Genomic DNA, 235,348 nt, shown 5'->3' with positions numbered 1-235,348 from the left:
CAGGGAGCCGGCCAAGCTGTGCTAGATTGCCAGGTCTTTTCCTTAATAAGAACTTAAATAAACTCCAGGGCCCCACTGGGAAAACAGACAGCTCAACGTACCCTATTGAGAAAGTCTCTTGCAGAAGGCTTCGGTGTCTGCCACCCCTTTCCTGAGCTTGATCCAAACTATGACTAAAGTGCCCTTGATGGAGGGCAACCAGGGCTACTTGAGAAAGAGTGATGGAGACGTTTCCTTCTTTTTCCAGACTAAACCTTCTGTGCAGACGACTGCTGGCAGCATGCCAGGCTCTCCACTTCAAGGGACCAGTGCAGGTCTCGGTTAGCGAACCCGGGCCTGTGTCCAGAGCAGAAGAGACCCTCACAGGGGCAGTCTCCTCTCTCTTTTGCTGGGCCTTTTCACAATCCCCCTGCAGAAGCACCCTTCAGCTGAGGCTTGCCGGTAAATTTCCCCGCTCAGCCTTAAACACAACCTCAAAGCCAAGTGTTTCAGAAATAAGGGTGGGTCACCATTTTCTCCTGTTAAACGACAGTTCCTCTTCCTTTCATACCATCGTGCTTGTTGTTGTTATTCTTGTGCAGATCATAATCACAGAACTCATTTGTTCATTTATTCAACAGATATTTGTTGAGAGTAGTGTGAGTCCCGGACACTGTTTTAAGAACTGGGCCACAGTGATGAATACTACAGCTGGCCACTGCTCTTATGGTATTTATGGCCATGGAGAAAAAGACAGGAAAGACAAGCAAATAAATGCGAAATTACACATCTGTTAATTCAAAGAAGGAAAGAGCAGGGTGAAGAAAAATAGGGAGGGTTGTGACAGTGACAAGGGAGGCTTGGGGAGAATTTAGTCTCAATAAAGCAGTGTGCTTAATAGGCAAACAAAACTAACAGTTTGTTCTAAGACAGTTCTGCTGGTTTCCCTTACAACCAGATGACCATTGCTAAGCCCCTTCTTTGTAGAAATTCTTGAGCTGGGAATTGTCTTCAGCCACAGAAGGTGACCAGGATCTTGAGGAGGCTGCCGGTTCATCAGTGTGTTGTTCATATTTTGGGTACCTTTATGCAGCTGTTACGAGGAGGCAAAAGAGTAAGACCAACGTGAGTCTTGTGCTGCTCTGCACCCAAACGAGCCCCTCTCACCACGGCTAGGCCATCTCTTCTGACCCCCGAGGCCTCTCTCCCTCCCCATCGGCAGAAGATAAACCCTGCATTACACCTCGGCAGAGAGAGGGTGGAAGACACATTAGTCCGACAAAGACCCCAAGCACACAGGGAAGGTATGCTTGATAGAAACCTCTGCCAGTTGCAATTTCAAGTAATGAAAAGCAGACTTTAGTGCCACTGCACAATTATTATTGGTTTAGTATTGTTTTAATTATAAGTTGGTATTAAACCAACACTTACCTAGGTCTACCAGGCATTGTTCTAAGCACTTTGATTCTCATTAAAACCCTATTGTCACCTCCAGTTTACAGACGAGTATATCGAGGCACAGCAGCTTGCCTGAGGTCACTCAGCTAGTAAATGGTAGGGCCCAGCTTTGAGCCAGCAGTCTGGCTCTGGAGTCCTTCAGCCAGATGATGTGGCTTCTTGGTATGTCCATTAACATAGTTTAACAGAGCGCACAGATGATATCTACGACCAGTATCTTTTCTTTTATAAACTAGCCTCTCTCATGGTGAAATAAGTGATTTTAGGACAAGGGCATTTAAGGACCTTGAGGCTGTCTGGTGCTTTTGGCAAGGAGAAAAGACCAAATAAGCAAGCTATAAATAGAAGTGAAAACCTTCCATTATAATGCTGCCATGTAGCCTCTCATTTTACCTCTGGTAGGGCAGGTATGAACATTGTAAAGCGGGAACCAAAAAGCCAGGGGTTTATTCTTTTAGATAAGACCCTAACGCCCTATATTTAATTCCAAGCTTGTCTCCCCCTTTCTGTTACTCCGGGCTCCATTTCTATGAAAAGAGAATTACATGTGTTTCACAAATGGTGGTAGAAAAACGTGTATTTTTTTCGGTCTTGGAGCCATGGTGTGGGTGACTGGGGGATTTCCACTCGGCTTGGAAAAGGCTGAAAGACCGCCTTGCTGTTTCTATTTTGCTTTGTCTTTGCTGCCTGTTACCAGCAAGATGAACTCATCCTGAAGGTTTGCATTGAAAACAAATTTTGAATTTCTCCTGCTCTTGTTAATTTGCCTTCTTTAGCAGTCCCAGTCCCCAGCACCCGGGCGCCGTCTTTTGAAAATTTAACAGCAGAGGGTGCTGCGAGCCCGTGGATGCCCAGGTCTTCGGCTCCAGAACGGAGAGGCTAGCAGGGCCCCTGCTCATTCAGCCGCCTGAAGGAGGCTTCTAATTGTCTTGTTCTCTTGCTGCTTTTGAAGACTTTGTCTGTGGGTTGTGGAGTAATCAGATGTTTCCCAAAATGCAAGCAGGCAATCAAGAAAGGAGGTGTGGCCTTCTGGAAGTAATCTTGCCATTTGTGTTTTTGAGAATCTTAACCCTTCTCTGATTAACTTGATGCTTCATATTTTATGCATTTAACTCCACTGAGGCCAGAGTTTCTGAATTTTGCTGGGTCCTAACTCACTTCAGAAAACAACATTTATTATTCCCATTTTCCTGGGCTCCCTCTAAATTCCCTTGTACTAATTCTATCCATGGCTACAAGATAACATTTTTCTTCTTCTTTTTAAAAGCTGGGGCTTGAATATTACCTCCAGGTTGTCTCTCAGTCTTTCTCCATCTTCCTTATATTCTGCATCTTTCACTCATTTCCCCCCCCTCGCCCCAGCTTCTTGCTTCCTACAGCCCTTTCACCTCTTGATTGTTGATAGGAAGCAACAGTGGTGTTCCATACTTCAGTCATGCTTTGCTCTAAGCAAATTTGCTTTAGAAGAATCTAGGTGCCTCCCAGTGATGAGTCAATGGGTGGTTTATTTATTTACCTACTTAAATATGGAACACTTCACAAATTCGTGTGTCATCCTTGTGCAGGCAGGGGTCATGCTAATCTTCTCTGTGTCGTTCCAATTTTAGTGTATGTGCTGCCGAAGCGAGCACGGTGATTTCTCTCTATAAAATCATTCCCAGTGGGCTTTCATGGCAGACACACCGATGAGTTCATCATAGTACTTGATAGACACACATCAAATTTGTTCGCTGCTTCTTACATGCACAGAGCATATCTCTTCTGGAGAGCTGGCTTTAACTGTTTCTGTGGTTTCATAGCCATTGAGTGAGAGCAGGATATGCAGAGGGACCTTGGGCGACGTAGGACGAAAGTTGTGGCTGCAAGACCAGCCTCTCGTGGCACCAGCGCTCACCTGGAATATAAACTTGACAGGATTCTAGACAAGCACGAAGTAGGCACACGTGGCAGACAGACAAGGACTCGGCAGGATCCCCGCCCGTGCTTCTTTCTGGAACAAACAAACACACCAACGGTCTTTGGTTTGATTTGTTGGGTGAACTTCAGCAAAACAAGAGAAGAATTCAGGAAGGAGGAAAACAGGATTTAAGAGCCAGCAAAACTGATCAAGGACAGCAGGTAAAGAGATTGCAATGTAACAGCTGAGTCACATAACAAGTCCCTGCTGAGCTGAAGGTATATGTCTTCTAACGAGAAAATGGAAAGACAATTAGAAACTCCTGAGAGAGAGAGAGAGAGAGAGAGAGAGAGAGAGAGAGAGAGAGAGAGAGAGAGAGAGAGGAGAGAGATGCACTGTTCATAAAAGCCACGATCTGAAAATAAAACGAGCTATAATTTTGAAATGAATTTGAGAACTGACAAAGCAAAAGGAGCAGTTTTTTCTATAGCACCAAAGCCAAGCCTCCTTTAGTCAGGTAATGTGGGGTAGGGGTGGGACTGCCGGATACTCTGAATTTGGGTATAATCATTTTTTTCGGGTACAATCATTTTGGGATTTTAATAATTGCTAACCACAGTTGTTTCCCCATGATGCACTTTGCTGTTTCTTTTCCCATTGACTGCTGTTTGTAGGATAGTTCTGTAGACGATTTTTAGGCGATGGATTCAAATTATTTACTAATTGCTATGAAATGAGCACTAACCAATTTTAACAAATATTTACTGAGTGCCTACCATGTACCCGGTACTATTCTAGGTGCTTGGAACGCAACAGTGAACAAAATAACTCCTGCCCTAGTAGAGCTTATGTTTTAAGTGATGCAGACACACAATAAACAATAAATCTGATCAATACAGGAAAACAAAAAAGATAAGAGGGAAGGGAAGGAAAATTGGGAGGGGAAAGAGGAAAGTAGTAGGGTGGGTTGAAATTTGAATCAGATGGGCAGAGGAGATCTCACTGAGATGAGAATCCAGCAAAGACTTGACAGAGATGAGGGCATCAGGCAAGGAGGTATCTGAGGGCAGAGCGTGGGGGCAGAGCGCCAACCCCTAAGGCTGGAATGCGCCTGGCTGCTCCCCAGACCTCAAGGAGCCGGAGTGGCTGGAGTGGGGGCTGGACTAGGAGAGGAGCTTAGAGAGATAAGAGTTCTGGTGGACCTGTCAGGAGTGCAGCTCTTATTCTGAGTGACAGCCCATCCCCTGAAGCATTTTAAGTACAGAGGGCCAGGGCCTGACTCTCACATTAAAATAATCAGCGTGGCTGTTCTGTCGAGAGAAGACTGGAGGAGGCAAGGGCGGCAGTGGGGGTCTTTAGGAGGCTAATCCAGGTGATTGAACAAGGTGGCTGAGATCCAGGTGGTGGGTTCTGGATGTACTTGGAGACAGAGCCACGGGGACTTCCTGACCGATTGATGTGGGAGTGAGTGTGAGAAGAGTGAAGGACGACCCTGGGCTTGAAGGACAGTGCCAGTCAGGAAGGGTCTGGGGCTCTGGAGCAGGGCTCTGGGAGCCCCTTGTTGGTTTCATTGCTGTGGTGGTGTTGGGTGGGGGTCCTTGGCGGGGGTGGTGAGGCGGGAGGGGGGGGGTGCCAGGATAGCAGGGACACTTGGGAAGCTCTACACAGCCAGTGTGTCTAAATGGTGCTTACTGGCTGGTAGCAGCCCTGGATTTTGTGCTTATAGTTCAGCTTTTCCCTATTCCTTTCTCTAGTAGAATGAACTTAAAAGTAGGCTTGGATCTTGAACTTTTTTTTTTTTTAATGAAAAAATAGGTTTTTGATTACCCAGTTACATATCAGAGAGGTCTTTTGATTTTTATGGGCTTGACTAAGTTTAACTATCTAGAAACAAATGTTTCTCAAGTTAATTAAAGCAACACAACAACGAAGTATAGGAAACAAAAAAGAAAAAAATTAGGGAAAGCCTGACACTTTTGGGTCCCACAGTTTTTATTCTGCCATTTTGATTGTAAGGATGTTTTAACTCAGATGTTTTCTCGTAAATACATACTTTTAAATCAGAACTATACCATTTTGATGACTTTCATTACAACTGTATAACTTGGGTATTAAAAAAAAATCATAGTGGCCCAATGGACTCTTAATGTTTTTTACTTTTTCTTTTTTTTTTTTTACCTTTTATATAAATCTTCAATGTTTCTGATGAAATATTTGTCTGAGGTTCAGCAACTTTTAAATTCCGTGTTGATTTCATTTCTTTTTTGTTACATTCAATACTTCTTACTTCAAAATATTAGCAGGAGTTATTTCTGTGTGATGAAATTGGATTTTTATTTTTAAAATAAAAATAAGTTGTTTCCATTTTCATCTTTATACTTTTCAGTAGTTCCCAACACTTCTTAGGGAAATGGTGTTCTTCATAATTCCTTTGTGTGATACTTTTTAAACAAAAAAAGCAAAAATTATTATTTAAAATATTTTAAATAAAATACCCTGTGAAAACAAATATCAGCTTCCCAAATGTGAACTCAGCAAAACAATAAAACAACAGAAACCAAAGTTCTCTGAAACTCCTGAGTTACGATTTTACTCCAGAAGGAGTCATTGTCTTAAAAGGATGTCTGACTGTCAGGAGACATCCTATGCCTCCAACAAAGTATAGGAGAAGAATGCCGGCTCTGGGGTGTGTGTGTGTGTGTGTGTGTGTGTGTGTGTGTGTGTGTGTGTGTGTGTTGGGGGGTTGTGTTTCCTGCTGTTTATCAAGGAAGACAGGTTAATCAACTAGAGCAAGAGACCAACCCAATGGACATCATTGTCAACAAAGGGGTGGCATAATGGTGGTTGGCAAGGCATGTAAGGAATAAAAAAGAAAAGGAAATTCAATTGGGAAAAGCATTGTGAATTCAGGATCTTTTTTAAAAAAATACTTTTTTATTGTTACAGTATTTCAGACGTTGCTCATTTTAGCCCCCCTTTACCCCTCTCTGCCAACCCCCTTCGCCCACCCTCCCCCAGGTCTTCACCTCACTATTGTCTGTGTCCATGGGCTATACATGTAAACTCAGGACCTTTAACAGAAATATATTTTTCTGGTTCTGACCCTGACGGTAGCCCATCAACAGCAGCACTTCTGCCAACCCCTGACTCTCACTAAAAGGAATTATTGATGTATGAAGTCAAGTTTAAATAGGAAAGGGGAACTCGGGTTGAAAAGTATGAGCAGGGCCATATTCTGGTCCACAGTCAAGGGGCTTACAATGCAAAGTCTGAACCTTGACTGGTCAGAGATGTTAATTTTTCTCTAGTGCCTGAATATTACGGTGGTTCTACAAAAATATAGGAATAAAAGTTTCTGTGAACCTAGGAGAGTGTCAGCCCTGGAAAGGGAATCCAGGAGAGTAAGAAAAATAAATTGAGATGAAAACTGACACCAGCCAGTGTGGCTCAGTTGGTTGGGCATCATCTCATCCACCAAAAGGTAGCTGGTTCGGTTCCTGGTTGGGGCACATGCTTGGTTTTGGGCTCAATCCCTGGTACAGCCACTGATGGATGTTTCTTTCTCTCTTTTCCTCTCTCTCTGAAAACCAAGAAAAAAGAAAACTGACTGAGACCCATGGTATTAATACTTATGAAACTATTAAGTGTTAACGGTGTAATAATGAATCCTGTTATCACTGGGGTTTTTGTGTTTTCTCTACTTTTATGATGTTTGAAGTATCATCAAGGTGGTAGAGAGCTAGGGTGTCACAGGGGCAGAGGCAATGTGGTCATTGTTGGTTAAGCCACCAATAGGTCCGTGACTGCCAGGAAAAAGCTAAAGTCCTATACTGAAAGGGTTGCGGGTTTGGTTCACATTATCTCCCTTACCCTCAAAACCTTTCAGAGTCAATCTCTATCTTGAAAAACAGCAACAAGTCTTAGTCACGACTTCCTAGTAATTGGCTGTTCATTTTGTTCCTGTGTACGAGGGAGAACCTTCTGGGAAGAGGCCAATGTTTCTATAAAAGTTTGCCCTGTTCTTTGGGTTTTCAACCTCTTTGTAATTTGAATTGGGAGTGCCTGAGAATGTCTTTTGATTGAGTCATTTGTGCAACTATACACTATTTGACTCTATAATTTGTTAGCTGGTTTTCCAACTTGGCAACAAATAATTGTGTATTTTTTTCATCTATTAGTCAACAAGGTCTTACTGAAACCTTTTCCATTAGGCCTTGAAGTTGTGTACAATGGTGATCAAAACAGGCATGGAGCTGCCCTCATGGGCCTTAGAGTCTGGTGGGGAAGACAGACATGACTCAAATAACCAAAAACTGACATTTGCTAGAGAGGAAGAGTAAAAGGGGCTATGCATGGGCTTGGCAAGGGCTCTTGACCTAGGCTGCGGATGTGTGAGTGGCGGACAATGGACACCAGGTTTTGAGAGTGTTATTAAAAGTCTCATTTCCGCCGAAACCGGTTTGGCTCAGTGGATAGAGCGTCGGCCTGCGGACTGAAAGGTCCCGGGTTCGATTCTGGTCAAGGGCATGTACCTGGGTTGCGGGCACATCCCCGGTGGGGGATGTGCAGGAGGCGGCTGATCGATGTTTCTCTCTCATCGATGTTTCTGACTCTCTCTCTCTCTCCCTTCCTCTCTGTAAAAAATCAATAAAATATATTTAAAAAAAAAAAGTCTCATTTCCGCCATGCTTCTGTTTCCCAGTCCATCATTTGAAATTCGGACAGGTGAGCCATGTCTCACAGTGAGCAAGAGATCTCCTTGAAAAAGTGATATTGAATGAGGAGGAATTTACTATGAGAAGTGGGGAAGAGTGTTCTGTGCAAAAGCCCAGAGGAGCCTGGAGTGTGACACACTGGGCTGTCGTACATGGACCGAGGTGAAGGCAGCAAGGGAGACGAGGCCCAAATCAAGCTGGCTCCTGGAGGCCATATAATGTAAATACTGGTGTGTGTGTGTGTGTGTGTGTGTGTGTGTGTGTAAGAGTTTTATTGAGATATAATTCACATACCATAAAATTCATCCATGTAAACTATACAATTCATTTATTTTTAGTATAGCCACAGAGTTGACTAATCTGTCCATTTAAGAAACATTCAAACCTGTAAAGATTTTCGTGAGTTTATTTGAGCCAAGACAATTGCTGGGAAGCAAAATCTCAACGGATTGCGATCATGCTCCAGAGAATGGCAATTTGACACCATATTTTATACATTACAATCAAAAGAGATGACTAGGTGGGTTACAAGAAATTCATTGGTGGTAGATTAGGGAGGCAGAAGAAAGCGAAGCAGAGAAACCTCAGAGATTGGATAAAAAGTGAAATGATACATCTTTTGCCCTAGCTGGTGTGGCTCAGTGGATGGAGTCTTGGCCTGCGGCCGGAAGGGTCTGGGTTCGATTCTGGTCAAGGGCATGTACCTCGGTTGCAGACTCCTCCCTGGCCCTGACCAGGACCCTGGCGCATGCAGGACGCAACCAATTGATGTGTTTCACATCGATATTTCTCTCTGTCTTTCCCTCTCTCTAAAAATCGATGGAAAAATATCCTCAGGTGAGGGTCAAAAAAAAAAAAAAAGATACATCTTTCACATAGGTGGGTACAGGATAGTTAAAAGTCAACAATTACCATGATAAAAATAACAATGAGAAGATATGTAGTCTCTGTCCTGGAGCGTTGGTTGTGCCTGGAAGGATCTGGAAAAGGGGAAGTTACCTTGATATTCCAGACGTTTGTGATCATAGATGCAAAAGACAGTAGACAGGCTCAATTAATGTAAAGATTGATTTTTGTCAGAGAAGATTCTAGGCTAGGACATGACTACCTGCCATGAACTGCTATATATATATATCAGATTTTATTTTTTTCTCATTTTTTATATATATTTTATTGATTGTTTTACAGAGAAGAAGGGAGAGGGATAGAGAGTTAGAAACATCGATGAGAGAGATCAATCAGCTGCCTCCAGCACGCCCCCTACTGGGGATGTGCCCGCAACCAAGGTACATACCCTTGACGGGAATCGAACCTGGGACCCTTCAGTCCGCAGGCCGACGCTCTATCCACTGAGCCAAACCGGTTCGGCCATGAACTGCTTTTAAAGAGTTTTAATTTCAGACCATCCTATGTGGTTACTTTAGGTCTCTGAGTCTGTAAGGCTGCCACACAGGCCTCCCCTTGAGCTTGCCAGGTTGAGTATGTGGCCCCTTTTCATCCAGTGTTGTGAGTTTGAGGCACCTGGGAGAAATCCCAGGAGAGAATTATATGGGTAGTTGAATGTACAGCTCTAGAAATAGCAGACATTGGTCTGGATGGGGGATATTGACTAGACAGTCACTGGGGGGTTGGCAGAGGCCCCTGCAGGAAATGTTGGCAGTAACAGGTGTTAGACCGATGGGGTCAGACCAAACCCAGCAACCTTGGTATTGAGTTCTGACTAGGAAAGAATTCAGAGCTAAGTCTCAAACTATAATATAACATTTATTACAGAAGGAAACAAGTTGTAGAGGCAAAGGAAGGGCCCTTGGAGCTTAGACGTGAGGAAGGTCAAGGGGACACACCTGGGGTGGGGAGAAGTAAAGGGGGGGACAGGAAAGGCTCTGGTGTGCTCCCTGGAGGGATAGTGAGCTGGGTCCTCCGTCCTAAGGGTTTGAAGGGTAGAGTTTAAGAGCGGACCCAGGGGAAGATCTCAATAGAATATTCCGTAGACTCCCAGGTGTGTCCTCTCAGGGTTGGGGTCTTCACTGATTGCTTGGTCGACTAACCACTGAGCGACACTGGCCAGGGTGGTGATTTCTTTTAGGTGAAGGGTATATAAAATTTCATTGCACTTAAAAATTTTTTTTTCAAAATCAAGAGTAGGAAAAAAGAGTAACATGCTTATTATGTGAAAACTGAGAAAAATAGAAATATGGAAATTAAAAAAATACCCACAATTTCATGTCATTGTAGTGTATTGCCTTTCATTCTTTCTTAGGCAATTAAAAATCATATTTGATATTAATATATATACACACTATAGTTTAAATTTAAATAAGACATGTTTGAATAACCCTTTGTTTCAATTTAGATGAGTAGAAAAAAAACAAATAATTTTAAACATTCAGAAGTTTTTAAAAGAACCTAAAATTGGTTCTAGTGCATCATTTAACCATGTATGAGCCATTTTCGATTGTAGCACCTGAGGCTGTACGGATGGTGTAGTGGTCAGAGCACCGGCGTTGTGGTCAATTGACTTGGTTTGAATCTGGCTCACACACTTACTAGCTCTGTGACCTTGAGGAAGTTTCTTAGCTTTCTGATTCTGTTTCTTCATCTGTAAAGTGGGGATAACAATGGTTGTTGGGGAATGAAATGAGTTATATGTGTGAAGCCTTTAGAAAAGGGCCAAGCACAGCCCTGGCCGGGTAGCTCAGCTGGTTAGAGTCGTCCTGATATGCCAAGGTTGTGGGTTTGATCCCCAGTCAGGTCATATACATGAAGTAGCCAATGAATGCATAAATATGTGAAACAAGAAATTGATGTCTCTTTACCTCTCCCTTCCTCTCTCTTTCTATCACAAATCAATGAAAGAAAAGTGACAGGCACACAGTAAGTACTTAGTACATGCTGATCATCACCATCACCATCATCACCATCACCATCATCATCATCATCATCACCATCACCATCATTACCATCACCATCATCACCATCATCATCACCATCATCATCATCACCATCATCATCATCACCATCATCACCATCATCACCATCATCACCATCATCACCATCGCCATCATCACCATCATCACCATCATCACCATCATCATCACCATCATCACCATCACCATCATCATCATCACCATCATCACCATCATCACCATCATCACCATCACCATCATCACCATCATCACCATCGCCATCATCACCATCATCATCATCACCATCATCACCATCATCATCATCATCATCATCATCATCATCATCATCATCACTATTAGTAGCTCAAGGAAGCAGATGGTCAGGATGACTCCGTGGGTTATTTTTATTTCGTTTTGATCTCGATTCTTGAACCAAGGAGACCAAGGTTCCTCAGTATTTGCAGTTCTTAGAAGTCACCTCCCAATGGTGGATAGCCCGAATCTCAAAGCACAGAACCAGTGCATTTCTCTCGCTGCTGGTGCCATCACCCCAAAGGCAGCGATGCCATTTTGGACCTCTCTCCCCACCCTTTTCACCAAGTCTTCCTGATCACTCAGCACTTGCAGCTTTGCATTCTCCCTGATACTACCTCAGCCTCAGATATCATCAGCTGACCCAACTTCACAGACCTTGGGTGTCATTTCCTATTCTGCCTGGAACACAGCTATTTCATCCCAGCATTGGTGGGGTTGCATTTTCTCAAGTTAGCCTAAAAAAGCTCGTCTCTAGCTATAAAAGGAGTGCTTCCGTCTTTGTTCTTGATTTATTTGAAATTTTGTAACTCCCTCCCCTCCTGAAGATTATGCAAGAAGAAGAGAAGAGGAAAGTTAATCTTGTATGTCGTGGGAAACCCAGTTAAACGTTTGAAATGCTCAAATATACCACAGTCCGCCTAGAGACTGTTCTGGCAGTGGGTAACAAGAGCTAGGAAACTTTTCAAACCTTTGACCCACTAATACCAGTTTTGGGAATATACCCCAAGGAAATAACCCAAAAGGGAAAAATATGTAATTTGTGCAAAGATGTTCATGTGCTGCTATTTATAGGAGTGAAGAATTGGAAATCAGCCAAATGCCAAATAAGGGAATGACTTGGGCAAGTTATGGTATAGTGACATAAGGAAACCCCAGTGAACTATTTTAAATGACAGGAATGTGGCCTCTGCTGGCTCTAGGGAATGTGTAGATTAAAGTATTTGAAGCGACAAGTACACCAAACAGGAAGTTTTCAACTATGTCAAATTTGTGTTGCGCCAAAAAAAATTTGGAAGTGACTTTTGAGGGAAGGAAAATGTAGTTTAGAGTTGAGTTTGATGCCTCGTTCGTAAAGTTGCTTGTGTGTTACAATATCTATTGCAACACACTCCAGGGTCTGACCATTTTGAGCCTAAAACAACTGTTTGAGCATAGAAAGTAGACCAGCGGGTCTTGTTTTGCAGCAAAAAGTCTTCATAGTTACGTGCCAAGGCTGTGGGGAAGCATCACCGTAGCCTCAAAATCTAGAGACACCAAGAAAAGGTTGGAGCTGCAGAAAAGACACGCTGTGATTACAGCCGGTTTGGAGTCAGTCTGCTGTTCTCTGGCAGAGCAATCCTCAGACCTTGCCCAGGGCTTACCAATACCCGCCCAGCGGCACAGACTGTTGTGTAAATGGGCAGAGAGGAGGAAATTAGGTCCCAGAGGCCAGAATATATCAGAGATGCCAAAGAAACATGTACAAAAAGTTTTATTTTAAACTTAAAAAAAAACATCCTCACCTGAGGATATTTTCCCACTGATTTTTAGAGAGAATGGAAGAGAGAGGGAAAGACAGAAATATTGATGTGAGAGCGTGCAATCAAGGCATGTGCCCTTGACTGGAATCGAACTGGGGACCCTTTTGTCCGCAGGCTGACAACTCTATCCACTGAGCCAAGCCGGCTCTTTAATTACTATTACAGTCAGGCCTACAGCCTGAGTCATACTTCTTAAAAATAACAGCAACAGAACAACTAGAAACAAGAGTTCAGAATAGGAAATTGGACAGCCATATTAAGAACTAAAAGGACATTAAATCAAGGAGCTGTAAAAAATAGGAAAAAGATGGATGGATATTTGTGGCAAGTTAAGGGTATATAGAATATTTTTAAAACAATATATATTGGGTATGGGTTAATATTTAACAACTAGAACGCAAGGAAACATTCATCGGAATAAACTATTATTCAAGTCTACACAGCATTTAAAGTCAGTTTTCTAGTGAATCCTTACCTTAACATCATCACCAGAAGGCTATCTCGTCTGGGACGCTTTTTTTTTCCTTTCTCAACTTTAACTTGGCTGAAGGAAAAGCCAATCAAATTAGGCTTTTCTTTCAGCCAGTAACAGAAATTAAAGCAGGAGTTTGTACTAACAAAGTTAGAGTTCATCTCATGCCTTTTCCAAAGAAGTCAAGTCTAGGCCCAGTGGGAGTACGCTGGTGTTTTGCAGTGTGTCTTAACTACGCTCTTTGTTTGTTCATCTAAGGATATGTTTTGTTTTATTCATTCCTCTCCCTGGTGATTTAACAACAATGTTAACTCTATCCAGAGCCTTTGGGGAGGGGAGGGCAGTTTGTCTACCAAACACTTACAATAGGGGCTCCTTGCCAGTCTCCGCCCCTCTTCCCCTAACTCTTTATCTTCAATTCTCAGTCCTTCACACATTTTATCCTGGATTTAATGAGGTCCACATCTGTGGATGCTTCCTAACACATTCAGCTTCAGAATCTCTACAAAAGGCCAAGAGGTGAGAGTGCTTTTAGCTCCTATCAACCCAGAGGCAGCGACTCCAGTTACTTTAACAAGTTGACCTCGTTGGAGGGAAAGCTTCTGGCAGAACAGAGGACCCATTTGCACAGCAGTTGCTGCGTTGAAAAACAGTCACTGGAAGAAAATTATTTTAGGTAAATTGTGATGATTCTCCTCTCTGGTTGGTTACTGGGTTTCTCAGTCCTGGCACTATTATCATTTCGAGCAGGATAATTCTGTGTTGTGGGGAGCTGTGCATTGTAGGATGTTTAGCAGCTTGCGTGGCCTCTACCTCCTAGATACCTGGAGCACCCCTCCAGCCATGACAACCCAAAATGTCTCCAGACATTGCCAGATGTCACCCGAAAGGCAAAATTGCCCTCACTTGAGAACCATTTCTTCGTTAGATATTTTGTGTGGAAATAATAGTGTTTTGGCAGTAGTATGAGGATCTCCCCTACCTGTGAAGAGAATGGAACATTCCAACTTCATCTTTTCTGACCTGGACTTCCCAGCAGGTTCAGCTCAGAATAACATTTGAGGGAAACCTGTTTTCATGCCCAACTCTTCCCCTCACCAAGCTCTTTTCCAACACTTTCTTGTTTTTCCTCAAATTCATTTCCCCCAATTAATCTTCCTACAGGATTGAGTTTTGAAGGTATCCCCAAAGAATACCTGGAACTAATTGGAAATCTTGAACTCTTTCAGGTGGAGGAGCCCGAAGTGGGCAGAACCCTCCCCAGGTGTTTTATTTTTCTTGAAGTGGATTGAGCTCAACCACCCCTCAGTTTGGGGAATGCACTCACCAGTCATTATGTTTGGCGTCATTTGACCTTTGGAAGTTCTTAGAAGCATGTTGTGTTGTTGTGCAGAGCACTATAGATAGAAAACGAGAAAGGGCATAGTTCTGGAGATAACAGTTTGGCAGCCACTGTAACTAGCAAACCTGCTGACAAAGCTTGGAGAACCAGATCAAAGACTGGGGTTGCTGAATCAGCTTTTCCTGAATCAGCTCTGATACCTGTTAGGATCCAGGGCCTCACCTAAGGCTTTTGAAGCGAAGGAACTTTTTGGAGGCTTTGGTGTAGCGTGTCCGTGGTGGTATCACTACAGCCTATAGGGAAAGTTGATGCCATTGTCATCCCATTGTATTCACTGTATTTGGGGTGGGGTGGGGGGCGGGAATGGCCTGGTTAGGAGGGCTTTGGCAGCCAAAAAACATGACCCAAAGAAATTGACTTATGCCACTTGGGTTATCAAATCAATTAAGCCAAATTACATCTCTCAAAAGACTGACTTGAGTCCTGGCTGGTTTGGCTCAGTGGTTGGAGCATCGGCCCAAAGACCAAAGGGTCTCTGGTTCAATTCCTGGTCATGGGCACATACCTGGGTTGCAGGTTTGATCCCTGGCCCTGGTTGGGGGAGGCAACGAATCAATGTCTCTCTCACATTGATGTTTCTCTCTCTCCTCTCCCCCCACTTCCACTCTAAAAAAAATTCAGTGGGAAAAAATATCTTCAGGTGAGGATTAACAACAACAAAAACAGGCTCACGTGAGTTCATTAGTGGGTTGATCACACAGGGATCAGTGGCATGTTGCCAATGGGCTGGTGTTGAAGGAGGAGATCAGAGTGAAAGATGGAGGTGGAGAGATGAAATTGTGATGGCATGCTCTCACCAAGGAGTGCCAAACTGTTCACAACGGAGGAGAAAGGAATTAGATTTTCAATCTGTTTGCCTTTGGATAGAAAGTAATGCAGCTAATAAAGGATCAGATCCCCAGTTCTGTGATGGAGCAGAATGAGTAGAGTTCTACCAGTTTTCAAACACTGAAGTGAGTTGAGCTGATCTGAGGGCAATGACTGAGGAACTCGAAGAGCGAAAGAAGAAAGAGAGAAGACGGCATAAAGGAAAGCATTGAAAATTTTCTGGCTGGAAAACTAACCTCATGCTAAAAAAACACACACACACACAGAAAACACATAAAAACACCAAGTTGTTTCTTCTTGTAGCTACATTTCTGCCCTGGAAAGATTTATGAAAGCAAAAGACGTGCCGAGCACATAACATAATTAGGAACAGGCCATCTTGCATAGTTATTCTAGCGGTGGCTTTAATTTGGTTCACAAACTCTGGATCTGGTTCAAATAAGCGGTTCAGTGTCTGCTTATGTCTTTCCCTTCTGTCTCAGCAGCTTCATGTCGACATAGCAGCCCAGGCAAACGCTGGAGACAGGCAAAGGGTGACTGCTCTCTGTTAAGAATCACAAGACCTAGGGACACTTACTTATGTGACTTAGAGGAGCTAAGGCCTTAATTTCTGACTCTGTGAAATGTAAACAATTTTTGAATAGAATGAATAGTGAGCAACTTAAACAAAGCGGTCAATTCAGGAAAAATAAAAATATTCGTAGACTTTTTTTTCTTTTTATTGGGAAGTAACAACCCAGCAGCAGCGCTTTCATCTTTCACTCCGAAATTAGATTTTGGGCTGTGGATTGCCCATCACTGGACTGGACAACTTCTAATTTCTCTTCTAGATTCATTAGGTTTTTGGTTCTCTAATGGAAGTGGCTTTTGTTGACTGCTTCTTTGTAATATTTCTAGTTAATTCTTTCCTTAACATCATCAGAAGGCTATTTGGCCAAAGGTTTTCCATTCTCAAGAGGCTCTTGAAAATCACTTGGTTACATATAATGTTGTCCTATTTTATTTACACCTAGAAGCCTTAAAGGCAACTATCCTAGTTCTGCAATTACTACAGAGAAAAATCAATAAGTGTTAATAATTCAGCAGCTAAAGTAATGGTTTTCAAGGAAACAAGTCAGCAAATTTTGACAGGTTACAACTAGTCAATTGATCAGGGCCAGAACTTTAGATATCCAGATATGTCTTCAAACAAAATGCTCTTGGAATGCATACTGGAACAATAAAGCCATTGCCGACAAAAGTAGGAGGAGCCCATTGACATTTCTTTGTTAAAATCTGATCACCTGATCAATCTTGCTTTAAAACTCTTTAAGGAAAAGAATTAGACAAAGATATAATTCAGGGTATGACCTTAGGAAATCCAAAGAGATGGCAAAACCAGAAATACTATAAAACTTTCTTACTAAGCCTTTGGAAAAACAGTCTGACAGTTCCTTAAAAGGTTAAACAGAGTTACTATATGACTCAGCAATTCCACTCCTAGGTATATATATATATATATATATATATATATATATATATATATATATATACACAAGAGAGGTGAAATCATAGTTCCACACAAAAATTTGTACACAAATGTTCATAGCAGTATTATTTATTATAGCCAAAAGTGGAGACAACCCAAATATCCATCAACTAATGAACAGGTAAACAAAATTTATTACATCCTTACAATGGAATATTATTTGACTATAAAAAGAAATGAAGTATTAATACATGTTACAACATGAATGATCCTTGAAAACATTATGTTAAGTGAAAGAAGCCAGTCACAAAAGGTCACATATTGCATGATTCCATTCATATGAAATGTCTAGAATAGGTAAATCTATGAGACAAAAAATAGACTGGTGGTTGCCTAAGGCTGGGTGGGTTGGGGTGAAATGGAGGTGACTTCTAATGGGTATGGGGTTTCTTTATGGAGTGACAAAAATGTTCTAAAATTGATTTGTGGTGATGGTTGTACAGTTCTCTGAATATACAAAAAGCCATTGAATTGCACACTTTAAATGGATAAATTGTATGGTCTGTAAATTACACCTCAAAAAAGTTGTTATCAATTTTTAAAAAGCTATATCAATTTTGTTAAAGTGCAAAAGCAAACACAAGAGCCTTAAGCCTGTGGTGCAGCAGCATTAGCCTGGAGAGCAGAAGTTGCACTTTCTTAATGGGTCTGTTTGCCCAGGGCAGTAATACAATTAGTGTGTGTGTGTGTGTGTGTGTGTGTGTGTGTGTGTGTGTATCAACCCCAACCCACCTCCTCAAAACTGTTAGACTGCCAGAACAATCTAGCAAATTATGTTATAACATGCCATGGACCTTGGTTTATAGCTGTCATTGGTCACTTAAACTTATTTCCACCCTGAGGATTCACAAGTCATTTTAAAAGCAAACCTACCTCTGTAACTTGGGGAGAGATCAGTGATCAGAATGTGCTAATACAATGGCTATATCTTGAGTTGATCATGAGCTGACCCCCTTTCTGGCCTTTACCCATTATAAATTCTAAGCCCATAGGTCTGTCCATTTCTAGACTCTAGACCCATTCCAATAAAAGGTAGCAATCTTGTATTTGTGGAGTCTCTGATCTAAACAAGCTTCCACAGCGTCTCTATTTTCTACCTCTGCATATGGCTTTATACCAACAGTTCTTTGTGGTAATTCTATCTTCTCACTCTATCTTGATTGTAAAAATAAGAAGTAAGTTACCTTACTGTTTGACCCAGATAGTCTGAGCAAGACTTTTAATCTCTTTCTTGAAAGAGAGAAAGCGAAGAGCTAAAAAATTGTTTTTAGCACTGCTGTTAAACTAACATGGTTATGCCTGTTCTAATAGTTATTTTATTAAATACCTTTAAAATATGGCATCTTAGAAACGAGTAGTAGCCCCCTGGGAGGATCATTCTAAGTTTTATAATGTCCTTTGCCTACAAGAAATCAGATTTCCCATGGTTTGAATGAAGAATCATATCTGGCCCTAGCCAATTTGGCTCAGTGGCTAGAGCATCAACTAGTGGACTGAAGGCTACAGGTTTGATTCCAGTCAAGGGTACATACCTCAGTTGCAGGCTCGATCTTAGCCTCAATTGGGGCACGTGCAGGAGGCAACCAATCGATGTGTTGCTCTCACATCAGTGTTTCTCTCTGTCTTTCCCCCTCCCTCCCACTCTCTCTTAAAATCAATGGAAAAAATATGCTCTGGATGGGGATTAACAAAAAGAAAAAAAAGAGAGTCATATCTGGTATCTGAAAGATAGTTTGATACAGCTGCCAATTTTACTGATATCGGTAGGGTATGGGGGTGAGGCAGGTGGAGGGTGGGGCATGGACTCTGAGTCAGACTGCCTGGTTTTTAAACTGGCTTCACCATTCTGGGCAAGACACATAACCCCTCTATGTCTATTTATATGTAATATGAGGGTAAATTATAGCACAGAGATGTCTGGAGAATTAAGTGAGTTAATTGTATCCTATCTAATAAAAGAGAAAAATGGTAATTGGCGTACGACGATACCCTTTTCATTGGCTAATCAGGGCTATATGCAAATTAACTGCCAACTATGATTGGCAGTTAACTGCCAACAAGATGGCGGTTAATTTGCATATGTAGGCACAATGCAGGGAGGCGAAAGGGAAAGCAGGAAGAAGCCCCCTGCCACTGACAGTGATCGGAAACCCAGGGGGGAGCTAAGAGTTGGGGGGCAGGGCAAACCGCCTTTGCCCTGCCCCCCAGCCATGATCGGAGAATCAGGTGCCTTTTCTGCCCTGGCCAGTGATAGCAGGAAGTAGGGGTGGAGCCAGCAATGGGAGCTGGGCACGGTCGAAGCTGGCAGTCCCGGGAGCTAGGGGTCCCTTGCCTGGTCCTAAAGCGGAGCCCACGATCGCGGGGCCGCTGCAGCTGCGGGTCCCCGCTGCCCGGGCCAGATGCCTCAGGCCTGGTCAAGGGGCCGATCCGGTGATTGGTGATCGGAGGGTGATAAGGGTCAACTCCTCTGGCCGAGGCATCAGGCCTGGGCGGGGGCCAGAGCCAGTGATCAGGGGGAGATGGGGGTCCCCTGTCCAAGCCTGACACCTCTGGCGGAGGTGTCAGGCCTGGGCAAGGGGCCGATCCTGCAATTGGAGGGTGATGGGGGTCAATGCCTGAGGACTCCCAGTATGTGAGAGGGGGCAGGCTGGGCTGAGGGACACTCCCCTCCCCACACACACCCAGTGCACGAATTTCGTGCACCGGGCCCTTAGTAAATAGATAAAATGCATAGAACAGAGTCTGGCATATAGTAAGTACTCGATAAATTTTATCTGCTATCATGATCTTTATCAACTTCACCAACTGTTGGGGTAGGGGCACTATTTACTTTCTGCCAGAATCCCATTGCAAGGAACCTGGACTGGGTCCCTGAGAGCAAATAAGTCATCCAGGATGAGGTCTCTGCCTAAGCAGTGGGGTTCAGTTCAGACATAACAAGACCATTTCCCTTCTCCCTTGGTGAGACCATTACAGTCTCTCAGGGCCTGGTTCAAACACATAAACAAACAGATCCAGGAGGGGAACTCAACTTCCCCTAAATAAATACATTTCAAAGTTCTGAGGTGAGTGAGCAGATCTCAGCCTCAGGACATCCAGGGTGAAAGAAATCACTCCATAGAGAAACTTGCAATAGCTCCCTTGAGTGTTCCTCGGTGCCATGACCTGTCCTGTTCAGACTTTCTTTAACTATAACCCCAAACCTTGCTGACACAGGGTCATGCATTCCAGTCTGACCAGTCTTGTTCTCCTGCTACAACTTACATTCCCTGACTGTTTAGTTTGGTAATGACCCTGCCTGTCTGCCCTCAAGTGGTGGTTTGACCCATAGAGCAACTCCTGCTGACCTGTGGTCCGGTAAGGAATGTTCAGTCTTAGCCAATGATATTGTGCCTGTGTTGGGCTCAACTCTACCTGTGGCCCATGGGCACTTCATAAGTCTCCCTAACTCTACTGGGGCTCCTGGCCAACTCAAGAGAAAGCACCTTTTTTTTCTTGAAGGGGAAAACATAGGTACACAGAAACTAAATTATTTGTTTAGGGAGATAAAGTAAAGAGCTAGAAATTTAGCTGAGCCAGAATTAGAACCTTCAGATCTCATTGCATCTAAAATGTAGTAATCAACAAGACTTCATTCTTAAATAAAATGTTGTTTTTAATAAAATACTGCACATATATATTTTTCTTTTCAAAGATGTTATGACCAGGAAGGTTGGGGTGAATGATAATATATGGCGAACTACATAATTAGTAGTAAAAACAAGGACTCTCAAATAAATAGACTTCAGCATTTTTTTTTTCTAGGACATATTCTGCAAACCAGCTGACACTGGAGGACAGGCAAGGAGGCTTTCCCTCCAAGAATGTGCTCTTGGTTGGCGTGGGATAGAGAAAGGAGTCATGGGTACCCGCAGGAATCAATAGTAACATTGGAGTGACCTTCTGGAGAGGGGAATCCTTGCCTCTCCTTACCCTTTTGCCCAAGATTTCAGGGCTTAGCTGGAACAGAAAAAGCTCCACCACAGTCACCTTTAGGCATCTGAGTCTCCAGCAGGGCGGGTGTGGAGCCAGTGGAAAATTCTGGGGAAAGCAGAGCTAGGCTAATAAGGAGGCAGTTCTAGGGTGACAGAGGAGAAGCTTGACTATGCCTGAATGCTCTGACTTAGTACAAATCTAGGTCACTGCAGCCACTCAGAAATCCTGGTCAATACAATGACCACAGCTACATAATAGAAAAATACAAGATGCAGAATTACCCCACTAGCCACCTATTGATTACACTTCAGGTTGGTCCCCCACTATTGAGAGTCCCTCGCCTAAAGGTTTAAGTACAACCAAAGCCATTTAGGTATTGTTTGACATAATTTGCATGATATTCAAGATGCTAAAAAGTCCCCCTTAATCCATCCTTCCTTTCCTATCAAATCCACTTCTCTTTTCTCTTTTTCTGGATAAGAATGAGCCTGGGTAGAGCATTCTCAGGTGGGATTCCCAGCCTGGGACCGAGAGCTGTCCCCCTACCTGGAAGTCTGACTTTTGTGTATCTGACAGAAGAATGAGTAAGTCTTCGGGGGGGAAACCAGAACTACCTGACTTCTAACAGACAAGGCTTTCTCAAATACCCTTACTAGTTTTTCAAAAAAAAAAAAAACATCCCCCAATACAATTAGAATTGCATAGGAGGAAGGGGGTCGCTCAAGCTGACTCAGGCACTTCTGGCCTCAAGTGGGCTGGCGGGAGATGCCGGTTGCCCTCAATCCTCGGCTCAGTCATTGACTTTAAATACTGAAGTTTCCACCTTCCTTACAAAGACTTCTTGTCTGACTGGCCCAGGAGCCGGGCAAGGCAGTAGGGGATGAGACTGACAGATGCCAGGGGCACTGCTGCACTTTTGCAGAAGGACAGGACGTAGAAGATCATCTCGACTTGGGATGGGGGTTTCAAAGAGTCAAAGAGGTGCAGGAGGATGAGGGAAGCCACGATGCAGCCGAGGCGGAACAGGACAGACTTGCTGAGTTGGCCCTTGCAGCTCTCCCTGTACATGCTGGAGTTGAGAGCCAGCCCCAGGCCAAAGAGGGTCCCCAGGTTCTTCAGGAGGCTGGCAAAGGGCGTGGTGTCGATGTGAACCCATTCTGGCCGCTCACACCACCTCTTGGCTTTCTCTAGCGTCCACAGGAGGTCTACACCCAGCCCCTTCAGCAGCAGGTAAAATCCAATGGCAAAGCTGAACAGGAAGAAGGTAATGAGGAAATACTTCTTGAGACTGGCATTGTAGATGCCCTGGATGTGGCGGAAAGTTTCAGCAACAGCAATGCCTGGGCGGGAGAAAGAGTGACGGTGAGAAATAGGAAAGACTCTGGACCTTCAGCTAGAGGTGGGTTGGGACCCAATGGGTGACATGTCACCTGTCACCCATTAAATCACAGGCGCTAGATTAGAGGGTCACCTGGTTTATTCTCATATGTGGCTCCAGCCTTTCTTCACCCATAGACTCTTTCAGATGGATGGAAGAGTCTTGTTCCATACATCCTCCTACTGCCTGCTTGTTTCCTGTGCGGGGTCCTCATGTCTCTCATTGAATAGCCTCGGGGGTGGAGAGCTCACTCCCACGTGGGCAGCCCATTTCCTCTTGGAATGGATTTGATTATTAAAACATTCTTTCTTTTGCTGAGCTGACTGAAGTCTGTCCCCCTCTAATGCCATCTGTTGGTCTCAGTTCTTTCTGCAGGGCTTAAGTGGTAAATCCAGAGCCTCTTTAACACATTTGAGGATAGTTATTCTCCTCTCTCATCTACACATTCCCAGGTCTTTCATGTAACATGGCTTCCAGGTTCCTTCTCAAACATGGAACCCAGTACTGGATGCTGTGTTACTTTGTAGTTGTCATGAACTCATTGTCTCTCTTGTTCTCAGCACTGTTTTCTGCTCTTACAGATCTCCAGGAAAAAGTCCACAATTGCCCTAAGGTTTTATATTCCCATGCCTACCACAAAGCCAAGAAATTCTTTCTACCCTTAGCCCAAATCTTTTCTCCCCTCATTAACGGGATATAAAAAACCGCAAATATTAAAAACTCCAAACCTATGAAAATGACCAAGTGTGAGTATGTATCTATTAGGTTTGCAAATGAATTTATTTAAATAAAGAGCTTTCCTAGGACACTGTGTTAATTTGTTAAGTTTGGTAGATTCCCTTAAAATTAAACGAGGGGGCACTCCCAATGGAAAATCAATAAGAAATAAAGATTGTAAAATGCTCAGAGATTTCAAGCTAACTTAATTGGGTAAGTATTAGGTGTGGTGCAGCTTGTCTGGAACACATTTAAATGTCGATCTGGGCACTCCCATAGAAATTAATCATATTAAACGACCTACCCTTGACTTTCAGCCCACTAAAATGCTGACAGCATTGATACCCACAGACTATGGCTGGCATGCTGGGATTTTGTCCTGATTAGGGAGAAATGGGAGACGTGGGAGAGGGAGGGAGGGATCCAGAGCAGCCGGTACCTGACAAGACTCCAGCCACCACCTGATGGGGAAAATGAGCAGCAAGGTAGATTCGTGACAGACAGACGTTCAGCTGCACGGCCCAGAATCCCAACCACAAAACGACGTTCAAACACCTGCAACGGAAGAGGGAACCATAACAGAACCCAGATACACATCCTTCAGCAAAGAGAACAGCTTCAGCAGGAGTGTTGAAGCCTGGCAAACTTAGTTCATCAGCGGAATACTTATAAATTCATGCCTGTCCGCACAAGCTCAAAGATGCCTGGCAGAATGTATTTGCACAATGGCCGCATACCCAGAATTCCCTGTAGTAGGAATGTCTTACGTTTCTCTGTTCATTTTAATGTAGATGGGTAGACTCTATGGTTGGTACAGAAATGGGTCTTTGTTTAAATCCTGCCACTACCTAACTACCTGATCTCAAGAAGCCTCTTTACCATGTTTCCTTATCTGTAAAATTAGGATGTGCACTTGTGGGTCTCTTCCAGCCCTAACATTCTGTGACTCTAATCTTCACACTCAGCAGACATGCTGCAGCTCTTATCAGTACCAACCCAAAGTGTGGGATGGGCTAGCTGCTAGGGTGTTGTGAGGAAGAGCAAGTGGTATGTCAGCTACAGAGAAAGCCACCCCCTGCTCTCCACCTCCCACACCCAGGGCTGAGTTCTTACCTAAATCCGAAGGTGGGCTTTTTCTTTCCCCGAAAGATAGAGAGGGTGGATGTGACCATCACATAGTATACACCTGCTGTACCCATGGCATGACCAGAGGGACTCCCTAAAGGGCAGGAAAGAGATGAATGAATGAACTAAAGGTGAAAGTCTCCATCCCAGAGACTGCTAGGGGGTGTCATCTACCCATCCATCCTTCCATTCATCCACCCATCATGCAATCCATTCATTTATCCATTTAGTTACCTATTTAACAAGTCTCTATTGAGCTCCTATTGCAGGCCCAGCACTATGCTAGGCTCTGGGAGTATAGTGATGAGCAAAACCAGAGAAGGCCCAGTTCTTATATACAGTCTAGAGATTACACAAAGGATCTAATTAGCCCTCCATAACCTCTCTTCCACTCTTGTGCCCTCTGCTCCACGCATGCCTGCCTCATTGCTTTCCCGTAAACATGCTCCCACCTCAGGGTCGTGGCATTGTTAGTCTTTTTGGTCACACAACCCTTCCTCCAGAAATTTACTGGCTAATTCCCTTGCCTCCTCCAAGTTTTTGCTCAGATCTCAACTTCTCAGTGAGTATTACCTTGATCACACTATTTAATTCTGCAACCGGTCCCTGTTCCTGATCCCTCTACCCTGAGACATAGAGGGTGCTGAGGTATGCCAGCCTCCACTCAGATCCCTTTCTGGACAGAAGGACTTATTTTTACAGCTGTTGAAAGCGTGATCACAGATGGGCCTTAGCTCTCAGCCTTCTCCGGCTGAGAGAGCCATTTTGGTGCGGATCACCCTCTTCCTGGGCTGGCCTGTGCCCAGTCACTGGTCTACATGGAAATATAAGGGCCTGTTCCTCTTGACTCAATTCAGGCAACTCTGAAGGGCATCCTCAGCTCAGAGCTCCCTGTGGAGCTGGCTGAGGCTGAATCACCACTAGACTTCTCCTCTGCCCTGCTGGCTTTAGTCTTCCTCCCATCGGTGCTGCTCCTGAGCGTAGCAAAACTCCTGTATGCTCATCTCCACCTGAGTCTGCTTCCAGGGAACCCCATAGGCAAAGCCTTTTCTTTTCTTTTTTTAAAATATATTTTTATTGATTTCATAGAGGAAGGGAGAAGGAGAGAGAGATAGAAACATCAATGATGAGAGGAAATCACTGACCAGCTGCCCCCTGCACCCCACCCTGACTGGGGGAGCTCACAACCTAGGCATGTGCCCTTGGCTGGAATGAACCTGGGACCCTTTAGTTTGCAGGCTGATGCTCTATCCACTGAGCCAAACCAGCTAGGGTGCCTTGTCTTTTCTGTTCTCCTCCTCCCCTCTACTTCCTCCTCCTCCTTCCTCTTCTAAACTATCATCTTCCAATATTCTATACATTTTACTTGTGTGTTACACGCACACACACACACACACACACACACACACACACACACCATTCAAATAGCTCCACGAGAGCAGAGGTTTTTGTTTTATTCACTGAGGTATTCCAAGTTCCTAGAACAGTGTCTGGCACAGAGTAGGTGCTCAATTAATAACACCTGAATGAATGCATATGTTCTGAAGTGAACAACGGGTTTGTAAGAATAAATAACTATGGGCCGTGCCCTAGTTTGGGGGTCAGGGGTAGGTCCCTGAGGACAGAATGCCAGCACCCTTCCTAAGGGTAAGGGAGACTTAAGATGAGTGAAGGGTTTGCATATTCTGATTACCTACTAAAAAACAAAAGCTGTCATTTGATTGAGCAATAGCAGTATGGCTGTAATTAGCCAAATACTGGCAGGTTGTGGGCTTGATAGGTCAGCTCAGGAGGACACAGCTGCCAGACCAGGCCTCTGGGAAGGACAGCCAGGGCACCAGGCCTCTAGAGCTTAACCTTTCCCTGGCAAAGGGCCATTGCACACTTACACACTTACTCTCATGAGCCCATTGCCCGTGAGGGTGCTTCCCTTTCTGGGTTAGTAATTAAGGTTCTGGAAACATCAGGCAGATTTCCAAAGCAGCAGCAAGATGAGATGCAGGAAGGCCTTCTTGAGATCAATAAAATGGAATTGCATCAAATTGAAGACCCTGAGAAAACGCGGGAAGGAATGGCTCTCCTCATGTCCCCTCAAAGACAGCTTCACCCACAACGAATGCTAATAGGTGTCCACATGAGCAAGGTGCGCCCAGCTTCCGTCTGTGCAGAGGGTGGGACTCTTACCTGGTCCAGTCTCACAGGTGACAGGGAACTGCTTGATCAGTGGTGCAGAGGTATGGCTGTAGTAGTCTGTGTCCAGGACCCACCAGTACGGGCGCTGCCCAAAGAGAATCCTGTGGAAAAGCAGAACCCGTGCCGAGGTTACGGAAGGAACCCTTTTGCCAGAAGCTCACACCTTTGAGAAGGGAGAGCAGCTTGAGAAGAAGATCCATGTGACCCTAAACTGGTACATTGGCCACCTCCAAGGAGGTGAGCTGGGTGGCTGGGAAGAGGTGGGGGAGTGGACTTGTATGGTACATCCTTTATATAATTTTTGGATTTTCAACTATTTGAATTTATTATTTATTAAAACAGAAATAAATTAACCTGAGATCCAAAGATCCATATTCACGGCCAGCTAGGTGACTTTTTCGTAAAACCGCAAGACAAATTTGTCCTGGAAGGATGCATCTGGAACTGCAGTTCGCAACTTAAATTTGCATATCCCACCAGGTCCCTCTGCTTTCTTCAGGCCTCAGAATAACTCTCTGAAAGGCATACATAGCTTCGGGTGCTTGCTCTGTGTCCTCTGCTTTGAAAGAGGATATCTCAGACAAACCACTGCCCTTTTATTTTATTTATTTTTTTCTTAATCCTCACCTGAGAATATGCTCCCTTTAGAGAGAGAGAGAGAGGGAGAGGGAAAGAGAAAGAAACATCGGTGTGAGGGAGAAACATCCACCCGTTGCCTCCCTTGTGCACCCTACTGGGATCCAGCCTGCGACCCTTCGGTGCATGGGATGATGCTTCAGCCAACTGTGCCCCACTGGCCAGGGCCAAGCCACTTCCCTTTTAAAAGGCCTAGATCTTTTATTGTGGAAACAGGTGTCAGAGGTCCGGCTGGAGGCCTCCTTTTCCCTGTGGTGGTGGAAGAGTGATTGCTCACCCAAATCAGGGACAACCACTAACTCTCACCTCCACCAACTCAGAGAAAATCCATCACTCTTTAATTGAGCTCAGATATTTGGAATAACCATTTATCTTTTTATTGCTTAGGGTCATGCTCTTTAATAGGGGATGTTACAGATAACACTTACATTTTTCAACAGAAATTTCAGAATCCCTTGGGCTTCTGAGCCCAATAATCTTTTTTTAAATTTATTTTCTATTCTAAAGGACTTTTTTACTGTTTATGGCCAGAGACTATTAGAGTTGAAAGAGATGTAAGAATCATCTGATAGTAGTAATAGATAGTTTTAGAGATGGTAAAGGGCTTAGAGGGGAGCTGGTCCAACTCTTCATTTTCTAGATGATGAAAGAGAAGCCAAACCAGTAATATGCTAAAGTCAGCTGGTGCTGGCTAACAATTATAAAATATTCAGGATTTTTGCAAGCCAAACCCATCTGTAGCTTGAAAGTGGCTATAATGGAAATATATAAACAGTAGAATTTGGCAAATGTTAAAATCGGGATTCTCCCACCTCCCGTCTTTCCCCGAAAGAGTCAGTTAATCAGCATTGGATATTCCATGGTTCTTAAGAGCCTTGCCCCTGGAGCCAGCCTGCCTGAGTGTCAATCCTGCCTCTGACATTTATTACCCATGTTGGTCTAGGCCAGTGGTCGACAAACTCATTAGTCAACAGAGCCAAATATCAACAGTACAACGATTGAAATTTCTTTTGAGAGCCAAATTTTAAAAACTTAAACTATATAGGTAGGTACATCGTTATTAACCTAATTAGGGTCCTCCTAAGGCTTAGGAAGAGCCACACTCAAGGGTCCAAAGAGCCGCATGTGGCTCGAGAGCCGCAGTTTGCCGACCACTGGTAGGCACCTTCTCTTCATCTGTCACATAGTAACCACCGTCAGAAAAACATTCGACACATGGCCTGGCACAGACTAAATGTCTGATAACTGTTAACTATAATTATTATAAGGTCCCAGAGATAACCTAAGTTTACAGATTATAAAACAGAAGCTCAGAGAGTTGCTATGACTTGCCCAGGACATGCGGCTGGTAGGTGGCTGAACAAAACCTGGATGGAGCCCGGTTCTCTGGATTCCTCCTCATTGCCCCACACAACAGGTTTTTAAATTATCTGTATGATTCCTTTTTTCATGCATCATTTTTCTTCTGTCATGCATCTACCTGTATGTTGTCTATTCTGCTGCAAGTAGTAAAACTGTGTTTCTTTGCTTACAGCCTACAATCCAGACTTTTCACTAAGTCCAGCTGGCCTTCTGTCCATAGAAATAGCCTTTCCTGTATCTTCAACTCACTGACAGGGCTTTCTCTGTCTTCTCTCTTTATGTAGCAGATGGAGAGTCAGGAGGGGAGGAACCTGTGGCTTCCTGAATTGCATGGAGAAGGCAACTTCTGATGGACAGACATTTCCAGAGAGAATGCCAGCCTCCTTCCTTGCCGATCTCCTCTCTGCCTGGCTCTTACTCACCACTTAAAGATGAGGTTGAGCCAGTCTCCAATCACAGCTACCCAGAGGAGTTGGATGCCCACAGCTTCTCGAACATGGAACCAGATGGGGAAGAGGACATAGAAGGCATTCCTGAGGTCTGCGATCACAGAGACCAGGATGAACCAATCCTGGGAGTCCTGGTAATTCACCTGGAGGTAGTGTGTTGACTGGATCCCAAAGTCATGAAGGACGTTCATGCCTTCCTCCATGCTCACTCCCTGGCCCCTCAGGAAGCCGTCAGCTGAGCCCTTGCAGACTTGGTGGTGATAACTCTGCTATCAGCCTGTGTCTTGCCCGTTTTATACACCCTGTAACCAGCCTGCAGGTCAACCCAGCCCTGATCTTTGGACTCAAAAAACACTTTTGTCTAAAATCTATTGATCAAAGGTGCATCATCAGTAGGTTGATGCAAACATGTTCAGGGTGATTTACGTAAAATAGAAAACCAGGCACACAAAAACAGCCTGATCGGCCATGTGCTCCGCAGGGCCAATTATTAACTTTGGCAGCTGCTCGACAGTGCCAGGGGCTGCCCTCCTGGCTCTGAAACCCAGCCAGAGACACGGGACAGAGTCTAAATCACTATGGTTCTTGCAAAGATGCCTGATTTCCTAAGTCTGCAACTGTGCTTATTTGGGAACAAAGAAAAAGTCTTGAAGTCCTAGTGATTCAGGTTTTAAGTTATTAATTTAGAAGGTAGTTCATTTTATTGTACTGGGTACTGTCACCTTGCTGGCCGTTTCTTAACTGCATTAGAGTCTAGGAAATGCCTCTGGTTTGGGAGCTCAAACCCTCTTCCCATGTGGCTCTATAGCTCAGGGCCAGAAAATAATCACCCTTGAATGCCTGATCAGTTCATTCATTTAATGTCCTTAAAGTTTGGGCCTTTGGGGTTTTAACACGTAAGTGAAAGCAATAAAATGAATGTGTGTTCACACAAAAACAATATGATTGATATATAGTTCTAAATAACAACACCAACAAATTGGTGACTGGGGACCCTGGAAAGGGCTTCTGTAGCTTGATCTTCCATTTGTACTTGGATATTTATGTTCACAAGGAAGTCAATCCATTCTTACTATAGCCATGGATATAGACAAGGAATAAATAAAAGTAACAGATGCCCAGGCGTGAGAAGCAAGGCTGCCTTCCTCCCCTGCACAAGCAGAAATCGCCCTGCAGCAGTGCAGAGACCAAAACCTCACCCTTGGTCAGTTAGAACTCTGAAGGAAGCAAGGGCTGAATCAGGCAGTGACCGGAGGCATTTTTCAAGGATAAGAGCTAGTGGGAATAAAACTTTAAAATATTCACTTGAATTTCCCACCAGTAAGTCCATATTCCCTTGTAAGGGCTAGGTTGGGGACAGGGAAAAGGAACTCAGAGCTAATGAGTCTGTAGCAAAGGTGTCTACATACAATTGCTCTGACCAAGAGGTATCCCTACCATGCTGGAAATGATGAAAACATCATCCAGGAAGTATGGTCTGGCACAGGGGTGGGCAAACTTTTTGACTCGAGGGCCACAATGGGTTCTTAAACTGGACCGGAGGGCCGGAACAAAAGCATGGATGGAGTGTTTGTGTGAACTAATATAAATTCAAAGTAAACATCATTACATAAAAGGGTACGGTCTTTTTTTTTTTTAGTTTTATTCATTTCAAACGGGCCGGATCTGGCCCGCGGGCCGTAGTTTGCCCACGGCTGGTCTGGCATCTTATCCTCACCCTCCATGGGCTCCCACCCACTTCTAGCAGACCCCAGCTGCCCTTGACCACATTGTCTCTGCTGGTCCAAGCAACCCTATCCTACCATGCCTGGTCTGGGGAGGGAATGGTGGGCTGTGGGCGGGCTGCAAATGGAGCATGTACTTGGCAGTGTTGTGGGGAAGGGTGCTCTGGATTGTCAGCAATGCTAGGCCGCAGGTAGCGGGCCCCACTGGAAAGCTTCCCTCCACCCAGATAAGCCTTCCTCGAAAGTATTGAGTAACCACTGTTGTGATCCCCGGGGACTGAAGTTTCTATGGTGTGAGGTGAGTTGAGGGCAAATAGGACAGACCCTCTGACAAAATATTCAAAGGCCACTGTCTGGTTCTCCACAGGGCTGCTAGCAGCCGGAATCTCTGCGCCAGGCAGGGTTCTCTCAGCATATGGGGAGGCCAGTGGAGGGCCCTATCTTCTGGAGGAAACTCAGGGAGAATGCTCATGTTGATAAGGAGTGGGATGGAGCTGATATCTGCTCCCAGGGTAGAGGAGGAGTCCCGCGGGCAGGCAGCCCACCTGGTAGAAGTACCTCTTCGTCAGAGCACTTGTATATCATCATGAGACTCTTTGCTAGTCTATCTTTCTAACTCCCAGCCCCTTCCTGCTGCTTCCAGCAAGTTTTTATCATGTACAGAAAGAAGTGAGGCCCCAACAGACCCAAGACTGCTGGGAAGCTGAATGCAGAGAGAAATGGCAGAGTCCTCAAATGCTCAAAGGACTTGTGGGTATTTTGAGGTGAATAATGGAGATGAAGTATTTGAGTTGTTGGAGGTTTCAATGAGAATTTACTCACTTAAAGAACTCTCTCCAGAGAGGGGATTCTATCATCTCCTTCTAACTCCTGTCATCTTCCCTTTCAAGAAGTTTAATTCAATAAACATTTCCTGAGCAAAGCCCCATGCTTGGCTCTATGAGAAACTGCAAGTGAGCCCTAGCCGGTTTGGCTTAGTGAATAGACCCAGACTGAAGGGTCCCGGGTTCAATTCCGGTCAAGGGCATGTACCTCGGTGGCAGGCTCAATCCCCAGCCATGGTCAGGGTCCTTGTGGGAGGCAACCAATCAATGTGTCTCTCTCACGTTGATGTTTCTCTCTCTCTCTCCCTCTGCCTTCCACTCTCTCTAAAAAAAAATCAATGGATAAATATCCTCAGGTGAGGATTAACAAAAACAAACAAACAAAAAAGAAATTGCAAATTAAATCTTGGTTGTCCTCTGGGACCTGGACATTCTAGTGGGGCAGGGAAGTTAGATTATTTACACAACTCACTGTCAATTGGAGGATCCTTAGGTCGAAACTGAACTCATGTGTACAAATATCAGTGAGTTCCCTACAATTTTGTCCTAGGCAGAGAGGACTCAAGACGTATTGACGGCCCCTGGGAAAACAACCAGCCGAGTCTGGGAAGCGACGAGGATGGAAAGTTCTATGGGCCCCCTAAACAGGAACACTAGTTGGGCACTCCTCGGGCACTTTCTCCACAAACAGAAATCCAGAGGCTTGAGGATCTTGGTTTGGGAAGCACATGAAGGAAGGGTGCCAGAGAGAACAGCCTGGTCTGCTGCTAAATAAGTGCAGCTGGTTCCCGTGTCCTGGCACCGTCTCCTCCTAGAGCAAGGTTGACTCATTCACTCAGGCCAGTTTATTTGCTAACAGGGAAGCAAAGAGGGGAAGGAGTCATAATTTGCCACACACCTCATCCAAAAATTGCTTTTATTACCAGTAAGACATTCCGACTTTCCCTGAAGTCAAATCCTCTATTCTGGCAGGGGCGCTGGGTTCTATGGAGCGAGGAGCTGCCTTTTTGCTCAGCTATGATCACACGAATGGGGCTCGTCTGCACGTTGTATCAAGGATATAAAACCCAGCTTCAAGCCAAGGCTTTGTCTGGGCAGTGGGGGAGATTTCCTTGCAGGGTTACAGTCCAAACTCCAAGATGTACAGTTTTTTATTTTATTTATTTCTTTTTTTGTGCTCCTCTCCCCCTACCACTTGGTCAGTGGGGAAGGTGTTCAGGGGTAGATCGCAGAAACTGGCTGGATCAACTGCTGTCACCTTTTCAGTGAGTGACCCTGTTCATTTTTCTTTACAAAACTATGTCGGGGAAAGCAGGTGAAGGGAGAGGCGGATTAATGATTGTTAGCCTGTGAAAATGGCTGACTTATCTCCGGCGTGGTGAGAAAGTTCAGCTTCAGAACCTTGAACTGTGCACTTATTGACCACGTGGGGGGAGCATGCTGTCTGTCTCAAGACGGGCTGCACATTTTGTCCACAGAAACACACCAGAGGACATTTGCTTCATTGTAAACAGTTAAGAACTCCCTGCTCACTCCCTGCCTCCTGCCACCCTAGTGTCTGCTTTCTACCAAAGTTAAATGAATCATTGGAACCTTTATGGGAAGCACAGACTGACCATCTTCTTCCTCTCCTCTATCATCTTCAACGCCCCCCCCGCCCCCCAGAAGCTGTTGTTAAGCCCAGATACAGCCAACCAGTTCCCTCATGACCAGATGGTGACACTGCTCCAACTGGCAATCCACCCTTTGGTGGTGCCAAACCACCCTTGCAGCTGGGAAACCTTCTTGCGTTAAGTTTGATCCTTCCTGCCAGGAGTTAAACTTTGTTGATGATGCACAGATGAGGCAGGGTCAAGGGAAATAAGCCTCTAAAATGATGGTTGGGACTATCTGGGAAAAGGTCAGTTCCCTCCTTCTTCCTGGTCTGTACCTCAGAGGCCAAGAGGAGGTGTCTGAAGAGAGGTGGGAAGTGTAAGCTAAGAATCTAGCCTTAATCCACTGTGCCTCCTTGCTTCATCTCACAGATATTTTGAAAGAATTGGGACCAACTAAAGAAAAAATGGAGGGAATATGTCATCAGTCGCTCAGTCATAGCTCAGCCTGGTTGGGTGTGGAACGAGGTGGGGACTGGGAATGTGTGAGAGGGTGTAAAAGTTGGGTGTGTTTTTCTTTAGAAGACCCTCAAAAAACATCCTCAAGCTTTCAGCAGACAGCCCTTGAGACTTCTCTCCTACTGCCATCACTAGGACTTCTAAGGTAAAAAGAGAAATAATAAATAGGAAGATAAAGAGTGTGATTGTCTTGCTGGTGTGGCTAAATGGTTAGAGAGTTGGCCAGAGCACCAAAGGGTGGCGGGTAGGATTCCAAGTCAGGAGCACATACCTGGGTTGCAAGTTCAATCTCGTGGGGCTTCATGCCACATGGGGGAGGCAACCAATCAATGTGTCTCTCTCACATCCATGTTTCTCTCTCCCTCTCCTCCTTCCACACTCTCTAAAAATCAATGGGAAAAAATATCCTCCAGTGAGGATTAAAAAAAAAAAAAAAAAGAGTTGTGTGATCTTGGCCAAGTCACTAGAGTTCTCTGGATTTTACTTCTGTCAACTGTAGACTGAGACTTGGTGACTCTCACCCTCCTTTCAGTCCTATCATTTTCTGACTCTGGGGTGCTCCTTTGAAAGTAGCTCCAATGAGGTGGTACTTGACTTTTAGTGACCTAACAGAAGTAACTGATTCATTATTGCCAGAAGGAAAGATGTGTTCATATTTTTTTAAAAAAATTTAAAATATGTTTTTATTGATTTCAGAGAGGAAGGGAGAGGGAGAGAGAATCACCCCCTACTGGGGATCGAGCCCTCAAATTGGGCATGTGCTCTTGACTGGAATCAAACTCGGGACCCTTCAGTCTGCAGGCCGACACTCTATCCACTGAGCCAAACTGGCCAGGGCTCATATTTTTTAAATTAAAATATTTTCAAAAGTAATATATTCACATGGTTTTAAAGAGTTCAAAGAGTTCAAAAGAGTATTCTGTGAAGTCAGTTCTTCCTCCCACCCCTGGGCACCATCCAAACATTGGTGCTGCCAGAACCCAGCTGAGACCTGAGGTGCATCCAGAGTCAGAGAAGCCCCACCCCCACCCCCCAGCCCAAGCAATTCTCCATCAGAAGTCAGCTCCCTATGTAGAGCCAGGCATCCAGCTGAGATCCAGTTTGGGGAGGGGTCATCCCTTCCACCTTCTCTCTGCCCCACCTCTGTTTCTCCCCCAGCTCTTCCCTGTAGTCCTTTAATCAACTCTTTCTTTAATAGCTATGGAACTTTCATCCCAACCAAAATGCCCATGTTGTACAGTCAGTTATTGTCCTTCCCTCTTCTGGAGCCCAGTTGGGGGACATAATTAGGAAATCAGTAGTCTTGGATCCTCTTAATCCACAACTTATCCCTTCTGAGAGTTCCCAAATGAGGTGAGGCCAGAATTGTCACGAAAACAAACAGTGAGGCTTCCCTGCCCCTATCCCCCCCCTCTCAGGCCATGAGAGGGCCAAGGAACTATTCTGAGCTATGAAAACACAGATGGGCTCTGCTAGGAAGTAAACAGCAGTCTGTTCGCCAACGCTTGTCTCCCTGGATGGAAGTCCTGACAGTGCCTGATCTCCAGCCAGCCAGGGGTGGGCAAACTTTTTGACTCGAGGGCCACAATGGGTTCTTAAACTGGACCGGAGGGCCAGAACAAAAGCATGGATGGAGTGTTTGTGTGAACTAATATAAATTCAAAGTAAACATCATTACATAAAAGGGTATGGTCTTTTTTTTTTTTTTAGTTTTATTCATTTCAAACGGGCTGGATCCGGCCCGCGGGCCGTAGTTTGCCCACGGCTGAGCCAGCCAGTAGGAGAGAAAGGGAAAAGGGAAGGATAGAAGGGAAAGTCAGTGTTTGCTTTATTTTTAAAAGATTTTGTTCACTTTAGTAGGTTTGAAGTGGAAGGAGGGCAGCCCAGAATCATGTAATTCCAGGGGATCGCTCCAACCTTGAATTCCAGAGAGTAGGATGCTTGTTGCTCTCCTCAACCCTGTGCAGTATCGCCCTCCTCTCTCTCCTGGGAATGGGAAGTCACTGTGACCTTCTCCCTGTCAAATCTGCTGGTTGGCCTTTTTTTTTTTTCCAATCTCCTTTTTTAATGCAATGGTTCCCTTGCTTGAAGAGCTCCGTGTACATTCTTGCCCTTCTCCAGTCTATTCACCACACAGAAACCTATCTGCTCATGCCATTCCCTCCTTAAATAAAGACCAATATTTTAAGAAGGCCTTAAGGCTATGCACACCTCTCAAGTGGTTGGCCTTTTCTCATCCTTCTTTTTTCTCAATCTTGCGGTCACATCTGCAACATTTGGCAGATAACTGCCTTGAAACACTTGCCCTCTCTGTGTTCAATGTTGCTCCAGCAACATCTACTCTCTCTTCTCCTCTTCATCCTCTCATAGTCAGTGTGGTGTTAGACTCCACTTGAATACCACCTGGACGTCCATGCATTCCCCAAATCTGCAAGTTCCTTCTAGACTGGCTCTTGTTCCATACTTCTGTTTTGTAAACATCTCCTCCTCCTCTGCCATTCCACAGGCACCGAGCCTGGCAACCCTCATCAGGTTCTGACTCTGGTTTGATTTTCTACTCTGACTGCCCCTCGGCAATCCCTCTGTCTTGACCTGCTAGTCCCTTCATTACCTAATGATCTCTTACTCCCCTTCTCACTGCCAAACCCAAGCCACTGGCAAAGGAGCCTCTTACAATACAGGTGTGTGTTTTTGTTTTTTTTATTAACACCTGAAGAATATCCAGTGGACACTGCCTACAGAATGAAGTTCAAACTCAAACTTATCTACAATCAAACCCCAGGTTATCGTTCCAGCCTTAAGGCTTGCAACTCCTCTTCCTGGACCCCCTATTCCATATATACTAATGGGATTGGGTTTCCCAAACACATTTTGGTTTGCCTAACTTTGCTCTTCCTCCCACCGGGAACATCATTTTCCTCATCTCCACATGTCCAGATTCTAAACACACTTCAAGGCCAAGGTAATAAAGCCTTTCCAACCCACTGGCTTAGCTGTTGTCAGCTATAAAGGACCACTCTGCCCTGAACTCCCCTAGCATTTAATCATTCTTATTTTAGGGCACTTAGCATGTTCACACCTTGCATCGCAGTTGTTTTGCATATGACTTAACCCTTTTTCAGTTATCCTGAGCCCTGGGAGCCAAGAAGTTACCCCTTCCAGCTTTCAGACCTGAGCTCTGCTCGCATATTTGGTGCCAGCGTGATAGATTGTTTAGACTGCTGTGATGGTTCCTTCCATTGCTGATATGCACCTCTTTGCATTGTTTCTTTGCCTCTCTTCCCATCAAGGAGAGAATTTATATCTCCATCCTTTGAATCTGGGGGCCAATGGGACATTAGTAGATGTGATACCAACAGAGGCTTGAAAAGCATTCACTCACTAGCGCTTGTCCCCTTTGGGCTACCATTGGAGTCCAGGACCACAAAGAGGAGAAGTCCCGGCTGGCCTGCTGGACACACGTTGCTGTAACACGTAGCCTGTCTGATAGCCAGCCCCAGCTGCCAGACGTGTGAGTGAGTCCATCATAGACCATCCAGCCCTCGTCTCTCTGCCAGATATCTGCAGTCAAGAGAGTGATTCCAGGTGACTCCAGCAGAAGAACCGCCCAACTGAGCCCCAGCTCAGAGAGCTGGCCTACAGAATAATGAGCAAATAAAATGGTTTGATGTTTTAAGCCACTGTTTTTCAAGGGGGCTTGTTATGCAGTAACTGAAACACCCAGTAGATGCTGTTAATAAAATATTAAATAATAGCTAGCATTCATTGAGCACTTACTATACTCCAAGAACTAGACTTGGAAAATTGCACAGATTGATCCCCATCAAAATCCTGATATAGATCTTATACCACCCCCATTTTACAGGTGATGAAAGTGAGGCCCAGAGAAGTTAACGAAGTTGCCCAAGGTCACATTGTCAGGTTCAAACCCCAGATTCTGGCTCCAGAAATCATTATACCACATTGCAGAATGAGGAAAACATACATGCCAAATTCTATAGCGTTTTGGGCTCCAATGCCCGCCTATGCTTCTAACCCTCCCCCACTACGTCCTCTTGAGTCTGTCCCAGGCCCTGAGCCCCGACTGCCTGTTTCAGGGAAAGCCAAGCCGGGGGAACTGATTTACAGACCTGCTGTCTGTCTATCTCATGTTCGCCTTCCTACAACCTTTGCTGGGTTCCAGCGGTGCAGGTTTCGTGTGGAGAGGAATTGCTTGGGCTCAGCGGGTCAGTGTTGACCCTTGGCCCCATGTCCTGGCTTAACCTGTGCAGCCAGGGTGATTTTTCACTCAGGATCTTTGGACTTTCTTCGACCTTTTTTTTTTTTTTTTTTTTAAGCATAAACACATTTATTTACTAACCAAAGGGTCAATCCTAATTAAACCAACACTCAGAAGTAGTTGCATATAAAATGAGTGTGATACAGAGAACTGAACACAGTAATGGGGGAGGGGGAGAGGCATGCTTGAATTGAGCTTGTTTATCCTCATGGCTAATTCCTGTCCAGAAGGATGATGGAAATTTTACTCCGCTTTTTCACAGGTCCAAGTACAGCTGACATTGTTCACGACACATTCCACCACTAACTTCCGCCTTCCGATCTTCTGGTTCTGGCGCTTTCCTTCCCGTCCCATTCCTGATGTTGGACCAATGCACTGTTTACAAAGTTGCAGGTGGCCTGAGTTATTGTGCCATTGGCTGTAGGTTCTTCAAACTTGTCTCTCAGGTTGCATGAGCACTGTGTCACCTTCAACGTGCTCTCAGTTTTTACCATGAGGTTTTGGCCATCAGAGGTGATGACGCAGTCTGGCTTGGCCATGGCGCCCATTCCCACGCCTAGTTCCTTCATGTACTCGGTGAAGCCTTTGGTCTCCACGAAGAGCCATCTGCCTACCAGCTGCTGAATGGAGATCATGGTGGGCACGGGAGGCCTGTGGGCCACATGATGGGGAGGTGGAGGCAGTGAACTTGAGTTTGGTGTGTGAACCTCCACTGTAGACTTTTGTTTAAAGTACTAAGGGAGTGCTTGCTTCGGCAGCACATATACTGAAGTACAAAGGGAGCAGGGAGAACAGAGCAATGAGCAGAGAAAGGTGGGGGTGGGTGACCTTTGAGTAGGGTTTTAGAGGATGAATAAGGCATCACCAGAGGAAGAGGGAGGAAGGGGGAAGGGGAAGGACCAGAGGAAATAAAGAAGAAGGCGGATGGGCAGAGGCATGCGTGGATGGGGACAGCCTGTTTGGGGACGGGCACAGGGTCATGACAGTCTGGAGTGCAGGGCATCAAGATGGCAGGATGTGCAAACCCAGGGTGCACAACCTAATGTGCCCCAGAGAGTGGGGAGCTCGGAAAATTTACAATTCCAGTTGGCCAAGGAGAAACTATAGGAGGAGGGGGAGGGGAATGAAGGTGGGAATTTGCTTATAATGAGTCTGCTCTGGAAGTTAGATGTGAAGTCCATGGAGAGGTTGGTGTGGGTTGTATCAGGAGAGTCTGGCTGTCTCTAGGATACCGCACGATGGTTTCTTGGTGCATTAAGCACAGTCCAAGGGAGGGGCCTAAATCAGAAACCAGATCCATCAAGCTCCCAAAGGGAGAGTGTCTTTCAAGGAAGGTCTAAATTTTCCAAAGTATAATAAAGGCTAATCCTCATTTTATAGTAATTGTCAAGCAAAACCAATTATTATCAGAATACCCCTAGTTCATTTACACAAGAGATATAACTGGTTTGCCCGTTTCTTCCCATGACCCAGGCGTGGTGGGTAGCTGACCAGTTGAGCTGTGAATCAGAATGAGCAGTTCGTCATGAGATAGGTTTGATAGGGCCCAGTGCCTCCATCTGCGTGGCTAGTGTCCTCCGGGGCTGGTCTGTACTGGCCTTGGGCCAGGACTTCTGCTCCAGGCACGGTCAGATTGGCACTTCTGGGGCAGGCTCTGTAACTCTCCTTTTCTGTGCCTCCTGACAGACACGTTCTTTATGTGTCTTACACTCTCTGGTCAGGCTCCTCTGGCCAGTTTGGAACTAAACTGCTGTCCCAGGCTTTTCTCAACCTTAGCTAGATGTTAGAATCACATGGGGAAAATTTATGCTGCTTACTGCATACATGTATGCTCTGCCTCACCCCCAGAGATTGATTTTATTGGCCTGCGGTGCAGCCTGGGTATGTGGAGTTTTACAAGCTCCCCCGTGATTTCAGGTACAGTCCAGGTTAAGAGCTTTTGCTTTAAGGCAATGGTGCATACTTTTGCTCTGGGCCACTTGAGTGTTGATTTTGCTCATAGAAGGTCACTTACCACGGACCAGGTGCCAAGTGCTTCTCAAGCATTACATTGTTAATTCTTTAACCAGGCCTGCTAGTCAGTGAAGAAGAGCAGTAGTACAGGGGAAGGCAGTCGGGTATAATTCCACAAAGACCTGGGTTCAATCCCGGCCCCACCATGTACTAGCCAGGTGACTTGGGGCAAGTTACCCAATTCCTGTGAATCTCAGTTTCCTCATCCGTGAAATGGGAAAAATAGTATCTGTTTCTCAAGGTTGTTATGCGGAATAAATGAGGCAACAGATGAAAATCAGCCAGCCCAGCAGAGTCTCCGCCATACTGTCTCCCTTTCAATGGGAGAGACTGAGACATCGTGTTCCTTGGGGGTCCTCATGAAAAGGGGAGCCCCCTCATATTCTAGTCCACAGACATAGGTCAAGGAGATGAGAGAAGGTGTCTGAGACCCAGGCCCCACTGAGAATGCTATGATCTATTTCCCTTCGCAGGATCCAGATGGGGTAAGGAGGAATGCTACAGAAGATGCAGACACCCACCTGAGCCTGAGTGGAGAAAACATATCAACCATCAGACACAGGCCAAGTGTTGGAGTGGGGACATGAGGCCAGCACCACTAAGAGGCCAAGACAGGGAGCACACACTGATACCGTGTGTGTGTGATACTGTGTGTGTTCTAGGGCCCTTCAGTGGGATCTGTAGGTCTAAGGGTTCCTGAAGGGCCTACATTCCCAGGTTCTCTCTCACTTGCCAGGTTTCTCCTAGAACTTTGCTGTTCGGACCCTTTGGATTTCTCTGGGCTACATTCCTTAAGGGCTGATTGCTCCTTTCTTGTGGCTGGAAGGATATGTTCCCAGTAGAGCCCTCCAATAGGGTTCTCTGTGCACACACTCCCTTGGGGTGGCTCCCTGGGGAGCCCCATGGCACACTCCTGGGTCAGCAGGTGAGCCACAGCAGCAGAGTCCCCCACACAGCCCAGGGCCACAGGTCCCCACTCCCCGTTCCTGCACCTGGAGAAACAGGTGGAACAGCCAAGAGAAGCATCATTGGCTGCTCCACAGCGTTTGTTTTGGGGCAAGATGAAAGCATTTGCACCCATCATGGTCCCAATTTCTTTAAATAAGAAAACACAAGAAAGTCAAAACGATATTTATTTGGGCTGAGAAGTAAAGAGAAACTAAATCACTGATCTGAAAAGCAAAGTGGAAAGAACCAACAACAGCAAACTAGCTCTGCCTTAACCCTTTCCCAGCTGAGCTCTTGTCTCCGTATCGTGCTATTACTCTTGAATCAAGAAGGTAGCTTCCACAGTGTTTAGTCTGTATGAAGGTCCCTTTGCCAGAACTCAGTTCCTTTCCAACTCACTTTTTTTTTTTTGAGGATTAACAAAAAGGAAAAGAAAGCAAGCTGTCCATATACCAATGTCTCTCACAAGCAGACAACCAGGGATTGTCTTTCTCTCCCACAAGGTAGCCCCTGCTGTCCTAGGCTTCCCCAGCCCAGGGACAGAGGGGGCACCGGAATTGAGGGGCGGGGGAGAATCGCAGGACCTGAAGCAGCAAGGAGATCCCCCCAGGACCTTACAGGGAAGGCCGGGGAGTAGAAGCTGAAGTAGCAAGAGAAGCGGAGGGAGAAAGAGCAGAGAAGGAACGTGCTAGGATGACAGGGGATGAAACAGAGAAGCACCTTCCCAACAGCTGGGACACAGGCCAGGAAGGGACCCGACCCGGAGGTCTTAGAGGCCTCACCTTCATATTCAAGACCCGGGCAGAGGAGGAGCTGCGCAGGCCCAACAAAGCATCCGAACGTACTTAATGCCGTTGGCCTGTATATTTACTAGTAAAGATGGTCCGATGGTAAATCTTATGTTGTTATGTTTTACCACAATAACAAAGAGAAAAAGAGAGAGAGAAAAAAAAAGGTACAATCACTTTGGAAAGCAGTCCGGCAGCCTCCTCAGAAGGTTAAACATATGACCCAGCAATTCCACTCCCAGCTTTGCACCAGGAGAAGTGAAAACATATGCCCACATGAAAACTTGTACACAAATGTTCACAGCAGCGTTATCCATAGTAACCAAAACATGGAAACAATCCACATGTCCTTGAACTGATGAATGAACAAACAAAAATGTGGTAACATTCATACAGTGGGATACCATTCGGCCCTCAAGGAATGAAGTCTTGTTTCATGCTACAAAGTGGTTGAGCCACAAAAACGTTCTGCTGAAAGAAGCCAATCGCAGGAGACCACATGTTGTGCAGAGCTGTTTACATGTAGTGGCCAGAATATAGGCAAGTCTGTAGTGACGGAAAGCTTGGTGGTTGCCGAGAGCGGGGAAGGGTGGAAGGGAAATGGGAAGTGACTGCTAACAGGTATGGGGTTTCTTTCTGCGGTGATGAAAATGTTCTGGAATTAGTAGTGATGGTTGCACAGTTTTATGAATATACTAAAACCCACTAATTAGACACATTAAAAGGATAAATTTATTGTATGTGAATGATATGTAATTGTAAAAAAAAAATTTAAAAAACTGTTAGAAACAAACAAAAGTCTCCTGGGAAAAAGCTAGGCCATCACTCCAGCCCCAGCTGGCCATTCTCCCTCTCTGCCCGTCCCTCATAGAGTTCCCACGTTCGTCCAGTAACGTGTATCTCAAACATCAGCTGGCCATTGTTCAGGCTTCAGGTCCTACTGTCGTTCATGCATCCATTCTAGATCAGAGCCTGGGCCCTGGATGCATGGACATGGCCTGGTTCCCATTTTAGGTCAATTTCTATATTTCAAATGCCTGGGTTTTAGGGAATACCCCCTGCGATCTGTGTTCCTCTTACTCTGGTTTTTCCTCCAACACTTATTGCTAACATTTAAAGTTAAAGAACAGTGTAGTGAACACACATACTAGTAGACCCACAGCCCAGATTCTACCTATAACATTTTATTGTATTTGATTCCACATGTGTTGCTCCATTCTTTCATCCAGTCAGTAGGCCTCATTTTAATGGATTAGAAAACTGTGGTACATCTACACGATGGAATACTATGCTGCTGTAAAAAAGAAGGAACTCTTACCATTTGCAACGGCATGGATGGAACTAGAGAGCATTATGCCAAGTGAAATAAGCCAGTCAATGAAAGAAAAATACCACATGATCTCACTCATTCATGGATAATAGAGACCATTATAAACTTTTGAACAATAATAGATATAGAAGCAGAGCTGCCTCAAACAGATTGTCAAACTGCAGTGGGAAGGCCGGGGATGGTTGGGGGGCAGGAGGGAGGGGGGTAAGAGATCAACCGAAGGACTTGTATGCATGCATATAAGCATAACCAATGGACATAAGACACTGGGGGGTAGGGGAGGCCAGGGGATTGTCAAGGGCGGGTGGGAAAAAAAGGACACATATGTAATACCCTTTGTAATACTTTAAGCAATAAAAAAAAAGTAAAAAACAACAACATACTAACTACATTTATATAAGATATTAAATAGAAAAAAAAAAATCCTCACCCGAGGATTTTTGTTTTTTAAAATTATTTACTTAGTTATTTATTTTAGAGAGAGAGTGGAAGGGAGGAAGAGAAGGAGAGAGAAACATCCATGTGAGAGAGACATACCGATTGTTTGCCTCCCACATGTGTCCCTACCAGGGTTGGGGATCAAACCTGCAACCCAGGTACACACCCTTGATCTGGAATCAAACCTGAGACCCTTTAGTGTGTGGGGCCTACGCTCTAACCACTGAGCTATCGCCAGGGCACTAGGCCTCATTTTACATGGATCAAGATTGTGGCCATAGGCTTGTGTGTGTGTGTGTGTGCATGAGTGTGCATGTACACCCACAGGAGGTGGGAGAACCTGCGTTCCCAGCAACATGGGGCCCTTCTTACAGTCCATCTCCCCCAGCTTCCCTCTGACACCCGGCCACTCACCTCCCCCAGCTGAAGGCTCTCTCCATGGAGCTGTTCTGGGGCAGCGGCTGTCCAGCAAAACTGAGCACCTGGATGCGGTAGCCCCGAGGGTGACCCCACTTGTTGCTGTGGTTGCTGGCCAGGTACAGGTAGCAAGGGGGAAGGTGGCCTGCTCCTCTATCTCTAGCAGCTTCCGGGTCACCTGCAGCCTCTGCATCTGGTGCTCAGGGCTCCAGGGGACAGCCATGGGGACGAAGACCATGTCCTCAGCCCAGACCCAGTTCTCCAGTCCTGCCGGGGTGAGGGAAGGAGGAGAAAAGATGGGAGAAAGGAATGATCACCCACCTGGCTTCAGATTGGGGGCCAAAGAGAAGCCCAGAGCTGAATATGTCCTCTACTTCTCTTCCTTTTCTCCCCAAGATATTCCTGATTCAGAGATTTCGAGAAGATCTCTCTCCCCGATGTCACCTCTGGTAACAATCCCAGATGCCTTGTGACTGGGCCTCCCCTGACCTTCCTCTGAGAAGGAATGGTGGTTTACCTGAGGTTGAAACAACCTAGCAGGCAATGTGCAGAGTCAGATCTTTCTGACTTGAGGAAGGTATTGTGCCTCATATCTGAAGCCCCCTGGCATCACCAGAACTAGCGTACCATGTAAATATTAACAGTTGTAGCTCACCTTTACTGAACCTGAAGGTGCTATGCATAGGCGTCATGCTGAGTGCTTTACATGTACTGGTGATCTACCTGTATAACAGCCTTCTGAAGGAGGAACTACAATTGTTCCCATTTTACAGCTGGGACAACTGAGGCTTAGAGAACTTACATAACGTGCCCTGGCTTTTCACCAAGGGGACACTGTTAGTATTGTGGCAATGCTTGAGACCCAGGTCTTCATTTGACTCTAGTGCCTACACATCAGCACATGAAGGAAACCAACAACGCCTCACCACACGACAGCAGACATGTGGGCCCAAAGTTGCTGGAGCTTGAGGTGTTTCCCATAGTTTGAGGTTTGGCAAGGAATTAAGAGTAGGGCCAAAGGCAGTCAGTTCCCTGAATTTTGGCGTTTTGAATGATCTGTTAGAATGTAACTAGGTTCCATATTAGGAATCAGCTTAAATAATCTGAGACTGGCCCACTAAGGGTGGAAATCTTTTAGGAATCTGATGTTTGGCACATTTACTGCATATACTTTTACATTTTTAATGTTTCAATGACAATTTTTAAAGCGAGGCATGGAGACATCAGCCCCCTCTTCTGGAATGCGCCCCCCCCCCCCGGGATATCTTACCTCCTACATCCAGATCCACCTTGAAGTGGGCACTGTGGGTGTGGGCGGTGCCCAGCATGTGCTCCCCAACCTGGTTCCCATAACTTCGGGCAGCACCAAAGAGGAACGTTGAGCTGATGTAGCCCGTGGCATGCACTTTGACTTCGATGGCCCCGTTGGGGTGGAAGACCATGTCCCACACATAGTCGTAGTTGAGCAAGGTGGACACAGACCTGACGACCAGCACTGTCTCTGCAAGGCCCCCAAAGTAGTGGGAGTGGATATCTGAGTGGTGTCGCCTCAGGGGTAGGCCTTGGTTCTGTTCAAACACACAAAAGGCATCTCGTATCGTCTTGGGGGCTTGGGACTCCAGAAGGAAGTGCCAGTCCACGTAGGTGGCCAGGTAGGGGCAGTCGACCCCACGGGTCAGAGGTGAAGAGAAGTGGCCCAAGCCAAAGCCACCATCTGTGTACCGGCTTCGCAGAGCAGACGGTGAATTGCCACCATAGACGGTCAAGGCCTCTTGGACGCTGACTTCATAGGCCACTCTCTCCCCTTGGAAGCGGAGGTCAAAGATCCTGGGACAATGAATGCTCCAAGACCAAAAGAGAAAGTCCACAATGAGGAGGCCACTCGACTCCCCTGGACACTGAAGCGGGGGCCCTCGGGATGGAACTGCAGAGGGGGAGCCGGACCCGGGGGCACCTGGGACTTCAGGGACCAGGACCCACCTGTGCCATTGTCTGGGATCTGCACCACATTCACCAGGCCGGCCTCAAACTGGTCCTCCAGCTGAGCCAGACTCTTATAGTAGCGGCCTTGAAAGAATACCTTCTGGATGGTCCAGCGGGCAGGGTCCAGAGCCTTGTGGTCTACCAGCAGCTCCAACCCCACGGGGTGCAGGTAAACCCCAGCCCCTGAGATGTTGTAGTAGAGGCCAAACCAGGTGGCCCGGTCCCCTGATTGCAAGCCCCGGGGGGCTGTGGTCATCGTGACTAGGTTCCTTCCTTGGCGCTTGTAGAAGCAGCAGTGGTGGAGGAGACCAGCAGCCTGGGGCAGCTCTCTGTCAAAGATCATCTGGTCTATGTCCAGGTACTCTCGGATGAGCTCAGGGCGTCGGTAATAGGGCAGGGGACCGCCATGACGCTCCACAGTCACATCCCGCATGTAGGAGGGGTGGGGCAGTGGTCCCACCACCAGCTCACTCACGTTGGGCTGGGGTTGTCCACCAAAGAAGACGATGGCCAGTGCCTCCCAGGCGGGCGGGGGGCTCCCCCTGTCCAGGTGTGCCAGGGCTGCAGCCTTGGGGGGCAGCTGCAGCTCCACCGAGAAGATGCAGTTGTCTGATGGGAGGGCCTGGGCTGCATCCACCAGGCCTGGCCCCAGCTGCTGGGTCAGAAAGCTCATCACAGCCGTCAGCTCCTCTTGGCTCAGGTCTGCAAACAGCTGGCTCTGGCCAGGCTGTGTCCAGTGCTGGGCACTGGGAGATATGGAGGGGCAGCGGGGAAGCTGTCCAGGTTTACATCTCCTCTCAAATGCTTCCTCACTCCCAGCTCCACCTTCACCCATGCCTATCACCAAAACACTACAAAGGGGCAAAATAAGGAAGAAAGCCATATCTAAACCTCCTGGGCTGTCTTCAGGCTCTTGAATTGGAATGAATAATGGGAAATAGAAAGATAAACAAGACCTGGGTACAGGATCAGCACCTCTTTTAGTCTCTGGAGGTTCCTGGTCTCTGGCTGGTGCTGCTGGACAAGAGGCCTGATGGGTACATTGAAGAGAATCAGCCAAGGGCAGAGGGTTGGGTGGGGGTGGAGCTGACGCTGGAGGGAGCCAGGGGTCAGGCCAGGCTTGGGAGGTGGGGCTGTGGTAGGAACCTGGACTTTCCGTGGCCCACATAAGCCTCTGCCCTCTGTTCCAAATCAAATACTCAGGGTCAGGGTTGGGGAACAAAGTGGGGGAGGGGTTGGTTTGGGAGATAACACAGCTGGAGGGAGGGAAGAGGAAGTGATGGGGCAGAAAGGGACTGTTCTTGGGCTCTTCCTCCGCCCTCCGGATGGAACCTTTCTCCAGGCTACAAGGCGATCAGCGAAACATCTGCCCACACCTCTCCAGCCAGGTTCCTTCATTCCTGTCATTAGTCCATGGTGCCCTCTAGATTCTTCCTCGTCACTCTGTCACTCTCTGTGCCCCCTCCCCCCACAACAACCAGAACCCCACTGCAGCCCCAGGGGTGCTTGGGAACACAAAGCACCTGGGAGGGGTGGAAGGTGGAGGCTGCGTGAGACTGGTCAACACTGTGGAGGCTCTGTGAGCGCCCTAAGTGCCTGGAGCCAGTGAGAAGCTGGAGGGGGTACAGGGGCTGCAGAGTGTAACAGAGACACCCCCTCCCTTCAACACACACCTTGAGCGGGACTGATGGGCCAGGTTAGAGGTCACGGGGCCTGGAAAACTGGCTGTGGAATTAACCTAGCAGCCCACAACCCTCAACTCCGGGAAACCTCCCTCCAAAATGTTGCAGACTCAGAGAGAAAAGCCACCTCCATGCTCTTCCAGGTGAGGTGCCGTAGGCCCTGAGGGGAACTAGGAGAGACTGAAGGTGCAAGAGAAGGAACATGCTTCCCTCCTGAGCCTGCGGAAGAATCCTTTCTAAGCTGGACAGTCCGGGAAGACTTTTTCCAGGAATGATGCCAGACTGAGCTTGCGGGCAGGATGCATTCTCCTGGCAGAGAATGGGAAGGACATTCCAGCCAAAGGGAACAGAAGGTGCAAAGGTACAGAAACCTGAGACAGCCTCAGCATGGGCAGGGAATGGCCAAAAGGTCAGCGTGTTTGGTGTGAAGTGGGGATGGGAAGGAGGGCAGGCACCTTGTGTGGTTCATGTTTTAAGTGTTAGTGATCTGAGGAAGACGTGAAACATCTCAGAACCCAGACATTTCAACTAGGGCAACCAGTCTCAGAAAGGTCAGATTATGCAGAAATATTTATACAACCAGTTCTATTTAGATATGGAAACGTGACAGGTTTTCCTCTCCTTTGTTCTTTATTTCTTAAAAATAATATATTTTTATTGATCCCAGAGAGGAAGGGAAAGGGAGAGAGAGATGGAAAGACCAGCGATGAGAGAAAACCCTTGAGCGGCTGCCTCCTACATGCCCTACACTGGGGATCGAGTCCGCAACCCGGGCATGTGGCCTCCCTGGGAATCGAACCATGACCTTTTAGTGTATGGGATGATGCTCCAACCAACTGAGCCACACCGGCCAGTATTTATTTTTAATTTTTAAAATGTTTTAATAACATTTTGGTGAACAAACAGGAGAAAATGGGGCTTTTGCTCTAGGACAGCGGTTCTCAACCTGTGGGTAGCGACCCCTTTGGCGGTCGAACGACCCTTTCACAGGGGTCACCTAAGACCATCCTGCATATCAGAGATTTACATGACGAGTCATAACAGTAGCAACATTACAATTATGAAGTAGCAACGAAAATAATTTTATGGTTGGGTCACAACATGAGGAACTGTATTTAAAGGGCCAGAAGGTTGAGAGCCACTGAACTAGGAGAAAATAGGTGTGGGTCAGCCCCTCCTCCCATCCTTGTCTTGGCAAGTCTGGCCTCAGGGCAGTGGGAAGGTAGCAAAGTAGCAGTGGCCACTGTTAGCTGAAGACTAACCAACCATTCCCCAAAGTCCCAGATGAGTCTTTCCTAACCCTAACCCCAATAGCTACAATTGAATTTCCTGTCAACCAGGTGAGTGAGGGCACAGAGCTGGTTATCTGTCATAGGAAAATAGAGAAACATGGCATTTCATACCCACCCCTGAGTGTTGGGGAGAAAAACTCACACCCAATATTCCCATTGACTGAGCAGTAGGATGGAACTGGAGAGCTTCTTGTAGTCAAGACAAACAATAGAGCTGCTCTAACTAAGGCAGGAAGAGGTCATTGGAAATTGGCTGTGCAACCTAGAGAATTAGGGGGAGCAGACTCTAATGTTAGGCCTACCTACTCCTGGGCACCAGGCAACTGTGAGTCTGGGTCTTTCATAAGTCATGGTCTCAGCTCCCAGCTAAGATCACACTGTTCAGATTGCTAATGTTTTTTGTCCTGAACAGTGTTACCAAACAGAGGTCAAAATATTCACTCTGGTGGAGTATCACCAAGCTATTATATGGGAAGGTGGGTCATGCTGGGGGCCAGGAACCCTTTGCCTTGGCTGGTGGGGAATTGGTGTATAAAAAAGCATCACCCTGTCCTAGCCGGTTTGAATCCGTGGATAGAGCAGCGGCCTGCGGACTGAAGGGTCCCGGGTTTGATACCGGTCAAGGGCACATGCCTGAATTTCGGGCTCAATCCCCAGTGGGGGGCATGCAGGAGGCAGCTAATCAATGATTCTCTCTTATCATTGATGTTTCTATCTCCCTCTCCCTCTCCCTTCCTCTCTGAAATCAATAAAAATATATATATATTTAAAAAAAGCATCACCCTGACCACCTTCCCTAAGTGTCTAGCTAATGCATTGTTTCCTCTGATATTGTTTCATCCTAGTCTTCCCAATCATCATGTTAAATACCCTAAAAACTTGTTGAAAAGGTGTCCCTCTTGCCCTAATCAGTTTGGTTCAGTGGATAGAGCGTCGGCCTGCAGACTGAAAGGTCCCAGGTTCAATTCCAGTCAAGAGCATGTACCTTGGTTGCGGACACATCCCCAGTAGGAGGTGTGTAGGAGGCAGCTGATCGATGTTTCTCTCTCATTGATGTTTCTAACTCTCTATCCCTCTCCCTTCCTCTCTGTAAAAAAAAAATCAATAAAATATATTTTAAAAAAAGAAAAGGAAAGGTGTCCCTCTTGCAGAATTACTCAGGAGACAGAACTATACATCCTGCTCCCTCCACTAGGTTTTTTCTTTGAGTAAAGTTGGGCCCAGCCTCTGGGAATGTGATGAATATGAGTTTATCCCTGGGAGCCAGAGTCCACCTCTAGCCCTCAGGTTGAGGCCTGGGCCCAGAACACAGTGCCCAAGGGGAGCTGCCCCAGAGGCCCTATGTGGTCAACTCAACTGCCTGGTACACCCAGGTTACACTCTGTACTGAGCTGCATTCTAGGGAGATGACTCTGGCTTGGGTATGGGACCGACTAGAGGTGAGGAGATCAGGTAAGAGGTAAAGGTCCAGGAGGAGGCCAGTGACCTGGAGGTCAGAGAGGAAGGGATGACTCTGAGAGATGTTTAAGGGCAGAGTTTACAGGACTTGGTGCCTGACTGGGTGTGGCTGGCAGGGAGGGCATAGCATCTTACATGACACAAAGATTTCCCATTGGGTGACTGGTGAGTGGTGGGGCCTTTCACCAGAAGAAGAACAAAGAGCAGCAAGTTCCAGAGGGAAACTAACAAGTTTGCGTTTGAGGTACTCATGGGGAAGCCCCAGTATAGATGCTAAGAAAAGGAAAAGTTTATGGGTCCAGAGTACAAGAGAGAGATTCTAGGCCTGAAATATAGATTTGGGTGAGACAACAAATACTAGCAGTTATAGTAGGAGAGGCTGAGGTCACCCAGGGGGACCTCTGCAGAGAGAAGAGAGGAGGGTCAGGGAACATGCTATTCCCTGGAACGTTCTTTGTGCTCTTCTTTCTCCCCTGGCCAATTTCTACTCCTCTGCCAAGATCAGCTTAGGCATCAGACCCCACAGGAAACCTGCTGTTGTCCTGCTCCCACCTCTCGTCTAATAGTCCTCATCTGTAATTGCCTCTTTACTTGCTCTTGCTCTTGGGGGCAGAAACTGTATCTTTTATTCAATAATACATCCTAGTGCCTCACATGATGCCTGGCACTTAGAAGGCACTCTATACATCTTTGTTGAATGCACAGAAGAATGCTTCTGTCGCACTGGGAACTGGAGCCCTTCTCAGGGGATTCAGGAGGACAGCAGAGGCAGGTGAGCGCATCTTGTGCTCTTCACAGGGGGTTCCAGTGTCTACATTCCCGGGGATGTCCAAGTTATGCCTTCTGAGCTAAGCCCCAGGGGTCTCCTTGTCCAGCTCCTCTTAGGGCCCAAGTCCTAAGGTTCTCAGCCTTGGGGACACTATTCTTTCAGTGCTTGGCACCCTCAGTCACTGTTCATTTGACCACAGGTCTGAGGCCAACACTCTAGCAGGCCTCAATGATCTAAGGAAGAGATCAGGTTGGGGCCCCAGGGCATTGCATGGGAACAAAGGGCATGTCCTCAGCCCAGATCCAGTTCTCAGGTCCTGCCAGGATAGGGGGAGTGTCATGGGGGAGGGAAGGGGGGCTGGTCCTACAGCCCACCTGACCCCAGCTAGGCTGACACTCTCACGATCTACATGTCCACTGAGGCCTGGAGCAGGTGGTGTTCCCTATGGTGAGATGTAGCAAGACCCAACCACAGTCACATTTTCAGATAAAAACTTGTGAGCATTTATTTACACACACTCACACACACTCTCATCACATACAAACACTCACACTCTTTGGTCTAGAGACCATTGGGAAACTGACCATAAGAAGGAGTGATAGAAGGTAGAAACTCCTCCCCATCTACTATTCCACTGACTCAGAGGTGAACTTGAGCTTGGGGCAGGAAAGAAGGTAGCAGAAGCTGATGCCTGAGCTCCCTGGATAGATCTCCCTCTGGTCATAAGCTGAGCAGCATCCAAAATCCATTTCCTACACGTCACCTCCTGGCCTGGCCTGAGCTTCCAGCAGGCAGAGTTCTGCTTCCTCACTGCTTCTCATCACTCCTTTGCTAAGAGTGGCAGGGAGCAAAAGTGAGAGAAAGAACAAAAGAGATTTACTGAGGTTTAGCCTTTTCTTCAGAGAGATACAAGCAAAAGAAGGCAAAGGGACAAAACCGGTTTGGCTCAGTGGATAGAGCGTCGGCCTGCGGACTGAAAGGTCCCAGGTTCAATTCCGGTCAAGGGCATGTACCTTGGTTGCGGGCACATCCCCAGTAGGAGATGTGCAGGAGGTGGCTGATTGATGTTTCTCTCTCATCGATGTTTCTAACTCTCTATCCCTCTCCCTTCCTCTCTGTAAAAAATCAATAAAATATATTTAAAAAAAAAAAAGAAGGCAAAGGAGTTACCATAAGTTTTTGGTCTCAAAAACTTAAGAAAATTGAGTCCATGGCCTCGTCCCTTAACTCATTTTACCCTCCCCTACCCCAGGCCTGTTCTAAAAGACATATCAGTTTTTTAAAAAGTTATTTATTTATTAGGTCAATTTATTATTTAATTTTAACAGGTAATATAGTCACATGGTTCAAAATTCAAAATGTACTAAAGGGTATACAGTGCTAAGTCCCCTCCCTCCCCTGTCCCCAACCTCCTGGTTCCCTTTCCAGAGGCAACCAGTGTTACCCATTTCTTCTGAATCTGCATACATAAGCAAATCTACATTTATATTTTTCTCCCTTCTATCAACCACAAATGGGCAGTGCACCATACACACTTCTGCACCTTGCCTTTTCATTGGGAGATTATTCCCTATTAGTATACAAAGAAATGTAGTTATATTTATAGCTCAGAGATAGATGGAGTCCACAGAATTTATTTAACCAATCCTCTAGGGAAGGATGTTTCTGTCCTTTCCAAACTCTTGCTTTTTGTATATCCGCCCCAATCCAGGCTCCTAAGGGACCAAGCCCCAGCTCCTTTGCATGCCCATATGTGGTTGAATGGCCCTGGCCAGTTAACCGCTAGAGTTCTTGGGTATTTGTGCTTCTCATCCTTGGTGCCTCCCCAGCCTCCCTTGTTGGCTGCTACAGAAGACAGAGGTCACTGGTTCACACAACCCTGGCACAAAATGACACTCCCTATTACCATTGTACCCGCAAAACCACCTCAAATGCTAGCTTGAGCAGCTGCTGTCTCTATGACCATCCTCTGCTGAGAATGCAAGGCAGGGGGTATACAAATGGGCAAAAGAACACACTCTGCCCAGGACTGGGGTGGGGGCAACTCCTACTTCCCTCTGTGACAGACATAGGGGGACAGACAGGGATTGTCCTCCCAAACTAGATGTCCTTGCATTTTTTGACTTCCACAGGCCTAGGGCCAGGAGAGGAGACTGAAGTTGAGAAATGAGGGCTGGGAGGGAAATCCCAGAATATAAGAAAGAGTAGAAACAGGAGGAAGAGGTGGTAGGCAAGAGGAAGAGGGAAAGAAGGAGGAAGACTTGGATCAGAGAAAATATGGGCCAAGAAGCCCCTTCCAGCTCGTCCATGTATATGCACAGGCCTGGCAAGCACCCTGACCTGGGCCTCTAGGGACCTACTCCATTGTAGAGACCTAGCCTCATCTCACAAGGCAGGCGCTGGGGAGGGGAGGAGGAACCTGGAGACCCAAAAATATTTGGAAAAGCCAGAGAGAAAAGGGAGTCTTCTGGTGAAAAGCTTGACTCTCACTGCAAGCTCCTGGCTGGCCAATCCTCTCCCCGCTGGGACAGAAACCCAGCCTATCTGGTGGCAACCAAGCTGGGTCTCTCCTGCGTCCCCCCTCCCCCCCATCACCAGCATCACAAGCTCAGGATGCTCCCAGTAGAGAGTGGAAGCAAGGGAGGATGGTGGCAGGAGGTGACCTTGGGGAGGAAGAGGAAGGAACCTCAGGGATGTGAGGAAGGAGAAGAGGGCATCAGTCTGCCCAACCCAGTGCCCACTGCTCCCCCACTCCACACATCCTGGCCCTGGGGCCCTGGACACATTCCCCATCCCAGGGACCACCTAGATATGAGAGAAGCCCCCATGAGAGAAGGCAGGAGGTCGGGGGCACAGTCAGCAGCCTTGGGGAGGCAAGCCAGGGGGTTGACCTCACAGGCCCCAGCATCCTGGTCCCCCCGGAAATAGATGGAGTCCGCAGAATCGGAGGAGGGGTCCTGGTCAAAGAAGTTGTAGGGTCGGAGGAAGAAGCCCACACCATTCCCCACAGTCACCGTGTTGGGAACGTCCTCTGCATGGGGGATGTGCAGGAAACCAGCTGTCACCCAGGCCACCAAGTCCTAGCAGGGGAGAAGGAAGAGGATCATGAGGCCTGGCTTTGCTAAAGACACACCTGCCTCCCACAGTAGCCTGGTATGTAAGGATTTGCCATGCCAGCCCCTGTTACCTCAAAAGAACCTTAAGTCTTTAAATGTTTTTCCTACTGGTCCAGAAATCAAAGTATAGTCAATTTCATATTCCTATTGGAAACAGCACCTGCCTCCCTGACCCAGCCTGTACTCTTCTTCTCTGACATTTTCTCTCGCACCTCCATCCGTCTCTCCACCCACAGAGGAATGATGATGCCACAGGCTACATCAGCTTCTTCCCCCTTAACTCCCAGAGAGTTCCCAAACTTAACTGATGGAAGGAGGATGGAGGAGGGAAGATCGGGGTTTGGGAGGCAGAAAAGGCCAACATTTAGAAATTAATCCTTTCGTGGTCACACCAGGAATGGGTTTTAGATACACAAGATGTGGTCTGCCCTTGGTGACCTCCAGCCCTCCTGACTGCTGGAGCCTGAAAAGGACTCTGTCCACAAAGCTGAGACTCAGAGGGCTGTAGGTCCTTGAGGGTAGGCTGGGGCCTCGGCCAACATCTGCAAATGAACTCCCAGCTTGGGAAGATTCCCTCAAGAGGTAATGATCCGATCCATGAAAGCACAGAAGACACCCCTGAGGGGACCAGATGGTTTTCAGGGGCCCCCAAGAGAAGGTAGGGCTCATCTTTGTGTCCCCACCCCTCTCACTGGCCCTCCCCATCAGCTGACCTCTCCAACAATGGTCTCGTTGTTGATGAAGTCAGTGAAGTCCACGGTGGGGGCCCAAGGATCATTCTGATTGTAGATGCTGCTGCTGCTGGGCTCTTCCTCCTTCCGCTGGGTCACAGCCAGCTGGTACCTAGGGAGGCACAGTCACTAGCCCTATCCTGTTGCCTGATTATAAGGGAAAGGAGCTGAGCATGTGGACCCCAGCTTTCCCATCTCATTCACTCAGTGACTCTGACACCACCCTGGTGAGTCATCCAGCACCTTTCCAGGGAATCCTGTTCACCCCCCTGCCATATCACAGCATGACCCGTCCACCATACAAAAGAGGAAAAGGCTCTCAGCCCTGAGTTTTAGTCCTCCAAGGGAGGACATGACAGTGCCCATCGCATGTGCCTTTTGATAACCAGGAAATCCTTCTTGAGCTCTACTTATTCACTTTGCATACATTTTGAACTGATTTCCAATTGCCCCTCCAATGCTCCTTTCTCTCTCATCTCCTCCAGCTTCCCTTTGACATCCTGCCACTCACCTCCCCCAGCTGATGGCTCTCTCCATGGAGCTGTTCTGGGGCAGCGGCTGTCCAGCAAAACTGAGCACCTGGATGCGGTAGCCCCGAGGGTGACCCCACTTGTTGCTGTGGTTGCTGGCCAGATACAGGTAGCGAGGGGTGGCACTTCCCAGGGGGAAGGTGGCCTGCTCCTCTGTCTCTAGCAGCTTCCGGGTCACCTGCAGCCTCTGCATCTGGTGCTCAGGGCTCCAGGGGACAGCCATGGGGACGAAGGCCATGTCTTCAGCCCAGACCCAGTTCTTCAGTCCTGCCGGGGTGAAGGGAAGGAGGAGGGAGAAAGGAATGATCACCCACCTGGCTTCAGATTGGGGGCCAAAGAGAAGCCCAGAACTGAGAGTGCCCCCTACTTTCCTTCCCTCTCCCCAAAATATCCCCAATCTGTTAGCCAAAGCTGTTGACCTATAAAATATTTTGTCAAGGATTTCATTTATTTATTATTGTTCATTCACTTATCTCATCAGTGGCAAGGCTCAGGCTCGGCCCTGGGGACACACAGATGAATAAAACATCATCCTCACCCTTTTGCTCTCACAGAGGATGCAGAAAGCAATGCCCTGACTGGCCTGCCATATGAAAGGAGTACATTCAAGATTCAAGGTTATAGGAATAGAGGTGCAGGCAGGAAAAGGGACCTTCCCGGGCAACTGTTCAGCCTGGCCTTACAGGATGTTACCAGCAGAGATGACCTAGCAGGGCCTTCTAGGCAGGAACAGGAGCCAAAGCAAAGAAGCCTGGCTATCTTGCATGGTGTGTGTGTCCAGGGACAGGATGGCTAAAGCAGTGCATAGGGAAGAATCTGAAAGGCAGGGTGGAACTGCATTCTGAAGGGAAAGGCCTGATAGAAAATTCTGTGAATGGGATCCTATTTTGATGGGGAAAGTGAAACATGTATGAGGGAGCAGGGTGGCAGGTCCCTCTGGCCACAAAGTGAACCCTGGATCTGGGAGGAAGAAGAGTGGAAGCAGCAGAAAGAGATCCGGCACCACTAGGTGTATGACAGTGGGGCCCAGGGAGGAGTTTAAGATATTTCAGATGCAAAACAGGAAAAAATCTGGGGATCAGCTCGATGTGGGGAAGGAAAGTAAAAGGATAGACTCCAAGATGTCACGTTTCCTTGGCTCTCTCTGTGACCCCCAGGAACTATCTGGAATGCTCCACAGTATCCATTCTAACCCTCACACTTAAGTTCAGAGAGAGATGGAAAGCCAGGGAGAAGGAGGGTCCATCTCCCAAGGGAATGTCCAACCTGGGTGTTCCATGGCTGGCCTGCATGTGCCAGGGACTTGGCAGACTGCAAACCGATCCTCCAAAACACCAGCACCACAGGCCAGATGCAGAGAAATGAACTGAAAAACAAATGGCTGCCTCCTTGGAATGGGTTCCATGTAAACGAAAGGGTGGGAAGAGGGCCAAGGGGACCCTGTTGGCTCCGATCCTGCCTCATCCCTGAGTTTTGCCATTTCCCAAGGTTTTCTGACGCGGCCATGTGGAGGCAGGGTGCTGGCCATGCACCCAGCCAATGAGCTAAATAAAATCTAGCATCCAACTCTCTCATATCCAGCCAAGAGGAAGCATGGACCCCAAAACGACATACTCTCATATCTTCTTTTCCTGCATAATTGCCATAAATAAAAGCCAAATAGAGACAACTTTTGAACCCCCTCTTCGGAATACTTTCCCCCTCCACGATGCCTTACCTCCTACATCCAGATCCACCTTGAAGTGGGCACTGTGGGTGTGGATGGTGCCCAGCGTGTGCTCCCCAACCTGGTTCCCGTAACTTCGGGCAGCACCAAAGAGGAATGCTGAGCTGATATAGCCCGTGGCATGCACTTTGACTTCTATGGCCCCGTTGGGGTGGAAGACCATGTCCCACAGATAGTCGTAGTTGAGCAAGGTGGACACAGACCTGACGACCAGCACTGTCTCTGCAAGGCCCCCAAAATACTGCGAGTAGAAATCTGAATGGTGTCGCCTCAGGGGGAGACCCTGATTCTGTTCAAACACACAAAAGGCATCTCGTATCGTCTTGGGGGTTTGGGACTCCAACAGGTAGTGCCAGTCCACGTAGGTGGCCAGGTAGGGACAGTCCACCCCACGGGTCAGGGGCGTGGCGTACTTGCCCATGCCAAAGCTGCCATCAATGTAGCGGGTCACCATTGCTGCGGGGGAGTTTCCACCATAGATGGCCAGGGCCTCCTGGACGCTGATCTCATAAGCTAGCCGTTCTCCCTGGAAGCGGAGGTCAAAGATCCTGGGGCCACTGAATGCTCCAAGACCAAAAGAGAAAGTCCACAATGAGGAGGCCACTCGACTCCCCTGGACACTGAAGCGGGGGCCCTCGGGATGGAACTGCAGAGGGGGAGCCGGACCCGGGGGCACCTGGGACTTCAGGGACCAGGACCCACCTGTGCCATTGTCTGGGATCGGCACCATATTCACCAGGTGGGCCTCAAACTGGTTCTCCAGCTGAGCCAGACTCTTATAGTAGCGGCCTTGAAAGAATACCTTCTGGATAGTCCAGCGGGCAGGGTCCAGAGCCTTGTGGTCTACCAGCAGCTCCAACCCCACGGGGTGCAGGTAAACCCCAGCCCCTGAGATGTTGTAGTAGAGGCCAAACCAGGTGGCCCGGTCCCCTGATTGCAAACCCCGGGGGGCTGTGGTCATCGTGACTAGGTTCCTTCCTTGGCGCTTGTAGAAGCAGCAGTGGTGGAGGAGACCAGCAGCCTGGGGCAGCTCTCTGTCAAAGATCATCTGGTCTATGTCCAGGTACTCTCGGATGAGCATGGGGCGTCGGTGATAGGGCAGGGGACCGCCATGACGCTCCACAGTCACATCCCGCATGTAGGAGGGGTGGGGCAGTGGTCCCACCACCAGCTCACTCACGTTGGGCTGGGGTTGTCCACCAAAGAAGACGATGGCCAGTGCCTCCCGGGCAGGCGGGGGGCTCCCCCTGTCCAGGTGTGCCAGGGCTGCAGCCTTGGGGGGCAGCTGCAGCTCCACGGAGAAGATGCAGTTGTCTGATGGGCGGGCCTGGGCTGCATCCACCAGGCCTGGCCCCAGCTGCTGGGTCAGAAAGCTCATCACAGCCGTCAGCTCCTCTTGGCTCAGGTCTGCAAACAGCTGGCTCTGGCCAGGCTGTGTCCAGTGCTGGGCACTGGGAGATATGGAGGGGCAGTGGGGAGGCAGGCTGGGTTCACCCCCATCTCCCCCCCTGCCAGCCAGCAAGACACAAACCAAGGCAAAGATGGTGATGACCGCCAGAGTGAGGAGCACCAGGGTTGTCTTCTGGTTCATTGTCTTGTGAACGAGGAGCAGAAGATTAAACAGGAATGGAGTTGTGTATTCTCAGGTCAGCAGAAGAGGGTCTCTCTTGGCTCCTATATTGGGGGCTCCTGGACGCTGGTTTATGTTCCCAGTATCCAGAGGCACAGGAAACTGAGGGTGGGAAGGACTGGGAAGGCTGGGGATTGGGGCGGGGCATGCCAGGGCTTGGGGCGGGCCTGATGCAGACAGCAGTGATTTCCACAGACCTTACATGGCTTTGTCTTCCAGGCTCCAAATCGGACTCTGGGTCAGGGTTAGAACTGGGGAGAGCTGGGGTAGGGGAAGGGGGAGGGATTTCAAAATAATGTAACTGACCAGCCTGAGCACAATAATGTACCACCATTAAGGAGTGGGGGTTTGCAACCCCACACCCTCCTCAGCCCCGCTTCTTCCCCCCATCCACCCCCACCTTTGAGGGCCAGATGTTCCCTTTCCTGTAACTTGGAACTATTATCCTCCTCCCAAGGAAATCCCCACCCCCAGCCCTTCAGCTTCCCAAGCAGCATTCCTTGGCCAGCACTGTCCTCCTTTTCCTCTCTCCTTCATTGCTAATTTCCTTGGACAGAATTCTTAATATTCTCTGGGGAATTCGAGTTACTTCAAAAGTCACATAGAAGAAATTCAAATATAAATCTTGTAATATTTTTTATAAATTGCACATAACATCTATTTTTTAAAATATATTTTTATTGATTTCAGAGAGGAAGAGAGAGGGAGAGAGAAATAGAAACATCAAAGATGAGAGTGAATCATTGATTGGCTGCCTCCTGCATGCCCCACGCTGGGGATTGAGCCTACAACCCAAGCATGTGCCCTAACCCACAAATGAACCATGACCTCCTGGTTCATAGGTCGACATTCAACCACTGAGCCATGCCGGCTGGGCCATACCATCTATTTTTACAAACTTCAATCTATTCTTCCATATCAATGCACCTGATGAAAAAACATCTGGTATAATGGTCACTAAATGTGAACACTAGCTATTTCGGAGTGGTAGGATTTGTGGTGTTTTTGCCTGATTATTTTTTTTAAAAATATTTTTATTTATTGGAGCTGCTGGTAGACCACAAGGCTCTGGACCCTGTCCACTGGACCATCCAGAAGGTGTTCTTTCAAGGCCGCTACTCTAAGAGTCTGGCTCAGCTGGAGAGTCTGCCCCAGGCTAATGGTCTCCTCCACCACTGCTGCTCACAGAAACATCAATGATGAGGAAGAATCATTGATCAGTCTCCTCCTGCACGCCCCACTGGAGATCAAGCCGGCAACCCAGGCAGGTGTCCTGACTAGAATCTAACCCTGACCTCCTGGTTCATAGTTCGACACTCAATCACTGAGCCACGTTGGCCCGGCTTGCTTGAATATTTTAATAATAATATCATTTATATAAATTCATCATTTAAAAAAAAAGACACTGGAAATATGAATTAACTAAAAGGATACATGAAGGTTTAGTGTGGGAAGGGGCTGTTTCCTCTGAAACATTAAGATGGTAGAAGTCAGGGGAGCAGGAATTGGGAATAGAGAGTAAGGTACATATGTCTTAGAACCCACCCACCCTACCTCTGTGTCCCACCACACCCTTGGGGTTAAAAGTCTTGATAAGAGAAAGGGGGCAAGTCTGGAACACAGGCTGCCAGGTGGGGGATGCAGGCTACAGGATTCACTTGGCAGAGCCCAGCATCCTGGCTCTTCTCAAAGTAGACACTGCCAGGGGAGAAGATGGAGGGGTCCTCATCAAAGAAGTTATAGGGTCGAAGCAAGAAGCCAACTCTGTTCCCCACAGTAACTGTGTTGGGGACATCCTCAGCATGGGGGATGTGCAGGAAGCTGGCTGTAACCCAGGCCACCAGGTCCTGCAGGAAGAGGGAGGAGCTGGAGGACTTTGGAGGTAAGACCCAGAGAACCACCCCTTAGCCACAATCCCCGCCCTCCAGCCTTAGCCCTGCTTCCACCTCCTCCCAGCCCCAGGTCCACAAAACGTGGTGATCTATGTAGGGTGGTCAATATCCCAGAGCTAATCTCACCCCAGGAGGGATGACCCATGTTGGTCATCAGAGAACTCCTTGACTCCTGAATCTGAGCCCTGGAAACACACCATCCCTCCAATCTAGGGCCAGGTGTTGGGCAGCCAAGACACCAGACATAGAAGAGCCCCTCTCCTCTGTCTCTAGATCTACCAACCTCTCCTAAGAGAGTCTCATTGTTGATGAAATCAGCAAAGGCAATAGTGGGTGTCCAGATGTCATTCTGGTAATAGATGCTGCTGCTCTGTGACTCCTCCTCTTTCCTCCGGGTCACCGCGAGCTGGTATCTGACCAGGAATGTCATAAGAAGGTGGAGTCAGACAATGTCAAAGACCTTTCCTGTCCCAGAAATCTTTTGGATCAGATTCAGTCTGAGACCCTCTCCCATCCCATATCTATTTGGATCTGAGAGGGGGTACAGGGGTGGATAGTAAGCCAAGAACAGTGAGTTGGGGTCTCCAAGAGCTGGGATGGGGAAGGGGACCAGTCCTTCCCTACCACCCAGTGCCCAGGGCCCTCCTCACCTCCCCCAGCTGAGGGCCTTCTCCATGTCACTCTCCAGGGGCATGTGTATGCCGAGGGGGCTGTGGATCTGGATTCGGTACCCACGCTGGTGACCCCAGGTATTAGTCTGGTTGCCAGCCAGGTAAATATAGCGAGGAAGGGGATTTCCCAAGGAAAAGGCTGTCAGGTCCTCCCTTCCCAGGACCTGTCGAGTCAGCTGTGGACGCTGAAGTTGGTGCTCTGGACTCCAAGGGGCTGCCACAGGTTTAAACACCACGTCTTCAGCTACCACCCAGTTTTTCAGCCCTGCCAGGGTGAGGGGAGGGAGAGGAGTTCCATACCAGGTAAGACAGGCTCCTCATCACCCCCGCCATGAACACTGCACCGGCCTGACAAAGGGCAGAGGAACTCATCTGAGAGCCAGCAGCTCTAGACTGGGGGGCTAGCCCATCTTCTTCAACCCTGCCCTGTCCAGCACAGTCACTGCCAGTCACAATGGCTATTTGCATTTAAATTAAAAATTCAGTTCCTCAGTCACACTAGCCACATTTTAAGTGCTCAAAAGCCACCTGTGGCTAGTGGCTAATGTATTGGACAATGCAGAGATAGAACATTTCCATTACTGAGGAAAGTTCTAGTAGCACTGGTCTACCCTTGGACAAATTATTTGCTGCTTTGATTCTCATTTTCCGAATCTCTACACTGGACATAATTAAAGCTGTTCTATGGTTGAGCTCTGTAAATGGAAAAACACACGCAGGTGGCTAGTAACTATGAAAGGGACATTTGTCTTGGAGAAGCTGCCTGGAAAAACCCAATCCCCTTCCATGGTGCTCTGCACACCCCTCTCAGCTCTCAGAATTTGCTTTCTTTCTCTCGACAAGATGGGGACCACTTTCAGTGTTTTTCAGAAGTGAACAGATTTATGTCCTTAAATTGTCTGAGAACTCCTTGGAACTCTATTGCATTGATCACCTGAACTCATCACTGCACACACTCGGCACCTGATCACATACTTGGACTCAGTTACTTTAAACAGGACCTATATGAAGACAGCTGGCTCAGGGGGGCACTCTACTAAAGCCGGTGCCTCTGCTGATCGTCTTGTACACAGGGGGCCTGACACAGCCCACAGCACCAACCTGGCTGTACCCACTAGAGACCCAATAAATGTTACTTGATTTTACTTCCTGACAAGACTCTTTGATACCAAAAATGCTGGCAAAACTTCAAATCAGAAAAGTCATATTCTAAATATGTAAAAGGATTGTTAATATGCCATTTCAACCATGCTATTTTCTTAATTCTTCCTCCCCTCTGCCTCCACATCACCCCCACAGCCCCCCTCCTCCACCCCCGCCACACACAGTCTTTATACCCAGGAGAATAAGAAAATGTTTCACAAGAAATATCCTTAGTTATAGCACATTATACTTGGATAATCATTTTGTCTCATCTCCACCCACCCTCAACTTCCCTAACTGTAAAATAGAGAGGGTCTGGTGGATTTCTAATCTTCTGGGTCTAATTGTCTGATTTGATAAGTTGGTTATTGTCTGTCCCCAACAAAACGTGTCAGGAGCACCAAGTCCTCTTTGTGCTCTGAGCCCTACTTGAGAACTCCCTTGCAGCAAGCCTACTATGTGCTTGCCATGACACCGGAGAGCCCATTGTGATGACATGTGCTGACAGGAATGGGATGCCCCCACCCCCAGGATGGGGTCACTATCCTGTATCCCCAGTTGTCTGAAATCCTGTGGAGCAACTCCCAGCTAGTACCCGCCTTCTCGTGCCCCTTGGACCACCTCTGCTCTGAAGACCTCTTGAGATGGGCTGCTTCCTGCCTCTGCTCAGGTCCCTGCTTTCCCCTCCTCCACGGACTCAGAATGAGGAAGAACGCAGAGAGCCCCAACTCTGGTCCCATTCAGCCTTAGGGCAATTCACCACGCACACTGTCACTCAAGGTTAAGGTAGACAGGCACAGCCTTTACATTAAACTCATTTCACAATGGCAGCAAGTCAGAGGGGCTGAGTGATCGGAGCTTGGCGAAGGAACCCTCTCTCCCTTCTGCCACACTCGGTAAGCCCAGTATTTCAGACTGACTACAGCTGAAAACCCTTAAATCAGTCTGTGCTCTGTTGCCACAATGAATGTGGAGCTGGAATGCTACTCTACTCCTCAGGCTTGATCTGGGAGTGGGGAGTCTGTTCCCTCTGCCCCACCCCAACTCTCAATTTTAATTCCCTGAGCACTCACCTGCTACATCCAGGTCCAGCTTGAAGTGGAAGGCATGCGTGTGCACCGTCCCCAGCACTCGTTCCCCCACACGGTTCCCAAAGAGGAGGCTCTCCTCTCCCCCACTCAGGAAAGCTGTGTTGACAAAGCCTGTGGCGTGGACCCGCCCTTCAAGCGCCCCATTTGGGTAAAATACAAAGTCCCAAATGTAGTCATAGTTGCCTACAGTTGACACAGACCTGACTACAAGAGCTGAGCTGGCCAAACCACCGTAGAAATGACTCTGAAGGTGATTATAGTGCCTTCGAAGGGGTAGTCCTTGGGCCTCCTCAAATATACACACAGCCCCTGGGAGCAGCTGGACGGTCCCTTTGTTTACTAATACATGGATGTCCACCATTGTAGATTGATAGGGGCAGTCCACACCCCGCACCAAGCCCCGGCTGTTTCGGCCAAGTCCATAGCTGCTATCCAAGTATCGGGTCATCATTGTCTTGGGCGAATCAGCACCATAGATAGACACACACTCCTGGACACTGACTTCATAGGCCACTCGCTCACCCTGGAACCGAACGTCGAAAATCCTCATGCCACTGAACACCCCATGACCAAAAGCAAATGTCCAGAGGGAGGACATCACCAGCCTCCCTTGTACACTGAATTGGGAGCCCTGGGGTGAGAACTGAAGAGGTGGAAGAGGACCTGGGGGGACCCGAGGCCTCAGGGATGAAGCCCCATTTGGCAGGGGCAGAGGAACTCTAACCACTTCCAGCCGGCCAGCCTTAAACTCCCATTCCAACTGGCTCAGGTCTGCATAGTAGCGCCCAAGGTAGAAGACCTTCTGGACAGCCCAGCGGGTAGGGTCCAAGGCCCTGTGGTCCAGCAGTAGCTCCAGCCCCACTGGATGTAGGAAAAACCCAACACCTGAGATGTTATGGTGGAGGGCTATCCAGGTAGTACGGTCTCCTGAGCGCAAGCTATTAGGAGTGGCCTGCAGAGGTGCCAAGGTGGAGCCATTGTAGTTGAAGACCGAAGCAAGGAAGACTGGTGCCTTGGGTAGCTCCACCTCTTTCAAATGCTTCCATATCTGGGCAAACTCAGTTCCCAGCATGGGACGTCGGTGATAGGGCAGAGGGCCCCCATGACGCTCCACAGTCACATCCCGCATGTAGGAGGGGTGTGGCAGTGGTCCCACCACCAGCTCACTCACGTTGGGCTGGGGTTGTCCGCCAAAGAAGACGATGGCCAATGCCTCCCGGGCAGGTGGGGGGCTCCCCCTGTCCAGGTGTGCCAGGGCTGCAGCCTTGGGGGGCAGCTGCAGCTCCACCGAGAAGATGCAGTTGTCTGATGGGAGGGCCTGGGCTGCATCCACCAGGCCTGGTCCCAGCTGCTGGGTCAGAAAGTTCATCACAGCTGTCAGCTCTTCTGGGCTCAGGTCTGCAAACAGCTGGCTCTGGCCAGGCTGTGTCCAGTGCTGGGCACTGTGGGGTACAGAGGGGCAGCGGAAAGGCTGGCTAGAACCCCCCTGGCTGGACAGCAAGACATAGGCCAGAGCAAAGATGGTAATAAGGGACAGTGCCAGGAACACGAGGACTACCTTGACATTCATGGTGAATGCTGCGAGTTGAAATGAGAGTCCTACCAGCTGCTTCTTCCAGTTACTGACATCAAATCAGGGTTTATATTCAGTAGGATGGATAGGAATGGAGAAAACTCCACCCTGTGGGTTGAACAGGAAATTTCTGACCTTGATTTATATAATTCTGTTCCAATTTTCTGTTCTGTGGTTTGGCCCAAAGCACTACTTCCATGTGCATGGCATCTCCCCTGCCCCTGAACTACTGGCAGCATGATTTCCATCATTTAGACCAGATTAGAGGGCATTTGAAGTACCGCTGAACTGCACCTTCCACTCAAAACGGGTCTGAGGAAGAATGCAAATCCCGGATGCCCAATCAAGCCCTGTGTGCTGAACGCAGGCACCAACACTGTCCGTTTCCACCCTCCGGGCAGGCAGTATCCCCCAATATTTCCAGGATCCACTACCTAGTTCAGCAGTAAGCACTGTGCTCAGCCAGCTGCCTAAGGTCAAGCCCCTGATCTGTAGTCTCAGGCCTCTTCGACCTAGTTAGTGAGAAAGGAAGAGTGAAGGCCTGAGCTTAGCAGTCAGATTCCCAGGTCCCTAAGCTGTGACCTCAGGGGAGGTACATATCATGAGTCTATGTCCTCACTTATAAATGGATAAAACTACCTTATAGATTCATGAAGATTAAATGTGATCATGCATATAAAGTGCTTAGCAGAGCTCAACACAGGATAGGCATTCAAAAACTGTTACCTACTTATTATTTCTGAAACAGAAGAGAGCAGATGTTCCTCCAGTTTTTAAGACCTTAAATCTCTTTTTGCAGAGACAATGAGAGAATCACTGGATACCAGAAGGCTACTTTACAAGGTGGAAGTTGAGGAAACTTTATTTCAGAGGGAGGTAGAGTCCTAGACAGCCCTCCAAGTCATTTGAAAACCAAAACCAAGAGCCCCTGGCATCTCCTTAAGAAATTTAAGACATTATTCTGAGGGGAGAATTAGTATAAGGTAACGAGAATGACACGGTAGGGTGCGCCTTGAACCAGGTGATTCCCACGTGGAACTAGAGCAGCCTCTACTGGCAGTTCATGGGTATCACTGGGGAAGGAAGGATCTGGGATCTTGTTGAGGGCTGGGACAGAAGGCAGCTGAGATTTGGGAAGAGCTCTCTTTCACATAATTCAGGCTTAATACAAATGAAGGACCCACCTTTGCCTCTTGTAGGCAGAAACCTCAATCTTTCCATTATTCCAGAAAAAAAAGAGGAAGCATAATTGGTATAAAAACACCCAATAGGATGGTTGGTGGTATATGTGGGGGTGGGTATCCTGATGCGCACGCATATGAGTATGGGTACGACCCTAGCCACCAGAGCATCTCACCAAGGTCTGCGGCTTTAGAAAGAGGTCAAAGTACCTGTATTTTTAATAATTTCTTGACATGGTAAAAGAATTTTACATTACGATCCAAGGGTGGTGGGGTGAGGAGAAGGGGCAGCAGAACAATCCAACAAACAAAAAGGGACACAGAAATGCATGGTGGAAGGGATTTGAAGGGTGGGTAGGGGCATTGCCCAACTAAAATGCAATTGGTTTGTTACTGAGTACTATTCATGGGAAGACAGCATCCTGACTCCTTCTCTATACAGCATATTGGGAGTAAAAATGATGCATCCAGGTGGAAATATGATTAGGGGTTGGAAGACAGACAGGGGAAGAATAAGTCAGAAATAGACACTGAGAGAGTCACTGGCTGGCTGACTGCAAATACTGACTCTCCAATAGTGATAGAATAAAAAAGTGGGGGATATCTCTGGAAGATTTGAGATAGGGGGCAACTCTTCTATGGTTTTGACTTGCCCAGCAGATTTCCACATACACATGTGTACACACCTGTGTTTGCATGCACACACGTAGACACATAAGTGACTGCTTTCCCTGGAAGCACAATACTATAAATAAGAGAAATATTTCTCCCAAAGGAAAAGCCCAGGAGGAGCAGCAGCAGCTGGTCCTCACAGCTGAAGACACCCCCACCCCAAATGACAACTGGTCTGGAAAGAGGCAGTCAGGAGTCAGAGGACTGGCCTTTGCAATAATGCCCCAAAGGACCTGAGTCACAGAGAAAGGAGCCTTCCACAATCCCTCTGCTTCTCGCCCCTTGGTTCTCCTCCAACTCAGTAGCCTCTGGGTACCAAGAGGCTACAATATCAGGAGACGACGGGCCCCAGTGGATGATGACTGAGACAACTATCACCTCCTGACTGTGTGTGTATGTGTGTGTGTGTGTGTGTGTGTGTGTGTGTAACAGGGTTTTTTGGGGGGGAGTGTCAGGTAACAGAGTAGGAAGGCAGATGTGTGCATGTCTGCATGTGTGTGTCTATCATGCACATAAGTGTATGTGAAAATTCTACTTATAAAAACATCTGAAGAACTTAGGGACTTAGCCAAAGTCTGTGGTGTTTCTTGCCATGTATGTATATGGAAAACCTGAAGTCATCACCAGGACAACTGGGACAGGGAGGATCCAATATCCCACATTGGCAAGAGACACTACCCTTATATCAGAAGAGAGGAGCTAGTCTCCCTGACCCCAGATCTTAGGAAAAAACAAAAACCTAGCACTTTCCTTTTAGTTCCCTCAGCTCCTAACGAACTAATCATCAAAAGGAAAAAAACAACACAAAGCCCAAGACAAAGAAGGGGGTGGGGAAAGAAAACACAAGTATTCTGGTGCCAATATCTTGTGCACACAAACCTGGAGTTCTCCAGAAATTAGAACAGCTCAGGTGTGGGGTATTAGGGAAGGAAATAGAAGAGTTCCTGAGGCCTGAAAAAAGAGGTAAACACGTCACAGAACTACATGAGAGTTTCATTAGACTCTAACTAAAAACAGAGAGAGGTGTGATTACTATTTCCAGCCAGTTTCCCCATCACGATAGTCATGTAACAAACCAAGGCAATGTCGGTCTTGAGCCAGACTCACAGAGTCCCCTGGCCCTGGCCCTGGCCTCAGTACAGTGTCTCTGCATTGCTGCTCCGGGGCCGTTTAATCTTCTCAATATTTTTCAGGATCATGTCATGTAGGGTGACCTGGGAGAAGAGAGATCAGAGAATCACACATCTGTTCAACCCCTACCTCAAAAAGAAAAGATCCCTCCCAACCAATTACCCAAGTAATCATTTACATAATCCCATTCTCACTCATTTGATCCTGAAATCAAGGTGGTTGCTCTCCCTCTCTTATGCCCCCAAACTAGGTATACTGGGTATTTCCAAGTTCCCGAGTGTCTAATAATAATTAACATTTGTTGAACACTTAAGAAGTGCACTGGGTCCTTTAATGTATTATCTCACTAATTTTTTAAAACCATCTTTGTGCAGTAGATACTCTAATATAAGTTTCATTTTAGAGATGAAGAAACCTTGAAGTCTGAGGTTAAACAACTCGCCCAAGGCCACACATTACCAGTAGAGTTGATTCCAAACCTAAGTCTGCCTGACTCTAACAACTTCATCTTCACCTCCCTACTATATTGCACTCCCTCTCATCCAGGTGGAAAGAAGGAAGATGCCCAGCTATATATGCTCAACTCCATAGTTCTCAACACTTGGTTGATAAGCAGAACTTGTTTTATTAACTTTACCTCCGTCCCCGATCTCGACTCACAGAGAGTGGCAAGAAATTTATCACCAGAACTAAGAAGAGCCAGGGCAACTGTTGGCAGGGATTGAGGTTACTTACATATTGATTCCTTAGTTCTGATATGATGAGACGGAGGCTGATATATTCTTTCTCATCAATCTCTGTCACGGTTCGGCGATAATCCTCCTGAAAGAAGGGGCAGAGGAAAAGCTTGTTCCCAAGGCCCAACTATCCACAGTCAGCTCTTCCCCAGCAACAGTCACTCCTCCCTACCCTACTACTTCCACCCTCAGGCCACCAAACCCTTACTTACCACATGGGGATATTTAGCTATTTTAGAAACCAATTTGGCTCTCGTAATATAATATCTGAAAGGAGAAAAAAGAAGAGGAAGCTGCAGGAGACCCTGGACAGTGCTTACCACCTCACCAGCCCCCAATTCCTGGGCCAAGCCCAAGCAGCCCTACCTAGAAATCTGGTCCAGATAAGATGCAGCTTCACTCTCAACAGTCCTTAGTTCTGCAACTGTCTCCTCCTGAAAAACAAACAAACAAACAAAAAACACGGTGAGTCAAAATCACTTCCACAGCTGACCAAAGATAAAGGAAAAGCTAACAAAGCAGGGGAGATAAGAGTATCTCCCAAACCTTCCCTTCCAGGATGTAATTACCTGAATAGACACCCCAAAGTTGTTCCCATCTTCTATCCTAGGAATCAGGAGCTGTACCCACATTTTGACCTGCAGGGTAAAAAGACCAAAATACATGTGAGGACCAAGGCTTGAGGAACACGGCTTTTTCTATTGATGCCATGAAGTATAAATTCATGCTGCTGGGGCCAGATGCCAGGAGCACAGGAGCCAAGATACTTAGTCTGCCAACACCCACATCACCTCCATGCCTCCAGCCCCACCATCCATGATTTTTCATAGTTCAAGCTGGGCTGTTTGAAGTCAGCCCATAGGTCACTAGCCCCTGCCTCACCGTGTTGCATTTCTCAATCAGCAGCCGGATCTCAGGTTTCACTTTCTCAATAATGTCCACCAGCTGCTGGTTGCTTTTTAGCATCCCATTGGGCATCACAAACACCTTGGTTCCTGGCAAGGACATGAAGAAGGCCAAATGATTGGGGGGGGGGGGGGCAGGACAGAGCACCCTCCGCCCTTCCCTCTTCTTCCCCAGATTCATGAGATGCTTGACCTCTGCCTTTCATCTGTCACAACAAACACTGACTCCACCAACAGAACCGAAGAGAATATATGGATTAACAAATGAGTGTCTAAAATATGCCCAAGGTCTAAAGAATAAGGAAATTAAAATATGCTCTAAAGCCTGAATGTACCAACTATTATTAAAGAGGAAAAAATAACATGGAACTGGGACTTCTGTGAAAAATCTGCAATAGGCAGTGACCCCCAAGTCCTTTCCTTTGGCCAGTTTACATTAAGTTAAACCTCCCTTCTTACTGGAAAGTTAGGTTCAGGGTGCTAAAGAATGACCACATTTGGAAGATTTGAGAATGCTAACTCTGGGAAATAAAATCAGATCCTGCTTCCAGGCCAGAACACTAGATCCATCTGCTTCTCAAGGCTGTAAGCCAGAGGGTAGATGGGGTGGGGTGGCTCTTACCTTGAAAGGCCTCTTCACACTCATCCAACCTTCGCTTTTTGTAAGTGGGCTAAGGAAACAGACAGAAATTAGCCTGCTCTCAACATTCCCATCCCTATCACAAGTTATACTTTAAACAAGTTTAATCCCTTCTTTGACACCATAGGTTATCCTATATAATAAAAGGCTAATATGCAAATCGACCAAACTGCAGAAAAACCGGTCACTATGACGTGCACTGACCACCAGGGGGAAAGCGTTCAACGCAGGAGCTGCCCCCTGGTGGTCAGTGTGCTCCCACAAGGGGAGTGCCGCTCAGCCAAAAGCTGGGCTCAAGGCTGGTGAGCGCAGCACTAAGGATGCCCGACTGACGGCTTAGGCCCGCTCCCTGCAAGGACATCCCCAGAGGGCTCCCGGACTGCGAGAGGGCGCACCAGGCCTCTAGTTTTATTATTTTGTGCAAGTTACTAAGTACATACAAGGCTTTAAGAAAAGGTTCTTGCTAGAAAGCAAGTTACATTCTAGTTGTAAGACCAACCTTTCAAGAAATACAACACATTAAGCAACTAGAGAGGGATAGCCAGAGATTCTCAATCCTTTCCATCTCATGGCACACAAAAACTACTAAAATTCTGTGGCACACCAAAAATATATCTTTTGCCTATCTGGCCAAAACAAGGCATAATTTTGATTCATTCACACTGGATGCCATTGTTGTATTGGCTGTGTCATTTTTTTTATTTGACAATCTCAGGGGAAAGAGGCCAGTGCCCCTGACTAAATAGTCAGGAATTGCATGTTTCAAAAATTCTTACAGTACATCAGTTGAAACTGGCTGCTATAAACAATAGGAAAAAAGAACCTTTCAATATAGGGTAACTAAGGGAATATACATAAATCTGCTGGTTCCACAAAGAAACACAATATTCAATCAACAAACACATATTTAGCACCTGTTACGTACCAGAAACAATGCTAGGTGCTGGGAATACAAAGATGATTAAGACAGTTTCTGCTTTCCAGAACCAACAAGTTCTAACAAGGAGACAATAATGTAGACAAAGAACAATGCAGCGTCATCAGTGCTTCAGAATGTGAACATTAATTGATAAGGACTAGGTAATGAAGATGTACAGCAAATACAGGGGCTGCACTTACATATCAAGAAGAACTACTCATTCAATAACAAGACTCAAGACATTGAAACATGGAACAGATAAGAAAGTCTTGCTGAGAGCCATGGAAACAGACCAAGATAACCTAAGGGAGCCGGTGGCTATTAAAACTCACTCTCACACAGAGTAGCATTGGCAAATTCACCTCATGCTATAAATGAAAATCAGGATCTAAAGGGGGGGGGGTGTACTGGAGTCATCATGTCTGTAAGAATCCTCATTCCCAGATCCAAATCCTACTGTCTCCTTTGTACATATTCAAACTGACCAGGGAAGAGAGGACAGAGAACCTATTGCTACAGGAGACAAAGATAAATATAGGACACTTACACCATCCAGTCCATCGTGGCTATTGGTGAGAAGAATGGGGTCAGGGACAGGGAGATTCATGTCTGAGTGGATCTGAGTTAGGTCATGAATGTTTAGGATTGGTTCCTGAAAAAGAGACGCCCACCCCCCCAAACATTAGTCTTTTCAAGATGAACAAGTAAATATTTCATCTGAAGGGCAAGATATGAGTGCTTTACAGTACCAAACAAAATGGAACCAACACATGATTTGTCCCATTTGACAGAAAGATCAGGCTCCCCCCCCCCCCAAAAAAAAAATTGGGAAAGATGAGGGAAAGGGTCTCTCACCTTCAAAAAACTATCAAGTTCTAACAACTTCTTTGGGAAAAAATTTGCCACCAAGTCTTCTGCCTAAAGATGAGAAGAAATGCATTAAAATTGTGGGACGGTCTCTCTCAGCAGTTATCTCCCCTTTGGGAAACTCCCGATTATTAACCAACACTCGTTTTGCTATTTATTTCACTCACCTCACTTGTGATCCGCTCCCTGAAAGAATCAACCTAAAATTAACAAAGAGCAATTCAGTAAGAGCAAGTCAGTACCTGGCAACAGAGGTTAAGGGCAGGGCAGGGAAACCCAAATCCAGCTGTCCTCTCCCTCACCTTGTAATGGTAGTGAGAAGCGGAGAGGCCCCCGGACTGCAAGTACTTTATTTTTTTGAGGACCCATTTCTCCATCTCAGGAGAGGGAAGCGGGGCTGGAGGGCAGCCCCCACCTGTCTTCCCTCTCTCCCTCCCTGTGGGTGAGGCGGTCTGAGTGTGTGAGCAGACGAAAGGCCGGTAGATGGGGGAGGTGTGAGCTCACAAACGTGCCCGCCGACTCCCTTCCAGACCTGACCTAAGATGCGAGGCAGGCCTGACTCCAAGGACAGCGGCAGCGTCCGGAGGCGGGGCTGGGGAACTTCCAGCTGTCACTAGCCTCAAGCACGGAGTCCACCACGTGTCCGCGGGGCTCTCCATCACCAGACAAGGGGCAGAAAGCCATCCTATATGATCCTCTCCCCGGATGCGGTCTCCGGGAGGAGGGGGGGCTGGGCTGAGCTGAGCGGAAGCTCAGAGCTGGTGTCCCCAGGGAGACAAAGACGCCATGGGGAGTAGGGAGCCGGTCAGACTGCTCCGAGATCGAAGCGAGGGGTAAGGAAGCCCGGGCCGGTGTCGCTACCTTGAGCTTCACTTCCTGATCCACCTTCAGCAACGAGGCCATGGCCGGGCAGGGCCGTGTTCGCTCCGCTGGAGACCGGAGGCGCTGTGGGCTCCGGGGAGGGGGTCAGAGGGACGGGAGTTATTTCGGCGGCTCTCGGGACGCGGCTGCCTTCGCTGGCTCACGGACTGCTCACTTGCTCGCTCGCTCCCTCCCTCTGTGCCGCCTGCCCGCCCGCCCGCCTGCTGCCTGCTGCTGGATGCCTGCTTGCACTATCGCTTGCCCTCCCGGCTTTCGCCGCTCACGCCGGAAGTTGCGTCACAGCCAGGCGCCGGGACTCCTGCGTGGATGCGCGCGTGCTTTGCGCAGCCGCACTGAGGTTTGGCTGGCGACGCTCCTTCCAGGCTCGTAGCTCCCGGGTGCCAGTGCTGGGTAAGAGGAGCGTTCGAGGGAGGGTGGCGGAGGCTGGCTTACTGAGAACGGACTCCCGGAGAGACTCGGGAGCTGTGTGACTCTGCTGGCTCGGCACTAGCCTTCGCCGAAGGAACCTAAGGAGCTCTGCAGTTTGGAGGACCGGACCGACGGCGGCGTCGCGCCCCGGTGACGTCAGACCGAGGAAGCTGGCGGCCCCGGCTGTGAGTTCAGGGATCTGGTCTACGATTCCGGCTGCCTCCTCCCGTTGGCCGCAGAAGCTCTAGTGCTGTGCTCGAGCCAGAGAGAGGACAAGGTGTGTTGTCCCAGGTTCCCACCGTTCTCCGTCATTTACTCATACTCTTTCAGACATTGGAGATCCGCTGCCTGATGGGCAGAGTGTCCCCCAGAGTGGGGTCGGCTCCACAGTGAATCCTGGAACAGAACCCAGGTCCCCTGACTTCTAGGACAACGCTGTATCCATTTTCCTAATGGGAGGCAAATGTCATGCCTCCACTCACCCTCTTCTTTTTCTTTTTTCAGTTTGTCTGTTAACAGTGGTTATTTCGCTAAATAAAATGAGTCAGGACACTGGGCTAGGCTCTGGGACAACACTGCCTCAGAGCCTAGAAATATAATATGAGTCACTTAATGTAAGTTAAAATCTTCTAGTAGCCACATTAAAAAGTAAAACGGGTGAAGTTAATTTTAATTATATATTTAACCTAGTTTCGCCAAATATTTAAACACGTAGTCAATCTTAAAAAATATTAATGAGATCATATACGTTCTTTTCTCATACCAAGTCTTCAAAATCCAGTATGAGTTTTACACTCACTGCACATCTCAATTCAGAGGAGCCACATTTGCAGTACTGAATAGCCACATGTGACTAGTGGCTCCTGTATTGAACAGCACAGCTCTGGGATATCAAAGGTAAACAAAACTCAAATTCTCTGATCTCATGGGGATTAATACTGTGGAAAGACACCAGAAAGTAAACTGAAAAATGACAGAATTTAATAAATGCTAGGAAACAAATGACTCATAAAGAGAATAGCATGGGTTTTATTGAAGACCTTGAAAGACTAGCGAGCTGGGAGTGGGGTGGGGAGGATTGTTAGGAAACAAGTTTTATTAAGTGCAAAGGCAGGTCATCTGATTTATATTTTGGGGTCACTGCTACTGCTAAACATTTATCTTAGTCAGGCCTCTATGCTAAGTGCAAGGAAAATGGGAATACGCAGTTAAATGAAGTGCACCTGACTATGTATGGCCTTTGGAATCAGGGAGAGACCTGGTTTTAAATCCCACCTCAGCTCTTTACTAACTGTGCTGTCTTGATAAAATTACTTAAATACTGAGTCTCAATTCCCTCATCTGTCAAGTTTTATTTTAATCACTATTAACAAATATATATAATTCTGTAGGGTTGTGAGTACTGAAAATCATATATATTTCAAAGAACTAGCACAGTACCTGGTCACAAGGCAGACACTACATGCATAGTAGCTATTGTCAAATAAGCTACCTGTTAATGTTTAGCATGAAAAGGTTATTCTTTAAGCTATGTAATTATCATCCCTGCTTTCAGACTCAAAAAAAGTCCTTTTCCATTATTCAAGACTACATATAACATAGCCCATACTACCCTTCTTGCTCATTAACATCTGTTTCCCCCTTTTTCTTCTGTTTTCTTTTTTTTTAATCCTCACCCGAGTTATTGTTTACTGATTTTACAGAGACGGGAAGAGGAGGGAGGGAACATCCATTTGTGAGAGAAACATGGGTCGGTTGCCTCCTATATGCACACCCACTGAGGATTGAACCCACAACCTAGGTATGTGCCCTGTCAGGGAATCAAACCAGCATCCTCTCTGTTCACTGGACGACACCCCAACCAACTGTCATCCCTCTGTTTATGACTATCTTTGTGTCTAAATTGCCCCTTTAAAAATTTTTAAAAATTGATTTTTAGAGAGAGAGAGAATATCCATTTTTTGTTCCACTTATTAATGCATTCATTGGTTGATTCTTGTTTATGCCCTGACCAAGAATCAAACCAGTGACCTCTTGGTGCATGGAACGTCACTCAACCAATTGAGCCATACCGGCCAGGGCCAAATTACCCCTTTTTATAAGAACATCAGTCATATTGGGTTAGAGCCCACCCTAAGGGCTTCATTAACTTGATCATCTTCAAAGACACTATTTCCAAATAAGGTCACATCACAGGTGCTGGGATTAGGACTTCAACATCTTTTGGGGGTACAAAATTCAACCTATATCTATCATTATCTGAAATCATTCATTTGTTTATATTTCTCAAATTCTCTCCTCTAGAATATAAGCTATGAGAACAGTTCACCAATGTATCCTCCCAGACCTAGAAGAGTGATTGGTACATAGTAGGTCCTCAATAAATACTTGTTGAATTGATGACTTGGGGTATGTTGAGTATTCACAATCCCGTGAGCACTATACATACTGACTGTCATATATTCTGCAAGCAGCAGGGCACACAGAGAGCTTACTATGTGCCAGGCCTTGCTCTTTGTACCTCATATTAGATCATTTAATCATCACACTACCCTATGTGACATACACTATTATGCTCTGTTCAGAAACAAGAAAACAAGGCACAGAGTAATTGAGAGCTTGTTTGGAGGTTCTAGCAGGGGAGCGCAGCTACTCGTATACTCTTGACCGAAGACCAGTCCTCTCCTGGGGGGGGCGGGGGAGGTCCTCCTCTTCGACCAAGCGCGCAGCTTCGGGAGGGACGCACATGGATCGGTGAGGGAGGAGGGGGACACCCGCCTAGCCAGCCAGATCAGCCGAATCAACCCTGGCGATCAATGGGGTGACAGATGTCGCAGCCAGATCGCCCTCACATCCAAGGCACAGAGTAATTGAATAACTTGCTCAAGGTCAGTGTTGGTGAATGATAAAGATAGGTTTGAACTCAGTCTACACTTTCAACCTCAGTTGTAATCTCTATGCACTCTTCCCCTAGAAACCCATTACATCTCTATGCCTTTCTGAGATGGTATTAGTGGCAGCCAAGCAGGAAGAAATGTAGGGCTATGAACCCACCACAGCAGGCCTCCCCTAGAGGGAGTCTTCATGCTGAAAGATCCAAGAGAAAGAAGGGTTGTAAAGATGATCTAATTAGCAATACCAGGAGGAAATAAATCTAGTTCCTATGTTACATCTAATTATAGGAGGATCACCTACATTCAAAATAAGAAAGTCATTTCTAGAAGTGAGAACGACTTTCTAAGAAATATAAGTCACCAATGCCCTGGCCAGTTAGGCTTAGTGGATAGAGCCTTGGCCTGTGGACTGAAGGGTCCTAGGTTTGATTCTGGTCAAGATTCACATGCCTGGGTTGAAGGCTCGATGTCCAGTTAGGGGTGTGCAGGAGGCAGCTGATCAATGATTCTCATCATGGATGTTTCTATCTCTCTCTCCCTCTCCCTTCCTCTCTGAAATCAATAAAAATATATTTTAAGAAAAGAAATATGTCACCAAGAAAAAAAAAAGGCAGATTTGACCTCATAAGAATTTAAAACTCACACATCTGGGAAATACCTTAATAGACCAGTTATACAAATCAATGAAAATTATTAAGCAAAATATTACCTAACAGATAAATGGGCAAAGGATGCAAACAGAAAATTCACAAAAGGAGAACACCAACCCAATCTATACCAAATATGCCAATGAAAATAAGAGGGACATGCCTTCCTCCCGCCCCCTCATTCCTCAAATATATGATACCTAATACTGGCCAAGGCATCATGAAAGAGGCTCTCTCATACATTACTGGAGGCAGAATATGATTATGTGCAACTGCTCTGGAAAACAGTTGCTAATGTTAATCAAGAGACATGAGAAAGCCATACTCTTTTCATCAGTAATTCCAATAGTGAGGCTTTATTATAAGAAAGCAGTCAGCTCTTCATTGCAACATTACTGTAATTACCAAAACTGGAAGCAATGGGAGTTTCCAGCAACAAAGAAATACATTGTTAGTGCACTTGATGTGCTGTGATGCAGCGATGACAATTACCTAAACTGTAAGCAACATGGAAAATTGTTCAGTATGTACTGTTAAATTTTAAAAGCAGGATACAAAAATTGCATATAAATTATAAATACAAATACAACCGTGTTAAAATACATAGGAAAAACATTTTAATGGAAAACAAAAGTAGTAGTGTGGTGAGATGATGGGTAATTTCATGACATTATTCCCCTAACTTCCTGTATTGTTAATATTGTATTTCTGTAAAAGTTTAATTTTCTGTAAATTAACCATAGGCATATTGTAAAAAAAAAACTGATAAGAACAGATACTACACTTGATCTTAGCTAAAAGGCCGAGAAGCGATGGCATATTGTAAAAAATAAATACAAAAAAAAAAATCTAACAATACAGACTGAAGTAAAGTCTCTGTCCAATCTCCAGTGAAAGACAGTGCTTGAGCATATCAAATATAACATAATGTCATATCATGCACCATATATAGTATGTTATGGTGTATGTTATGTACAAATGGAATCATATCACGTACACTGCCTATAACTTCTTATTTCAATTGACAATCATCTCTTGCCTCAATTCATGCGAAAACCTAGTAACTGGTTTTCCTGCTTCCACCCTTGCACTTCTTCAGACGACTCACAAAGTAGTCAACTGAATCAAATAAAACACAAGTTTATTTCATTCTTTTTAATAGTTGCATAGTATTCTGCTAATGAATTATACCATAATTTTTTAAGCAATCCCCTATGATACTAATTTATACTTCCAGCCAACAGTATTCTAGAGTTCCCCAAATGCTCATCAACAGTGGATATTATCAACTGGTTCAGCCTTTACCAATCTCATAAATGAGGAATGCCTCCCTGAAGTGTAATTTCAATTGACTTAACTACAAGTGAAATGAAACATCTTTTTCTTTCTTTTTTTTGTCGTTCAGCAACACCATCTTTACTCAAAAATATAAATATCTATGAAACATTTCAGAATATACTGCTGCCACCAAAGACAGCCTATACTTCTAAATAAAGTCCTAAATTAATATACAAATTTTTAAAATATATTTTATTGATTTTTTACAGAGAGGAAAGGAGAGAGATAGAGAGCTAGAAACATTGATGAGAGAGAAACATCGATCAGCTGCCTCCCGCACATCTCCCACTGGGGATGTGCCCGCAACCCAGGTACATGCCCTTGACTGGAATCGACCCCGGGACCTTTCAGTCCACAGGCCAACACTCTATCCACTGAGCCAAACCGGTTTTGGCAATATACAAATTTAAGCTTTAAAAATATCCTTTAAGAAAAAAAGGGTGGGATGAAGACTATCTGAGGAGTATGATCTAAAGAAAAGGTCCTTTGAGGTCTATGGATGCCCTAAGTAAAGTCTTTTTATTTCTTTATCAACCATTTGTTTTTGTGATCTGCTTTTTCATATGCTTTGCCCATTTCATACTGGCCTATTGGTAAATTTATTGATTGTATAGAATTATGCATTTAAAGGAAATTTGCCTTCTATTTTATGAGCTGAAACTTTTTTCCACATTTTTCTTTTGTAATTTTTTTTCCAGTTCCAAAAGTTTTCATTTCTAAGGAATAAAATTCAATATTCCCCTTTTTTGGCTTCTGATTTTCATGTCCTTCTCCACTCCAGGATTATTAAAAATTTTCACACATGCTTTCATCTGGTACTTTTAATCATCATATTTTTTATGCTTAAATTTGTGGATAACTACAAACCTCTTTTGGTGTAAGTAGTGAAGTAGAAGATTCAGCTCACTACTATCTACAAGGCTCTTAGGCCCCACTCATCCCGTATTAAGTAGATCATTTCCTCACTGATTTGAAAGACTAGCTTTATCACATACTAAATCCCCCTGTATACTTGGCCTATTTTTGAACTCTGTTCTGTTTCATTGATCTCTCTATTCCTGCATCAAGATAAAAATGTTTTAGTTTTATATTTTATAACATCTTTATATGTTTCAATATCTGAAGTGCTCGACTTTCTCTAATTAATCATTGAAATTTTATTATAATAAACGCCCCAGGGCTTAGGAACAATAGAAGGTTACAGTTAAATTAGGTCATCGCAGTCTCTGGCTCTGTTGCAAAGACCACAGCTCCCTCTTAACATTTTTACAAGCAGGTCACAGTTTAGTCACGGGTGATGGGCTCCAGGAACCTAACCTTTCAAAGGTATGAGCCTGTGACCTTTCAAAGAAAGGTATGAGCCTGTAACCTGTGACCTTTCAAAGGTATGTATCTTGTGTTGAGAAATAGAGTGACGAACTTTGTGTGTATTTAGCCAACCGTTTTTGTGGTTTTTGTGAATAAAAGCTTGCTTCTGCATCTGGTCGGGGTTGCAATTCAGCCTCTGCTTCGGCAGGGTGCTGTAACGGTAGTCGCTGGCCAGCTTAATAAAGGTTCCCAAATTTTGATCTGAGTTCCTGGTGGTCATCTCCGCGGGTCACCCCATTACATTTGGAGGCTCCAGTGAGATCCACTCCGGCCAAGTTGTCTGTGGACACCCCAGACGCCCCAGGTGAGGACACTCCAGTCTCCGTCCCGGGTCCCAGGGAGGCGGAGTGTTTTCCTCCCAAAACTGCAATCCGAAAACAGTGAGCCACCTGGACCTCCAGTGGGGAGGTAAGAATCTGGTATCTGTCTGTAGAACGTTTCCTTTAGGACTCAAAAGAGGGCTGGACGCAGCGGAACCTCGGAGTCCGACCACCCGGATTCGACTGCGTCTGGGGGTCCTGGTCTGGGCAACCTTAGGTTGTTGCATTTGTCTGGTTTGTTTTGTCTTTGTTCTTTTTTGTCTTTGTCAAAATGGGTTAGGGTCAGTCGTCTTTGTCGACCCCCTATCAGTCAAGCCCACTCCAAGTGAGTGGGAGGGGAGCTTGATCACCTCTCGGGAAGCCATAGAGCTCCCTTAGGCAATTAGTAAGGAATTGGGAATTAGTTAGGAATTGGATAGATTGTTTAAACTCTGAGCGAATGTCTGGTGAAAGTGTGTGAGTGTGCAGGGAGAGGGCCTGCCCTCTCCTCTCCTTTGTGTGGCTCCACGACTTTGGTTACGGAGTCCGAGTGGGCCCCAACCTGCGGTTCCACGATTCGTCATATGGCATAATGGTGACTCACCCCAACGTGGAGGTGACCAGGCCCGGGGTTTATATGGGTGCACCTTAGCTAAGACGAATCTAAACTCCCAAGGGACGCGTCCAGGCAGGCATCTGCGTGAGGATCTGTGAAAACAGGTCACCCCCTCCCTTGTCTGTCTCTCGCCACCGATCATCATGGGGTCAGGACAAAGTAAACTCACTGTTCTCAATTGCATGTTGAAAAATTTAAAAAGGGATTCTATTGAGGATTTATGAGTGAATAGCTGTTTGTTTGTGTGTGACTAGCTAATTTGCTACCGAGAAGGGGGACTGGACACAGTCTTAACTCCTCCGGTAGGTTCTCACCAAGACGTTGGTCAAGAATTCTGTTCTGGGACATGGGTGCCAGGAGTGCCCCCATGCCTATCTGGGGAGTTGGACATTGTTTCATTTATCTGCTCAGCTCCAGCCTGGGCTAGTCTACTGAGAGAGTGTGAGTATGGGTATTTGTCTGTCTTGGCTGCTCATTAACTGGTCTCTGTGAAGTGAGAGCTACTTTGATTTATTCTGCATTTCTGTTGATTCGTCTGGCTAAACGTTTGGGCTGGACCCGTAATGGTCTGCAAAAGTCTCTAGCAGCTGCGAGATTTCTTTTTCTCAAAGTGTTTTGCTCACTATTACCAAGGGAATCAGCCCACTTAGCTAATAAAAATTTCTGTCTACCAGTTGCTCTTACCTGGCTGGGTTGTAAATTTGCTTTATTAAATTGAAATTTTGAAGTTCTGGGGTAGATTTAAAGGCTAAAACAAAGGCTGGCTAGGTTCCAAGATTGCTTGGTTCTGAGATTGCTTGTAAGAAAAGCAAGAGAGAAGTCTTTTCAAGTTAACTATTTGCTTAGCAAATTAACAAAGTGGCAAATTTCAAAGAACAAAGAACTTGTTATTTTACTGTCTATGGACCCCGTTAACCCTGGTTGTATGTTTTGTTTGACTTGCCATTTTATTAGGATTCTCATAGAGACATAACCTGGTCTTTCCCTTCCTCCCTCATCCTGATTCTGACAGCATCTGTAACTGGATTAAAGATCTTTTCTTTCAGGAGGCCCTCCAGGCTTTCAGTCTGCAAAAAAATCTTCCTATACTCCCTTATCCTCATCTGCTATCTTTTCCAGGCCTACTAAGAATCATTTTTCTCCACAGGTAGGATCCCAGCCTCCGGGAGGGAAGACTACTACAGTAGTAGTCTGCGGTTTTCTCCGAAACTCTCACTGTTTAAAGGGAGACAAACAACTGGACAGGGGATTGGTCGGAGAAATCAAGAGTAGTAAAGGAGGAGGACTTAAGATCCTCTAAGAGTAAAGAGGAAAAATCTAGGAGGGAGAGCAGCATAAATATTAATATAAAAATGCTGACTGTTCACTTTTGGTAGTCATTAAAGGATTGCGGTTTCTAAGAATAAAGAATTCTAATACATTAAAAAAACAACTAAACTCCCAGGAGCAAAGCGGAGGAGAAACGGAGCTGAAGTCCTGGTGATTTAGAACTGTTTGCTAGGCAGACTCAGCCTAAAATCATTGGGAAGGCTACCACCTCAGGGCCCCGACACAGACATATGGGTGTGGAAGCCTTACCTGTGGTGAACCCAGCACTATGTCTGCCCCTGAGAAGGGCCCCCGGAGTGTGGGGGTGAAGATGACTTTTACTGTGCCTCTTGGGGCTGTGAAACCTTAGCCCCATGGAAGACCACTGACTCACTACTCTGGTTTACCAGGACAGTGAGGCCTGGGGCACGCACTACCAACAAATCCCTAAAGAAGGCTGGCAGGAAGCAGAATCAATGATTTGATTTCCGTAAAAGACCAGTAGGGAATGTAATAAACGCCCCAGGGCTTAGGAACAATAGAAGGTTACAGTTAAATTAGGTCATCGCAGTCTCTGGCTCTGTTGCAAAGATCACAGCTCCCTCTTAACATTTTTTACAAGCAGGTCACGGTTTAGCCAGGGGTGATGGGCTCCGGGAACCTAACCTTTCAAAGGTATGAGCCTGTGACCTTTCTTTTTTAAAAAAAATATATTTTATTGATTTTTTACAGAGAGGAAGGGAGAGGGATAGAGAGTTAGAAACATCTATGAGAGAGAAACATCAATCAGCTGCCTTCTACACACCCCCTACTGGGGATGTGCCTGCAATCAAGGTACATTCCCTTGACTAGAATCAAACCTGGGAGCTTTCAGTCTTCAGGCCAACGCTCTATCCACTGAGCCAAACCGGTTAGGGCGAGCCTGTGACCTTTCAAAGGTATGAGCCTGTAACCTGTGATCTTTCAAAGGTATGAGCCTGTAACCTGTGATCTTTCAAAGGTATGAGCCTGTAACCTGTGATCTTTCAAAGGTATGAGCCTGTAACCTGTGACCTTTCAAAGGTATGAGCCTGTAACCTGTGACCTTTCAAAGGTATGAGCCTGTAACCTGTGATCTTTCAAAGGTATGAGTCTGTATCTTTCTTTAAAAAAAATATTTTATTGATTTTTTAATAGAGAAGAAAGGAGAGGGACAGAGAGTTAGAAACATCGATGAGAGAGATCGATCAGCTGCCTCCTGCACACCCCCTACTGGGGATGTGCCCGCAACCAAGGTATATATGCCCTTGACCTGAATCGAACCTGGGACCCTTCAGTCTGCAGGCCGACGCTCTATCCACTGAGCCAAACCGGTTCGGCTGAGTCTGTATCTTGTGTTGAGAAATAGAGTGATGAACTTTGTGTGTGTTTAGCCAACCGTTTTGTGGTTTTTGTGAATAAAAGCTTGCTTCTGCATCTGGTCGGGGCTGCAATTCAGCCTTTGCTTCGGCAGGGTGCTGTAACTGTAGTCGCTGGCCAGCTTAATAAAGGTTCCCAAATTTTGATCTGAGTCCCTGGTGGTCGTCTCCGCGGGTCACCCCATTACATTATAATATAAAACACAAAGTTTACCTCCCCTCCAAGTGTGTCTACCACTCACTCGGGGGCGTTTGAAAGAAAGCCCAGCTCTCCCAAGGAGAAATTTTTAAAACTGATACTGCAGAAAGAACTAAAGTGGCTCCGCTCAGAAGTGACAAATCTAAAGAAAAGTCACTGAATTAGAGAATGGCAGAGACTCCTCCATCTCTCCCTGCTCGGTCCTTCCACTTCCCCAGGCAACCTACGCTCACCCGCCGCCGGCCGCGTTTCCCAGCTCAGCCTCTAGGGGCCGCAGCCCGGCCCGAAAGCGGGTGGATCTGGACCGACCTACTGGCTCCTCCTGCAGCTGCCGCCGTCGTGGCGTCACATCCGGTCAGGGCGGAAGTCCTCCCCTGGCCCACCGGGAAGTAGCTGAAGACAGGACGATGGCAGTTCTGGAGGCCTCCCTCCAGGGCAGCCCGGAGGCCGTAGTGCCCCCGCGGTAGACCGGACCAGGGTGGCGGGCTCCGGACTCCGAGGTGAAGAACGAGGGCTGAACCGACCGGAGAAGGGAGCCTGGGAGCCCGTCCCTGACTGGGCTGTAAACTGTTTTTGCCGGGGCTGCCCCGGAAGCAGGTCCACTTGCTATCGTACCGTCCCCTAGAGAGAGCGGCGGGGGCGGGATTTTCCCCCTTCAGTAGCCCCAGACCCGGGATTCTGGGGCGCCGATTCTCCCTACTATCGCCTCCTCTCCATCGCCGCAGGGATGGAGGGATCTAAGACGTCCAGCAGCACCATGCAGGTGAGCTTCGTGTGCCAGCGCTGCAGCCAGCCCCTAAAACTGGACACGAGCTTCAAGATCCTGGACCGTGTCACCATCCAGGAGCTCACAGGTCAGCGAGACCCTTGCAAAGAGGGTGGTCAAAATCGTTGAAAGTGGGCAGCTTTGGAGATGTAGGTCTTAAGGTGTCTGTCCGTGTAGTCCGCCACAGACTCCCGTGTAAACCTAGGAAAGTCACGTAATCTCTCTGGCTCCCTGTTTTCTTATCCGGAACGTAAAGGACTCCTGACTCAGTGCGTCTCGGAGAGCTTTGTATAGCAAGGAAAGGTCCGTAGTTTTCTTACTCCTGCTCTTTCAGAGTAAAGGAATATGTACGTATATGTAATAATAAAGGGCAGGTTTTGAGGACTTACCATGTACCAAGTGCATTGCATGCACTGCTTAGTTTACTCCCTGCAACAGCCCGTAGGGATCATTTTACAAATGAGTTGAGGCTCAGAAAACTTAAGTGACTTACCCAGTGGTCAACAGCTAGTAAGTGGAGGAACAATTCTCACAGACCCAGGAAGTGAGATATAGTTTTTAAAAGAGAAAACTGAATAAGCAGTTAAAATAAACTCAAGGAGCCTGGCCCCTGTGGCTCAGCGGTTGAGTGTCGAGAGGTCTTGGGGTTCGATTCCCGTCAGATGATGTCCCTCTCTCGTCAGTGTTTCTATCTGTCTCCCTTACTGTCTCTCTAAATGTCAGTTAAAAAAAAAAAAACGCATTAAAAAAAATAAGCTCAAGGATCTGGAGGCAGCCTGCTTGGATTTAAATCCTGGCTGTCATTTACTAGCTGAGTGACTTTTTGCAAGTTACACCACCTCTCTAGGTCCTGGTTTCTTTATCAGTAAAACATAAAACAATCTCAAGGTAGTTTTAAGAATCAAATATGACAAAGAACATAAATACTTAGGAATATGCTGGGCAAATAATACTCAGTAAGTGTTAGCTAATGTTACTACCTGATTTCTCTCTCTCAGGAGAATTAACTCTTTAATATATTTTAAACTTTTTATTATGGAAAAATTTTAAATATATAGCCAGGAGAATAGCATAATGAACTCCCTTGTATCCATCACGTAGTTTCAACAACTAGCTACATTCTCTCATTCTTGTGTTCTCTGTATCTTCACTCACCTCCCATCCCCACTTACTTAGTTTTTTCACTTTGTTAAAAACACCTACCTTCAACAATTATTAATGCATATTTAATAATGTTTCATTTAGCCCCATCTATTCTCCCACCCCAAATGATTTTTATTTTTTAAATTTTATAATTATTTTAAAAATATATGTTTATTAAAAAAAATATATATATATATATATATGTTTATTGATTCCAGAGAGGAACGGAGAGGGAGAGAGAGATAGAAACATCAATGATGAGAGAGAATCATTGACTGGCCACCTCCTGCACGCCCCCCATTGGGGACTGAGCCTGAAACCTGAGCATGTACCCCTGACCAGAGTTGAACCCAGGATCCTTCAGTCTACAGGCTGACGCTCTCTCCACTGAGCCAAATCAGCAAGGGCCCAAATTATTTTTAACATTCTTTTTTTTTAATCCTCACTGGAGGATGTGTGTGTGTGTGTACACATATATATGTATACATTAGAGACCCGGTGCACGAAATTCATGCAAGAGTAAGCCTTCCTTCCCCCAGCTGCCAGCACCGGCTTTCCTGGCACCCAGAACCCGGGTTTCCCTCGCAGCCCCACCCCCAGCCCCAGCTTCGTCCGGAAGGAGGATGTCCGGTCTAATTGGCATATTACACTTTTATTATTATTATTATTATTATTATTGATACATACTAGAGGCCCGGTGCACAACATTCGTGCACTTGTGGTGGGGGGGGGGGTCCTCTCAGCCCAACCTGTGTCTTCTCACAGTCCGGGACCCCTCAGGGGATGTCCTACTGCCGGCTTAAGCTCGGTTCTTAGCGCTGCCGCGGAGGTGGGAGAGGCTCCCGCCACTGCCACTGTGCTCACCAGCTGTGAGCCTGACTTCTGGCTGAGCTGTGCTCCCCCCTGTGGGAGCTCACTGACCATCAGGGGGCAGCTCCCACGTGAGTGTCTGCCCCCTGGTTGTCAGTGCGCATCATAATGACTGGTTATTATGTTCAGTTGATTTGCATATTAGAGTTTTATTATATAGGATTTTTTTTTTAGGGGAGGATATTTTCCCATTGATTTTCAGAGTGGAAGGGAAGGAAAAAGAGGGGACAGAGAGAGAAACATCAATGTGAGAGAGACACATCAATTGGTTGCCTCCTGCACACTGAGGCAGGGGATCGAACCTGCAACCAAAGTGCATGCCCTTGACTGACCCTTCAGTCTGTGGGCCGATGCTCTAACCACTGAGCACCAGCCAGGGTCCAAATTATTTTGAAGTAAATCCCAAACATAAATACAGTTAATATTTTGTAACTATTTTTGAAAGATAAGGCATCTTTAAAAACATAACCATAATATCACTAGTGGCTCGGTGCACAGATTCATGCACATTGGAAGAAAATTAATTAGAAGAAATATTTTAATATCGCTATTCACCCTTTCTCTATAATAGAAGTGTCAACCAAATTTTGTCATCGACAATGACAGATCGAAACACATGCATGCGATTGGCACCAGCGAGAGCTTTATATGTATCACGAGTCAACTTAGCCTTTTATAGATATAGAATAAACTTGCTTAATTAGACCTGCTTTCTGATGTAGCTAAACTTTTTCCAGCCCAGTGAAGCACCCCAACTTCTCTTTCAGGTAATTGTCAGCAACACAGCAGTAAATATCAACCAAAGCAGATTATTATTGTAGATCACAAAGGGAGAACAAAGGGTAAAATATTTAACTGGAGCAATGTTTGACTATATTCTGTGCAGTAAGAAAATCTGAAGTCATTTTCAAGGTCCAGCATTTCTTACTTCTTTTAAGTCAGGTCAAGTTTCTAAGCTTTCTAAATCTCTGTTTTCTGGCTAATGAAAAGAAAATAGGATTCCACCGAGTCTCCTATTTACCTACTCCAGGACTTCTGTGAGGATCAAATGAGATGAGGCATGGGAAAACGCTTCACAGACATTTGGTTAAAGTGTGAAATGTTTGCACCTGGCTATGAAGAAACTGCAAGGAGGCTAGTCGTCACTAGGGAGAGGAAGCCGGGTGTTGCTACTTAACATCATTACCTGGATGGAGGGAAGGACACTTAGCATATTAGCCTTTTATATATTTAGGTTCTTTTGGAAAAAATTTAATAACTCTTTAATCTCATTTAATGAGTGTAAAGAAAAGATTCTTCCTTGTGTAAATGGTACTTTAAGAAAAAGGTATAGGTGGGGGTGGTTATGAGTATAATTCCAATTCTTTTTCTATACTTTTTTGTTATTGCTGTTAATCCTCACCCAAGGATATTTTTTTCCCATTAATTTCCAGAGAGAATGGAAGGCAGGGAGGGAGAGAGAGAAACATTGATGTGAGAGAGACACATCGATTGGTTGCCTCCTGGGACCAGGGATCAAACCTGCAATCCAGGTTTGTGCCCTTGATGTGGGTGCTGATGTTCTAACCACTGAGGTGCCAGCCAGGGCCTTTTTCTATACTTTTATACCCACTCCTTTGATAAGATTCTTTCTGACTCAATGTTTTCCTTGCCCTTAGCTCCATTACTTGCCACAGCCCAGGTGAAATCAGGAGAGACCCAGGAGGAAGAGGGTAACTCAGGAGAGGTAGGAAACACTGGAATGCAATCCGGGTTTCTGCAGGGTACTCGGTGCTTCTAGAGCCCACAAACTTTCGGGATCTCTGGTTAACGAGGCATTCTACATGATTAAGCCACTGTGGATCATTGGAGGTACCTGAGGTTACAGGGTTACTGAAAGAGTCATCCGTTTAAAAACGTGGAGAGAGGTTCTTTATTTGATGCAGAATTATAAGCCATTATAGGTGAGAGATGGGATGACCTATATATCTAGGTCATCTCAGGGCATTCCTGGTTTACATCCGTTGTCCTAACTGATTATTAATATCCATTCCTCTCCATTCTCAAAAGTATCTTGGTTTCAGCAACAAATTATATGATTACCCTAGCCAGGGGGTATTGTCATTGTTAAAGAACATGTCTTTTTTTTTTTTTTTTTTTTGAGAACATGTCATTTTTAGACTGTGATAACTTCAGTGATCATTTTCATTGCCAAAGACAGATATAAGTTTTTGATCACATATAAATTATATCAATGTATTTAAAACATATAAATGACCTACTTTTTTCTTTGCCATGCCAAACTTCATTGTAGTCTGATCTGGCTTTTTCCTTGTGCCATGATATTTAGGGCATCTCGCCCTTACCCCTGACTAGTAACTGTTGAGAAAATGCATATTTAATTACAATTGAATATAACATAGGGAATGCTGTTCCCCATAAAAAAATCAAATGGGACTTGGGGTGTGTCTGCACCTGGCGTCCTTTCTTAGTATTTAAGGAAAGTCTAGGTAATATCCAGTTAAGTCTCTGGTTTATCGTCTTGTGGTTGTCAGTCAAGGGTAAAGCCAAATAGTTCTAAGCTGCCAAAATTCTAATGCCCTCTTATTTCGTTCCCAGGAGCCATTTATTGAAACTCGTCAGGATGGTGTCTCTCGCAGATTCATCCCCCCAGCCAGGTGCCTACTACTCCTCAGCCCCCTGCTCCTTGCCAAAGACTAGTAGAATTTTAATGGAACCCACAATTGAGACCTGGAGCCAGGTGATAGAAATGTATCATCACCCAGCCTTTTGGCTCCTCCAAAAAAGATGCATTCCTTTATACTGGCCCATCACCTTCCAATACTAATTGAGTTTTTCCTGTAGCCATTTACACGTGGAAAGAGACAATAACTCTCATGATAAAGAAGTGAGAAAAGTCCAGGGAGTGATTGACTAATAAACGAGATGGGCTCTTGAAAAGTTTAAGAATAGCTAATGTTATGTGTTCAGGTTCTTAGTTATTGATACATGTGAAGGTGGCTGTCGAGGGGTGTAATATTAAAAAAATGGTCTTTCCGGATTCTCCTTCCTTTTCTATTGTAGACACACACATCAGTTTTTGATGCCCCTTCTCCCTCCTTAGTCTGTCCAGGCCAACCTTCGTGCTGAGTGCCCCTGTGGAAGACCAGCATGGCCTTCCCTTGGGAGAGAGGTACCCTTGGGAGGTCAGTCGGGCTAGGAGTGGGTATGCACCTTGAGGCCCCTCAGCTGGTGTTTGAGAGTCTCTGCCACTGGCACCGCAGTAGGTGGAGGAGGCCTCTCTGCTCCCTCATGTGGCCCATGGGCGGGGGGCTGTCTGCAGGATGATGTCTACGGAAAGTGCCAACAGCTTCACTCTGATTGGGGAGGCATCTGATGGCGGAACCATGGAGAACCTCAGCCGAAGACTGAAGGCAAGTCGGCCTCATTCCAGCATCAAGCAGTGGGCATGGCTGGTAGAGGGGTTGTCTGGGCAGGTAGCATGGGGCAGGCCCTACCCTGACTCTCCCATACTTCCAGGTAACTGGGGACCTTTTTGACATCATGTCAGGCCAGACAGATGTGGATCACCCACTGTGTGAGGAATGCACAGATACTCTGTTAGACCAGCTGGACACTCAGCTCAACGTCACTGAAAATGAGTGTCAGAACTACAAGTGAGTGCCTCCAGAGCCAGGGCCTGGACACTGACATCTGGGTCTTAGAGCCGTCACTGCTCTGAAACTGCCTGGTTCTTACCCAAGAGCTATGCTCTACTCAGGTAAACAGAATAACAGGTTCCTTCTGCAAGCATACTCTCTGTCCTTGGCAGGCGCTGTTTGGAGATCTTAGAGCAAATGACTGAGGATGACAGTGAACAGCTACAGATGGAGCTAAAGGAGCTGGCATTAGAGGAGGAGAGGCTGATTCAGGAGCTGGAAGATGTGGAAAAGAACCGTAAACTCGTGGCAGAAAATCTCGAAAAGGTCCAGGCTGAAGCTGAGAGACTGGATCAGGAGGAGGCTCAGTAAGTGATCACCCTGCTCTTCTAATTTCCTGCCCTGAAAGCTCCAGGAGGGGAAATGGCTTCCAGCTGAATGTGTCTGATTAGTTTGTAAGCTGCATTCAGCTGTCACTCTGCAGCATGTCTGCTCTGGATCCTGCATATTGTTTCCAGGCCCTGTTTCTTCAGATTTGTTTGGAGAGTTACGTATGAAGGGTCAGCATGACTAAGTAAAAAAAGTATGTTGATTAAATAGAGAGTGGAGAGCCAGGGCTGTAGTCACAGCTCTGTGCTGTAGGGAACGGGGCTCATTGGGTAAGTCAGCCTCTGCACCCAGCATCCTGCTCTGGAGAGATGAGCATATTGGCCCACATTCATTCCTTCTCAGCGCAAAAATTTCCTTGGTGCTCTCGACCTGAGAGAACCCTCTGTCTATTGGAGGAGACATAGTGTCCACATTAACTGAAATAGGGGAAGTAAAGGACAGAACAAAAAGTTAATTTTTCACAGAGCAGTGTAACAAGTTTCATTGGAAATGGTGTTTACTCTTTAAAGGACAATAAGAATGCAGAGGTGAAGTTATAGGAGTTCAGTTATGGCCAAGCCATGAAGAAGCCACTCTTGACACATTTCACCTTGATTCTGGAAAAGGTCAGACATCGAGAGGTGTTTGGCCTGGTTTGGAAGAGTCCTTTCTTCCTCCCCTTTTTGCAAATGGGCAGCTGGAATTTGAGACATTCCTGTCCCTCCCAGGCAAAACAACCGGGGCAAGTATGTTCTTTGAGTGTGACAGATCTGTGACAAATCTCAGTGATGCTGTAACTAGATATAACCATAATCACTAAGAAGAAGTCCTTAAGGAGGGTGATAACAGAGAAATTTTAGCCCCCAAACTAACAGTCTTCAATGGCCACTTTGGCTGCTCACAGGTATCAGAGGGAATACAGTGAATTTAAACGACAACAGCTGGAACTGGATGATGAGCTGAAGAGTGTAGAAAACCAGATGCGTTATGCCCAGATGCAGCTGGACAAGCTGAAGAAAACCAACGTCTTTAATGCAACCTTCCACATTTGGTAATGAGGGCTGGAGGGTGAGGAGTGCCTGGAAAGCACTACATATCTGGACCTTAGCTGTTGACCACTAAGCAAGGGTGCCCACCTCCTGCGAAATAGGACTGTGTATCATTTTCATCCCATCTAGTTTTTTTCCATCCTTAGGATGGGCTAGGTAAAATCAGGGGATTGGAATTCTAGAGCTTGGTGCCATCCATTCTTCCAAGGAAAGGGACAGATCTGAGTCCTCTAGCCACATGAAATTCTGGTCCTCTGCCTGGAGCTGATTTCTTACCTGTAGGGTCAGTCATGTATTAATTTACTTGATGTTTTATCCATTTAACTAGTATCTATGAACATCTGTGTGGTAGGCACTATTCTAAGCACTAGGATGGCAACAGCAAACAATATGCATTCTACCTTCTAGTTGTTTATAATCTAGTGGAAGAGATGAATAAGTAATAGGCACTTGTAATACAGATTGATAATGGTTAATCTAGGGTGCTGTGGGAACACATAAGGGCACTTCACCCAATGTGAGCAGGCCAAATGGAAAGTTTTCCCTCAGAGGAGGTTGATGTTTAAGCTGAGATGTGAATAGAAGTCTGCAGAGGGGGTTGTTCCTGTCAGAGAGAACATCATGTGCAAAGAAAGAGGAAAGTGGGAGTGATGAATTCAGAGAACTGAAAGGAGCTTATTGTGACTAGAGTGTAAAGGGGAGAATGACAGGATATGAAACTGGAGAGTTACCAGTTCCTAAAGTACCTTGTAGGTATCATGAAGGGATTTGGACTTTATCCAAAAGGCAGTGGTAGCCCAGCTGGTGTAGCTCAGTGGTTGAGCATTAACCTATGAACCAGGAGGTCACGGTTCAGTTCCTGGTCAGGGCACATGCCTGGGTTGCGGGCTTGACCCCCTAGTGTGGGGCGTGCAGGAGGCAGCCGATCAACGATTCTCTCTCATCATTGATGTTTCTGTCTTTCCGTCTCCCTTCTTCTCTGAAATCAATAAAAAATAAAATAAAATAAAAGGCAGTGGGAGCCATTGAAGCATTTTAGGCAGGGAAGTGACATAATTACATTAGCATTTGTGATAACTTTACCTGCAATGTGAGAAATGACTTGAGAGAAGAGTGTACTATTTTTGGTAAGGAAACTTGTTAGTAGGAATCTAAATAGAAAAAGAGAGTAATGGCATTGAGTTTGGAGAGAAGTGGACAGACTAAAGAGATTTAGGAAGTAAAATCAACAGTGTTTGATGCTTTCTTGAAGGGAGAGAGCTGAGAGAGCATTCAAGGATAATGCCCCAATTTCTGCTTTGGTATCTGAGCAGCAGGTGGAAAGATGACTCACATTGTAGACATGTATTTAAAGTACCAAGAAGAACTTGGATATATGAATCTGAAGATGCTAGTAAGGAGGGAGATTTATGTTTTAGGTAAGAGCAGGAAGTCTTAGAAGTTGCTAAGTTTTAAGTTCTCCCTGTATTTTTCCCTGTCCTTTTGCCTTCTGTAGGCATAGTGGACAATTTGGCACAATTAATAACTTCAGACTGGGTCGCTTGCCCAGTGTTCCTGTGGAATGGAATGAGATTAATGCTGCTTGGGGCCAGACAGTTTTGCTGCTCCATGCCCTGGCCAATAAGATGGGTCTGAAATTTCAGAGGTAAGATATGTAGCCCTTTCTTGGGGTATGGTATGTCTTTGATATAATTTGTACTCCATACTGGTACTGCTGTCCACTATGGCAGGAACCCTTACTCCCAATAGCCTGGGAGTTTTCTTTCTGTTTCTGGTTTTCCGCTCACCATAGGGCTCTTTCTATTGATCAAGCAGTCCTCGAGCTGCAGTGGTCCCCAGCCCACCATTATCTCCAGAACTTTAGCGTTCCGCAAGCTATTTTCAGTTTTTGTTTTTAAATCTAAACCAAAACAGACATTCACTCACAAAGCCTCCCCCCACCCCCAGACGATTATATATGTACTTTGTTCAGTAAGCAAAATCTTAAACATGGAGCCTAAAGGGAGGTGAGAGAGAGGGTGGAAATGATAAAAGAGGTAGGATGACGTCTCAGAATCATTGGATTCTAACATCCCAATAATCACTTTTGGAGGAGCCTTATATCCATCTCTGTATCCATCTCCTTTTTAGGTATCGACTTGTTCCCTATGGAAACCATTCTTACCTGGAGTCTCTGACAGACAAATCTAAGGTACTCTGGGAACTCCATTTTCACTGGAATACAGAATTTTTATATCTCCTAAAAAAAAGTTTATTCTTGATAATGACATTATTCCATTTCCTCCCTAGACAAATATCTCATGAAGAGCCAATGTCTTGTCCAGTTCAGGATTAGTTCTTTGAGGCCTAGAGAGAAAATGAGTGTTTTTTACAGTCTGTTGAGAAGGGATATAGGCAGATCAGAGGAGAATGTGTGCTCTAGGGTGGGGAAGGAATCACTGTGAGGTAGATGTTTAATACATTTCCATTGATAATAAAAACGTTCTAGGTGCATAGTTATTTTCCCAGGGTTACTGTTTTCAGTGGAATACAGAAAGAACATGATTTGAGAGATTGGTATGATTGAGAACAATCTCTGATAGCCCGTCCTGGTGCCACACCCATAGCCAGTTCTCTCTTCTTGGGCAGGAGCTGCCATTATACTGTTCTGGGGGGTTGCGGTTTTTCTGGGACAACAAGTTTGATCATGCCATGGTGGCTTTCCTGGACTGTGTGCAGCAGTTCAAAGAAGAGGTTGAGAAAGGCGAGACACGATTTTGTCTTCCTTACAGGTCAGTATCCCCCATTGCTGAGTGAATCTAGAGTGGGACCAAATGGAGCAGAATTGAAGGGACAGTAAGAATGGAGGCAAAACGTAGTATGAATGGAGGGAAAGCAGAAATGGTACAAAATCACATGACACTGATGGGCAAAGACTGATCTAATCTAATACTGCAAGTAGAACAGAATGTGACCACCTGACTCCTGGAGAAAAAGAAGGCTGTCTTAGGTAGTTTGGGGGATTTTCTTGCTATGGAGCTTCTGCCCAGTCTCCAATTTCAGGAAGGTTTTTCCTTAAGGCCCTGGAAATGTGCAGGAATGCTTCCTTTGGTCAAATTGTGTAGGGGCCCGGTGATAGATAGAGACCTTAGTTCAAGAGAGTAAAGCTGAGCTGCTTCTCTCACCCCAAAACAAAGCGTTTCTTTTCTTCTGCTCCCTTCCCTCCCATGAGCTCAGGGATGCCTAGGAAAACAGTGAGGAGTACTGTAACCCTCACTTTCCCTCTGCTCCAGGCTTGTCATCTGTTTGGGTGTGTGTCCTGTCCCTGTACTCCAAATGACAATGAGGCTCTTGTGACAGCCTTCTTGACTTTTGGCTTTCAAGTAAATCCAAAATACACTACCGTTTCTTGCCAAGTTCTTTAATAGATAAAATGACGTGAATGGTCCCATGATTAAGTCCCTGCCCATTTGCCTGAACTGACTTAAATCAGATCTCAGTTTCTAATGAGCTCTGCTGTGTCCATCTGCAGGATGGATGTGGAAAAAGGCAAGATTGAAGACACAGGAGGCAGCGGCGGCTCCTATTCCATCAAAACCCAGTTTAACTCTGAGGAACAGTGGACAAAAGCTCTCAAGTTCATGCTGACGAATCTTAAGTGGGGTCTTGCTTGGGTGTCCTCACAGTTTTATAATAAATGACTTTCTGTTTTCCTTAGCGGGATGTTTGCCTTAAAGGCTTTAAATTTTGTTTTCTTTGAAAAGTTTTAAATTAACTTTGGGTATTATTAAACACATGTTTACAATACCAAAAAGAAAAAAAAAGAAAAAATCTACAAAAGCCACTTTATTGTAAAATATCACAATGGCAAATAGTTCCCAGAGCTACACATGCCATGTATAGCTACCAGCCTTGTTATAGTTTTGACTCTTAACCCCATGCCTTCCTTTCCTTCTTTCACCTTAAACAACTAATTTAAATTTGCTTCTGTTTTTGTTTGTTACTGAGTTGAATTGAGATCGATGTGTTTTCACTAATTTATCTCTCTCAACTTCCTGCACTTAACAATATTAAATAGAAACTTTTGTCTCCACTGAGACGATGAGATGTATGAGACACACAGTTGGATAATGTGAGAAAATGACATATAAGCTTTGGTCACCGTGTGATGTGATCAGAAGCTTGAAATGTAACACTTCTCACTTGGTTCTAGTACTGAATGCCTGCTCTGCTCTGTGTTAGAGATATGAAATGGTGTTTGATACTCTTGGAGACATTATGTAGAGAATTATTTGTAATAAAAGATTTGCTGCAGTCTGATAACTGCCCATGGTGCACTGTTGGATTTTTCTTTAACTAAAATAGAGTACTTTGTATTCTGGGAGAACTGAGTTCAAGTGCAGGTATGTGGAAATTCCGTAGAAACATGTTTAGAGATGGGTTAGTGTTACTTTTTTAAAAGACTAGTGAACATAGACAGCTGTAAAGAAAACCCTATTTTTGTAGATCTTAGTAACAGAACAGATGTTTAACTTTAAGGAGAAATACAGGCTGCCTTCTTGCTCAGTCAAGGTCACCCAGATGGTCTCAGTTTTTGAGCCCTTGGTAAATAATAATCTCCATGTCTGATATTCTCTCATGAAAGGAACAATGAAAAGAAAATCCATAAATATCTTGTTAAACAAAAACGAACCAACTTCATTAATATTCTATCTCTCTTAACATCTTACATTTTCATTCTGATATGGCAAAATGGACTTAAACAAAAATGAACCAACTTCATTAATATTCTATCTCTTAACGTCTTACATTTTCATTCAGATATGGCAAAATGGACAGGCTTGTCCACTTTAACTCTTTCTCTGATGCAGGAAAATAAGCATAAAGTTGGAATACAAAACACAGTTCAAAAGATACTTGAAACTTTTGTACCCTGAGTATAAAGTAAACAAAGGGAGGGGTGAGTACAGTGACGGAAGGCTGTTTCTATTTGGCAGATTCTGTCTGCTTCATGTGTTGGAGGAAGCAGCAGCCCTCAGAGCTCTGGCTGCCAGGTGGGGAGAAATAGGCTGCTGTCGCCCCGGAGTGTTGGCTCCCACGCTGTGCATCAGGATTGCATAAGAGAACGCAGCAATGCTCTCCAAGGCAATACCCGTGATGCTCTGCAAGTGCCCCACAACCTTCAGAAATAGAGACAGATTTTTTGTTACTAAATCATCTCAACATGTTTTAGTGCACAAATTGCTTGGGCTGGTCTCTCAAGCCAAATATAAATTTTTTTGTTTCTCTGTATTTACAGAGAAGATTAAATCCAGACCCCAATGTTTGCCAATAGCCAAACTACACTAGGATACATTTGCCCTGATGGTGTTAGTGTGGAAAGTTTCTACTAGACATTTCACTGGGCTGGAGATAAGTTTTGTGAAAGGTGAGAGGGATATTTGGGAGAATATATTTATTAGACTTTAACATGTTAGCAGATTATCATCATAAAGAGAAATGAGCAAGCTGAACTTGGACCTCCATTTCTAATTTCGTAAGAGGAAAACTAGAGAACACTTTTCAGTCCTAACCTAGTTTTTCCTCTCCCAAATCCTGCTCAATCATCTCAATCCTGGGTCTTGGCACTTACCTTTTATAGTCTTCTGTTTTCCTTTAACTAATGGGAGAATGCTTTCTATTAAATGAATTCTGACCATGCTGGTCCTGCTCAGTGATGCATACCTGGCTCCAACACACATGGTTTTGGATGAAGGCACTTGCTGCAATGATTCCTACTGCCAATAGCATGAAGTCTTCCTTCACTGAAACAAACTTTTCCCTGAGTGATTAAAACCATTATTAATTTTGGAGCTGAAATTTGATCTTCCAAATCTTAGGGTCAAGGAACTTCAATTGTTGATGTTGATCATTGTGGATTTTTTAGACATGGAAGGAAATGGTCAAGTAATAGTTAATTGACCTTCTCCCAGCCTCCCCCAAATCAACTGGGATTTAAACATGAGCCTCCTGTCTGGTTTATAGGCCTTTTGTTGTTCCTTCTGTCTCCCTAACAAATGTAATTGTGAGGCTTTTTACTATTCTGACTTTACAGTAATCAAACACTTTTGTCCAAGTTGCAACCTTGTGACTGGCTTTTATTCCCCAAGTGACTATAAAAGCAGTCAGGTAATCTCCAATTATAAACAGCTATAAAGAAAGAACTAGGAAATAATTACTTGAAGTCATTTAAATTTAAAAGTGAAAACATTAAGAGTTTTGCTGATTGGGCTCAGTCATCTGCATCCAGGCAACATACCGGACGTTAATTTGAACCAGATAACCTGTGCAGGTTATCTGTGGATTGGATGCCTCGCTAGGTAAATTCCATTCCCCAAGTTCTCATGCTACATTCTGGACTCTGTTTCTGGAAGGAGCCTGTGCTAAAGGGATTGCCTTACCCTTGTAGCTGACTGGGTGTGGAGTTCTCAATTGAAGCCCTCAGCAGGCTCTCATATATGGGTTCATGCAGAAGATAGACTAGGTCGAGCAGGGTTAGGCAGGTTGCATGCAGCTGCGTGGCTGGGACCAAACAGCCATTGTATCCTAGGTGGAGTATGGGCATGGTAAAGAGCATTATTCGGGTCTTTTCTGATCATAGTCACGGATCATAAAACTGTTGAGCTGCTAAGGTGCTTCCTGGTTGCTTTGCTTTACTATAAGAACCCTCTTCAGCTGGAGGTCCATTTTAAAGGACAAAGGGAAAGGTAGAAAAATCGCCATATGCAATTAGAGTATATTTGTTTGTTCCCCTCTTATCTCATGCCTCTCTATAAAATCAACTCCTTGGTCCTGTAGTAAGGGTACCTCATGAGTCCAAACAAAAGCCAGGTGCTGAGACCTAAGTTTCTTTTCCTGACAAGTACCAGAGAGAGCACTTCCTTCAATCAGCCCAAGCTTCCTGCTGTTCCTCATTGGTGGGTTCTTCCCACTGCCCCCAACCCCTTGGGTACATTCTTATTGCCTTCTCTGGAAGACTCCAATGCACAGTCCCTGGAACACTTAATAAATTACCTAGAACCTCCAGGAGCATCTCCACATATGCCAGGGGAGTAGGCAGGTTGATTTGAAAGTTCAGGGACTTCAAAACATCAAGCTCTGACTCCAGCAGTTCTTCTTTAGTGTATAGATATCCTAGAGCCTGGAGGAAATTCAGGACTGTAATGTTGCTGATTATCTGGGCAAGGAAAAACAGTGAGGGAGAGGAGAGGGTGTCAGAGTAAAGCTACATCTTGGCATAGTGTACAAAACCCTTCACAGTCCAGCCCATGCCTTCATCTTGCCTTTTCCCTTGGTAATTCCCTCTTACACTCAATGCTTGTCATATAGAACTTGCAGCTCTCAAACCCACCAAGCTCCCCAGGCCTCTCCAATGCTGTTTCCTGTATCTGGACCTCCTTTCCTCCCGCTTCTCTCTTCCTGCTTTTCTTAACTCCTCTCCCTCTTCCCTTAGGATCCACCCATCTTCCACAGCCCTTCCCCCTTTGAGAAGTCATTTTCTCTAAATACACTTCCTTGACTCTCCAAGGCTAATGAGGTACATTCATAGCCCTCTGTATTGACACTAATCAGAACACTTCCCCACATTATTTGCTTATGTGTCTTCTCTCATTGGATAAGTTCCTTGAGAGCACAGACAATATTTTTACTGTTGCAGCCATGGCACCTAGTGCAGCATCTGGCCATAGAAGACAATAAATATTTGTTGAATGAATGATACTTTATTATATACACATTGGGTAGTAATGTGGAAAATTTTTTATCCTTTTTAAACGTAATAGTTTACCTTTAATGCTGATATGTTGGCAGTTCAGACATTTTATGTAAACTGTCCTTGAGTCCAAGGGGAGAAAAGGTGACCTGTATGAACAATGGCCTCTGTCCAGTAATTATACCTTGGGAACAGAACTTCAGGCTATTTAATAACTGCCTCTATGTGACTGTGTGTGTGTGTGTGTGTGTGTGTGTGTGTGTGTGTGTGTGTGTGTGTGTGGTATGCTTAGGAAGCATAATTAAACTCTGGAATTTCCACATGAGTAGTATCACCTAGCCTAGGAGTATGTTTCTCACAGTCACCTTTGAATGAGCCCGTTTCTTTCTAACACTCAGGTGCCCATGAGCAACCCCAGCTCCTTACTTTGTAGTGGAAAGAAAGTTTGCTTGCCAGCTGAACACATGACACAAGACGCAGGATAAATTTGTTGAAAAGCCGCTCTTTCAGAGCCCTCCAGTTCCGAGGCACTGTCTTATCCCTTAGCTGGATTGTGGCCTGCCTGCAGATATTCTCTGCCTGTTTAACCATAAACCTAAAAAGAAAGGAAGGGGAAAGTAAAGCATCCACACTCACTGAAACTAAAGGGTGTTTCTGCTTCAAATTATGCTACATCTTATCCTCGCCAATACCAATCTTCGGCTAAGAAATTTACATTTGCACTAGAGGGTGCAAAACCAGGTCTCATGGTAAGGGGCAACTCGTACTATTTTGGGTGTGTATTTTTTTTTTAATTTAAGATTTGGATGTATTGGTCATTCTGAGAGGTACCACTACAAAGGCCTTATGCTCAGGGCTTTACCTTTCTAGGATTTCTACAGCCTGGTAGCTCACGGATTTCTCCAGACACCATTGTTCACACAGGAGAAAAACAAACTCTGCCAAAACAGAAAAGAAGAGCCTAATTCACAAGGTGCAACCAAAACCACTCAGTGAACTCTTGGCGTTGTGTAAAAGCCATGATGAGGCCAAGGGAAGGGGGTCGGGAGGTGAGAAAGATGAGACTGAAACAACCCAAGCTGAGATTAGTTCCTTTTGCTGCCAATAGGCAGATCAGAGGCATGAAAAGGAGGCTGACTGCGTGCCAAAGACACGGGCTTACCAAGCCCCCTCAGTGACCCTGGAGCCTTCCTGTGGGTCTCCGCTGATGAAAGGCTCAGCCAGCTACACGCAAACATACCAGCTGGTCTAATTGGCCTCTGCACCATGCTGGGAACCCCCAGCTTCAAGGGTGAGTCTTGGATGGATAAAAATCCCAACCCTTATATTCTGTTTGCAGTGGAATGTTGACAGGAACAGAAAGGTCCCTCCTGGAGCTACAATATTCTTTATAATACTGTTTGTTTAGTAACCACCCTCTGGAGAACTCCCATTGCTTTACAAACACGTTTCACCTTACAGCTGGACACCATCTCTCCACCACCACTTTGTTGGGTAAATCTGTGGTGGCTGAGCCCCTCCCAGGAGCAAGTTTGTTATGGTGGCGGCATAGCTTGTTTTGAAGAAACATCCTCCAAATCAGGGAACAGAGCCCAATTTGGGAGGTGGGGGAGTCACTGGGAAGGTGGGAAGGGCAAGATACCTTGGCAAGATTTAAGGCTGCCTGTTTCTCTTTGAAAGAACCGCCCCAGATAGAATTTTATTTAGTTTGCAATATCGTTAGAGGGCGGACACAAGGGTAAATGTTAGTTCTCAATCCAGAAAGCTGCAGAACTGGGAACTTTTGGCACTGATCGGTAAAGAAGTACATACAATCAAATTACCATATGCCTTCAGAGAAAATTTGACTTTCTTAGGGGGAAAAAAAAACAACTATAAAAGTCAAGGTAGCGCAAGATAATTTAACAATCTACTCAACACACGACAGACATAGGTGTGTGTACACAACCTTGTCATCACAGAGGCTAAAGCTCTGCTACCAGTGTCCAATGAAGAGAATTCGTTTAAGCAATTAAGCAAAATGCTCTAGAATAATTGTGTGATTAGCCGATCCTATTATTTAATGGAGTTGAGGCTGTGTGTGTGTGTGTGTGTGTGTGTGTGTGTGTGTAGTTGGTTTGGTTTGGTTTTGGTCTGAGTTATCTGGGCAATTGTCTCTATTTTCCATTTTAATCTGCCAAGGAAACTGGGCCCGGGTTAGGTGACCGGGTGAGGGTGACACCCGCCCGAGCTGCCGGCCCGCCTCCGCCCGGACAGACACGCGGATCGGATCGGATCGACTCTTCACTGAAAACCCGCCCCTTCCGTCCTCTCGGGCGCGGGCTTCCTCTCACTTCCTGAAAGCCTGGTTCCACCTGCCGTTCCCCCTGGTCATTCAGGCCCCCAGTTCCGCCGTCCGGCGTCTCCTGTTCCCAACTTGCCGAAACGGTGGTCTCCAAGGCCAGCGAACGCGTCCACGTGGTCAGGCGTCGTGGCCCCTTCGCCGCCGCCTTCCCGCGGTTCATTTCCTTCCGGCAGCGCCCGGGCTCCGGAGGCCTCTGGGCTCCAAACCCCCCTTTCACTTCCTTCGCGGCTCTTCTCCGTCCTCCAGTCTCCTGCACACAACAGCTTCCCAAGGGGCCGTCCTCGACCTTCTCCTTTCCCCCTCGAGGGGCTCACCCCCGGCCGCTGCCGTCCCGTCATGGCGGCAACTCCCAAGCCTGAGCCTCCAGGATGACTTCTCGCACCTTTCAGACAGCCGGCCGGGAACCTTCCTCCGGGCTTCACGAGCACCTGAGTCAACACCAGAGTCATTCTCTGTCCCGGACAAAAGCCGCCTTCTCTGTCCCGGACAAAAGCCGCCGTCCTCCGTTTTGCGGTGTTGCCTGCAGCCCCAGTCTCCACGGCACAGCCGCCTCCTCCGCCTCCTCAGGTCCTGAGGAGCACACCGACCGCGGGACCCGCCTTTCACCGCCGGGAGGTGTCACCCACCGTCCCTGTCGCTCCCTCGGCCCTGTCACCTCCCATCCGTCCTCCCGCCACGGCCCAGAGACCCTAAGGCCGAGGTTCCCGTCCGTCGCACCCCATTAGCACCCCGCCCCCGCCTTCTCCTCTCCTCCCGGGATACGCTCCCGCCTCGGTTCACAGCCCCACGTGGACTGTCTCCAAACCGCCCTTGGTCCTGGTTTCCACGCCTGTTCCGCGTGCCCTGGCCAACCCGGGCCACGCTGTGCCCACGCTGACCCCGCGCGCCCACCTCCACGGCTTCGCTCACAGGGCCCCTTCCCCGTCTTTGCCGACGAAACGTCGCCTTCCCTTCGAGGCCTAAAGGCCATGGTGACGCCTTTACGTCCTCCTGGCCCGCTCAGCCCTCCCCCGTGTCAGCCCCCCCAGAAGCTTGCTTTTTATCTAGAAGGCCACTTATTTAACCGCACTTGTACCTAAGCATTTGCAGGTTTGCCCTCCTGTTCTCCAAGGATTACATTCATGGTTTGAAGCAGGGACTAGGTTTCATCTTTCTACCCCAGCAGCACGGATACTAAATATACATTTGGAAATCAAGGGTAGGGTGCTGGTGTGTCCTGTTCATCACTATTTCCCCAGCACCTGGCATACAGCAACTTCTTTGAATAAAGAAACTACACTGAATCTCAGAATTGGCGCCTCAGAGACAGGTGCCCCCGTCCCCCCTCAACCCAGCTCCCGGCGGCCCTGCGTCCACACCCACGATGCGGGTCTCCCGGAAGCTGCCCATCCAGCCCGCCGACTCCTGCACCGCTTGCTCATTCTGCTGGGCCAGGTGGAGAAGAGCGTCCTCGATGGTCTCGGTGGCGACAGCTCCAAACTGAAACTCGCTCACAGAGGCCAATCTTGGCCTCCCACGTCCGTCCATTTTCAGAAGCCTTCGTGGACACCCCGACGGCTCACTGGACCCATACACCGATCTCCTTGGCGTCACCCCAGAGCCTTCTGCCACACTCTGGGTTCGTTCCCCTCTTCTGTGTGCTTGTCCTCGCCTCAAGGCTGAGGAAACCTCAATTCCCACCCCAGCCTCGAGCCCTCCACCGCCTTTTCCCGCCACAACGGCCGTGGACCCCTCAGCCAATCAGAAAGCACGTCCGTTTCACGTCTCCCCCGCCCTTTCCCTCAGACCGAGAGCCGCGCTCAGTTGGTGAAAGAAAACGCGGACTACAGCTCCCAGCGTCCCCTGCGGAAGCGAAGGGCTGCTATTCCCAGCAAGCTCCGCGCCCCCGGACTGCGAAGGGCGGAGCGGCAATATGGCGGCGCCGGGAGCTGGCGACCGTATGGATGCGAAGAGTGGAGAGGCCCCTCTGGCCCAGCGCATTGACCCGACTCGGGAGAAGCTGACTCCTGCGCAGCTACAATTCATGCGGCAGGTGCAGCTCGCCCAGTGGCAGAAGACTCTGCCACAGCGGCGGACCCGGAACATCGTGACCGGCCTGAGCATCGGGGCCCTGGTGTTAGCTATTTGTATCCGCCTGGACTGTAGACTCAGGGAGACCGCATGTGGGGACAAGACAAGGGGAGCAGTGACGTGTGGAGGGCAGTATGGGGGTGGTAGAAAGAGCCTGATCTGGGAAAGTCTAACCGCGAAGCCAAGCGTTTAATGTACCTTACTCTGTCACTTTAAGGTTCTATTTTAGTATAATTCATTAAGAATAACAGGTCCGCCCTAGCCAGTTTTGCGCAGTGGATAGAGCGTAGGCCTGGGGACAAGAGTCCCGGGTTCAATTCCAGTCAAGGGCACATGCCTGGATTGCGGGTCCTATCCCAGTAGGGGGCGTGCAGGAGGCAACCAGTCAGTGATTCTCATCATTAATGTTTCTGTCTCTCTCCCTCTCTGAAAAAAAAATAAATAAGTAAATAACGGGTCAGCCCACCGGCATAGCTCAGTGGTTTAGTGTTGACCTATAAACCAGGAGGTCAGGGCACATGCCCAGGTTGTGGGCTAGATCCCCAGTGGGGGGCGTGCAGGAAGCAGCCAATCAGTGATTCTCTCTCTGGAAGTTTCTCCCTTTCCCTTCCTCTTTGGAAAAAAAAAATGGGTCAGGGCTTGGAAGAACAGAGGGCTACAGAATTAGGAGGATGAGAGATTAAGAAGTGGTGGAAGCAAATCTAGGAAAAGGGAATGTGCATGTTCCAAGTGGTTTCCCTAACCAGCCTCCCCAGATGGTTACACCTTCTACTCAGTGTCCCAGGAGCGGTTCCTAGATGAGCTGGAGGACGAGGTCAAAGCTGCTCGAGCCCGAGCTGCCGAAAGGGCTTCAGGCTCCTGATCCAGTTGGGCATGGCTCGTCTCTAACCTGCTGGAGCCCCTTCCCGTGATGGATGATGCCCCATGACCTGTAGAAGCTGAAGCCTGCGCACAGCATTGCTGGCCACCTTACTCACCTTGGACAATGATCAGCCCCAAGAAGCCAGGGATTTACACAGTTGGCCATCATCAAAGGAACATTGCCCACCCCACACTCACTGTTTGTGGTAGCCGAGCCCTTCTTATCGTTTGTTTTGTTTGGGGGTTTTTTGCAAGTTATCTAACCTTGGCTTTTCCCAAATTTTCTGACTTTGTGGTTTATCCCCTTCACTTCCCAGGGGCTGGGAGGAAGGAGGACAAGAGGTGGGCTGTTATGGGAGTGGGCATGGCAGCTCTGTGCAGTGTTGGAGCCTGTAGGAAAGATGGGGTCAGGTTGAGAATAATAAACTGAGTCATCTCTCTTGGAGTCAGGTGAGTGTGTTGGGGCTGACACTTCATGCTGGAAAGCTCCACGGGCAGTAGCTGCAGCATAGTGGCATTGCCCCAGGGAGCCGTAAATGTTTAACTAGAATTACTTTTTCCGTGAGATCTTTCCACCTGATTTAAGGGAGAGCTCATGGTGGGTCACTGGGCTGTTTGAGACTGAACCACATCTTGGGGGAAAAAAGGTCACTCTGTCCTTCACCCTACAACACCCTCCAACTTTATTGCCTTTCCCACCCTAGAGAGAAAGGTAAATGAAGGATAAGGGACAGCTTTCATTTTTTTTTTTTTAACTTCCATTGGGGCCGGCCTGCCTGTGCAGGCCTAAAGGTGGGATCGAGATGGTGAGGTGGATCACTGACTTTGCAGTTTCCTCATGAACTGCTGGCAGGAAGCCAGAAGGCTGGGCAGCTTCTAGCCCTGCCTCCTATTGTGAGAGGAGATTCCCTTCTAAGTCCTCCCCTTCCCAGCCCCATAAGCCTTTGCCCCCAGTTCCCAAGGCCTGACAGATACAAATTTGGAGTCTGAGTTTCCAGCATTTTTATTGGCTGTTAATTCCGGTGTCCACTTGCCCAGCTGGGAGTGTGCCCTGTGAAAGCATCTGCGTTTGGGTGGGATTGCTTAGTGGTTGGCTCTTGGCTAGGGAGGTAGCAGGCTGCAGAATTTATACTTTCTACACACAGCAAATAGTTCTCACATGCTTGGCTTTTGCCTATAATGGAACAGCACTCTCCATGCCCCTTTGTCCTTCTACTCCCTCAGTGCTGAGGTCTTCCTTGCAGAGTTGTACTGATTAGCAGATTCTGAGAGCACAAGCTCCATGGTGGGTCCTGGTGTAGGGGAGACGCATGGCTTCTATTCTGAATTCACTGGAGGGAAAAGAAAAAGCACTGAAGAAACCTCCAGGGTGGGCGGAGAGTGAAGCTACAGCCAGATACCATTCCCTGGACTCTCCCTCCCTTGGGCCCGCCCTCACCATCCTGCCAACATCCCCGGCGAATGTCACCCCCTTGCTCGCCCGCTGCTCCTGGGAGCCGGTGCTGCTGCCACTCAGGGAGTTCCTTCGTATGATGCCTGGGTGTAGGATGGGGAGGGAGAGCACTAAGTGAGGGAAGGGGCCACGGGGAGAAGGGGGCTAGTCCCCCCAAACCAAGGGCAGACCCCCAGGGCCTGAAAGAAAGCTGCATCACTAGGAAAGAGGACTGGGAAGATGGAACCTGGCAACTGCAGTCTCACCAGGGCCTGGGGGCTCGGAACGCTGCAGGCTGTTGCGTCGGGAGGTGGGGAAGCTACCCTTGGAGAGGCGGCGCTGGCGGCTGGACAGCATAGCAGCAGGGGCCACGATACCCGGTGGGGGCTGCTTCCCAAGCCTGCTGTACAAGTCCTCAATTTCCTTTTTCTGTAGTGTCTGTAGAGCCTCCACCTCTGACAAGTGCCTGGGGATGCACCAGGAGCATGAGGGAGCTAGCCACACATTTTGCTCTCCCAAGTCCACTTCTTGTCCTCCGTCCTCCCCAGACTCACTTCTGCCGAAGACTCTGCAGCTCAGCCCAGAATTCCTCATCCTCCCCACTGCTCTCTGATTCCTCACTGCTCAGACACAGGCTGCTATAGGAGTAGTTTATCCACACTGGGCTGGGATGGCTCAGGAGTGGGGAGCTGTCCCCCACTTGGGATTCCTTCCCACTGTCCCTTTCCTCCTCCGCTCCAGCTCCCAAGCCCTCGGCTGCACGGTCACTCTCGGCCAGAGCCTCCCTGGCCTCTGGCTCGTCTCCAGCACTGTCCTCTGTGTCTGAGCTCTCTGAGGTCAGCTGAGGGGTTGGAGGCTTCAGGGAATCGGAGAGAGTTGGGGATGTTGGTTGCAGGGAAAGAGGCTCAGCTGGTTCTTTGGATGAAGTCACTTGGAAACGCCCAACAAGCTGGGGCTTTCCCTCTGTGGAGAGACAGGAAGGAGTCATGGAAGGAGGGAGAGAAATCAGTGGCGGAATATAAAATGGACTGAGGATAACGGGCAGGGGAAGATCAATGGTCAGAGGCCTCACCTTCAGAGATGGGTGCCAGTCTGGCTTCACCCAGGAGTGGCCGAGCAGGATTTGGGGAGGCCTACAAAGTGTGGTCCATGAGGAGAGAAATTCTCCAGAATTGAGCCCCCTTAGACACCCCCCCTGGCTTCCTACTCACCTCACTCTCCAACTCAGCTGTCAAAGGTGAAGGCCTCTCCTGGCCACAGGGATCAAGGGGAGAGGGAGAGGGTAGGCTTGATAAGGGACCAGGAGGAGCTGGAGGAGACTGGGAAAGGAGCCCTGGCGAGGGGGACAGTAGGGACTGGGCCACAGTCATCACAGCCAGTGAGAAGGCACTAGCCAGAGAGAGAAGAGGGGCTGCTGTGGTGGAGGGGAGAGGGGAGGAGGAGGAGGAGCATGGAGGAAAGGAATGAGGCACAAGAGTGGCCTGGGAACAACTGGGAGAGAAGGCAGGTGGAGAACTGGGGAGGAGAGAACTCTGTGGAAACTGAGAGGCTGGGATTGGGAACTGGGATGCACTGGGGGAGAATGGAAGTGGAGAGCTGGGGGGGTGTGGAGAGAGATTTGAAACCTGGGAAGAAACTGGAGAAAATGGGGAGGGGCTGGGATGATATGGGGGAGAAGTGATGGGGAAGATGGGACTTGGGAAAACGGGGGTTCCAGGCGAAAATGGGTTTCCAGGAGACAAAGGGGTGCCAGAAGAAGATGGGGAAGTGGAGAAGGCTGCCCAGCTGCTATGCTCCAGGGAGGTACCACTCTGGAACTCTGCTAGGGAGGAGAGAGTGTTGAGATTCCAATCCTCCATTCCCTGCACCTTTCCCAGGAGCAACCCAAGGTTTGGGGAGAGTAGGCACAGAACTCAGTACATACCACTGGATGGGTTGGGGAGGGGGCCTGGGAGAACAGGCAATGGTGCAGGCTCCTCCTGAGGGAGAGAAGGGGGCCCACAGTCACAGTGGGGAAGAGCCTAGTCTTGGTTGCAGACGAGGGTTCTTAAGCCAGGACCCACGGACCTCTAGGAGTCCATAGATGGATTTCAGGAATTCAGAAATGTATTTGCTTAAATATTTAGAAGTAAAGGGCATGATGTCTACAACTTAAGTGATTCAGAAAAAAATATATACACGCACATATAGAGGGGAAAAGAAAAAGCTAATGTGGCAAAAACAACTAGCAAATCTAGGCTAAGAGTATCTAGTTCTTTGTACAATTCTTGCAACTTCTTTCTGTAAGTCTGAAATTATTTTAAAATAATAAGTTAAAAGAAAAGTATGCATTGAACACATTTTTCTAGAACAAGGCTTTCATCGGAGGCCAAAAGCCACTGTTTTAGGTTTCCAGAAATGAAGAGAAGTTAGATCCAAGGCCACTAGCGAGGCAGAGAGTAATGAAGCCTTGAGCAGAGAATCAGTTTCCCCCTGGAGGTGTCCAAGGAGTCTGACCTGAGGGCCCAGGGGATCTTCAGCAGCCTCCACAGGGCCAGTATCTCTCTTCAACAGGGTCTCCACTCGATGAATAATCTCCCGAATCCTGCTCAAGAATCCAGCTCGCTCCGAAGGCAGAATGAACTCATTATATACCTGGCAAAGGTCAGCAGGAAGGGGAGGGAGGGTTCAGTTATCCCACTCATCTCTCTCCCCCTGCCCTGATCTGTAAAAGCCAGCCTTTCACCCTACCACTTCTGCCAACCACCAACCTAAAACAAGTATTTAATAAATATCTACTGTGTGTCAAGCACTGAGTGATGTTAGCTACTATCCTCCTAGTGGTTCTCAACCTTCCTAATGCCGTGACTCTTTAATACAGTTCCTCATGTTGTGGTGACCCCCAACCATAAAATTATTTTCGTTGCTAATTCATAACTGTAATTTTGCTACTGTTATGAATCGTAATGTAAATATCTGATATGCAGGAGGTATTTTCAGGGGTCACGACCCACAGGTTGAGAACCGCTTAAGCTATAGAGGAAAATAGCTAACATTCATAGGATGCATGTATATACCAGAGACTTTATATATCTTATCACATTTAACACCAACAACAGCTTTCTGGGATCTTTATTAACACCCCCATTATAGAGTTAAGATAACCAATGCTCAAAGAGATTAAGTTCAGTCTGCCCAAATTCACTGGATTTGCACCAGATTGCCCAAACCCAAAACCTGAGTTCTTTCCACTGTTGCCTCCCATGCTTTTGGACACAACTCCTACTCTCATAGGACTTATAAAGTATCCCACACATGCGTGCGCACACATGTGCACGGGCACACAAGTAAAAATAAGGCAATAAATGATAAATATATCATTCAATTCCAAAAACGTTTAGTGAGCACATACTATGTGTCAGGCACTGTGCTAGGTACTGTGCAGAATACAGAGAAGCATAAAACAAGGTCCTGGTCCTGAAGAGGGCCAAAATCTAATGGGAGAGACACATGTACAGAACTCAGTATACTGTAAGTCAGCCCGTGGTATGTGAGGCATATATGATCGAGGGATAGATAAAAATGCTATTCCAGGTGGGGGAAAGGGAGAGTTGTTGTTTAATGGGTACAGAGTTTCAGATTTTCAAGATGAAACAGTTCTGGAGATCTGTTTCGAAACAATGTGAATACACTTCACACTCATGAACTGTATACTTAAAAAGGGTTAAGAGGACAAACTTTATGTTATGTGTTTTTTTAACCACAATTTTAAAAACTGCTACTCCAAAGAGAGAGAGCAGGTCACTCTACCCCAAGAGGAGCTGGGGGAGTTGGGATGGCATCACAGAGCTGAACCTTGAAGGATGAATTAAAAAGCCCTTTACTGAAGACCTACCATGTGTAGATACTTCTCCTATATTATATCATATTATATCATTTCCCTTCTCATATGTATTATATCACATTTCATAGAACATTTTTGCAAAACAAGTGTTATCACCTACATTTTATTGATGAGCAACTGAAGTTCAGAAAGGTTATGAAACTTGCCCAAGTTTTTAGTAAATTACAGTGAAACTTGAACTCGGTCCTGTGTGAAATCCCACCCTTTCCTCTGTTCCATGCTGCTCATCAGGAAGAGAGGGGCAGTGTAGGCAGAGAGAACAGCATGAGTAATAGCTCTGAGGCATGAAGCGGCATGGCACATTCACAAAATGGTGAGACGTAAGCACAGCTGAAAATGCTGTGAATTTTAAAGACCATGTTCCAGAATATCGGATTTAATCTCAAGAGAATTCTGCTGCAGAGAAGTAGAGGATGGCCTGGTAAGGAGAGAAGAGAGAGCAATGGGTGCTGGGTGCAGGGGGTGGGGTCTCCGTGGCAGTGTGGATCTGAGAGGGCTTGAAAGCCCAGCAGAGAAGTTTCTCAGGCAAGAGATGAGAGACCCCTGAGCAGATGGAGGCAAAAGCAGGAAAGCAGCCAGCCTCTTCAGAGGACTATTTAGAAACCAGGGTGACGGAGGAAAGATCCTGGAAGGGTCCAGTAGCTTGATGGGAGGTGGTAAGCTTGCATGTCAAATGAATGACATGATAGAGGATAAGCTTTTTAGGAGAGAGTGCCAGACATTTCTCCCATTTCCTTTCCTCTTTCACCCCAGAGGCTGACAGCCACCAACCACCCTTACTCCACCGAAACTGGTTTCCCACAAAGACCTTCTCCTGACAAATGCCAGTGTGATCTTGCCTTAGACTTCACCCTATGCCACCTCCTTGAAACTCCTCGCTCAGTTTTTAAATCTTTCTGGGATCCTCCTACTTCTCAGGTTCCATCACGGTGTCTTTTGATGACCTATCCTCTCTCCCATTCTAGAACTGGGGGTATCCATGGAGACACACTTTCAGATCTTCTATGCCTCTGGTTTTGCAGGCCCATCTCCATTCACTCAGTTCTATACTGACGACTCCTGAATCCACCTCTCTCTCTAGCCCTGCCTGACCCATATCCTGCTTCTATGGAGAATCTTATGTTGCCTGTCTGTTATTCAATTCATCATGACCCCTAAAAAAGCCCACTTTCATTTCCAACTTACCCTCTCCTTTGATGGTCTACTTCCAATAGTCCCTCTAAGCTACAAGTCACCCTTGATATCCCCTCTCCCATATCAACTCAGCAAATATTTATTCAGCATCTACTATGTGTATTGTACTATGTCAATAAATTACTGTATTACAGGGTCATTTATTTTTCTGAAACCCCTCCTCCCTCCCATATAATCTATTCTTTCCAGTCCACACCTGGCTCCTTGTATCCATCTGCCAACTGGATTCTTTACCCCCAACCTGCTCCCATGTCCCATGGCAGATGGGTCTTCTTAAAACCTACTCTCACCATGTTACACTCTGTCAAACTCTCAGAACCACCTGTAATCCAGGCCCACTCTACATGCCAATCTCACTTTCAGAAGGGCTACTGGAACCCTTAATTCTAGTGTCTCTTCAGGAAGCCCTCCCAATGCCAGATTCTAAGTCACTATCTATTTCTCTGCCTTTGCTCATGCTGTACCCCAACTAGACACGCCTTTTCCACCCTTCACTGCTATTCTTTTTATTTATTTATTTTTTATTTTATTGATTTTTTACAGAGAGGAAGGGAGAGAGATAGAGAGTTAGAAACATCGATGAGAGAGAAACATCGATCAGCTGCCTCCTGCACATCTCCCACTGGGGATATGCCTGCAACCCAGGTACATGCCCTTGACCGGAATCGAACCTGGGACCCTTCAGTCTGCAGGCTGATGCTCTATCCACTGAGCCAAACCGGTTTCGGCTCACTGCTATTCTTACGCATCTGTCAGAGCTTGCACAAGTCCTACTTCTTCCCCTTCCTGCCCATAGCCCATCCTTTACTTACAGCTACAGTATCACATGTCTGGCATGTACTTCACTGTAGCTCTTGGGTATACTCTATGTGAGTCTCAAATTGCTCCAGCTGAGGATCCAAACCTCACTAGATAAACAAATCTCTCCCAAAACAAGATGTCTTCAGTGACACTATGCTGAGTGCCATCAAGTGCTTTAAAAACACTTTTGCTGTTGGAGGGGAGGGAAGGAGAGGTCAGCACCAGGGAAGATCAGGAGGAAGACTGTTGTCCCAGACCCAAAGCTCAGTCCTCATCTTGCTCCCCCTCACCATGGCAGCTGCAATCTCTTCTGGGCTGTCCCCATCCAGATCGAATCGGAAGGTCACCATCTTGCTGTTGTGTGTCTGCAGCTGGCACTCAACGACTCTGTCATTCTGGTCTGAGACCTTCAGATTTAAATTCGGCGGAAGGGAGGAGGTCAAGGCCTCTGTCCGTATCACAGATGCCCACCCCACTCCAACCAAGTGCTGTGGCTGGATTGGAACTGAAGAGAAGCAGACCCTGCTCCCCAAATCTGGTATTAGAAACTGGCTGCCAGTTGGGTACCAGTCACACACTGCTACTCTCCTTTTCTGGCTAACCTCCCCCATCTTCCTGAAAGTTCCCCCCTGGCCCTGAAGGTTGTTCCCCATCTCCCACGCCTTCCTTACACTAGTGACCCGAAGCCGGGATCGGGGTCTTCGCCGGAGGTTTCTCCCTAGCGGTCTCCTCATCCGTCCCATCCCTTCACCCATGTCGCTAAGGCCTGATGCTGCATCGGAGGCATAGCTACAAAGGGAAGGAGACAGAAGGCGTGTCAGAGTGGACGCTGGGACCCCGGAGCTCCATATGTCTCACCCTAGCACCCCAACTCATACCAAAACTTACCTATCTCCAGGGGAAAAGTCACTGCCAGGGCCAGAACGGGGAATAGATAGGGCAAAAGTCTGAAATAGGATATGGGTTATTGAGATCAGAGAAAGATCACTGTTGGGATCCAGGGAGATGGTTTCAAGGATGTTGAGGTACTAGGGAGACGGAATTAAGGATGATGAGGACAAGAGTAATATTTCCAGGGCCATGGGGTGAGGTTATAGGGTTGGATTTCACAAGGAGGGAAATAGGTCATAGGCTTGGAATGGTTGGGAGCCCCCCAAGTGACCCCCTCTCACCGAGGGCAGGCAGAGATGGGACTCAGCGGGGCTGGATGGCACCCCCCTAGGGGGCTGAAGGGCAGGGTCTGAGGCATCCAGGAAGCCGGAGGAGCTGAGGTAGCCATCAGTCTCGCAATCAGCTGGTGGGGGAGGGGATCAGAAAAGGGGAAATAAAGGAGAGTGGTGGCAGAGGAGGGGGCTTGCCTGACAAGGAGGGGCCTGGAGTTGTCCAGAAGGAGCTCCAGGTCTAGATGTGGAAGGCAGGGTAAGTGACAGTGCTGCTGGGTTGAACTTCTGGGTGGGAGGCAGAGGCCAAGGGTCTGGGACCTAGGTCCTAAGATCAGAGGTGACTTACAGGTGGTAGATGAGTAGCTGGCATGGCGGAAGAGGAATGGCTGGTGTTGGTCCGCCTCTGGCTCCTCAGGCTCAGCGGGGAAGGAACTGGGGAGACCAGGAGTCATGGGGATGGTTGCTGGCGGGGGTTCTGGCTCAGGGGTGAGGGCCTCCAGCTCCCTAGCTTTGCGCAGCTTCTCACGCTTTCGCTGGATAGCAGCCACCCGTTCGCGTACTGCACGGGCCACTGGCTGGTAATCAGCTTCACAGACTAAGCCCAGGGCCACCTAGAATAGGAAGGGTGAGGAACACAGTTTGGGACCCCCCTCAAAGATCCATCAGAGCCCTAACCGGTTTGGCTCAGTGGATAGAGCGTCAGCCTGCGGATTGAAGGGTCCCGGGTTCGATTCTGGTCAAGGGCATGTACCTTGGTTGCAGGTACATCCCCAGTGGGGGGTGTGCAGGAGGCAGCTGATCGAGGTTACTCTCTCATCAATGTTTCTAACTCTCTGTCCCTCTCCCTTCCTCTCTGTAAACAATTAATAAAATATATATTTTAAAAAATCCATCAGAACACTTTCTTGTGACCTCCAGGATATGGGAATAAGGGGAACCAACATTCATTGATTACTGACTACATCTATTAACAGGCAGCTCCTTATATTATCAAGGTTAAGTCCTCCTAATAACCTCCTGAGATAGGTCTTATCAACCCCATTTTTAGAAACAAGTGACCAGTTCATGGTTATACAGTCAGTCAGTTGCCCTTGTTGGGGGGGAGTTACTGGCACTATTTGGAGACTTGCCAGGCTGGCTGGCTCAGTGGCTGAGCATCAACCTAAAATCATTCACGGTTCGATTCCCATTCAGGGCACATGCCCAGTCAGGGGCGTGCAGGAGGCAGATGATCAATGATTCTCTCTCATCATTGATGTTTCTCTCTCGCTCGCTCCCTTCCTCTCTGAAATCAATAAAAATATTTTTTAAAAATATTTGGAGACTTTATAGTTGTCATAACTGGGGGGTAGGGGGAAGGTGCTACTGGCATCCAGTAAGTAGAAGCCAGGGATTCTTCTCAACATCCTACAATGCACGAGACAGTCCCTAAAACAAGATGTCAGTAGTGTCAAGGTCAAGAACTCCTATAAGTAATGGGTCAGGATTTGAGCTCAGGTCAGTGCTATGAAGACCTGTTCTTATGCCACATTTCAAACACTTTCTCAGGTTCCTGACCCAGACCCACATGGATGCGCCCCATCCTTTCAACTTCCATTTTTCTATTGAGAATCTTATATTCTCTCCTGTCCCCCTGAGGCCTTCCTAAACCAGCCCCCCAATCTCCTTCCCCCACATCTTCTACCTCCCATGTATACCTCTCCTGGTCTCCCAGCTTCTGTTCATCATCTCTTTTTCATTTCAACAAGCTTTGCTGGGCACATAAAGGAGGTCGGGCAGGGTCTGACGGAAAGGCTGAACAACCTGAGTTTAGATCCAGCTTTGCCACTTACTTGGCACCTTGGACAAGTTATCCAACCTCTCTGAGCTTTCTTTTCCTCATCAATAAATCAGGATAAAATCATTCCATGTCAGGGTTGTAACAATGATCAAGTGCATGTGAAAGTGCTCCAAGCTGTGTACACAAGTGGGCTATTAATGAGTGCCTACCATGTGTCAAGCACTGTCAGGGACAGAAAAACCAATACAACACAGTTCCTGCCCTCAAGGAGCTTGCCGTCTAGTAGAGGAAAAGAGAGAAATGTACCCTGGTGGAAAACGACCTGTGATCGTGGGTCCTGTCACTGAGGACGTGAAAAGCAGCACTTAATTTTGACTCTAGAGGGATAGGCTTCCTGGAATTGACAGTTTTGGGCATGGAGGAAGAAAGAGAAATAAAGAAACCTAAAAGCAAGAGATGGGGGGAAATATGGAGGGGGGGGGGGTACGAAAAAATAGATAGATAGATAAATTGGGCAGAAAAGCATTCCAGAAACACTGAATCAGCAGGAAAGTTGAAGTAAAGTAGGGAGGTTGGAGGACTCAGGGTCTGATCTGGAAAATAAAATCTTCAACACAGAATTGTGTGTGTGTGGTGTGTGTGTTAAGAAGGACACGGGGCAGGAAGGCACTGGCAGGAGATGCCTAGAAGAGTGGTTGGGCTCCTTTCCCACCACCCCGGCTTCCCTCGCATCCCCACTGCAGGGCAGTCTGTCCTCCACTCACCATCTCCTGCGCCACCTCCTCAGCAGCGTCCCGACCCAGCTGGAACAGGAACTCGATGGCCTGATTGTCCCTCGGGCGCCCTCCGCGCCGCGCATCCTCCATGCGCAGCCAGAGCTTGAGGTCAGGCTTCTCACCGTCATCCTCCTCTGCCAGCTCCACGTGCACACCACGCTCCTCGCGAAAGAAGGCGTGAGCCAGTAGGTCCTGGATGGTGAACCTGAGCGGGCGCAGCAGCAGTGAGCCGAGCCCCCACCCCCACCCCCACCCGCCTCCCACCGCCGCAGCCGCCTGCCCCTGCATCCCACCCCACCTCTCATTCTTATCTGTGCGGATGCAGCCTTCAATGATCTCCTTCACCTCGGGCATCTTCACCTTGTAGAAGCTGTTCGGCTTTGTGCCCTGAAGAAGGGGTTACATTAGTCTCAGGCTCTCTACGCCCCAGTTCTGGGTTTGACACGTGCCCCTTCCACACACTCAACCCACACATGCCCAAGAGAGCAACTTGCAGTCCCAAAAGCACAGCGACTGCTGCAGGGAGATTTGATTTCGAATCCCAATCCCCCCGTGTATCGATAATGTGACCTTAAACAAGTCTGCCTCAGCCGGCTTTTCATTTGTAAAAGAGCGGGCAGAATATTAGCCCTGCAGCTCGAAGGATCGATGAGAGATTGGAAATGGAATCCTTTGTAAACTCTGGGGAGTGCTACACACACATCGTTATTCTAAATAGCTTGTACTGAAGGGGGGTGGGGTGTGTGTGCATCCACTGTCCTTCAGTGTAAATCAGGGTATTTTTGTGTCCAGCCTGTTTTCATTAAGGGAAAGGGCACTGGCCAGGGGCTGGTTGAGACAGGAAAATGGGAGGGGCCCTGGAATTCCCCCCACCCCTTCTCTCACCGAAGTGACCTTGCGGTAGATTTGCGCGGCATTCTGGCACTCGGAGTAGGGGTACTCAGAGGTAGCCATCTCCAGCATGCACATGCCAAACGCGTACACGTCCACCGCCTCATCGTACTTTTCCTCGTACATCTCCGGGGCCATGAACTCCGGGGTCCCTGTAGGATTCACAGCAGGCATCGGGCTGCAGAGCCTCCTTTCTGGCTTTGTCGCTCCCCTTGGATGTGCACAGGCCAGGCAGCTCTCTGGTTCTGGCGCGCAAGCTGCAACCCTTCCCCACCGCCGGGCAGCTGGAGGGGATGCCACAGGTCTCCCCATTTCCCCCAGGGTGTTCTTACTCTGTGGAGCTTGAAGGACTCAGCTGGGGGAAAGGGAGACCCCAGGCTCTCTTCTGTCGTGAGGCAGGGAGGAATGACAAGGGCTCCTGGAGGGACTCACCAATGACACTCTTGGCAAAAGAGGCACGCTTGAGTGTGGCCAGGCCCAGGTCCCCGATCTTGACGGAGCCCGTAGGGCCAGTGATAAAGACGTTGTCACACTTGAGATCTCGGTGCAGGATAGGGGGTACCCGGGAGTGTAGGAAGTGAAGCCCCCGCAGGATTTGGCGGCTCCAGCGCTGAAGGACTCGGGGCTTCATCTCACGGAACCGCCTCAGGTATCTGCGCAGGGCGCACAGCCAGGGTTGTGGTTGGGGAAGGAGCCCTCACTGGGAAGCTCTCCCAGCCCTACTCGCACCACTGTCTATGCATCTTCTGCCAGCATTCTCCTAGCCCAGGTCTGCACAGGGAGCCAGGGAGAAACTGAGCCGGGAGGTGTGGTAAGTAGACATGAGGTTATAGGGCTGAGGCCAAGGTGCTGTGGAAGCACAGGAAGGGATGACTAACTGCTGCTGCAGGGGGAGGGCTCCATAGAAGGAAATAGCTGTGTTGCATCTGAAGGATGAGTAGGAGTTCAAGGGTGAAAAGGGGAAGGGATGGAGACTTTCCAGGCAGAGGGGGCACTGTGCTCAAAGGCACGGAGACAGCAAGCCCCAGAGCAGGGTGGGAGGAGGTGCTGGGAATGTGGTGTGTCCGGAATTTAGGCTGAAGATGGGGCTGGATCCTAAGGACTGTGAGCAGGTTATGAATTGTGGACTTTATCCTGAGCGCTGTGGGAGACCTTGACGGGTTTTTAATAATGGGAGTGATAAGGTCAGATTTGCAATGGAGAGAGAACCCCAGACTGCAGGAAGATAGGATAGCTTGGGGAAGAGAGCGGCAGAGTGGACAGGAGAGGGGCAGGGGGGGGGAAGGCCCTTTGAGGGGACTGCAGGTCTCCAGACCAGTGAGGTCAGTGGCTGTGAGGTGGGAGTGTACATGGGGCGGTGAAAGCCAAGTGGGGAGATAGGAGGAAAACCTTGAAGACAGACTGATGGGGAAAGGGGATGCACAGGGTGGTCAGAGAAGAGGCATCTATGGAGGCGCCCAGGCTTTGGCCATAGTGCTGAGTGGACCTTGCCATTCACCACGGCAGAAACAAAGGAGGGGTGGGTGAGAGATAGTGAGCCTGGTGCTGGGCTGGATGTAGAGTTTGAGGAGCCTGGGAGAAGTTCCAGAAGCAATGGGACTGCCCACCACCAGCCCTCCCACCAACCACTACCACCAGGCCACAGAGCTCACGTCTTGAGCGTGCCGGACGTCATGAGTTCAGTGACCAGCACGATGCAAACCTGGCCCCTCAGCACTGACTTCCATGAGTCATAGAAGCGGACGATGTTGGGGTGCTGTAGCCCCTTGAGCATCTCCACCTCCTCGGAGAATCGCTGCCGCTCTGCTCGAGACAGTTTCCGAGTCTGTGGGGTAGGGGATGGGGGTCAAGGTCAAATCTGGCCCGGAACCCCCACAGAGAGGGGTTGGGGTGGGACACGGGTGCGGGGCTGGGGAGGAAGGGGAAGGGTTGAAGCTTGGAATGGGGCTGGGTCAGGGGGATCCGTGGGAAGTGGAATCGCTGGCCTAACCGGCTGCAGACCCCGAATTCCAGGCCCACCCCCTCAAGCTGCCCCGAGGACACGCCCATCCTGGGCCTGGGGCCGCCCCCTAGACCCCCTGCTGGACACAAGCGACTTTATGCAGCCCAGTCCAGGAACCCTGAGCTCAATAGCGCCTTTGTGGCCGCCCGGGCAGGCCATGGGGCGGGAGGGGGCGCCCAGGGGCTGGCAGCAGGCGGGCAGCAGGCAGGCAGACGGGCAGGCAGAGAATTGGGGCCAGCAAGGGGGTTAGCTCCAGAAACTGCCAACTGCTAGAACCAGACAGGAGGTGGGAGGGCTGCAGAAGGAGGTACAGTGAAAGAAAGTAAGGATCAAGGACCAGGTTCCAGGAGACGGCTCTCTATCCCATGGCTGTCCCATCTCCCTCCTTCACCCCCACCCCACCCCAGTTTGGCCGCCTCTACTAGCTTGGCCTAGAGCCTGGGGCGCGGCACTGGCAGGAGCAAGGGGCAAACCCAGTGCCAGGGCTCCGGGAAGGACCCTTCCCCCAGGCTCTGTTCCCCAGTCTGAATCTGAAGCTGCTGGCCCAAACTTAAAGCCTGTGAGACTCAGCGCCTTTGGGTCTGGGAAGGAGAGCCCAGGTAGGCAAAGGGATGAGGAGAGGACTGGATTCGGGCCAGAGCTGAGCTCCTTGTCTCTCCCTGTCCCAACTGTGAAGTCCAGAAGGGGCCTGGGAGGGCCCCATCCTGCCACAACAGCTGAAATCTTCTGGAAGTGGAGAGGACCCTGCCCCACCTTCTGGCATCCATCATCCCAACTTCCTATACAGATGCAGGTAGAGGGAACAGGAGGATCAGGGTCACGCTGAGGGTCTCAGGACTTAGGGGGAGAGAGGGACCACTACAGCAAAGTAGCGAGGCCAGCCACCTTCTCATACCTCAAATGGCTCTCTACCCAATTTCCCACCTCTCAGGGTTGAGTATGGGGACTTTCAAGTGAAAATATCCAAACCTTCAGGGGAGCCACTTACACCACCTGCCTCCGTTTCTCTTTCTGCAGCCCAGAATCAGCCAGATCCATGGATCATCAGAGCAAGTGGGAGTAGGGGTGTCTGGTCACTTGACTGGAAAAATACATCCCTCCCTTGTGGGTCTCCCAACCCCAAACCTCCAAAGGGTCCCATCCCGAGGTGCCACCTAGCCGCACCTGCAGCTCACACCAGGCCACCTCCACCGTGGTGTCCGTGTCTAGCCCTCGATACACCGTCTTGAACGAACCACGTCCAATCTCAATGTCAAACTTGAGGTATCGGCCGTCCGGGGACGTTGCCACAGCCTGGGTCTCTGTGTCCTCCTTTTCCTCTTGCTCCCGCCGCCGCGCCTGGGCCCCAGCTTCGGGGACCCTTGGCGGTTCCCGGGACCCCGGGCTCCCAGTGGCGCACGTGAGCTCCGGACGCACAGAGTCTGCAGCCTTCACCAGGGCTCCCCCAGTCCACGTGCCCTCGGGGGGCTCTTCGGAGCGAGGCGGTGGGTTCCTTGCGGGGTCGGGACCAGCAGAGTCCGGAGAATTGGGAGGCTCCGGAACGGGTGAGGTTGCCTGGGACCAAGAGCTCAGTAACCCCAAGTCGACTGAGCTTCGGCGGCTGAGACGCGAAGAACGCGGCCGGGGCTCAGCTTTCCCGGAGAAGCGACGCGCCCGGCGAGGAAGGGGCCCGAGGCGGGGCGGCCCCGTGGCAGCGAGAGGGGGCGGGGGCCGCAGGGCCAGGTCGGCCTCCGCCTGGGACATGGGGACCGCGGTCTCTGGGGCCGGGGGTGCCAGCATGAAGAAGGGCTGGGCGCCGCAGGGCGGTAAGTCGGACGGCTGGAGAAGAGGCGGCCGCTCAGGAGGACTGGCTGGGTGCGCAGGGTTCGCGCTGAGCTACTGGGGCCCTAGCCCCCAGCTCGCCCGCACCGGAGCCCCACCCCCGGCCCCGCCCCTACCCCCCAGGGCCACCCCCTCCGAGCTGCCAGCGGTGTGGATTCTGGTGCACAGCCCTTCACCCCAGCCTTCGCCCCGCCCCCCGGCCGATATCCCTCTCCCCCCACCCTTCCCTGCCCCGCGCACCCGCCTTCAGGCTCATTCCTGAGAGCTGGGTGCGAGGCCGTGGGGTGTCCTCCCGCACTCAGAGTGCGCAAACCTGTTTGGTGGGGGGAGGGGGGCATGACGCTGGATAGGGAGAGGAAATGTGACCTCAGCTCCCAGGCCCTAGAAAGGGGGGGTGGCTACCACAGGCCTGCACGCCCCAGATAAGGTAGCGCCAGCCCTCCTAGTCGTCCAGAGTAGCACTAGGCTGACAATACTGAGGTCAATGGAAAGGTCTGGTTTTCTCCGACGCCGCCATCCCTCCGCGCTGCACAGGGATGGGAGTGTGCACCCCAGGACAAGCCCCACCTCCAAACCCAGGACCCGGTCACCCATCCCTTCCACCTCCCTACCTTGCCTGCAGCTTGGCCCTGATTAGAGTGGCTGTTTTTGCTATGTGGGCTCTCCTTCCTCCCCCTTCTGTTTGCCAAAGTTTCCAATAAACCAAAGTCCATGTCCGGTTTACTCCCCCTCAGCTCTCCTTGGCCTCAACTACCTCACCCTGAGCAGATGGACAGAGGGAGGGGCTTCAGGGGAGTTCAGGACTTTCATAGGGGAGGTGAGGAAAGGAAGCCATTAAGTTACTCAGTTCAGACACAGAAAGCAGTCTGTCCCAGGCTGTGTTCCATCAGCACTCCCCCACACAGCCCATCCCGCAGATGTAAAACCACAGGCTCACTGGAGCCCGCCAACACTAGGGACCTTTCCATTTACAAAGGCCATAGGCCTTCTCTCCCCTCTTCCAAGCTGCGATTTGCTCAGGGGTTAACACCTCACAGCCCTCCCCATGCCCATTCAGTAGTAACATCAGAGGCAGGCAGTGGGGTTGAGCTTTTTTAATATCATAAATCACTGTCCGGCCCCGCCTCTCACTACCAGATCGCTTCTTGGGCCTCCTATCTTCATATTGCCTGGAAGGCTGCCTGCAGCCAGGGCTTCCACTATCGGAAGGATCCAGCACCAGCCTGAGAGGGGAGGCAACAGCAGCTACAGGGGTGGGAGTGGGGAGAGACAGAAGCTTGTATAGGCATGAGTGTGTGTGTGTAGTTACACATGTGAACACATGTAAAGTGCTGGGTTTACAGACCCTGGCTCAGGGACAATCTAGGACAGAAGAGGAGGTGGGCAAGGAGAAGCACATCTCCTCTCTGCCTCAGCCTCACCCTATCCCAGGGACAGACACATGGGGTAAGTGGACTGAAGCCCTTTGAGTCTGGTGGAGTCACAGATCCAGTCTGTGGGAACACTGGGTCTGTCTCCTTTTGAAAGCCCTGGAAGGGTAGGAGGTAAGGCGTAAAGGGAGACAGGTCTTGCTAGAAGAACTTGACGCCTCGGCCATCGCTGATAGTGATGATCTCTGCTTTGTGCTCCTGCTGAAGGGCCTGCAGAGCCCGCAGTAAGGTTGCCTCATCCAGCCCGTGGAACTCTGGACAGGGAGATAGGGGCAGTCAGGGACACTCAGCTCCTTGGAACAGGGAGTTAGGGGCAGTCAGGGACACTCAGCTCCTTGGGGCCCAAGGCCGCTGAGGAGAGTAGTCTAGCTGGAAGATGAGACTTTACAAGGCCAGGATATACATATGCCATCCATGCTGCTGCAGCTGCCACCCATCCTTCCTGGGTACACCTTAAGAGTAAGGGGTGGCATGCCCAAGCCCTATCTCCCGTATCATCTTGATATGCCAAGGTTATGGTTTCAATCTCCAGTCAGGATACATACAAGAAGCAATTAATGAATGCATAACTAAGTGGAGCAACAAATAAATGTTTCTCTGTCTAAAATCAGTATTTTCTTAATTAAAAAAAAGTAAGGGGTGGAAGAAAGCTTTAGTCAGCATAAAATGAGTATTCATGCTAATTTTCCCACTCTTGATTCTTCTATCAGATTCAACTCCCACGTACACCCCAAATATGTCTGATGCCCAAGAGTGACACCATTTGCTTGCAAGCCAGAGGGGGCCTTGACAATCAAGCCTAGGGAGGTCAAGACCCTGTCCCTGACTGACCCTAGCTGCACATCTGTACCCATCATGAGGACCTGTTCTAACACAAAGAAGTATAGCCATACATCTGGCCAGGAGACTGTTAAGGTCCAGCACAGAGATATGCCCTTTCCTAGATAAAAAGAACAAGACTGGGAGCCAAAGGCCAGCCTAGTGTCTGAAGATATGGCATTATACTTCAGGGAGATGTGAGGCAGGAGGCAAGCCCTGACAGGCTTGCACACATCATCCCCTGCGGGGGCCCAGCTCTTAAGTCAGAAAATTTGCTTTCTGAGGAAGCCTCCAGCTTTGCCCAGCCTGAGCGGTGAGCTGGGCAAGGCTGCAGCACTGAAGTCATAGGTGATGGTGGGAGTAGCAAGCAGAGGCCTGCAGAGCAGGGGGAAAGAGCCAAGAGCTATATAAACTATGTTGGGGCAGTCAGGACCTGGCAGAAAGGGGAAGCGTCCCCTTCCCCCCAGCTAAAATGGGAGCTTTTGGTGATCCTGGGGATCAGAATATGAAGGCAGAAATAAAAGAGCTATGTAAAATCAAACGCTATGCAAATCACTGCCTGGCTGGAAAACAAAGTATTTAAAAGGGCTGAGGGTGTTGGCCCAATCCCTTCAGCTAAGGCCCACAAAGCTTGAGCCCTCTATAAGAATAAAGGGTGAAAGAAAGCCTGAGTCAGCAAGAAATGAGATTTCAAGCTTAATCTCCTGCCCTGGTTCCTCATTTGGTGGCTACACCCTTAATTTTTAACTTTTCATGGGTCACAGATGCTCTTGAAAATCTGATAATATGGACTATATTCCTAGAAAAATACACATACCCCCCACAAACAAAATTTGGGTGTTTTGTATGCAAATTTAGGTGGTTTATGAAAATAATGGCTATGGGCTAAGTAGTATTTAGAATTCAGAAGCAGAGAAGTGGGAAATCTGAATGTCAATTAAACAAGGACTGGAGTGAGGATTCAGATGGCAAAACTGGGGGAAGAGAAAGGCATTACCCTCATCCTCTGTGTCTTCCCCATTGGTCAGTTCATATAGGGTGAACACAGAGTTGTTCTGGCCACTCCTGGAAACCTATGGATACAGAAAATGGGGATTGAACAAGGACCAGGAATCTCTTGGGAGAAGGTGACTGGCAGCTCCACCTCTCTGACCCAGGAATGGTACCCAGTCTCAAACCAGGGTTGTCACCTCTGCAGAGAAGTGGCTAAAACCCACAAGCCATACAGGTGCTATATTTATATGTGTACACACACATTTGGAACCACTAAACCACAGGTCTTCACGTGTCTGAGGATTGACCTCTCATTCTGGTTGTTTTCCTGTTCAGGAATGGGTGGTATGCATTTGTTATATTTGGGTTGTTGATGTTTCTTACCCTCCTTTCTCTCTTGGGAATGTTTAGAGCCGGTGGTAGCTAGGAATTTGGGAGAGTCTGTCCCCACACCCACATTGGTTCAGAACATCGAATTCATATTGTGGACAGCCCCATAAGGGTGCAGTGGGGGAGCGGCCCCATGTGTTTTTTCCCCCTTTCCTTTCCCCATTTATCTCCTGTGGCCAGAGGCTCCAGCCAACAATAGTACTCGTGGTTCCCAGTACTGCATTCTCCAAACATGGCCTCATGTAGCCTCTGGTATCCAACAGGCAAAGAAAGGGAACTTCTGTGCAGCCATGGAAATTGAGTCACTGACAGAATCTCGCCTGGAAGACCTAGGCTTCCTCTTTCTGCCCCCTTCCACTATGCTCAGTCTGGATCTGGGAACACCAGGTATCTGCTGAGCATGGACACAGATCTGCTTTGCCATGTATTTGTCATTGCTGCAGAATAGTCTCACCCACTGATAGATGAGTTTCCCCCATTCTTCTGGCCTCCGCCACATGATCAGGAAGCTAGACTTGTTCTTATCCAACCACTCCAGGTTCCCTGCAAAACAGATACTTATGAAAGCATCAGCTCTAAGAAGGGACAAAGAGGCAATACCAAGGAAGAACAGAGTAGAAGAGACTCAGCTTTCAGAAAGAGAAATTCAAAATCTGTTTCACTATTGCTGTCTGCAAGGCACTCGTTCTCCTTCTATGTCTCTTCGGGTCTCAGGGCACAGAGGAAGAGATTTTAATTTGTATACCAATGGGGGAGGGACCTAGGGAATCGGGCTGTCTACTGAACAGAGAGCTCTGGGCTGCAAGCAAGAGGAGAGAGAAAAGCTATTAAAAGTCTCGTGTTTATCTGTCCTCAGGAAAAGCCAACTAGGAGGAAAAATAAGAAATTTGAGGAATTGAACCCACCTTTTTTCCTCAGTTCCTCTAATACAACCTGGATTGATTCCATGGGGAGCTTCCCTGGTTTAAGGTTAAGGGATTGACATTAATGGAATAAACTAGGGGGGATAAAAATTCGCAGAGCTAGTCGCATGCTGAGAACCACCTGCCCCCCACCACTCCCTCCCACATACTCATACGTGCCGTTCCCCAATGGGATATACTAATAAATTGGCATTTCTTAGACAATGGGGGGAAGAAGATAAAGACAAACTATTCCAATTTAAAGGAAGAGCTTTACAAAATGAAATGTGCTGTTTCCTCATCCTCTGTCCGCTCTCCTTCCTGCACAGATATTTTAGGCATGAATCAGGCAGCAAAAACAAATGACACTTACTTCCTGGGAGAATAGGAGTAGGTAGAGAAAGTTACTAAAGGTAGTACCAGCCCTGACCGGTTTGGCTCAGTGAACAGAGCATCAGCCTGTGGACTGAAGGGTACCAGGTTCGATTCCGGTCAAGGGCATGTACCTTGGTTGCGGGGACATCCCCAGTAGGGGGTGTGCAGGAGGCAGCTGATCGATGTTTCTCTCTCATCGATATTTCTAACTATCTTTCTCCCTTCCTTTCTCTGTAAGAAATCAATAAAATATATTTAAAAAATAAAAAAATAAAAATAAAGGTAGTACCTGAATTTGAGCCTCACAATGACCAGGACAGGAAACTCAGAGTCCAAGGGGCTCAGGTTGGAAAGCTGGGGACTTGGCTTCGGGGCAGAGGTTCTACGACCTGAATGACAGCTGGGTACCCATCGCTGCCAGGGACAAGCGGGTTTGCTGCTGCATTTGGATTTGGGTGTGAAATGGATGCCAGCTCCATCTACTCGCTCTTTCCCACGGCCAGTGTGGATAGGAACCTGACTACTGAGGGCGAAGGGTGTGTGTCTGTGGAGTCCGGGCATGTGGGAAAGTGTGGACGTGCAGGTGTGGGGGCTGGGGACGAGGCTGAGGGAGGATACGCTGTAGCTTCACGTTGTTGAAGAGCGGGCTCTCCTGAGCTTCCATCACCGTCATGCTGGCCTGTTTGTGCAGGCGGCAGAAGGACAGGACCAGCGAGCACCACGCGGCCAGCTGCTTCTGCCGAGTGTCCACGTTCGGCTGCAACCTGCCGGGTGAAGGGGGTGGGGTGCAGAATTACCGGGAGTGAGAGGGCGCGAGGCAGCCCTCGCCGGAGGCGCGTTTCGGGGAGAAAATGAGAGGCTGAGAGTGGTGGCGACCGAGTCCTTCCTCCCCCTCCCCAGGTGCAGGGTCGGGGCTCAGCCCGGGGCCACGGGAGGGCAGGGAGGCACAGCGGGGCTTCGCGGGGGCTGAGCCTCACGTAAAGAAGGGCGGGAAGCGATACTGCCACGGCCACTCGAAACTCATCGCCATCGTAGAAGCCCAGGAAACCCGGAACCTCCCGGCGAGGGACTTCCGGTCTCCGCTTCCGCACGTCCTGGCAGAAAGCGCAGCAGAAAGGTTCCGGACCCTTGTTGGGGGAGACGAGCAGTCCAGGGAGGGCTCTTCCTCTTCTGCCAGTCCCTTGCTATTATCCTGAAAATCCTTTCCGTTTAGAGCAGAAGGTCCCTGAGAAGTCTGGCTCAACCCCAGAGAAGGGCAATGACTTCCTCACAGCAGCATAGTTTGTTCTCAGTACTGCAAGCAGAACCCCAGGTCCCCAGATCCCAGCCTAGGATTGTGTCCACTATGCTGGGCTTCTTTCAGTAATGACATTTGTGTCAAATGCCATTTGAGTTAAACGCCTCACATTTCCCAATCTCTTCGATTCCTATGTCCTTTGACTCTACCTTTCTTCAGTCTCCTGCAACACCCGTGGGAACACGTTTGTAGCTGGAAACGGCTCTGCTTTCATGGTTCAGAGCAGCCATCCTTGACCACAGCCATCCATCTCTGATCTCTCTCCCGTTCTCACCTTCCTAGTCTCAAGCCCCAGAGCCCTTTTGGTCGTGACTCCTTACCTAGACTTGACTACTCAATTCTGTCCCCTTGTCTACCTACGTGCTGGTCAGTTTCCAAACCAGATTGTTGGTCCCTGCCCACCCACACTCCCTTTTTGTGTCACTCCTTGGCAGGGGAGTATGCCTAGAAAAAAAATCACCAGAGCATGCTGACTGAGACCCAGATTCCATGACTAACCTCATGACTGGACTTTCAGTGCAGCCCAGTGGCCCTTTGTATTTTTTTAAAATTGATTTTAGAGAGAGGGAGGGAGGGAGAGAATGAGAACCTGTGGAGTCCGGGCATATGGGAAAGTGTGGACATGCAGGTGTGGGGGCTGTGGACGAGGCTGAGGGAGGATACGCTGTAGCTTCACGTTGTTGAAGAGCGGGCTCTCCTGAGCTGCCATCACCATCATGCTGGCCTGTTTGTGCAGGCGGCAGAAGGACAGGACCAGCGAGCACCACATGGCCAGCTGCTATGACATTTCTGTGCAGAATACTCTTAAACCTGTGTTTCCAGCTCCACCCTCTTTCTACCACCACCATCACCACTCCCATTTCTAACTCACTGTGGGATATTACAGATTTGAGAAATATCAATCAGTATACACCCTAACTAGGGATTGAACCTGCAACCTCAGTGTGTGCCCTGACCAGAACCTAACCCACCACCTTTTGGTGTACAGGATGACGTTGTAACCAACTGAGCCACACTGGTCAGGGTTGTCTTTTTTTTTTTTTTAATAAGAGTTTATTTGAACCAAACTGACAACATATGGTGGGGAACAAGCTTTCAAATGCTCCCAACCCTTTGTCTTTTAATGACTCCCTGTCACATCGCTCAAGGTAACTCTTCAAAGTTGTCCACTCATCAAGCCATGTCACCTGTCCCCGTTTTCCTCCTCTCTGCAGAATGTCCTTCCCCTCTATTTTATGAGATTGCACCCGTGAATGTGAACTTATTAATCTTTCCCTCTCCATCTGTCAACACACTTGATTTGTCTCTCAAAAAGTCTTCTCTTTTACTCCTTCCTTTTGGACTCAAAGGAAGAAGTGCTGCTCTTCCTTTACAAGGCCAATCCTTTGGCGTATCTTCTTGCCTCTCCTTTCCAACTTCCTCCAGGACTTCTCTATGCATCATCTTCCCTCATCTCCTTTCCCCTGCCTCCTCTCTGCTAGTCTACAAACATGCTGAAGTCATCCCTATTTGAAAACATGTTGTGTCCTAATCCGACAGAATATATGCACCCTTATATTCATTACAGTGTTATTTACAATATCCAGTATCTGAAAACAGCCCAAGTGCCCTCACAGTTTAATTCTTGGTCAGGGCATATGCCCAGGTCTCAGGCTCAATCCCTATTAAGGGGTGTGTGGGAGGCAGCCAGTCAATGATTCTCTCTCATCATTCATATTTTTCTCTCAATCTCTCTCTCTCTCTCCCTTCCTCTCTAAAATCAATAAAAATATATATTTTTAAAAATATGTAGTGTCCCTGACTTTGCCACTCTCTCAATTTCTTGTCTGATCTCTAACATCTTCCCCCACCAAAATCCATTCTTCATTGTGCACAATTCCTAGTTCACAGAAGTACCCAACAAATATTTGTTGAATGAACGAATGAACTTTGCAATTGATACTGTTTTTTCAAAGGGCACTATCTCCTTTGCTTCCAGGGCACTGCTTTATCCTTGGTCTGCTACTGTCTCTCTGATCTTTCCCTTTGTTTCCTTTCCCCCCTCATTCTTTAATTATGGGTGTTTCCTAAGAACCCAACTTCAGTCTTCTTTTCAATACACCTTCTCTTAAAACTTTCATCCCTCTCATGGATTTATATGACATTTCTGTGCAGAATACTCTTAAACCTGTGTTTCCAGCTCCACCCTCTTTCTACCACCACCATCACCACTCCCATTTCTAACTCACTGTGGGATATTACAGCTTGTTCCATTGTTACCTCATATTGCATATCCTTTTCCTCAGGCTACCTCCTGTTAATGGCCCTTTTCTGTTCTTACTTCCATCATTGTCCAAATAACTCAGGTTCAAAGCCTGAGTCAGCTCTAGTCTCTCTGTCTGTCACCTACTTCATATCCAAATCCTGTCGATTCCCTCCCCTGTTTTTAATCATCTCTCCTACTTTTTAATTATTTTTCATTTCCCCATTCATCACACTTTTGGTCCATGTCCTATTTTTCTCAAGCCTGTATTATTACAATAGTTTCCTAATTCATCTCCCTTTCTACTCTCTCCTCTAGGGGAATGCACTCCACCTACCATCAATTCATGTAACAACTCTACAATCACCCTCCTGTGATCTTAACTCCTGTGATCACACCTCTGTTAGATGTGACCCTTCCTTCCTTTGCACTCGTACAAACATTTGGCTTGTATTCTTTGCATGACTTTCATCACACACTCCATTGTTTTTGTTTATTTGCACATGTCCACTCCCTTACTAGATAAAAGCCATTGAGGGCAGAAACCAAGTCTTAGCTAACTTCCTTTTTCAAAACAATGTACCATATAGTGTCTTACACCAACATGCCTTTGATGTATGTTAGCAAAATGCATGAAGGCAAATATGGGCCAAGAAAAGCATAGATATATCCTTGGAGGAGACATATACATTCATGAAAACAGCAAAGATTTATCTCAGGTGAAAACTCAAAATGTCCAAGGGAACAGGTTTGTCTCTAGAGAGACAAATACATCCTGAGAGGAGAAGTATGTCTCAGAGAATGAATAGATACATTCCAGAAAGCAAACACGTATGTATCTATGGAATAGACAGGCATGTCTAGGAAACGGATATGTATATTCTCAGGGAGGCAGATATTTCAACAAGGAGTGAAGGAAGTTCCTGAAGAGGCTTTAGGTGCCACATGGAATAAAAGGTGTCTTTATGGAAAGCAAAGTTGTTCTCTAGGTATTTTTGATGACCTTTGTTCCAAGGAAAATTGGAGGTGAAGGTTCTCTGGTGAGAACTGAGCCTCACTGTCCAGGGGACCTACAAGAGTGTCCATATGCCAAAATGTTGAGTCAGAGACTAAATATCTCCCCAGAAAGTGGTGTGGATAAAAAAGGGATGCTGTAATAAATCATAAATTCCTAACTGGGCAGGTCATGGTGGGTAGTCACACCCTAGGCATATAAATTTCTTGCCTTAAGCAAGCCAGGCCCATTGTTTTTGTGCATCCAGGTTAGCGCACCTTTGAAAATGCCTCCTTCCAAACCCCTCCTTCTAAGATGTAACCACCCTCACCTTGCTGTCTCCCACCTTCAAATAATCTTCCTTAAATCTCCTCCTTAGTTTCAAATGCATGAAAGAAACTGCAAAACTGTTATTCTTCAGAGCATTTGAGAGCTTGCTGCTGGTATATGCCGTCAGTTTTGGCTCAAATAAACTTGATCAAACTTTATTTTTATTTATTTTTTAGATATATTTATTTTATCTTTTTTTTCCAAATACATTTTTATTGATTTCAGAGAGGAAGGGAGAGGGAGAGAGAGATGGAAACATCAATGATGAGAGAGAATCATCCTCCCGCACGCCCCCACCAGGGATCAAGCCTGCAACTCGGGCATGTGCCCTTGACTGGAATCGAACCCGGGACCCTTCAATCCGCAGACCGACACTCTACCCACTGAGCCAAACCAGCCAGGGCTAAACTTCATTTTTATTGTTCACACTATTACAGATGTCCCCCATTTCTCCCCTCTTGCCCACCTCCAACCAGCCCCACCACCCCTCAAAGAAAGTCTTTTTAAAAATTATCCACAGGTTTGGACATTTCTTATGTCGACAGTAGGAAAGTGTCTTAAGGGAGCCCAAGTCTGACTCTGGAAGCCGGTAGAAGTAGTGTTTGCTATGGAGATGACAGGTCTCTGACCTCAGGGTCCAATCTCCTGTTTTGAGCTTCATCCACCACACATCCATCTTCTGCTTTTTGGTTTAGTGGACACCAGGGGGCAGTGTGCAGCCAGGCTGTAGGCCACACCCCCGGGGTCCCGGACAATGTAGGATGAGGGCCAGGGACCTGGAGGGGGAGTCCTGTGGTGAACCTAGCAGAGGGATCCCCCATTGCCTTTACCCTCAATCCTGAGTGAGGTCCTTAGGGGTGGACTCCAGTTAGTCAGATCAGAGTTCCTGTTCGAAGTCTCTAGAAGTGAACTGAAGCATGGAAGGGGAAAATTCGGAACTCCTGGGTGGCCCCCCTTCCTTCTGGTAGGAGTCACAGCCCAGAGTCCTCCCTCGCCCCTCCCCCCACACCTCCCCAGCGGCTGTCCAGACCGGAAGGGAGTCTTTTCCTGCAGGCTTCCTGGAGCTGGGTTTGGATAGAAGCAGGAAAGGCCCCACCTTGGGAGGGAGGAATGTAGGAGTGCAGCCTTCAGGTGGGGGTGGGGGTGGGGGGTGCCGGCGGAGGCCTGTGGGGGCCGGTAAGTAAACAAAACAGTGGGGCTATCAGATTCTTGCGGCAATGTTGCCCAGAGCTGGGGGTCTGTGGACATGACAGGTTCTGGGAGGGACACAGGCCCCACTGGGATAGGGAGGAGGACGGTGTACAAAAGAAACCTTTTATTTTGAAAATTGCAGAACTGGTGCCATGACCCTCCCCAGCTCCATTCCCCCAATCTCAGGCTCTGTGTGCAGTGAGGCGAGAGAAGGGGGCAGGGAGACGGGGAGGGAGACCTGGGGGTGGCAGGGAAGGGAGGGCTGGCTGCTGGGAAACGTATGCCACCCTAGGCCCGGGCTTCGCTGTCTTTACTCTTCCACACCACCAGGGTGACCAGGAACGGGATGAGGCAGATGGGGGCTATGATCATGGCCAGGAGCACATCCTCTGGGGGGTCTGAGAAGGTTGTCTCCGCCAGGGTGCAGTTGGCAAAGTGGGTCTGGTGAGTCTTCAAGATGATCTGTTCCGCCAAGGGATTGGGGAAGCCCAGGTCAAAGTGTTCCGCTTCTCTTTCCAAGCATTCCTGCAGGTCGCTGTAAGGCCTGGGGGCAGGAGAGGACTAGCTGAGGGGGGATTGGGCCCGCAGAGAGGAGTGCCCCGCATTTTCTCAAGGCCCACCCCTGGCCCAAACCACCCTCCAGCACGGCCCCTACCTGCTAATCATGGCCCAGTCGCACCAGTCTTCTTTGATATTGTCCATATCAACCTGGTAGTCTCTCCAGCAACGTGAAATGCTCTCATCATACGTCTCCATTTTCCCTGTGGGCGCTAAGGCTGCACCGTGACCACACCCCGCCCTTCCCTCCCAGCCCTCTGGTCCAGGTCCTTCCATTCAGGAGTCCCTGTCCCTGTCTTTAAACGTAGGCACTGCCCGGACAGCCTCAGAACGTTTCCCCAACAAGACCCTTCTGGCTGAGGGACAATGTTAGTGCCCTCCACGCGCACAGCCCTTCCCAGACTGGCAGGAGTTTCCGCACCCCCCTTCTTCTGGGGTCTTCTCGCCCCCTGTGAGGTGGCCAGCTTGGGGGCCTGCCTTATGGGACAGGAACCCTCCCCACGGACTTGCCTCTCCTCCTGCCCCAGCACACCTTCCACAGCTGCTGACCACTCACCTCCGGACTCCAGGCTGCCTGCGGTGGTCAGAAGCTGAGCCACGGACCCCTGGGGCTTCAGGGTGGCTGTGGGCAGACATGGGAGAGGAGGTGGAATCGTTGGGTCTGGGCAGTGGGTGTGAGTCGGAGGCTAAGGCCCTGGGAAGTCAGAGCCAATCCCCGAGGAGAAGGAGGCGTGATACACCCTCGGGGTGCCTCCGTGGCCAGAGGAGAGGGGCTGGGACCAGCTCCTTCCCGCGGGCATTCGGACCCCGAACACCTTCCCTTCTCGCCACCCCAGACCTTCCACCATCTCTCCGCCGGGCCCCCGTCCCGGCTTCCCCCAAGTGGGAAGCAGCTTGCACGGCGCCCTGACCGAGGTGGGGCTACGGACAGACCGAAGGACAGCGCTGTCCGCACCCACAGCCTCGGGCCCGCGCTGGCCTCGGCCGTCCAGCCCCCCGCCCCTCCCTCGCGGGCCTCCCGCGCGCGCCCACCCCCGGCCCGGCGCTGCGCTCACCGCCCAGCAGGAGGAGGAGGCTGAAGGCGGCGGGTCGCCCCGCGCGGGTCGCCGGGGTCCGCGGGCCGCCGGCGGGACGCTCTGCCCGGAGCGAGGCCATCGCGCGGCGAGCGGGCGAGGAGGGGCGGCGGCGCTGCGCCGGGCCCGGGCGGGGGCGCCTATATCCCCGGCCCCCGTCGCAGGAAGCCGCGCCGCTTCCTCGCAGGGGCAGGGACAGCCGCGGCCACGTGGGGGGCGGGGGCGACGCCAGGGCCGGCGGGCTGGAGGGGGAGTCGCAGCCTCACCCGGCCCTGGCGCCTGCCGCTCCCCCGCCTCGCCGGCGATGGCCCACCCTTTCTTCCAGCGCACCCCGCGGGGCTGGACAGCTCCCCTCGTAACCCAGAACCCGGAGCCAGTTCCTGCTCTCCGCCGCGGGGCGCCCAGCACTTGCCAGGGTCTCCCAGCACCCGCTCCGGGGCTCCGGTGGTCCCCTCTCTTTCGCGGGGAGGTGGGCAGGGGCAGAGGCGGGGTGGGGAGCGAGCTGCCCTCCGGGGCTTGGAGACGAGGGAGGGGTCTGGGAACTCAGCTCCGGCCGGCGGGGAAGGGCTGTCCTGGGCGGCGGGGAAGGCGCGCCTGGAGCTGGACTCTGTTCCCAGTTTCCCTTGGAATCCCCGTGGATGTCAGCCCGCCTGCCAAAGCCGGGAGGAGAAAGCCGGCCCTCGGGAGTGGGTAGAAGGCCTGGGAATAGAGATAGAGGGGAAACCAAAGTCTCAATACTCGCCTTCGGGGGACCCCCTGGGGCCTAGACCCACAAACAGGATTGGGGAGAGGCGGCAAGAGTGAGATGACTGTATTGCCAGGCAGAAGGTGGCCACAACTCCAGGACCAAGGTTGTGAGAAGGGTGGGGTTCAGAACCTACAATGTGTGGCTTCATTCGTGAGATGGGTGGCTTCAGGGTGGTTCAGGGAGGGGAACGAGCCCAGAACTTGGCATTCAGAAGCCCCGAGTCCCATTCTATCGCTCCACTCCCCTGGAATGATTTCTGTTACCTTCACACATTCCCAGCGTCCCCCCACACCCTGTCTCCTCCCCCCCGCCCCCCCGCCCCCCCCCCACCCCCCCTGAAATGACCCTCTTCACTCCCCTGTAGCGAGGTTGACATCTGTGAAAGGGCATTGCATGCACTCAAGTAGGCACTGGTTTCCTTTCCCAAAGACTTGCCTAAGGTCACACTGCTGGCCCGAGCGGAGCGTGGTGATCTGGGCCCCGGGGGCCCTGCTTTCTGCCTCACCACAGCTGTCTCTGTGTCCTGGGCCAGAGCTTCATTGGCCCGAAGCAGTGGAGGAGCCCAGGAGCTGACTCGGCTATGATGTTCAACTCCAGACACAGCTGTCAGCACTGAGCTTTCCTAAATTACTCCCAGACACTGACCCTTGGACTCAGCTGCTGCTATTGTCCAAATTTACTCATCCCTGCCTCACACAGATTATCTTTCATGATCTGTCTTCAAAATCTTCATCTCAGGGTCATAGGCTCTGGGATCCTGGCCACTGATAACCTGTGGCCCTCCTCCAGGGCTGGGGTCAAGAGGTTGCTTTAGAAAGACATTCAGCGGGAGAGGGGAGGTGGCCTACCAGGCATAAACCCCGAAGCCCTCCTGCGGAGGGTCATCCTCTGCAAGGTGCAGAACAAAGCCAGGCACCTCAGAGCCGCTTCAGGCCAGGGACAAAATCCATTCCTTCCCTCCCACCTGGGATTGCCCTTAAAAAAAATTTATATATATATATATATATATATATATATATATATATATATATATATATATATATATATATATATAGTCAAGAGGGAAATTCTGAGTGATACGATGGAATTAGGGAGCAAGGAGGGGCGAAAGCAAAACCAGCCATTTCCAGTGGGCTGGGGTCAGAAGCACCTGAGCCCACTGTGGTTAGAACCGGAGTTGGGGTCAAGATTAAACTTGTCAAAAGTAAATGTTGGGTTTTAAATAGGGCAGCATGGTATAATGGATAAAAACAAACAAACAGTGGTTAGGATTCTGAAGGCCTCTGTCTGCTGTGTAACCTTGGGAAGGCCATGTCTTTGGAGCTCAACATTTTTCAAATACAAAATGACCCTAGAATCAAAAGGGAATACACAGATCTATGTTTCTAACTCTCTATCTCTCTCCCTTCCTCTCTGTAAAAAATCAATAAAATATATTTTAAAAAAAAAAAAAAAAGCCAAAACCGGTTTGGCTCAGTGGATAGAGCGTCAGCCTGCGGACTGAAAGGTCCCAGGTTCAATTCCGGTCAAGGGCATGTACCTGGGTTGCGGGCACATCCCCAGTGGGAGATGTGCAGGAGGCAGCTGATTGATGTTTCTCTCTCATCTATGTTTCTAACTCTCTATCTCTCTCCCTTCCTCTCTGTAAAAAATCAATAAAATATATTTTTTAAAAAAAAAGGGGGAATACACAGGTGACTTGGCAGAAAGTGTGATTTTTCGCCTGGAGTTGGGGTTAAGCTTACGTCAGGATTGAAGACCTCCAAAGGAGAACTTGTAGCAGTCGTTCCCGAAGGTGGAAGTCCAAACCCTTCTGTTGCAGAGTCTGGGAATTCTTTTCTCCTCCTGATTTTCCTCTTCCCACTTTTTCTTACCAGTTAGATGTTTGGATGTTTTCATTGACCCCTGGGAGCATCCTGGTAACTTGGGGTCAGCTATGAGGGTCCTTTGGGGCTGATCGGAGACTGGAGACCTCGCCTTCATCTTCCAAGTTGCCGTAGGAGATAGTCCCATGTTCTGCGGCAAAGGGACAGAGAAGAGCTTCATCAGGGACAGTTCTTTCATGGGAAGTCCCATTTTCCATCCCTAGAATCCCTTACCTTTCTTTTCTAAGCCCATTTCTGCTTTAAAATGTATCATTTTTGCTATAAAAATATACCTTTAATTGCAAGTAATACATAAGTATATACTTGTTGCAAAATATATATTTGTTCTTTGAAATCATTTAAATAACCTGGCAGTGAGTCAAAATATGAAAAGAAGATTCAAGCTTGCTCCCTTTAAGGGGGGTACTGCCATGATTGCCTCGCACAAGCATTACCAAAGGCAATGATGACACCAGATTCCAAAGAGCATGGTGGTTAAGAAGGCTTCAAGGCTCACAGACTGAAGAGCTTGGTTTCGGAAAGTTTCAGAGGGGTAGCAGGAGACAGGAGAAACATCAAATTCAAGGGACCCTGAAAGGATAGGACTGGGTTTCTAGGTCATCAGCACCTTGAAATGTTTCTTGACATGATTCAGTGTGGAGAGTATTTGTCGCCTGGGGAGAAGCGAGCAGGATGGGCTGAGCAGATAGTATGTTGTCCCATAAGGTCAAACTTATTTAGGACATAGACCCAGTCTCCCTGTTGTTCAGGTAATACTAGAAAAACAAGACCACACTGAAGCCAGAGTTTCCTATTCTGTCTGCAGCTCAGTCTCTCTTACAAAATATTTAAATACAGAAAACTTTATAACCCCATTCCTTTCTCACTCACCTCCCCGTATATTTTGCACTTAAAAAACAAAACAAAAAAAAAACCAAAAAAACAGCCCTAGCCAGCCTGGCCCAGTGGATAGGGCGTCAGCCTTCGGACTGAAGGGTCCCAGGTTCGGTTCCAGCCAAGGGCACATGCCTGGGTTGCGGGCTTGATCCCCAGTGTGGGGCATGCAGGAGGCAACCAATCAATGATTCTCTCTCATCATTGATGTTTCTATCTCTCTCTCTCTCCTTCTCCCTTCCTCTCTGAAATCAATAAATACATTTTTTTTTTAAAAAAAGCATAAATAGGATTTAATATCCATGTTGTTCAGTAATTTTTTTTCTTTTTCTGTTAATCCTCATCCAAGGATATTTTTTCCCCATTGATTTTTAGAGAGAGTGGAAGGGTGGTGGGAAGACACACAGAGAGAAACCTCAATGTAAGAGAGACACAATGGTTGATTGCCTCCTACATGCACCCGGCCAGGGATCGAGCCTGCAACCGAAGTAGATGCTCTTGACCAGGAATCGAACCCAAAACCCTTCCGTCTGAGGGCCGCTCTAACCACTGAGTAAAACTGGCCAGGGCTTCTTCTTCCCTTTTTTTTTTTTTTACTTAATAACATGTCTTGGATATCTTTCCATGATGCCATATGTATATGTGCCACTTTTCTTTTAACTGTTGTTTTTAGTCTTTTTTTTTTCTTCTTATATCCAGTGGAGTCTGGTCTTTAAGTTCCCTATACACTCCCTTCTTCCTCTGTCCCTACCCCACACACATCCCTAGTGGTTGGGAAGAGAGGAATGAGGTTCTCCTCCAAGTGAACTTTGACCTGCGATTTCTGACCTGGGAAAGGATCCTTCTGTCATATGTATTATGGAGTGGGGCAGAGATGACTCAGTCCTTAGAAGCAGTGCCATTTCTAATCCTCAGCCTTCCCCCTCACACACACACACACACACACACACCCAGAACAACATAAGGGGAAGTAAAAAGCACCGGGACCTCCTGCACAATGAAAGTATGCAGAGCATCTTGGAATTAGTGTCTCTATGGTACAGACATTCACACATGCGGGCCTCTCCTCCAGCTGCCTGCAAAAGAGAAAGAAAAGAACAGAAAGTGTGGGGGAGAGTCAGGACCCAGGAAGCCAGAAGTCTTGGCTGGGTGGTGCTGATCTTTCCAAGCTGGAGAGCGGAGACAAACATCTTTGAGGGCAGGGAGGCAGCAAGAAGAACCAGGAGGCCTGCAGCCAGGGAGCCAGCTAGCTACAGAGGGGAAAACAAAGGAATCGGGACACAATTACTCCATCTCTCCCCCAGCCTCCTCATCTCCAGAATGATGGCACACTTGGTATGAGAAGCATAACCACCTCTCAGAGGGAAAAATGGTTATCAGAGAAAACTGTGGTTCTCAGGTTTGTAAAAAGCGTAGACAATGGTCAAGTTATATTCCATATCAACTGCCGAGGACTTAATAGTAGCTGCCATTTATCGAACCCAGAACCTCTTGATGCTAAGTTTCATGTCTTAACCAGGATTTTATTACTTCCCCCTCATTCAAAATCAGAGTATCGATTCCGTATTGGGTCTTGACAGGAAGGGAGGAGGATAGAGTTTCTTCTGAGATCAGATTGAGCCCTCCAGAAATAAGATCCTGCACACAACATATTCCCCCTCCTTCCTTGACCCAGGCTGGACCATGACATCACAGTGTGGAGGCTGTTTTTCCGAAAAGAACCCAGGCCAGATTTACAAGAACAACATTCAGTGTGACTGAAGAGGACCATGGCCAAGTGACCATAGCACACGCCCAGCAGTGCTGAGAACACTGCTAATCCCTCGGCACTGAGGCTGACGCATGGTTGCTGTCAGGACCAAATGTCAGATGCAGGATTGCTGTTCCCCTTCCTCATTCCCGGACTATGTATCGCTCTCTCCACTGAGCCAAACCGGTTAGGGTGATGGTCCTGTGAAACCATCTCCAGGTACGTTTCTATGCCCTCCCAGCACTCCAGGAAGCTTGATGCTGTATAACATGGGAATGCCAGGCAGTATGCTCCATGTTTCATACAAAATGTTTCATTTAAAACTCACAACTCTGTTAAACAGCAACCCACGTTACAGGTGAGGAAACGAAGGCTCAGAAAAGAAGCTACTTGTCCAAGTCATGCAACTGATATTGATACATAGCTCTTCTTTTTTAAAAAAAAAATATATATTTTATTGATTTTTTTACAGAGAGGAAGGGAGAGGGATAGAGAGTTAGAAACATCGATCAGCTGCTTCCTGCACGCCTCCTACTGGGGATTGGCCCGCAACCAAGGTATACGCCCTTGTCCAGAATCGAACCTGGGACCCTTCAGTCCACAGGCCAACGCTCTATCCACCAAGCCAAACCAGTTAGGACGATACATTGGTCTTCTTGATGCTGAAGCCTGGCACTTTACCTCATCTCCACAGTACCTGATAGAAGTCCACCTCCTAGCCAACTTGCAAGACAGAGCCAAATAGGAAGAGATGAGGAAGAGTGGCCAGAAAGGCAAGGCTCCTCATGGCACAAAAAGCTTTCTCCACTCAGTACAACCCTTCTGACTATGCCTGCTGTACCTACAGACAGTAGCATTTCACGTCCTTTCCCCCAAGACCGTAATGCTCTAGATCAGCGATTTTCAACTAGTCTGGTTCAATTCTCTGTCTAGTTGTGACCAGTTGAGGCGGCACGGCAGAATAGGGGTGGCAGCCTTGCCCAATCAGTGTGTCCACATAGTACAGGAAATGGAAACTGAACAGACAGAGGAAACCTTCCCCAGCACTCAAACCAATGGTGAATTTAGTAAACGCCCTGCGGAAGATATGGAAGAGGAACAAGCTTTTAAAAGACCTAAAAACACTGATGAGATGGTTTAATTATGCATTCTGCTTGAGAGCAAGAATGCTGGGGTAGTGATTGAAAAGGAGACAGAAGTATTAGGCTCAATGTACAGACTACAAGGCCAGTGTTTTGGCCCCAGACAGCAGTGGTCCCGGGCGTATATTGAGTGTCAGTGCTGATACTGAAGCAACTGGAGACAGTCTGGAAAAAAGCATCCCTACCTTGGAAGAGGGCCTGCAGTTGCCCTCACCCACTGCCACCAGCCCGGATCTGATGCTGTGGAATGCTTCAGTTACCAGCACTGAAACGGAAGCGACTTTAAATTCGAACTGAGACTGTTGATTGATCAGAGTCTGGCAGGAGGACTTCTTGGTGTCAGAGGTGCTAAAATGAAAGAACTTCAAGAGAGCACTCAGGCCGAAACCGGTTTGGCTCAGTGGATAGAGCGTCGGCCTGCGGACTGAAGGGTCCCAGGTTCGATTCCGGTCAAGGGCATGTACCTGGGTTGCGGGCGCATCCCCAGTGGGAGATGTGCAGGAGGCAGCTGATCAATGTTTCTCCCTCATCGATGTTTCTAACTCTCTATCTCTCTCCATTTCTCTCTGTAAAAAATCAATAAAATATATTTAAAAAAAAAAAAAGAGAGAGCACTCAGACAACAATCAAGCTTTTCCAGGAATGCTGTCTTCATTCCACTGACCGAGTCATTCATTTTTTAAAATATTAATTAGCCCTAACCAGTTTGGCTCCGTGGATAGAGCCTCGGCCTGGGGACTGAAGGGTCCCAGGTTCGATTCCGGTCAAGGGCATGTACCTTGGTTGCAGGCACATCCCCAGTGGGGAGTGTGCAGGAGGCAGCTGATCGATGTTTCCAACTTTCTATCCCTCTCCCTTCCTCTCTGTAAAAAATCAATAAAATATATTTTTAAAAATATTAATTAATTAATATTTATTTTTAATTGTATTTATTGAGGTGACATTGGTTAATAAAATTATATAGGTTTCAAGTGTACAATTCTATAATACATCACCTGTATATTGTATTGTGTGGTCACCACCCCAAGTCAAGTCTCCTTTTAGCACCATTTATCCCCCTATACCCTTTTACTCCCTCCCAACACCCTTTTCTCTGGTAATCATTATGCTGATGTCTGTGTCTATGAGTTTTGTTGTGTTGTGTTTTGTTTTGTTTTCTTAATCTGTTCACCTTTTCCACCCAGCCCCCCCCCCCCCGCCCCAGCCCCTAGAGTCATTCTTAATGGAGGGAAACCCGATAGGTAAAGTGCCTAAAGATCATAATTTTTCTTATATCAGAGTCTCCCATCAAAAGACATGCACAGGCTCCTTAATCCACAGTTTTGCAGGAGCCGACAACCAGGCCCATCCAAACCATGTTACCATGTTAAGATGTTTCGCAACCAGTAAGACAGTGATGTCACTGTTTGGAGCCCTCCGGGCAGGATTCATCAAATTCCGTTGAATATGCAATGGAAGCTGTCAAACAAGGGTCAACCACAGTTGGTCTGAAATAAAAAACCCCGTGCAGTATTGGTTGCATTGAAGAAAGCACAGTGGCTCAGCAGTTAGCATCAACCTATATGATTCAGGAGGTCATGGTTCATTTCGGAGTCAGAGTAATTGTCCTGGTTGTGGGCTCAATCCCCAGTGTTGGGCGTGCAGGAGGCAGTCGATCAATGATTCTCTCTCATCATTGATGTTTCTATCTTTCCCTCCCTTTCCCTTCCTCTGTAAAATCAATAAAAATATATTAAGAAAGAAAGAAAGAAAGAAAGAAAGAAAGAAAGAAAGGAAGGAAGGAAGGAAGGAAGAAAGAAGTCAGAGCTTGCAGTTCATCAGAAAAAATTCTCCATGTTGGCAATCGTGTTGGTATCTCAGTAGCGGGACTTACTGCCTATGCTAGACTATTATGTAACTTTATGGTCAGAGGATTAAACAAATTCATCAGGAGTCAGGATTTCTGATCAAAATTGGAAAGCTAACCCTGGCCCCATAGCTCAGTTGATTAGGATGTCATCCAGATATGTTAAGATTGTGGGTTCCATCTCCGGTCAGGGCACATACAAGAAACAATCAATGAATGCATGAATAAGTTGAACAGCAAATCGATGTTTCTCTCTCTTTCATCCTCTCTTTCTCTCTCAAATCAATAAAAAAATAAAATTGATGAGCCTTTGGAAGGGTCCGAAGGTTGGATTGTTACCATTACAGGATCACAGGACCGGATACAGAACACAGTACTGGTATTTGTTGCTGCAGAACAGTGTGAAGCAGTATTCTGGAATGTTTTCCTAAGACTAGTGAAGAACTGAGGGAGTCCTCCATATATAGTTTTAATCTGCTTTTCTTTAAAAAGCCAACATTCCTCTGCTTCATAGGTTCCGCATTTGAGGTGTAGTCAAATCTTTGCTGTTCACTAGATGTAATGTTTTAGTTCCTTACAAACCAGGGTCAGGGGGTGGGAAGTGCAAAAACTAACATCGAAATTTTGAAACAGCAGCAGAGTTAGTTCATTTTAATTTTTGTTCATTGTTGGTGCTTAAAAAGGGAACTTCTCCTTACGTAATTATTGTGAATGCTTTGTTTTGTGGTCCCTGAAACATTTGGGGAGAGGGAGGGGACAGGGAGGAAAAGTAACAATTGTTCATGTGTCCCTGGCATCTATTCAGAGCAGTGTACAGTATGTAATGCTCTTTTGTACGAAATGTTTTAGAATTAAAAAAATAAATTTAGTGAACCTAAACATTAAAAAGAAAAGAATTTTTTAAACATGCAATACCTGCCCTGGCTAGTGGTTAGAATGTCAGCCTACGCCCACCAACTGGTCACAGGTTCACTTTCCAGTCAAGGGCAAGTACCTGGGTTGTAGGTTCAACCCCTGGCACCATTGAGGTGTGCAGAAGGCAACTAATCTATGTGTCTCTCTCACATCGATGCTTCTCTCTCTCTCTCTCTCCCATCCCTCTCTTCCTAAAAATCAATAGAAAAAATATCCACAGGTGAGGATTTAAAAAAAACAACCTCCTAAAAACAAAAAACATGCAATACTAGTACATGACTATTTAGTCAGGGTCATTGGCCTCTTTTCCCTCAGATTAAAAAATGACAATAGCTGTCAGTTGTAAATGCGCTGTCATGAACCATAAATATATAGGTCATATAATAGAGTTGCATCTTATTAGTCACATTGCATAATAAGGTTGCATCTGATTGGTTAATTTTTTAAAAAAATATTTTTACTTTTATTGATTTCAGAGAGGAAGGGAGAGAGAGAGAGAGAGATAGAAACATCAGTGATGGGAGAGGACCATTGATCCGCTGCCTCCTGCGTGCCCCACACTGGGGATCGAGCCTGAAACCTGGGCATGTGCCCTTGATCAGAATTGAACCTGGGACCCTTCAGTCTGCAGGCCGACGCTCTATCCACTGAGCCAAACCAGCTAGGGAAGATTGGTTAATTCTTGTTACCAGAAATCCTTATATAAAAGTATAGGAGCCTGATTTTTTTAAAAGGTCACTTTGGAACAAAAAGGATAAGTAATCACTATTATTATTTTTTTGTAAATCAATTAAAATTATACCTTTATTTGTCATATTGGCAAAAAATATATTTTTGGTGTGCTGCAAAATTTTAGTAATTAATTTATGTGTGTCATAAGATGAAAAAGGTTGAAAATCACTGCATTAGATGGACAATGAAAAAAGTTCATGACATTATGAAACAATAATTTTTCTAGATCTTAACAAGGATCCAATATATGTTAAGCAAATATGACACTAATAGTTTGTGTGTTCTAACATGTGTAGTGTTTGTAATGTGAGCATAAGAAGTACTAAACAAGGCAATATTTTCCTCGTCTCTAAAATGAAAGTAGTAATATCTATAAATGATAAGATTCAAAGCACTTGGCCCATAGTCAATGTATATTATTATTATTCCTATTGCCTTAGTGGTTAAAAGCATACACGACAGAGTTAGAACAACTTGAGTTTGAATCCTAGCACCATCACTGATTTATCTGTATGTGACCTTGTGCAATTACTTAACTTCTCTGAATTTGTTTTCTTATCTGCAAAAATGGGGCTACTAGTGTGCATCTCACTGAGCAGTAGCGATAATTCAAATAAAGCATTTGGTCCAATGCCTGGTGCTAGTAAGCTTGTGATAAATGGCAGTTAACTATTATCAACCTGGTGCTGGCTCCAACTCAACACCAACAGGACTCTTCAATTGGGCTTCATTGAAGAAGGAAACTTTACTTAATGCAAACGGCTCAACAGGCTCAACAGTAATATATCTCCACAGTGAGGCTGCCTAGGGGCCAGGTGGCCCTGGGGCCAGGTCCCTCTTCAGCTAGGCAGCCCCACCCCACGGTCTGCTCAGCTTTAGTCAAGAAGAAGCAGTCTCCCGTGAAAAGTGCTATATCTAAGCCAGAGGGGAGCTGGTTTGTAGAGGCAGAAATCCTGGCCACTGGTCCCTGATAGGTTTCTCCTCATGCAAATGAGGATGCCAAGTCCTCACAGTTTGATTGGCCCAAAGGCACTGATTGGTCGGGGCTGCACAGCTCCGATTGGATGGGGAAAGCCTCAGTCCTATTGATTGGAATCGGACTTCAGGAAACCTTTGTAGGGTAAGGGTTGGCTCAGCTAGCAGGAACATTATGCAGGCAGTTTAGCACAGAGGCTTCAGAGGACCCTGTGCAGAAATGACTGCTAGGCTCTGGCTTTCTTTCTTTTCTCTTCTTTCTTTCTATCTTTTTTTCTTCCTTCCTTCCTTTCATTCATTCATTCTTTCTTTCTTTTTTTAAATATATTTTATTGATTTTTTACAGAGAAGAAGGGAGAGGGATAGATAGAGTTAGAAACATCATGAGAGAGAAACATCGATCAGCTGCCTCCTGCACACCCCCTACTGGGGATGTGCCCGCAACCAAGGTACATGCCCTTGACTGGAATTGAACCTGGGACCCTTCAGTCCACAGGCCAACACTCCATCCACTGAGCCAAACCAGCTAGGGCTCTTTCTTTCTTTTTTACATTCTGCTTTTTTCATTTGAGCCCAATTAGTTACCAGGAGTCTTTCTTAGTAGGTGTCTTTTTTTTTTTTTTGGAGTTCACACTATCATGATGTATATAACACACGCAGTTATGACAACTATATTTCCAAGATATTCTGGGATCCTTCCAGTTTCATAGCCTTCCAGCGTTTTCGTAGCCTGCTATCCCATCCTAGCCACCGTGGGGTTCAAAGGGCCAAATCAGAAGTATGGGACCCTCCTGATAAGCCAGGGAAGAGAGCAGGGGAAGTCAGAGAACCAAGGGGCACTCCCTTTTCCTGTCTGGCTAGGATTTGTTTGTCTTCCACACAGGCTGTTCGCTGCTGATATGGAGTGTCCAACTTTGATTGGCATCTCCAGTACAGAGGACGTAAGGAGCCCCTGCCTTTCAGGAGTTGCTTTTCTCTGGACTTGCAGAGTCAAGTCCCAAACACATTTCTCTTTCTGGAGCCACTGGTGAGAGCAGAAAGCCATGGGGGAGAATCCAGAATCATGATGTCAGAGCTAGAAGACCTCAGAGAAAGGAAGAGGTAGAGTGAAGTGGTTCAGAGCATGGGTTTAGGGGTCAGAATGCCTGGGCTCAAATCTTGGCCACACCACTTACCAACGGGGTGATTTGGAGCAAGTTCCAAAATCCCTTTAGGCCCGAGTTTTCTCAGCTGTAAAAATGAGGATGAGACTCTTACTGACTTCATATGAAATGAGATGACCCATTGTAAAGCACTTAGTATGGCACCTAATGAATTGTCAGTATTTGAAGGCTATTATTATTTTTCTAGTTCTGCAGTTTTGTAGTTGAGGAGCCTGATGGCCAGAAAGGAAGCACAGCTCATTAGCTATCCACCCAATCAGGGCAACTTCCCAGGCAGTGCTGTGCCAAAGGCGTGTCCTGTGGGATCAAGGCCCGGCCATTAACTATGCTGAGAGAGGGAGAATGGGCAGCACCACCCTAGCTGTGGGGTTGGAGCTTTGAGAGTGTGTGCAAAACAAGGCATAGATCCCACCTAACTAACGCCCCAAAGAGGAAGTTCCTTCCTACTGGAATAATTTATTTTGTAATTAACGAAGGCTAAGGAGGCCCTTTCTAATATTTTGGCTTGGAGACTCAGAGTTTAAACTTATAACAGCCACAATGGCTTATTGTGGACCTGTTCTTACTTGCTGAATTGAATGCGTTATTATGATCGCTAAGCAACGAGGGGTCCGGAGCTAAGTACCTGGGGGTGGAAAGCTAGGTTTTTGAGACCCGAGGACAAAGTGTCCGGGAGAGGAGCAGCTTCAAAAACGGAGCCAGGTTTCCAGGCTCAGTAATGTCCAGGCCTCCACTGGCTTTGGAGCTGCCTTTGCCTCTAAGTGTGCAAGGAGGGGTCTGGCACTGGAACTGGCCCCACCAAGGCCTGGGCAGCAGCCCCATTTCTGGCGACCTTCATGTAGGCTTTTAGATTGTGCTTTGCTTTGTTTTGTTGTTTATTTCCCCACAGCAGGGTGGCCTTTCCCTGCTCCTGGGTGGGAACTGGGGGAGGGAGGACGGTTTGCTCCCATCTCCACAGCTGTGTTTACACTTCCCTGTCAGGGACTGTCTGGGGCCCAACCTTTCCTTAGTCCTTTGCATCCCCTCCGAGAAATGCTATCTGATATCCCTGTGGGCTTTGCAAGGGAGGGGCCGAGTGAGTCAAGGGGTCACCATCCAAAGGGGGCTGGAAGGAAGGGAGGAAGGTTTCGAGGGAGGAAAGAATAGTGCAGACAGTTCTTTTTGAATTCTGGGAAACATCACCTCCTTCCCTTTCTATCAGTGGCCTGAAGACCAGCAGGGCACAAAAGTATACTTAGAACCTGCCCACCCCAGAAGGAACAGAATGTGACCTATTGTTTCTAATCACCGGGTAGGACAAAATCGTGTTTTGTGATGGGGATGTGAGTGCACAGAGCAGAACAGTCTTTTCTAAGGCTTCACTGGGGCCAGTAGTCAGAGTTACAGCATGTTGAAGCCAATAAGAGCGCGCTAAAATACACATAAATTAAAAAGGATTTAAGAAAACGGTCAAGTAAATAATGCTCTTCTTCTCTAGGGAGCAAGTTGAGCTGGTATTAATCAGTGTAGTAGTGTTGCCGGACTCTCGGCCAAGCCCAGGAGAGTGGCTGCCAAGGCAAATCAGGCATCAGGTTTCAGAAATTAAACACATAATTTTATTTTTCCGCAATAGGGACTTTTCAGAAAAAGAATCACTCTATTAGGCTACTCAGCACACTTTGTCCAATTTCTTTTAGCCCCAAAGGCCTCCAATTTCAGAGCAAGATGAGCAACTAGAAGCCAGGAGTGACACAGTTATTCCTTTTTCTTATTCACTGCCTGGGGGTGGGGCTGGGAGGAGTGGGGCAGGGGTAATGGTACTGTTTTTCAAAGGTCCAATTGCTGACCACTTGCCAACAGTTTTTCCACGAATTTATAGGACAAAGACCTGAAGGGTTGGAAAAGAAAAAGTTGTAAAAGAAGTGCGGGCCAAACAAAGATTGGCTGATAGTTTCTCATGAACCACAGTCAGCTAAGAAAGAGGCTGGTCTCAGGGAAAATTCTCTTCCATCACAATGAGGAGGAACCAATTGGCAGACAAATTTTCCCCAAGAACTCCATGCTTGTTGGTGATGTGGAAAGTTGTTTTTATAATCCTCCAGTGAACAAGGATTACTAAACCCTGGGTTTAGTCCTATGCCAAGTATCGCTGTGGATATGAAAAAGATACACATTGAGATAGCGAGTACAAAAGTGGTACTGGAGCCCTGGCCAGTGCGGCTCAACTTGTTGGGTGTCCTCCAGTGCATCAAACGGTTGCTGGTTCGATTTTGGGTCGGGCACAGGCCTGGTTTTAGGGATTGATCTGGCTGGGGGTGGGTGCAGCCGATGCTCTGCTCTCACATGATGTTCCACTCTCACATTGATGTTTTTCTTTCTCTCTCCCTCTCCTTTCCTCTCTCTTAAAAAAAAAATGAATTAAAAAATATTTTTTAAAAGTGGTACTGGAGTTGCAGCAGGAGAGATCCAGGAGGGCTGGAAGGCTTAATGAGGAGGTGGAGCTTGAGCTGCGCTGCAGAACTCTGACCTACAACTTTGACATAAATTCCCTCACCTTCCTTCTTTTCCAACCTCAAAATATTTCTGTAACCATATTTTCTTTCTTATTGCAAAATTTCTTTGTATCTCCTTGGCAGACTCTCCTAAAGCAATGTGTCCACTCCCATGATGTTAGTTACCATCCATATGTTGATGGCTCCCAAATTCCTCTCCAGTATCAGTCCTGACAATCAGATTTTTGGAACACCTCTCCTTAGATAACCCACATTCTGGTGTGTTTTTTTAACAAAAAAAATGTTTAATCCTCATGTGAGGATGTTTTTCCATTGATTTTTAGAGAGGTGGAAGGGAGAGGGAGAGACAGAGACATAGAAATATGGATGTGAGAGAGAATCATTGCACATGCACCCCGACCAAGGCCAGGGATTGAGCCTGCAACTGAGGTATGTGCCCTCGATCAGAATCAAACCTGGGACCCTTCAGTCTGCAGGCTGTCTCTATCCACTGAGCCAAACCTGCTAGGGCTCAACAATTTAAAAATATATTTTTTTATTGATTTTAGAGAGAAAGGGAGAGGGAAAGAGAGATAGAAACATCAATGATTAGAGACAATCATTGATCAGCTACCTCCTGCACTCCCCAACCCTCCACTAGGGATTGAGCCTGCAACCTGGGCATGTGCCCTTGACCGGAATCGAACCCAGGACCCTTCAGTCTGTAGGCCAACACTCTATCAAGCTAGAGTTAAACTGGCCAGGGCTAAACAAGTTTTTCTGTAGTGTAATGGTTCTCAAACTTGGTCACACAGTGGAATCGCCTGGGATGCTCTTAGAACTTGTGAAGCCCAGACCATATCTCAGACCAATTAATCAGACTCTCTGGAGGTGGGAGACAGGCATCAGCTATTAAAGTTCCCCCGTTATTTGTTTCAATGTGAGTCAAGTTTGAGAAGCACTGATCTAGAAGGTATTGGGAATGGAAAGGAACATCATTGCAAATGACCAAGTATGAAGGAATTTTGTCTTTATTTGGTAGTTAATTGGATAGAAGCAAGAGAAAAACAGCCAAGTCAAGGTTTCTGATAAAAGCAAAAAAATACTAAATTGGGAATCCTGAGATCTGAGTTTAAGACCTCACAGAGCCATTTTTCATCAGTGTAAGGGAAGTCTTTTAATTCCTTTATGCCAGAATAGTCTCATGCATAAAACTGAAGTCCTCCCTACCTACATCATAGAGTTGTTGTGAAGATTATTTTAAAAAATAAAGACTACAAGCTTTTATAGTTATACACTTGGAGACAAATTTAAGATAATGTTATTTTGTATTTTAAGTTTTAATTGTTTTAACTTTATGTTTTGAAATAATTTCAGATTTACAAAAGAGTTGCAAAGGTAGAGACTTCCTGTATACCCTTCAGACATCTTCCTCAAATGCTGAGGAAGTACAATTGCTAAAGCCAAGAATTAAGATGAATAAAATACCATTAACGAGTTTATGGGCTGTATTCTAATTTGATTGTCCCACTTGTGTCCTTTCTCTGGACCAGGACTCAATTTCACATCACACATTACATTCAGTTGTCATGTCTCGTCAGTCTCCTCCAATCTGGGACAGTTTCTCACCTTTTTTTTTTTTTTCTTGCATGGCCTTGACATTTTTTGAAGCTCCTGGCCAGTTATTCTGTATTTTGAATTTTTCTAACACATCCTTGTGATTTAATTTATGCATTTTTTCAAGAATACTACAGCCCAGCCAGTGTGCTTAGTGGTTGAGCATCGACCTATGAACCAGGAGGTCATGGTTCCATTCCCAGTCAGGGCACATGCTGGAGTTGCGGGACCAATCAAGAGTAGGGGCCAGCCAATCAATGATTCTCTCTCATCACTGATGTTTCTTTTTCTCTCCCTTCCTCTCTGAAATCAATAAAAATATATATTAAAAAATACTACAGATGTGGTTTTGTGCCCTTCTCATTGCATCATATTGAGAATTGCCTAATCTAATAAGAATATGTTAACTTTGAGCACTTTGTTAAGGTGATGTCTGCTAAATTTCTCTCCTGTAAAGTTACCTTTGTAACCTATAGTTATCTTCTAAAGAGATACTTTTTGATACAGGCTAATTTGAAACTAAGGGATTAGGAAAACTTTTGACAGAAATAGCGAAGTCAGGTGTAAATAAAGCAGGAATAAGTAATGTCCGTAAGCGGGTGTTTGGGGGTATTGGTAGGTGTGAGGGATTGGTATGAAGGGGTTCCAGATTGGCTTTAAATGCAGTGGTTCTCAACCTTCTGGCCCTTTAAATACAGTTCCTCATGTTGTGACCCAACATAAAATGTTCATTGCTACTTCATAACGTAATGTTCCTACTGTTAGGAATCATAATGTAAATATCTGATATGCAGGATGGTCTTGGGCAACCCTTGTGAAAGGGTCTTTCGACCGCCAAAGGGGTCGCGACCCACAGGTTGAGAACCGCTGATAGTGAGACGTGGGGATGGTGCAACCGCTGGATAAGGTGTTCAAGAAGATACTAGTGTCACCTCGAGATTTCCCAAAAAACCTGTCCCCTGATAGTGCCACTTTGTAAACCATCGGGCTGGGGTTGTGCCACCTCGACTCCAGAGTACAGGTGTTGGGGCCAAATAAAGACGCGTTCAGAAGGAAGCCCAGGTAGCTGACCTGCAGGGAGGGCGGCGCAGTGCGCAGGCGCCGGAGGAGGCGCGGGGCGGGGCCGCGGCGCGGGGGCGGGGCCGCGGCGCGCAGGCGTCCTAGCGGAGGGCGCCTGCGGCTCGGGATGGAGGGTGAGTGAGTAAACAAGCCCGGGCCGGGCGGTGGGGCCGGGCCTCGGCACCTCGCCACCCGGGACCTAAGAGAGGAAAAGGCGAAGGGGTCAGGGAATTGAGCGGAAGCGGAGGGCACCATGCCTGTCTGCCGGGGTAGCGGGGCGGCCACTCCCGACTCCGAGGGCTGACGGAAAGGGGGTGACGGGCCAGTGAGCCCCCGGCGAGGACCACGTCTGGGGCTGGGAGGGCGGCGTGTCCGGGAGGAGGAGCGGCGGGGGCGGGCCCGGGGACGGGAATCCCGTTGGAGGGCGGGGTGGGTCCGGTGGGCGGGGGCCCCAGCATAGGGAGGGCGCGAGTGGGCGGTGGCACCTGCGGGGACCCCGAGACCTGGGGCTGCGCACGAGGAGGGCCAGGCAGCGGGCCGCAGCGCGGGAGGTGTTGCGGGAGGGGTGGCGGTGAAAAACCGGGCCGGGGCTGGGGTGAGGTGGGCGAGGTCCTAGGTGTAAAATACAAGGGGGCGCCCACTCTCGGGGTGGAGCCGGTGCCGAAGCCTCCTTCGGTTTGGGGGCTGGGCGCCTCTCGCCTCCCCAGCCCCAGCCGCGAGTGAGAGGCAGCTTCTCTCCAAATTTGGTTTCCCGCCTGTCCCTGCCCACCCCCCGGAATTCTCCCGGGGATCACACGGCAGGAGGGAAAGTTCCTTGAAGCGAAAAAGCAAGGTGTTTGTTGTATTTGGGACATGCCTGTTAGGAAATGTGGGACAAACTTATTTTGGTAGAAAAGTGACAACTGAGCCATTGTGTCGGGGCCGGGGAGAGGGGAGGGAGAGGGAAGGATGTCGGCGACGCGGGTGGGCTGTGGAGAACGGGCTCTTAGAGGTGAAACGTAAGATTATAGAGGGAGTAGCTTAGGCGCGGAGCCTAGCGCGAGAGGAGTAAGAGAAGGAGCCGAGGCGGAGGGGCTCCTGCGTGCGTAGGAGGACCGCATGGAAAGTGTGGTCTGTTCCTCCACGTCTGTGAAAAGAAAAATCCCCCCGCACCCGGTGCTTTTAAGTTTAGGAAACCAGCATTGAATGAAGTTTCCAGCCGGAGAAGGTGCTGTTAGACGTTCTGTAAGAGCTCGGCTATTTTCAGTCTTGGAATCCCCGGGGCTGGGATGTTGTGTCATTGAAACAGAGGTTACTTACTTGCATAGAAGCAAGTGTGTGTTCGGAGATAAGTACTTTTTTGTAAACACAATTACAATAAAGGAAAGGACTATCTATAAAGTTGTAATAATAATACTATTGCCAAGGTTTATATTGCGTGTGTGCATCACAGTGTTAACTCTCCCAGGACAGGGATGTTTGTCTGATTTGTTCGCGGATGAACCCTAAGCACCCCAAAATAGTTCCAGGCACACAGTAGGTGCTCAGTACATATTTGTGGAATACATAAATAGTGGGCAGACCTCTGGGGCTGGCAGTTGGAGACGTGGGTCCTAATTCTGCTGCTAACTGGCAGAGTATTTGTGGGCGGGTCAAGGACCTTATGCTAAAACACAGCTTTAAAACCGGCTGAGGTTGAAATTGCTTCTTCATTATGGTATTATTTGACTTCTCTTTGAAACAGCACTAGAATAAGGAGGCTAGGATTAAAAAAAGAAATTTTGCTCTCAAGACCACTTTCGTGAGAAGGGAAAGGGGGAGAAAATGTAGTTGGACTTGTGTCTCTTATCTTACTTGCCTTTGAATTAACATGCCTTTTAAATCGTATTTAATACACTAATTTTTTCTATTTAACTTTTGATATCTGAAATCTGGCTTCCTTTTCCTGTGGGTAACAGCTTTTGTTCCTGTTCATGCTTTATATGAAACGTGTAACAATTTATTTAATTAAGTAGTACATGTTTTTCCTGTCTTGGACTGTTTTAAAAATTTCTACTTTGTTAACTAGTAACTGCCAAAAAAATGTTTGAGGCATCAACACTAAAAACACATCACCAGCCCTGGCTGGTGTACTCAGTGGTTACAGAGTCCGGGTTCTATTCCCGGTCAATCAGTGTGTCTCTCACACCCCCCTCCCTCCCTCCTTCTCCCCCTCTCCACTCCCTCCATTCCTCTCCCCCCCCTCCCTACCCCCCCTCTTACCTTCCTCCCTCCTTTCCTCCCACACTCTAAAGAGCAATGGAAAAAATATCCTCTGGTGAAGATTAACAAAGCAAAACCATAAAAACACACATTACATTTCTACATAGGGTAGTTTAAAGGAAAAAAAAAGGCATGTGGAGAAAGGTGAAGAGAATTATACTAGTTAGATTAGGATTGAGGGGGAGGGTTTAAAAAAGAAAAACTTCTCTTAGGGAATACCTTCATTCTAGAAAGTCCCAGTTTTGTTTTGTTTTGTTTTTTTTCTTTTTAAATTTGTTCAGATTGTGTTTTTGGCTCTTTTATACTTTTGCAATCCATCAAACTGTCAGTCGGGACTTCAGTGCTCCAAACCCAAAAGTCAAGAATTACTTAATGGATAATTGGAGTTAAGTGCTTCTGGTGTGTTGTGTTCTCTGACATACTTACCCTAATACTTTGTTTCAAAATGGAATAGCTAAAACTGTTGTGTTTTATTGAATGATAATGAGCAGTATTAAGTATTAATCACTATGTATTAAACTTTGTGCTAGTGTAGTACAGAATCAGCCAAGATGGAGCTGATTCTGTTAGGAGATTGCTTTAACTATTATAAATCACTAGAGGCCTAGTGCACGAAATTCATGCACGGGTAGGGTCCCTAGGCCTGGCCAGCGATCAGGGCCAATCAGGGCCTCCCAGCTGCCAGCCGGGGCCTCCCTTCCCTGGCTGCTGGCTGCTGGCTGCTGGCTGCTGGCTGCTGGCTGCTGGCTGTGGGGCCTTCCTTCCTTCCGGGCCACCCCCTGGTGGTCAGCACACATCATAGCTAGTGCTCAGTCTCCCAGTTGAACTCCTGTGGGGACAATTTGCATATTAGGCATATATATAGATAGATAGATAGATAGATAGATAGATAGATAGATTGTTGTATATCTGTTGGGTCTCATAAAAATTAATTCTGCTTTGATTTTTATCTCCATTGTCTCCAGTGCAAATGACCTTATTTTCTTAATAAAGCAATACTAAAAAATATTAGTGGTATAATTTTATTTTAAATTAGAAGTCAGGAAAAAAATTCACAGCTTCCTGCTAGTAAGGTTTTTTTTCTATGTGTAGGGTGCCCAGAACCTCAAACTAATAACAAATATAAATATCTTAGAGAAGTGGGAGAGTATAAACTAAAGATGTATTTAATAGATCTTACTTGAAGGATTGATCATTTTATACCTAGCCACAGAGTTGATTTTAACAGGAATGTTGATGAAAATTGGTCATCACCAGAATAACTCATTATGCTTTACTAGAGCTGTTGGCAGAGGTAGTTTCACCCCTATTGTTTATGTTTCAACTCCACTGAACTGAAAAGGAAAGAATGAGATGGAAAATTTAAACATCTACAGTGCAATTCACCCAGGCATTAAAAAAAATTATTTGTTCTAAAAGAGAAAGTAGTAAAGACGTTGAACTTGCCCCTAAGATAAGCTTCTGTAAATGGACACCTTTATGTGGATGAAAGAATTTCATAGTTTGGAACTTTTATATTCTGATTTCAGTCTCTCTGAGTTTAAGGATATTGTTCTTTAAATGTTTTATCTCCAAATATTTCAGTAATGTTTTTCCATTTCCAGCTAGTGACAAACTACATTCTAGGTTTAGCCTTTGAAACAAATTGAGAACCAATTTTCTGGGGAAAGATTTCCAAGTTTTTATAGCTTTCTTTTCCTGTAGAGATCTGACTTGTAAATAAGCTAGTTAACATTTCCAATTACCAATTTTTAAAAAACAAACCTTATTTTCTTAAAACAGTTTTAGATTTACAAAAATATTATAAAGATATTACAGGGAGTTCCCATATAACCCACATCCCATTTCCCATATTATTAACATCTTACAGTAGTATACATGTAACTTTTTTAATAGTTATTAAACCAATATTGATCATTCTACTATTATTCATTCTGAAGTCACTCAAGAGTTTGGGTTTTTTAAAGAGTTTTTTATTTTTATTTTTTTTAAATATATTTTATTCGTTTTTTACAGAGAGGAAGGGAGAGGGATAGAGAGTTAGAAACATTGATGAGAGAGAAACATCAACCAGCTGCCTCCTGCACACCCCCTACTCGGGATGTGCCCGCAACCAAGGTACATGCCCTTGACCGGAATCGAACCTGGGACCTTTCAGTCCGTAGGCCGACACTCTATCCACTGAGCCAAACCAGCCAGGGCTAAAGAGTTTTTTTAAAAGGTGAAATTGCCTACTATTTTTAATAGTAAGTTTCATACTGGATTAATAGGTCATCAAGAAAGACTTATTTTTTCTTTAATCAACATTATTGAGGTAAAAATTTATGTACAATAAATTAATCATTTATGTATATAGTACAGCAAGGTTTCATAAAAGTACATAGTCAAATCACCATCATCACAACCAAGTTATAAAACATTTTTATCATCCCCCAAAAAATGCCTTTGTGCTCCTTTCCTTAAAAAAAAGTTTTTATTCACTTCAGAGAGAGAGGAAGAGAGGATTATAAACATCAGTGATGAGAGAGAATCGTTGATTGGCTTCCTCCTGCACATCCCCGATTGGAGAGTAAGCCTGCAATCCTGGCATATGCCCTGACTGGGCATCAAACCGTGACCTCTTGGTTCCTGGGTCACTGCTCAACCACTGAGCCTTACCAGCTGGGCTATGCTCCTTTCCCACCCCCCCCCCTTTTTTTTTTAAGAGAGAGAGGAAGGGAGTGGGAAAGAGAGAAACATCAATGTGAGAGGTGAGAGAGACACATGGGTTGGTTGCAACCCAACCAGGGGTGACCAAGGCCAGATCGAGCCTGCAACCTAGGTATGTGCCCTTGACGGGAATCAAACCCGGGACCCTTCAGTCCGTTGGCGGATGCTCTATCCATTGAGCCTAACCAGCTAGGGCTATGCTCCTTTCCTTTTAATTGCTTTCCCCAACCCCAGCCCCTGACAACCACTGATCTACTCTGTCACTTTCTAGATTTGCCCTTTCTAGAAATATTCTAGTCGAATGTCATGTAAGTGGAGTCATATAGAATGTAATTTGTTTTGGTGTTCTTTCACTTAGCATAAAGTTGTTGAGATGTGTTGTGCATGTATGGGAACTGTTCATTCCTTTTTTATTACAGAGTATTCAGTTGTATGTATATACTACACTTTGTATCCATTTGCAAATCCATAAATATTTGTCTTGTTTCCACTTTCTGGCTATTCTGAATAAAGATGCTATGAACATTTGTGTACAGATCTTTGTGGGGACATATATTTTCATTTATCTTGGATAATTAGAAATTGTATGTCAGGTTATATGGTAAGTATATATTTAACTTTATTTTTTTAAAAAACTGGCCAACTGTTTTCCAAAATGGCTGTACCATTTTGCATTTCCACCACCAATGTATGATGAGGATACCAATTTGCTCCACATCCTTACCAATAATTGATATGATCAATCTTTTTTATTTTAGTCATTTTAATGGGTTGTAATAGTACATCCTTGTGGTTATGATTTGCATTTCTCTAATGACTAATAGCATTGAGCATCTTTTTGTGTGCTGTTTTGCTATTTCTATATCTTTTTTGGTGCAGTATCTACTCAGATTTTTTTCTTTTATCATTTTTATTGGGTTGCTTATCATACTGAGTTTTGGCATTATTTATATAAAGACATTTTTAAACTTCTTAACCAAAACTGCATGTTTTGAAGTTTATTTTCAGTGTATAAGTAAGTGAACATAATAAAAAGCTCCTAAGTAGTAGCTTAATAGTTAACTGACATGTAAATGTTGTTTTGCATGTCTAAGAACTAAAGAACAGATGTAGTAGAAATATAAGGTATTTTTTGATGTGCCATTCCCATTGCCCAAGATGTATGAACCTATTTTCCAAATTTGCTCTAGGGAGTGCTTAGTGTTTTGTTTGTTTGCTTTAAAAATCAATCTGAAGTGATAGTTGTTGGTTAGTGTCCAGATGCTTTGAGAACCAGTCTTCTGGCTGTGTTACAGGTGTTTATTTTATTCATATCATCTGTTCCAAATAGTATGTCTCATCTTCCTCATACACTCTGTGGGGACTGACTAACTGCCAAATAAACTTTAGCAACATTGAAGACCCGTGAAAAAGCAAAGCAAAATAAATGTCACTTCACGGTCACATGAAACTCAAATATCATTTTTATTGTAAAAGGAGGAAATGTGGCTTATTTTACATTATGGTTGGTTAAAATAATGGCATTTTCATGTATATGTGTATACTGCCAACTCTTTTGACAGCCTGTAGGATATTACATGTCAGTTATAACTCCTTTCTTTAATAAAAATACTGATATTTCTCTGTGGCCATCTCCTCTAAGAAATTTGTGTGCGCGCGTGCGCGCACACACACACACACACACACACACACACACACAAGCAACTGTGGATTATATTATTTTCCATTACTTGATCTCCAATTTCAAATGGATACAGCAAACTGCCCTGAGCTCACTATTTCAAAAAGGGAAATGAGTTCCAAAAAGAATGAGAAAGGAATTGCAATTAAAACCCATTTTTTAAGGAGGTTATGATGATTGACCGAATTGTAATCTGTAACATTTGGGTCATTTGCGTCTCAATAAGGATAACCTAACATTTCTCAGGGAGGCAGTTTTGTCTTATATTTGAATCATTTTTTCATTTCCCGGAGTACACTATTCGTTGTTCGGCAGACAGCATGTGAACAACTACATGTGAGGTGATGTATAGTTTTATCAGTCAAAAAGAGGCCCTCTTTTGACCCCATTCCATAGAGGAATGAGAACTATTTAACAGATGTAGGAGGAAGAGAAGTGGGGCAATTTGTAGGAAAGAAATTCAGGTCAGCTTAATTTTTTTATATCCCATCATCTTAGCACTCTTGGATTCAAATTCCTAGATTATGTTGTTTCATTTTCTTCTTCCAGAGAGATAACGATTAACTCTCAGGGAATTCTGTTTTTACAAGCTTAATCACTTGGTTGCGTTTTAGTAAACACAGTGAATCTGTCTGTGTTATGCTATGCCTTCCTTCCTTTACTTATCCTCTAAATTTCTAATCGCATTATACTAGTCTGTTTGGTTCATCAAATGAAACAAAGCCCATGTGCATGAGATCACATGATCATGATCTGATTGTGGTGTATGTGTGACAGTGGGTTAAATTTTGCTGTTTTCTTGTCTGTGCTGTCTATTCTTATGGGGAAAGGTAGGTAATTTTTAAAATGATCCATTAGGAGAATATCATATTTCATATCATATGATATTAAACTCCAAAAGAAAGCTTTTTTTCCCCCCAGAAATTTTAAAAAACAAGGCCTAAAACTTTAGTTTCTGTTTCAGATTTTGGCTCTTCATAGCTCCTTGTAATATATTCAGAAACTTAAAGTTTTAGGTGAAATGAATTAAACTAGTTCTCTAGGAAACCTAAATAGTTATTACTATAGAGTAAAAACATATTCCTGTAGATTTTATTGAATTTTCACATGCACACAAAATTTGTTCTTTCTCTAAAATAATTGCTGGGCCTGCAGGCTGAGCCTAGAAATTGGTTCAGAAAAGCAAACTAGCAAACTTGGTAATTGTGAGAATATATTTGTACACATGACTGGAAGGATAGAGTTTAAAGGACCCTCCCCAATGGCATCAAGTATTATTTAGACCCGACTTACATGCAGAAGTAATGGTAGCAGCGACCTCAAACTCTTCATAGTTATGGGAGAGCATCCTACTGAATGTATCAGGGTCTAAATATGCTCCACTAACTTAAAAACTTTCTATTATCTTTTGAAAAGCTGAATATTTGTTTTGCCTTTATGTCTTACCGTTCCTCTGAAGAACAGAAGGCACATTATAAAACTGGACACTTCCCCTTGCATTCTGAGGTAGGTAGCATATAAGTACTTCTTTAAAACTGTGACTCTTTATTCAAACACACACAAAAGTTATTTATAGTGTTATATATTTCTAAATGTCTTGCTGTTGACTTTGAGATGAAATTATGCTGTTGTCCTGTCCACCCTTTATTGCTAAGGGTGTGGTAGATTTAGATAATTTGGCAGGTACAGTTTTATAGTGTGGATGTTTCCACGCACCTCTTTGATATTAACTTAATTCTTGCTGAACATTTCTCTTAATCACTGTAGTGAGTAGGCTTCAAAATTTCCAAGTTCCTAAATATCTGTGAGATAACTTCTTGAGGTATGGGAGGAGGCGGCTGCTAAACATATCCCCAGCCTCCCTCCTGCCCTGCAGAACATCTTCCATCTGTGTCCACTCAGTTGGGGGTTAGGGTGGTAATAAGATCAGGAATTGCAGACATGAAATCTTTTAATTGAAACTTCCTGTTGAACTCATAGTTTTGGGTTCTTTAAGTGTATGCTTTTATGAGTAAATGTAATAGGAATGAAAGTATAACTGACCATGGTTGAGTTTGAGGAATGCTTCATTTCCAGGCTGTACATGCTATTTCTCATCTCTCTCTCTCTTAGATTACAGCAAAATGGACATACCAAATGCCCCAACTTCCAAATGTATCACTTACTGGAAAAGAAAGGTTAAATCTGAATACATGAGACTTCGACAGCTTAAACGGCTTCAGGCAAATATGGGTGCAAAGGTAAAAAATAATTTCCAAGTGAAAGGTTCTGTTTTTTAACATATTGATCCACTGTGGAGGGGTTGAATTTTTCAACTCTTCTCTTGAAATCCTAACTACTTTTTTCTTGCCTTTGCTAGGCTCTATATGTAGCAAATTTTGCAAAGGTTCAAGAAAAAACCCAAATCCTTAATGAAGAATGGAAGAAGCTTCGTGTTCAACCTGTTCAATTGATGAAGCCTCTGAGTGGGCATCCTTTTCTCAAAAAGGTACTTCCGGGTATCTAAGCTCAGCCTTCCTCTCTTCCTTGGACTTGTATTTGTGACTAGAAAATTAGTAAAGATAATGGGTACAGTTATAGTAAACTTTGGATAACCGGAATGGTAAATCTGTAGCTTAAAGACCTTTCTGCCTATTGTTCTTCTCAGTTAATGAGCATAATCATGAGTTTTTCATAGAAAAAAACAAGACATTTGCTGTCTACTTTCCTGGGTTCTGTGTGCAGGCTTCAAACCAACCATTTTTTTGTGCCTTGTTTGGCACTTTCAGCATTTTGATATTGGAAAAAAGAATGCCTTGGATAATGGACAGGAATATATTGATAAAAAGGATATCCCTTATTGTAAATTTACAAATCATACTAGTTTTCTAAAGAGATAATAATTTTTAAGATATAAAAATCAGGTAGTATATTGAGAGTAATTTTATTTTCCAAAGCAAAATATGACTATACTTTATTTTGCTTCCCCCTGTACTGTCCCCATCACCTGTGCAACTAAGTTGATGTCCGCTGCCTTAATGTTTAGGTCTTCAGGAAAACTTCATCTTCCTCCTCATCTCTTAGGACTTTCAGAGGCCCTTTGCTCTTGTGTACAGCCCAAGGAGACCAACAGTTTTAGGTTGAAATAAACATCAAGTGTGGGATTTGAAATAAACATCATTGAGTAAGTGCTGGATTCGGTAGAGGATACAAAGGTGAATAAGAGAGAGTTCCTACTTTCCACAGGTTTATAGTGTAGTGGTTCCTTTTAGAAGCTGACTGTTACGAAACCCTCAGCTTATTTGAAAGAATTAGAAGGCTACTGGGATCATTTTGGAAGGAAACTCCAATTCTCTCTTGAGTTGTGTGCTTGCCTTTCCCTCTCCATATCATTGTTTATATTTCAGTGTACCATTGACAGCATTTTCCCGGGATTTGCAAGCCAACATATGTTAATGCGGTCTCTGAACACAGTTGCATTGGTTCCCATTATGTATTCCTGGTCCCCTCTCCAGCAGAACTTTATGGTATGTATTGAAAACAATGTGATAATTGTTTAAACTATGACTTTCTTATGTTAATATGCTGGCACTCCTCTTAAGGTAAATATTGTCAGAGTATATGTAACAAAGCTTGGACATGCAGGGCAGAATGCTTTTAGAGTAATTTATTTACTCTAAAAAGTATATTGCAAGTTGCTCTAACTTGGTAGGTATTGTGCTCTCTGAAGTATACTTCTGCACTGATGATGGTTCTTTTGTTTTTTTGAATGAGTGAGACTGGGCAGGACTCCAGTTTTCCCTTACTACCTTGTCCAATTTTATAACATGTGCAATTAAATGCAGTCTCAGTCAGACACTTGAGACTCAAGCAGGTTGACAGCTCCCTGCTGATGGCTCAATCCTTTCTGAATCTTCTAAAGTCAAGAGGCTATGAAAGCAACTGAGATAAATGAGGTGCACAGGGATCCACAATCCTTTCATCTGGGCCTTTATGCTAACTCCTACTAGGGTTATTTGTGGTACTGATAAGCAGTCCTCTCTAAATACTGCCATAGCTTATCATCTGCCTGGTGACAGATAACAATTCAGCAGAATTGAATATGGGTTCACAGAAGGGAATCCTCAGAATTAAACTTCAGAGTAGTTTTACTCTGATATTTGAGGATTTAAGAACGGCTGTGTTCTCTGTTGAATCAAAAAAAGAAAAAATTCATTAATATTGTTTACTACCAGAAAATATTATAGTTCATACACTGCGATTGACTTTAGGTTCCCACTGAGTGCAAGTGACATGAATTATAATCATATTTGTTGTTATGATTATCAGAGTGGTTAGTCTTAGAGTATATAATAGAATATCAAAAAATTCATGATTACCCAGTTTCTGTTCTAAATATTCTAGTTATATTGCAGATTGTATTTTTTGAAGCCTTCCATCTCATTTAATCTCTATGTACGAGAAGAATTAGAATTGAAGACTTTTTAAACTGTTGTTTAGGTGATATTCATACCTATTTCACAATAATGTTTACTGAATAAAAAGAGATGATCAATCACTAAAAACAAATGTACTACCAAACTTTAGGTGTTAGTGGAAATATCTTTATTAGTATCATGCAAAACATTTGGTAGTTAATATCCTCCTGTAGTTAAACTTAACTTTTTCCCCCCCTAAAAGTAGCATTGTCCTCTTCTTTGAGGTTTTGTTGATAAAACAAAATATCCAGGTTTTTAAACTCAGGCCACTGTGACCAAAGTCATTTTCAGGCGATTGAAGTAGCAAAAAAGGCTCAGCAAATATTTCATTAAACAGAAAAGAGGAGGTGTATAATGGATTCGTGGAAGAAATCACATCTGGTTTGATTTCAGGTAGAAGATGAGACAGTTTTGTGCAATATTCCCTACATGGGAGATGAGGTGAAAGAAGAAGATGAGACGTTCATTGAAGAGCTGATCAATAACTACGATGGGAAAGTACATGGTGAAGAAGGTAGTGGTGCTGGGCACTTCGGGAGAAAACTGTTAGAATGGTGCCTCTTCTTTGGTCCATCATCTTCCTCTTATCTCCTGCCTTACGGGTGTACACACTGAAGAATATTTCAGTGTAATCACGTGGCTGAGAGTAGAAATTTTATATTTAAAAATTTCCAGTTAAATTTTAAAAGGAGTTTGGACATAAAAGGATCATAAAGTAATCAGTGACAAGAGAGAAAGTTCAGTGTACAAATAAGTTTGATTTTAGAAGTTTTGATCCAGATATCCCCTGTATCTCTCAGAAATTGGTTATAATATCCTAACTTTCCTAAAAGAAAGCCATTTGGATTTAGTTGTAGTTTTAGAAAAGGCTGTGAGTGTATAAGAACTGGGATGATAGGGAGAGACTCCCCAAGGATTTGCAAACCAATAGCCTCACCTGCTCTTTTGACAATTGTGGGTGTTATGATGCTGTTGAAATGCATTTATCCACTACGCCCTCTAGTGTCCAAAGACTTTCTCCTAAGATGTAGTATAACCCCCTATGGTATGATTTTAGAAAGAAAAAATGCTATCTTTTTATTCAAAGAAGTCACTACTGACCAGTTAGCAGAAAAACCAAGTATATTTTTATCATTCTTTTTCTGCCCCATTTTTTTTAAAATATATTTTATTGATTTTTTACAGAGAGGAAGGGAGAGAGATAGAGAGTTAGAAACATCAATGAGAGAGAAACATTGATCAGCTGCCTCCTGCACATCTCCTACTGGGGATGTGCCCGCAACCCAGGTACATGCCCTTGACCGGAATCGAACCTGGGACCCCTCAGTCCGCAAGCCGACGCTCTATCCACTGAGCCAAACCGGTTTTGGCTTCTGTCCCATTTTTATTGTTTGCACATTTCTGTGAGATTTTGGACCATAAATAGAGGTTGACCTGTGACTGTGGAAAGGAAGTACTCCAGTAAAAATAAAACTTGTAACTGGATTTTCCACTAGTCAGCTGAACTGTTGCAGTTGTAAGAGCCAATCAAATTATTGTAATCCGCCCTAACCGGTTTTGCTCAGTGGATAGAGCGTCGGCCTGCGGACTGAAGGGTCCCAGGTTCGATTCCGGTCAAGGGCATGTATCTTGGTTGCGGGCACATCCCCAGTGGGGGGCGTGCAGGAGGCAGCTGATGGATGTTTCTCTCTCATCGATGTTTCTAGCTCTCTATCCCTCTCCCTTCCTCTCTGTAAAAAATCAATAAAATATATTTTTTAAAAAAATTATTGTAATCCCCTGGAGTCCATATAAAAATGTACACATGTTATCTGCCTGGGCCTCAGGAGTGAATACAACAAAACCTTCCTAGGAGGTCTAATGGAATATGAAACAACCACTGTTCACCCATTTAATCCTTATGTTCCAGAGATGATTCCTGGATCTGTCCTGATTAGTGATGCTGTTTTCCTGGAGTTGGTAGATGCCCTGAATCAATACTCAGATGAGGAGGAGGAAGGGCACAATGACACCTCAGATGGAAAGCAAGATGACAGCAAAGAAGATCTGCCAGTAACAAGAAAGAGAAAACGACATGCTATTGAAGGTAAATAGCACTACTTCCTCATATGACTTTTTAAAGTAACAGGAAGAGGCCCTGGCCAAGTAGCTAAGTTGGTTAGAGCGTCATCCTGATATGCCAAGGTTGCAGGTTCAATCTCCGGTCAGAGCACATATAAGAATCAACCAATGAATGCATAAATAACTAGAACAACAAATCAATGGTTTTTTTCTCTGTCTCTCTCTCAAAATTAATTTTAAAAAATTTATATTTAAAAAAAGAATCAACAAATGAATGCATAAATAGTTGGAACAACAAATTGATGTCTCTCCCCTTCCCTCCCCTCTCCCTCTCCTCTTCTTCTCCTCTCATAAGTTAATTTAGCTTGGGTAACCTAGCTGAGAAGAAAGTGGAACTTAGAGAATAATCATTATTCACTTCTAATTAGAAAATGGTATATTTGGAAAACATGGGAAGTTTAAAGAACAAAATAAAATGGCCTTATAATCCGGCCTAGGAATAACCAGCATTAATATTTCCTTCTAGCCCTAGCTGATTTTGCTCAGTGGATAGAGCGTTGGCCTGCAGCCCGGGTTCGATTCTGATGAAGGGCACATGCCCGGGTTGCGGGCTCAATCCCCAGTAGGGGGCGTGCAGGGGGCAGCCGATCAATGATTCTCTCTCATCATTGATGTTTCTCTCTCTCTCTCTCTCTCTCTCTCTCTCTCTCTCTCTCCCTTTCCCTTCCTCTTTGAAATCAATTTAAAAATTTTTTTTAAATTTCCTTCTAGACCTAAAAAAAATGTAAAATATATATATATATATATATATATATATATATATATATATATATATATATATATATATATAAGCCCTAGCTGGTTTGGCTCAGTGGATAGAGCATCAGCCTGAAGACTGAAGGGTCCCAAGTTTGAATCTAGTCAAGGGCACATGCCCGGGTTGCAGGCTCAATCTCCAGTCGGGGGCATGCAGGAGGCAGCCGATCAGTGATTCTCTCTCATCATTGATGTTTCTATCTTTCTCTACCTCTCCCTTTCTCTCTGAAATCAATTTTAAAAATATTAAAATATATATATACACACACAATGTTGTATGTCAACTAACTATATCTCAATTTTTTTAAAGTACATATTTAAATCAACCTGTTTATATGTGTTATGTGAAATTGGGATCATGCCACATGTGTGTATATGCATACATGTGATTTTTATCCCTTTTAAAAAAAATCTTATGAACAGTTTTCCATGTTGTTAATATTTAACTAATGTTTAATTATACTCTACATTATTTAATTATACTATATGTCCAGGAACATAGTGTCTCTTTCATTGTAACAAAGTTATGATATCAGTCTTGTTTTTCAGCATATAAGATTCTTCTGTATTCAGGTCTCTCTGTGAAAACTCTGGTTTTTACCTCCATATTCTGTCTTGGGGAGTGGATTTGGTTGTTAATATGTAGAAGACTGTGATTTCCTTATTTACTGGTAGCCTATTAGAGAAGTCCAGATAACCTTGACTTTGTTATATATTCCTAGACAGCCATTGTATAGGTTAAAAAAGCAGCTCTAGCCCTAGCTGGTTTGGCTCAGTGGATAGAGCATCGGCCTGCAAACCAAAGGGTCCCGGGTTGGATTCTGGTCAAAGGCGAGTACCTTGGTTGCAGGCTCCCCCCGGGCCTGGAGCCTGGTCAGGGCTCATGCAGGAGGCAACCAATCGATGTGTTTTTCTCACATCGATGTTTCTCTCTCTTCCACTCTCCCTAAAAATCAATGGAAAAATATCTCTGGGTAAGAATTAACAACAACAAAAAAGCAGCTCTAATCAAAATGCCTTGCCGAAACCGGTTTGGCTCAGTGGATAGAGCTTCGGCCTGCAGACTGAAGGGTCCCGGGTTCGATTCTGGTCAAGGGCATGTACCTGGGTTGCAGGCACATCCACAGTGGGAGATGTGCAGGAGGCGGCTGATCGATGTTTCTCTCTCATCGATGTTTCTGACTCTCTATCTCGCTCCCTTCCTCTCTGTAAAAAATCAATAAAATATATATATTTTTAAAAACGCCTTGACGAAAGAAAAACGACCAAACAGCTTTGTTTGCATACTCTGATTGTAGATAGCACTCAGGAGCTTTTTGTCTTTTCTAATTCAGGCAACAAAAAGAGTTCCAAGAAACAGTTTCCAAATGACATGATCTTCAGTGCAATCGCCTCAATGTTCCCTGAGAATGGTGTCCCAGATGACATGAAGGAGAGGTAGGGGAAGCTGCCCCCCTCAAGCCATGTAGAGTGATCAGGCAAAATTTTTATTCATGCCTTTATTTGGTTAATAAAAAGCCTTGCTTATGGTAAGTGCATAAGGATTTGCCCGCACTTATCATTATTTCTTCCTTACTTGCTTACCCAAAATACCCATTCCCTTATTAAGGGTCATTGTTTGCTGGCTTCTGAGTAAGTCTGGGCAGAGAACTTTTTATACTTCTGCCATTTTTCTGGAGAGTTACTCCAGCACCATACTTATTAAATATTTCCCTCCCTTTCAGGCATATGCCCAGCCCAGCATAATTACAGTGTTGTACTAACTCAGTTATACACAAATCCATCATCAATAAGACTCAAAACTCCCATCCTCTCTTGGCCAGCTGTACCTGGATGATCCTCAGTACTCAATCTGTATTTTCTCAGTTAAGACATTCCCTTGGAAGGAACTCTTATCTCTCTTTTCTTAAATAGGTACCGAGAACTAACAGAGATGTCAGACCCCAATGCACTTCCCCCTCAGTGCACACCCAACATCGATGGCCCCAATGCCAAGTCTGTGCAGCGGGAGCAATCTCTGCACTCGTTCCACACACTTTTTTGCCGGCGCTGCTTTAAATACGACTGCTTCCTTCACCGTGAGTGGGGCTACTCTGAAATGCTCTCCTGTTTTCTATTCCCAGCCACCATTTCCTTCTCTTTATTTTAGTTTATCATATAGAATTCCCGGCTTCTGATCTGATGATGGTTTTACAAAGGACCAATCTATTTTCACTTGTTCAGTTATCCTACAACATGCTTTGCATGGTCAGGACAAAATAACCAGCAACATAATTGTTTCTGACTACCTCCTAGTTTTGAAAGGATTCTGTTGATGTCAGAAATGATTGGATTTTTGTGCACTTTGATGGTAACTATTTATCTCCAGATTCTCCTGCACTAGCTCCCTAATTCAGTTTTGTTCCTCCCCATCCTGTCAAGTGGATGAATCGTTGGAAACAGGACAGTGTTGTGTTTTCCAGCTTTTCATGCTACCCCTAATGTATATAAACGCAAGAACAAAGAAATCAAGATTGAACCAGAACCATGTGGCACAGACTGCTTCCTTTTGCTGGTACGTTCTTAAGCGTTCTACTATTGTTAACTTTGTTGAAAATTGAGCAGGAAATGGTCCTTGGGCTTTCTGTCCCTGGCAACACAAACCAAGTGAGACAGAACATAGCACTTGGGGGTCATAAAGTGCAAATAAAACATGACTTCTGCCCGGCCAGCGTGGCTCAGTTGTTGATCATTGACCTGTGAACCAGGAGGTCACAGTTTGATTCCTGGTTGGACATACGCCTGGGTTGCGGGCTAGATCCCCAGTAGGGGGTGTGCAGGAGGCAGCCAATCAATGATTCTCTCTCATCATTGATGTTTCTATCTCTCCCTCTCTCTTCCTCTCTAAAATGATTAAAAATAAATAAGTAAAGCCCTAGCCAGTTTGGTTCAGTAGATAGAGCATCGTCCCACAAAGTGAAGGGTCCTGGGTTCAATTAAGGTCAAGGGCATGTTCCTTGGTTGCAGGTTCGATCCCCTGGGCATGTGTGGGAGGCAACCAATTGACATGTCTCTCTCACATCGATGCTTTCCTCTCTCTTCGTGTATTAGGATGATGCTCTAACCAACTGAACTACCTGGCCAGGGCTATGTTAGACATTTTGAGGAAGAATATATTATAAGTGATTCTGTGTGTGTCACATCATAGCATAGGCACATAATATCAGATTCAATTCATTTCAAAACTTTTCTTTTGGAATTTCCTTCAGTGCCTACAGTGTATTATTCTGAATATCATTATTAATGGTAAATGCTATCATTTACATGTAGTTTTAATTTTTAGAAACAGCTAGAAATCTTTTGGAACCAAGTCTGATAAGAAGATAGATAATCAAGCTGAATGATAGTTATTTGGTCTTTAAAAAAAAACCCACATAACTATAAAGTAACAAAACAGTATTCCTCCAAATTTAATATACTAGTTTGGAGGGAAGTTCTAAAATTAAGTAGCAATATTGCATAAATTCAGGGATTACATATTTTATTATTGAAACAGAAGAGTCCTGATCCTTGTACCCACCCTGGAGCAATTAGCTATATACTCTCAAGCAAGTCCCTTCCCTTCTCTCAACCTTATTACCAGTACAGGAGAATGTGTTCTCAAGTTCCCAACAGCTAACATGCAAATGAATTTTAGATATAACTCACTGGAAAGTTGAAAATGCATAGATTATATCTTTTTAAGATTACTTTATAGGTTAGCTCTTTTGTGAAGAGGTATGTTTCTAAGTTTTTAGAATGCTGAATGGCTGTTAGATGGCCGCATTTGTATGGTACAGAGCAAACAAAAGACAGTATCATGCACGTAAGCACAGATGCTGAAAAGCTGGTTTGTGATGATGGGATAAATATGGTGATTCTGGGCCTACTCCAGTTTCCTATCTAACGTGTCCATTGCAGGAAGGAGCAAAGGAATACGCCATGCTCCACAACCCCCGTTCCAAGTGCTCTGGTCGGCGCCGGCGAAGGCACCACATGGTCAGTGCTTCCTGCTCCAACACTTCAGCCTCTGCTCTGGCTGAGACTAAAGAAGGGGACAGTGACAGGGACACAGGCAATGACTGGGCCTCCAGTTCTTCAGGTACAGTGAACAGGAAATGATCTCTTCTTAACACACAGGATTCTGGGAAACCCAGGGTCACCATCTAACCCTTAATATTACCAGCTATAATAATAAAAGCGTAATATGCTAACTTGACTAGACAGCCAAACGACCTTCTAGGTGTCATTCCGGACATCCTTCCAGACGAAGCCGCTGTGGCGGGGGCCGAGGCAGAGGCAGTTAGGGGTGATCAGGCAGGCAGGCAGAGTGGTTAGGGCGATCAGGCAGGCAGGCAGGCAGGGGCAGTTAGGGACAATCAGGCAGGCAGGCGGAGGGGTTAGGGGTGATCAGGCAGGCAGGCAGGTGAGCAGTTAGGAGCCAGCAGGCCCTAATTGTGAGAGGGTGCAGGCTGGGCTGAGGGGTCCCCCGTCCCCCTGCACAAATTTTGTGCACCGGGCCTCTAGTGTTTTATAAAATTGTTAATTCTGCCCACAGGTTTATCTATAAACAGTGGAGACGGGGGGATATTTTTGTTTCTAACTAGGCTGCCTTTTAAATAAAATACTTTTGAATTTACAGCCAACTATTGATGACAACTGCATTCCACCTTCTTCTGTTTCTCTTATTTCTTCCTCTTAGAGGCTAACTCTCGCTGTCAGACCCCCACAAAACAGAAGGCTAGTCCAGCCCCCCCTCAGCTCTGTGTAGTGGAAGCACCCTCGGAGCCTGTGGAATGGACTGGGGCTGAAGAATCTCTTTTCCGAGTCTTTCATGGCACCTACTTCAACAACTTCTGTTCAATAGCGAGGCTTCTGGGGACTAAGACGTGCAAGCAGGTACTGTCTGAAAGCAGCAGGAACAAGCTCAGGCCCTCCTTTCCTGCACTGCTCTGTCAGCCCTTTGCCATCTTGTAAGTGGCCTGACTGGAGAGAAGCTGTCTCAGGCTCAGTTCCTTGTGAGTTTGTGCTTCTGGGCCATGAAGTGGGTCTCCAAGCACGGGGCCTCCTGCAAAGGCCAGGCCTAGCAGTGCTTGGGGTCTTCCTCCTCCTTGCTGAATTCTTATTTCTGTCTTTAGCCATGATCTAACTCTTCTGGATGTTCCAGCACACTTTTAGCTTCTTTTTTTGGTTCCAACATTTTCTTTGAAATGTGTGTCCATTTCCTAGACTCCCAGGTCTTTCTGCGGATGTTCTTACCTAGGGTGCTCCTTCTCCTCCACGGCAGTGTTGTTCCCACCATCAGTCTCCTCATTGCTTTATTCTACAAATGTCCTAGCACAACATTTTCTAATTATCACCCCAAAAGCTAGGCCTGGACCTCGCCCTTCTCACTCATACCATCACGTCACTAGAATCATGGTTTGATAGTAGCCACTCATGCTCTAAAGGCAGGACAAGACTGCAGCGAGAGGACGCTGTAGACACGGGCCATGGAGACAGGTGTTAAAACCAATCCGTCCAACAAGAAAGGAGCACCAGAGCTTGCGCCCTGCTCACATGGCTCCTAACTTCTAGAGGAGACTCTGCCCTCATGCTTCCTTTACCTAGAACAAGCAATAGAACCATGAACCGACGTGCCCTTTGCTTTCATTGTGGATCTCAAACCTATTTCCCTGAGGCACAGGTTAACATAAAGATCTATCAAATTGGCCCTGATTGGTTTGGCTCAGTGGATAGAGCGTCGACCTGCGGACTGAAGGGTCCCAGGTTCAATTCCAGTCAAAGGGGTGTACCTTGGTTGGAGGGCACATCCCCAGTAGGGACTGTGCAGGAGGCAGCTGATTGATGTTTCTCTCTCATTGATGTTTCTAACTCTCTATCCCTCTCCCTTCCTCTCTGTAAAAAATCAATAAAATGTATTTTTAAAAAGAAAGATCTATCAAATTGGGCATGAAACAATTTTTGTGCATTTTTTTCCTAAGTAGAGTATCTATACTTTTCACAGACTCTCAAAAGGAATTATAACCAAAAAGGCGGGTGGGGGTGGCAGGGGGCCTAAAACTGAATGATATAAAGGAAAGAAGCACAATGAAAGGGAACCAGCTTTCCTGAAATGCTGTCCTACTGAAGTGAGTAGCCAAGGCTCTGATGCCTTTATACCAGCAGAGGGAGCTAGTGCTGGTGTATGTCAGATCTTACTCAGTTACACAAGGTGCACGAAGTTGCCCTCCCTAAGAAGAGAGAGATACTGTTGGTAAAAATCTGCCCACACTCAGGGTTGGTAGGCAGAACAGTAGATAACAGCTACTAACCAGGAAAGCTGTAACTGTGCTCAGTATTTCTCCTTTCTCAAGTCAGGATAAATAAGAACTAACTTCAGAGCCGTTGCCACTCTGTCTCCCGTGACTGAAGAAATGCTCAGTCCGCTGCCTGAGGGCTCTCTAGAACCTCCTCAGCCCAGCACCTGGCTGGGTCACTTATCTGACCGCCCGGCTCAATAAGGAGTGACAGGTTCTGTTGGATTTCTCTTCCAGGTCTTTCAGTTTGCAGTCAAAGAATCACTTATCCTGAAGCTGCCAACAGATGAGCTCATGAACCCTTCTCAGAAGAAGAAAAGAAAGCACAGGCAAGGGTTGGACAAAGGACTTTCTGTGTCAGGCTGTTCCCTGTGCTTTGACCTCCCCCTGGACTTCCCATTTGCCTCTCTCTGTAGCCACTGCCCATCCGTTTGGCATGTGTAACTGAGGGCCGGCCTTCTTAGAGCTCCCTGTGGGTCTGTGCCTTGGCCCAGCCTTTCTCCTGATCATGAGCTAACTTTGATTTTCCCTTTAAGCTCCTGGCCAACAGACTATGAACTGGCCTCATGGTTCCACATTGAGGCCATTTTCTTGTTGATGATTAGTTAACCACTGTACTCACTTCTCAACCCTGACCAGGGTTGTTTTGTGTTTGGCACTTGTATTATTTTTCTAAGTTGCATAATAACTGTTTTCTAGCTAGCCTTTGCTTAGAGTTGGACATTTTTTGTTGCGTTTTTATCTTTTATTTTTCTTTGCTTTTTGTTGTTGTGTTTTTAAATTGACATTCTGCCTGGCTTGGTTCCCTAATGACTATCACCTATTGAAGAAAGGAACTGACACAGATTCTAGATATAGAAGGAAGGCCTCATGGCCGCTCCCTCTCAGTTCCTTCACTCAGAACATGTTCCTCAAAAGCCTTCTCAACTCCCCATCCTGAAACTCCCCACATTTCCACCTCCCCAAAGGCTGGGGAGAGGGAGGGACAATAGATGACAGTAGACATAGAGGGTTGGGTTTTGTTGTGTGTCTATTTCTTGTTTTATGTATGTTTGTTTGTTAAGGGGAGGTTGTTTATGCTTAAATGTTGAGGCACAGGCCAGCTGGCTTTGGGGTGGACTGTAGCTTCCCTGTACGAGAACAGAAGCCTCCGGGGAAGTGATGTGGGAGGACACTCCCCAATTCTCCAACTGCAGTCCCTCAGAGTAGGTCGCATTGTCCTTTCCCCGGATCTGCAGACTTCCGCAGGACCATGACCCAGACCCATCCTGTCTTTTTCCAGGTTGTGGGCTGCACACTGCAGGAAAATTCAGCTGAAGAAAGGTAGGTTCCAGCAGGGCCTTCTTCCACAGTTCAGCTCGAGGCCTCACCCCTGTGGCCGTCCTCTCCCCACCTGCAGCTGCACTTGCTGACCCTACACCACTTCCGCGGGTTGCAGCTTTTCTGCAGCAGCTGAGAACAGCTCAGCTTCTCGCTGCAGCTGTGAGGACTCTTAGGAGGTAGAGTTATGGGCCTTGTGGTCTCTGACTTTCATGGTTTGCCATGTGCCAGGACCTAGACTTCATTTAATGTTCAGAATAGCTGCGCTATAGTCCTGGACTATTTCTACACTTTCGCCACAAAACAAATCACGCCGTTGTAGCTTATGAACAACCATCATCTAGGACTGCCATCATCAGGTGCTAGGTGTGGATCGAGGCTATGGTAGAACAAGCCTCTGAATCAGCGCCCCGGACACTTGAGGGGGAAGGCCGCTAGGGAGCATGAGCGCAGCAGTGCCCTGGTCTATTCTCTTCTCTTCCAGATAACTCTTCCACACAAGTGTACAACTACCAACCCTGCGACCACCCAGACCGCCCCTGCGACAGCACCTGCCCCTGCATCATGACTCAGAATTTCTGTGAGAAGTTCTGCCAGTGCAGCCCAGACTGTAAGAGTTCTTCGTTTTCTCCTGTAGTCTGCCAGCACAGCCGGCCCAACGCATCCCCGGCTTCCCTCCCCTCCTGCGCCTTTTGCTGCTGATGGGCCTTTTCATATTCTCTTTGCTGTGTTTTAACCACTCTAGAAGAGACTTAAGATATGGAAAAGTGATTTTTAAAAAGCCCTTACATGTATGATTCTAAAAGCGACAATTATACAGAAGCCAGATGCTTTCCCAACTTGACCTTCCAGGGCAGAAGTAAGAAGCATGGCATCTTCCTGCCAGTGCAGTCACAGCCTCCCTTTCCAGAACGTTTTGTAACCTGTGCAGGTTGCAATTCTGTGTGTATCTATTTTAGTTTGCTCTCTGGAATTTTAATATCGGGTTGGTCTGTACGTCAGCAGAAGGTAGGATAGAGGCTCATGTGCTTCTCTTAGCCATGCCCTTCCCCCGTCAAGGCAGTTTGATGGCAGCTTCCAGAGCTTGCAGAACTTGGTGCCCAGGCAGTTGTGCTAGAAATACCTCCTAACCTGTAGCAGTTATCAATCTTAACCACAGCAGAGGGGAGGGCTGTGGGTGGAGGAGGGTGGCATAGAACGGATGTATTGTTCTCAAAGTGGTTTTTGTTTTGATGATCAGAATGTGCCAGTGAAAAACACTGATTTTATTTTTGGGGGGCACTATCCACCTCCCTTCCAAATCCCACCGAGGAGGAGGAGGGCATTGTTGGGGAACCTAGGAAATACAGCTCCATCATCAAACCTGCTTTTTTGACTCTCGGGCATGAATGTTGGGAGGCACTTCATGTTTTTTTTTGGAAAATTTTTGAGTATATGATTATTGGGAAGGGAACGTCTCTCCTATTTTGCCAAATATCCTTGAACACATAACATTTACTTTTCTGCTGTCCCTTGAGTCAAACCCAGCACGAGCCTGCTCTCTTCCCAACCTCACCTGTTGTCCCACCAGGTCAGAATCGCTTCCCTGGCTGTCGCTGTAAGACCCAGTGCAATACCAAGCAGTGCCCTTGCTACCTGGCAGTGAGAGAGTGTGACCCCGACCTGTGTCTCACCTGTGGGGCCTCAGAGCACTGGGACTGCAAAGTGGTTTCCTGTAAAAACTGCAGCATCCAGCGAGGACTCAAGAAGGTGAGGGCTTTTCCAGGATCGCCAGCCGGATAGTGGAGTGGGAAAGACTGAGTACTCCCCAGCAGCCTGTTTCTACTGGTTCCTTAGAGGGTTTGTATATGAAAGTTCTTGGTAAACCCTAGACGACACACTTTTACTGAATTAATAAAGTTTTCTGTCCCAGTGATGGATGAGAAGAGTGACCCCCTGAAGCAGCCAGATGGAAAGGAGCAGAGAGGAGGGACTGGTCACTGATGTGGTCTATTTTTACTTGACACATAGCAGTGAAGGTCCACAGGTCTAGAGGAGGAGGGGTCATGTTTCCTTTCACCACCTCCCTTTTTTGTTTTTCCTCCCAGCAGAACAGAATAGCTTAGACCTTTTTCTGTTTTCAGATCCTCTTAACAGTTGCTAGTTCTTTCCACCCTGCTCTCCCCCCACCGTACACGTGCACACCTAGCACATACACACCCTGTAGTCTGAGGTTTGACTCCCTCTTCCCCAGCACCTGCTGCTGGCCCCCTCAGATGTGGCCGGATGGGGCACCTTCATTAAGGAGTCTGTGCAGAAGAACGAGTTCATTTCTGAATACTGTGGTGAGGTGAGTGCTATCGTTTTGGCCCACATTCTTATCTGGGGAAATAGTGATGAGAAACCCTGATTTTCTGTGGTCCAGACTTCTGTGAATCAGTCTCTAAATAACTCAACTGAGTTCTCATGTGGACTCTCGGGGGATCCCACAGAACTGTTGGCAGTCCTGAAACAAACCACTCTTCTTCGACTCTGGCAGTTCAGGCCACGTAGGAGGGGCGGGTGGGGGCTCTCTTCAACCTTAGCACTGGCCAGCTTGGGTAGGGATTGGAAGGAACTAACCCGAGCTCGGTATGTTAGGATTCTCATCATGGTGCTCAGTAAGCACCTGTATGTGACACCGCCCCCCCACTGCTGTTGAGGGACAGGGTACCATCCCTGAGCAGACGGCCTCATCCCCTGTTCGTTCCTTATCTGTCTCCGCAGCTCATCTCTCAGGACGAGGCTGATCGACGAGGGAAGGTCTATGACAAATACATGTCCAGCTTCCTCTTCAACCTCAACAATGGTATGGAGTCTCTCTTTCTCATCCCAAAGTGGTCTTGAGCATGTCTTCCTACCAGATGTCCCTTGTTCTGGTCCAGGTTCAGATCAGCTCTGAATCTTCCAACAGATGCTCAGAGCAAGGTAGTGAGATTGAACTCAGAGACACTGTGAGCCACAGTTCACTTGCTTTGGGAGAACTTCCATTTCAGGTTGTGTTTGTAATCAGAGCACTGAGCACTTACACCTCAGAAATCTCCCTCCCTGGATGGAAAGAGGAGATCCATAATTCCAGCAAAAGGAGGGGGGACCAAAGGGGAGTACTCCCACACGAAGCTGCATTCTTATACTGCCTGCTTCCCCAGCTCCTGCTAAAATTCCCACCGGATCGTCTTGTTTCTGTTACTGTTTGATTGATTTTAAATTCAGGCTCAAGAAGCTGTGGAGTTGCCTGGTGAGTTCATGGTCTTTCTTGGTTTACTTTATACAGATTTTGTAGTGGATGCAACCCGGAAAGGAAACAAAATTCGATTTGCAAACCATTCAGTGAACCCCAACTGTTACGCCAAAGGTGAGTTCTCAGTGACCTGGGAGGTGGGCTTGAGGATGTATGCTTCATTTACTATGATCTCTATCGGTTATTAACTAGGGGGGGGGGGGGGGGAAAGCACAGAGGCAACTCTATTGACTACTTTCTAATTCCACTTCATTTGTGTTTTCACTGGGAATTTGGAGAAAAGCAGACCTGAGTCACTACTGATTTTTGACTTGGGGTTGACTGGGGACTTAGCCCTGGGTCTGTCCCATTTGCAGTGGTCATGGTGAATGGGGACCATCGGATTGGGATATTTGCCAAGAGGGCAATTCAAGCTGGCGAAGAGCTCTTCTTTGATTACAGGTGAGGCAGCTAGGAATGGTCCTAGAGAGGTGGCCCCAAGGGTGGAAAGGGTGGCTGTTGGAATTGATTTGGGGCCTTAAGATGGGTGATAGGGATGAAGGAGAGGATCTCATGGTGGTCAAGGCTTTGTCTTTGTTCTGATCTCTGGTGCCTTGTCTCAGAAGGGGAGCATTGAAAACTGCTTTTAAAAAGTGGGAGGGGAAGTGAAATGGGAGGGGACTCTTTTTTATCACAAAAGCCTTGATAGTAATCCGGTTCCTCCTCCTGCTCTGGGACAGGTACAGCCAAGCTGATGCCCTCAAGTACGTGGGGATCGAGAGGGAGACTGATGTCCTTTAGCCCTCCTGGGCTCCATGCCAGCGCTTATGGTAGCAGCACTGTCTTTGCTTTCGTGCACACACCACTGCTGCTCAAGTTTCCTGCACTATGTGTTTCTCACACCAAGAAACCCCCACCCACTCCTCTGTAGTGTGGCCTCAGCTGTGTCCAGTGAGACAGAACTGTCTCAGTGAGAGGGGAGGCAGAGGCAGCTAGGACTTGGGCTCCCAGGAGAGAGAGGTGCAGAAGTCAGTGTTGCATCTCAGGCCTCAGAAGAAGTGAGCACAGGTGAGGGTGGGTGATGTATGCGTGATTTCTTGTCACCCAGGCGGTGGGCCTCAGGAATCAACTTGGGTAGTTCCCACAAGCATTAGCCGTTAATTATAACTTTCCAAATCAAGGGTCCTTATGTAATTGGGTTGCCAGCATATCTCTCTGTGGTCCTAAGACCTGGAGAAGACAGGCTAAGTGACGTTTAGGACCTGGAGCTTCTGAGTGATCTGGGTTAAAGGTGAGTCTGGCAGGCAGCAGAGACTGAATTCAGAGGGGAGGTGGGTCACCTTACTACCTTTTCCTTCCTGGCAGGGCTCAACCTGAGCGTGGGTTCTAAGTATAGATATTCAATGCCGGGAGAAGGGAAGCTAAAGGCCCTCCTCCCAGGGACAGTGAGAACCAGCCTGACAATAGCAATTAAACTGTTAAGCTTGAGGCCCAGCAGGCTTTGCGAAACCTCTGAATATTCTGGAGATGGATACGTTTTCCAATGCCCTATTAGCTCCTTCCTAAGTTCTAGCGTAGCAACTCCAGGCAGGCATTCTGCGGCTATTGAAGAAGCGTGGAGGGGTATGCAGGCTGGGTGTGAGCACTCTGGCTCCCTGGATCCGTAGTTGTTTTCAGGCCTTTCATTCCCCTTAGAGGCCAAGCCCATGGAGCCCCTGTCATTTATCTCTTCCATGTAGATGGGCACAGGCCTGGACTAGGGGGAGATTGTCGGTGTGATTGACTTTCCTGTCTGTAGCTCCTGCTGTTGGAAAGGGTGAGTTGACAGTATGTTTTTGGAGGTGGGTCAAGGACTCCCAAATTGCGCGTGTTTAGGATGGCATCATGTGGGCCCTGCAGGCTGGCAGAGGGTATTTGAAGTGTCGAGAAGACCACCTGTGCCAGTCTGTGTGCCATTTTCTCTGGGATTTATGCAGAGCAAAGCACTTTATTTCTTTTAGAAGATCTGTAGATTGGGGTAGAGTTTAAGCTAAGGTCTTGAGTTCCTTGCCCAAATCCCTTTCCTGAGGTGGGGGAGGAGAGGGGTGGAGGATTCTCTGCCAGTTCTGTCTCATCGCCTGGTGGAGGTAGGAGGAGCTGTCTTGACACAGAAGAATTTAATAAGAAAGGGCCGGCTCTAAGAGTCTGGCTGTGTGCTGAGCTGGCAGGGAATAAGGAGCATTGTGCTGGGTAAAAAGGACATGGGCAGGTACAGACTGGCCTCGGGAGTATTAGAATAGGGAGCAGGCTTCTCCCTTCCCTCTGGGGAATCAGCCCTCTCTCCCAGTCTGTGCTGACCACTCCCTTCCTCCAACCCCACTGGCTGTCCCATGAAGCAAGGGATAGGATTCCCTCTGGCCAAGCAGCCGCCCAGGGGTTTTTGTGGGACATTTACACACATACACACACACACACACACACACACACTCACCTACTCTCACTCACCACACTTGTGGGCACATGCATGCAGCAGGGCATATGCCCAGCCAGCACCTGACAGAAGCCTCTTCCCACCTGAGTGGGCCAGCCCCCACCACAATTCTGAAATGTATATCTGCTGTGGTTTGTAATCATTGTGTATTGGGGGCACCTTCTAGCTGGACTGTGGGCTCTGAATTACTCAAAAATTATAGGGGAAACCATAGACAGATGAAGAAGGAGGAGTTACCTCTGCCTGAGATGCCAGGGGCTGGCCGTGAGGAACAGGTGGGAAAAAATTACATCGAGCCTTTGAGAGGCTACTGACCCCACCCTTGCCTCGGTGTACAGAATCACTGTGGTCAACCCCTTCCTTCCCGTTTCAGACCACTAATACTCCTGCTCCTCCAGCATTCCCATCCTTTTTCCCTGCTGTCCTCAACCTTTAATGACGGGTGTCAGCCCCTCCCCCCAGACATGTAAGGATGCATGGAGCAAGGTGGGGGCGGGGGGGGCGCGGGGAGGCTGGTATATGTGCGGCTTCATTGCCAGTGAATTTCACGCACTTTAAGTCCTGTGGCTTGTGATCTCTTATCTGAATAAATGGCAGAATCCATTTTGGCAAAGTGTGTTCTGTGTGCTTTGGGGCTGGAAATGATCCAGGGATGATGGTACAGGGACAATTCGGCTGAAGCTTTAGCATTCTGATCCCCACTTGTCCACTGAGATGTGAGGCTGGGTGAGATTGAGGGTTGGCAAGAACCAGTCAGGCTCCTGGTAGGTGATGCAAGGATTCTGAGGGCTCCCTGTAGAAATTCCCAAGCCCTCAAATTAGTTCTCTTAAAGCCATTCCACTTAGCCTACCCGCTAACCACAACACCAGCCACCACACACAGTCTGGGACTCTGCCACTCTGTTTTATTAGAACGGCTCTACGTCTGAGAGCACAGCTTCAGAGTGGAGGCCGACTCAGGCTGGATGAGTGACCAGCAGGCCTCATGGGACTTCCAACACAGGAGAAGCAAACTACAGACCACAGGCACAGCACAGGACAGGACAATCGATTGCTTTTTTCTTCTTTTATATATAAACTGATAATTTAAAAATTAGAATAATATATAGTTTCTCTAGAGAGAGACTTTGCAACAAAAAATATATTTAAAGAATGTGACCTCCTGGGCAAATGAAGCAGCATCTCTGAGCGGAGGAAAGAGGGCTCCTCATGCATTGGAGAGGGGGCTAAGCCTTTTGACAGGCATCAAGGCTATTGCATATCTTGGAAGAGGGAGGAAGAGTATGGAGCTGGCTAGTCAGTGTGTCTGCATTTTCTCTACGTTGCAAGTTTTTATGGCTTTGGCTAAAGCATTTGAAGCAGCAGAGGTACTAAAGTGCTAAACTGAAGCCTCTCAGTCTATAAAAAACAAAAAAGGAGGAGGAGGGTAGGACCCAATGATGAAGCCCTCCCTACCACCCAGCTGAGTGGACACAGATGGAAGATGTGCAGGGCAGGGGGAAGGCTGGGGGATATGTTTAGCAGCCTCCTCCCCCCATACCTCGTGCATCCCTGCAATCCCACACATCTATCCCTGCTGAGATTGAATGTTTGGAGAGAGACAGTTAATCTCCCCTGCACTCTCTTAATCCCTGGCAGCAGCTGGGACAGGGATGGCAGGAAGGACCTGTCTCAACCCCATGAGGCTTTCCTTTTGGGGCAGGCAAACCACCAGGAGCCTGGGGAAACGGAAATGGGCAGGGCACTGGTTTAGGCAGTGAGGCTCAGCTACTCCCTTTGGTCCCATCTGTAGCTCTGCCCACCAAACTTGGCAGGAGGGGAATCCTCTGGGTGAGCAGAACCAGCTAAAAGGAGTCAAATGTCCCTGACAGGGTTGGGTAGAGGCAGGTTATGGGGAATTCAGGGAAATGGACTTGGTCCCTGAAGCCCTTCTGATTCATTCAGATCTGGACTCCTCCAGGATCTGGGGTAGGTTTTGGTCCCGGGAGCCGGGGCCAGGGGCTGGGACTGGGTTTGGGGCTGGGGCTGGGGCTGGGGCTGGGGCTGGAGCTGGGGCTGGGGCTGGGGCTGGAACTTGGGTGGAAGCTGGTGTAGAGGGCGGGGCCTGGGCAGAGCCTGAAGTAGGTAGGGGAGGTTTGCTGCCAGGGTGGTAATCGTGGGTGGCCTTGGGCTCATTGGTATGGTAGGAACCCTTGTAGCGATGATTTTGCAGATAGAAGAGCACCAACATTCCCACCAGCCCCAGCAGCAGGAAGGCCACCAAAACTGAAAGAGGAAAAAGAAATAATTAGAGCAGATCTTTGGGGTTTCTCCTACATACAGACACAGATGCATGCTTTTGAGTAAAAGCAAACATGAACAACAGTGTTCACTCTACAACCATCAAGCTATTCCTTAGTGTCTGGTAGGTCTGAATTCCTGGCTTATCCCCCGCCATCTTCTAATATTCTCTTTTCACATCTCTTCCTTTTTTTATATATATATATATTTTTTATTGATTTCAGAGAAGAAGGGAGAGGGAAAGAGAGAAAAACATGAATGATGAGAAAGAACTATTGATCGGCTGCCTCCTGCACGCCCCCCACTGGGGGTCGGGCCCACAACCCAGGCATGTGCCCTTGACTGGAATTGAACCTGGGACCCTTCAGTCCACAGGCTGACGCTCTATCCACTGAGCCAAACCAACTAGGGCAGTTAACCCTTCTTATCTCTCTAGATGTTACTATACCCCCATTTCCTCATTCCTTAACCATCGTCCAATCTTAATATTTCAATTAAAGTCTATAACATAAAAACAAAAGTCTATAGCATCCTCAAACATTTAAAAATCTCTATTCCAATTACATACTACTTCAGCATGGCCTATCTCAACCTTCTTTGCACTACCATGTTCTACAGCAGTGGTTCTCAACCTTCCTAATGCTGCGACCCTTTAATACAGTTCCTCATGTTGTGGTGACCCCCAACCATAAAATTATTTTCGTTGCTACTTCATAAGTGTAATTTTGCTACTGTTATGAATTGTAATGTAAATATCTGATATGCAGGATGTATTTTCAGGGATCGCGACCCACAGAATCTAGAGGGCAGGGAGGGAATGCTAACAGTGAGAGGGTAGAATCAGGAGGTTAGGGCAGGGATCACACTACTCACAGCCTAAAAGTATGGCAACCCATCCATCATCATGGTAGTATGGGAAGTCTGAAGAAGAGAAAGCACCAGTTAGGAGAAGCCTCCGATATGGTAAGAAAATATTCTTTCTCTATTGTCCCTCCCTCTTGTGTGTCCTGGGGACATACCTGGAGGCAGATACCAGGGATCCAGCTCAGGTGGCACCTCTGAGAAAAGACGTGGCATGGCTCCACAGTTAGATTCAGACAGTTCTCCCTGAACTCGAAGGGCCTCAGCTAGCTCAGCAGTCATGGGTCGAGGGGTTCGGAAGTGGGTTTTGAGGGGAGCCACATTGTTGAATCGAACACCAGACAAGCAGCCCGAGAAACCTGGTGTGTTGTAGCGCTGGATCTCTGGGTCAATTACTCCTGTTTCTGGGGGAGAGGCAGGCCCAGAAAGAAAGCGTTTGGACCACCAATAACCCTCCCTTACCATCCACAGATTTCCTACTAATCAGCACTTTCTCTTTGATTCCCAGTTCCTTCACTCTCATCTGGGCTCCAGGGACTTCACCCACAATTTCTTACCCCAAATGCATTGTCACCCTCAGCTTACCCATAACACGCCCTAGATACAAGGCCTTGGGTGAGTCAAGCTGGCTGTCCACCAACAGTGAGAACTTCTGTTCTGTCAGTGGGAAGTAGTCCACCTGAGATGGGGAGGAGAAAGGAGATGCGGGAGGGAGAACCAGAGGCAGACGCAGCCACGATCATCCAGGAACCCTGAACTCTGTCCCAGCAGGTGGTAAGTCCTAGCTTTGTCCTATGTGCGCCACCCCTGGACCAGATGTAGAATTTGGTTTTAAAAACCCAACAGCCTGGTTTTGAGCCCTGTTTTTGCAGCTTTCTAGTAGTTTAACTTTGGGGAAGCACTTTACTTTCTGAGTCCGTAATTATTTGTAAAACAGAGATAATAAGTAACGTGTACCTGAACTGCCTCACAGACCTGTTGTGAGAGTCATATGAGGTAATAAATACAAATATTAAATATTTGACATTTTCCTGGGTGTCACAACCTTGATCATGAGGTTATGATCTGAACTGGTCCACTTCTCTCTACACACACCTGGATGAACAGCTGGCGGTAAACCCGGGTGATATTGACACTGTGGGGCTGACCATCTGTAACTGGTCGGGTGGTTAGTTGGTACACGTAGGGACTGGTGCCCAGCTGATATCGCAGCTGTAGAGTCCCTGTGGGGTGGAGAGGAAAAGAGGGAGTCTCCCTTCAGGTCCCACAATCCCCCTTTTCTAAGAGCACTTAGGTCCTTTTATGTATTAATTAGTGAATCGGTAGTTGTGAGAATGAAGGGTGCCCTGGAAGAAGCTGGAGTTGAGGGAGAGAGCCTGTCAGGAGCTTACCATCTTCCTTGATGAGCACGGCCATGTAATCACGCACAAAGGAGCTGACGTAGAGCAGGACAGCGGGGGCAGATTCGGTGCTAAAGCTGAAAGACACCTCCTCTCCAGTAACATTGTAGACAGGACCCCGGTAACCTGGCACAGGCCGGCCAGGCTGCGGGTAGTCAGGCAGACGGTACCCAGGGCCATGGTAGCCAGGTACATAGCCAGGAGTGTCGTAGCCGGGGATGTAGCCTGGCTCGTAGCCTGGCACCGGCCGGCTCAGCATGTGGGAGAACTCCCGGGCTGCAGAGCGCAGTGCTGACTGCAGGTTATAGCGCATCCAGGTGCCGGGCTCAAAGAAACCACCAATATCTGAAGGCACAGGTGGTGAGGTCAGGGCTTCCATTCCCATATTCAGACATTGTATATGTCACACACACACCCCCCTGGACTTGCCTTCAGTTTCTGCCACCACCAGTTTCATATTAGCCAAGCCCTGCTGGGGTTGGGGCTGCATTTTACAGGTGGGGAAACTGAGGCTCAGAGGTGGGTAGTGACTTGCTTAAGGATACCCAGTAAGTGGAGAGCCAAGATTAGAACTGAGACATCATGACTCCATCCAGTACATTCACCACTACTCACATTTCCAAACCAAGACCAAAGGTCTTCTATTGGTCCCTAAGTCCCTAAATCTCCCTAATTCCATCAGACTTTCCATTAGTAACCTACCAGCCTTAGGGAGGATGCAGTCTGAGTATATGTGCAGAGCTCTTGCTGTGGTGAATGACTAGGTTCTCTTTAACCAAGAACCCGGCTGTAGACATGTTTTAGGAGTGCACCAACTGTCAAATAGGAAATGGCATAGGAGGGCATCATGCAGCCTGAGGTGGATATGCTTGCAAGGGGGGGGAAACCTGTGTTACCTTGGTGATAGAGGAAGATGGGGAAGTTATTTGCTTGTTGCTTTTACTACCAGCTAGCTGTACCACCCCTTCCTTACCCCACTTGATGCCTTTGGAGTCACCCAGCATCTTCTGTTGTCTGATGGCCCCAGATCAGAGCTCAGGAACCCAGAGACACCCTCCTTCCTTTCTTCCCTGCCATCCCTACATCCCATTACACCCTACAGCTCCCTGTCCTTCCATAACCAACAGCACTGACCATGGTTGCAGTATGGCCCATCAAAAGCCGTGAGGTCACAGTCACATGTGTAGTAGCTGTAGCGTTCCACACAACGGCCTCCATGGAAACAGGGGAACCGGGGATGGGCACAGCGGCCTGTGCAGTTGGGTGAGGTACCCTCAGAGGCATTGGCACGGCCTTCCAGGTTCAGAGTCACTCCATTCAGACGCATAGCCCTCAAGCAGCCCACGAAGGGGCGCCTCTTAAGCTCTGCAGATCCTGGGAAGGGTGGGCAGGTTAAGAAATGGGTGTAGGGCAAGAGACAGGGGTAAGTATTGGGGTTGGGAAAGGAACCAAGGGAGCTAGAATAATGGACTAGAGCCAGGGACTGGAGAGGGACCGTGGGCCTCTGGCTCTCTCTGAAGCAGAGGGGATTGGGAATTAAGACACGGGTTCCTGGAAACAAGGAGAGCAGCCTTGAGAGGGTGGAAAGGTTAAGGAGACTTCAGACCTGCCTCTGGGTTGCTGCTTACCAACATAGAGGGGCTGGTCGTACTCCAGCCAGATGTAGGTCTGCAGGGGCATAGGCCGCACCACCCAGGGCCTGTGGTCCACGCGGAGCCGGGCCTGCTTCACGTTGATTTCAGCCCGGACCAGGTGCCACTCATCATCGTTGAACTCAAAATCATCTGAGTGTACTGTCAGGTTCTCATCTCCATTCCCCACGTCGAAGGCGAAGACCACATCTCGGGATGCTGGTGGGGGTGGGGGGAGAGGACTCAGACCTCCAAGATTCCTCACCCAAGGCAACCTCTCTTCTTCACTCTGGAGCTCCTGGAATGTCCCTCCAGTTTATCTACAGCCTGGGACAAAACTTAAAACGGCTTAAAACCTCATACCCCTGTTCTCTCCCAAATTTGCAGATGCCTGGAGCCAGCTTCCCACCCCCGCTTCTCAGGTTAGAAGCAGAGCTAGTAGGTAGGAGATTCCTCAGGATCCCAGCTTCCTTATTCACCTAAGGCCCCCAGAGGCAGACTGGGTGCCTCAGGTCACAAAACCAGCTTTCAAGACTGAGCTGGACTAGAACCCAGGGTCATCAAAGCCTTCTCCATAGAGAGGACAAGACATCTGCCCTCAAAGAGACAAGACATCTGCCCTTGTCTCTTTCCCCAGCCTCCACCTACACCCATTCTTCCCAGAGTTAGTCATCTACCCCACGTCCCTCCCCGTGTGCCTGCTCACTGTTTAGTTCCACCCGTATGTAAGGTCGGCACCACTGGTAGTAAGAGCCCCCCATATTCTCTAGGAAGACTCCTGAAGGGGCCGAGGTCCTGAAGTAGAAGGAGACATCAAGGCTGTGGTTGGCACGGATTGGAGGAAAGCGTAGTGCAGCCCCGGTGTGGAAGGAGATGGTGTTCCAGGAATTTCCTACAAAACCAGACGGAAGAAGGCCTTGTCAGGGAGGTTGGAGGGTGGGGGAGTAAGGGAGCCTCAAGTGAGTGGGGGAAGGAAAGGCCGAGGGACAACGGGGGGTAACCAAGGAGTGTAATGAAAGACAATAAGGTGTAAAGGAGCAATATAGGTGGGGGTCATATCCTAGGAGGACCTGGGGTGTCTGACTGTGTCCTGGAGGCACCCAGTGAGTCAGATGGCCTAGATTTTAGAAACTGGATGATACACAAAACGGGTCTGCCACTCACGATCGCCATAGCAGCGCAGAGGCCTCAGGAAAAACTGGGCCTCAGAAGTGGAGCGGTTTGTGTCCCCCACCACCACCTGAGTGACCGGCAGATGGTCCACAAAGGTCAGCAGTCCCCTGTCGGTTCTCCTGTGCGGGCAAGATGCAGTGGCTCAGCTCCGGCCATTCAGCGGCCCCAGATCCTAAGAGCCCCGCCCTGTGCCTCCCTCACCACTGGGGCTGATCAGCGTCACAGTTGCACTGCAGAGTAGGGTCCACACAGCTCCGGTCCAGACCGCAGGCACAGCGCTGGATCCCAGGCTGCGAGCCTCCCCAGTAGAAGTGCTGCTCCTCATTCCGGCCAATCCAGAAGCTGTAGGGGTAGCCTCCTGGGGAAGAGGTTCAGGTGGTTTCTAGGCCCTGTTCCTCCACAAGTCTCTGGGCTCCCCTCTCACCCTTCTAACCAGCCTCGGACTCTTGAACCTTCTAGCCCAGGGCTCCAACTTAACCATCTGGTTTCTTTCTCCCAGGCCCCCACTGGCCTCTCCTCCAGCTCTCCACCTCACCCTCCCAGACCCCAGACCCAACCTGCAGTGTTGAGCAGCCTGGAATTGTAGCAGGAGAATTCGATCCACTGTTCACAGTGCTGGGAAGCATTGGCCAGGGCACTGACTTCCTCCCAGGATGCATTCCAGTACTGGACAGCCCCCAGGAATGGCCGCTCCATGCTCGAACCTGTCACCCGAGTTGTCCACAGCCTGTCATGCCGCACAACTGTCCATGCCTTGTTCTCTGGGGGAGGGGAAGGGACAGAGCTTTGGCTGGAGATGGGCACTCTCTACCCATCTCCCTGCCCATTTCCACCACCACTGCTGCAACTCAGAGCCAATAAATGTGGCTAGCAGCTCCATTCCAGCCTAGCTCCTGGCCCTGGACATTGGAAGCTGGAGATGAGACAGCTGGACCACATCAGGAAGCTGGAATTTATCTGCAAGGCTAGATTACAAATTCCTGAGTGTCCCTTTTCCCTCTGCCCTCCTTTAGCCCCATCACAGTTTAATCTTACTGGCCCCTGCCCACCCTTCAATCCTTCCCTGTTTCCCCACCTCCCAGCATAGCCTTGTCAACTGTCCCTTAACCACCTATCAGAGCCACTTACCTCGAATATCACAGTATACTACAAATGGCTTCAGGGGGCCACTGCCATCAGGATCAATGGTGAAGTTTCCCGAAGTTTTCCCACTAAGCCGATAAGCCTCACAAGATTCCTTATACAAAGCTGGTAGGTGGTAGAAAGCAATTATGGGTTCAGAGGGCTAGCAGAGCCAGCCCCACCATCTCTAGCAGCCTCATGATCCCAGCAACCTCCTCCTGACCTCTCCTGTCCCCGACTCTTCCCCCATATCCCAGCTGGCTTACGTTGGTGGCAGGTCTCCCCCTTGTAGCCTGTCAGTTCACAGTAGCAGATGAAGTCATCCCAAGACTGGTAGCAGCGTCCATCATGCTCACACATGTTAGGGCTGCACCTAAGGAAGAGGTCAGCACCAAGGGAAGAAGCCTTATTGGGAGCTTGAGAGTGGGGTCTGACCCCTACAGACTCCACTCCCCACTCCTGAGAACACAGAACTCCGTGAGACACACCTCACCTAACTAGCCAGATATGAGCCTAAATGCTGGGCATTAGGCAGGCCTTGGCTCAAGCACTGTTTCCCCTTCCCCCAATGAACAAATAATGCTTTATACACCACCACCACCCAAAAAATAGATGCTTCATTTCCATTCTGAGCACATGTCACTTAAGGGAAGAAACAGGAAGTGAGAGGTCAAGGAGGAATCATCTTCAGGTGGGAGACTGAAGAGCTGGGACCAGGAGAAGAAAGATTGAGAAAGGCCACTCCCTTTGGGAGACCATGGGAAAGGGCTTTGGGGGGGGGGGGTCACCTCTTGAAGGGAAAGGGACTTCTGGATACCTATCAGTGATGCCACATGTGTCAAAGAGGACCTCAGCAAAGTATCCAAGCCGCCGGCCCTCCACCAGAGTCAGGTTGACCAGTTGACCATCCACCTTGAACAGCTCCATGCAGCCATGGAACGCCGTCTGGTTAGAGTGGCAGCCCCATCGACTGGCTGGCTTGGGACAACCTGGAGCAACCACCCCTGTGAGGCCCTCCCCAGGGGAGACCCCAGAGACCCTCCCCCAGGGAGATGCCAAGGGAGAGCCAGACATGAAGGAAGGGAGGGGCCAATAGATAATGGCAGTGACCTCCCGGTCCCCAAGACCCCAGAAGGGAAAGAAGGGTTTATTCCTACAAAGCTCTCCATGTAGTCCCATCTGGGTGGACTTAGGTGGGGGTGGGGGCCTTCCCACCCAGGGACAGGGGTCTGGCCAGGTTAGCCACCACTTACCCCCAAAGAAATACGAAGTCCCTGTACGGATCAGCAGTGGGTATGAGACCCTGACCTCTGCCCCCTCCACATCATCAATGCTGATGACTGCATGGTTTTCCTGTGCCGCGAAATTCACCTCGTGCCAAAAGCCATCATTCAGGCGGTACCCTGGACAGGAAAGGAGGATGCTGTGGGTGGGGAACGCACCAGGCCCTAGGAGCAATCTGTCTTTCCTGTGGAAGCAGCACCCCCACTCTGTGTCCCAATAGTGGACTATGTTCCTCCTCCCATTGTTACACTTATCACACTGGGTGGTGACATCTCTGAAAGTCTCTCTTCACTATCCATAACGCCAGCAGCTTATACAGTCTGCAAAGTTATAAATGAACTAGGGGCCCGGTGCACAAAATTCGTGCACTGGGGGTGTGTGGGGGGGAGTGTCCCTCAGCCCAGCCTGCCCCCTCTCACATACTGGGAGCCCTCAGGCGTTGACCCCCATCACCCTCCAATCGCAGGATCGGCCCCTTGCCCAGGCCTGATGCCTCTGCCAGAGGCGTAGACCCCCATCACCCTCCGATCGCCTGATCGGCCCCTTGCCCAGGCCTGACGCCTCCGCCAGAGGTGTCAGGCTTGGACAGGGGACCCCCATCTCCCCGTGATCACTGGCTCTGGCCCCCGCTCAGGCCTGAGGCCTCTGGCCCAGGAATCATGCCTGGGCACGGGACCCCCATCTCCCTCTGATCGCTTGCTCCACCCCCCGCCCAAGCCTGACGCCTCTGACCCAGGCTTCAGGCCTGGGCAAGGGGACCATCATATCCCCCCAATCCCCGGCTCCGCCCCCCACCCAGGCCTGATGCCTTGGCCAGAGGAGTTGACCCTCATCACCCTCCGACCACCAATCACCGGATCGGCCCCTTGACCAGGCCTGAGGCCTCCGGCAGAGGTGTCAGGCCTGGGCAGGGGACCCCCAGCTCCCCGCGGTTGCAGGCTCCGCCCGGCTGAGGCGTCCGGCCCGGGCAGCGGGGACCCGCAGCTGCAGCGGCCCCGCGATCGTGGGCTCCGCTTTAGGCCCAGGCAAGGGACCCCTAGCTCCCGGGACTGCCAGCTTCGACCGTGCCCAGCTCCCATCGCTGGCTCCACCCCTACTTCCTGCTATCACTGGCCAGGACAGCAAAGGCGCCTGATTCTCCGATCATGGCTGGGGGGCAGGGCAAAGGCGGCCCCAGGGCCGCCTTTGCCCTGCCCCCCAGCTCTTAGCTCCCCCCTGGGTTTCCAATCACTGTCAGTGGCAGGGGGCTTCTTCCTGCTTTCCCTTTTGCCTCCCTGCATTGTGCCTACATATGCAAATTAGCCGCCATCTTGTTGGCAGTTAACTGCCAATCTTAGTTGGCAGTTAACTGCCAATCATAGTTGGCAGTTAATTTGCATATAGCCCTGATTAGCCAATGAAAAGGGTATCGTCGTACGCCAATTACCATTTTTCTCTTTTATTAGATAGGATGACAAACACCTCCAGAGAGACCCCCCCCCCCCCCCGGAACTGGAGAATACCAGGACTCTCAGGCTTCCTGCTTCTCCCAGCACCCATAGCCCCTCAGGTCTGCCCCCAGCCCCAGCTGCCTCTCATCCACTCCCACCTTTTCCCAGGGGCCTGGGACCTCCTGCTCTGCTCCCCTCAGTCCAAGCCCACAGTCACCCCGGCTCTCCTCTGCCCTCTCTGGCCTCCTACCTATCTCTCTGGCCCCTGTCCACCCTTCAATCCAGGCCCCACCCCCAACCCATCCCTCACCAGCAGCGAACTGAAGCTTCTTTCGGCCGGTCTGTGCAATGGACACGTTGACCTGCCCTTCACTGAGCATCAGCTCCACGTGGCCCAGCCCGTCTCCCAGGCTGGAGTAAAGTAGCAGTCCCGTGAGGTCCCAGGTGCGGAAGCGAAAGGAGACTGCGAGGCGGCCACGTCGAGGGAACCCAGGCACTTGCAGGAAGTTGTGAGGACCTCCGAAGTTGACCGGGTGAGGAACCGGGTCCAGGCAGCGGAAGGCCACCTTACCCTGGAGGCGAAAGCAAGGACCCATCAGTGGCCTCAAGTTTCCACCCCGCCTCTCTGGGAATCCCATTTTCGTATTGGTCTAAGATCTTTGTCACAGCACTCCCTCAGTGTGGGGGCGATGGGGGAAGACCTTCAACCCTGACATTTCCACCCTCCTACAAACAGGTCCAGCTGTACAGGGGGCCTCCGCTCTCTTGCTATCACTGATCTACAACTGTCTTCAGGGCGACTCCTCCTTCCTGCCAACATCCAGAGGGGATTTCCCGTGGTTCTACTGCCGCTTCTTAACTGGGGTAGAGGGGTGGACTTTGCACCTCCTGTAATTTCATCATGACCCCCACTTGAGCATCTGGCTGGGGAGGGAGAGGTCCTGAACTTGTATCTGATTGTCAAGATCTCTTCCCGCTCCACTTCTTGGCTTTCCAAGTGGCTCTGATGTCCGATCCTCCCAGATCCCCAGCCCACTGGCCTCGAAGGTGATCCTCGAATGGCGCCGCACAGCTAGGTCCGCGATGTTGACTCGGTTGAAGATTACATTTTCCATGCAGCCACGGAAATTATGCCGATAGGCAAGGTTTTTCTGTGCGCCCACCAGACCCCCAATGAACATCTGCGGGCGGAGTAGGGAATGAGGGTGAGGTTCCCTGGGTGTGGGAGCGCATGCACCTTCCTGGAGCTCCCACCATGCGGCTTTTTTATAAAAGGCTTGAAACACACATTTCCCCAATGTCAGGGTTAAAGCTGGAAGCTCGCTGGGCCTCCTGAGGTTTGGGTTCTAGTCCTAACTCCACCACAAAGTGGCTGCACGGCCTTGAGTAGGTCAATAAAACTTTCTGGGATTCTTTCTGTGCAGACAGAAGCCAGGGTCTTTAATCCCGCACAGTTGGGCAATCCCAGGGGGTAATTTTCTCATCTTGCCCAGTCCTCAAAATCCAGATGTCCAAACCCCATCTCAATGGGTCTCGGGCGGCACCAGGAAGCAAGGTCTGACCTTTGGTGGAGGGAAGTGCTGTCCCCCACCCACCCAGCCAGCGCCCCCCTCAACCAAACGACTCCTTCTGCTCTGCTCACCTCATTGTCCAGGTTCAGCCTCTCGAAGTCGCCATTGAGAATGAAACGCTGCACATAGCCGTCCAGGGTGAGGTTTGCTTGGCGGCCATATCGGTCCACACGCACATAGTGCCAGTGCTGGTCATTGAGGACCCCACCAGCGCTCACCGTGGTGTGGCCAGGCCGTGGTTGGATGGGGCTGCTGCCTGAGGATGGGGTGGGGCGAGGTCAGACCTTGGGCCCGGAGAACCCCAGTGAGCCCTAGCCCCTAGGAAGCAGCAGCCAGGGAGGGTGGGCACAGAGATGGGACCACCGGGGCCTGGGATGGAGCAGCCGTCATTGGCAAGGATGTGACTTAGGGCAAGTCATTTAATCTCTTTGAACTTCTATCGGTAAAACTTGGGGCACAATAGCTGCTTCTACTTCATCATGTGGATGTTATGAAAAACTAATTAGACACAAAAATACTTTTTAATGTGTGTGTGTGTGATGTTTTTACATTGAGGAGACTGGGATTGGGGTAGCAGCCAGCAGCCGGTAGAGCTGAGACTGGAATCCAGTTCTGCTGACTCGGGGTCCAGAGTTCTGCTAGCCCTAAATTCTACACGAAAAAGGCGGTTGGTCCAAACGGGAGAGGGGACGTCAGGGGTGGGCCCGGCTTCGCGGAGGAGGGGCGGCGAGCGGCGCAGCCGCCGCGCTCACGAGTCCCCCCGCAGGTCGCTCACCCAGGCTCATGTGCAGCAGCAAGTGCGCCCCCTGTAGCTCGAGTGTCACGTAGTCGCCCTGGGCGCCCTCCGCGTGCAGCAGGAGCCCGTCCTTCTCCTCGGTCTTGAAGCTGAACGCGAACACGTCCCACAGGCTCTGGCTGACCCCTCGCGGGAAGCGGTACGAGATGGCATCGTCGCCGTCGAAATAGAGCACGTCGGACTCTGCGCGAACGACCGAAGGTGGGCCGGGGGCGGGGGGCCGGGGAGACGGCTCGTCTACCGCCCCCTCCCCCACCGCTCCACCCCTACCCCCACCCCCGCCACGACCTCCGCACTCTTACTGTAAGGACAGCCGTAGAGGCCCAGCCTCAGGCCGATCTTGCCCCGCGGGTTCCAAGCCAAGGGCACGATGCGGATGTACCGCGCGGTGAAGTGGTAGTGCAGGTCGTGGCGCACCACGGCCGACTCGTTCACGTTCCCGAAGAAGGTCTGCGGGGGAGAGAGGGGGAGTGACCGGTCCCCACCCTCGGCTTGTTTCCCAGCCCACAGGTGTCACAGCCGGACAATCTGGACTTTGCAAAGCAAACTCTCCTTGACCTCCCGCCTGCATGGCTTTATGCACACAGTTATCTCCTCGCCCGGAGTGTCCTCTCCCACTATCTCATTACTTCCTCAAAGCTCAGCTCAGGTGTCATCTCCTTCAAGAAGCTCTCTAAGGTTGTGGAACCCTGTCCTCCGGGAGTGTCTTGCCCACCTGTGAGCTCACAGTCCTTCTGAACAGAGTCTCCGAGTGGAAGTCGCTACTCCTAACCTGTGCCCTCACCCCGCCCCCGCCCCCCCCCCCGCCAGCGTGTATGCAGGAGCTGGAGTACCGCATTGTGCCCTTGTTGGTAGAACGGGGTCCAGCTGTCCACTCGGTCGCCGTAGAGCAGCATGTAGCGCGTGACCCAGTCCCACGAGTTAAAGGAGCCTTGCGTGGCCACCGCCCGGATCCGGTGCTTCTTCATTAAGTCGATCTGGAGCCAGGGATTCGGGTCACCAGTCCGGGGAGACCATCCACTTATGCCTATAGAAGGGACCAGGGCTTTCACCACTGGCTCCCCCTTTACTCCCAGCCCTCACCCCCCACCCCCAGAGTCCCTCCCTGCTCCTGGGGCCAGGCTCACCGTGCAGTCGGGCGAAGCGTGGAGCCGTGAAGAGCCCATAGTAGGAGGAGGCACCCAGGGAGCGATAGTACAAGGGCCCCACCAGCTCCTCATCACAGCCGTCTGGGTTCGGGGGGACAGACATAGGGGACAGGTCAGCCCCTCCCAGGCCTTCCCCAAGGCCCCGCACACTGAGCGACTGGAGCTCCTCCTTCTCAGGTCCCCAGCAGCAGACCCAGCCCTAACTTAAAGCCGGGCTGCAGCAACTGGGGCACACTCCGGGGAGGCTATCTTCTTCTGGGGGAACTCCTAGGCCAGACCCTCCCTGGCCCTGTTCCTGCCATGGTGTTAATCGGGCTCAGTACTCCCCAAAACACAATCTCAAACTCAGCATCTTTCAGAACCTGAGTCAGCCCAAGACACCAATCCAGCCCAACTTGAGCATCAGTCCCATCATCAGCATCCCCAAACCTGCACCAATTCCAGATCCAGGCCTTGGTCCCAACCCCAGCCAGTCCTGACACCATCACCAGTTCTGTGTCCAACCTTAGCATCAATCTGGCACCAACTCCACCTTGGATCCCAGTCCCCAAGTCCAGCCCCCAACCCCAAACCCTAGCCCCTGGGCCAGTTCCAAGCCCAAACCCAGCCCCTGGCAACACCTTAGTCCTAGCCCGGGTCGCCAGTAACACTTTTATCCCCAACCCTCAAACCGAGGCACTAGCTCTGGTTTGGATCGTAGTGCCAAATCCCAGCCGGGCCGACTCTATCCTCGGCTCCGAGCCCAACCCCAGCACCAGGTGCGCGCTCCGGCCGCCGAACTGCATTGCGGAGCGTGGGGGAGAGGCTGGGAAGGACGAAAGCGAACCAGCGAGCGCGCGCCGGCGGGGAAGGGACCGGCGACCACCCAGCCGCAATGCGGTGCTTTGAACTCCCGGGCCCAACCCTGCCCACCTCCGAGCCCCGAACTCACAGTAGCCCCAGCCCTGGGCTCCTGAGACCGCGGCGAGCAGGATGCAGAAGAGCCGGAGACGCATCCTGCAGGGCTCAAGGGTCTCCGCGGCCGCCTCCCAGTGCCCAGTTCGGGCTAGGGCTCCAGCTCCAGCTCCGGCTCCGGCTCCGAGCTCTCCTGGGGTTCTCAGCGGGTCACTGTCTCTCCTCCTTACCCACCCACCCCTCTTCCCTTACCCCTCCCCAACCCTTCTCCCCTCGCCCCCCCTCTCTCAGTCGTTCCAGGTTCTATGCTGCTCTCTCCTTTCCACCCTCTCTCCTCTCACCTCCCCCCTTCCCCAGCCTCTCTCTCCTAACGAGCGCTGCTTTCCCGGACTCCGCGCAAGCGCGCGCCTCAGCCTCGCTGTGAAGGGCGGGGGTAGAGAGCCTCCAGGCATCGGGAAATACCCTGAATAACCTGAGGCTGGCAGTGGCTGTGGTCGCAGGGGAGGGGGAAGGAAGGTCGTGAAAAATCCAAGGGGGGGCGGGGGGCTGGATATGGGGAGAAGAGTATGTAAAAGATTTTAACATTTTCCGAAGGCAAAGGATGTTGCAAGCACCCGTACTAGGCATCCTCATTATCCTGTGAATTCAGCATTTTTATTTTACTCCATTTTGCAGATAAAAACCCTGAGGCTCAGAGAGGTTAAAAAAAAACATACACACACACACACACACACACACACACACACACACACCATCACACAGGTAGCTAGCAAGTGAGATATTCTGAAACCCATTCTCTTTCTACTGGTAGGGAAATTGTTTTTTAGGGAGTGGAATGGGTAAGTTGGGTAGAGAGGGCTCACAGACCCCAATACCCACCACCCTCCCTCGTGGCCGCTCTCCCCGCCCCTTCCTTCCTGTCCCACTAGTTTAACTTCTCTCCCCGGTGGCTTTACCTCAGAAACCCGCGTAGCCAGAGATGGGGACCGAGCCCACAGAGCAGGTGGGAGTGGGGCAAGGGGGGAGGAAGGATTACAGAGAGGGAGGGTAAGGTGAAGGCATGGGGTTCCACAGCTGGCGACAGGCCTCCCCCAGGCTCTGACCTACACAGGATTCCTGGAGCCATGTGGGATCAGGGGCCTCCAGATAAATGGGGCTGGTGATGGGAGGCTGGTGTTGGGGGACAGGACTCGGGCTGAAGGGAAGAGTGAGCTGAACGTAGAGGTCCAAGGTGCAACGGCAGACCTGAGCCCCAATTCTTGAGACCCGCTTGTCATGAGTTTGTCAGTGCACTGGCGTAGGGGTGGGCTTTGGGGAGGGGAAAAGGGAAAGGAGACGGAGTCTAGAGTCTGGCCACGGGGTCTGAGGCAAAGCCTGCGTGTGCGAATACTTCCAGGAGAGGGCGCTGCAAGCGGAACTGAAGCTCCCAGGTTTATTAATAATACAAACCCGTGGCCTATGAAGAGCACGGATGCTTCACATCCATTACCTTCCTATTTCAAACAACCCTACTACATATTAGGCAACTGAGATCCAGAAAGAGCAAGTGGCTTGCTCAAGGTCACCCAGAAAGCTGGATGCAGAGGCAAGGGGGGTGCAAGGGAAGCCAATGCCTGTTTTGTGTGAATGGGAAGATAAGGACTCATGGGGTCTCTTTTCTCATTTTGACCTCCCCAGGACTCCTGGGGCTCATATTCTGGAGATGACGAGGAGGCCTATTCAGCTGAGCCTCTGCCAGAGCTTTGCTACAAGGCGGATGTCCAGGCCTTCAGTCGCGCCTTCCAATCCAGTATCTCCCTGACGGTGGCTGCCCTGGGTCTGGCAGGCAACGGCCTGGTCCTGGCCACCCACCTGGCAGCCCGAAACGCCGCCCGCTCACCCACCTGCGCCCACCTGCTGCAGCTGGCCCTGGCAGACCTTCTGCTGGCCCTGACCCTGCCCTTTGCCGCAGCGGGAGCTCTGCAGGGCTGGAGTCTGGGAAGTGCCACCTGCCGTGCCATCTCGGGCCTCTACTCGGCCTCCTTCCATGCAGGCTTCCTCTTCCTGGCCTGCATTAGCGCCGACCGCTACTTGGCCATTACGCGGGCCCTCCCGGCTGGACCGAGGCCCTCGGGGCCGGGCAGAGCACATTTGGTCTCAGTCATCGTGTGGCTGCTGTCGCTGCTCCTGGCACTGCCTGCTCTTCTTTTCAGCCAAGACGGGCAGCGGGAAGGGCAGCGGCGTTGCCGTCTCATCTTCCCCGAGGGCCTCGCGCAGACCGTGAAGGGGGCGAGCGCGGTGGCGCAGGTGGCCCTGGGCTTCGCGCTGCCGCTGGGCGTCATGGCAGCCTGCTACGCGCTGCTGGGCCGCACGCTGCTGGCCGCCAGGGGGCCGGAGCGCCGGCGCGCGCTGCGCGTGGTGGTGGCCCTGGTGGCGGCCTTCGTGGTGCTGCAGCTTCCTTACAGCCTGGCCCTGCTGCTGGACACGGCCGACCTCCTGGCCGCCCGCGAGCGGAGTTGCCCGGCGAGTAAGCGCAAGGACCTGGCCCTGCTGGTGACCGGGGGCTTGGCTCTCGCGCGCTGCGGCCTCAACCCCGTGCTCTACGCCTTTCTGGGCCTGCGCTTCCGCCAGGACCTGCGGAGGCTGCTCCGGGGTGGGAGCTGCAGCTCCGCGCCTCGCCCCCGCGGCCGCTGCCCCCGGCGGCCCCGCCTTCCTTCCTGCTCGGCTCCCACCGAGACCCACAGTGCTTCCTATTGGGACCACTAGGGCTGCGAGTCCAGAGGAGGGGGCGAGCTGAGGAAACGCATCTGGGAGGTTCCTGGGAAAGGGGAGTCGGGGTGGGGACACTGAAAAAGAGGTAGGGACCTAAAGGAATTGCTTCCGGACTCTGCCACATTAAACGGATAACATGGACATGAGATGCAGCCCAACGAATGTTACTATTTTTGAGTCACTGACTTGAAAGTGATTTGTAGCAGAGCAGAGCCGCGGGTCCCGCACCGCGCGCCCGCCCTCTCCCCCTCTAGGCGCGGGGCGCTAAGTGGAAGGCGCTGAGAGCCCGGGTGGGGATGGGGGCTGCTGAGCCTGCTGGAGCTCCAGCATGACACCTCCTCCACCTTCACCCGCGCGCTGCCAACAGAGGTGGGGTGGGAACGCTGCCAGGCGAGGAGGGCGGGGTTCCTCTGGAAATGCCGTGGAGAAGAGCTTTCGAACAACCCGAGTGCTATCCAATAATGGCCGCCTTGGCCAGTACCGAGTTCCCGGCCCCTGGAATGTTCCGGCTGAGTCTGCCGGGGGCTGTGTGTGCCTGTGTGTTGGCGTGCGGATAGGGACGGGGCAGAGATTCCCGTTTTGGGTGGGCTTTTGGATTAGATGACCATTTATAGTTTCTTCTATAAAATTCTGTGGTGAAAAGCGGGGGGTCGGGGGGGGGGGGAGCAAAAAGTTGAGTCGAAGTTTTTCACCTTGGAGAAAAACCAAGGAGAAAATCCCAATTTGCAAATTCCCAGAGTCATTATCCTGGGCGTGGGGGGCGGGGGGAGGTGACTGTGGTTCTCGTCTAATGCACCGAGGCTGCCGGGGAGAGAGGTTAGACTTCGCAGAGAACTTCCAGCTGCAAGAGCCTGGGCTCCAGACCGGGAAGAGGACCTATCTATGGTCGTGGTGTCTCCATCCCTCGGGTACCTCAGTGCAGACCACGCTCCTCTCCGGCCAGGGCAAGGCCCGGGTGACCTGCAGGGACCGTCGCATTGATTCCCTTGGTCTTTGTCTTACACAATCACAACAGGCAGGATGGTGTTCAGGAGCGACAACTCTCCGCACTTTAATATCCGGTCAGCAAAGCTGCCGGGACCACTTCAGCCAGCAGCCTGGGGGCCCGGGGCAGGAAGGGCGTGGCGTGGCGTGGCGTGGCGGGCAGGGTGGTCTCCAGGTCGGCGCTGGCCGGACGCCCCCGCCCCGCCCCGCCCCGCCCAGCGCGGACTAAGCCTTCCTTCCAGGAGCCTCCGGCGGCTGAGATGGAACCTCGGGCTCCAGGGGCCGTGAACCTCGGAAGGCGCGGAGATGGCGCCGACCCTCCAAAAGCCCCACACCCCAGCCCCAGGGGGGCAACCTGGAACCCTCCACCGGAGACCGCGGGAATCGCCGCTGAGTCAGCAACGCACGCGCGCGCCCGCAGGGGCCCTGGCCTCCCTCCCGATCCGCGGCCCCGCCCCGCCCGCCTAGCGCCTCGGTTAACCCCTTCCTACACAGTCAGCAGAATGCACCCTGAGAGGCCTCCACGCCGTCCGAATACAACAGCATTCCTTATAACCCCAAGTCACTGTCCCCACAGGAGTTCGCTGAGCTTTGCACTCTAAAGCGGATTTTATTTCCGGCCTCGGCCTGCACTTCAAAAAGGAGGTGACTCATGTGGAGGAGCTGGCCCTCATTCGGGGCGGAGGGCCACCGCCAGTGCGGTGCCCGGGGCAGGTAGCTAAGGCTCTTCCCTTTCTCAGGGACCCTGAGAGGCCAGCAGTCGGACCTCCCTCCGTGCCCTAGGCCTGTCGTTCTCCAAAGCTGCTCTCGGGAGGGTTTTAACGTGTAGGCTGGTGAGCCAAGAGTTAAAACGAGAGCGTGCAGGCGGGCTTCCGTGACGTCACCAGCCCTCGGTCCGACCTCAGAGACGCGGCTGGACTCACATCGCACTGCCCCCTCCCCGCCGAGTCCCAGGCCCCGCCCCACTGTCAACAAGCCAGAGGCACGTGATGCAACCCGCCGCCGTTTCCGTAGCTTGATTGGTGGCCGTGCCCCGCGCCAGGCGCAGGGATTGGGCAGAGGAGGCTGTGACGAAAATTGGACCCTGCCCTGTAAAGAAGGGAGGAGAGAAAGAGGGGGGAGTGGGGAGGCGGGGGGGGGGGGGCGAAGGGGAGGGGACTTGGGAGGCGGGTCCCGGCGCTGTGCTCGCGCCCCTAGCGCGCCAGTCCCCGGGCTGCAGGGAGCGCAACGCGCGCGGCCCGGGCCCCGGCCACCGGACGCTCTACCGGACACGACCCTCTCTGGAGCTTGGACAGCTGCCCACCTTGGACTCTGCACCGGACACTGCCCCCCACAGGGCTGGACACTACAACGGACACTACTTCCCAGCTCCGGACATTGCTCCATCTTTCCCCCTGGGTTCTGGACGCTTTTCCCCCTCCCCCTTCGGGGGCCCAGACACTGAGCCCCCCGCAGGGTCTAGCTAACAGCCCCTTGTACCCCAGCGCCAGACACTGCCTCCTCCCGGTTCCTTTCTCCCTTCCCCTCCACCCGCCTCATCTTTCCTCCCGTTCGGATCGGAGCACCGCCAGTTTTACGACCCCCTGCAGCTCGGCCGCCGGCTGCCGGCTCTCCCATCCCCCGGCTGCTCGCCCGGATGCCTCTCCCCGGGGGATTGTGGTGGCTTCTCTGCTGCCGTCGAGGCTTTACTCTTCTGCACCGGGACTACGGGGACGGCGAGCTTAGCGGGGACGGAGACGAGGACGAGGACGAGGAGACCTTTGAACTACGGACCCCAAGTCCAGCGGGCGGCGGGAGGGTAAGTCCTGGGGGTTTGAAGCCTGGTCTCAATCCCTCTCCCTACCGCCGGCCGTCACGCCGGGTCCTGCTCCAGACTCCAGCCAAACACCGCGCTCCGGGCAGGCGGGCGTGGGAGAGGATTCTGCCTAGGGGTCAGGAGTCCCCGGGAACCTGCCGACTTGGATGTGCCTGTGGGCCTCGCGCTGGGTGCTGTCCACCTGCTGGGGCCCTGAGGCAGGGAGGCGTCACGCGTGGCCCGACCTGGCCCTGCCTCTCCCTTCCCCGCCGGGCCCGCGTCCCATCCCATCTCCTTCCGCCTCCGCCAGCGCCGAGGAATGTGGAGAGGCCGGCTGGGCGGCTCGGACGCCTGGGTCCTCTGCGCTCCGAGGTCGTAAGCGCTGGGCCTCGATGCGGGAGCTCCCACCTCGGGGACCTGGGCAAGGGGTGACCGCCTCCTCAGATTAGAGTCCGTGGCGGGGACCCCCCGGAGAGGGAACTGGGGGGCCAGAACTCTTGGAGGACCCTTCGTCATTAACCTCAGGACAGAACCCTCGGCCCACCCTGGTGAGCCTCCTTGGGAATCCCGCGGGGATGGTGAGCAACAGCGTCTCCCAGATTCTGTCGCATCTCCTCGTGGGGAAACTGAGGCACCACTGGTGTGGGAGACCTCCTTCCCCTGACGTCCCCTCTCTGATTCCCCCGCAGACTGGCAACCAGACTTCCCAGTGCAATGGCCTGGATCAGGCTCCCATCCCCCGCTCAGGGGTCCCCAGCAGGCCCGGTGGCTCCGTGCCCGGGTGGGGCGGGCTGCTCCGCCGCCAGGGCCGGCGCCAGCACCTGGCGGAGGCGGAGGTCGGATAAATATAGAGGGGGGGGGGAGGGAGGGAAACAGGACTGCGATTAGGGGAATTGGTCTAAGTGGTCAGCACCTGCCCTCTGTGGTGGGGTGGCCAGGAGCCCCTTTCAGACCCTCCAGAAAACGGGTGGATCTTTCTGCCTTAGGAACACACAGGACCCAGGCGTCCCCAAGCTTCTAGGCCGGGCAGGGTCGGCTCTGTGAGTCAGGCCATTGCTTCCCTCACGCTCCACCTCCACCCCCCTCCCCGGAGCTTGGGGACAGGTGTCCCTGGCCCCCCCTCCCCCACCTTCCCCTCTTGGCTTTAGCAGTCTTCTCGCAATGGGACGATGGAACAGCTCCTGCCTGACCTGGCTCCTGGATGGGTTTGTGGCCTCTCTCAGACCCCAGTCTACAGTTGAAGTTCGAAGGCATGGGGGGTGGGGGAGGCGCAAAACCTCCTATGGCATCTCCCCCTGAGAGTGTGTACCATTCCTTAGCCTGGCCAGCCCTTCCTGAGCCCTGCGAAGGGACAGGGTCTCTGCTGACATTGAGTCTCAGTGGTGTCTGTGGGAGGGCATAAAAGCTCTTGGAGAAAGTCCTATACTGAAGGGACCCTCTTCCCTCCACTCACCTCTGTGCCCACTTCCTGCCCCCCCCCCCCCAAGCCAACAAGGGAAAATGAGGGGGAGGGGGTGACTTGGAACCTGCCAGAGCAAGAAGAGATTTCCCTCTCCCTTTTCAAAGGTCGGGAAGCTAAGGCCCAAAGACTGAAGGGGACTTGAAGGTTCCTCTCTTACATCCCTGGGCAGTTAGTGCTAGACTTGTTATCAGAACCCAGGTCTCCTGACTCCCGGTCCAGGGCTCTTCCTGCGCCACCAAACCCCTGCGTGCATCTTTGAAGTGTAACCCCGACAAGGCTTTTTAGCTCCAGCTGTGCTGTAGACACCGGTGGGAGGAGCGCGCCCCGCGATTTCAGAAGCTCCGTCCGAGTCAGGACCGCTCCTGGGGCCGACCCTTGCGCATCCCGAGAGGAGGACTCTGACCCTGAGCCTCTTTCCCCAGGGCCCCTTGGACGTGACGCTGACTCAGCCGGTGAGGAGCGGGCCGATCTCAGACAGGTGAGCACCTCCTCTGCATCCCGCGGTCGGGAGACCCCAGCCCGTCCCCAGGACCCCCATCGCCGCCGCCTTCCCTCTCGCGATTGTGCAATAAGGGAGAGTCCTTACGCCGGACGCTGTGGTTTGGCTGGGGTCCCGAGGGGGCGGTCCGGCTGGGGGCGCCGGGAGGAAGGGGGGCTCCAGGCTATTTTTGGTGAGAAGTCAGACCCGCCCAGCAGTTCCCACAGCCTGGGGGAGGGGTGCCCGGCCCGGGAGCAGGCACCCCTTGCTGTCTGGGGAACCCCTATTGAGGAGCCCCCTGGAGGCGCGGTGCAGGACCGGCAGCCCCGCCCAACCCTTCCTCCCCTCTGGCCCAGGCTGCAGAGCTGGGAGGAGACGCGGAGCCTCATCCCCGAGAAGGGGCCGCTGGAGGACGACGCGGATGTTGTGGTGAAAGGTGAGGACCCACCTCAGGCGTTCTGGGTGCCCCTCAGTCCCCAGACTCCTGGGGATAATGTCTTCGCCTGCTGGTTCCCTCCCCCCAGGTTGGTTGTACCGCGAGCCCCGCGGACGAGGGCCTCGGCCGTGGTTGCCCCCGCGCCGGGCCTGGTTCGTGCTCACCCGGGACTCCCTGGACCAGTTCAGCAGCAGCGGGAAGGGGGCGCGGCGCTTGGGGAGCCTCGTCCTCACCAGCCTGTGCTCGGTGACCGGCCCGGAGCGGAGGCCCAAGGAGACGGGTGAGCCTGTGTGAGAATTCCCCTACCTCCCCGGGTAGTGGCCCCAGCTGGCCCTGATGGCCCTCCACGGCCTCTCTCTCCCCCAGGACTGTGGTTAGTGACCGTGTCTGGCCGGAAGCATAGTGTCCGGCTCTGCTCCCCGCGTCAGGCCGAAGCTGAGCGCTGGGGGGTGGCGCTGCGAGAAGTGATCGCCTCCAAGGCGCCGCTGGAGACCCCCACCCAGTTGCTGCTCAGGGACATTCAGGTAGGAGAGGGGGGACTCCGTTGAGAAAGAGGAGGGTGGTGGGCCCAGCAGCTTTCCGGATTCATGGGGAGCCCCCTTCTCCATCACCGTGACCCTTTCCTTGGCCTCTAGGAGAGTTGCGGGGATCCAGAGGCCGTGGCCCTCATTTACCGCCGGAACCCTATTCTGAGGCACACCAGTGGGGCCCTGTATGCCCCACTTCTGCCCCTGCCCTATGGAGCCAGCGCCCCAGGTGAGTGGTGCCAGCGGCCCAATCCCTTGGATGGGGGATCTGAATGCCTCACCTGAGACCTAGGAGTACTCAGGGGACCTACCCAGCCCCCCCGCCCCTCCTTTTCAAGGAGGAAGCTGAAACCAGAAGCTGAGCAGACTGATATGCAGGGTGGCAGGGTGGGAAGCCATCACACATACAAAAAGGCCCCCTTTGACCTTTTTTTAATAGCAAAGGTGGAAATTGATTGAGAAACAAGCCCAGACTCCCACGTGGGGAGGGGGAAAGAGTCCCCTGACCTTTTCTTCTGACTACTGGTGTTCTTTCACGAGTTTTTTACCGTTTTCTATTCTTTTATTATGCCCTTGAGACCATGCCATACTACCTTGACAAGTGGTGGGAAAGCCACCACTTTGGGAGAATGTGCTCACCTCATCCAGCTGTTTCTCCCCAGATGGGATCAGTGACTGGCCCCAGCCCTAAAACTAGAGAGATCAAGGGAGTGGGGAGCAGAACCCTGGTCTTCTGATTTCCAGTCCAGCCTGTTTTCTGGCCCATGGTGATGGCTCCCTGTGCCCAGTTACAGAACCTATGTCCTTTCGTCTATCCCTCTACCTTTATAACTGCAAGTGCAGCTTTAGCAGAAGGGAAGATTCCTGGGAGGCAGGGGTTGAGAGTTTGGCTCTGTGGGGACCATTGCTTTCCCTTCACTCTTCCTGTCGTTCGTACTCTCCCTTCCTTGCCACCCTCTGTCCCCTTACACTCCCTCCGACCTCCCCTGGTTCATGCTTTCCTCCCAGGGCTCAGCTCTGTGTCCCCTCTCCAAACCGTCCCTCCGCCCCCGCCCTCCTGCAGGTCCTGGCTACGCACCCTTGCGTGAGGAGGCGGTCCGGCTGTTCCTGGCGCTGCAGGCCCTGGAGGGGGCGCGGCGCCCCGGGCCCCTGATGCAGGGTGTACTCCAGACCTGCCGGGACCTGCCCGCGCTTCGCGACGAACTCTTCCTGCAGTTGGCTAAGCAGACCTCGGGCCCCGCGGGCCCCCCCGGGCTCCCGGCTACCCAAGACCCCGCGGCCCTGCGGTACTGGCAGCTCCTCACCTGCATGAGTTGTACCTTCCGGCCTGGCGGAGCCGTACGCGGGCACCTCCTGGGACATCTGGAGAGGTGAGAGGGCTGGGGCGGGGCAAGGCCGAGGCAGGGAGCTGTAGAGCTGGGGCAGGATGACAGGCCTTTCGAAAGGGTTTGGCAGATGAAGAACTTAAACCTGAAGGAGGGAAGGGATTTGCCCAAGGTCAGGCCCGAGCTCCAGATTGCTGATATGTACAATGGCTTTCTGGGAATTACAGGGTCACCTCTCACTTGCAGGCGGAGGACTTGCAAAAAGGCGCCCCCTTTGGGCGGAGGAATAGTCAAAAGGGTGCTTTTCCTTGGGGCCGATGCAGTCCAGCGCCGGGGCTTTTAGGTTGGAAAGCGGAAAGCGGCTGTATTTCAACCGGAAGAGGGACCAGGGAGACTTTGGGAAGTGGGAGGGGCAGTTCGGAGAGAGCCGCGGGGAGCCTTAGAAAGCCGTTCAGCTCCATACCCGGCGCCAGGGGTAGATGCAGAGGAGCCTGTCGCTGCCTTCATGGAACTTAGAGTTCGAGGGGAGGGAATCAACGTGATGAAATAAACTGTAAAATAAGAAGGAGAGAGGGAGGGGAGAAGGAAAGCCCTCGGAGCCCTGATCTGAGGGTTCTCACCAACCCAGGACGGAGCAGGCGCTCCCGGACTCGGAGCTGGCGGAATATGCGCGCTTCATCCGCAAAGCGCTGGGCCGGACACGCGGCCGAGAGCTGGTGCCCTCGCTGGCAGAGATTTCCGCGCTGAGCCGACGGCAAGAGCTGCTGTGCACCGTGCACTGCCCGGGGGCTGGTGCCTGCCCGGTGGCCATAGACTCCCACACCACGGCGGCGGAGGTAAGACCAGAGAGAGACCCCCTGCAACTTCAGCCCTTCCCCCCAGCTTCCTATGCGTAGCTCTCCTGGGGCGCCAGCCCCAGGTTTGCCCCGAGTCTGAGAGTCATCATTTGGATATGGGGTGTGTGTGGCAGGACTGAGACCTGAAAGACGCCTCCAGTTGGATCAGCCCCTCCAGCAGTCCTGACGAGACCCCTGAGCAGTCTGACTCTCCCCTCCAGGTTGCTCGGGAGCTGGTGGGGCGGCTGGGCTTGGCCCGAAGCCGCAACGCTTTCGCGCTGTACGAGCAGCGAGGGGCCCAGGAGCGAGCCCTGGCTGGGGGGACTCTCATGGCCGACGTGCTCACCAGGTTTGAGAAGTAAATGTCCAGCCCCAGCCCACCTCTCCGTTAGCCCATCTTCTGCTAATCTGAGGTCAGCCCTTAAGCAGACGTTTATGAGCGCTTGCCCCTTGTCCTGCATAGTAAAGTTCGCTGGTTCTAAGACGGACCCCTGTCCGCCAGCGGTTTGCAGTGGAGGTTCAAAGCTCAACTCCGAGGTCCTCTCGGCTCTGGCCCGGCTCCCAAAGCCCCTCCCCAAGCTCGGCCCGTCCCGCCCCGACACTTGGGGGGATGGGAGCTGCCGCTGCCTCGCTCAGCGCCGGGTTCTCCATCGCAGTTTGGCGGCGGAGGAAGCCGCGGCGCTGGAAGACTCGCCGGACGCGGGCTGGAGACTGTGTCTCCGTCTGCACGGACCTCTGCGCCCCGAGGGGCTGTCCCCGGACGGTCACGAGCTGCCTTTCCTCTTTGAGCAGGTGAGGGTTTTAGCATTGACGCCCCCCAAAGGCCCCCGAGCCTGAACTCCCTTGTTGGGCATGTCGGCGTGTGGCAACCCTGTGGGAGGCTTTACTCGAACCCAGACCTCAGATTCCTCGCCCCAGGTGTGGGCACGATGGGCCAGCCGCCGCTGCTTCCCTGACGCCAGTGCCTCCCCGTAGGCTCACGCCCTGCTGCTGCGCGGCCGGCCTCCCCCGCCCGACGACACGCTGCGCGCCCTGGCGGCGCTGCGCCTGCAGAGCCTGCACCGGGACTTCTCCCCGAGGGCGCCCCTGCCGCGCCTGGACCGCTTGCTGCCGCCCCCGACCCCGCCGCGGGAAGACCCTCCCCGCCCGATCCCCAGGCCTCCCCCCTCCGCCGCCCTGCTGGCCGGGGCCATCTGGAGCTCGGGCCTGGCCAAGAGGCGAGCGGAGCGGGCCCGGCGCATTGGGGCCGGCCGCCCGGCGGGAAGCGTGGTCCGAGAGGGAGGAGGTGGCGCCGGCATGGCGGCTGCTGTGCTGGGCGGCTGGAAGCGGCTCCGGGGCATGGGCCGAGCTGAGGCCATGGCTGCCTACCTGGCTCTGGCGGCGCAGTGTCCAGGGTTCGGCGCTGCTCGGTATGAAGTTCTGGAGCTGAGCACGGTGAGGGGGAGACGGGAGAAGGGGACTCTGGTGGCCCAAGCCCCACACCTTTGCCCCGGAGCCAGAGGCTCCCACTGTGGGCCACTTCACCCCCTACACCCAGCACAGCTGTCCATCTCAGACCCCAGGAGTCACTGGCCCTTGGGCCCCCACATCTTTGGAGCTTTAGCCCCTCCTCCACACATTCACTATGGTTCATAGGGGGACCGGGAAACTTCCTGCTCTCAGCCATCTCTTCCCTCCAAAAATAATGCCGCAGGGTCCTCTCTTTGCACCCTGACTCTGCCTGTCTGTGCCTGTCTGTCCCCAGGAGCCTGGTGGGGGTGCTCCACAGAAGCTATGCCTGGGCCTGGGAGCCAAGGCCATGTCCCTCTCCCGACCTGGTGAGACAGAGCCTATCCACAGTGTCAGCTATGGTCATGTGGCCGCCTGCCAGCTAATGGGCCCCCATACCCTGGCATTGAGGGTGGGAGAGAGCCAGCTCCTCCTGCAGAGTCCCCAGGTGAGTGGGAAAGAGGGGTGTGGACTACTTAATAGAGTGACAAATGCTACAAGGGAAAGGGTGTGTGACCGGAGGGGGCCATGGCATTGTGTAGGGGATGGTCAGGAAAGTATACTCAGAGAAGGTGGCATCTAAACTAGGCATAGGAAGTTCTATGGCAGTGGTTCTCAACCTTCCTAGTGCCGCGACCCTTTAATACAGTTCCTCATGTTGTGGTGACCCCCAACCATAAAATTATTTTCGTTGCTACTTCATAACTGTAATTTTGCTGCTGTTATGAATCGTAATGTAAGTATCTAATATGCAGGATGTATTTTCATTGTTACAAATTGGACATAATTACAGCATAGTGATTAATCACAAAAACAATATGTAATTATATATGTGTTTTCCGATGGTCTTAGGTGACCCCTGTAAAAGGGTCGTTTGACCCCCAGAAGGGTCGAGACCCACAGGTTGAGAACCGATGTTCTACGGGAACAGCATTCCAGTTAGAGGGAATAGCAAGTTCAAAGGCCCTGAGCTGAGAATTAACTTAGCTTGTTAGAGGAGCCTGAAGAAGGAAGTGTGACTGGCACATTGTGAGTGAGAGAGTGGTGATGAGGAAGGAAAGCTGGTGGGGGCAGCTCATGTAAGGCCTTGGTAAGGAGGCCGGGTGGAGGGTGAGACAGGAGAACCCAGTCGCCACTGTTGTATTCTGCCCTCTGCCCTTTCTTAGGTGGAAGAGATCATGCAGCTGGTGAATGCCTACTTGGCTAACCCCTCCCCTGAGAGGCCCTGCAGCAGTCCTTCTTCTTCATGCCAAGACCTGCCAGACAGCTCCTCTCCCAGCCAGCACCCGGGCCTGGACGAGCCCCAGGGACACTCTGGCTGTTTGGGGCAGCTGCCGAAATGAGACTGCCAAGAGGTCACGACCTCCCTTCCATCTCCAGCCTGGATCTGGACTGCTCTGAGATTTGAGGGAACGATGGACCCTTTTAGCCCTGCAGGGACAGGGCATACCCCACACCCAAGGGCAGCAATGGGTGCAGACAATTTTCTAGTTTGTTTCTTAATTTATTTGTAGAAGAGAAGCAAAAAAAAAAAAAATCCTTATTTACACAAACCTTTCCTGTGGGAGTTTGTCAGTGGGACAAGTTGGAGCCCCATAGCTCAGAGCTCCACCCCTGGGGACGCCCACACTCTGGGCTTTTACCAGCACTGAGGGAAGTCTGGATACCACAGGGCTCCACCCTCCTTTACTGTCTGGATTTAACCTCTTCCTGGCCAGTATGCTGCCACTGGGTGATGGGTGAGGTAGACAAGAGGGCAGTTGTGGAAGCTGGCAATTACTCTTCTTTTCTCCAATGAGTGCACAAAGGTGGCCTCCTGGTGTCCCTGAGGCCAGAGGGCAGTGAGTCATCAGGACTAGCACTACCCAGTTTCCTACCCTGCTGTCTAGCTTGAAAGGCCTAGTTAGATCCATCTGTGGTGTGCCTATTGCTTTGGGCCTGGAATGGAGAGAAACCTGGGGCAGGATAGACCCAGAAACTTCTCTGGCACAGATAAAGAGTGTGTCAGGATGGGCTCAGCCCTACTCCTGAGGTCTGTTGCTGCTTTATCAGATCAGAGTGAATGGGGTTGATTTCCTGAGGATCTGATACCCTAGGGCCTTGGTCGGCAAACTGCCACGAGCCACATGCAAATCTTTGGCCCCTTGAGTGTGGCTCTTCCTAAGCCTTAGGAGTACCCTAATTAAGTTAATAACAATGTACCTACCTATATAGTTTAAGTTTAAAAAATTTGGCTCTCAAAAGAAATTTCAATCGTTATACTGTTGATATTTGGCTCCGTTGACTAATGAGTTTGCCGACCACTGCTCTAGGGCACTGGGAAACTAGAGTCCCAGATTTCCTGTCCTGCTCAGAACACTGGCCCTCCTTCAGTAATCCTTACAGCCTCATTCCTGAGTAAAGGAGGCTGGAGCAACATTCATCCACCCTTGGGTAGGAGCTTAGGCATGGAGGAGATAGCAGACCTCAGTAATGAGTCCTCTATAGTCTTGAGAGTAGGACTAACTCCAGTGAAACAGCCTAGTTCTAGGCAAGGGATGTTAAGGGAAACAGACACACTAAGACCTGGACTAAGTGGTAAGAAGGTAGAGCAGGTAAAGGTCACCCTACCCCACTTACCTGGGCACTGGGAGGGAACATGGAGGGCCCTTCCTCATCCCTATATGGTCACAGACCAAAACCTGATTATATTCACAACCAAGCTTTATTATTTTGTTAGATGTAAACAAGCATATCTAAGGTTAGGGCATGGGAGAGGGAGTAGGGCTAGCTTCTGGGCTGGAGAGGAACCTAAAAGGGTTGCTGGTGAAGGGAATGTGGGTCAGAGGGACCAGCATGATGGGAAGGTGCTTACTATCCAGGGGAGTGGTGAGGAAGTCACTGCTCCTGGGTGCCCCAGGAGATGTAGTCTGGCCGCGTGGCTGCGTGGTACTCATCGATGAGCTCCTGCACAACCTCCCTGGACCTGTCCAGCTCATCAAAGTTCTCCTTGAAGATGTCCTCCTTTCGGAACTGCTCCAGGAAGGCCTCCCGCTTCCGCAGCTTGTCGTACTGCTGGCAGGAACTTTCAAACAGCTGAAAGAGAGAAATCTCCATGACGGGAGCCAGTGCAGGATAGGGAGGTTGGAATAGACGGGGGAGAAGATGAAGGGGCTGGCGGAACAGAGCAGCCAAAGACCAGGAGACCAGTCTCACCGAGGAGATGCTGGTGTGGTTGGCCATCATGAGCCCACTGACCCGGTGGGCAGAGGGCAGGTAGGGAGACTTCCTGGACAGGGCCACTTGGATGCTGGCTGGGCCCCAGGGGATGAAGTTGGCCAGCTTCCGTTCCCGGATCCTCTGCAGGCTCTTGTGGACCTGGGGTGGGCACAGGGGTGGTGGTGGTCGCCTCTCCTCTACCCCTGCAGGGTCCAGGGTGGAACGAAGGGGCCTCACCTACCTGAGTGGGGTCCACCTCCCCCTGGATGATGTTGAGGATGGCGATGTAGCAGTGGTTGGTCTGCCGGTCCCGGCCGGTGGACACCATCACGTTCTTGGGCTGCAGCAGCCGCCTCATCACATCCAGGACCGTGGTCTTCCTCACACTGGCCACCTGAGGGGACAGTGGGCCACAGGGACCAGGCCAGCACTCAGGGCACAGTGCACAGATGCACGGACAGAGAAGAGTAGGCAACACATGTCCCCCACCAGACCGGGGGCAGTATGGCCTCCTTGGGGAGTGTCTTTAGATTCAGGCCTATTCTGAGCCTCTGCCGTGGGATCAGGAACCTTAGCCTCCTCAGCTCAGCAAGCTCATGGCCCCGTGCAGGAGCATAAGCAGATCCCATACAGCCCAGACCCTGCAGGGAGCCAAAGGCAAGGCAGAGAGGAGAGCAAGTCAGCAAGGAAGTCTTACAGTCTGTGCCAGTCCCTGAGCACAGAGCCTCCTGGGGCAGCAGGGAGGAGAGAGAGGCTGGGTTAGAGGTTTCTGGGCCCGGGGCCAGTGGGGCCTGAGACACTGAGGGCTGTTCTTACCGACTGGTCTGTGGTGAGGGGGGTGTAACCAGTCATGAGGAAATGGAGCCGGGGCGTGGGAATGAGTGAGGCGATGAGGCCGATGAGGTCGTTGTTCATGTAGCCAGGGTAGCGCAGGGTGGTGGTGCTGGCTGACATGATGGTGGACACCTGGGGACAGGGATGCCATGTCATGGGTCTTGGCCTGGTTGGGGGAGTGCTCCCTTCCCCAGACAAGTGTTCCAGTCCAAGAGTCCAGGACTGATGGCTCACCAGCTGGTTGATCTGGGAGAAGGACGGGTTCTGGATGTGCAGGCGGTCTGTGGCGATCCGGTTCAGGGCAGTGTTGTCCAGTACCACCTGGGGAGGACAGAAGAGGGTCACGGCACCTTTTTGAGGAGAAAGGGGGCAGAGAAATACGTTATTAGCTTATCCCCTCTTTAAAGTCCAAAACGAGGAAGTAAGTGTGTTATTTTAAAAGGAATGTACTGTGTCTGGGGCATCCTGAGACACCTTTCTACCATCCAGTGCAGTCAACAAATGTTTGTTTACCCCATGTGCCATGCACTGAGCCTGACTCTGGAGACACCAAGGGAGTAAGCAGGCATGGTCTTCCCCTTCACCCAGTCTACAGTCTAGTGGAGGGAGACTGACATTAAATATAAAACAACAGAAAAGTATAGTTACTGCCTGAAATATGCACAAGGGCATTTGACCTTGACTGAGTGGTCAGGAAGGTTTATGCTAACAAAGTGACCTTTGTGCTGAAAATTTAAGCATGAGTAGGCATTAAATAAGGGGGACACATGGAAGGATTGTGAGCAACTTGGGATCAGGTCCTTATTTCATAATTTGGGCTCCGAGGTATGGATTTGCTGGTCATCTGTTCTCTCTGCTGGGGCTCAGCAAGGGCAGGTGTATGTGTCTCCCGGTTTGGGAGGAGAACCCAAGCCCCCATTTCCTCCTCTTATGCTCACCACACAGTCTGCGTTCTGGGTCAGCCTCTTGAGTGTGAGCAGCGAGTTGTAGGGCTGGACCACCACGTCGCTCATCTCGTCCTGGTTGGGAAACACTGAGTATGTCTGCACCAGCTTCTTGGGGTACCTGAGAGTGAGGAAGAAGGAAAGGGGAAGGTAGCACCATCACTGCCTATCTCTGTCTTTTCTGGGGATAATGGGCCATTCCTTTCCAAGTGTCTCCAAATTCTTATACAAAAGGGTGAGGGCAGAACTGAGTCTTCAGAGCACAGGAGCCAAAAAGGATAAGCCTCGCCCAGCCAGTGTGGCTCAGTGATTGAGCATCAACTCATGAACCAGAAGGTCACAGTTTGATTCCCTGTCAGGGCACATGCCCCGGTTTTGGGCTCTATCCCCAATAGGGAGCCTATAGGAGGCAGCCAATCAATGATTCTCCTCATTGATGTTTCCATCTCTTCCTCTCTCTGAAATCAATAAAAACATATAAAAAATAAAATCAATAAGCATATCCTCAAGTGAGGATTAAGGAAAGGAAAAAAAAAAAAAAAGGATAAGTCCAAAGCATCACACTCTATAGTTGCCCCCTCTCCCTAGGTAAACACCCCTCCCAGGAGTTACTGTTTCCAAGATGTTCCCTGGGTGGCCAGGCTCTGTTCCTACCTAGGACTCAAAGGCTAGTTGCAGGTCTTCCAGTGCAAGAGGAAAAAAGTGATTAAAAAAAAAAGACATTACCAGGGAACCAGAGCTAATGCCCTCTTCCCATACACAGGCTTTACCTGTCATTCAGTCGCTCCAGGAGGTAGGACCCCAGGCCAGAACCCGTGCCCCCAGCGATGGAGTGACACAGGACAAAGCCCTGCATAAGAAGGACAGAAAGGCAGTCTCCAGGGATCTGGGAAGAGACTTCAGGCTTGTCTCACTCCCCAGGCCCAACACACTCATGTCTCAAGCCTTCCTCCGTGTCCATTCAGGCTGAGGCTCCCTGGGAAAGATGACTCCTACCTAAGAAGCTGGTGCATCCAGATTTGCTTCTCCTTGAGGACAAGGACTTTATTTACCTCAATATCTCACATCAGATGCTCAGTAAATGAGTTTTGACTCCAATTGTCCCCATCACACCGCCTGTTCAGGCTACCGCCTGACATTTCCCCAGCACTTTTCAGCCTTTTTGTTTTTTTTCTTCAGTGGGGCAAAACCTCACCTCTAGGCTGTCACTTCCATCTGCTTCTCGGTCTATGATGTCAAAAATATCTTCATGGATTTTCTCACCCTGCATAGAGACATGGGAGGGAGGATCAGGAGAAGGATTCTGGAGAGCAGAATGCTACTCAGGGACACCGCTGCCACCCTCAAGCACAGCCTCAGCTGTGGCCCTCAACTCAGAAAAGCTACTTTGCAAATAATTTGCAGTTTGCATAAACCTCTCCCAGGCTATCCCTCTGGTCAGGGTATCCCTTTGTCTCCTTTTTATTGTTAATTTAGTCTAATTATATCCCCAGGCTGCTTGAGCCCGCCTTGCCTAAGGGAGGGAACATCAAGGGTTTCTGGGGTGGCCATCTGAATACCTGGGAGAATCCACTGGCCCAGTTGTTGCCAGCTCCGCCTCCGTGCTCTGACAGGTAGATGTTCTCCGGGTTGTAGAGCTTGGCGTAGGGGGAGTTGAGGATGGAGTGGATCACCCGGGGCTCCAGGTCCAGCAGCACAGCCCTGGGGATGTAGTGCTCATCGTCTGCCTGAAAGGGAGTCCAGGACAGAACCCACTCAGCAAAGGCCTGCCCAGTCCTCCGTCCTCCCAACTCTGGCTCCTGCCTGCCCTCCCTCCTTAAGCCAGCCGCCCTGGCCCCTCTACCCACCCAGCGGGATTGCCCAAGACCAGGCTGTTACCCGTCCCTTCAAGCCCCCTGGCCAACTCGCTGGAGCACCTGGTAGAAAAAGACGTCCTTTCGGTCAGTGCCCTCGGTGGCGAATTCCTCCACGATGCCCTCGGGGCTGATCCCATGCTCTGCGCACAGTTGTTTCCAGAACTCGAACCCAACTGGGGAATGGGGAGAGATGCTGGGTCTGCTAGCGTCATAGGCCTCAGAAGCCCAGGGCTGGGCGCACGGGCTGTCACACTCAGAGGCTGGATCCCAAACCCCTGGTCTGGGAGCCTTCACAGCCCAGGGCTGGAAGCGTAGCTCTGGGGCTGGGGCTGGGGCTGGGGCTGGTTCATCATGCGCAGTAGGGCGGGTGGGGGGTGGGGGGGGGTCATGGGAGAGAAAGGACAACAAAAGGATGCCAAGCATTTGAGTGGGACCCAGAGAGGCAGACCCGAGACCGGAGGGGCCCGGCGCGCGCTCGCTCACTCTGGTTGCCGCACTGGCCCAGCTGCAGGGTGATGATCTCCCGGGGCATCGCTCTTCAGACGCGGGCGCGCCAGCCCGGCCCGGAGGGAGTCGCGGCACAGACGGAAGCCTGGCAGCCGGACACGCAGGACGTGGGGAGCGCGCGCTCTCTCCGTCTTTTGACGCGGGTGCTCGGTTTGCGCGTGTGCAGTGCAGGTCTCCACGTGGCCGGCGGGCCGGGATGCCCAACCTGGGCATCATTAACCCCACAACACTTGCAGCTGGAATCCGGCACAGGCGCATAGGGAGGCCACGCCTCCTCCTGCCCACCCAACCTCAGCTCTGCGCCTGCGCGGTGAGACTAGCCAGGGCTGCAGGGCTGCGTCTCTGGTGCAGGGCAGGGGGCGGAGGTGGGGGTGGGGTGGGTAGGGGGTAGGGGGAAGGCGGGCGAAGGTTTGCGCTGGGAGCCGAGGCCCAGGTGCGGGGGGTCAGCTGTGCTGTCTAGATAGGTCAGCGGCCCTGCTAGCTGGAGGGGCTGGATTCAAGGCAATGTTCTTTAATTTTTGTTTTTAAATTAAATATACCTAACTTGAAATTTACCATTTTAATAATTTAAATGTATAGTTTACGGCATAAAGTACATACACATTATTCTGTAACTATCACTACCGTTCAAGTCCAGAATTTTGTCATCTTTTCAAACTGAAACACTGTACTCATCAAACAACCCAACCCAAATCACCATTCTACTTTCTGCCTCTATGATTTTTGACTACTCTAGGTATCGCATATAAGTGGGATCATACAGTTTTTGTCCTTTTGTGTCTGGCTTACTTCACCTACCATAATGTCTCTAGGGTTACTTCATGTTGTAGCATGTCAAAATTTCATTCCTTTTTAAGGCTGTATAATATTCCATTGTATGTATATACCACATTTTATGTTTATCCATTCATCTGTTGCTATGAATATGGGTGTACAAATACCTGAGTCTCTGCTTTCAGTTCTTCTGGGTCTATACCCAGAAGTAAAATTACTGGATTATACGGTAATTTCATGTTTAATTTTTTGAGCAGTTGCCATACCATTTCCCACAGTGCTGCACCATTTTACATTCCCACCAGCAGTGCACAAGGGTTCCAGTTTCTCCACATCCTTGCTACTTTCTGTTCTTTGTGTTTTGTTTGGTTGTTTTAATTCTCACCTGAGGATATTTTTTCCATTGATTTTTCAGAGATAGTGGAAGGAAAGGAGGGAAGAGGAGAGAAGGAGAGAGAAACATCATTGTGAGAGAGATACCCCAATTGGTTGCCTCCCACACACGCCCCCACTGGGGCTGGAACCTGCAACCCGGGTATGTGCCCTTGGTCGGGAATTGAACCCACAACCTTTTGGTTCTGGGGAGCCACACTGGCCAGGGATTTTTTGTTTGTTTGTTTGTTTTAGTAATAATAGCTATCTTAATAAGTGTAAAATGGTATCTCATGTGGTTTCTATTATATTTTATTATTATTTCAAATATATTTTTATTGATTTCAGAGAGGAAGGGAGAGGGAGAGAGAAATAGAAACATCAATGATGAGAAAGAGTCATTGATGGGCTGCCTCCTGCACACCCCTGGCATGTGCCCTGACCAGAATGGAACTGTGACCTCCAGGTTCACAGGTCGATGCCACGCCGCCGGCGGGACTAATTTCCACTTATGAGCACAACTGAAGTTGATTGTTCTCTCATTACTAACCTTTTGGAATTGCCTGTTCATATCCTTTGCCCATTTATTTTTCTTTTCTTTTTTTCTTATTTATTGAATTTTGGGGGGAGACACAGAAAGGGGGGAAGGAACAAAGGGAAAGAGGGAGAGAGAGACAGACAGACAGACATTGGTTCTTCCACTTATTTAAACATTCATTGGTTGATTCTCGCATGTGCCCTGACGGGGGATGGTGTGTGGGGATAATGCTCTAACCAACGGAGCTAGGTAGGGAGCCGGGGCTGCCCATTTTCTATTTGTGTGGAGTGACCCATCCTTTCCTTCTGTTGTGCAGTGTTGTGCACCTTGTTAAAGAAACCTTCCCCGCTCCCGGCATCGCACAGCTGTCTTCTGTGCCTTCTCGCAGAGGTCCCCTCGGGGTCTCCCTGGCTCCCAGCAGGTCTTCAGTTCATCTGGAACTTATCTGAACTTTGCTGTAAGGTAAGGATCTACTTTATCTTTTCCATAGAAGGCCAGTTGTCTCGGAACCAATTGTTGAGGTGCCCTCTCCCTCATCCTCAGAACACGCCCGCCTCGCCCCGCGGTGGGCCGCCCCGGCTCCGCGGGCTGACCGTCCCGGTCCGGCTGGCTTGCGCCCGGAACCGCAGCCGAAGCTCTGGCGAAAGCACCGCCGCCAGAGTCAGGCTCAGACGAGGTTTTTTTTGTTGTTGTTTGGTTTGGTTTTTGCTCTCTCTCTCTTTATGAGAACTCGGCCGCCTTCCAGCGCCAGCCGCCAGGAACCCTCCGGGCTTCTTCCGACGGCTCGGGCTCGCCCCACGCCCCGCCCTTCCCTCCCCGCCCGCGGGCCTCCCCGGCGCTTCCCCCGCTCCCGCCCGGCGGCCCGGGGGAGGCCGGCTGCTGCGCCCTGCCGGGGCGGGTCTGACTGCTGCCCTGAGGCTGGGCCCGGCCCCTCTCTGGCCTGCCCAGGGGAGGGGACGGTCCAGAGATGAGAGTAACCTGGCCAGGCCGCCCTCCCGGCCGGGTCTGGAGCGGCTGTTCGCTTCCTGGAGAAGAATGAGCCGTCAGCGGCGTATGGACCTTGTGAAACACGAGAGTCTAATTTCAGCCTTTTCTTAGGCTTCATAGCAGTGCCTCGCTCCTCCTTCTCCTTTCCCAGAAGTGGGACAACGTCCTTCCAATCCCAGTTCAAAAGCAAACAGGTTAGAACGTGTGAATTTGTCTGAGTTGGGGAAGTTGCAGGGTAAGTCTCCCTTACGAAGCCAGCGCTGACGGGGGGCGGGGGGCCTCCTATTCTGCAGACGTGGGTTGGAGACAGATGCTGGTGGACCTTAGGAGAGCTGGGCCGAAATGCTCCTGGTCATCCGCAGACCGTTTCCCATTTCTGCTGAGAATGACCAGTGCCTGTCTGTTAAAGGAGACGAGCACCCAGCCCCACGCCACACTCAGAGACAACGCTGAGCACATATTAGCCGTAGTTATGATTATCCCCGATGCAGCCGGAACTGAAGAATAGCTTGGCTGCTCTTACCCATAAAGACTCTTATGCAGAGTTAAAAGCAAAATGAGCGGTTGCTTTAAATAAATGTTAAAAAATTAAAACCCTAATTATTTGTCACAATCCTACAGATACAGTTTCAGGTCCAACCTTATTGAGGTGTAGCAAAAGGCCCAGGTTCCTGATCTTACTCATGGGTTTCAGATCCAAGGTCTCAAGGTCATTACCGGTGACTTGATTATTGAGCAGTCTGCCTCTAATATAAATGTAGATTAAATGGCCTAAGCCTTTATTTTCAGGTTGGAAAAAAAAAAACCCAAAACATTATTTTGGCTGCACCTTCATTTCTAGCCTTTCCTGGACACCTGGCCTGCAGTGTGTCAGGAGCTCAGGTATGCTGAGAGGTAAGGGGGCAGAGGTGTGAGGTAGGGACATGAGGATGTGTCTCGGGAAGTGGGAGGAAGAGAGTTAGTTAACGCAGCTCTCCATCTCGACACTGGGGTCCTATACGATAGGGAGGTTCAAAAGGAAACCCAGGAAAATTTCAGACCACGAAGCTGAAGCCCTTTCTGTGAAGGAAGCTGCGCTGAATTCACACTTTGGTTATGAAATCGAACAGCACAGGCTCTTTTAAGAATATTTATAATATCTAGTGTTGATGAGGATTTTGAGAAGTGGGTGCCTTTATATGCTATGTTTATGCATTGTTGGTCGTCATATAACTGGATATATTCTGGAGGATACATTGGCAGTTCTCTGAATGTGTACAATGCATATAACCTTTGACTCAGCAATTCCACTTGTCAGGAGCCATTGGTAAGAAATATAAAGTAGAACTATCATTGGCCTGGAAAGGTGGACAACATATGGTAGGTGACAAAAATAAGTTACAGAACAATGTGCTTGGTCCCATCCCTTATGACAAAACAAAAATGAAAGTATTTTTGAGTATATGTGGGAGGGAAAAAATAAAAGAAAGGTGTGTGCCGAAGGAACTGAGGGTATGGACGCAGCAGCATGTGGCAGGCCAGGTGTGGAGGAAGCCATGTTGAGTTTAGGGTGAACAGGCAGTGAACCAGAGAAGTCAGCAAGGACCAGACCTGGATGTGCCTTGCCGAATGGGAAGCTGTTGAAGGATCCTGACCAGAGCTGGGACAGAATCAGATTTGCATTGTATTATTATTTTTAAATATGTTTTTATTGATTTCAAGAGGGAGGAAGAAAGAGAGAGGGATAGAAACATCAATGATGAGACAGGATCATTGATCGGCTGCCTCCTGCCCGCCCCCCACTGGGGATTGAGCCCGCAACCGGGGCATGTGCCCTGACCAGAATTGAACTGTGACCTCCTGGTTCATGTGTTGACCCTCAACCACTGAGCAACACTGGCTGGGCAAGATCTGCATTTTGGAATGATCCCTCTGGCATCATTGAAACAGGCATGGCTTGAGTGGAGCAAGAGGCCAAGTTGCCAGCCAGGCCTGAAGTGAAGAGGGCCCTGGGCAAGGATGGAGAGGAATGGACAGGTTCTAGAGACACTGAGTGGAGAGAATCTATAGGAGTTCACGATGACTGAACATGTAATGGGGGTAAGGGAGAGGGAAGGGTCAGAGCTGACAGATTTCAATCTTGGGATGTTGGGTGAAGGTAGAGCCATTTACGGAGACACAGGGAATTCAGAAGGAACATGTATGCACCCGAGTTTGAGCAGCCTGGTGGAGGTAGGAGACCAGTAGGCCACAGATACACAGGCCCAGAGCTAAGGAGTGAGGTCTAAGTGGAGAGCCAGCTGTAGCCAGGAGGCAGTTAAAGCCATCGGGAGAATGAATGGTATGGGATGGTCCTATATTGTACAGGACTGGAATAAAACCTAACAGAATACAACACTTAAGGGGTAGAAAGAAAAATGCAAGAGCAGCCCTGGCCAGTATGCTCAGTAGTTGGAGCATTGGCCTGTGCACCGAAGGATTGCAGGTTTGATTCCTGCCCCTGGTTGAGGCGCATGCAGGAGGCAATCAGTGGATGTGTCTCTCTCTCACATGGATGTTTTTTTTTCTCTCTCTCTCCCTCTTCCTCCCTTCTACTCTCTCTAAAGAGAAATGAAGAAAAAAAGAGAGAGAGAAAAAAAAAAGCAGGAGCAAAAAAGAAAAAAAAAACCCTCAACAGAACAGAAGAAACACTAGTGCAAAGTGAGGGTTGATTGCTTACCTTCTTCATTCCTGGCAGAACCTGGATTTTGTTCTGCACTTCACCCTTCCAGCAGTAAATCCTCATTAATCTAACCCAATGTGTTTATCATAGTTTTCTTGCCAGGGGCTGGTTTAGGAGGGGGCATATGATACAATTCAGGTCAATGAAATATGAGGAAAGACTGCTGGGGGCTCACAGGTTAAAATAGACAGATAGGAAGAGACACACTCTCTTCTTCAGCTGCATGTTGTCACTTTTGGATATGGCACTAAGAACTGCTGTCTTTTAAACTGTGCAGAGAGCACCTTGGGGATGAACCATCATGCTGGGGTTGGTAAGAGCAGACAGATAGAAAGAACGTGGGTCCCTGATGACACTGATGAGCCATCAGATTAATCAGCCCTGGAGATGCCCCAAATCCGGACCTCTTCAAATGTGGGATGTGCTGAAACCGGTTTGGCTCAGTGAATAGAGTGTCGGCCTGCGGATTGAAAGGTCCCAGGTTCGATTCCAGTCAAGGGCATGTACCTGGGTTGCGGGCACATCCCCAGTAGGAGATGTGCAGGAGGCAGCTGGTCGATGTTTCTCTCCCATTGATGTTTCTAACTCTCTGTCTCTCTCCCTTCCTCTCTGTAAAAAATCAATAAAAAATATATTTTAAAAAAATGTGGGATGTACGTTTCCTTGTGGCGTAAGCCAGTGGTTTTCAACCGGTGTGCCAGAAGAAGTTTGAAAACGTGCAATCCCTGACTATTTAGTCAGGAGCACTGACCCTTTTCCCTTAGATTGTCAAATAAAACAATGACAAAGCTTTGTGCAGTGGCACTGTTGTTAGCCAATGAAGTTTATCCAAGGCGCGATTATTGCTAATTGAAAGAAAAAGATATGACAGTCTCCAGCACAATAGCTGTCTGGCGTGAATGAATCAAAATGACAATTTTCTTGTCAGATTGGCAAAATGTATATATTTTTGGTGTACCACAGAATTTTACTAATTACTTTGTGTGCTATGAGATGAAAATGGTTGAAAATCACTGGCTAAGGCTATTGGATTTGGACTCTTAACTCGTTACTTGTAGCTGAAGACACAGACGAGGGGAAGGATAGTGCAGAAGCCTAGGCAGGAGGAACTTCCCAAGAGGCGGCATCAGAGACTGCAGGGAGCTGCAGTAAGATGGAGACGGGAAAGGAACCTGTGACTATGGGGAACACGGTGACTTTGGTGAGGATAGTAAGCCTGGGCCATGAGAGAGAAAAACAGATTCCAAAAGGTTACTTACCCTTACACATAGTTGGCACTCATGGAGACCCGGGGAATCATAAAATAGAGACATGAATGGAAAATAAGGAGGTGAACAGGGACTGTATAGACTTTAAAACGGGGGTTTTAATCTGGGGCCCACAGGTCCCCTCCAAAGATCTGTGGGTAAAGTGCAGGGGATCCATTAATTTAAATGGGAGACATTTTGATTGTTCACTCACCGCCAACCAAAATGTAGCCTTTCCTTCCATTAGAACTGCAGGCATCACACCTCAGTAGTATTAGCAGCACCTGTGACTTTGCCACCGCTAAAAAATCACAGCTATTTTAATATGACATTACAATTTGATGCATATGTTGCAAAATATTGTTTATAGTCATCACTACTTGAAGACCTAGGATATCCACTTCAAGATTTTTTGTTTAATGCATTAATAATGGGCACACAAAAATAAAAGAAAGAAGCACATGTAGTACTATGTCACAACTTTTAAGAATATATTGTGACAACTGCATTTCAATATAATTGGTTACCATGGTAATTCTATGAATATTGTTGCATGCACTAAAAAACATTATCTGCCAGACTGCCAAAGGCTTTCTCAGTGTGAACAAGGTTAAGGACTCCAACCGTAAAGGCAAAGAGAAGGGGAGATTTGTACCCCAGAAATGGGAGTGCAGTGTATTAGGAACATGGCTTTTTAGAACATAGGAGAGACTTCCATATTGAAATACTGAAGGGACAGAAAGGACTTTGAGAGCTGAGGTCCCTGAGGATGTTGGAGCTATTTGGATGCAGGGCTCAGGTGGAGGGATTAATACAGGAAGGAAACTTTTCCCACAGTAAAAGGGAGGAAAGGATGAGTGTAGATAAAAATAAGTGTTTTCAGTGGGGTGGGAGTGGGGGCAGGAAGTTGAGGGGGATTCTGCCTGACGGCTTCTATTTTCACAGTGAAGTAGGAGTGAAGTTATCTGCTGAGACTGAGAATGAAAGGGGAGGTGACAAAGGTAGGGAACAGAAAAGAGGACTAACAAGGACAAGTAGAAGGGCTACCAGGTCAGTGGGTGGAGAGGGGTGGGGCAGTTAGAGGCCATTGGGTTGTCATGGCAACAGTCTGTGTGGGTGTGAGTGTAGGAGTCAGGGCAGAAAGTCAACTAGAGCCAGGGCTGGAATTTTACCAGGAGGATCAGGTGAAGAACAGGAATAAAGGAAGGATGGATCAAATTGTCCAGGCTGCGTGGAAGGAATGTGAAGCTAGGAAGGGCTGATAGCTTAGGAGAGTGAAGTCAACATTGGGAAGAAGAATGGGAATGAGAAAGCGGAGATGCAGGAACTGGTGGTCCAAGAGTGGACCAGTCCAGTTTAAGGGTGAGGAGTGGTTGCTGAGGTCTGTCCACATAGTGTGGTGACGAGCAGAGAAGTAGTAAAGGGCACTGGAGGGGAGGAGGTCAAGGAACAGGCAGTCCCGTCAGGACCATCCTTATGGATGTCGAAGTTCTCTAGGATGAAGGTGAGGCTTGGAGTGCAGAGGAAAGTCTGAAGAGTGTGGAAGAGTGATTCGAAAGTAGGTAGTAGTAGAGTGTGGTGGTGTTGGATAACGTGGGCCTCAAAGGAGGAGGAGGGTAAATAGTAAGGTAAATAGCAATTGTTTAAAAGTATCAATAGCAATTGTTTAAAAGTATCAATGAAGAGAGAAAAGAATGCCTACCCACCCATGCTCCTGCTGTGTAGCCAGGGCTTCACACAAAATAGCTCGCCTTTTTAAGAGGCCTGAGAGTATCATACAATTTGGACTATACATGATCTAGTACAGTGGTTTCCAACCCCAGAAAACAGTTTCCTCCCATGCCCCACCCCAACCAGGGGACATCTACAAACCAGCAGAGGCCTGTTTGGTTTAACACAGTGGTGAGGGTGGACAATGCTGGCATTTGGTACAGAGAGCAAAGATGGTAAATGGTCTGCAGTGTAGAGGACAGTCCCATATGGTGAGGAATTGTCCTGCCCCAAATGCCAGTAGTACATCTCCTGCACTTCATGGATGAATGAGAAGACTAGGGTTCCGAGAGCTGAGATGTATACTTACGTTTTGGAGCTTCTATAGTCTTGATATTATATTAAGATATTAAGATCTGATGTCTATGTGTGAGGCCACTGTGGTAGAGAATGTTGGTATCAAATCCAACCCTCTTTCCCGAGTCACTTCCAAAGAGAAGCCTACAGCTACCTCCGTTCTGGCCAGTAGTATGTAAGCAGAAGTCATGGAGCGAAACTCCTGGGAAAACCTTTTCAAAAGGGCAAGTGTGAGCCCTAACCGGTTTGGCTCAGTGGATAGAGCCTGCGGACTCAAGGGTCCCAGGTTCGATTCCAGTCAAGGGCATGTACCTTGGTTGTGGGCACATCCCCAGTAGGGAGTGTGCAGGAGGCAGCTGATCGATGTTTCTCTCTCATGGATGTTTCTGACTCTCTATCCCTCTCCCTTTCTCTCTGTAAAAAAATCAATTAAAAAAAAAAAAGGGCAAGTGTGGAGCCAGAGATGCTCTGCTCCGCTCTCTTCCTTTCTCTGCTCTCTTCCTGTTGCTTGGAACTTGGTTCAGCAGCCATCTTGTGCTTATGAATACAAAAGCCATACATTTGAGCCCTAGCCGGTTTGGCTCAGGGCATAGCGCGTGGGTGCCTGCTTACTAAAGGGTCCCAGGTTCAATTCCCGTCAAGGGCATGTACCTCGGTTGCAGGCTCCAGGCCCTGGTCCGGGGCATGTGGGAGGCAACCAATTGATGTGTCTCTCTCACATCACTGTCTCTCCCTCTTCCTTCCACTTTCTAAAAATCAATGGAAAAATATCTTCGGGTGAGCATTAACACACACACACACACACACACACACACACACACACACGCCACACATTCGAGACGGTGGAACACAAAGAGAAAGAGGCTCTGCGTCCTTGATGGCCATGTGTCCCTGACGGCTTCCTAAGAAGTGTCTCAACCCTGGACCGCCCACCTCCAGATTAACCAAGTGAGACAAATAAGCTGTTCGTCTGAGCTACTGTTCGTGAGATGTTCTGTTCATGGCAGCTGAATGCTTTTCTACCTGATGGAGTCATAGGGCCCGTTAGTAACAGCTGAGGCTGAACCCTGATTTTTTCTCTCTCATAATCTACATGTTCGGCCCTAAAATGTATGACCCTAGCCCTCATTCCAGGCTGCCTCAGAAACACATTTTGCTAGGACGGTGTGCCATAAAATGTATTTAACTTTGAAACATCTTCATATTCTTTCAATGTACTTTCCAGGAAAGTAGCTTTTTAGAAAGATACACATGTTTCTAATATGTCCATCATTTGCTACATTCCTTTGTGTGGAACGGAGCTTCTGCCCTGTTGCCGCTGTGCATCGCAGTGTTGATTTCTCGGCAGCCCAGTGACAGCATGCTGGAGCGGGATGGAGGTGGAGATCATTGATGAATTAGGCCTTGCCAGCCTTCCCCCCTCGGTATTCACATGGATGTGCAGCACCCCCAGGGAGGGAAGGGAAGAGGCAGTTTGCTGCGGGCAGGGCTGCTCGGAGGCTCCAGTCACAGGCCAGCACCCCTTTTAAGCACCCTCATCTATGTCAACTTTTCATTCTACGAATGAGAAAATGGAGGCTCGTTTCTTTTAAAAAAATGTATTTGCATTATGTACACATAATGGTATTATTGTGCATGGTCTGTATTTTCCCTTCTTTTATTATGAAAGTTGTACTTTTCCCCTTCTTGTGGGAAATATGATTTCTGTTCGACTCATGATATATTTGAGTTGGTGCTTTTGTCACAGTTCCTTTTTAGGATCCTATTGTCCCAGCCATTTGTTTTGTGCTTCTGTGTCTTCACAGGTTTGTCTTTTTTTTTGAGATTTAAAAATATTTCCAATATGATAAGATATTGTATTTCCTGCTACTGCTTTGGTATAGTGTTATATTTAATAAGTTGATCTCATTAAGTATCTGGGATTGAGTTATTAATTTATTTCTAGAGCTTTCATATCCTCCTATATAATAAAAGGGTACTATGCAAATTGACCAAACAAGGAGGAATGACCGGTTGCTATGATGTGCACTGACCACCAGGGGGGAAGACGCTCAACACAGGAGCTGCCCTCTGGTGGTCAGTGTGCTCCCACAGGGGGAATGCTGTCAGCCAGAAGCTGGGCTCATGGCTGGCGAGCACAGCAGCGGTGGCAGGAGCCTCTCCTGCCTCCGTGGCAGCGCTAAGGATGTCTGACTGCTGGCTTAGGCCTGTCAGACATTCCCCAAGGGCTCCTGGACTACTAAAGGGTGCAGGCTGGGCTGAGGGACACTCCCCCCCCCCCAGTGCACAAATGTCGTGCACCGGTCCTCTAGTGTGTGTGTGTGTGTGTGTATATATATATATATATATATATATATATATATGAGAGAGAGAGATTATTTTCTTTTTTTATAATATATTTTTATTGATTTCAGAGAGAAAGGGAGAAGGAGAGAGGGATAGAAAGATCAATGATGAGAGAGAATCATTGATTGGCCGCCTCCTGCATGCCCCCTACTGGGGATTGAGCCCGCGACCCAGGCATGTGCCCCTGACCGGAATCAAATCCGGGACCCTTCAGTACACAGGCCAATGCTCTGTCCACTGAGCAAATCCAGCCAGGGTCCAGTAGTGCTTTTTATTAGTGGTTTTCGTTTGTCTTGGCGCTCTTGTTTCCAGTCCTGGCCTGCCTGCCCCTCTGGCTCCCCACCTCCTTGTTTATGACTTTGGCTATTGGCCCTGGCCTCTGCAGGTCTCGGACAATCCCTTTGTGCGGGCTTTTGGGACAGGCGGGTCTGACCGTTTGGAGAGTTCCCCTGTGAAGATGGTCAGAGTCCCTTCCCTTGCCTGCTTCAACCCCATCTGTAAATTAGTGATAGAAGCAAGTCAGCAAATGTTTTCTGGATGGACCAAGACCAAACAGGTTGAAACAATGTTCCCTCTGTTGAGTCACCCTGTGATCACATAAGCAAGGAACCCTGGAAATAGCCAGTGTCCAATTCCCTCTGCCATCATTCCTCCCTGGCTCTGGAGTGATACACGGCTTAAGGTGTTTTTGTTAATCACGTGTTGAAGCAAAGTCATTTTCAAACTATTGTCACGTGTTGGAATCAAAGTAATTTTAATCTTATCTTCCCTAATCTGAGTTGACATCAGTGTGACAGGGTTCCTCCTCCTTGGCATATCTTAGAAGCCCTGGAGGGTACAAAAAACACACAAGATTTTATCCTCTGGAGCCTTTGCTTTGTCGACGAAGATTTTTTTTTTTTTGAAAGAAAGAAAACTGTCTTTATGGACAGGAGACATAAGACATGATTGTACATAGAAAGATCAAAGGAATATTTAAAAAACCTACTAGAACTAATAAGTGAGATTAGAAAAGGTTACAGAATACAAGGTCCATATACACAAGTCAATTGTATTTTTAAAATTAAAGTTGTTTAAGTACTTATTTTTTTAAATTGTGGTAAAATATACATAACATAAAGGGTAGCATTTTAAATGCTTTGAGTGTACAATTCTGTAGCATTAAGTGCATTCATATTGTTGGGCAATCATCACGATGTCTTCTTAACACATAACACTTTTATTGCTAAACATATCTATACACATCATATATATATGATGAAGAATTGAAAATGGAATGGGGAAGGTTGCATATTACCTGCACTTCTACTTTGAGACAGAAAAAAGTCTAAGCACTGAGTTATTCTATATATTTAACTGACTTACCAGCCAGTCTGAATGTGCCAGCATCAGATTCCTCACACTTCCTTGGGAAGACAGTGGTAAATTACAGAGGTAGGAAAAGTAATTCCTAGAAGAAACGGGCTTAGGAAACGAGTTATGGAGGTAAAGGAAGGTAAAGTTATGGAGCTTGAGAGTGAGGAAGCCTGTGGTAAAGTGCTTGGAGGGCAGGGAGGGAAAGACATTAAATATTGTAATGGTTGATGACAGTTTATTCTATCTTACATAATAAAAGACTAATATGCAAATCAACTGAAGGGTGGAACAACTGGTCACTATGATGTGCACTGACCACCAGGGGGCAGACGCTCAACGCAGGAGCTGCCCCCTGGTGGTCAGTGCTCTCCCACAGGGGGAGCTCCACTCAGCCAGAAGCCATGCTCATGGCTGGTGAGTGCAGCAGTGGTGGCGGGAGCCTCTCCCACTTCGGTGGCAGTGCTAAGGATGTCCGACTGATGGCTTAGGCCGGCTCCCCAGGGTGAGGGCCTAAGCCAGCAGTTGGACATCCCTCGAAGGCTCTCGGACTGCGAGAGGGTGCAGGCTGGGCTGAGGGACCCCCCACTCCCCAATGCAAGAATTTTGTGCACTAGGCCTCTAGTATAAAATAATAACCTCTATCAAGTTTTAAACATTACAACATCAAAACATATTTGTTGTAGTAAATATACTAGTAGTTGAGCAGAAATATAGTTAAGCAGAAAAAGAAAAGAACCTAGAAGGATACTGACCTTTTGGGAGTTCATAACTGCCCCTTTCAGTATTTGAGAATTTAAATAGTATTAGTGTGTGAGTTAATTGTAAGACACACTTAGCAACTTTAGTTCAATAGCGTCTCATGGTTAATACTGAGTTCCCGGCAATAACACATCAATAGGTTTTATTTCTGCTTGTGCTTGAAAGAAAACCTTATGATGGATTTGTTTTATGTATGTCTGGGTTTCTTTTTTCCTCCTCCTAAATAATGTTTGCTTCGTCAGTTGGTTAAGTATATCTATGTATGCAGGGCACAGGACTAGTATGTGGAATGTGCTTTCTGACCTTTGAATTGGAAGAGACTTGATTTCACCAAGTGTCACTTACATTCCTAGGTGATCATTAGGCTTGGATAACACAGAAGTCTGATAATGAGAATCTGGCTTCTATTCAATTTGAAAGAGAGGTATCAGTGCCAGATGGTGAACTGCCAATGGTAAACTCCTTATCTGCACTGGTCGAGGGCTGGTATTGCACACATTTCCCTGGAATGGGATATCCAAATGGCTTCTGTGTCCTTTTGCAATTCATCACCATCTTTGAAGAAATAGATTCTTTGAGCCAGAAGCCAACCCCTTATTTTTACAGACCCCTACACCCCTAATCAGACACAGGTGTGCTCCCCTCCCAGTTTCCTCTTGCAGTCATGTGACAAGTTATTTACATTAACACGTGAACAAGAGAGTGAGAAATTATTCAGCCAGGACATATCTTGCTCATCTTTGTTGTCTTCAGCACTTAACACAGGGCCTGGATCTTACTAGCTTCTCCATAAATATTTGTCCAGTGAATGAATGATGAAACCAAAGCACAGGGACAGGAAGTGACCTGCCTAAGATCACAAATCTAGTTAGTAACTGATAAGTAGGTTATGATAACATTTTAATTACATTGCATTGCTTGAAAGTACATGGTGAGAGGCCAGAATTTGGCTGAATCTTGGAACAAAGCTCTGGTAACAGTCAGCCCTGGCCGGGTAGCTCAGTTGGTTAGATCATTGTCCCACTATGCCAAGGTTGTGGGTTCAATCTCTGGTCAGGGCACATACAAGAAGCAACCAATGAATGCATAAATAAGTGGAACAAAAAATCGATATTTCTCTCTCGTTCTCATTCCCTCTTCTCTCTAAAATCAATTTAAAAAAGCAACAACTCGGATAATAGGTTACTCACAATTAGAAATTCATGTAATAGTTCATAGCATCAAGAGTTGACTCTGGCCGAAACCGGTTTGGCTCAGTGGATAGAGCATCGGCCTGCGGACTGAGGGGTCCCAGGTTCGATTCCGGTCAAGGGCATGTACCTGGGTTGCGGGCACATCCCCAGTGGGAGATGTGCAGGAGGCGGCTGATCAATGTTTCTCTCCCATCGATGTTTCTAACTCTCTATCTCTCTCCCTTCCTCTCTGTAAGAAATCAATAAAATATATTTAAAAAAAAAAAAAAAAGAGTTGACTCTGATTTGGATCCCAGAGGTGACTTTTTGGTTCCTTGAAGTTTTGTTTTTCTTGCTAATGCTCTACCAGTCTGAATGACGGGTCCATGTTTATGGGGAGGAAGAAGTCACCTTGGTTAGGAAAGTCTAGAATGTGAGAAGTCCCTGATCTGTGGAATGGCAGTGAGATCTCCCCCATCCCTGGGGTCCACAGACCCTTGATGATGTTCATAATCAGTCTTTGTTGGAAATACGTAATCATTTTTGGCATAGGTGCGGGGGGGGGGGGGAGGCTTGGTGGCAGCCCTGTGTGTGTGTGTGTGTGTGTGTGTGTGTGTGTGTGTGTGATGAGGACTTTCCTGTGCCAAGATTAAGACTGGTTTTTTAGAGGCAGAGAGGTTTGGAGTAGGATACTAGCATGAGAACATCAGCTCAGAGATAGCTGTTGGTTTTGCGGAGATCAGAGTAACCCAGGAAATGGAATCTGGCCAATGGCCAGGTGGCAGTCATCACTGAGCTCAGCAGGGTTCTACCTAAAGGTGTGCTCCAGGAAGGTCTGGCCAGACCTGGTGGAAGTCCTTTTCACCCACTATTTCAAGGTGACCTGGATGGCAGTATGGGAAGGTGTGTAATGTCTGGGCTACACCCGTACATAGGGGTGTATTGGTGTGGGCTAGGGGAGGGGCCCATGTCCTGCCTCCCTTGGTCATTGTAAGCCTGCTGCCTCAGCCAGGTGGGCCTCAGGAATGAGGTTGACCAGCTTTCCTTCCCAAATCCTCTGCAGGCTTTTATGCATATGGAGAACAAGTAGGGAAGAATTAAGCTTAAGCTCTCACTCTTATGACTGCCTGTTTCTTTAGAAGTGCCACCATTTCTTTATTTGTAAATGGTTTTTTTTAAATCCTCACTTGAGGATATTTTTTCCATTGATTTTCAGACAGGGTGGAAGGGAGGCAGGAGGGGGGTGGAAAGAGAGAGAAACATCGATGTGACAGAGACATATCAATTGGTTGCCTTCCACACACACCCTGACCTGCAACTGAGGTACAAGCCCTTAACTGGGAATCATACCCAATCCTTTGGTCTGCAAGCTGACTCTCTAACCACTGAGCCAAACCGGCCAGGGCTTAAATGTTTTTTTACTTTTCAATTACAGTTGACATTCAATGTGCCATCATTAAAAAAAAAATACAGTCCTGTTTTATTTCTTTTTAAAAAATATTTTTTTTATTGATTTTAGAGAGGAAGGGAGAGAGAGAGAGAGAGATAAAATCAATGATGAGAGAGAATCATTGATCGGCTGCCTCCTGCACCCCCCACAATGGGGATGGAGTTTGCAACCCTGGCATGTGCCCTGACGGGGAATCGAACAGTGGCCCCCTGGTTCATAGGTTGACGTTCAACCATTGAGCCATGCCGGCTGGGCTTTCTTTCTTTAAATTGATTTCAGAGAGGAAGGGAGAGAGATAAAAAAAATCAATGAGAGAGAATCATTGATCCGCTGGCTGCCTCTTGCACGCCCCCTACTGGGGGTCAAGCCTGCAGCTGGGGCATATGCCCTTGACCAGAATCGAACTGGGGGACCCTTCAGTCCACAGGCTTACACTCTATCCACTGAGCGAAACCAGCTGGGGCTGTGTCATCATTTCCTGACATCAGGAATTGTTAGCATTGGGTTGGGGTCTGAAGGATGGGTTTTATAAGTCAAAAATCATTTGAAATTGTTTTCAAATTCATGTTTATATTCTTCTGGGGAGGTTCATAGTGGATTCTCAAAGAGATCCATGAATCAGCAAAGGTTAAGAACTATTGGTGCAGGGCAAGCGGTGGGAAGGGACCTTATTCACCTGGCAGGGTAGTGATGGTCAGTTCGGTGGCTCAGGGCCTATGGATTAGCAGCTACTGCATCAGCTGACAATAGCAGTTACCTGAAGGCATGTGCACACACATCAGGTTAGAGATGGTGGTCAGGGACCTGCTGAATGAGCGGGGGACAATGGCAGTGCATCGAGAAATAAATATGTGCTTCAAAGGAACAGCTGCTGGGGTGGAACAGCCCCTGTGGGGAATCCTTGGACATAACTCAGCGGTTCTCAACCTGTGGGTCGCAACCCCTTTGGCGGTCGAACGACCCTTTCACAGGGGTCGCCTAAGACCATCCTGCACATCAGATATTTACATGATGATTCATAACAGCAGCAACATTACAGTTATGAAGTAGCAATGAAAATAATTTTATGGTTGGGTCACAACATGAGGAACTGTATTTAAAGGGCCAGAAGGTTGAGAACCACTGAGTCATAACTGAACACCAGAGCAGACAGCGTTTCCGTGTTCTCAGGACTGATGTCTTTGTAATCTCCGAGAGGGCCAGGTTACAAGGCTTTCCAGGGGCCACAATAGACTTAATTTAAGGTTGCTGCCTGGCTCTGGGTGAGGGGGCCCTCTTAAGCTATGTTGCTTATGGTTATGTCCTAGAAGCAGAGGAAGCAAGTCTGGCCTTCCTTAGCCTCTTGACCTACACCCTACATGTTCATCTCTCCGTCATTCTTTTCATGAACTTTGGGGTATTTTTTCAGATTATGTCTGTGGCCAGTGCTCTCTGAGTCATTTCCAGCCTCGGAGGCCCAGCGGATGGGATACTCAGAATGGTACCATTTGCAGAACTGGAATCTAAGTGGGCAAGAGAAAAATTTGGGGTAGCATTTCTTTCTAGGTTTAGGAATCCTAAGCAAGGGTGGGACATGGAGTGGGAATTCTCAGGGAGGACTCTGGATTAGGGAAAGGAAGATAAATTATCTTCAAGATTTGGGGCAAGAAGTGGGGCTGTTTGGCCCAGTGTTTTCCTCATTGGCCCAGCTGTAGTTTGGTGACTCTGAGGCTCTCTCACTCTTTTTAAAAAAAATATATATTTTATTGATTTTTTTACAGAGAGTTAGAAACAGCGATGAGAGAGAAACATCAACCAGCTGCCTCCTGCACACCCCCTACTGGGGACGCAACCAAGGCACATGCCTTTGACTGGAATCCAACCTGGGACCCTTCAGTCCGCAGGCCAATGCTCTATCCACTGAGCCAAACCGGTCAGGGCTTTTTTTTTTTTTTTTTTTCCAGTTTTAAAAAATATATTTTTATTGATCTCAGAGGGGAAGGGAGAGGGAAGAGCGATAGAAACATCAATGATGAGAGAGAAGCATTGATCAGCTGCCTCTTGTTGCAGCCCCACACTGGGGATCAAGCCCACAACCCGGGCATGTGCCCTGACCAGGAGTCGAACCAACCATGACCTCCTGGTTCAAAAGTCAGTGCTCAACCACTGAGCCATGCCGGCGGGGCGGCTCTCTCCCTCTTCACCACCTCCTTGCAGCCATCTCTTGACCGCGGCTGAGCTCCTTGCGCAGGGCCACGCACTGGAAGTTGTTTCAGAGGAACACATCCTGTTGGCAACTTCGTTTTCCCCTATGGGAGACCTTCCAGCTGAGCCAGTTCTGACCGCCCCTTTTCCCTACTTACTTTACAGGTTCCGCCTTGGAACTGCTCCACTGATATCCCACTTCGGTGCAGCGGTCCACAGACCCAGACATGAGTCATGACTATTATTTGATCTTGTAGGAAGTAAGACACGCATAGTCACTAGTTTGTTTCCATTCAGGTGCTAATGGCACCTTGTATAAGGTATCCATTGAGAGCATTTCCAAAGGATCAAATATCAGAAATTCAGCTACATCAGGCCATTTGTTCCTGGCTACCATAAACTATTCAGTATAAGAATCTTGGGTGCCCTGGCTGGTTTGGCTCAGTGGATAGAGCATTGGCTCGAGGACTGAGGGATCCCAGGTTCGACTCCAATCAAGGGCACATGTCCAGGTTTCAGGCTTGATCCCCTGGAGGCAGCCGATCAATGATTCTCTCTTCATCATTGATGTTTCTATCTCTCTCCCTCTTTTCCCTTCAATAAAAATATATTTTAAAAAAGAAAAGAATCTTGGCGATTTTTTCTTATGTCACGCATACAAGGAATTTTTAAAATTTCATTTCTAAACTTGCAACAAGTATATGTCTTCCCCACCTTTCCCCCCTCTTTGAAAACGGCCTCGAATTAAGTCACAGTATTCCTAATCTGCAGGCCAATAGTGAACATGCACATTTATCCTGGGGTAGGCTGTTATCTGATTGTGTGGTATGTCTTTCAATGTCTTGTTAAACCAAAGGCAGGGAGCAGAAGCTGTGGCCTTGACATTATTCTTTCATTTGTTCAACCAATGTTTGTCTAACAGTTACATTGTGCTAGGACCTGGGGTGGATACCAGGGACATAGAGATAAAAGACACTGTCCCAGGCATGGAAATGCATAGGCCAGCGGGGAAGACAGGGAAATTAATCATTAATTGAAACAAAATGGGATAGTTGCCAGTTGATCAGGAACAGAGTGCAAGTTACCCTGAGGAAGGTCAAGGCTTCTTTCAGTGGGAAAGGAGTAGCTCTTCATTTGATCCCCAAAATTCGCAGTGGATCGTCAGTCTTATTTGTCTAAGTACTATATTCTTTGGGTGGGGGGGGGGCATTGGATTAGGCTTTGGGGAACACATTTATAAAATTAGTTGTATAACGTACTGATTCTGCTTTATAGTGAAAGAAACATATCTATTAACAATTTAAAAATATCAATTTTTATATTTCTCATATTTACAGATATTAGTTCTGAGGCACAAGTTGGTTGAATATATAATTTTTAGGGATAAGACTTTTCACAATTACTTGTTTTAGAAGAAATCTTTTTCTAAAATAAAGAGCTAAATTGTTTTGGGGGAATGTGAAGAAAAGAAATTTTCTTATCTATATGTTTTCTACATATAAAAATAGATTTATGAAGTTTACTTTAGGCCATGATTATAAAAATGAATGTAACATCTAATTGGTTATGTAACTATATTATTTAACTCACTTTATAGAGCACCAGTTCTTATTTTTTTAGGTGTTTTTCACACAAAAAATTATGAAACTTGATTTATGTACTTGTCTGAGTCATGGTATACATCTTAAAAAATTTATTTCAGAGAGGGAGGGAAAGGGGGAGAGAGAAACATCCATGATGAGAGAGAATCATTGATTGGTTGTGTCCTGCACGCCCCGCACTGGGGATCCAGCACCCAACCCAAGCATGTGTCCTAACTGGGAATTGAACTGTGACTCCTGGTTCATGGGTCAATGCTCAATCACTGAGTCACACCAAGGGAAGGACAGAGAGAGAAACATCAAAGTGAAAGAGGCACATTCCATTGGTTGCCTCCTGCACATACCCTGATAGGGCCAGGGAACCTGCAACCCAGGTACCTGCCCTTGATAGGAATCAAATCAGAGACTATTTGGTGCATGGGTTGATACTCTAACCACTGAGAACACCAACCAGGGCCGTGATCTCTATTTTTAATAAATGATTGCTTAATTCATGAACAAACAAATGTCACCTAGGCCCAGTTTAGCTCTGATCACTCATACATACTGTTTCAAGATTTTCTGGTCATTCTCTGTGAAGTTCTTTATTTTTTGTTTTTATTTTTTCACTTTAAATTGATTTTTTATTTATTTTTAAACTTTTAAAAATTTATTTTTTATTGAGTGCATGGGGGTGACATGGGTTAATAAAATTACGTAAGTTTCAGGTATGCAGTTCTACAATACATCACCTGTATATTTCTGTGGAGTTCTTTAATTTAGGGTGATCAATTGTCCTGGTTTTCCCCAGGACTGAGGGGATGTGGGAATATGAATTTTAAAACTGAATCCAAGGGGTTCTTGGGTCTGAGGACTTTCTTTTTTTTTTTTTTAATATATTTTATTGATTTTTTACAGAGAGGAAGGGAGATGGATAGAGAGTTAGAAACATCGATGAGAGAGAAACATCGATCAGCTGCCTCCTGCACACTCCCCACGAGGAATGTGCCCACAACCAAGGTACATGCCCTTGACCGGAATCGAACCTGGGACCCTTCAGTCTGCAGGCCGACGCTCTATCCACTGAGCCAAACCGGTTAGGGCGGGTCTGAGGACTTTCAATGTTAAAACCAGGATGAGTTGGTCACCCTACTAATAATTCAGTGATGGATCTGAGGATTGGAGGAAAGACTTGCCCACCTCTGGGTTCCACAGCCAGGGTCACTAACAGAGCACTCACTACCAGAGACCTGGGGGGATGTTTCTACCTGGGTGGCATGGGGTGTTAGACCCCCGACAGACAGGGCCTGTCACTTTGCAAGAAACTCAGTTTTACAACTCATGCCTCAGTGAGCTGGCCCTTGGGGATTTAATGAAAACTTCTAAGTGATGAATTAGTACATCAGAATGTCAAATCCAACTGTTTCTGTTCATTTCCTAGGGTCGCCCCTTCCCTGCTTAAGACACCCGAGAGGCAATGAAAAGTGAGCCAGTCGCAGTTGGCATGACTGGAGGGGGTATTGTATAGTGAATTTTAATTACTTTCCACTGCAGAGTGCCTGCCCGGTTCTAGGGAGATCTAGAATGCTTGTGGCTGGTGGAGACCATGGGTACGGCTTCCTGGACGGATCCCCAGCTGTCCAGCGCCTGTGCTTATCCTCCTCACCCCTTCACCTCACCTCAGTCCCCTTTCCAAAGTTACGATCCCCGAGTTTCAGATTCGTTTACCCCACTCTGTTTTGGGTCAGATGCTTCCTGCTACTAGGTCTCTGCCTCATGCATGTTCAAGGGCTCCTAGGGTCACATCACATGGAATGTTCTGTGAACATTACCTGTAACTGGCTCATTTTCTTGTCTTTGTTTAGTCGAAAAGAGGCCCCATCCCAGGCTCGAGCATTCTGCCTCCTCTCCAGGGCTCCCATCGGCCGAGTCTCTCACTGGGACTGCTGCTTTTGCAGCTTGCAGTCTCTCGGACACCACAGGGATTTTTCACCACCAGCACCACCTGCTGCCCTGATTCCCGGAGGCCTCTCTCCCTTTCCACCCTCACGGCCTCCTCACTGCCCTCTAGTTGACACACGTTGGGGTTTGCTGCTAGCCAAGAACAGGGAGGGGCTGCGCTGGTGTGGGGTGATGGGCCATCTGGAAATAGCCCTGGGGGAGGGGCCTGGCTCTGAAGCTGGCACGGAGGTATTAGACTGTGCTTATAATGCCTGGCACTCAGCAGTCAGAAAATATCTTTGCAGGAGGCTCTTTGCAGATCCAATTAGTTCTCCCTCCCCGGGAGGCCCACTTGCGTAGGGCGTTCACTGTTCTGGGTTGGAGACCATAGTACCATCCACACAAAACTTTTACTCTGGACTAGCTGGGTGTTTCCCTCTGCCTGGGGCTCCTGCAAAGGAGGGCCCTGGGATCTTTGTGGCCTGGAGGCGGGCCAGCTGGCCACTCACATGTAGTGGCCTCACCACAGCTGCCACCTTATGATCCCCACTCACGCAGATGCCCCCAAGTGATGAAATGCTGGTCATCAGGGGCAGGAGCAGTAAAGGGAGAGGAGCGAGGCGAGGTGAGGGTGGTGCAGGGGCCAGGGGTGGAGCCAGGAAGGGACCAGGTGCAGGCTGGTTTTCCCTGAAGTCAACCTCCCTCCCAGACTGGGAGGATCGCCCTGAGTCAGCCTTGGCAATCGATAGTGAGAGGCTCGTGCTTTGACTGTTGTAGTGACAGGTTTGTGGCCGCCCTGCCCAGGGCATGGCTTCTGACTGCCTGTTCTCTGCCCAGTAACCTGGCAAGGGTTCCCTTTGTTCATAAGGGTCTGGCCTGTATGCTGTCTGTTTACAGAGCTTTATTAAAGATAATAGGTTCGTGAAAGGAAAAGTGTGTCCCAGGCCAATAGTAAGGGGAAAATGTTTTTAGCTTGCCCCAAGTTCCTGGGCGCGCTTCAGCCGCTATTGCAGCGGTTCTCAACCTGTGGGTCGCGGTCGAACGACCCTTTCACAGGGGTCGCCTAAGACCATCCTGCATATCAGATATTTACATGACGATTCATAACAGTAGCAACATTGCAGTTATGAAGTCGCAACGAAAATAATTTTATGGTTCAGGGTCACAACATACATGAGGAATTGTATTTAAAGGGCCAGAAGGTTGAGAACCACTGCTTGGGAGCTGCAGACACCTTTTAGGGCCGCGTGCTGAGCTCTGCCAGCCCGTCCCTCATCTGCTGGGCCCGATCCGCCAGCTTTGACAGCAGGCAGCGCGGGGTGGTGAGCGTAAGAAGGCAGACACAGGGCCCCAGCTACTCTGACCTGGGTAATGGGGACACGTTGTAGGCGTCCCTGTCGTCAGCTGAGGCTGCCACCTCCTCCCCTGGATTGCATCTGCCCTACCTGCACAGGTGTTCAAGGTCTCCACATCCCCTGACCACTAAGGGCCCATCCAATGGCTCTAAAAAAACTTCAGAAACGGGATGATTCTACACCAGCCCTGTAAGTTATCACAAAAAGCAGGCTGATGGACAATATTTAGTAACACTGAGGCCAGTCAGGCACACCAGTGTTTGACTCCAACTCTGCCATCGACTAGCTGGGTAACTGGGTAAATCAAATTCTTGGCCTGTTTTCTCATTTATAAAATGGGATTAGTAATAATATCTACCACTTCAGAGGGTTGTCATGAGGATTAAACAAAATGTTTAGTACTTAACCCAGTGCTACACGTTA

The 235,348-nt window shown here is 48.3% G+C and overlaps 17 protein-coding genes, 3 long non-coding RNA genes, 1 other non-coding gene and 3 pseudogenes across 44 annotated transcripts; 9 read left to right on the top strand and 15 right to left on the bottom strand.

The window, feature by feature from the left end:
• Nucleotides 1-2,957: 2,957 nt before the first annotated feature.
• Nucleotides 2,958-3,068, bottom strand: LOC132219520 (U6 spliceosomal RNA). Its single transcript, XR_009449511.1, has one exon. It is a non-coding gene; the product is annotated as a U6 spliceosomal RNA (small nuclear RNA).
• A 17,390-nt stretch (nucleotides 3,069-20,458) lies between these two features.
• Nucleotides 20,459-29,115, bottom strand: G6PC1 (glucose-6-phosphatase catalytic subunit 1). 2 transcript variants are annotated; one of them, XM_059670268.1, is made up of 5 exons: nucleotides 28,999-29,115; nucleotides 26,400-26,509; nucleotides 24,204-24,309; nucleotides 23,530-23,645; nucleotides 20,459-22,335 (listed from the first exon to the last, which is right to left on the bottom strand). In XM_059670268.1, exons 1-5 carry the CDS (start codon nucleotides 29,031-29,033, stop codon nucleotides 21,824-21,826), a joined length of 879 nt encoding a protein of 292 aa, XP_059526251.1. In that variant the 5' UTR covers nucleotides 29,034-29,115; the 3' UTR covers nucleotides 20,459-21,823. The 2 variants fall into 2 exon arrangements, with proteins under 2 accessions (XP_059526251.1, XP_059526249.1); XM_059670266.1 differs by having other exon boundaries at nucleotides 28,829-29,058.
• On the top strand, nucleotides 22,225-29,092 carry LOC132218688 (uncharacterized). Its single transcript, XR_009449240.1, has 2 exons — nucleotides 22,225-22,357; nucleotides 28,691-29,092. It is a non-coding gene; the product is annotated as an uncharacterized LOC132218688 (long non-coding RNA).
• Nucleotides 29,116-38,095: 8,980 nt separating the features above from the next.
• On the bottom strand, nucleotides 38,096-38,428 carry LOC132218686 (fatty acid-binding protein 5-like). The gene has a single exon (XM_059670265.1). It carries the CDS (start codon nucleotides 38,426-38,428, stop codon nucleotides 38,096-38,098), a length of 333 nt encoding a protein of 110 aa, XP_059526248.1.
• Nucleotides 38,429-43,345: 4,917 nt separating this feature from the next.
• Nucleotides 43,346-47,173, bottom strand: LOC132218683 (membrane primary amine oxidase-like). Its single transcript, XM_059670264.1, is given in 4 exon segments — nucleotides 43,346-43,863; nucleotides 43,866-43,994; nucleotides 44,998-45,561; nucleotides 45,564-47,173. Coding segments are annotated over 4 exon segments (2,151 nt in total). The 5' UTR covers nucleotides 46,879-47,173; the 3' UTR covers nucleotides 43,346-43,720.
• Nucleotides 47,174-52,195: 5,022 nt separating this feature from the next.
• Nucleotides 52,196-58,621, bottom strand: AOC3 (amine oxidase copper containing 3). Its single transcript, XM_059670245.1, is given in 5 exon segments — nucleotides 52,196-53,754; nucleotides 53,757-53,991; nucleotides 54,741-54,870; nucleotides 55,270-55,555; nucleotides 57,006-58,621. Coding segments are annotated over 5 exon segments (2,289 nt in total). The 5' UTR covers nucleotides 58,606-58,621; the 3' UTR covers nucleotides 52,196-53,716.
• Nucleotides 58,622-58,773: 152 nt separating this feature from the next.
• AOC2 (amine oxidase copper containing 2) lies at nucleotides 58,774-65,712 on the bottom strand. 2 transcript variants are annotated; one of them, XM_059670247.1, is made up of 4 exons: nucleotides 63,424-65,712; nucleotides 61,187-61,472; nucleotides 60,820-60,949; nucleotides 58,774-58,905 (listed from the first exon to the last, which is right to left on the bottom strand). In XM_059670247.1, the coding sequence occupies exons 1-4, from the start codon at nucleotides 65,009-65,011 to the stop codon at nucleotides 58,843-58,845; spliced, it is 2,067 nt and encodes a 688-aa protein (XP_059526230.1). In that variant the 5' UTR covers nucleotides 65,012-65,712; the 3' UTR covers nucleotides 58,774-58,842. The 2 variants fall into 2 exon arrangements, with proteins under 2 accessions (XP_059526230.1, XP_059526229.1); XM_059670246.1 differs by lacking the exon at nucleotides 58,774-58,905 and adding an exon at nucleotides 59,531-60,491.
• Nucleotides 65,713-66,384: 672 nt separating this feature from the next.
• PSME3 (proteasome activator subunit 3) lies at nucleotides 66,385-73,191 on the bottom strand. Of its 6 annotated transcripts, none has more exons than XM_059670258.1 (12): nucleotides 72,928-73,191; nucleotides 72,234-72,266; nucleotides 72,055-72,117; nucleotides 71,747-71,851; nucleotides 71,206-71,223; nucleotides 70,263-70,311; nucleotides 69,618-69,730; nucleotides 69,305-69,373; nucleotides 69,102-69,169; nucleotides 68,948-69,002; nucleotides 68,734-68,820; nucleotides 66,385-68,081 (listed from the first exon to the last, which is right to left on the bottom strand). In XM_059670258.1, the coding sequence occupies exons 1-12, from the start codon at nucleotides 72,967-72,969 to the stop codon at nucleotides 68,001-68,003; spliced, it is 783 nt and encodes a 260-aa protein (XP_059526241.1). In that variant the 5' UTR covers nucleotides 72,970-73,191; the 3' UTR covers nucleotides 66,385-68,000. The 6 variants fall into 6 exon arrangements, with proteins under 6 accessions (XP_059526241.1, XP_059526238.1, XP_059526242.1 ...); XM_059670255.1 differs by lacking the exon at nucleotides 72,928-73,191 and adding an exon at nucleotides 72,369-72,471; XM_059670259.1 differs by lacking the exon at nucleotides 71,206-71,223 and having other exon boundaries at nucleotides 72,928-73,187.
• Nucleotides 73,192-73,367: 176 nt separating this feature from the next.
• On the top strand, nucleotides 73,368-75,721 carry LOC132218682 (uncharacterized). The gene is made up of 2 exons (XR_009449239.1): nucleotides 73,368-73,633; nucleotides 74,124-75,721. It is a non-coding gene; the product is annotated as an uncharacterized LOC132218682 (long non-coding RNA).
• Nucleotides 75,722-77,597: 1,876 nt separating this feature from the next.
• On the bottom strand, nucleotides 77,598-77,711 carry LOC132219495 (U2 spliceosomal RNA; annotated as a pseudogene).
• A 6,050-nt stretch (nucleotides 77,712-83,761) lies between these two features.
• Nucleotides 83,762-95,093, top strand: BECN1 (beclin 1). 7 transcript variants are annotated; one of them, XM_059670248.1, is made up of 13 exons: nucleotides 83,762-83,922; nucleotides 84,148-84,276; nucleotides 87,860-87,927; nucleotides 88,800-88,858; nucleotides 89,305-89,373; nucleotides 89,524-89,608; nucleotides 89,715-89,857; nucleotides 90,013-90,207; nucleotides 91,113-91,259; nucleotides 92,753-92,902; nucleotides 93,388-93,448; nucleotides 93,886-94,028; nucleotides 94,769-95,093. In XM_059670248.1, exons 2-13 carry the CDS (start codon nucleotides 84,150-84,152, stop codon nucleotides 94,935-94,937), a joined length of 1,416 nt encoding a protein of 471 aa, XP_059526231.1. In that variant the 5' UTR covers nucleotides 83,762-83,922; nucleotides 84,148-84,149; the 3' UTR covers nucleotides 94,938-95,093. The 7 variants fall into 7 exon arrangements, with proteins under 7 accessions (XP_059526231.1, XP_059526233.1, XP_059526237.1 ...); XM_059670249.1 differs by lacking the exon at nucleotides 83,762-83,922 and adding an exon at nucleotides 83,996-84,019; XM_059670250.1 differs by lacking the exon at nucleotides 89,305-89,373.
• Nucleotides 95,094-96,196: 1,103 nt separating this feature from the next.
• Nucleotides 96,197-103,046, bottom strand: CNTD1 (cyclin N-terminal domain containing 1). The gene is made up of 7 exons (XM_059670263.1): nucleotides 102,689-103,046; nucleotides 99,849-99,924; nucleotides 99,413-99,581; nucleotides 98,290-98,452; nucleotides 97,677-97,821; nucleotides 96,961-97,057; nucleotides 96,197-96,416 (listed from the first exon to the last, which is right to left on the bottom strand). Exons 1-7 carry the CDS (start codon nucleotides 102,855-102,857, stop codon nucleotides 96,246-96,248), a joined length of 990 nt encoding a protein of 329 aa, XP_059526246.1. The 5' UTR covers nucleotides 102,858-103,046; the 3' UTR covers nucleotides 96,197-96,245.
• Nucleotides 103,047-103,202: 156 nt separating this feature from the next.
• On the top strand, nucleotides 103,203-104,706 carry LOC132218680 (cytochrome c oxidase assembly factor 3 homolog, mitochondrial). Its single transcript, XM_059670262.1, has 2 exons — nucleotides 103,203-103,456; nucleotides 104,156-104,706. The coding sequence occupies exons 1-2, from the start codon at nucleotides 103,243-103,245 to the stop codon at nucleotides 104,260-104,262; spliced, it is 321 nt and encodes a 106-aa protein (XP_059526245.1). The 5' UTR covers nucleotides 103,203-103,242; the 3' UTR covers nucleotides 104,263-104,706.
• A 540-nt stretch (nucleotides 104,707-105,246) lies between these two features.
• On the bottom strand, nucleotides 105,247-120,096 carry WNK4 (WNK lysine deficient protein kinase 4). 4 transcript variants are annotated; one of them, XM_059670243.1, is made up of 19 exons: nucleotides 119,348-120,096; nucleotides 117,834-118,006; nucleotides 116,614-116,834; nucleotides 116,176-116,333; nucleotides 115,589-115,677; nucleotides 115,279-115,495; nucleotides 113,081-113,345; nucleotides 112,744-112,865; nucleotides 112,460-112,518; nucleotides 112,243-112,360; nucleotides 111,862-111,978; nucleotides 108,190-108,327; nucleotides 107,618-107,672; nucleotides 106,905-107,515; nucleotides 106,766-106,826; nucleotides 106,248-106,656; nucleotides 105,960-106,159; nucleotides 105,742-105,797; nucleotides 105,247-105,592 (listed from the first exon to the last, which is right to left on the bottom strand). In XM_059670243.1, exons 1-19 carry the CDS (start codon nucleotides 119,960-119,962, stop codon nucleotides 105,590-105,592), a joined length of 3,687 nt encoding a protein of 1,228 aa, XP_059526226.1. In that variant the 5' UTR covers nucleotides 119,963-120,096; the 3' UTR covers nucleotides 105,247-105,589. The 4 variants fall into 4 exon arrangements, with proteins under 4 accessions (XP_059526226.1, XP_059526223.1, XP_059526224.1 ...); XM_059670240.1 differs by having other exon boundaries at nucleotides 105,700-105,797; nucleotides 119,348-120,095; XM_059670241.1 differs by having other exon boundaries at nucleotides 105,700-105,797; nucleotides 106,905-107,512; nucleotides 119,348-120,095.
• Nucleotides 120,097-121,083: 987 nt separating this feature from the next.
• VPS25 (vacuolar protein sorting 25 homolog) lies at nucleotides 121,084-126,033 on the bottom strand. Its single transcript, XM_059670239.1, has 6 exons — nucleotides 125,891-126,033; nucleotides 125,532-125,677; nucleotides 124,542-124,595; nucleotides 124,091-124,179; nucleotides 123,251-123,326; nucleotides 121,084-121,688 (listed from the first exon to the last, which is right to left on the bottom strand). The coding sequence occupies exons 1-6, from the start codon at nucleotides 125,941-125,943 to the stop codon at nucleotides 121,576-121,578; spliced, it is 531 nt and encodes a 176-aa protein (XP_059526222.1). The 5' UTR covers nucleotides 125,944-126,033; the 3' UTR covers nucleotides 121,084-121,575.
• On the top strand, nucleotides 124,818-125,656 carry LOC132218673 (uncharacterized). Its single transcript, XR_009449238.1, has 2 exons — nucleotides 124,818-124,951; nucleotides 125,196-125,656. It is a non-coding gene; the product is annotated as an uncharacterized LOC132218673 (long non-coding RNA).
• Nucleotides 126,034-131,076: 5,043 nt separating the features above from the next.
• On the bottom strand, nucleotides 131,077-133,005 carry RAMP2 (receptor activity modifying protein 2). 3 transcript variants are annotated; one of them, XM_059670236.1, is made up of 4 exons: nucleotides 132,581-133,005; nucleotides 132,058-132,147; nucleotides 131,623-131,737; nucleotides 131,077-131,511 (listed from the first exon to the last, which is right to left on the bottom strand). In XM_059670236.1, exons 1-4 carry the CDS (start codon nucleotides 132,678-132,680, stop codon nucleotides 131,256-131,258), a joined length of 561 nt encoding a protein of 186 aa, XP_059526219.1. In that variant the 5' UTR covers nucleotides 132,681-133,005; the 3' UTR covers nucleotides 131,077-131,255. The 3 variants fall into 3 exon arrangements, with proteins under 3 accessions (XP_059526219.1, XP_059526221.1, XP_059526220.1); XM_059670238.1 differs by having other exon boundaries at nucleotides 131,623-131,728; nucleotides 132,082-132,147; nucleotides 132,581-132,994; XM_059670237.1 differs by having other exon boundaries at nucleotides 132,082-132,147; nucleotides 132,581-132,851.
• Nucleotides 133,006-135,662: 2,657 nt separating this feature from the next.
• On the bottom strand, nucleotides 135,663-138,541 carry LOC132219310 (H/ACA ribonucleoprotein complex subunit 3-like; annotated as a pseudogene).
• An 11,299-nt stretch (nucleotides 138,542-149,840) lies between these two features.
• On the top strand, nucleotides 149,841-177,689 carry EZH1 (enhancer of zeste 1 polycomb repressive complex 2 subunit). Of its 2 annotated transcripts, none has more exons than XM_059670233.1 (21): nucleotides 149,841-149,909; nucleotides 157,823-157,912; nucleotides 158,526-158,646; nucleotides 158,766-158,894; nucleotides 159,793-159,912; nucleotides 161,257-161,377; nucleotides 162,773-162,949; nucleotides 165,075-165,177; nucleotides 165,655-165,818; nucleotides 166,203-166,294; nucleotides 167,680-167,860; nucleotides 168,461-168,657; nucleotides 170,295-170,386; nucleotides 171,340-171,380; nucleotides 171,862-171,987; nucleotides 172,948-173,126; nucleotides 173,611-173,706; nucleotides 174,123-174,204; nucleotides 174,670-174,750; nucleotides 174,993-175,077; nucleotides 175,356-177,689. In XM_059670233.1, the coding sequence occupies exons 3-21, from the start codon at nucleotides 158,530-158,532 to the stop codon at nucleotides 175,414-175,416; spliced, it is 2,244 nt and encodes a 747-aa protein (XP_059526216.1). In that variant the 5' UTR covers nucleotides 149,841-149,909; nucleotides 157,823-157,912; nucleotides 158,526-158,529; the 3' UTR covers nucleotides 175,417-177,689. The 2 variants fall into 2 exon arrangements, with proteins under 2 accessions (XP_059526216.1, XP_059526218.1); XM_059670235.1 differs by having other exon boundaries at nucleotides 158,519-158,646.
• Nucleotides 177,690-177,970: 281 nt separating this feature from the next.
• Nucleotides 177,971-192,925, bottom strand: CNTNAP1 (contactin associated protein 1). The gene is made up of 24 exons (XM_059670232.1): nucleotides 192,713-192,925; nucleotides 191,761-191,862; nucleotides 191,467-191,660; nucleotides 190,936-191,083; nucleotides 190,613-190,816; nucleotides 189,909-190,093; nucleotides 189,307-189,447; nucleotides 188,577-188,838; nucleotides 186,806-186,955; nucleotides 186,370-186,541; nucleotides 185,819-185,925; nucleotides 185,559-185,678; nucleotides 184,988-185,191; nucleotides 184,632-184,788; nucleotides 184,422-184,549; nucleotides 183,964-184,149; nucleotides 183,255-183,476; nucleotides 182,761-183,000; nucleotides 181,618-181,971; nucleotides 181,322-181,449; nucleotides 180,812-180,905; nucleotides 180,385-180,630; nucleotides 180,239-180,286; nucleotides 177,971-179,350 (listed from the first exon to the last, which is right to left on the bottom strand). The coding sequence occupies exons 1-24, from the start codon at nucleotides 192,774-192,776 to the stop codon at nucleotides 179,022-179,024; spliced, it is 4,185 nt and encodes a 1,394-aa protein (XP_059526215.1). The 5' UTR covers nucleotides 192,777-192,925; the 3' UTR covers nucleotides 177,971-179,021.
• Nucleotides 192,926-193,609: 684 nt separating this feature from the next.
• CCR10 (C-C motif chemokine receptor 10) lies at nucleotides 193,610-195,574 on the top strand. Its single transcript, XM_059670228.1, has 2 exons — nucleotides 193,610-193,678; nucleotides 194,353-195,574. The coding sequence occupies exons 1-2, from the start codon at nucleotides 193,655-193,657 to the stop codon at nucleotides 195,418-195,420; spliced, it is 1,092 nt and encodes a 363-aa protein (XP_059526211.1). The 5' UTR covers nucleotides 193,610-193,654; the 3' UTR covers nucleotides 195,421-195,574.
• A 2,003-nt stretch (nucleotides 195,575-197,577) lies between these two features.
• On the top strand, nucleotides 197,578-206,323 carry PLEKHH3 (pleckstrin homology, MyTH4 and FERM domain containing H3). Of its 4 annotated transcripts, none has more exons than XR_009449237.1 (13): nucleotides 197,578-198,208; nucleotides 200,090-200,145; nucleotides 200,502-200,581; nucleotides 200,670-200,861; nucleotides 200,948-201,105; nucleotides 201,217-201,337; nucleotides 202,172-202,478; nucleotides 203,062-203,269; nucleotides 203,491-203,627; nucleotides 203,926-204,061; nucleotides 204,245-204,678; nucleotides 205,014-205,205; nucleotides 205,924-206,064. XR_009449237.1 is itself a non-coding variant. In XM_059670219.1 (13 exons), the coding sequence occupies exons 1-13, from the start codon at nucleotides 198,047-198,049 to the stop codon at nucleotides 206,098-206,100; spliced, it is 2,376 nt and encodes a 791-aa protein (XP_059526202.1). In that variant the 5' UTR covers nucleotides 197,579-198,046; the 3' UTR covers nucleotides 206,101-206,323. The 4 variants fall into 4 exon arrangements, 3 of the variants coding, with proteins under 3 accessions (XP_059526202.1, XP_059526201.1, XP_059526203.1); XM_059670219.1 differs by having other exon boundaries at nucleotides 197,579-198,208; nucleotides 203,491-203,618; nucleotides 204,245-204,703; nucleotides 205,924-206,323; XM_059670218.1 differs by having other exon boundaries at nucleotides 197,579-198,208; nucleotides 204,245-204,703; nucleotides 205,924-206,323.
• Nucleotides 206,324-207,442: 1,119 nt separating this feature from the next.
• Nucleotides 207,443-212,348, bottom strand: LOC132218662 (tubulin gamma-2 chain). 2 transcript variants are annotated; one of them, XM_059670224.1, is made up of 11 exons: nucleotides 212,073-212,348; nucleotides 211,650-211,762; nucleotides 211,293-211,460; nucleotides 210,929-210,997; nucleotides 210,504-210,619; nucleotides 209,728-209,854; nucleotides 209,024-209,110; nucleotides 208,772-208,921; nucleotides 208,197-208,349; nucleotides 207,953-208,114; nucleotides 207,443-207,832 (listed from the first exon to the last, which is right to left on the bottom strand). In XM_059670224.1, the coding sequence occupies exons 1-11, from the start codon at nucleotides 212,119-212,121 to the stop codon at nucleotides 207,635-207,637; spliced, it is 1,392 nt and encodes a 463-aa protein (XP_059526207.1). In that variant the 5' UTR covers nucleotides 212,122-212,348; the 3' UTR covers nucleotides 207,443-207,634. The 2 variants fall into 2 exon arrangements, with proteins under 2 accessions (XP_059526207.1, XP_059526208.1); XM_059670225.1 differs by having other exon boundaries at nucleotides 210,504-210,583; nucleotides 212,073-212,347.
• A 5,907-nt stretch (nucleotides 212,349-218,255) lies between these two features.
• LOC132219508 (U4 spliceosomal RNA) lies at nucleotides 218,256-218,416 on the top strand (annotated as a pseudogene).
• Nucleotides 218,417-235,348: the final 16,932 nt, after the last annotated feature.

The sequence above is a fragment of the Myotis daubentonii genome, chromosome 16 (assembly GCF_963259705.1).
Source record: "Myotis daubentonii chromosome 16, mMyoDau2.1, whole genome shotgun sequence".
Lineage (NCBI taxonomy): Eukaryota > Metazoa > Chordata > Mammalia > Chiroptera > Vespertilionidae > Myotis > Myotis daubentonii.
The sequence above is the reverse complement of the archived record's forward strand: the minus strand, read 5'-3'. Positions and strand labels throughout refer to the sequence as shown.

Excerpts from the sequence above, each read along its gene's own strand:
- G6PC1 (XM_059670266.1), bottom strand. The coding sequence starts at position 29,058 with ATGGAGGAAGGCATGAACGTCCTTCATGACTTTGGGATCCAGTCAACA. Across the intron at positions 26,510-28,828 it reads CTCAACCTCATCTTTAAGTG|GATTCTCTTTGGGCAGCGCC; the intron begins GTGAGTAAGAGC and ends GCTTTTCCACAG. Across the intron at positions 24,310-26,399 it reads CACCTGTGAGACTGGACCAG|GGAGTCCCTCTGGTCATGCC; the intron begins GTAAGAGTCCCA and ends CCTGCCCTTTAG.
- LOC132218686 (XM_059670265.1), bottom strand. The coding sequence starts at position 38,428 with ATGATCTCCATTCAGCAGCTGGTAGGCAGATGGCTCTTCGTGGAGACC.
- AOC2 (XM_059670246.1), bottom strand. The coding sequence starts at position 65,011 with ATGAATGTCAAGGTAGTCCTCGTGTTCCTGGCACTGTCCCTTATTACC. Across the intron at positions 61,473-63,423 it reads GCTGGACCTGGATGTAGCAG|GGCTGAAAAACTGGGTGGTA; the intron begins GTGAGTGCTCAG and ends TCACCCTGGCAG. Across the intron at positions 60,950-61,186 it reads AAGGCCCTCAGCTGGGGGAG|ATACCAGCTCGCGGTGACCC; the intron begins GTGAGGAGGGCC and ends ATTCCTGGTCAG.
- PSME3 (XM_059670255.1), bottom strand. The coding sequence starts at position 72,443 with ATGGAGAAATGGGTCCTCAAAAAAATAAAGTACTTGCAGTCCGGGGGC. Across the intron at positions 71,852-72,054 it reads AACTTGATAGTTTTTTGAAG|GAACCAATCCTAAACATTCA; the intron begins GTGAGAGACCCT and ends TCTCTTTTTCAG. Across the intron at positions 68,082-68,733 it reads CAGAACTAAGGAATCAATAT|GTCACCCTACATGACATGAT; the intron begins GTAAGTAACCTC and ends CTCTTCTCCCAG.
- BECN1 (XM_059670248.1), top strand. The coding sequence starts at position 84,150 with ATGGAGGGATCTAAGACGTCCAGCAGCACCATGCAGGTGAGCTTCGTG. Across the intron at positions 88,859-89,304 it reads AGATTCATCCCCCCAGCCAG|TCTGTCCAGGCCAACCTTCG; the intron begins GTGCCTACTACT and ends CTCCCTCCTTAG. Across the intron at positions 89,609-89,714 it reads TGGAGAACCTCAGCCGAAGA|TTCCAGGTAACTGGGGACCT; the intron begins CTGAAGGCAAGT and ends ACTCTCCCATAC.
- CNTD1 (XM_059670263.1), bottom strand. The coding sequence starts at position 102,857 with ATGGACGGACGTGGGAGGCCAAGATTGGCCTCTGTGAGCGAGTTTCAG. Across the intron at positions 99,582-99,848 it reads GCTGTAGAAATCCTAGAAAG|GTTTATGGTTAAACAGGCAG; the intron begins GTAAAGCCCTGA and ends CTTTCTTTTTAG. Across the intron at positions 96,417-96,960 it reads ACCATGTGTGTTGGAGCCAG|GTTGTGGGGCACTTGCAGAG; the intron begins GTATGCATCACT and ends CTATTTCTGAAG.
- LOC132218680 (XM_059670262.1), top strand. The coding sequence starts at position 103,243 with ATGGCGGCGCCGGGAGCTGGCGACCGTATGGATGCGAAGAGTGGAGAG. Across the intron at positions 103,457-104,155 it reads GGCCCTGGTGTTAGCTATTT|ATGGTTACACCTTCTACTCA; the intron begins GTATCCGCCTGG and ends CAGCCTCCCCAG.
- WNK4 (XM_059670240.1), bottom strand. The coding sequence starts at position 119,962 with ATGCTGGCACCCCCGGCCCCAGAGACCGCGGTCCCCATGTCCCAGGCG. Across the intron at positions 115,496-115,588 it reads CGCACAGATAAGAATGAGAG|GTTCACCATCCAGGACCTAC; the intron begins GTGGGGTGGGAT and ends GCGCCCGCTCAG. Across the intron at positions 106,160-106,247 it reads CTGCAGAGTCTTCGGCAGAA|GCACTTGTCAGAGGTGGAGG; the intron begins GTGAGTCTGGGG and ends GTGCATCCCCAG.
- VPS25 (XM_059670239.1), bottom strand. The coding sequence starts at position 125,943 with ATGGCGATGAGTTTCGAGTGGCCGTGGCAGTATCGCTTCCCGCCCTTC. Across the intron at positions 124,180-124,541 it reads AGAGGAACTGAGGAAAAAAG|GGAACCTGGAGTGGTTGGAT; the intron begins GTGGGTTCAATT and ends TCTGTTTTGCAG. Across the intron at positions 123,327-124,090 it reads GGAAACTCATCTATCAGTGG|GTTTCCAGGAGTGGCCAGAA; the intron begins GTGAGACTATTC and ends CTGTATCCATAG.
- RAMP2 (XM_059670236.1), bottom strand. The coding sequence starts at position 132,680 with ATGGCCTCGCTCCGGGCAGAGCGTCCCGCCGGCGGCCCGCGGACCCCG. Across the intron at positions 132,148-132,580 it reads CCTCCTCCTCCTGCTGGGCG|CCACCCTGAAGCCCCAGGGG; the intron begins GTGAGCGCAGCG and ends GTCTGCCCACAG. Across the intron at positions 131,738-132,057 it reads GTGGTCAGCAGCTGTGGAAG|CGCCCACAGGGAAAATGGAG; the intron begins GTGTGCTGGGGC and ends GTGCAGCCTTAG.
- EZH1 (XM_059670233.1), top strand. The coding sequence starts at position 158,530 with ATGGACATACCAAATGCCCCAACTTCCAAATGTATCACTTACTGGAAA. Across the intron at positions 158,895-159,792 it reads GGCATCCTTTTCTCAAAAAG|TGTACCATTGACAGCATTTT; the intron begins GTACTTCCGGGT and ends TTTATATTTCAG. Across the intron at positions 161,378-162,772 it reads GAAAGTACATGGTGAAGAAG|AGATGATTCCTGGATCTGTC; the intron begins GTAGTGGTGCTG and ends CTTATGTTCCAG.
- CNTNAP1 (XM_059670232.1), bottom strand. The coding sequence starts at position 192,776 with ATGCGTCTCCGGCTCTTCTGCATCCTGCTCGCCGCGGTCTCAGGAGCC. Across the intron at positions 184,550-184,631 it reads GACGCTGATCAGCCCCAGTG|GAGAACCGACAGGGGACTGC; the intron begins GTGAGGGAGGCA and ends TTGCCCGCACAG. Across the intron at positions 181,972-182,760 it reads TGGGCCATACTGCAACCATG|ATATTGGTGGTTTCTTTGAG; the intron begins GTCAGTGCTGTT and ends CTGTGCCTTCAG.
- CCR10 (XM_059670228.1), top strand. The coding sequence starts at position 193,655 with ATGGGGACCGAGCCCACAGAGCAG. Across the intron at positions 193,679-194,352 it reads GGACCGAGCCCACAGAGCAG|GACTCCTGGGGCTCATATTC; the intron begins GTGGGAGTGGGG and ends TGACCTCCCCAG.
- PLEKHH3 (XM_059670218.1), top strand. The coding sequence starts at position 198,047 with ATGCCTCTCCCCGGGGGATTGTGGTGGCTTCTCTGCTGCCGTCGAGGC. Across the intron at positions 203,628-203,925 it reads GTGCTCACCAGGTTTGAGAA|TTTGGCGGCGGAGGAAGCCG; the intron begins GTAAATGTCCAG and ends TCTCCATCGCAG. Across the intron at positions 204,062-204,244 it reads TGCCTTTCCTCTTTGAGCAG|GCTCACGCCCTGCTGCTGCG; the intron begins GTGAGGGTTTTA and ends GCCTCCCCGTAG.
- LOC132218662 (XM_059670224.1), bottom strand. The coding sequence starts at position 212,121 with ATGCCCCGGGAGATCATCACCCTGCAGCTGGGCCAGTGCGGCAACCAG. Across the intron at positions 209,855-210,503 it reads CTGGAGCGACTGAATGACAG|GTACCCCAAGAAGCTGGTGC; the intron begins GTAAAGCCTGTG and ends CCTCACTCTCAG. Across the intron at positions 207,833-207,952 it reads ACCACACCAGCATCTCCTCG|CTGTTTGAAAGTTCCTGCCA; the intron begins GTGAGACTGGTC and ends TCTCTCTTTCAG.